The sequence below is a fragment of the Syngnathoides biaculeatus genome, chromosome 19 (assembly GCF_019802595.1).
Source record: "Syngnathoides biaculeatus isolate LvHL_M chromosome 19, ASM1980259v1, whole genome shotgun sequence".
NCBI lineage: Eukaryota > Metazoa > Chordata > Actinopteri > Syngnathiformes > Syngnathidae > Syngnathoides > Syngnathoides biaculeatus.
In genome coordinates, this window is record NC_084658.1 from 8187663 (window position 1) to 8431455 (window position 243793).

A 243793-nucleotide genomic window follows, 5' to 3' on the forward strand; every position below is an offset into this window, starting at 1 on the left:
GGCTCCAGCTCACCCACAACCCTTTTCAATCAGCATGTAGGCCTACTGTATATACTGTAGGTTTCAGAAAAAGTTGACTAGGTGTGAAACACAAATGTGAAAGGAATTGTCCACATACATCTAAGCCACGATTGTCTTCAAGACAGAGGTCTGGGGAAAGGTGCAGAAATATTTCATCCATCTCCGCAGCAATCCATCAATCAGGCCTAAATGGTAGAAAGGCCAGAAGGGAGCCAGTCGTTTGTAAAACGCACATGGCAGCCAGCTGGAGTTTACCAAAAGGGACCTGAAGGACTCCTGTACCATGACACTACTGTCTCTGGTCTGGTGAGACAAACAATGAACTCTTTGGCATCAATGCCAGACATTTGGAGGAAACCTGGCACCCCTCATCACCTGGCCAATACCATCCCAACGGCGAAGCCTGGTGGTGGCAGCTGTGGGAATATGCTCCAGCAGCAGGGTCTGGAAGACATGTCAGGACTGAGGAAAAGATTAACTCAGAGACATCCTGGATGAGAGCGCACTTGACCTCAGACTGTGGCGACCGTTTATCTTTTAAGTTTAACTTCAATCCAACTGGAGAGAGCTTAAAATGGGTAACGTTTGAGAGGAGCTGTAAAGAGGAATGGGCAAAACGGTCCAAAGATATGTGTGCCAAAGTTGAGGAATCATAAAAACTACATCATCAAAGTATTGAGCAAATGCTGTAAATGCTTAAGCACACATGGTTTTTCAAGTTTATTATTGTTAGGTAATAGGCTAAAAAATTCTAAACAACTTGTTACATTTGTCCTTATGGGGTTTGTGTGTCTAGAATGAATGTAGTGTTCAATTTTGGAATAAGCCAATGTGGAAAAAGTGAAGAACTTTGAATACTTTCCAAAGGCACTGGACATGCTTTATTTTCTTGTCTTTGGCGGTTATTCTCCTCGTACCAAGTTCTAAAGCTTGTTCTTCTTTTGCAACAAGTGTGGTAAAACTGGTGATTCCACTGTACACAAGATTTATCAAAGTAGCCTGGAAGAACCTGGAGCTAAAATAGGTTCATGTAGATGTTGTCTATGCCTATGAAGAGACATTGACCAAATAGCTCTGTTGCACTTTTATCAATAGACATGCTTTTCCCATGTTAACCTATTAGTTTTATGTGCAGTGTTGGTGCCTCCTTCTCTCAGCCAGAGGGCCTTCCGCCACCATTGCTTTGGACAGCTTACTGGTACATCAAGCTAAAGTTTAGGCCCAAAGCCCAGCTATCATTTAGACCTATAGCCTTGCTGGTTGTCCCTGTCGGTTCTGTGATGAGACTTGGCAGCAGCCTGAAGACTGTCGTTGCATTCCTGCACAGCTGCTCTTAAATCACAAAAGGGATGAACCAAGTATTGTTTTTTGTTTTATTTTTTTTCCTCCCTGGTCTGGCCTTAGGCTGGAGCAAGTGTGCGAGTGCGTATGAGGCCATGTGCCTGTGGTCTTGCGCATACATCATTCCAATTCTCCATCACTTATCAGCTATATGTAATGATGTGTTTTTGTGTGTAAATGAGTAGACTTGACACCAGTTCGGCCCATTTTCCACTTCCTGTAATTCTCCAGAGCTCTGCCTTTGAATGTCAACATTGTGCAATGTATTGAGGCTGATAAGGAAATGTTGAGCCAATTTGACTTGACTGTTGAAATGGTTTGGAATCATCACCTGGCCGCTGGGACATATCAAATGTCTGGAGGAACATCTGAATTGTTGCTTTAGTGCCTAAGAGAGCTGAAACATTAGAGGAGACATATTATCTTGATTCTTAAGTAGGTCTAATATTGTGTTTGTAGGGAAGCATCAAAAGTGTAACTGCTTTTTTCTAACTCAATGTGCGATAATAGAAATACATCATGATGCAATTATAGTCAATATTTGGATGAAAAATACTTCTTGGCTTCAAATACATAACCGAAAATTTTAATGATGAGCATGTCCTCTTTCGGCAACACCATACTGTATTGTGCCATCTAGTTCATTTTATAGCGCTCCTAAAACTCCATACTGTATGTCAACTGTGGTAAACCAAGGACCCCTGTGCACAAAGGTGAGAGAATAAAGTACATAGATGCATTTATTTAATCATCGGGGCTCCTCTATGGCCCCAGAAGCTCATCCACCCCATTTATCTTCCCTTGATTCCAACAGTTTTTTTTTTTTTTTTTTTTTTACAAACATTTGACTTTTCAGGGGCGGCATGGTGGATCACCTGGTAAAGTGTTGGCCTCACAGTTCTGAGGACCCGGGTTCAATCCTAGCCCTGCCTGTGTGGAGTTTGCATGTTCTCCCCGTGCCTGCGTGCGTTTTCTGCTGGCACTCCGGTTTCCTCCTACATCCCAAAAACATGCGACCTTAATTGGACACTCTAAATTGCCCCAAGGTGTCATTGTGAGTGTGACTGTTTGTCTCCATGTGCCCTGCGATTGGCTGGCAACCAGTTCAGGGTGTACCCCGCCTCCTGCCCGTTGACAGCTGGGATAGGCTCCAGCACTCCCCGTGACCCTCGTGAGGATAAGCGGCAAAGAAAATGGATCAATGGATGACTTTTCATTTCCATAAATGAAATGCATCCCTTTTTGTAGAACCACATCAATGCTGTACTTTATTAACAAACTCACATTATTTTTTCTTTCACCATTTAATTGCACAAACAATTTTTGGCAGGTAGAAATCATAAGGCTCACGGTCGTCATGATTTATTTTCCACAGTCACTGTGTGACTTTTCCTTTTTCAGTATTTTCTTTTTTCTTATCCAGCCCCTGTCTGCCCTCTACACCCGCAACCTTGCCGGCTGGCACTGTCATTCCTGACCCAACCATCTAGCCATGGACCTGGAAATTAAAAATCCCCAAATTCAAGTATGAACCCAGCTAACAAACCAGTTGATATGTCACTTATTGGAGTGGAGAAGAATACAGACTGATACAGATGGTCTGTGGAGTGTCCAAACCGTACACATGCGTGTGAACATAATCATTTCATATTCACGTTTGCACACACAACACACACACACACACACACACACACACACACACACACACACACACCACACACACACACACACCTTTGTCAACCCAAATGCATGCCTAAAGTCATTTTACGGCTGTGTGGTTTGTTTGAAATCTCAAGCTCTGTTTATTGTAATCAGAATGTCTCCGACATCCACACCTTCTGAAGACTACCGAGCTATACATCATTCTGAACAGGACAGTGGATGGAAAAGAGGGAACCAGGAGAGGCTGTAAGTTTCTAATCGTCAGTTGGGTCAATGATATGAATGAAAGAGAATAGCATGAAAGATTCCATGGCGCCTATTGTGAATACAGGACCGTGTTCTATTGACCAGTTCTGAAATCGATATGGAATATGAAATGTTGGTCATACTCTACTTGAGCTCAAACTTTAAAAACTGAACAAAGCGTAGCAGCCAGCAGAGAAGGAAGAACATTTTGGCTTTGCCGCTCTTTATGGCAATACCCCAAATCCTCTTCAAGGGATCTCCAACTATCAGCCTTCATCTCGTGCTGAGATTTTCTTTCTTTTGCTTCTTTTCAAATTACAGACTTTCAAATGTATGCTTCCTGCTAAATGCCCCGCAAAGCGTCTCCCCGGGATTATCGGGTAACAGGACAAAGCCCAGAGATGGTGTATCAAAGCCTCTTGCTGCGTCGCAGAGTATTTCTAAGGAGGATTGATTTTCAAGCGAGCCGCCACTCCAAGCGAACACTATTGAAGTTGAGGCTGAAGAGTTAGACGAAATATATTTTGGTCTCGGGTTGCAACTAATGGAGGCCCAATTTATTGACTAACATAAAATGACATTGCACCTCACCTCTCTGCCCCTGGCTGCAGTGTTAAGATCACACAGCAGGTGACTGCAACAACTCAAGTTAACCAGCACTGTCATCACTGGCTGAGACACATTTCAAATACAATGCTCATTGTGATTAAAATAAAGTATTCTCAAACTATAAAATAGTAATAAATACATCTGGCGTACTACTCTGCTACAGCTGCCAAGGAACTAAACCATTGCACTGTAAATTGTCCTCATTGTTTAGTAATTCTTAATTTGTCCCGCAGACACAACAAACTCTTACTAAGCTTAATGTTTTAAATTTTCTAGATCAAAGTCCATCATTTAAAACTAATACACTTATACAAAACTTGATACATTGTTTAGCACAGCTACATCTCAGTGGCTGACTGGTGTCTGGACGACTGGCTAAAATCACTTTCAGTTACATAGATGAACCACTGGGCGCCACTGGAGAGCACTGTGAATCATAATGGAGCTGGTGAGAGAAATATGCTGCCACAGAAAAATGTATTTTGCTGTGTAACGATCACCTGAATGAGAAGGACAGTTCCAAAATAATGAAGGAAAATGTATTGCAGGGATTAATTTCAATTTCACTGCAAGGAAGGGAAATCCCAGCTTCTAAAAATGTCTGCTTGGTATGAAGACACTGAATTCTGGGTTGTTGTTGTTTTTTTGGGGGTGGGTGGCTATGATTAATATTAGTCCTTTATCCTGTATATGTTTCTTATTTTGTAGGCCACTGTCAAGATGTTTTTAATGGTTCAAAGGCTAAACATGTAGTTTAGGTTTTACCATACATGTAGATTTTAAACAGTGTAGTTTAATACATGTGTAATTACTAAAAGTGGTCACATCAATCACAGAAAACTATGAACCATTTCAGCTGTCTTACGAAATTGAGGGCACTGATACATGTGTAGACATAATGAATCAAAGGAAGGAATATACAGCGTTTGCCCTTCTTATTGTGGTAGAGGTCCCCAGTATGAACTCTACGACCTTATCTGTCAATACCAAGAAAAACAACTGTTTGTCTGTCACAACATTCAACACAATTCTCGCAGTTCCTGAGGAATCTAGAGTAATTCTTATGCTCTCTTCGTATAAAGTCCGAAATGTGAAGTGGAAAATGTGACGGCCTTCAGGGGAGCAGAAACAGCAGAGACGTGATCCATTGTCGGACAACTCCCATCTGTCATCCATGCTGAGATATAGAACAAGATGCATTAACACAGCAATGGGGGTCTGCTCTTTGTCTTTCTTTGCATCCTTCCCATCCTCCCAAGCTTTAAGCATCACAGTGTTAAAATGATGAATGATGTTGTAGCAGGTCAAAGATGTGAACTTACTAAATACCCCAGCAAGACTGCAGCTTCTACCTGCCTTCACTGATGAATCTTTGGTTTTGTGCTCCTTCCCTGGCCTTTTGTGCTGTTTTTTTTTTTTGTTTTTCATCATTTTCATCCCCAGCCTATTAATATGAGTACATTTATATTTGATGAAGTGATGTAATTCAGTCTAATGTGGTTCAGCTGCTGTACCTTGACTGTTGTGACTTCAGGGTCCCTCACCGATGGTTCTTAATTAATGGAATGCCCAGCGCAAGTCTTTGCCTCTGATGAACCTCTGGTCCCTTATTCCCTTACCACCAGGGTCTGTAGTCAAATACATTTATCTGCCTGACCACATAAAGGAGCACACTGAATCTACTTCATCTGTTCAGATTATCTGTTATGTTATTATATTTTAGACCTCAACATAAATCCACAACCATCTTAATGTCATTAAGGTTTCTTGGTAGCATAATAGGTCTTACTCAATACAGAAATTTGGTGACTAATACAGGGGAAAAATAACAGTAATTTTCTTAAAAAAATACAATAAATTACTGTTATTTGAGTTACAGTAAATTAGCCCTGCCCTGTTAACCCTTTTAACAAGCTCAATTGGAATGATTAAAAAAAATGCAAAGTACATCTATAAAATGAGGCTTGAAAATGGTGAAAAACCAAGCCATTGTCACACTACTAACTTAACGTTGTAGTGGTAAAAATGGCCAAGTAATTATAATGAAGTTACTAGCAATTGTGCAGAATCTTCTATTGACTAATTCCAGGGGCGCAAGTGGATCACTGTGGGGAGATTTAGCCTACCCACCTTTGAGGACTTGAAGCCACCTGAACAAGGACAAGAACAGGCAGGATCCTCTCAGACCTTCCACATCCTGGTCACCAACTCTTCCAGGTCCTTCCCTTGGGTAGGCACTACTGAACAATGGAAACCAAAAGTAAAAGCATTACAACAAGCTACTTCCCTCTTTCAATTGAAAGTACTGTAATTCTCAGATTCTCAAAGCTCACCTGGTTATAAGCCTCACCCAGTACATTTGTAAAGGAAATACCATTTGGTACATACATAGGCCACAGCCGTGTAAAAACCGCAAGTGCCCACATTGAAACAGACATTGAAACACGAGATATTTATAAAGACGGTACACAGAGAGTTTAACGCTAGCGCCGCTGCGCTAACGCTAGGGCCGCCGCGGTAACACAAACGCTAGCGCTGCCACGCTAACAAGGCCAGTAAAAAAAACATACTGGTAAAAATCAATGAGAGACGGCAGTAAAACGCTAGTGCAGTGCTAACAGGGCTGGACCAGTAAAAGTGACTTCCACGGCACATATATTCCACTGGTCTCACTCTTAACTTTTCCGCTCGAGTGCCCCCTTGTGGCCGATGGAAAAAAAAATGTACAAATTAGCCGCGTCACCGCATGAACCGCAGGGTTGAAAGCATGTGAAAAAAGTCATGGCTTATCGGCCGGAAATTACGGTATTCTCTTTCAATTGATCTTCTGTCATACTCAACGTGTGTGGATTACTAACTCGGCTCCAATTACCCGAGACACAAATTCCTTGTGTGATGTTTACATACTTGGCCAACAAAGATGAGACAAATTCTGATTCTTATTCTTTAGCTTCTTTAGAATAGAAACCTGCTTACCATAATCAATTACAAAGTCCACATGAATCGCAGAATTCTTAAAAAGTAGTACATTAAATACTCTATGATGCCCACGCAAAATTGTCAGCAGGTATGTTACCCTTTCTTAAACTCAGTAAATGAAAAGATAACCATGGGAAAAGTCAGAAAACAAAACCACACCTTCAAAAGTAACACCTGCAATTTTTTCAAAAAGGCTGGAATAATTATGAGATCTAGTTTTCATATGAAGTATTCCAATCAATACATAAACTCGTTATATACTTGACAGCATTTAGTATCTTCTTAGCTAAGCCAAACTCGGATTTTTGTAGCACTTCATCCAACATGTTCCAGTGACTGAAGTCTGTGTATATAGTATGAGTATGTTACCTATCAGTGTGAGCTCATGCATGTCAATCTTAACCTTTCGGTATGATCACACTCGATGGGGGATGTGCGTGTGATTTTTCTCCCAGCCTTTAAACCCTGCTACGGCCTAAAAACACACACAAACACATATACACGCACCTATATACACACACACACACACACACTTCAGTGTGTTTTCCCTTGGCCCTTGGCTCTGTAGTCAACGTTAGCCCTTGATCCCAGCTGAGAACAGACATGTCTTTGTCTAGGACAGTTAACTCCTCTTCTCCTTACACTCTCACCCTATCCATAGAACCATTCATAAATCAGAGCATAGACAGAAAAGCTTGGCCTTAAGCTTTGCTGCAGCGAGGCTTGTTTCAGAACGACCAGACATTAATCATGAATGCACTCCAGCTCTGTTCCAGGGTTAGGAGATCCTTGTACATCTACCATTGGTTCTTACAACAGTTCTTTCCATATGAGTGTCATCTGAGTGACTTAATAGTACATTTAATGGAGGATGAGGGTGTTCCATCCAGGGCCCTGAAAAAAGACGTGAACTTGCCAAAATAAAGGGAGGACTAAATGCAAAAAGAACAATTTAGAAAGCAAAATGTGATTTATCAAATCTGAGAAGAATGGCACTTGGTGATTTTGTGCCTTTAACTGCCGTGTCTAGGAGACAGATGTAAATCGACACTTTGCGTAGTGATAACTGCAGTTATTGAGAGGCAATTGAAATGCGAGAAAAGCAAATGATCGAGACATTATCGTCTTTTCAGCAATTCGGCAACTTCTTTCTCCTCAAACAGGAAGCTTATATAACAAATTTGTAAGCTTATTTTCTTTGAATGTGCATGCTCTGCACGATTCAAAGAGGGTCGTATCAAATGGTGTGACAAAATATCCAGAGATAGTTTCCCTCTTCCCCTGACACTTCCAATTCCATCACTTTGAACTTCTTTTGCGCTTGTGGCACTCATGGTGTACAAGGTGAAAACCATCAGAACTTCCAATAAATTCAAAAGATGGGACCGTTCCACCACTTTTACACCTGTTGCCATTTGCACTCAATATCAGTAGCTCATGAGGATCATGTCCACCAACACCGCAGGCAGTCTGTTCGCATGAACACGCAATTTGAGGCCGGATTTTTGGGTGCAGCAAGCCCTTAGTGGTTTCTTGCTTCTTGTATTCCAAGGCAGCGATCTAGCTGTGTTAATTAAGTATTTTACATACATACTTACCTCTCCTTCTGTCTCAGTCATGTACATACAGACACTAACAGGGCAAGTGATTCAAAACACAAACAGATGGCTTATGATTGTCTGACTGTAACTCTATCACTCTTAATTGTTTCAAATGCTCCATTCCAGTTGTAGGAATATAAATCAGGTCTTAAAACCCCCCTTCATTCCATTCTTGTCTCAGTCTGACCTCTATGACACAACCTCTTTCCTTCTCACTATGATTTGCACATGAATAAACAACTTTTGACCATATTATACCCCCTTCAACAAGACTAATATCGACAGCGATTAGAGTGCCGATTATTACGGCCAACGGTTTCCGTCAGCTCGTATGGCGGTAAGTGAAAGAGGTAGAAGAATGTTCTTGACTTTGAGTAATGTGTGCTGAGGTTCAAGATTCAAACACAGTGGGTGTTGTGGCCCATAGCACTGCCTCAGAGGCTGGATGCTCATAGCGTAGACCCTTCCCCCCCGGGGTTAGTAGCTACCTGCTGATCCAGCGCCGCAAACTGAAAAACGAGCACATTGGTGGCTGCTCTGGAGGCCTTAAATTAGAGGCCAATGTCAAGAATGTATGAGCTGGTTTATTTAGTCAAGCTCAGTGATCTGCTTTTCTTAGATCCTTGTTATCCCTAATGAACACAAACACATGGGCCAGTACAGGACAGGAGGCCTGGAAAACAAGGGCGGTTCCACTTGCACATCTTTTTTCCTATCATTTAATCTTTCTTGAGCTTAAGATCACGACACATGACAAAATATCCAACCACATTTAAGTATATCATCCATTGAGTAAGAGGTATATCAAGAGTGCTGACATATATAGGGAAAAGCTTTTATGGAGAGGGCACAGTATTGAATTCATTTATCTGTACCAGAGATATGTGCAGTCAGAGAAGGCTGGGTGGAGTAATGAAGAGTAGAAAACAAACAAGTAATGGTCGAGTAAAATTATTTTCAATTTTAGTTCTTTAGTCTACAACATATTTGTATTCAATGCAATGAATGATGTTCGTGATTTCATCAACATTTAAAAAAATTGCTCATTGCTAATCCATGGGTGAGACATGAAGATGCGCCATCAAGAAGCCTCACCTCACCTCAGATTGTACATTCCTTCATGAAAGCAGAGACAGTAAAGACCATAATCATACAATAATAATAAAGACGTCATCATAATCACGGAGCCATATTGCCAGTCAAAAAGAGCTGCTCGAGAGTGTGGGGAACATTGAACCAGAGCAGAATATACACAATGCCCGAGACTTGTTGTACAGTTGGTTGTCACCACAGACGAGACAAATATTCAAAGAGATGATTCTATGGAATACCGGCTGAAAAGATAAGAAAACACCAATGGTTTTCGGCAATTAAACGTGATGGATGGTGCCCAACCAAATACACACGACTGTGTAGCAATCACTTCATTTCAGGTAGGAATTATTCTTCTCAATCTCAAATTCCCGAGAAGTATTTATAATACCAAGTTGGCTCATTTGAGAACAATGCATTAAAAAAAAAAAAAGACAGGGAGTCATCTCCAACATAAAAGCATGTTGCAGCCACACGTTAAACTTTGATAAACCTCTCCCCGACTTTTTTTTTTTAATATGCATTGTTCTCAAATGAGTCCAATGCATATTTAAGAAAAAAAGAAAATAAGATGTCGGTCACAGAGAGGTTTATGTAGGTTAACGTGTGGCTGCAACACGCTTCTGTGTACGGGGGTTGAAGCCTATCCCAGCAGTTTATTTTCTTTTTTAAAATACACAGTGGACTGATTTGAGAACAATGCATATTTAAAAAAAAACGTCTGTCACGGAGAGGTTTACCGAAGTTTAATGTGTGGCCCAACACGTTTTGTGTACGAGGAGCCGACTCGCTGTCTTTTTTTTCCAATTTTAGTTCATGAATATGAGTTTGTGTAAAGCCAGGGGTCATTTATTCAAATAATGGTATTTGTATTGAAAAAAATCTGAGTGCTCCATTGCTATGTGGCATTTATTCTTGATTGAGAACACATCCAGCAATGAAGTATTTGTATGCGTCCAGACTTTTCTACGGTTTCAAATTTTTCCATGTAAATTTCAACAACTTACTCACCAGGTACATGTGTAGATCCAGTTGTCCAAGACAAGCGGAAGCGGGTTAACAGTCCACTTTCTTATCGGCGAAAACATCGACTTCGGCATTAAATATGGCTCCTCTATGACAAGTGTCCTCTCATTTTACCACGTACCTTCATTTTTATCACCTTCCAAATGTTTAACAATATCTGACAAAACTCTGGGCATCATGCTATAAGACATATATTCGTGCCGTCTCCAACCGACATGGCATTGAAGAATGCTTTGCTAGACCGTCAACATGGCCAGTCATGTGACTTTGATGACGTAGGTGTACGAGCTCTATTTGAAGTTTACTATCAAACTAATAAGCTTACAGAAGACTTGTAGTACACTTAATTTGGATAGGCCTTAGTGTTTTTATGCATTTTCCCACTGTTTTTTTGTGAAAATGACATCTTCAAATCATGTAACTGCAGGTGAGAGGCAGGCTATGCCCTGAACTAGCTGCCAGCCAATTGCAGGGCCGGATTTGAAACCGGGTCCTCAGAACTGTGAGGCACCTTCCATCCAACCATTTTCTTAGCCGCTTATCCTCACAAGGGTCGCAGGGAGTGCTCGAGCCTATCCCAGTTGTCAACGAGCAAGAGACGGGGTACACCCTGAACTGGTTTCCAGCCAATCGCAGGGCACATGGAGACAAACAGTCGCACACACAATCACACCTAGGTGCAATTTAGAGTGTCCAATTAATGTTGGATGTTTTTGAGATGTGGGAGGAAACCAGACTGCCCAGAGAAAACTCACGCAGGCACGGAGAGAACATGAAAACTCCACACAGGCGGGTCCGGGATTGAACCTGGCACCTCAGAACCGTGAGGCCAATGCTTTCCAGCTGATCCACCGTGCCGTGTGAGGCACCCGTGCTAACCAATCATTATTATGATTATTTTATTTTACCAGTTTTTAATTGTCAGCATCAGCCTGGTACGCCACTGTGTTCGACTCATAAATTTGTAAATGTGAAAAATGTCATTGCCTCACCAGCCAGAAACCTCTTGGCACGTCAGGACCTGTCATGACCCGTAGCTGTGTTTCTGTACCTTCATGTCAACAGTCAGCAACCAGAGCACATACCATGTGCAATCTATTAGCATACAGCTGTTATTGCTACTTCCGAGAACATTTGCACAAGGACTTCGCTGTGGCTCGGTTACGGGTTGTTAGCCATGGCTATGGGGGAGCAACGTCAGATTTAAGGAAGTGCCATCGACGAGAGGACCCTCCCAGGTCAGGATGTTAGGCCTGATGGATAATGTTCAGTGGTTTCAGTGCAAGTCGTAAGTGGCAGGCCAGGGGAGGAAAGGTTGAAATTGGAATTTATGCTCGGAATCTGCGGCCGAATCATTATTTTCTGTGTAAGGACTTAAGCAGTTTTAGAAAATTAAATAGCTCTTCAATAATTATTCCAATTCCTCTCGCATTTTATTAAGCAGTGGAAATTGGAAATATTTCAGCAATGCTTTGACATGCTATGATCACAATTTACGGTTGGTTTGTCTTTTCACCTGGACATAGTTTTAGTTTCCATTCTTCTCAAACAATAATGTGATAGCAAAATAACTGTAACGTCTCCAAAATAATAATAATTTAAAAAAAAGAGCACGGTACCTTGAAAACTCAAAGCGTTTGCCTGGAGCGATGACAGCTCAGTCTGCAAGGTCACATCTGTTGTTGTATGTGAGGTGAATTAATGGATGCTCTGAGGATTCTGATGAAAATAAGGGCAATAAGACTCATGAGTATAAAAAATAGGAATATTTCTGAGACTGATGATGAACTGAATAAAAAAAACTGTATGTAAATTATATTTTAGTGTCTTGTTGAATGGTTGTTTTTTGGAAGTGTCATCTGGTAAACAAAAATGTGTAATTACAAAATTTCAGCTTTGGTTAGAAGTGAATCGGTTCAGGTTTTACTAAACGCTCAACCAATTGATAGTGTAAATTGGACGTGTGAACGCATTTTGGTGAACTCGTCTTCCAGTTGCGTCTCCTCCTCTCATCTGCTCCCAGTTAACATCTTGAACGCTCTACTACAGAATGCTCTCGTGTCATGAAACACACACTACTCCCTTTCTCGCCATATCCTTCTGTTGTTCCTTTCTTTTTCTCCACTTTTGTCTGGCACATGGAGTGGAAGATGGTTTTTCACTTTCTCCCCGCCCCCCTCCTTTTCAACCACGGAAAAAGCCCCACGCGTCCAGCTGCATCTCGGTCCGGCCATGGAGTCGTTAAATACTTTGAAAAATGAATGTCTCAATGGCATCATTCTTGTCTGCGCCCCATCTCGTTTTTCCATGTCTACTTGTTAACTTGTGAAATATTTGAGGTGTCTGAGAACTTCATTACGCTGAGCATGCCAACAAACAGTGCAGAACATCTTTTCTCTGATCTCCAACTTGCCCTGGAAAGCATCAGTATTGGAAAAGGTTGTTTCTACAAGTAGTCTTCCAGTCCCTTGTAAGCAGTGCCCCAGGATGGAGACTGGTTGCCCTTTTGAGTCACTCAAAAGCTTTATGTATCAGTCATTTTCCAAATCCATTGATCCATTTTCCACATCACTTGTCTTGTACAGCGTTCAAAATCTACACAGGGAATTCCCACGGATTCTTGATAAAATGTTCCATTTACTGTAAAACAACAACTCAGTTTTGGGCGCTCAACCTGTATATCTGAAAATCTGCTATTTTAGAATTTGAGCCAATACCATCCATGTTTTTGAGGCTCTTGCCTGTGTAAACCGGGCCCGCAACCTTGAAGTTGTAAGCGCACCAAAACCAGACACACTTACCCTGAACTTGGCCATGAGTATTTTCAGACCGTCTAGGCTTAGTGTCTGCAAATGACTTCCTTTTCTATCCTGGTCTCTGTTGCTCTTTCATTGTAACATGTCTTTAAAAACGGCACTCTTGAGATAGTTTACCATTCAACAGCAACCACTAGTAGTCTGCGTCAGCCTTTGGTCACGACTGCACAACAGCGATTTGTTGACCACCATCTTCATTATCCGTGTCCTCTCTTAACATCCATTTTGTGAATTTTCCATCTAATGTCATCTTGTGAAGAATGTTCAAGATCAACCTCAATAAACCTAACAGATGCTGCTTCAGTTAGTTGGACATAGAGTACCTTCATTTTGGGTCTTTCGCACCACATTGCAAGTTTTTTCCTTTTTATGTGTAGTTTGTGTGAATCTTAATTTGTGCGGCTGAGGTAAACACTCCATCATTCAAATCCACGGCCTGTCAAGGAAGCCCATCTCTCGTCACTGTGCTTTGTTGTGTGCAGAGGCTCTTCCCGTCTTTCATCTGTGCCGGACATGTCTTGGTCGCACTTGCCTTTATTTTCACTTTGTGGTTTTCACCCTGACCACCTTCTTGGCTCCAGGCCGGTGCACTCCTCTCACCACACCCTGGAGAAAGTTGCACACACCTAAACCATTTCAAGTTCCTGCCTGCGACATATGCTGTAGGGTTGCTGAGTGCCGTAATGTGGCTTGAGCGAATTCTTTTTGTCCTTCACATACCCTGTTGTGGGCACTTCTTGACCCAGGCCTCTTAAGAGTCTGATGTTTGCTATCATTCCATGAAACCACGTTGTAATTTACCCCCACCCATGTGCTACATTGTGTTATTCCATTACAAGATGTTCTTTTTTTCAGAGCTCCTAAAAAAACACAAACACGCATAGGTTGTATTTTATTGCGCAATATTGACAGTTGAACCGGGTTATTATTTTTGTTCACGGGACAAATTAGCCATTTAAGTCTCAATTGTGACGAGATAGTTCAGGTAAATTGCTGTTCCTCAAGTGTTCTGATTTGGATCAGTAGTTGATTCGTCTTCAGAAATAAAGCGAGACTCTATCTAGTGCAGGGGTGCCCAGACTTTTTTAACCCAAGATCTACTTCTCAAGCATCCAGTCTCTCGTGATCGATGGGGGTAGGGGCTGACATTTTTTTTTTTTTTAAATACAATGACCAAGTCACACAGATCTACCCACTACAAAAATGCAAAACATATTTATTTTAAAGTATATTAAGGATTCTTTATGTGTAAATGTATGTTTGTGTGCCTTGCATAACTGGATGAGCCAATATTGCACAACACAACATAGTGCACCGTAAACAGTTTTTATCACTATCTGAGTTCACCTTGATCACTAAATGCCATACGAATGAAAATGCAAACCTGGGCTGTGTCACTCATGTCAATGGATTCGTCTCCGATGTCCTTCCACACCTCAGCCATGGCTTAACAGCGCCGTGTAACTGTACTCCTTTATAAATGCAGAGATTTTATTGAAAATAATATGCCAGCCTTATTTTTAAAAGATCAGAAGAATGAGTCAGCTATGCCTCTTTTACCATCTCTCTGTCTTGGAAGGACTTTTTGTTATTAACGATGATGTGACGAACCAGGAATGATGCTTCGGTGGCGGCTTTTGCTGTTATATTATATTATGTTATATTGTGTGAATAGTGACTGCTGTGCGGCCAATTGGGATTTTAGTTCATTCACTTTTCTCATTCTCACCTTGCTTTTCGGCAGAATGTCGGTGTTGTATTTTCCAGAAACAGTTCAAAAATGCCGCGACACATTTCACTACACTGGCAGATGAGGCAAACGCACTTCGAAAAGGACATCGTTAAAAAATTGTCTGCCTTCATTCCGTCTGAAAGTGATATGTTTTTGTCTTCTTTACTGCAGTATCCATACTCATGTTTGTTAAGATTTCTTAAGCGAGAGCTAACCTCGTTGCTTGCACATACGCGATGAGCTAAAGTTAAAACAATATACGGCTGATGTCTGATCGACTAGTCGATCGCGATTGACGGATTGAGCACCCTTGATCTAGTATGTTGAACAAAAAATAGTATCATGCGTTACTCAACAGTATCCAGTCAGAACTATTTACCATCAGTATTCCATCACTTTCTCTTTACAGGTTTTTCTGAACAATGGGCAACATGGGGAGTTATAGATCATTAATCATTTTTTTTTTTTGCCTTCTGATTCAACTTCTCAGTACTGTACATAAAAGTCAAGTTCCCTTACCCATGCACCAACCTTTAATTTAGTCTTAGTTGGGTTTGGTTGTATTCGGTAGTTGTGATTAATTGCTGTAATTTTTAAGAGCATGACTTCATGCCACATATTAGTGAAACTGTAAAAACACAATCTTCTATCCAACTGGTTTCCACATGACGTTTCTCATTTTGTTTTGCACTCATTCCTCCTCAGCTACTCTTCCAGCTGGACTATTTAGCTTAAGTGTTCAGACAATTCAATAATTGGGTTTGGTAACCACGAACTTGGCTTTCTTAAAAAGGTTACTTTCAATGTGGTCTCAAGGTAGTTTTGCTGTGTTACAGTGGTTGCTTCAGTTCCGAGTATCAAAGTTATTTTCTAAGTGTGGGGAACTGGTTCAGATAACAAAATGCACAGCTGCTGAACAATGCACCAGCCAATGAAAACATTTATATGATCTCAAAATTTAAGTGAATATAGGGTGTTTCCGTATAAAGATTACTAGTTGAAGCAAGTTTGAAGCAAAATGAGGTACGAAGTGTAACACAGTTACTAAGTGTGACCCACAATAGTCACGACCCTGAATCTATTGAATCATCCTTATTATAATCCGAAAACTGTTATCGGTATAGTTTTTGTAAAACTGCTACATGTCCGTGGCTTGATGTTACAGTTATGGCTCTGTTATAATTAAACCATGCCTAAAGCTGATGCCAGTAACCTACAAAAAAAATAAAAAAAATGCTCCTAGGTTTGGTCATCTTTGCATTTTTAGCCAGGCATATCATTCTGAAGTTGAATTAACGTCATGGATTTGCAATAATACATACCTGTACGCTTAGACTCCGCAATCCCTCCACGCACTTCATGAAATATGTTTTTAAGTGAAAGACAGCGCTCACAAGCTCAGCGTGACCACTGGTATGATGTGAGAACATTATAGGCTGACAAGCCTACTGTGGCTGGCTCTGTTCCTCTCATTTGGTTGTTCTCAAAAGCTTCGTGACGTGGATGTTAATAGCAGTAGATGCTTGCTGCATATGCCATGCTGTTCTCGCATTTGTTTTCAACATCAGGTGTTGACGTGTTCGATGTGACTTGGTCGTTCTGTGCTCTCATCCCTGTTGGAATTCTCCCACTCAGTTCATCTTAAAATCTCTTCCTCATAGCACACAATTTATTTTGTCCTCTCAGTTTTTTTTTTCCGTCTGGTTTTGTTATTAGACATTTTCCATCACTATGTTTGTTAAATCTTTAATAACGTGTGCTACACGTTCTCATATTAGATTATTTATTAAGCCAACTGTTTTCACCTTTTATTTAGCAGATGAAAGCACATCACAAATGCATGACCGTTTCTTTCGTTTTCTTTTTCACATCACTCAACTGGAATTTAACCTCTGTTAAATTAGTCAAATCTGGTTTTAAAACCAAACAAGGAACCAAAACCAGAACAAAACAAGACATACAGGACGAGGACAAATAAGACTAGCCTTGTATCATCAGCTATTTTTGCTGTCTTTCTCATCTCGCAATCAGAATATGTACTGTATTTGGTTTTCTTTCTTTTCATCTGTGTGCCATTTTGTCAAATGAAGATAAACTGATGAAAAAAAGGTAAAAGTGACAAAGTTACATCAAACATATTATTAACACCAGTTGTTTTTATAGGTTCTGTTTGGCCTGGTATGACAAATTCATAGGCTACACTGTTACAGCATTACCTATTCGCTTTTTAAAGGTTTAAATATGGCAAAAGGTTTGACACCTGGAATGGATTTATCCGAGCCATTATTTCTTATGAGGAGTTCAATCTGAAGGTCAGTCAGTCTCTGTACAGGTTCTGTTGGAGTTCCAAGAGTCCCCTGTGAATTGCTGGCTAAAATTGCGAAGATTGTGGCTTTGTTTCAAGTTTTGCAAAATTTTGTCACACTCATTTTTTTCAGTCTTGAAATTGCTATTTGAAGGACTGAAATGGATTTGGTGATTTTGGACTGAATGTTTAGCGGTTAAAAACTTCCGCTTTCATTATCATAATAGGATCAACGCACCTATAGTCGATTGTGTGTCATTGTGACATTTAAATGCGAGTTTGATGCCATCGTACACAGCGGGCTGCCTTGGCTCTAGCCAACTTCAGTCAACACGGCAATACCACTTCTGGGCCCAAACATCCAGACATCCCAGCCACTGGATACCAGCGGATCGGCTGGATTTCCCATTATAGACCCACAAATAGCATCAGTTCAGAGCTATAGCAGTTGCGGATGACATAGCCAGCATTATTATTGTAAAAGCTCCAAGAGGATGATTGATGTCTGTGGATTTTCTTAATGAGGGAGTTGATAATTGTGACGAGTCAGGAAAGTCTTTTGATCGATACGGTGTGTGATGAACTTGCAGTAGTTTTTCCATGAAGGGCAGCCATTGGAATGAACTATTGGCAATTTGACATGCCATGCTTTTCTCATCTGTGGCAAGCGGGCTTCCTCCCTGACACAATTAGGCCAATGAAATCACCGCTTCTTTGATTCCATTTGCCTGGAAGTCTTTACACGAAAACACTTACAGGTTGCAGACTGTCCTGGTTGAATTGAATTACACGACATGATATTTTAGTATGCCAGATATATACTGTACATAATGTGTATGTTGCCTGTTTACATCAGTGTGGAAAGCAAGGGAGGAAAGTAATGACACAACCAGAGAGCACCTAATGAGATTAAAGCAGGCAGCACACATGTTTGTGTTTTATACATCAGCTCATGCTTTCAAAGCAATACATCTTTTGCTTGATGGATTAGACCTTGGTGCAATGGGGACATTGCAGGAGGCGATAGAGCACCCTGCTTAAAAACAGAAAACACTGTTGGTACGCTTTGCCGCATTATTTTTGTTTATTCGATTTTTTTGTACTCATCCGTTTAGCTAAACAAGGCAGGCTTTTATCTAAATAAGACACATTTGCTCATGGAAAGACTCATTTTCAGTTTCCATTTCGATAGGAGCCAAATGGACTGATACGAAGACTACCATCGTTATTGATTCGTTTCATTTATGTTACATTTGACAATGCTCAAAACGCTTGCATCCCTCAAGCGTAGCATGTGGACGAGCTACTTCTCATTGTTAGAACTGATACTCTTCGGTGATTGCAACAATGAGTTCCTAACCTCAACTCGCACAAAACTCTTTTTGGGGACTTTTACATAATGACCAGACGACCGTCTAGTTCTGTGATTACAAAGGATCCCAGACGTCTCCTTAACATATCCATATCCTTCCATTCAATACGTCTTTGCTCGAAACAGTGATTCAATTTTAGCAATGGCAAAAGGCCTGGTTGGGCTATTCCTTTGAAAATAGCTGTGGAGTCCACACGTCGCCAACTGCTCGCAGCACTTGCATTTTGCTGTGTCCTTTGAGTAATGCTTTCAACATTGCATTTAAGTTAGATACAGATCTCTGAAATTTTAGGTTCACTACCTTTCTTGAAAATGTTGTCAATTAGTCCATGTAATCATACAATAACCTTTTAATGCTTAACAATGGGGCAATACGGAGGTCAAGGGGGTTAACCCGTGAGCTGCACAGTTCTTCAGTTTGGAGCTTGAACATCGACTCCGCCCTTCTTGTGTGACTTTTGCATGTTTTCTTCAGGCATTTGGGCTACCACCAACAAACCCAAAACCTACAGATTCAGCTCACCCGTGACTTTGGTGAGGATATGTATAGAAAGCGATGGATGCTTAACAATTTTAAATGCTCATCGAATGCAGGTTAGTGAAGTTGTTCACAATACTAAGAAACATGAGGCCGTGTTAATTTATTGTAATGTAATTTGCTTCACGCTAGGCTGAAACAATGCGCCATGTTAACAGAGGACCTCTGATACTGTATGAGTGTTATATCATTTGAATATTTCCTGTATGCTATGACCCCTTATGAGGAATCATAAACTTTTCTACTAATACTCCAATTGGACTGTATTTATGGTTTATAAATCTACTTTACGGGAGCCTGTTAAGTTTTGAATACGAAAACATGTACTGCTTTCTCAGCCACATCTGAAGAATTTCCCAGGTCCTAATCTTACAGGCCTCTTAAATAAAATGTCTTCCTCCCATCATGCGTAATCATTAAGGCAGACACACACCTCTGTTCTTTTCCGCTCAGTATAAGGAGAGCCAGAGGCTCCGTAGCTGAATGTGGGCATTGTTTCCCGCGCCTCAGCAGCTCTGCTTCCTAACCCACTTTGGAAATGAAAAGTGACACGTGAAAGTGCTGTTTTCGTTTCTCAGGATAACTACAAGGAAAACACTAAACAATCCCTCAATAGAGATAAACCTCTCTTTGCATGCGCTCTGTTTACGCTGGATCGGGTGTCTGCTTCGGTCACGCTTTTAGCAAGCAGGGGATGACTCGGCTCACTTTACATGATGATTCATGGGAACAGTATGGAAAGTAATAGACACACCTCGGTCAGACATTACTAACAGATTTACACCCTTGCATTCACCAACACTTCTGAAGGTTGAAATGGCTTCCTAAGTGGGTTTTCATAGCAGCTGGGTCTTAACTTGCCTGAACATTAGGCTGTAAAGAAGAGAGGGCGAGTACAAAGGGGTGGTGGAAGACAAATGAACGTATGCTGCTCTGTCACAAGGACGTCTGCATTACATTACCTGGCGGACTCTCCTGGAATCCCTCTGGCTTACTGTAATTATCAGAATAATGACCCCCAATTTTCGTTTTTCTCAGTATACTTGTTAATTACTACCAGGAGGTCAAGTCCAGGGTTAAGGAAATAAAAAGGGGAAACCAGAGCCTGCTTTAGTGTGAGTGGGAGTCTTGGTATGAGCGACGTGAAGGGCAGGTGATTTACTTTTATGAGTTGCAATCAGAACTCATTTAATCAAACAGGTGGAAATGCATAAAACAGGTCATTTTTTTCGTGGCGATTGGCTTGTTGCATTGCATCACCTGCTTAAAAAGTTCCTTTTAGTTTTTTCCTTCAGTAACGGCAATATTTCTGGACACAAATATTTAAAAATGCTTTTCGATGATGATGATGATAGTAAACTGTTTTTGTCTTTTTGTCTGTCTGTAAAGCTGGAGATGGAGAAAATATCCAAGGACAACAAAATACGTGCAGTATCTGTTTTGTGGGGTTGGATTGAAAGTGCGACGGGTGGGAGGGTGCTATGCCATCACAGTGAGGTAAGATGAAATGACACACTCCCAACACCAGATATGATTGGACATAATTGTATTTTAATGTCCAGGAGGCCCATAAGCACTTTGTATTTGGTTTTTCCATGGTCGACATCTGGTGTGAAGAATGCCAACATGTGTTTCCACTACACTTGTATTTATACCTCCATACATAGTGGTCAACACAGCAGTCGGCACGAGTTTATTGTCGCCGTTACACTTTTGCTGTTAAGTGACATCATGTCAAAACAAGTCGGCTTCTTTGCCGACGCCGCTTGCGTTTGTTTTCCCTTGTCGCTCTCAATTTAAAGGGAGGAATATGTTTGTCAAATGCCACAGTGTTCAGTGGAGTTCACAGGGTGATGTTTTGAGTGGTCGTTATGCGCCACAAGCGAAATGGAGCGCCATGCTTAATTTTTCTTGTGGGTTTGGAGTCACAGAGTGGCTTTAGTTGTGGAATTGGATGAGGTAAGGAGATACTGTACAAGGATATTTCTGTTCCGCTGTTCTTTTCTGGAAAGGCCACACATGGGCAGCACCAAACATTCAAATGTGCCATGAGTCAGCCACGATAACACGCAAACGCAATTGTCACATCCACCCCCCTCTAAAAATTGTTGGGGCATTGCTGCAGATGGAAAATAAAAATGGGCTTGACACTGAACACATGAATATTGAATCTAAATTTCAGCCTTATTTCCCGATATTTACATTTTTATCCAAATTACACGCGAACCCTTTTGTTTTTTAATGTGGGCAAAAGTAATGGAACAAGTGAGTGTCAGCTATTTTATTGTCCAGGTGTGTCCTATTCCATTTAATATCAAAACAATAAAGAGCACCGAATGTCGATACTGAGCAGATTTTTGTTATGCTTGTGAACACTATATTTGCATTTGTCAAAGGTACAACCAACAGACAGGTGTCCTTGGGTCAAGAATAGACAATTATTGGCTAGAATTTAAAATGTTAATCACATCCTCGAGACCTTTCAGTCCTGTTTTAACCTGAAATCTACTCTTTTTAGTTTTTTTTTTCCCTAATGATCTGTTTTCGCCACCAACACTGAAAGACAGCTGCGCTTTCTGTTTTTGATCTTTCAGCAGCCTTTGACGTGGTTGGTCATGACATCCTTTTCTCTTGGTTGGAGGATTACGTGAGTATGGCTATCGAATAATCCCATTTTTACATGCCTAACTTGGTCAATTTTTCTTGACATATGTTACCCGGGCACATAATGTGCCTATACGTTACATTCTGGGGCCCATTTTATGTTCTCTGTGTCTGCTCCCACAGATTTTATTAAAAGTCATGGCATCTCTTTCCATCGTAATGCAGATGACTCCCAAATGGACTTTCCATTGGAGAATTTTTTTTTATTTTCAAGGTTCACTTGAACGTTCAACTGATATTAAAGCTTTGATACCCCTAAACTTCCTCAATTAAAATTTTTGTGTGATCAGATGAACTGATGAAGCCTGCTTGAATGAGAGGTTAAACATCTTCTTAGACAAGAACAGTCTATTTACAATCAATTCAATGAAATGAACTGAATGAATGAGAATATTCACGTGCATCCAGACCGTCGATCTTGTCTGATCAATGTCAAACCTGAATGTTTTCAGTGTACAACAAAAATAAAGGAAGTGGCGTCACTTTTTTCAAATAAAGTAAAAGTAAGCCTCACCAGTAGTAGCAGTCAAATGTGTATATTGATAAGCAATGCAAGACTAGAGCAGGGAGCATTAGCTGCATGTGGAACTGATTCCATGACTAGCTGACCACAACTAGACAGCCCTTCGCAGTCCAAGATAAACTCTTCTTGCCTCCTTTGGACTAAGAGTTTCTCTGTATTCATCCCTTGGCCTGCCTCCTCTTGCGTTTAGCTTTTTGAACACTTTTAACTGTTCTTGCAGCATGGAACTGCTATAACAGTTGCCAATGGGAACCAGTCCCTGAATCTTTCAGTATATATTTTGATTCTATTCAGCCCGTGTCAATTTTAGATTCGAGCCACTTGATGTGCAAGGGGCATCTCATTTCTAACTGCTAAAATAGCATGGCCAATTCATCAGGTGTAGTAACTGTTCCAAAAGGGGCCATTTGCACCGATTTGAGGTAGGAACCCACCTAGGTGACATTGTTCTTAAAAACTACGAAAATTGGTCTCCTGTGCATTCTTCTTAAACACACTTGAAGTTTGTCTTTTTTGAGTTCCTGTACATTTTCATGTGAAAGCAACACTTTGAAATGGCTTCCTTGTGCCCATTGACATTGAAGGCTTTGTGAAAACCTTGTAAAAACGTCTCACTGTGAATCTATTATTTAATATTTCTGTTTTAAACTTGGATATATCAAATTAAGTTCAGATATTGTCATGGATGTGTATATTCTTATTCTTTATTCTCTTTATTTTCCTTTCGTACTTTATTGAGTTATTATGATGCGGAAATTTGGTGATGCGGAATTCTTGAATGTTCCAAGAAGTGCCGATTTAAGGGCAAGAAGGACTGTCGATGGGAACTTCTTACGACCACCGCTGCCTTCCGCTGTCTTCGGACAAGTACACAAGTACACGGAAGCCACACTGCCTTCTGCCCAACGTCTTTTGGACATTTCCGGAACGTATGACAATACTTTGTCATATTTTGCTGGTTTGAGCCAGGGGATTTATTCTAAATTTGCACATAATATAAATTAGTTACATTTGCTGTTCAGTACTTTAAAGCGCTAAAGTAGATAGGTAGCTAGACTTTAATTAATCATATATGTATATATAGTGTACATAAAGCATTATATAAGTGCACTCCATTTACCAAATGTACAGAATATTTTTTTCAGTAATATTGACAATACGTACTGCCTTGGTTTTGTTTTGTTGCCAACTGGTTAGCACATCTGTCTCACAGTTCTGAAGACCGGGGTTCAAATCCCAGCCCCACCTGTGTGCACTTTTCATGTTCTCCATGTGCCTGCGTGGGTTTTCTCTGGTTTCTTTCATATCACAAAAACATGTGGTAGTGAAGATTCTAAACTTTGTGTTGATGTGAATGTGAGTGGGAATGGTTGTTTGTTTATATGTGCCCTGCGATTTGTATGGAGACCGGTTCAGGCTGTCTCGTCCCCAAAAATAGCTGGAATAGGCTCCTGCACCCCCACGACCCTTGTGAGGATAAGCGGCTCAGAAAATGAATGGATGGTTTTGGTTTATTGTACCTCATCAACAGTATCAGCCCATCTACACATAGCTAAATTCCCTTATGTACGTATGTTATACAAAAATCTAAAATGTTCAAATATATACTGTAGATTTCCACAGAGAAGCCTTCATATCTACACTGGATGTGCATTGTGACAGCTTTGTTTACATTTAGGAAGCACATTCATTTAATTTACTTTAAAAAAACATGTAATCGCTATATTTTGTCTACTTCTGCCATTGCATTTTGGTTTCTTTTTTGTATCAGACATTTGGCTACCGTATCTATTCTGAGTTCAGCATACTGCTTGCCAGATTATTATCAATATAATCTTCCCTCCCTTCATAAATTCCCAGCACTCTCCTGCTTTGGCTCACTTGGGATGTCCTCCCATCAAGTTGTAATGCATCGAGTCAGATATAAATCACAAGTTAAAATGAGGTTGAAAAAGCTTCTTGCAGAGAGTTGTGAGGTGTCAAAGGGAAAATAAGTTGGTAAATGTGTCCACTGATAACAAGGTTTGTGTTTCTTTCTGGTGGAAAAAAAAGACATAAAGTGTAGTAATAAAATGACCCCCTCTTCTTCCAGAAAACTGGGTTCACGACCCGAGCTGTTCTTGTTTTCTATTCTAAATGTGTAACTCTATAATCACCACGGCCACTTGCAATAAAAGTCGTCAAAGGGGGAGTTCTTAAATGCCATCAGGTTTTCATCATTTGATACATGCCATATGTGGCACACAATGTACTGTATATTTTCACACCATCCATTCCTGATCGCATCACAAAGCATTTCTCTGGTGTTCATGCAGACGGCCTATTGTCATGACAGAATCGGAGCTCAATTCTGAATCTGTTTTTTCGTTCACCATAAGGCTGACACATAACAAATATCGATAGTTCTCCTCAGTATCAGACAGCTGTTAATGGGATGACAAAAAGCAAACAAACTGAAAGAAATGTGAAAATATGGTTTCCTGCAGTTTTCCAGATTCTTAAAAATACACCTACACACACATACAGGTAGGGAAAGGCCTGTATCTGGTGGGCACCGCATTACATGTAGCTGCTGTGACTCACATGGTGGGGTTATATGTAACCCTGATACGAGACTCTGTCAGTACCTTCCCCTCAGCGTGACCCGTTCCACGGATTTCTCTGCCGCTGCAACCTCTCAAGTTAGGCCAATTATTCTATTAGGCACAGAAACGTCTGCAGACCTCACCACTGTCTTTTCCCTGATGTCTTAGCTAGTTTCCATCTCCACGCCAATCAAAAGGCCTTGAGGAAACCATTATCTAGGAGGAAAACCATTAGGTGTTGAATAGGTTGTGAAAATAACTAAGATGACATGCTAATGACAGTGGCAAAGTGGCACAAACCAGAGGCTTTTTTTGGTCTCATAAGTGTTTTTTACTTTCTCCTTCTGTAGTCCTTGGATGAAAGTAATAATGCAGGAGGTCAGTTAAACGACAATAACATCAGGAATTACTGACTGTTCTTTTTCTATTGAATATTAGTGTCCATTTAGGATGATGAGATTAACAGGTAGGTATTGTTATATGGTTGCAATACAGACATGCGACAGTTGAACAATTTACCCCTGACCCACAGCAGAATAGGCGACAAAAAATGGATGGATAGATCTGTGTGATTTAGCCAGCCAATAAGTCATTCTGCATGAGTAAACATCTAAATTCTGCCTACGTCTACGTGATGTCCGGTTTTATTGCAATTGTTATAAAGAGTTGGCACCTCTAACTCCTGTTCTCTTTTCTCTCAAAGCAAAACGATGATTAAATTGTAAATTGTAAATGCATCATGGTTGAATATCAACAATTTGATACAAACCACTATCCTTAATAACCAAGAAAACATAACAGCAGACAGACAGAATGATGAAAAAGACTCATTAGGTCAGAATTATTAGATGCCACAAATGCAATTTTTGTAATAGCTCAGTGGTGTCATCCTCGTGGTTGAGGTTATGGAAAGAAAAGCATCAGACAAGTCTTCTTGTCAAAGTTATATTTTTTTCAATACTGGTAACTTGTTGTCCATGTTTGAATAATTAGAAATATATTTCATGTGTGATAAGGCTTGTTGGGGTTGTACTGATTGAGGTTGATGGATAATACTTGTTATTGGTGAGCAATGTCTTTTTGTGACACCTTCTGCCTTGTGTCCACTGTTCAAATTTCTTTTCTGTTTCAGCTCAATTTACTGGGCCAAAATACTGTAATCTATTTTTGTGTGACGCCTAAATCTTCCACTTATCCTGGAATCTGGGACTCGCATCATTGTTCACCAAACTGAACATAGTCTTAGTTTTTTCTGGATAGACCACATGCAACAGTACCACCAACAAAATACAGTGGACTAGTGTTCATTAACTACAAGGCAGATGTTTTATACAAAATTATATTTATTTACCTTCTGTGGAAACAACAGCCATGACTAGAGCTTGCTGAAAATTATGAATGAAAGTATGCTGTCTGACTCTTTTTCTTGGTGGATGCTTAGCATGTTGTGCCACAACTTGGTACTTCACTGAAGGCTAAGTTACATATGCAAAGAAATTACAGCATCGTAAAACGCCATTAAAAAATGATAGGGCTGCAATGAACTGTGATCACTTATTCTGTATTAAACTATTGTCTTAACATTGGAGTTATGCTGTATTGACAGCTGAGTCTCGCGAGACTATGTTAGAGTGCATGTAGTGTTAAGTGTGTTAAGTTTAAGAACATCATCTGCTGTGACAGTGCAACAAGTTATCTACAGTACAGGCACATAGAAAACTATTACTCAGAGGTCACGAAGAACCATGATTTTTCATCACACAGTTCAGCATGTCCGATAATGTATGGAATAACTTAATATTGCTAAACAAAGGAAATATAAAGATGTAATTATTTTGAGGAATTCATTTGGACATTGAAGTAGCCAAAATAACAATAATGTCCCAAACAAAACACGCCTGAAACATAATTCCACTATCTGACACAAAAGAATTCCCTTAAATCAGCAGGATGTCAAAAATATAGAATCTCTCCCCTTTTCTGTGCTCTCTTTCACACACCTACTGTATATACGTATGTTTTTCCACATGAGCAGACGTGTCTTGGAAGGGTTTACTCAGAATGACACTATTCAAGTTGAGCAGATGATACAAAAGCCTCTCGTAGGAAAACGGATTGAATTGAAATTTTGCCAGTCCAACCTCATCACGTGTGTGTTGGTAAGATTTGTCCCATGCCATCCAGCTGTCAATCCATTTTCGGAACCACTTATACTCACTAGGGTCACAATCTTCTAGATTTTATGTGTGGATAAATAACACAGAAAAACTTGTCCAGTGTACTGAATGACTTTTTTTTCTTTTTAAGAATTGTATTCAGTTTCAGACCTTATTTGGTCAACTTTCTCTGTGATTGCAAAAATATCATCCATCCACTGGTTTTGCAGTGGTGCCTCTATGGTTAGATGTTTGGGAAGGCACTGATTGGTGATAACCCAGAGAAAAAACGTCATCCCATGTAACGAAACTGGACTGACATTTTGGAAGGGCTCCTTTTTTGGATCATAAACCAAGATGGATCATCCATGGAGCAAGTTAAACATGGAAAACCTAAAACACAATGCTACGAACATGAAGTAAGGAACATTGCCTAGGAATGAGACAGATAAATCCTAGCAGTTTAGGATTTGCACACTAAATCGTTTCCTCTGCTTGAAAGACAACCTGTAACAGTATATTTTATACCTGGATGAGACAAACATTTCCTCAATTAAACCACAATAAACTGAAATGATTGTTTTTGGCAATAAAGAAGACGGTGGCTGTTAGTAAATACCTGGAGTCACTTTCTTGAAAACCAAAGACCAAGTCCAAAACCTTGGTGTGCTGATAGAGTCTAACCTCTTTTTCCACAGTCATAAAATCAATTACTAAAACTGCCTTCTACCATCTGAACAATGTATTCTGATCATCCATGCTTTATCTCATGTAGACTTGACTATTGTAATGGTCTTCTGACTGGAACCCCCAAAACAGCTGCAGCTCATTCAAAATGCTGCACCTTGGCCTCTGACCAGAACAAAGTGTTCAGAGCATAACACTCCAGTTCTAAACTCTTTACACTGGCCCCCAGTCAGCTTTAGAATAGATTTTAAACTTATGTGAAAGGTCTATAAATCACTAAATGGTTTAGGTACCGAATAGATAAAAGAAATAGAATAGCTAATAGAATACAATGGCATGACAGACTCAGGTCAAATAATGGAGCACAGAGTCCAAAGCAAACAAGGTGAAGCGGCATGTAGCTATTATCTTCCACACAAATGAAACAAGTTGCCAACAGACATTTTTAAGTCTGGGTTAAAAAGTCATCTTTTGTCATGCTTTTAATCACTTAAAGGACATTAGGTTACCTAGTGTATGAAATGCTCTAAATCAATAAATTTGCTTTGCTTTGCTTTTGCACCTTGCTCAAAGTTACCTTGCCAGTCCCTGGGATCAGGCTAGTACATATTTGCTAAGAAAGAATTCCAACTTAAATAACCTGTACTGCATACCTGATTCCACTATTGCAACTCCTACTGTCACTTCGTGTTTTTTTTCCTCAAACACAAGCTGCCAAATTTCTCCTACTCCTGATTTCCGCACATTGTCTGGCCTGAAATGACTAATGACAGAAAATGATAGTCCTGGTATGGATCCATTTTGGACAACAAGTGGATGGAAAATTGCAAATCAGTGTGTGCCTGGGCGGCCACACTTGATATGTAACACAGAACTTTGGAGGCTTGTCCAGATGCAGTACTCCGGCGTGGTCCAAGCAACAGTCTCAACGGTAAACGCACGTGCAGACATGAGAGAGAAAGTAACACCTAATACATAAACAGTCAGCTTCAAATCACAAGTTTTTACAACAGCAAGTAATTTTTTATTTTTTTTTAACTTCCACACTCTTTTATCCTTTTTGGGTCAGCACTCCAAATTTAAAAGAATGAAGCTATTGGAAATTTGACACATAGACTGTGTTTCATCTTTTTATTACCCCCCTGTTGTCCTGAAAGTCATATTGTGCATTTTTTTTCTTTTTCCTTTCTATTCTCTATTCTCTAAACGGTGTATCCTGAAGAGTTGCTTTGCCAGGACCTGCTGCAGTCCTACAAGTCCAGATTTCTTTGAGCTGACAAGCACAATGTATATTGTTTCCTGTGATACATATAAAAGAACAGACAGCATACTGTTGATGCTGACAGCAAAGCAGCACCAGACAAATGGACAAATTGAAGAATGGACAACTGCCTAAGCACACTTACAGGAGTTCAGCGCTTCTTCATTGTTCACTAGTTGCCTTTAACTTTAAACTTTCTCACATCCCATTATTTTGTATGGATATGATTATATAAAAGACAAAACCTTTTACCATCCATCCAATTTCTAATGCTTATGCTGTTCATGGTGCCTTTCCTACGTGACTTTGGGCAAAAGGCAGACTCCACACTTAAAGGGAAAATAAACCCCAAAATCTTTAAAGCAATAATAAATTGTCTGTAACCAGCAGTAGTCCAAATACGGTTGACTTGTTAATATTCTGTTTGTTGAATTGGGATTAAACTCATCAGCATAAGGGGGTGCCATGCTGAGAAAAATGATTTTCAGGTGTGTATTAGCAGGCAACTGATACAGCGTACGTTGAATTGTCGGCTGACAGACTGCAGACAGAGATGAATTTACTAATTTGATCTTGTGTATATCATGGCTGAGATGGAAAATAGCAGCACTCATCAGAGGAAATGTAGCGAAGAGTAAAAGCATTGCACACCAACATTTTGAGGTGAAAGAGAGCCGCAAAAAGAGATCCAGATCAGCTCACAACTCACTAAGTACATGGAGATGATGACAAGTATGATCATTGTTTATTATGTATCTTTTGTACTTGTAATGAAATCGATATGTAGCTTGTTGTTGCAGTATATTTACTAGTTCTTTGGTTGTCATAGTAAATAAAGCAGGTAAGAATTGGCAAGGATGTCTCAGAGACTCTCGTAATTGTGAAAAGACATTCTACCCGTATGACTGAGAGACATGAGAGGGACCAATTGCAATAAATTCATGGTGGCTCTCTGTGGAGCATATAATACTAATCTATATGTATCTCATGTCTTGACAATGGCTAATCTCAATCATCTGTACATCAACAGAGAACTGTATCAGAAACGGCCCTGTTTCTTGTGCTTAATGTAATATGATTCGTTGAATACATGCCTCTGATGTAGCTCCAGTGCAAATAACTGTAAATCACAAGTCGACATCTCCTAACTTTCTCCCAGACTATACATAAGAATAAAACATTGGATCCACTTGATATTTTGCATATGAGAAGAGAGGAATATAAATTGGGTTTGAATAAATGGAGACAGAAACAGTCCAGGGGTCATATTCAGAAGTGGATGTAAGCCTGTGGAGTCATGGCAGCCAAGTCCAAAGAGACTGGGAGGGACAGCTTAGACAGGGCCAAATCAAGTCCGGCCTGGAGGCCATTGGGGTAGTTTCATCAAAACATACCGGAGAGACCTCTTTTGTTACCATGCCAAGAACAAAGGCGATGATTGAGATGGGGGTCGCCCTCTTGATAAAACAATATTGATCTTGGCAAGGGTCTCATCAGAGTAGTCTTGCTCATGCTGCTTTCTCTGATGGATTTCTTGGTTATGAAACTGAGGTGCAGTTTTTATGATTAGGGCTATTCTTGGTAGGATACCTCTCTCCTCTTCGTAACCTCGTGAATAATTTCTATAAAGAGTTCGTCCTATTTCCACACTCCCTTTGTGCTCTCTGAGCACTCAAATAGTGGGGTCTGGGTTTCTGACAGTATCTGTATGGCATCCAAACCTCTCCACTGACTGAGTGTTTGGGTTGGTTTGCAGTCCGCTTAACACGTGGACACACTTAGCTTTTTTTCGCCTTTCTGTGTTTTCCCTGTTACATCATTATTTTCTTTGCGTTTAGCTAAACCATTCTGAAATATTCAGAAATATATAGATTTCTTCTTCTTTCTTCTTTTTCTTTCGGCTTGTCCCATTAGGGGTCGCCACAGCGTGTCATCTTTTTCCATCCAAGCCTATCTCGTGCATCCTCCTCTCTAACACCCACTGTCCTCATGTGCTCCCTCACAACATCCATCAACTTTTTCTTTGGTCTTCCTCTCGCTGTTTTGCCTGGCAGCTCAATCCTCAGCACCCTTCTACCAATATACTCACTCTCTCGCCTCTGAACATGTCCAAACCATCGAAGTCTGCTCTCTCTAACCTTGCCTCCAAAACATCCAACTTTGGCTGTCCTTCTAATGAGCTCATTTCTAATCCTATCCAACTTGTTCACACCAAGCAAGAACCTCAGCATCTTCATTTCTGCTACCTCAAGTTCTGCTTCCTGTTGTTTCTTCAGTGTCACCGTCACTAATCCGTACATCATGGCCGGCCTCTGCGCTGTTTTATAAACTTTGCCCTTCATCCTAGCGGAGACTCTTCTGTCACATAGAACACCAGACACCTTCCGCCAACTGTTCCACCCCGATTGAACCCGTTTCTTCATTTCCTTACCACACTCTCCATTCCTCTGTATTGTTGACCCCAAGTATTTGAAGTCGTCCACCTTCCTTATCTCTTCTCCCTGGAGCTTCACTCTTTCTCCTCCACCCCTCTCATACATACCCTCGCACATATATTCTGTTTTACTTCGGCTAATCTTCATTCCTCTCCTTTCTAGTGCGTACCTCCATCTTTCTTCTGATCATCCTGTTGTAGAAGCTGTACCCGAGTCTGTTTGTCATTGACAAACCGACTCAGCACCATGTACCTCTGGTCTGACAGTAGGCATTATAGAAGCCCTTCAAGGAGAAAAGTGGGTGGTGTAATGATTTAGTGGGTGGTGTAAATCTTCTGTGCCATAGTGGAGACGACAAACCACACAGCAAAGCAATACATAAACACTGTAAACACAATCTACTTTGAAGGTTATGCAACAACTGGCACTTTGGTCTTAACAATGAAATTGTTGTGTTCACACCACTTTAACAACTTCTGGATCTCTTACCTGTGTGCTGTCTCATCATCAACACAGATGAGATCCATCATGACAGTAAATTTAATGACAGCATTTTCTGGGTGGGTGCTGACACAGTCTTCACATACAGTGTTTCAGAAGAGGCCACAGCACACACCCTATGGAAGGTCAATTCTGAGAAGAAAAGAAGTTTAGAAAAACAAAAGGAGAATCATCAAATCATGTTGCACTTGATCATAAAATTACAAATTGTCCAGGTATTATTATTCTAGGGTCGTGTTACATATATTAATTCTAGAGAATTGGAAGCATATCCAGCTTGTTTAACGAGAAGGCCATGTGTCTGTCCGATGATGCCAGACCCATTTACATGGTGCTGACCTGGGTTCATGTTTGTTTTTTTGTTTTTTTTTCCCCCTCTCCCGTAGAAAATGACAGCCAAGCTCAATTTGGGACTGGTCTATTAAATTCACTTGGAGCAATGCATTCACACTTTTCTCAGCATTTGCTAATATTGTGTGCCAGTGAGTTACATTCACTTATCACGTAGCGTTCCATTATGTGAGTGAGCAATGGAATAAGAGCTTTAATCAATGAAAACCATACCTTTTGTATTAGCACCACATGGATGCCTACCAATCTGCAAGAAGGAAAGCACACATACGTTTATACTGGATATAGCTGTAAAATTCACATTGTTCTTGTTTTGTTTTTATTCACTTTTAACTGTGCTTGAAAAAAATAAGACATGCAAGGATCGATAATGGGATCTGGTTTCTTTGATCAATGAGACTGCATCTTTCTAACGGCCATGTCAATTTATTTTTGCCTGCAGTGAGACACCAACCATTACCCTCCAGTTCAAACGCTAGAGTGCTTAGGAATGACTCACGAGTGCCCCAACAACAAAAGTACTACATTGCATGAAAAGGAAGGTATAATCAATCCTGGAGCACTATCATTTAAACCAACATTAGACAAACCTGGCTGGTAAGAAACCAACATTGCGTGCTCCAAGACATAAAAAAACTACTGTAAGCCAAACCATCAACTGAGATAAATAGTCGTGAAATTTTCACTTAGTGGTGTTTGTTTAAAATTGCAACATGGCAGGGATTGAAATATCCTTCTCAAATGTTCTCAGCGTCTTAAACTACACACAGAACTTAACCTAAGTTTAACTGGGTACTGACAGCCAGTGACACAAATGTAAGAATGTAATAGTTATTCCTAGTCTGTCTCTGCTGTAGCCTGAATTAGCCTTGGAAGGATTTGGGCTAAAGGGACAGCTTATTTAGCATGTTTTTTGTGGAGGTTCCCGCCCGACGTCCGACATCATTGATGTGGTTCTGGCCAGACATGGCAGTGACACACTGCTTGTCCACCAGGAAGGGCACTCCTTCCAGTTTCTTGGCTTATTCAGAGAGGGTTTCTCATCATGTTTTATTTTTCATTTTCTGAAAAATTACAAGTCATCATCTTTCTGGGAGATCAGAGTCCACCTTTTACTCGGTCCGTTTCACAGAATTTGGGTTTTACTCAATATTTTCTAGGCATGCAGACATAAAGAAGACCATGCTTGCTCAACCTGTTTACTGTAGGGTTAGTTTTCCAGGATGAGCAGATCAAGCGACTGTCTATTACTTACAACTTTATATACCCCCTTCAGTCATCCTCAATGGTATCAATCAATGGCTTTGATAACTTCAGCCTCGCCTTTACCAACTTGCAACCAAAACAACATCCAGCGGTGTCGTGGGTGAGCAGGATTTCTCTATTCCAGCTGATGTTTAACTGAAATGAGAGAATGTCAAAAAAGAGGAGAAAAAAAAACCTTGAGTTATAATAACATCTTCGCTAAGCGAGTACTCGCTGCATGGCTTTTCAGCCTGTTGGATGTGGTTTTATGATTTAGAGTTGGCCCGTTGCTAACAGTTTGAAACCCTAGAACCTACAGATGCTTTTGTAATGCTACTGAGGTTGCATAGGGAAATAAAGAAAGCAGTGGGATAGGATTAGCATTTGTTGTGCTCAGTTTTTGGTAGTTGTCTCTTCATATCTCAGTGATGCAATGTCTGTAACATCAATTGCCAAAAAATGAGCTTGGAGTAATACTTGGAAGTAAGCAGATTCCTGTGCTCCGAAATGCTTCTAGAGCCAAGTGATGAGAAGAAAGCACATCCTGGATGGATAGAAAAAAATAAAAAAACCTGTCCCCTGATGCCATCCAGATTTATCTAGGGAGCATTGCTCAGAAACTCAAGTTTCTGTCCAACATGTTAACAGAGCAATAATCGGGCGCATTTGAAAAATATCCACCAGGAGATTGCATTTTCCCTATCATTCATCAGACTTTATAAACCAGAAAATCTGTACATCTGCTGTCATAACCCATGCCAAGCTTATGTATGAAAAAAACATGTTCGTAATAAAAGATGTTTTTTTTCCCCCGCCTCGCCATCAAAAGCAGTCCCATGTTCCATCTGATATTCATTTCAATATGTATAAAACATTTAGGTATAATCAGAGTAAGGTTTAGCTGTCTAGCTTGATTGCTGAGCGCTTATCTACGACTCAACTATCTCATTTGAGCCATAAATGATCGTTGGAATTTCCTGGACTGTTGCATTCTTGTGTAGCATCGTCTCTTCACTGCACATCTCACTGATGAAGTAGTCAGGAATGTTATTTAACTTCAGCACTAGGCGCTTAGTGGGTTCCTCCTATTGGCATGTTGAAAGGACGCTTCAAGGACTTCCCACAATTATGTGTACTGCATGTGTGTGGTGGAGGGGATGAGTCTACTACTTGAGTTCACTTGTGTCCTTATTTGGAAACAACATTTTGTGACACCACATATTATTTTATTGAACCCAAATGACAAGGAAAAAGCAACTTTACCCCGGCCTCTGCAGCCGTTCTATAGAAATACACGGAGAGGTAACTGGCGAGAATGAAGAAGATATTCGAGAGGCTATTATTTCTGATTGCTATTCATGGAACCGAGTTGCTGAACCCCCTCACGCACTGTGACAATGTAAAATTCTATCACCTCATCATCCGGTGTGTTGAAGCCTGAAGCATGTATTACACTATCAAGTTGTATTTGCAGTAAAAAGTACTTGCCGACATTGTTTTTAAGTTGAAACTCCCACTGTTAAATTGTCCTGTCCTCCAACAAGAACTTGAATGACAAAATCCACATTTATTTTTGTTTGATTTAGAAAGGTGTTTCTCTAACTTTTCCAGTCCCTATATCTATGTTGCAACCTGCCAAGAACACAATTCTTAGATGTCACTTTAGTTTCGTGGTGTCAAAATGTAGAAAATGTGAATAGTATGTTGGAGAGGACTGCAAAACACAGATAAGCAGTTTTTCCCCGTGTGGTTAAGGTAATACAGCTTGGGTGGGGGACTGCGGGCGCAAAATGAAAAGATTAACCAAACGATAAATGACACAGACAACATAAGCCCTGGCGTTCCTCACAGTGGAACAAATTTTGCCCAAAATGATCACTGTAACATTATATTCTGCTTAGTGGCACACTTGTGCTACACGGATACATAGTCTTGTGGATAAACATTATTTTCCTGCTTTCGTGAATTCCAGAGTTCCATTTGCAACACTGTGTAGGTCCCCATGCTCAATGTCTATTGCAGAAATTGGAGAAGAATAAATACTGAAAAATGCAAACTGATTATAGTTCTGCTCATATGGCGTCTACCCAGTAACACAGCAGGTTGGACATGGAATGGAAAAAGGCAAGAAGTACTGACAAATGGATCAACTGGTGGCTTTCCAGTCAATTCATAATGAGGAGGCAAGGGGAAACCAAGACATAGATATTGCATAAACAGGATTAGATATTAGACTTCTTCATTCCTGAAGATTGAATACTCATCATTGCTGAGATAATTAGTATTCCTCCAGTTTGGATCAAAAGATCTCCTCTCTTAAGTCTTTTTTTTTAGCTGATTAAAGATGATATCGCAGAGTTTTGTCCCAGGTGGCTAGTCTGATCGGACCCACCCACCAACCCTCTAAAGGTCTCCCACTTCCAAAATATCTTTCAGCAGTTTTGGGGCTTTCAGTAGAATAAACAGAGCGACTTCTTGAATTCCTCAGTCACTTTTTGTGTGTTCTTTTACTACACCGCATGCTTGATGACATTTTCCAAGGTGATGGAAATGTTTACACTTAAAACGTTGGTGTCACAAATCACTCCGTAGATGGATAAAAGTGCCAAAGTCTTGAAATTAATTTTGTGGTTTCTCATTTTGCATTCGTGGTTGGAAGACAAGTCTCGCCAGCGACTGATGGAAAGATATTCCTACCCAGGTACAGCAGTAGAAAAAAAATACATTAGTAAAATCACTTGTAGAATTGTCAGCCTCAGAGATTGACCATATTTACTTTAATATGACAAAATGTCCCAGGCAGAGATGGAACACAAATGTCAATAGTGCTTCAAATCTCTTTCATTTACAATGCAGGTGTATTTTCTTCTCATTTCCAATGTCAGAAAGTGATTGGCGTTTTGAAAACATTCAATTATTATCAACACCAATATTTTTTTTTTCTTTTCTTACACATGCTCTCATTTGTACTTAACATACATGGACTTCGACAGGACTTTTGGTCATTCGCAAATGCACCCCTTTTTTTGTGGACAGTTTATGCACAATTTTAAGTTCTGATAAAGCAGAGACCCAAGGAAATCCCTGTATAATGCTTTCCCCCAAAAGGGTGACTTCGATAAATATGATTTTTTTTTAATTGAATGAAATCTTTTCATTGTCTGCAAAATAAATCTGAATTCAGCGAACCTTTTGCCAAGTCGGTCGACCAATGCTATAGTGCTCTAAATATAAATATATAAATATATATAATTAGAGGTATTTAGATATTTAGTGGTGGCACAGTGATTCAGCTGGTAAAGTGTTGGCCTCAGAGTTCTAAGGTCCCGGGTTCAATCCCGGACCCGCCTGTGTGGAGTTTGTATGTTCTTCCCGGGCCTGTGTGGGTTTTCTCTGCCCACTCCGGTTTCCTCCCACATTCCAAAAACATGCAACATTGATTGGACACTCTAAATTGCCCCTGGGTGTGATCGTGAGTGCGGCTGTTTGTCTCTATGTGCCCTGCGATTGGCCGGCGACCAGTTCAGGGTGTACCCCGGCTCCTGCCCGTTTACAGCTGGGATAGGCTCCAGCACTCTCCATGACCCTCATGAGGATATGCAGTGAAAAAAATTGATGGATGGATGTATTAATAGTGCAAAGTGTGGCTTTGTGGCTTTGGTTCTGGAAGTTAGTCCATTTGAAGCATTATAGGCTGTCTTTCTATTGAGTGTCATCACAAAATTTGACATTTTTACTGCCGAGGCGATTGACAACATCAGAAGTACACAGAGTGAGTGAGCCAGTAAGGCTATATTTTATTGCACTGATTGATGATGTTAGTAGGACAGCTCTACTTTTAGTGAAACAACTAGTGGTGTTGGTGTTTGGCCACCTTGGCAGACATGGGAACAGATGAAATGGGCTCAAATCGCTCGTTCTCTGGGGAATTCTCATAAAGCCCAGCAGCCAAGTGGCATGGGAGAAATGTCGAGAAATGGTTGGCAAAAGATAAAAATAGTTGTAAAGGGAGGTTGTTAGGCATCATCAGTGGTGGCCTCAATGGCTCAGTTGGGTTTCTGTAAAGACCCACAGCCATATCCACTATTTGAAGCAAACATCCAACCATTTTCTTTTACCACATATCCTCACTGGGGTGCCATGTAAGCTGTTCGGTAGGCTATTGTAGTTGATTTTGAGTGAGAGGCAAGATACAAACCAAGCAGCACGCTATCTATATGCAAACAAGCAGTGACTCGCACACCTTTGGACATTTTACCGTCTTCAGTTAACCTGTTTTCGAAATGTGCGAGGATGCCAGAATTACCTGACAAAACCCAAGCAGGCATGGGGAGAACATGCAAGCCCAGATTCAAACACTCAACCAACCACACTCACCCCGTCAAATAATTTATTTAAATTGAGTTTGATTACAGCCAAATGGCAAAGATAACAAAGGAAACAGCAGCCGCTGTTTCTTTTTCAATATTTTGGTCCTTCCATCTTCTTCTGACTCATCTTCATTATTAATTTGTTTTAAGGATACGGACTGTTAAAAGCATTTTCCCGCGACGTTTTGCTGCTATAGCGGTGCTTGCCCGGAACGTTAGGCATGCAAAGAATCTTCAATTCAGATGCTCCCTCCAAACAAAATAAATCCAAAATCCATTTTTACAGATTTCTTGTCCTGTCATTTAAAAGACACCAATGACTTTGGATGATGAAAAGTGGCCAATAAACAGCCCTAAGAATGAAACATTTCATCATATTAAAATCAACAGAGGCAATTATGAGTGCTTTCCCAGACATTTTATGACTGTCTGTTGTATTTTGTCACTATAAAAGCTTCACAACCGTGACTGATACAAGACCACCACGTGTATGTGTTGCACACTCGCATTCACATTGGACAACATACAACCTTGTTGTTGCAAAGACTGGATGCATATATTGGGCATTTATTATATATTCTTGATATCCAAGTTATCAAATAAATACTGAAGCTATTTAAGCATTTCACTTGCTCACAAAGTTGTCTTAATATGTTGCCTATCATTATATATTTTGAAGTGTATCAATAATGCATTGACGGCAGCCAGGATCTAAAAGCAAGTCTTGATGACTAAAGGCTGGAAGGAGCTTACAGTTGAATTAATCGACACAACTTCGCCTTTGCTGTCCTGTCATTTGTCTTCCTCAGTTTTCTCCTCTGGGATTGTGATCGGAAATCCATCCGACAGACAGAAAATGTTCCTTTATAACCTTTATTATTCCGTCAAATAACAAGTGGAGTGTACTAAGATTGCCTCTCGTTTGATCACACTTAAAAAGCAAACTAATTATTTCTCCTAGAGATTCTTTAATTGTGTTGATTGTGCTTTAATTTATTTTGCCAGTATTTTTCAAAGACATTCTTCAACACTTTTATACATTTCACGCTGAACATGCTTGCGATCTTTTTTTGTTTGAAATATTGAAAGATTCTTTTTGTAGTTGTTTACAGTAGAGTCAAATATTGGAAGCGTGTACTGCCACGCTTTACTCCTCAAAATCTTTGAGCTGAAGTAGATATAAGTACAGCGACCATTACTCATACTATTATTTACTGTACAGCTCTTATTTTTGTGCACTCACATTTGTCATTGAAATGTTGACCTTGTCATGTTTTGAAGAAGAAAAAAAAACAACCTTCATCACAAAGCAGCATGTCTTCTCTCACTAGAGATCATTAGTGATCGATCAAGTGCAGTCAAGTTGTGTTTGTGCTGGAATGACTCGGCTTGTCTTGTCTGACTTTGAGAGGAAAGGGTTGACCTTTGACCTGCAGTACTTCAGCGTGACCGTCCCGTGAAAGTCGACATCAACCATTTCCTGCATATGATGAGCATCTGCTGCAGATCACATCTATCGTTCCAACCCTTTCTTTCCCTTATAGTTGTGTCGTAGCTGTGTACTTTTTCTAATTGTTTATATGCTTCATACATCTTTGGTCTGACTTGTAAAAGTTTTATATTTTGGCAAATATCCTGGGACTGAGGACCACAATTTCTCTTTGCCTTTATGTTCTCCAACTTCAAATTAAATCTGTATCAGCTAAAATGCTAAAACCGAAAGTCAACTTATTGACAGAGATGCAACTTTGCGACATCATATTTCAAAATTAAGTCTCAATAACCTACAATTCACTTACTGGCCTCTTTTTTTGAAGGTACAATTGCATTAACTCTAATGTGGATTGATTGTAAAATTTAATATGTAAAATAATGTATAAAACTCTGACATACTCAGTACTCATAAATAACAGACAGTATGTGAGCTCAATCTATTAACACATTTTCCTGTATTTATAGAAACTGTATTGTGGCATACATATCGGAAGTTTTAAGACAAAAACATTTTATGCGGACAATATGTGAGAGTAACTAGTTTGAGCCATGAAATACAAGTGTATTACAGACGCGAAGAAAATTCTGAATCTGATTCTGAATCTGATTCTGAATAGACTCCACATGGATTTCTTGTCTAGTATTCCACAAGATCTGCGTTTTTCCACTTCCTGCAGTCACATTGCATCTTGGCAAAAATCTCCACAGTAACTTTATTTCTAAGTTGAAATTGTGCTGACAAGATACAAAAACCCCCCCCACTCAATTTTGGCATCAGTTATTGTCTAAGTCGGCATGAATGGATGAGATTTGTGAGAAATGTGAGGCGCGCTGATACTCGTAGACATGCCCAGTACGCGTAGTATGCAATGTCTGCAATATTAACGCCGTTCATTTCCAGTTAGTGAGCCCATTTTTTCCAAAAGATTAGTTGAATCTATTACATAACAATAATAACAAAAAAAAAACTTCTTAAATGCAACCTCCGATGGGGTGTTTACATGGGCCAGATAAAATCTTGGCTCTCATTGAACAGAAAGAGACTCGGAAAGTGTCTAAATCTTCTCCTTTTGAATGTTTGCTGCCAGAGGACACGTGGCTGTGTTTAACACTTGCTGTTGTTTTAAATTAAGCCTAAAAGCATTTCCCCTTTTTATTGAGTTTGGGGAGGCCATACCACGCTTCTAAGGCAAGGAAAAGTTCAATAACTCATTATAACTGGGGGTTAACATTTTGATTCCAATCCAAGCTTACTGATATTTTCCATGAATTTGGAATGACCTTTATTTTGATGAACAGTAATTGAATTCTGTACCACAGAACAGATGTCAAAGTAAGGCGCATTTTGGCTGAGCTGTTTTGTATCTTTTTAACAGGTGACTTGTTAACTATATATGACAAACTCCTTTGGTCTCCATTTGTTTTTTTTAGTCTTTTTACTGTCACAGCTGGATTTATATATCTTCTTTAGCTTGTGAAACACTCTAGCTTGTGTTGTAACACAACAGGGGTGATGACTGAACTGAAGTATGCCACTTTTGGTCAGCGTGTGAGCAAGGTTTTATATACTTTTCTCATCTTGAACCCCTGTGGTACTCCTGAACCAGGCCAGAAGTGTGAGGTCACCCTTTGACCCTAACAAATCCACCAAAGGTGCCTGCCCACGCGTCCTCCTTGTACTGACGATTTCTATTCAGTAGCAAAGCTTTATCGTAGGCCCATAATCAGAGCTCTTAATCTCTTTGTGGTTAAAATGGCTAGGTAAAACTCTGGCAAAAAAAAAAAAGATTTACTTTTATTACTGCAGGCAGTTATTTACACTGAAAATACACAACAATACAGACAAGGGTTGGCACGGCCCAGCAGGCATCTTGCCCAGCATTGAGCCAGACACTGAAGCAATCACTCCATTCCACGCTTTGTCCACACAGACCCCAGTTGGGCTGATAGGAACTATAAACTATAAAACAAAAACCTATAAACTAAACATGACTGAGAAACAGCAGTATGTTTTGCCATACTGTAGCTGCCATCACCACAAGCTGTGCAACACATCATGCATACTTTCACATACAGTATAATCCCATTACTCGATGTCACTCTTGAATCATCATCATGTTCATTTGGCAGGAGAGAAATACAACTTCTGTGAGATGTAGTGGGAGAGTAGTGTTGAGTGTATATAGCTCAAGTCATTTAAAGCAGTTATTCTCACTGTGTGGTACAAAGGCTCTTTCTTGTGGTATGCAAAATAATTTTTGCCCAAGTGCAGTTAAGTTGTACATTTGGATGCATACATTTGCATGTAGCATTTGTTTTTATTTTAAATGTTCACATAGATACAGTTTGTATTCAACTTTTATGTGGAATGACAATGTATCCTATAGATCATGTAATATGTACCCTATTTTGACAATGTGATGTTAAATCATCTCTCATTGAATAGAGCTTTGAGAAGATTTTTATCGACAATTACGAATTTTCCGGGGCGCTGCCATTTTCGCAAGTCAAATTATTTACGTGCACGGATGTGACGTGTTACGTGCCGCAACAAAGGCTCAATTACACGGGATACCATTTATGCCCAGCGCTGATTTCTCGGTTTTATCCTGATCTGATGAAGAAATAGCAGGATCGGTTGATTGGGAAGACTGAGAAATACATCAATACACAGCCGTGAGCGGCTCGGCCGCTCAGTTGATCAGGAAGACGGAGGAATACTTCCATTCACAGCCGTGATCGGCACAGCTTTGGGGCTCAGGGGAGCCGTGAGCTCACTCCTTCAGCCGTGCGAGCGAGCTTTGGGGCTCAGGGGAGCTGTGATCTCACTCCCCGGCTGTGTATGGAAGTACTCCTCCGTCTTCCGATCAACCGATACTGCTATTTCTTCATCAGATGAGGATAAATCCAAAAAATCAGCGCTGGGCGTAAATGGTGTCCCATGTACTTGAGCCTTTGTTGCAATAGGTAACATGTCACACCCGCGCACGTAGGTCATGTGACTCGCGAAAATGGCAGTTCCCCTGAAAATTCGTGATTGTCGATAAAAATCTTCTCAAAACACTATTAAATAAGAGAGGATTTAATATCACACTGTCAAAATAGAGTACCTATTACATGACCTATTGGATACATTGTTAGTGCAACCAGTGGATTTCCCCTTCAAGCATCATTTTTAAGTACAGTATAATGTTGAACATGCATATTGCCACTGTACTTTACAATAATATTACATGTCATTTGATAAAACTTCTTCTACTGCTGAGTGGGTTCACTAGTACTTTTTGAATGCTTTGTCAAAATCAAAGCATGCAGTGGTGGTGTAAATGTATGGAAATGTAAATCACCAGTGTCGCATTAAAAAAAAAAAAAAAAAAAATATATATATATATATATATATATATATATATATATATATATATATATATGAAAGACATTACTCTGAGTGACCTATTGGCTAAACAGCAGATGGGTCCTATTATTAAAAAAAAAAACAACATAAAATGATTTCAACCATGTGAGCTTGATCAGTAGCATGTACTGTAGTCTAGATTGTTGGTTACTGTATATCAGGATACCTCTATAAACATGAGACTATTTAACCAGAGTAGCAGTGAAACCAGCTGTCGGACGAGTCCAGTAACTTGCAGCTACTGTTCAAACACGGGCTCCCCGCTGCTGTGTGTCTCTGTAACTCAGTGTGAGCTGGTGCTGACAGGACTGGGCCTTGTATTGGTAACGGATCTCCAGACGCTGGCCCCAAGGTCTCCTGCTTCTAATTCCTCTTCTCCTTGAGCACGCTCTCTACTTTTGGCCTCTTATGTGGCATATGTGGCCAAGGGGCAGAAATATATGTTGTAATAGTCATAAGGAGGATTCATGTTTTTAAGATGATCGCACACAAACAACAGAGGAGGAGAAATACACTTTGGGCATGTTTGTGAAAAACCTGTGCAGTGTTTATGCGAGCACATTCAGTACTTATGATGCGGACGGAATCATGTGGTGCTGAGTGATAAAGTGTCAAAGGATGCAGAGAGACAAAGTCAAAGCGGTAGTATATCGGACATTGTGTGGTACATTTAAGGCACGCAAGGATTTTAAGAGTGTGACAGAGCTGTGATGTGGATTTTTTTTGTTGTTATTGTTTTTTTGTTTTGTTTTATGAGGGACTTGCTCAAATTACAAGGCAGAAAAGTAGACAATGAATAAAATGAACTTGTTTGTGTTATGGATCAAAAACAACATTTAAAAAGAGATGAGAATCTCTGTGTCAAACTACAATCTCTTCTTTCAATAAGGCCAAACTTCCAGGAATACTCTTGGAAGACAACTTTGTAAGAGTTATATACGGCATACTGTATTATTTCCTTAACTTATTTTCAAGCTGTTTCTTCTTCTTTTCCTTTCGGCTTGTCCCGTTAGGGGTCGCCACAGCATGTCATCTTTTGCCATCTTAGCCTATCTCCTGCATCTTCCTCTCTAACCCCAACTGGCCTCATGTCTTCCCTCACCACATCCATAAACCTTCTCTTTGGTCTTCCTCTCACTCTTTTTTCTGGCAGCTCCATCCTCAGCACCCTTCTCCCAATATACTCACTCTCTCGCCTCTGAACATGTTCAAACCATCGAAGTCTGCTCTCTCGAATCTTGTCTCTAAAACATCCAATTTTTGGCTGTCCCTCTAATGAGCTCATTTCTATTCCTATCCAACCTGCTCACTCTGAGCGAGAACCTCAACATCTTCATTTCTGCCACCTCCAGTTCTGCTTCCTGTTGTTTCTTCAGTGCCACCGTCTCTAATCCGTACATCATGGCTGGCCTCACCACTGTTTTGTAAACTTTGCCCTTCATCCTAGCAGAGACTCTTCTGTCACATAACACACCAGACACCTTTCGCCAGCTGTTCCAACCTGCTTGGACCCGTTTCTTCACTTCCTTACCACACTCACCATTGCTCTGAATTGTTGACCCTAAATATTTGAAGTCGTCCACCCTCGCTATCTCTTCTCCCTGTAGCCTCACTCTTCCCCCTCCACTTTTCTCATTCACGCACATATATTCTGTTTTACTTCGGCCAATCTTCATTCCTCTCCTTTCCAGTGCATGTCTCCATTTTTCTAATTGTTCCTCTGCATGCTCCCTGGTTTCACTGCATATCACAATATCATCTGTGAACATCATGGTCCAAGGGGATTCCAGTCTAACCTCATCTGTCAGCTTATCCATTACCACTGCAAACAGGAAGGGGCTCAGAGCTGATCCCTGATGCAGTCCCACCTCCACCTTAAATTCCTCTGTCACACCTAAGGCACACCTCACCATTGTTCTGCTGCCATCATACATGTCCTGTACTATTTTAACATACTTCTCTGCCACACCAGACTTACGCATGCAGTACCACAGTTCCTCTCTTGGTAATATGTCATGGGCTTTCTCTAGATCCACAAAGACACAATGGAACTCCTTCTGACCTTCTCTGTACTTTTCCACTAGCATCCTCAAGACAAATAATGCATCTGTGGTACTCTTTCTAGGCATGAAACCATACTGTTGCTCATAGATACTTACTTCTGTCCTGAGTCTAGCCTCCACTACTCTTTCCCATAACTTCATTGTGTGGCTCATCAACTTTATTCCTCTATATTTCCCACAGTTCTGAACATCGCCCTTGTTCTTAAAAATGGGAACTAGAGCACTTTTCCTCCATTCTTCAGGCATCTTTTCGCCCGCTAGTATTCTGTTGAATAAGTTGGTCAAAAACTCCACAGCCATCTCTCCAAATTGCTTCCATACCTCTCCCGGTATGTCATCAGGACCAACTGCCTTTCCATTTTTCATCCTTTGTAGTGCCTTTCTGACTTCCCCTTTAATAATCTTTGCCACTTCCTGGTCCTTCACACTTGCCTCTTCAACTCTTCCTTCTCTCTCATTTTCGTCATTCATCAACTTCTCAAAGTATTCTTTCCATCTATTTAGCACACTAATGGCACCAGTCAACACATTTCCATCTCTATCCATAATCACCCTTACCTGCTGCACATCCTTACCATTACTATCCCTCTGTCTGGCCAACCTGTAGAGATCCTTTTCTCCTTCTTTTGTGTCCAACCTGGTGTACATGTCTTCATATGCCTCTTGTTTAGCCTTTGCCACCTCTACCTTTGCCTTACATCGCATCTCGATGTACTCCTTTCGCCTCTCCTCAGTCCTCTCAGTTTCCCACTTCTTCTTCTCTAATCTCTTTGCTTCTATGACTCCCTGTATTTTGGGGTTCCACCACCAAGTCTCCTTCTCCCCTTTCCTACCAGATGACACACCAAGTACTCTTCTGGAAATAAGTGTTCACTATAGCCATCTCCATCCTTTTTGCAAAGTCCACCACCATCTGTCCCTCAAAGTTCCTTTCCTGGATGCTGTACTTACCCATCACTTCTTCATCGCCCCTGTTTCCTTTCCCAATATGTCCATTACAATCTGCACCAATCACAACTCTCTCGCTGTCTGGGATGCTCAGAACTACTTCATCTAGTTCCTTCCAGAATTTCTCTTTCAACTCTAGGTCACATCCTACCTGTGGGGCATAGCCGCTAACCACATTATACATAACACCCTCAATTTCAAATTTTAGTCTCATGACTCGATCTGATACTCTTTTCACCTCCAAGACATTCTTAGCCAGCTCTTCCTTTAAAATAACCCCTACTCCCATTCTCTTCCCATCTACTCCTTGGTAGAATAATTTAAACCCTGCTCCTAAACTACTAGCCTTACTACCTTTCCACCTGCTCTCTTGGATGCACAGAATATCAACCTTTCTCCTAATCATCATGTCAACCAACTCCTGAGCTTTTCCTGTCATAGTCCCAACATTCAAAGTCCCTACACTCAGTTGTAGGCTCTGTGCATTCCTCTTTTTCTTCTGACGATGGATCCGGTTTCCTCCTCTTCTTTGTCTTCGACCCACAGTAGCTGAATTTCCACTGACGACCTGCAGGTTAGCAATGCCGGGGGCGGGCGTTGTTAACCCGGGCCACGACCGATCCGGTATGGGATTCTTTAGATGAATGCTCATATTTGTTTGGCACAGTTTTTACGCCGGATGCCCTTCCTGACGCAACCCTCTGCATTTATCCGGGCTTGGGTCCGGCCTACAGATTTCACTGGTTTGTGCCCCCATAGGGCTGCGTTACTTATTTTCAAGCTGTATACCAAGAAAAATTAAATGTTCTTGCATGGCCAATTACCGTAAAACTTTCTTTGCAACAAGGTGTGCCGGTCACAGTTGAGGCATTCTTGTCCGACATTCGACATGAGCAGACTGTGAATATAACACGCCTTCCTATTAGCTTGAAATTCTTTCCACATCCTTTCTCTGCTATCATGTTTTCTGAAAATTGTTCCCCAAAAATACACGCGTGGCTTACCTTCTAATGGATTAGTGTAAAATCAGAAAATGTTACATGTTGCTTGCTGGGCAAAAGTCCCAACAGATAGTACAGATTCCGGCATTCAGGGCCTCTGCAGTCATAGCAGACCTGACAGGTGTTATTGATTGAAAGGGTACATGTCTGAGATTATATAAAAACAAGCTGGGCCAAAATGTCTGTTTTTTACATTTGCTCAGGAATACTATCTTCAGATCTGTCAGCAGTTAAAAAGTATAATCTGGGAGATTTGTGGGATTTTTGCAAATCATCTCTCTGATGCATTTCCTTTGTGTGACGGGACCCGAATCCAAAGTTACTCCCAAAGAACATTCGTTTAAATGCTAATTTCTATGGGGAACATTAAAGGAATGTTCCGTGCAATCTTCTCAGATCAACACTTACCATCCTTTTCCATCTTGCACATCTCACAAGTTCACGTTCGGCCAGTGCTGACGGAATTACTACGGCGGAGGACTGAAATTTGGCCTCATGGACTTCCAGCCTTGTGTTAGTGACAAAAACAAGTTCTTGCCACCACTTACTAATTGTCACCCTTTGTCCTTTTTTTCCTTCCTCTTTGGCACTTTTTTATTCTGGGGCCTTGCTTGCCAACTTGTGGGAGTCTCTAAAAGCTATTGTATGTACTGTACATTTATTACATTTATTTTTGGCATTCATTTGTCAATTTATTTTGACATCATATATAACTGTCATATCATGAAAATAACATAACTTCCACAGCTATCCTCTTTCCTTTCATACAGTTATGTGTTCAATTCATCTCCCAATATGTCGCTTTGGAGACACTGGCATGCGTCTGGAGTAATGATCCTATTCAGAACTTTAAAAGACTGTAACTAGGAAGACAGGTGGGAATAGCTGGAGAACCGGCTTCCACACTGACTTTGGGCAAATATGACACATAGGCTAATGTGGAAAATAAAAATCTTAATCAGAATATCATTGCTACTCTGTTCATCATCTTACATGAAGCTCAAATTAGCTTCTCGCCTTACTGCTGACCAAGAAAACATTTTCAACATCCTTAGTTAACCATCATGATGGGTGGCAATAGAACTTCGGTAAGGGTTTGGGCTTCTTTTCTTTCATGGTCTTGCTATGGATAAATCCTAATGGTGGCATCTATGGTTGTAGGAGAGAAACTAGTCGGTTTGCTGACTACTGACTACTGTTGGACAAGGCAACAAACAGCATTTGTCATCTCAGTTTGGATAAGGGTTAGGGTTTGGATAACCGAATACTGTACACCACAACAGAGACTAGAGAGACTTGTTAAACTGAACATACAGATTTAAAAAAAAAATGTTACATAAGAAAGACTTATTTATGACCTCAAGATGATGTAAAAAGATCACTCACCTGAAATACACATGGAGACTAATCAAGACACAATGTTTTGCTTTAAAACATATGGCTTTCACACTAAACCGAATGAACAGAAATACTATCTGCACCCCATGTGTATAGTACGAGGGTGATAAGGTCGCTCCTTACACACCTTCCTCCCAGCCCAGGGGCCATCCAGATGAAACCAATTAACTGTTGTTCACCGCTGCTGTGCAATGACAGCTAAGGGGAGACGCTTGGTGGTGGTTGATGGTTTTCCCAGCCTCACGGGCGCGCCCCATGCTTGCTCCTCGCTCCTTGCTCTCTTTGCAGCCGTCAGCTCTGAGGGCGCGTGTCAGGTCTGTAACACAACGGGGCTGACCTGATGCCTGATGGGACGCCTCAACGTGTGATAGGTGAGGCAAAGGAAAACAGTCAAGGCGATGCGATCACAAAAAGATAGAGCAGTACAGGAACAGATGAGGGAGTGGTGACTATCCCGAAAAGCTGATAACAAACGCTAAGCACAAGTGACACCACTTCCTAATACATTTAGACTGAAAATAACAGGGGATGTGATGATTCTGGATACAGGCTTGATATCAGAAACCAAATGTGGATGCAATTATCCAGACGTATCTGAAACCGCAATTTCTTTGTGAAAACGTCTAACTTAGAGGGCCAGCAGAACTGCACTTTATGTATTGAAAAAAAAGTATACAATATATTTAGAGTTCAGTTTGCTATTACATTGACAAACAGATGTTTCTGCAGATCGTTTTGCATCTTTGTAATATATTATCACTTTTATATTCACAGTCCCAAGTAGGTTTGATCACTAATGTTATACCATTTAACCCTGATGAAGTCCCTCTTGGGGTCAATAGGGAAGCACACATTTCTTCGTCTTTGGAAAAATCCTCCAGTCCCAATGTAAACAATCCAAGGCATTGCCAGGTCAGATGTTAGACTCGCAAGTCTGTCTTGGGTCTGTCCCAGGGAAGACATCCGTGGTGTCCAGGTGGGACTCAAAATGGTTCTACCTCAATGAATGCTCTCAATGTAGAGAAAAATGAGTTTGACACTGGCTCCCTCGTGGATTAGCCGAGAAGAGTCCAGGCTTATGACTTCCGTAATTGCAATGCTTAACATGGTGTTTCATATCATTCATTTCCTATCTTTTGATAACTAGCCATTTGTAATGGCAATAATAATCTCTTAAAATGGTTTACGTGGAAAAATGACACAATTTAGCAATCGAGGAAATCACCTCCCGTTGTTGTTCATGCCGGTCCCGGAAAGCAGGCCAGTGAACTTCCCTTGAAAGGTTTTGAAAAAGAAGCTGATGTTGGGGGAGTTGTATTAGACATACCTGTATTTGATTCAAATCAAGCTGTATTTCTCTGACAAAAAAAAGAAGACAAGTCTGCTTTTATGGGAGAGGGTGAGGAACAGTAGTCTCATTGTTTCAGAGACACGGTGTGACTCTAGCACTATTGTTTGAGCTGGAGATGTTTCAGAGGAGATTTTCTACAAAGAGTTGAAACGTGATTGAGGCACTGTTGTTCTAGGACAGCGTGTGGGCTGATTTGATTTAACTTTGTACTGTATTTCTTTTTTATGCACTGTTAAAGATTATACTGAACTTTTTCTTTTCAGATTCCAGTTTGTCTTGTTTCCGCATTTGTTTTTTTTTCCCCATAGCATTCGTCTTAAGTGCCTTTACCTGTATATCAATTAACAATCTATCTGTTATTTTTCTGACTTCCCAAATTCCCCCTGACCTTTTCATTAAGGGGAACTAGTTTAACAAATGTTCACCGTGTTATTTGAAATCTTGGCTTGTCTCACACGAACATGTTCAAATTTTTTCAAAACTTCACTTAAGCTCGTGAGATGCTTCTGATGTTAGTACATACAAAAACATTATTCGCACAAATACACAACATGGTTATCATCTAAGTATGATTCTGTTGCCAACAAAGAAAGTTCAGACGATTTTTTTTTTTTTTGTCCACATGAGAAAAATATTGTCCCAGAGCAGAACAGTCTCCTCCACAGGCTAATAAACCTCTTTCCCTTCCCGGTCATCTTTTTAGTCTCACCCCATCATCCTGTCAATGATGGATCAATGACTTCACCGCAATTGTTTTCATAAAAGTGCACTTACATTTTGAGTCCTAGGTACCGTGTGATTTTTGAAAAAAAATGTGCACAGCTAAATTGCTAACGATACTGCAAACTGGTTAAATTTTTTGAAATGCACATCTTTTTTTTTATAATATGTCGAGCAAGCATCTGAACACGGTGGAGGAGAATGTTCAAATGTCATGTTTCTCGCTACGTTGCCCTTGAGTGCCAATCAAGCTGCACTTTACTGAGTTGAAATTTTCGAAGAAAACCCCACCAGATCCATCTTTCAGCTGTCCCGCAGAGGCTCAGTCTAAAATGCACATTTAGGTAAACAGAGCTGACAACGTTCATGTTATAAATTGCCGTGCTGGAAAGAGGTACAGTAAATTCCTGTCTCCTTCTCTCATATGGACCATCTGTAATCAATTTAAACAGTATCAGAAAGATTTCTCTTCTCAATTAAATATTTTAAGTTATATTTTGGTTGATCCAAGTGTCTCCCCCCCCCCCTGTTGAATCTTTGAATCAATGCAAGATGCAAGCCCTACATGCTCTTGAATTGTCCACAAGAGTATATAGCAGGACCCTGTTTGATGACGTTCCAATACCCCCTCACCCAAACCCCTCTGACCCTCTCGTCACTCGACCAACTCGGGTTGTCTAACCTTCACATTTTCCCTTTCCGTAGTGCTCACTTTGATGGCTGTGTGGATTGTGGTGGGGGGGGGGGGGGGGGAGTTGGTGAACTCGGTGAGAAGGAAGTTGCAAAGAAGGTCAGGAAAAGGTAAAAACACTCACTTGCATTGGGGAAAGAAACCATTTATCCCCCACTCACTACATTGTTGCTGTATTTTTCTCTCAGCCTGTTTTCTTAATTGGGATAACTCAGCAGGAGAACTGTCGTTAGTTTACGTCCACAGTAGTGATGAACTGCAAAGTTTGGCATCTGGACTGTTTTGTGTTTGAAGACATTTGGGGCTCCCTTTCTGTGCCTTGCACAAATTCAGCGCTGTGCTTGGCGTAGCTTTGTAATAACATGGGCTAGACTCGGGTTTGGGAATTTTGTGGACCGCCTTACGCGTAGCAAATTTAAAAGTGTGGCGTCTGTGCTGGTGTAGACCTTGCCAGAGCCAACTTAAATTCTGTCAAATCAAAGTGGCTAGAATTCCAAATTGCGCCACATTTGGGGCAGTTGTATTTACGGTAGTTCTTTTGTTTAGCATTCATTTTCATTGCAGTCCCTGCCCAAGTATTCTTCCCCTTTCATTCTACCCCAATGAGAAATGTTTTCATTGTAATTGAACTTCTCTGCAAGGGAGGAATGCTGCCTGTGTACTTGTCTTACTAATGCGCCGCGTTTGACAAGTCTTCATCTGAGGCGATGAAACTGTCTTTTGTCATGTCATCAGTTTGCGGCTTTGGAGACCCCCCACCGTTGACTAAGCGATGAGTGCATTACCTCAACTTAACTGAACTGGACAGAACCACATGTTTGCAGAGTAAATTTACATAACATAAAGTGTGAGAACGAACAAATGATGTCTCTCTAGTAAGTCTTAAATAGTTAATTCTAAATACGTACGGCCACATCAGGGGTGTTCCAATGAGGTCCGACTGTATGCACAATACATAAACCCAAATGGGGATTACCCTCTAGAAAAAAGGCCAGAAAAATCATTACAAATCTTAATATACTGTAGCTCTCAATAGGTTTGCCCACTGAAGTGACTCATTTCATATAACCAATCTCCTGCTTTCTCTGTATTATTTCCTGTTATTCCTTAAAATTCAAGCTGGCGTGTGAGTAAGACTCAGCAATGGCTTCTCCGGGCTCAGACATGGATACTAAAGCTCATCAAATCAAAGAACAGAGTCTGCATATTTCTCTTTCATTCCAAAAACTCAAATAGTCCAACATAATGCCTTCTGCATTTGAAGATTTATGTTAAGAAAAGCTAAACCTTTGTTGCAGATGCTGGAGTTTTATGTTACCCATGTTATACTCCAGTACAGTCTCACGAATCACTCTTTTTGAGCTTTTGCTGTATTTATTTCAATTTAATCATTTTTGCAACAACCGAACCTATTGTTTAAGTGGTGATAAGATATTCTATATGAGCAGGACTGAAGCAGAAAAGGAACCTGAGTATAAAGGGCAAGTTAAGTTGCCGCAAAGTGAATGATAAAAAACACTAACTATAAGATCACAGGGGGTTACCGTAAATCAGTTACTACATTTGGCCATCCTTTTAAAAACATCTCTTCCATTGCCCCGGAATTAAAGAGACAATCTACACGTTACAAATAGCTAGCTTTTTCAAATTTAATGTAGAAATCTCCCATTCCCTATCACTCATAGCTCTGTGATGATTGTTTCATATCAGGTTTTAATTCAGTTGTTATTTGTTTCCCTTTGGTCCAGTCTTCCTTGCAGAGTTTAACATCTAAAATGTTAGTCATGCGTTTGTTAATTTTGCAAGTGACTTTAATGGTCTACATTGTGTTTTTTTTTTTTTTTTTTGTAATCATAAGAACTTTGATAGGATAATGTGATTGTTTTCCCATCCTCAGGTGAATGCCTTTGATCGTATTGTGTGTTGACATGTCTGTCGGTGAAGGTCCTTGTGGGCATGTTACCTTGAGCTGTATGACTCCATTAGAGACCATATGAAACTTCCAGAACAGGGGATACCCTTCACTAGTATTTGCACACAGCATCTGTTTATCTGGGGATGTCCGTGAGATGCCGACTCTGTCGCATACACGTGAGTGACTGCTGGGCCAATGGCAAGTCTGGATTTTGTTACCATGAGCTATCGTGCTAAGGCTGGCTGCACGTTCACCCCAGAGACTAAAAAAGCAAGAGTGAATGTCGAAGTACAAGAAGGTCCCCACAACGACAGAATGGATTGTGATTTCGCATGTGGAGGAAGCATTTCCTCAGCAAGCCACTTAATGACCCAATTAATTTAGTGTACAGAACCATGTAAGTAGTGCATAGAGTACAGTGGCAAATACAAATGAGCCCACCCTTTCCTGCCCCCATATCAGCAAAGTCACCAGCTTATTACCTAATGCAGTAGAAAAGAAGAAACTAACTTGAGCATTACATACCTTTTGTTTGAGCCAGTGTACTGTAGGTCAACAGAGGCTTGGAAGTATTTGGTCTTTGTCCAAACATGCTGCCAACTCAAGCCAGTAGGAAAGCTGTTATTATGTAAATGAGCTCCACTGTTGTGTCCCAGTGTGGCAAAATTCATAACCCGTTCCTCACAAACATTGGAAAAAGGCAGCTAAAAAGAACAGATACATTAGCTGGCTGTTTAATTTCTTTGTATACATGCCGTTAAAATTCCATTTTTCAGTCATACAGTATGTTCCGTTTTTATGAGGTTTTGTTTGTAAGCACTTTTTATGCCACTGGCTAACTAATGATTCCGAGGGCTACAAATTTCAATGAGTCATGCACTTATAATGAACTGTAAATGGTCCCTTTAAATAGTTTAAACACCAGGCTTTGTTGGAAGTTGGCAACAAAAACATCTTTGCTAGGTCTCGGCTGTTTGGCACATGTGTCTTTGTGTGCGGTTCTGAAGGTGTGACTCTCTAATTTGGATACCAAGCAAACTAATTGCTCGTTTCCCGTGGTCAGCCAGTTGCCAAAGCCTGATCTAGAGGTTTCTTAACTCGGGACAATCCATCGAAATTTGGAATAGAGGCAGAGAAGCCAAGGTTGCAAAAGTCACGGACTATGCTAAGCGACTATGAACCTGTTTTCTCTATATTCCTAAAATTTGACCACACCATACTTTATGATCCTGTTTTCGTCTCTGTCAAAGCCATTTCAATTAATATGCTCACTCTTAACTGTCATTGATAAATTTGCCGTTATCTGGAGGTCGGAAACTTAGTCCTTGGGGCTTCAAATCAGTGTACGTATTCACCGCAGACAATAGAAAAATGTCTCTTCTCATTGGTTTTGAAAAGCTCTCACTATGCTGGGTTTCCATCAGGGCTTCCATTGGAACATCTTTCTGCAACTTCAAATCCAACACATGTGATTGTAAGTACCGTAGCAAAACATTGTTTCTCCATCACTGAGCCATACGCCATACAAATGGAATGTAGTTGTATGTCCAGCAGAGCTATGAGAGTCCAGCAGCACTGTCCCTGTTGACCCAGTGGCTAATGACAGTAAGTGGATTACAAGGAGGCCCAGGTCACTGGTCGCGAAGATTTAGTCCACTAAAGTTACCTCCATGTGGCAGTAGCTGCACCGCGGGGAATTGAGTGTTGGACCTCAAGGCAACCGTGTAGCCAATTTTTTTACAGAGGGAAGATGATGGCAGGCAAGAAGGAATTTCTATGATCCAATTATTCTTTTTTTTTTTTTTTTTCAAGTGCAGAGCCCTTCTGCTCATAACAGGTTCTAAGGGTAATGCAAATCCATTTTTTTATAACTACTTTACGATTAACGATGCGTGATGATTATCAATAAAATGTTTACCATCATCTAATGTGGAACTTAAATATTAATGCTTCTTGTAGGAGTTTTTGCCCCCGATCAAACTGAATGTGCTTACCTTAATGGAAGTTAACATTTCCAAGGTCATACACAGGCATTTCCAATACCCTTTAGTTAAGGACAAGAGGAACCAAAATAAATGCCCCTGTGCTCACAATTTGGAGTCCACCCAAATTTATTTGAACAATATGACTCTAAAAGTCACCAAAAAGTCCAGTGTCAAAGAGGTCATACAAGACCTCCCACAAAATTTGCGGAGCTCTTTGGGGTCTTCAGTATATCTTGTGAGAGTTTATCTCTGAGATATGGTGTGATATTGGTTTTGCTTTTGTGTGGATCTATGCTTTTGTTCATATGTTGGTGCCAAAGATATGATGGCACTATAAAAATGGGAAAAAATACCTTAGAAACATCTGTGGAACTCATTGCGACATACTTTAGTAAATATCGTAGTTGTCATTTGATTTGACTTGCATCCTCACTTATTCTTCATGTTTATTCTTAGGCTTGCCATGTCTCAGAAAAAGTTTTTTTTTAGTCTTATCATCAACCACAGTTTTCTATACTGTTTTGAAATTTGACAAAATCAGACATTGACATGTCTCGGAACAGATTGTTAATTGTGAGGATTTGTACTCATACAAAAATAATACATTAGTAGTCATACAAATATGAACCGCCTTTCATTAATTGTACACATTATATATATATATATATATATATATATATATATATATATATATACATACATATATACATATATACACCCATACAGAACATGCAAACTCCACACTGGTGGCGCCAAGATTTAAATCCCGGTCCTTTGAATTCTGATGCCAATGCGCTGCAGCTGCGCCACCAAAGCGGCTACACATCTTTTATAAAAAAGAACACCAGGTTCTGGGATGCACTCACATGAACCCCTAGAAGAATATCATGTTTATCTTTGCAGAGAGGCTTTGTAACATACCTGTAGATGTCACTCAGTTTTTGGCATGTTCTGGGAAACATCTAGACACGTTAGGTAGAGGAGCTCCTGGAAAATCAGGATCAACGCCGTAGGGGGTTGACAGAACCTGACCATGACAGTTGCAGATGTATCCTTTAGACGTGACCTCCCCAAGACATGGCCCATGAACCTCAATACCCCATGAACCATGTTTTGACAAACTGTCAGTCTTTTTTTGTTAACGTAGTAGAGGTAGGGGTGAGTATAGATATGAGGAGCGCAAGGTGGCTGCACATGTATAAACTTGCTGTGGCTGTTTATGTTTCTAATCAAGCACTAGTTATGACTTGATAGCCTGCATTTCCCACCTGGGATAGAACAAAAAAAACAAAATCAAGAGGAAAAAAGATCCAATTTGGGCCACCTGACTGACTCTGCAAAGGATGATGATCAGTGATGTGACTTTCTCATGCAACAAGTCGTTACGGCGCTGATGCAATTTAGAAAACCAAAGGTCACATTAAGATGTCACTACATTATGTATTGACCAGACAACAATCCTGCCCAGATAAGACGCGGTGGCTAGAGGACAGATCTGTGCAAATGTCCACACAACACATTAAACTGTCAATGTGTGTGACTCACATGAAAGAAACCATGTGGCAGGGTCCTAGATAAACAAACCATGAAGTGGTTCACCTTTGCCAACTAATAACAGTTAGTTTAACACTCAAGGGTGATGACTTTAGGACATCTGAAGTGTTTTTGAGGAAATGCAGTACAAGGTCATAAAGAAAAGGTTGCTAATAGGTATGCATCTGACAAGCAATGTGCCAGGAAAAGAGAGATGTGTTGGGGCTTGTTAGTCAAAATGGTCCAAGTTGATTTCTCCCCACGAGCGGTCATTTGAAGCCCGTGGGTTATACAGTATGTTAGCAGGTGTTGATGTGGGCGGGTTGGAGTGAGACTGTGACGGCTTCGAGAGCAGTTCGATTTTGCCTGGAGACAACAGATTCCCAATGAGTGATGAGCTAATGAGCAGCCCCGGTATTTTAATTTATTATGTTATTCTTTTTTTTTTTTTTTATAGCCAGACATAGTCCGAGAGAAGGGAGCATCTCCAAACTGGATCCATCTGAGGAGAGGGAAAGGCCTTCGGGTCTAAAGTGTGGTTGGCTGCCTGGCACAATGCCAAATCTGGAGTCCTCAAGGGAAGAAACCGCCTTGAAGCCGAACCAAAACCCTCTGTCTGTGCAGCGGGTCTCACACGCAGGCTGCAGACAGACTGATTAGTCTGCTGGGCTTTATAATTAGACTACATTGTTAACCTTGGAACAGCACAGATGTTGCTCTGACTGGTTCAAAGAAGACTGTTGAGAAACGTATTCCCCAACTTTATACATGTCAAGGAAGGATTTTATCTTACAGTTGTCATTTTCCTTTGGGACTGCTACTGTTTGGTCCTTTTTGTCATTTGTCCTCGCCCATATAGAAACCAACCTTTTTTCTACGTTTTTTGGCTTTTCATCCATGCCCTCAAATACTTAACAAAATGACCAAACCAGGCTCCGTTGGAAAGATCAAATATGGTGACATCCAGCCCGATCGCCAGACCTCATAAAATTCATGACCTCCCATGAATTTTTTTGTAATCCAATATCTTACTCTATTCGCAAAACACTAACCCACGTCAATAGACCTCACCACCAAGTATGACCAACTACAACACCAATCTTCATAATTTAAAGCAATAATGTCAATAGCCAAAAAAGACTCACGTGTTCAATTTATGACATTTAACACAGAAACACCTGCCAAACTGAAAATGCTCCACAGCGGTATTGCCAACATACACGCACTTCGACCCGACTTTGAGTGGTATGTCAGCATAGTGTGAGGTGGCGTCCCGCCGCTGAACCTCCTCATCAATGCATCCTTCAAATCATGACATTTTTCCATGAGGTCCTTTTCAAAAAGCAAGGTGGGCGTCATACTATGCGCAAATGCTCAGAGGAAAGATTTTCACACATTACTGTGGAAATACAAAGGCTGCGACAAAAGGATGCAGTTTGCGGCTTGCAGTACATACACCATTTGTATTTGTCTAGGTTTTGAGGGGACCATATGCCAGCCGTTATTTTTTCACTGGAAATACACAGCCAGCCACCGTATCTCCCATTTAACCACATCAGTCTCTGTTCGTACAACTAGTGGCTGACCCTTCAATCCCTTGCTTGTATCCATAATTAATAATGAGCACAAATACTCACAAATTCACTTGAAAAATTGTTGGATCGTACAGTACATAAAGTACATTGCATAAAAATGAAATAAAAATATTTTTTTTGTAGAAATCTGAGTCTCGACTCTTGAGTAAAGGGGCTCAAGCATTTTTCTGGGTGGGCACTGTAAGTAATTAAATAGCAATAGAGTTCAGATGCAGCCACAAATTCGCAGTACTGTAGTATTTCGTGTCGTCCAAGCACTTTCATGCATAGAGCTCATCATTTTTCTCCATTAACTTACAAAGTCATTTGTGACTCAAGGACTGACTGGAACAATGTCAGCAAAACACTGAGCAATACTTTTATGGCTATTGTATCTTCATTTCTGCTCATTTACAGTAAGGTTGCCCTTGCAGCTTTGGCCAAACACTTTTCCCACATTTTGGGATATATTTCTTCAAGAACAGAGCAGCTAGAAGGAATAATTTTGTACAAGACTGATCATCTAAATACCAAAAAGAGAGTCTAGGAACATTTGCTTGAAAAATTAAAGGAAACTTGAGACTGTTAATACAATTACCGGCACTTACAGCATTTAACATTTTAAAGAAAATAAACACTTATAACAGGCCACTTAATTGCTAAACAGAATTTTCGTGAACAGCGTGTTTTCTTTCATTGATATTTGTGTGTTCTCAGTTACATCTTTCTTGTGTGTCTTTCAGGAGGGTGTGTCATCATTTCCAAGAAGGAGCGTTCCTCCCTGGCGCTCTTGTTTTATCGGAATGGCGGCACAGATGTTGGAGCCGCACCAACATAAAGGTTTCTAGCAGCACCTCCTCAAATGATGGGACCAGCACCAGCCCCCTCCCAAATCTGCCTCTCACTCGCGGATTATAACCGCTCTGTCTTGCTTTCCACAGTTTGACCATTGTTTTCCACCCAATATCCTAGTCCATTATTTGCACCCGTGATTTTGTTAGCTTTTCGGCTCTAATTCTTAAAGCAGGCTCACTGTTCTCCATTCTGTCCCTTGCTCCTAGCACTTGCTTTGCCCCCCACCCCCACCTCCACCCACCTACCATCATCCTCTGGCAGGGAAGTGGGAACAAAGAGCTCCTGATGTCTTCCCAGAGAGAAGTTAAAATGCAAAAGTCAAATTGTGTTAGCGCTGCCTGAGTTTTACCGAGTGCTGTGCTGCCAAAGGTGGAAAGTCTCTCGGCCCAAAATCATAATTAAGCCGTTAGCGTTGAAGCAAAGTGGACAGATGAGCAAGGAGGTGAATGAAGGCGAAAGCAGCACGGGGTGAAACCTGCATTTTTTTTTAAAGGTGCTAAATGTTTGAAAAAGTAGAAACAGCTGTTATCTCAGGGTGAAGAGAAGTGTGAGCCGATGCTATGTGATACATCTAGCAGACTGAATCTTGACTGCTCAAGAGTGTTTTAGAAGCCTTATCTGTTGAATAAATGCGTTTCTCTCACAGGCCAGACAAAAGACATTAGGAAAGAGTGCAAGGGCCATGTTGAAAAGAAATAATTCAAACATTTATGTAAAAATGAAAAGTAGGAATCAACTGCCGTACCGAGGTACCCTTGAACAAAGCACCAACCTAACCCCCACTTACACAAAAGCTGTCTGACTTCATGTATGTGCTCTGGTTCTCTGTCTCTTGCGCAGCAAAGGTTTCATTAATGTGAGTTTAATTCCAATTTGAGTGATTATAATGAATAATAATAATAGTTATAGCACAAGAAAAAAATTGTAATGTTACAGTACTACAGAAATCTTGATTTGATTCAAGGGGGACAGTTAAGTTGGGTGTGGTTTTAGATTTCAGCTCAATTAGCTGACACTCCCACGCTGTTGGAAAGCGGGGTGAACGGCTTGATTTTGCACCACACTAAATTGTCATTTTTTTTCCATTTCTTTCTCTCATTGAAATGTTGCAGTACTGTTAACACACTCCTTTGTGGTGGTTTAATTTTTTGCTTATTTTAATTTTAGAAATGTTATTTTCACGTCACATGGACTTCAAACTATATTAGCAACGAGACCGTTTGTTCAACCATCCATATTTTCAGAATTTTCTAACAAGGCCAGCTGGCTGGCCTTGCTGATGTCAGCATATTTCGATCCGCTGACTGGTTCGTCCGATCAAAACTTTTTTATCACAATCTGCACACATGAATAGATTTAATAATAAGCATTGCTCTGCTCGTGCAAGATCAGCAGCGATTTCAAAAAGGCAACTGAAATAACCGTTACATGTCACATCTACAGACATTGTCACTGGTTTTCCTCAATGGCTCCAAAGTCCTAAATCTTGCCCGTCCTCTATATTTGACAGGCATCCATCCACTCCAAAGAAAGCACTGGGCAGCAAATGATTGTAATTTCAAATACATACACTACACTGCATTTGAAAGCCATAATTGCCGGTTCATACCCATGAGACTCTCGAGCGAGTTTATTCTTGCAAAAAAAGAAGATAAATATAACAATATCGTGTTTTATCTACCGAGACTCCTTTCGCAAGATCACAGATTTAGTTTGGTTTAGTTAGCAGATTCAGTTTTAATCAATTGTATTTTCTGTTACGACGATTATGATTTTGATAAACATGTACATGTTATTTATACAATAGAGTTTTTACGATTTCACTCATGAATCAAGCACACATGGCCCATAGTCATATGATTGAACTATTAACCCCACATGGGCCAGCCTTCGGCCTCAGATCCTCAGGTGAGGATCTTCTGGTTGTTCCAAAGTTGAGGCTTGAAATTTAATCCGTATTCGTCACTTCACTTCATAAAACTCCATTTTGCATATTGGGCAAAATGTTACGTTTCCTCTCACGTTGCAGTATGATAATGCATCGCCCGATGCTGCAAGGATCTGTGTACAATTCCTGGAAACCGCCCAAAAACCCCAGCATATTGTCGCCCATTGAAAATATTTGGGATGCTCTGGATCAGCATATATGAGAGCCTGCTCCAGTTTCTACCGAAATTCAGTCACTTCGCACAGCTGTTGAAGAGGAGAGGACCTACATTCCAGTGGCCAGAATCACCTGATTGAAAGAAGATGTTTGACACTGCACGAGGCGAATTCTGGTCATACCAGAAACTGACTGATTTCCTGACCTATTGGCTTCAATGGTGGTAATATACTTGTTATTATTATGAATATGAGTAGGTAACATTAGAAATGATATATATTATTGTTATTTTTGCTCTTTTTTTAAAAGATGTAACATAACGGTGATGCAACAATCCACCTGAATCTGACTCTAGCAGCATGCTCTTTGCCTCACCACGGTGAGGAAAACAGTAGTTGGCGCACGTCCTGGTAAGATTATGGCTATGTTTATCCGGAGTGTTAATGGTCTGTTGTGGAAGTTTGTGAGCGGATGCAATCATGATATTCCTCCCTAGCAGGGAGGCTAGTGTCCTCGGTGTGTTACCGTGCCGTTTAATCAAGGACTAAACACATAAACATCGCAGAGCAGTCGTGTTTATTATTTTGAATTAGGTTAGGAGTTAAAGAACATCCAAGTTGCTCCAGATGAAGGGCAAATTTGTTTGACTTTGTAAAAGATCAAGGAAAGGGGGGAAGCATTTCATGTCATCCTTTAACGAACAGCAATTAGGCTTTCATTATAGTAGCTAATTAATCATTGTTTTGTCATGCTTTTTTAATATCTTTTTTCATTGTTGTCCATCCATGAAAGGTTGAGCATTTATTGCTTCATAAGTAAACAAAATAAAGCAATCATAAAGTTCTGCCTATAGCTCCTCATTTAATCAGCCTGCAGTTCATTTGCTTATCATCGAAACATTTCCATATCAACAGGTCTTACATCGGCGTTGCTATTTTGCAACAAAAGGAGAAGAAATAGTTACCATGCAAGCAATGTGAATCCTGCTCATCAATCACACTAATGTGTTCACAGACGGGATTGCAACAGAGGTTTGTTTTTGTCAAAAAGTCATTTAAAAGCTTGAATAAAGTTAACTGGAATTCACGAACCAGAGCCTTGTTTATATTTTCAGCTCAAAACGGAGCTTGAGATCATCTGAGTACAAGGAAAGTCCTTAAAATGGTTGGATGTTTGCATGCAGCATCCAAATAGAACATTTAATCTGTTTTGAATGTTTGTGTTATTAAGGCAACGTTAAGTTTGTTGACCAAAATTGATTTCAATTGCTAAAATATGTTTAATGTGTCAATTTAAAATGTTTTTATTGCTGATAATGGTGAACAAAAACATTATTTCCTGCTTGAGATCTTTAACATTTTTAATTACTTAAATATGGGTGGCACAGTGGATCAGCTGGTAAAGCGTTGACCTCACAGTTCTGTGGATGCGGGTTCAATGCCAGCCCCCGCCTGTGTGGAGTTTGCATGTTCTCCCCGTTCCTGGATGGGTTTTTTCCTGGCGCTCTGGTTTCCTCCCATATCCCAAAAACATGCAACATTAATTGGACAGTCTAAATTGCACCGAGGTGTGATTTTGAGTCCGACTGTTTGTCTCGATGTGCACTGTGATTGCCTAGCAACCAGTTTAGGGTGTACCCTGCCTCCTGCCCGTTGACAGCTGAGATAGGCTCCAGCACTCCCTGCGACCCTTGTGAGGATAACCGGCTAAGAAAATGGATGGATGGCTAGATGGTGATTTTATTCAATACAATTTGTACTATGTAGAGTAAAACCACATGCTTAGTTTGCCTTCTAAGTTTTTAAGGTGGATGTAAAAGCTACTATTTTTGTATGGAATCAAATCTATGGAAAAAACATTACATTTTATAAAAACATACACTCTCTTCTGCACATCCAAGTGTATGTTCTAAATGTAACAATTAATTAATTTGACTGTAGGTGAGGAATAAAATAGAGCTTAGGTACATCATATTCATCATATTAAGATATGTTTTTGTATGTTTCTTAGTAGAGTACTTAAGATACACATCAGGGACAATTCATTATGAATTATAGTAGTTTTAAAAAACTGATTCTTGCCAATTAGAACGAGTGATTGTACAAGTGTACCCAACCATGTGTGTACCTCAGTACATGAGAAAGAAAACATGACAGACATTTTTGCTACAAACGCAGTGTAAAAGCGAGTATCTGCATTTATAACGTCGGTGAAGTCATCCTAGTTACACGTCACGCCAGCTTCCACTTGCGCGGCTTTACTAAATGTTACGATAAAGCCGTCAGCGGTAACCATGGCAACCGGGCTCTAACAGGAAGTGTGCTCCCCGAGCGCTTTCCAACTACGAGTGAAGTCGACTGCAAGTAAAAGTACAGCATGTTTGTTCTGTTTATGTGTATCGTTTTTTGTGTTGACATTGTAAGATTAACTGTTGTGTTATTTTTTAAACACTGGTGTGATCATTATCGGGCTACATACTTTTGTGTATGTAATATAGTGGTGAAGCAAGGATACAACATTGTGAATGTGACTAGCTGCATGCTATTTGCCTCTCTTTGCATTTTTGTTTAGGTGTGTCTTAGCAACCAAAGGCAGGATCCCTGCATTCGAAAAGTACTTGGATGATGTCGTGTATTAAATATAAATCTACAGACGGCCAGTATTAACAAATAATCAGGTAAGTTTGCTCATGTGTATATTTGTAGACCAAAAGGACAACTACTACTTACAAAATGGAATACCTTTGTTCAATATTGCCCCATGTGTATGTTTATTTCTGGTCAAATGTAATCAGCATTTCTTTTAATCCCTCCCACTTTGTAACTGTTTTTATTTTCTGCAGCATAATGGGCAACTCGTTGACCAGGGCAGCAAAGTGGACCAAGTCAGACAAACTGGATTCCATGCCACTCAATGATCTGATTCTGGAAGAAATCCTGCTCTTTGTGGATGACTTCAGCTCCCTGCACCCAGAGGAGGCTGAAGTTCTCTTTGAGGAGCCGCTGAAGTGGAAGACCACTTTGACAGCGTCTGACTTTGAAAGCGATTATGAACTCAAGTCAGTCTTATCATGAGCTTCTGTTGTTATTTTATTGTTATTTTAAGATGAATAGCTTGTCCGTGCAATGTATGATGTTCTCTGCTTTCCTCCGCGTGACATTTTTATAATTAGGTCATAAAATATGGCTCAGTGTCAGATACTTATAAGCTACTTAAAATCATGTCACTGAAACTAGAAAAGTACTACTGTGCTGTGCCCCTCAGAGACCCAGATAAAGTAGAGTCCAAGGAAAAAGATGAACGCGGACGTCCAACAATGCAACTCTCTCCTCCAGTTATTTCTGTCCGTAACTTCAACCAGCTCTCCAATCTCATGACTCTCGCAAACGTGAATAAACTGAGAGAGGTTCACTCGTGCATTGAAGGTAAGTGATTCAGCTGTTTGGTTTGCATCCCAAAAACTTCTTCTGGGTGCCAGCATAACACGTCACCCACGTGCTCCTTACTATTCTCTTAAATCCAACATTCTGTTGCTATTTCTTAGATATTTGCAATACCTTTACTCGGAAAGACGTAGGCTTATACAGTATAATATGTGTGACTTCAACGAATACATAATGGACAAAAATATGGAACACCTGGATCTTCCGACTTCGGGGCCAGGCATTGGTCTTCTGTCGGTAAAGACTTCACGTTGTTTGAAATAAGGGTTGCTTTGGCTCAAGCTCTTGTTTTTTGATACATAATACATAGTTGGGTTTCTATGAAAGTGTAGAGTTTGGTGCCGATTCAAATGATTGCAGAGTGAATCCCTTTGAGAAATGAGTGCAACCTACATCTCACGCCAAATATATGGCTAATTTTCCCTTCATGCTCAGAAAACAGAATCCCGATGGCGACCATTCTTGGTCCCAACTATGCAAATATGAAGAAGGCTGCAAAGACTGACAAAGGAGAAGGCCAAGAAAAGAGCAAGGAGTCTGAACTCAAGATCCAGCTGCTCCGGGTCCTACTAAGTCTCGACAAACAGATTTTCCGCAAGATCCTCAAAGAAATATCAGAGTGGGTGCTCGCTTTTTCTGGGTGTTAACCAGAGTTCATGGATGAGTTTTTAAAAAGACGGGAAGATGTTTATTTTTTTTTTCTAAATTTTTTTTCAGAAAGTTCCGGCTCAATCCCGGCTTTGTGGAAAACGAAGTGGAATTTTTACAGAGCTTTTGCGGTCCGGGGGAGAATAGGGTGTTAAAGTTGGTTCAATACACATCAGGTTTGAATTACAATCATATTTGACTGTGTTGCAATTGCTCTCAACTCAAAATACGTACTGAATATTCCACATCATAAAAAGACTGTGGGCCGGGGCCATTAACTACACGAGCATCATTTCATCTGTCAGATTGTTTACTTTGGCAGTAATCAGTAAGCTACTTTTGCATCACTGTGGATGATGTCAAGAAATAAAGGTCAAATTACTTTAAAATATTACATTTTTGCTCTGTAGGTTTGAATGACTTTTTATCCCTTTGTGGTTCCGTTTTATTGAGCCTATTTTGACAAACATGTTGTAAAGGAAATTACTTCTACTGTGGGCTCATTTCCCTCCACCGTGTTAGTTCTAATATATTTGGTTGTTATTTGGTGTTATGGCTTATTGTCAGATTGTTCATTATACTATTCAAATGCAGTACGTTTCATTATGCGACCTTTTCGTCTCTCGCCCTTGTCAGAGTATGAATATTCAAATGGATGTCGGGCCCCTCTCTGGAGGCAGATGGAAGGTGAGATGTGTTACCTCGTGATTGAGCCTTACGACACCGAGACGCTCTACATCACCTGCAGTAGTGCCGGAGTTTTTCTCAACATGGTAAGAATTAAATGTCATCCGTTGCATTAAATCTGATAATTGACATTGTTCGGTATTGATGCCCAAGAATAACTGACTTGCAGGTCTATTGTGGTGTATTTATTTATTTATTTAGAATTGCATGAAGATGATGGACTTTGAATGAGAATTTGGCCACTGGGATGGACACTTGTGTTAAAATAATTCCAGAGAATTCCACAAAGTATGAGCCAAAGTTCTATAAAGTCAATTAATTGCCTTAGTTTGAACAAGATGAACAAGGATTAGGACTGTACGAACTATCATTTTGAGTTTGTATGGTGTAATTTTTTTTAATTAGCCTACACGGAATATAATAAAAAGAAGCTAATGTTTTTAAAGACCCTATTAAGGGGATTTGGAGATTTGTTTTTAAATACATGAAGCACATTTCAAAATAATTGATTCAAAATGTTTGGAAGTCTGGCAATTAGAGATTTCACTATACAGGGACTTTAACCGTTCCAAATGTTTGACAAGTTCCAGCTTTTTACATTTATTTTAACACCAGATGTGCGTTAGAAAATATATTATTATTATTATTATTATTAAAGAAAAGAAGATAACCTCAGCGAACAATCAGAAATGTGAAAGGCTTCCGGACACCAAATGTTGGCTGTTTTCAATCATTTCCAAAAGTTAATTTTACACGCTTGATCCAGCATTGACTTGCTGACAAGCCAGAAGTTTCCTCTGTCTGTTTCTTCACCTGGAAATATTTCAGCCAAAGCAGAGGCGCGGGGGTGGGTGTACAAACTACAGCTTGGCACCCAACGGTTGACATTGATGCAAATGAAACCTCGAAATACAGTAGTGTCTTAAACGTAATTTAGCGGTTAACATGGCTTTACACTTCCCTTCGGAGGCTGCCCGGAGATCCTCTGAGCTTTCTTGGCCTCGCGGCTACTCCCAAACTGGCATGTGGGCTCCATTAGGATTGTGGTTTTTCAGAGTTAATGAAAGCGTTTTTTTATGATGTGCTCACTTAGGGTGTCAAGCAGGAGGGAGACGAGGATGCCTACGAGCGAACCAGTGATGTGTTCAAGAGCCTGGTTACGTTACTGAAAAGCAAATCGCAACTCTTCGCTGAGAGCCTGAATTCACAGGTACAGCGGAAAAGATGGCAAAAGCATTGAACATCAATAATAAACACTACTAGATTAAGAAAGTTACACGTTTTTCTGAGAACGTGGCATCAATAGCCATCCATCCATTTTCCAAGCCACTTATCCTCACAAGGATCGCAGTTGCTGGAGCCTATCCCAGCTATCTCTAAGCAGGAGGCAGGGTACACCCTGAACTGCCAGGCAATTCAGACAAGTGAACCATTTTGCCAATTTAGAGTTATCCATTCATTTTCTATAAGATGAAACCCATCCCAGATGACTTCGGGTGTGAGCTTGGGTACTCCCTGGACTGGTTGTCAACCAGTTACAGAGTACATCAACAAACAGCCATTCACATTCCTATTCACACCTCCGAACGATGTGCTGTGTTCAATGAAGTTATTGTGCATGATTTGGAATCCTCAGTACCTGGACAAAACCCCGCCAAATCTCAGGGAAACAAGCAAATGCAACACATTGAGGCAAAATTCAAACTGAACTTTAGAACCGTGAGTCAAAAGTGCTAACGATTAGATCACCACACAACCATTATCGGCGACATACGTTTTTTAAAGGGTTAAAAATACAGGGGTTTGCATTAACAATGCATCCAATAGGTCATGTAATATGTACTCTATCTTGACAATGTGATGTTAAATCCTCTCTCATTTAATAGTGTTTTGAGAAGATTTTTATTGACAATTACGAATTTTCAGGGGCGCAGCCATTTTTGCGAGTCACATGACCTACCTCGGCGTATGTGACGTGTTTCGTGTGGTTCCAAACGCTCAATTACATGGGACACCATTATGCCCATCACTGATTTCTCTGATTTATCCTCATCTGATGAAGAAATAGCAGTATCGGTTGATCGGGAAGATGGAGGAATACTTCTATAAAGCGCGGCAGAGCCGTGAGCTTGCACGGTCGGGGGAGCTCGCACGTCAGACTCCGTGTCACCCCGCCTAAAGAACCATCTGAATATTTAACATTATTCCCAGCCGAGCAGTGGAGAGAGCTCGCGGGGTAGCGAGCTCAGGGCTCGCCGCTCAGTGGAGCTCAGTTCATGGCTCCGCCGCTCAGCGGTATTATTTACAGGCACAGATTCAAATCTGTATACAGCGCTGATTTCTCGGTTTTATTCTCATCTGATGAAGAAATAGCAGTATCGGCTGATCGAGAAGATGAAGGAATACTTCCATACACAGCTGTGAGCACCACGGCCGTAAGCGCCACAGACGTCAGCGGCTCGGCCGCTCGGTTGATCGGGAAGATGAAGTAATACTTGCATACAGATTTGAACCTGTCCCTGTAAATAAGGCCGCCGATCGGCGGAGCCATGAAGTGAGCTCCACCGCTGTCTCCACCAAGCGGCAAGCTCTCTCCGCTGCTCGGCTGGGAATAATGTTAAATATTCAGATGGTTCTTTAGGCGGGGTGACGCGGAGTGTGACGTGCGAGCTCCCCCGACCGTGCGAGCTCACGGCTCTGCCGCGCTGTATAGAAGTATTCCTCCATCTTCCCGATCAACCGATACTGTTATTTCTTCATCAGATGAGGCTAAATCAGAGAAATCAGTGCTGGGCATAATGGTGTCCCATGTAATTGAGCGTTTGGAACCACACGGAACGCGTCACGTACGCCCACGTAGGTCATGTGACTCGCGAAAATAGCAGGGCCCCTGAAAATTCGGAATTGTCGATAAAAATCTTCTGAAAACACTATTAAATGAGAGAGAATTTAACATCACATTGTCAAGATAGAGTACATATTACATGACCTATTGGATACACGCAATGAATAATGCAAACCACTGGATTTCCCCTTTAAAGACTTACTTTTGAAATGATCCATTTCTTTTTAACTAACATAGTTTCGTTCACTGTACGAGGACTGCTAACCCCAAAAATATAATATAAATCTAAAATATAAACAACGTTTTACCCTTTGAAGCAATCCCCGAGAGTCTTGTCGCACTTTCCCAGCCTTCTTTGCCACGACTTCATGCGCTCCTGGAGGGATTTTTACGGGTTTCTGTGGAGCACCGTCATGATAGCCACCTTGATGTCGTCCCTGGCTTCAAAATCACGGGCCCTCATGAGCCTGGGAAAAGAAAAAAAAAATACACAAGAACCAGTATGGAAGTTACTCAAGTGTGGAGATTTTCTTCTCGATCTGGAACTGTACATTGTGAGCAGGGATGTTGTTGTGGTGGCGAAACCACAAGTTTTCTTGCCATAACTTAACAATGAACAAATGTGTTGGTTGAAGATCTTCTGTACATTGTTGGGGAAAACTCATCCGGTGTAGTCTGGGCATGAAATACACATCAGTCCTGGAACATTTCTGACGCCCCTCTATAAACTCTGTCTCATGAGGCAAAGATGGCGTGGTAAATGGCTCTCTCTCCCATGAACGAGGTCCTCCGCAGAGCAATGATTTGATCACTGATGTTCTATGACTCACATTTACAGTTTAAACAGTGCACATTGTGTAATCAGTGTCGGTGCCGCTCTATGCTGGTGAGCTAGTGTCTGCTTGTCAGGACGCTGAAGTGTATTTGATCCAACATCAAACAGCTTCACACACCACACACACACGCACGCAAAACGAGGCAAGCTTCCAGACATTCAAATCTGCCTGATTTGTACAGTAGTACTGCTTCCTGCTTTAGTAATTTCATGACATAACAAATTGCCTCAATATTCAACACCAGCCCCACTCAAAAATCTGTTAAACATTTGAGGATTGATTTTTTTTTTTTTTCCCTCCTTTACACTTATTGTAATTTTGTTGGAAAATGTGTTATCATCACAAGTTCGTCAGAGTATTTCGCGCCATTTAAGTGTGGCAACTATGAGTGCGGGTCTGCTTTTCTACTTAATACATTGAAAGATAATTACAATTTTGGGGTGGGTTATAGTTATTTAAAGCCCCCGCTTTGATTATTTGACCTTAATCTAACAGATTCCTCATCATTTGGATGGTACACTGTGACTGTTAGAAAAACTGATTTGTGTTTTTATTTTATGTATTGAATGTTGCAGTCCGGTAACTAGTGGTTAACACACAACCTCGGTTCGAATCTTGGCTCAGGTACGGTGTGGAGTTTGCATCTTTTTCTCATGTTTGCATAGTTTTTCTCCAGCTCGATCCCACATTTCCCCCCAAAAAATGATTTGTAGGTTTAACTTGATGGTCTAGATTGGTCTAAATCTAAATAGTTATGAATGGTAATATGTTGTTTCTTTTTATCCGGCCCATAATTGAGTGGCAACCAGTCCAGGATTTACCCCATCTTGAGCCCAAACTCAGCTGAGACAGACTACAACTTACCCATGAGCAAACGCTTCATTTTTTCTTTGTCTGATTGATTCTTAGCAGGCTACAGGTGTATGATTTTAAGGCTTTGGGGAAAGACCTGTCAGTCTCACTTTACTTTTGATGGAGCAAGCAATCCTGTTGTCATTCAAACACCAAAATAAGTAAAAACAATTCTTATATTTGCTCTTATCTGGATTTGCACTATGCATAGGGTTCTTTCTTGGCATAATTGGCACGTCTGCCAACCCTCCATAAAGACGGATAAACGGACGAGCAGACATAAAGGAGATGACTGAGAGTTGACCTGAAGTGATCAGAGCAAGGAGGGAGGAAGCAGATTTTCCTTCTACATTTTGGGATTTGGATTCCTTTTGACATCTCAGCAAGATTGGAAATTGGGCATGCTGTGTATTTGCAAGTGAAAAAAAAATATCTCAAAATTAATACCAACTGTTGGATGCTGGACTCTGTGGTAGGAAAGACACTGACAGTTGTTTTCTGTTAAAGGCGGTCAGGGGCCTCTGATTTACAACCGTGCTGATTTCGCATCAGTTATTGTGATCAAGCCGTAAGGGAGGAACTAAACTAGTCTGGCAAAAAAAATGTCAACGACTAGATTTCACCGGGTAATAATAAATGAGTTCACTGTTTTAGGTGTCAGTCCCGCTTCACTCAATCTACGCCTCTGGGCTTCTCGTGTTGGTTCACTCTTAGTAAGTTTACCGGTAATGGTGCTTTTTATTGAGGCATGTCAGAAAAATTTGAGTGTTCCCTTCTGTGAGAGCACATGGACTTTGTCCATTACACATTTAATGGAATTACAGAAGGTCAATTAGTTTGAATAAAGTCAGACTGCGGGTATGTGGTTGGTTGGATTGACTTGGATATTTCCAATAGCCGGTCACTTTATGTTGAAGCAAAAACAAGCCTTTGGAAAAGTGATTGGGCGTGCTTGGCTCCAGCTTGTATGTGAACGCAGTCAGCTGAAATACATCTTAATTCTTTTCCTCTAGCCTTTAAAATGTTAAGCCCCTATAACAACCAGTGACAGTCTGAGCTATTTCTGCTCGGCAGGTGTCTGTGATTAAAACGCTGCTGCCTGCAAACTATTCAACAATTCGCATGTGTCCTATTGGCATCCGTACATGTGGTTTCAAAGATTTTTTTTTTCTCGTTTTGTTTTGTTTTATACGGACCCTCTAAACCCAACCGAAAAATAATAATGGAAAAACTGTGACGCAAAGCCGTGACTGTTGTCCGTGCCAAGGCCCCATTTTTGTGTGGCAAAGGCGTACATAAACGATAACTTAAAGATGTTATTCAGCTACCTAACAGAAACTGTTGCTTCTGTACAAAACAATGTACACTATGTCGCTTAATGGTTCCTACAGCTATATTTGAAAGTGGACAAACCGCTCTAAGTAATCTGAAAAACAAAAAAAATCACAATGACATGATTATCAGTGGTGAGCACATCTGCCTCACAATTCTGAGGTTGGGGGGTTGAATCCGGGCTCTGCTTTTCCTGTATGGAGTTTGCATGTTCTCCTCGTGCTTGCATGACTATTCCTCTAACTACCCAGGTTTATACAGACAAAAAACATGTTTATAAAAGACTAAATCATCCATGGGCGTTACTTTTTATGTTTTTTTTTTTTGCCCCCAATGTCTGCTACAGTAGGCTTCAAAACACCTGTCACCTTAATAGAAGATGGAGGGATGGATGAAAAAATAGTTGCATACATCATGTCAGGGTTAATAATTAATTGCTTCTTTTCTGTATAATTTTTTTTTTTAATTACCTGATGTTTGATGCTTAAATCTCAGCCTCGTATACGATAAAACCCACATACTATTGTAATTCTGAGACGAAATAAACTTTGTTGCACGGTTGTCGTCTGTTTCTACAATATTAATTAAGTTGGGAACACATCATTTGATGTACAAGCAAACTAAAAAATTGAACAAAACTGACACGCTCTTGTTTGATTTGCTCTAAAAGGATATTCAAGAACCTCCACGTACACCCAAATTAGTGGATGCGCAGACACAACTGTCACTAAAACGGATTGACAAGACCACAGCACCTTCTCAACGGTAGGATCTTTTTTTTCATCCTCAACTGTGTACATAATCATAGTTGTAAAAAATGGGCTTCCTGCTTGGTTTTGGACTCACCTTTGTTGAAGATACTGTGTAAGTTTGAGATGAAAGTGATGCTCGAGTCACGCCGTGCTGCGTGTAGTTACTGTATATGGTTTAAGTGCAAGTGGAAATCGCCACGATTACACAGTCATCAAGAATAATAAAGGCAGTCGCAGCTCGGAAACGCTTAATGTCTAATTAGAAACATGACCCACGGTAGAGAAATGCTGTTTAAGGTAATACAGTGTAGTATTTGACTTTAAAATAATAGATTTTAAAACATTTTGATGGTACACTGACTTGAAACAATGACATTAGTGTCACTGCTGTGGCAACCGTGGATCACCAACTTCGGTGGACAAAAATAAGTCTTGGAAAAGGCCGGACACTTGCTTGCTTGTGCTCGCATTTCCCTTGCTGCTAATCTCAGTGCTTCTGTTATCTTGTCTAGTTTTTGCACCTTGGAATGATGAAGCAATTAGTACGATAAATAATTTGTGGATTTATTACTTTATTACTTAGCACCTAGCACTTACTTGAAGCATCGCGTGAAAATCGAAGATATTTAAAAAATACACCGAAAATAAAATATTAAGTAATAAAAATAATAATGCAAGATACATCTTACACAGTTATAATTATAAACATAGAAACATAGAAACTGGGCATAATGAGTCTTGATGTCATTACAGTGAAAAGGACAACATATCTGACACCGATGCACAGAAGGGAGCCAGGAGCAAGAGTGTATCCCGGTTTTCAGAGTCCTCTTACGCCGAACAACTGTCCTCTATGAAACTGTGAGTGTCCAATTTGTTTTTCCTTTATCACAAGTCAAGAAACAACAAGTTAGAATGTACTGTACATTGGGAGCAAGATTACAGATTTTGTTTAGTGAAGCAACAAATACACATCCAGTGTCATAAACAAATGGATTATGCCTGATGGAGCATAATTTGATCATACACAATCATGCATTTTTTTTTTTTTGTCATGCACTGCAACTGAGTTTATGGAATTTCATTCATATTGTATGTGTTGGGATAGGTGGGTAGTATATTGTTGTTTTTGGCATCTTTAGAAGGTTCGCTACCAAAGAAATGAAATTTGCCGGAGTAAGATGTATGGTTATGATGGAACTGACTGGAAATCACGTTTCATTGCTCTTGTGTCCAGCTTTTATGATGCCGGTCATTTTTAAAAGCCATCTGTGCCTATTTAAAGTATGGCTGATGTCTCTCCTTCACGGATCCCAAGACATTATTTCCATCTACAGTAAATCTTCCTTCTGCTAAAATGTGAAGTACTGGTCAGTACTTTCAGTTTTTTTTTTCTTTTTCAGCAAGACCCAACGACAAACAGGAGAGGTTTTCAGTGAGACTTCATCTGATAGCGATCAGAGTTACGAGGAAGAGGAGCAGCCAGTGCGCCGTCAACGAAACACAGATCACCCCTCAGAATACTGGCAGATCCAGAAGCTGGTCAAGTACCTTAGAGTAAGGGAACGTCACGCCGCGCATCACTCACGTCGTCTTCTGATGGATTTCATCCTCAAATTGAGAGAGATTTCTAAAACAAAGAGAGATGTTGTGCTGCAGTCACGGCCTGACGCAGTTGACAGGAAACAGAATATCTGCTCTTTTTTCCCGTCATGTGTGCAAAAAAACTTTGATGTTGGCCAGAGTTAGTGTTCCTGATTCATTGGTGAAAATTGTGTAGCCACAGCATAGCGTTAGAAACAATAATATCGGGGGATTATGGAAAGTGAACATCCTTTCCCATACTCTGACCTGTGTCAGGCCGATCAGGATGCTGATCAGGAAGGAAGAAGGATAAATATAGATTAAAGGAGATGCTTCTTTGAGATTGAAGTGGTTGGCTGTGCTGGTAAATTCCTGCTTTGTGAGACAGGCCCGTTTAGTTGCCTTTGCGAGCCAAGACAGAAGAGATCGAGCTGTCTAACGGCACCAGCTGTACGCAGTGTTTGCCCACACCGCAGAAGTATAAAAATGAAGCGTGCCTGTGACAAGTCTGACAGGGCATATGGTGAATATTAATGTGTCAGCGCGGAAAGGAAAGGAAAAGAGACACAAACGGAGGTTACCCAGACCGGCTCAGAATCCAGTGGACTACTTCAGTTCAGAGATGGCCCATCCTCAATCAGGGGATCCCATTAACTTTTTTTTTTTTTTTTTTTGCGGGAGGGGAGTGTATACAGAGACTGAATTGCTTCCCTGCCAGTGGCTTGATTTGAATCAGTGTGTGACAAGTGAATGTTTATGGTGCTAACAGCGCTTTAATTCATAAAGACCTTTTGTTAAGCACCTGGCAACCTTTTAATGTAAAAGCAGAATACATCTCTTTAATCCACCTAAAACAAATATCTCCAACACATCTTTGTAGTAAATCCATCAAAATAATTTTAAAATAATATTGCACAGGAGGACCAAATGTTGTCTCTGGAAGATATATTTTAGTCTCTGAGTAAATATACATAATATAATGAGAGGAAACGGCCACTCTAAAAGCAGGCTGTCGTTTTATTCCAAAGACAAGCAACAGGGGGGTAAATCATATAAAAGTAGTGAATTCATTCGGAGAAAACCAAATGAAAAACCCTGAGCAGGTTTGTAAGTTTTACACTTTTCAGCTGTATTTTGGTGTGCAAGCTTCTGGGTTGTGTGAGTGTTTTGTGTATGTGTGTGTGTGTTCCTGTGTCAACAAGCTGCTACGCTGCAGGAACCAACACCCCAGCTATCTATCTGTCTTCAAACCACACCAGGCAGTTATTTATGGGCTTTGTCCAATACTCATTTTTATAATATCATTACCATCAGACACTGAAACCCACCATGAGCCAAGTTAAATATCAGTTTTATTTTTAGGGAGATCTTACTCCCCCTGCATTATCGACAGATGTTTGTACTATAGGAAGTTTAATACATTCTTGAAGGCACAAACTTGCTTTTTTTGTGTTTGATGTGTTTTATGCCGTATCATTTGCCTGCAGAATCACTGGTTGTTGTTTGCTTTTGATTTAGTTTTTACAATCACATGACTGCGTAGCTGTTCATGTGAATGGTGGTTTACTCAAAAGCCAACATTCAAAGTCAGTAACGACCATGTACAAGTCTATTAATGTGTGTTTTATGTGTGTGTGTGGGGGGGGTGTAAAGAATAATTAGAAGAAATATTTCAAGGTTTATTGCACTAATCTACACTGGCTGTTTTTCATTCATCCGTCATCCTAGGTGCACATTAATTGAACCAAGAGGAAACAAAAATGTTTTCTGAATTTCAATGATGAGAAGAAGAGGAATTAGAACCCAATAGATTATGCAAATCTACCTGATGTTGTAGTCAGCGTGCAAAAGTACAGTATTACATTAACAATACTTACTAAACTTAGCAGGACACCAGTTACTGTAGTTTGGTATGTCTCTTTATCCAATAAACCTCAGCATTTAATTTTACTATTTTGTAATTGCTCATTCTGCAGTTTTTTTTTACATGCAACAAATTTACAATGTTTTTTTTGTTTTGTTTCAGTGATATTTAATTTTGGTCGTACTATTCATTAGTTACTGCATTTCATCTGATATCGCGGGCTATCCAGATGAGTCTTTTGCTGCCTTTCCGCGTCTACTACTCTTATACATTACATTTTTAAAGGTCAAGTGTCATGCCTATAAACATTCTAAAATAGATATTGTAATGAAAAATACATATAACATTATTCACCTTAATGTCTGTACAAAAAAATAAATATAAGTGGAGACCGCATCATCCATGCGCAAAGTTGCAGAAGTCTCATTCGACAACCAAGTGGCCGCCATGTTGCCTGCAACATCTGTTCATTACGTCACACCGCGACATTCGCCATTGAAAACACGCTGTGCCACCTACTATGGGACAAGGAAGCTCTTTTCAAAGAAGAGAACATCTCACAATCGAGTGAAGTGACCGGGACAATATTAACGTTATCGTTTATATTTTTATATTATTGTTTCGATCCATATTTAGATGATAGGGATCACTTCTAACTAACGACAGACTCCCAGTCAGTATGTATGAGCCAGCCTGGCCGAAGCTGTCCGCCGCGAACGCGGTGTCGCCGAAGCCGTCCGCCGCGGACACAATCGAGTGAATTGACGAGGTCAATATTACCCCATTGTTTCGTTTTCGTTTCGAGCCATATTTAGATGATATGTGGATTACTTCTAACTAACAACAGACTCCCAGACAGTACGTATGAGCCACCCGGGTGGCACTGCGATGAGCCACCCCGGCCGAAGCCGTCTGCGGCCGATGAGGCGCAGCCGAAGTCGACACATTTAGCACCCCTGACTTACGTACGTGGATCTTTTGTTACATTCTGAGAGGATTACGTCCCCTACCCTCAACTATTGTGTTTTTTTAGTATCTGTACACACACCTACCTGTCATTTGGAACCCACGAAGCTCTCGTCCTTTGCACCCGTGCAATCCATTTTTCACCACAAACCGGGTCTTTTTGAAAAGTATGAAGAATGAATCCATCCTCCCGAGTGTTCGAACAATATCCAACAATACAACGAGCCGGCATTTTGGCTAACACGAAGGAACAAAGAGCTATCGTCCAGCAGGTAAAACTAGTAGAAACATACGAGACTGCACTAGTGGGAATCTGCTACTAACGTCACTTCCTGCTTTTTCTCGAAAACAAATCCCTCAAGAGGATTTTCATGCCTGGAGTGACAAAAACCCATATACGTCAAAATCATGTGCGGTGAAAAAAACGGATGGATCCTTTCCGGCTGCCCTTTTTTCATTAATAACATACTAAAAATCATGCATTACATGACAGTGGAGCTTTAAGTTGTTACACTTCAGTGTCAATACCTATCTCTGTTCAATACTTATATATCCTCCGGACTCATCCCCAGTCAATCAGAGGACACATTTAGAGACGTACAACGTTTCACACTCACATTGACACCATGACTGGAAACTGTATTCAGGATGGTTGATAACATAAAATGTACGCGTAGTGTGGTAATCCTGAGAGCAGTTGTGCAAATGATGCCCTGTGTTGGAGCTACAACGGTACAGTAATAATGGCCTTTAAGAGATGAACAAAATTGGCAGTGTTACTATGAAATTAGGAGTCAAGTTTTCGACAGCTAAATAGCAAGTGGAAAGAAGCCATTGTAATGCCTGCTGGTTTTAGTTAGGATAGCACCTAACATAGGAAAGGAGCTGGAAAATATGGTGTCAGGGGTGGGGTGAGTCAAAGAGAATTTTGCCTGCCTGTAGTTCTTGTAGAGTGCAAGTCCTCAAGAGTGAGTTGAGGGCTACCGATGATCCTTTAAGTAATCCTAAATATCCAATGAAATTAGATTTTGTGCTGCTTTGTAGCAGCACCAGACCAAGACTGATGGAGGAACACAAGATTGATTCAATGGCTGCTGCGCAGAACTACTTCAACAGCTCTTGTGGCAGGCAGTATTTCCTCAGCAGCTGCAGAAACTACATTCTCTACTGATAGTGGCTTCCCGCTTAAGTCCTTAGAAAGTGTTGTTCCCAGGAAGGTTTGATCCAGGGCTGTCAGACAGTATGACAGAACACCTGGGGTGACAGTTTTTTCCAGAAGTCCACAATCACCTCTATGGTTTTGAGCATGTTCCACTCTAGGTTATGCTGGCTTCCCCAGAGCACCAGCTGCTCCACTTCCCATCAAAAATTAGACAAGACTCACCATCATTGTTGATGAGTGCGATGGCTGTAGTGTCTTCTGCAAGCAAGGAATTTGGTAGCTGCCTGCCTTAAGTTGCAGACATTTGTATAGAGAGAGAAGAGCAGTGGCGAGAGGACACATCTTTGTGGGACACCAACACCAAGTGGATGACATGGTTTCCCCCGCCTCATCTGCTGTGTTCTGTTGCATACCCTCTTGCAGTTTGTGAGAGACACTTACAGTGAAGAAAATAAGTATTTGAACACACTGCTATATTGCAAGTTCTCTTACAAGTTATGGAACTTCCCATCTGCATTCTAATGTGGGATATGAACTAGGATTTTTATGGTATTAGGTAGGTACTAGTTTAAGGATGTTCCCCTTTTCCCCAGACACTGATAATTATAAATCATATTTTACACATGAAAATGATCTCATCCGAGTTCTGATTGATAAAAACAGTTTTGGTTTCGTGGATCGACTGTCAAAAGCCAAACATAATTGCAGATGCAGATGGTACAGTTTAAGAACATTTTACTCTTGGGAAAGTTTGTGCCCTATAAAATCAGGTTCTGATTTACTATGTTTATGTCGGGATCTACATGTTATTCACTCTTGTACATACTGTACAACTACAAAAAAAAGACTTGTGTAAGGACATTTGCAGGCTTAGCCCTACTGAAAAATACATCTGAAGTATGTTTTTGTTGTGTGAGTGATGACATAAAAACACCAATTCTGCCAGTCTGGGCTGTAGTTTCACCATCCCAAACCAAAAACCATAGACCATGGACTGGCATGCTCACTATCCATCCACACTTAAGATTTCAAGTGGCCGGGCAGTGTGCGGAGAATAAATATATTTTTTTTAAAAAGCCGTAAGTATGGAAAAAGCCAAATAGTTGATTGTCTCTTCCATAAAATTGAATCACACATGTTCTATTTTTAATCCTGTATTGTTTTATTTGAATCTACAATCACTTTGGAGAAAAGAGCTCCTGTTCCCCTCATAGTCCGCTTTTCATTTAGTTACGTTTCAGTTTCAGTGTTGCTGTTCGCTGGGGTACAAGTTTAAAATAAATGAGTGTTTAGCAACTGTCAAAACATATTTATCATTTGAAATGCCAGATCCACATAAGTTTGGGGTTTAGGGGGAGGGGGTTGAATGCTAATAGTGTTCTTTTTTTCTTGGAGCAGTACCTAATGGCTTCTGGTCTTGGCACGAGAGTCGGAGCACAGCCCAGTGTTTGCAAATAATTTATTTCCATCAGCTCCCACCACAAAGCTAAATAGCGAACAGGCAACATCTTAGCTGGGGTTGTTATGGGGGCTACTCAGGAGTGAAGTTCAGGATGTGAGGATTTCTCCAAAAGCAAACAAACTAACAACAACGTTTTTTTTTACTTGGGATTGTGACTTGTTGGTTATGTTTTCCTTTTGTGTTTAAGTTCAGCTATGTCCACATGCAGAGGTTACATCCTTCAGAAGACCGATGAGGTCAAAAAACATTGTGCAAGACAGACAATGGACTTTATATGTAAATTTGAGGCAAAAATGTATGTTAACATTCACTATGATATTTTCTTCTGGAAGATTACATTTCTGGTAAAACTTTGTAGTAATGCTAACGTATAGCCAGCTAGCGTTATAATGTAACTGTGCAATTGGGACTCAACCTGGAAGTCTCCCCAAATACTCGACCGGTGAATTCAACAAGAGTTGACACAGCATTTGCCGATGCATCTGTTCATCTCTATAAACCTACCGAAAGAACTCTAATTTGGGACGCAGAGTTTGACTGATCACAACTGATTGGAATTATAATTCCAGGCAGGCGACCAGACAGCCACTTTGCTGACTCTGTATGCCTTGATGGACTATGACCTGATGCAAGAGACGTATCATCTGGCCATCCAGGATTCAGGTGGCCTGAAAGTCCTCACTAATATTCTACATTTGGACGAAGTCAATCTCCAAGTGAGTCATTTTGTCAAGGCTCAATTTTGATGGTTTGCAGACAAGATCAGGGCCAACATTGTGTGCCAATTTGTATTATATGTACAGACAGCAAAGTGCTTGGTACAGTGCCTTGCCTGAAAGTCATGGCCTGATAATTATCCTCCAGTATATCTTCTACAAATGTTAGTACTTCTTGAATTGCTTTCGTTTCTTTTTCCATAAAACACATCTTTTTATGATTTGATTAGCTTGGATCTCTGCGAATCCTCAGAGAGATCAGCCATAATGCCCAAACCCGCCGGGCCATCGTCGACAACGGAGGCTTGCGAAGCATCGTTAATGTCCTGGATTCACGAAACAAAGACGTGAAGGCCTTAGCTGCTGAAACGATTGCTAACCTGACCAGTTTCCGCAGGGCAAGGAGGACTGTAAGAAAATATAACGGGATTAGCAAACTGGTAAGTATTTGTTAAATAAAGGTATCGGTTACTTGTTACATACAATTTAAAGAAGAATTTATTCTCTGATTTTGACATATATCTGAGTCACATACATACAATACAGTAGGGCCGAACCCAGATCTTTTGTCAGGGTCTTGGTAAATTAAACTGACTGGAAATCAAGATTTTTTTTTAATCTGTCAAAGGAAATGCGGCATGGCAGGTGACTCTTCCTCACACTTTTGAGGACTCTGTTCAAATGCGCCTCACCTTTGTAGAGCTTGCATGTTCTCCCTGTCCCGACGCAGGGCTTTCTCTGAATATTACATTTTCCTCCACACCCCAAAAACATGCACAGGAAATTAATTGAAGACTCTAAATTATCAGTAAGTGTGACCTGCGATTGGCTGGTGACCAGTTTAGGATGTAGCCCACCTTTTTTTTGGGATTGGCTCTCACAGGCCTGCGACGCGAGTGAGGATAATCTGTAGAAAATGGATTGATGGATATCAAAGGAAACAAAAGTTTACAATTGACATCCATTCTGTTTTTTTATCTTTTAAATACAAAACAACACTGCACAACATATGACGAACCTATTCAAGGCCTAGTCACGCCTTGATAATCAGAGGATAGTGGATAGTGGTTTCTGCACCCAGTCTTTTACAAACACCAGATTGGGTGCTGAAGCTAATCAGATAGAACCCCCCCCCCCCCCCCACCTGGATCCGATGACCTGCATTCATGTTTGTTGACAGAGCGCCGTGTGATTAAAGGCTCTACACTGTTGTATATTTTCCACCGAGCCAAAATCAGATGTCCTAATGTGCAAGTCACTCAAAAGGGTGGATTAATTTCACGCTGTGGTGCGAGACCACCTTTGAACCGGACAGTGGTAGCCTTGCTTGCTGTCTCATTAGGAAATATACATTTAAGATGACTGATACTCGTGGACTAGATTTTACATCAGTACCTCTGGTCACTTTTCCACTGTACCACCAAGTAGCAATTTTAATTCATTTCAGCTTTGATGTGTCATCAGCCTGTTTTATGTATATGTCAGCTCCATCTATATATATATGGTTCTCATATTTTGTCTCTCTCTAGGTGAAGCTGCTGGACTGTGCCCCCGATTTAGTGAATGTGGATGCAAAGCAGGAAAAGGATGTCGAAGTAGCCCGCTTTGGGGTTTTAGCACTGTGGAGTTGCAGCAAGAGTCCCAAAAACAAGGAGGCCATCCATAAGGCAGGCGGCATCCCTCTACTGGGACGCCTGCTCAAGTCTCAACAGATGAACATGCTCATACCCGTGGTGGGCATCCTCCAGAACTGTGCCGACGAGGTGACAACAATCTTCAGACTTAAAATGATGTGATTAAAGTAATGGTGTTTTTGTGATCCATGAATTTTTTTTTACATCACAGGAAAGTTGTAAGGATGCAATTCAAACTGAGGGCATGATAAAATATTTGGTCCAAAACCTCAGCAACGACAATGATGAACTACGAATACATTGTGCCAATGTCATCTTCAAGGTGAATGTTTTAATCCATGTGGTCTACTAATCATTATAACGGTCTTGGTTGCATATTTGTGGCACCATCACAAATGAGTACCATACTGAACTTGAGAGATTTGCCTGAAAGTTAATGCCGGACATTCATATAAATATATGTCGACTTTGAATAATAACTCCCCCCCCCCCTTTCCTTTTAATGAAAGTTTCTCTGCATTGATGTAGAATGAAGCCAAATGAAAAATAAAATATCTCAGTCTTAACAGGCAGTTAAATTCAGTAACAAAATCAAATCTTGAATTAAATACCCAATATTTGTATATGTCAACAACCCCAACTCAGTAACCTAATCATAAGCTTTTGTATGATATCCTTCTAGTGTGACTGAAATGGCTAAAAAAAAGAATATACAGTTTCTTAACAAAGACCACAAATAAAGCCACTACCATTTACATTCTATAAAGGATATATATTAATTACCAACTGTATTATTGCCTTTGTATCTCACCATCCTCACTATAAAAATATGTCCAAGCCCTTTATTTCCCTCTAAGATATGAACCGTATGTCTCTATTGATTGCAGTGTGCAGAAAACAAGCAGACCCGCACCTTAGTGAATGAGCACAAAGGTCTGCAGGCCCTGGTTTCACTTCTGAGCAAAACAGAAAACAAAAAGCTCATGGCTGCCGCCACCGGAGCCATCTGGAAATGTTCCCTCAGCCCGGAGAACCTGGATGTGTAAGCTTGAGACAGCGTGTCCACTTAGTTTCTCTCCCCTATACGCGCACGACATGCGTTATTGTCATCATCTCATGGCATTTAACTTTTATAGGAGGCTAGATGTTGTCAGTGTTTCCACTAGCATGATGATATCTTTACTATCGTGTCTGGATGATGTAATTTGCTTTGTAAAATGTTCTCTGGTCCTCAGCGCAATGACTCGGGCATAATTTGCACCAGTAGGCTGCCTAACTATGACAACAGTGCAAAAATGATACTAACTGTTGACATGCAAATTGGGCATAGTGAGCTAATCTTGATGTGCACAATATGCACTTCCTCTAAAATTAGAGACTAGCAGCGTAGAACATTCATAAAATGGTTTGGGAAGTGCATATAAGCAGTTTTATTATTGATACAGGTTTTTGTACTGAGAAGCTGGAACTAAATTAATTTTGTTCAATTACATAGCTGGTTGCCTTACCTTCCCTCTTTGCCAGCACTTGTAGCCCTCTGTGATTGGTCACATAAAAAAGATGGGGCGGGGGGGCAAAGTAAACCACAATTCACACAGCTGGTCTTACACAGTTTCCCAGCTTCACCTCATAGTTTTCAAAATTGCTTTTAAAAGTCCCACCCCCGACCCCCCTCTGATTTTTTCCAAATTGAAGGACCTTTTGGGCTTTTGAATGTTGAGGTTTTACTGTCTCGTTTAATTCAATATATACAGTGTATGTAATACATCAATTAAATGCCGAAAGTAGGTACTTGAAAGACATTGCCCAAGAACTCACAATTTTGTAAAATAACAGGACATTGGATGTTTCTTGAGGGGAGTTTATCCGAAAATACCATTCTTTCCTCCCGAGCGAATAGTTCAAATGGCAGAGAGGAATTTATAGAGTCTAGAAAAAAAAAGGTTGCATCCCTCTTAAATGCATCTTTCTGCACTTCATATATCATACGTGACAAAATGATATCCTGCATTTAAAGTCTAATTTAAGTCTTTCCCCAATGTAGCTGAGTGTATGCTGCCACAAGTTAAGCGAAGCTTGCTTTACAGAAGCAGAAACATCACAAAATGTTTCATGCTATTTTTACAGGCTTTTGTTAACAACGTTGAAATTCAAGCTGTTGACAGTAATATTGATAATTGATTAATGCTACGCAATCATTTAGCAAAACATTTCCCGAATAAGTGGGAAACGATTGCTCTGACCACAACTTGGATCTCGATCCAGAACAAGTTAACTGCACAAGCCTTGATTAATATGACAGTTTGGAACTCTTCGCCAATACAGGCCAAATGCCATCTGTTCTCGCTTTTCAAAATAGCAAATAGGTACTATTGATAGCAGCAGCAGGAATACAGTAAATCAATGTGGTCCCTGCGTCACTCGTAGAGCTTATTTCGTAATGCTTGAACGTACAAACGCAAAGCTGTCAGGTTGCCCTCAGACTAAATCACTTCTGTCACAAAGTTATCTTAATGATGGTGCCACAGCACCCAAATATGAATCGACCTCTCATTTTGTAGCTCTTGTGGATACTTGGGTGTGAATGAAAGGTCAGATGCGGCCGCCTCTTCACAAGGAAGTCAGCATGGTGCAGAGCAAATATTTTTAGAATTTTTTTTCTTTTCGCCCCCTTTTTTTTAACACTCTGGCCTATTTGAATAGCTTTAAATGTCAAGGCTGGGCAAGAGCGACATGGAATGAGGTGACCAAGCCATTACTGTCGAAAGGGGAAAGTCTCTTAATAGTGGCAAGGCTGACTTTAAATCATTTTGGAGTGTGTTTTGCAACTGCAAACATAAAAGGCAGAGATATTGTTTTTTCTGCTCTTCTTTTGTTAAGTCGGTGCTCAAGGGAAACAGACCTTGGTCATCCACATTTTTTTACATCACTGATGTTCTCCACGGTCTGGACAGTGTACTTGTCCGGGGGACTCCCACTTAAGACAAGAGGAAGCATGTGTTAGCCATTTTGTCTGATTAATGTTTCATCAAAGTGTTTATTTTAAGACAATATTGTCTACCATAAGCTTATGATTTTCAACAAACCTTCCAAAGCACGGACAATGTGGGCCAAGATTCAATGTAGTTTGGGAAAAGTCCTCTGCCAGTGATGTGTGGAAACAATAGAACTTTATTTGGTCCAGAGTTATGAACGCATCAATATGTGACCCAGTCAGTCTGTACACAGAGGTGTAATGGACACGTGTAAAAGTGTTAACAGTGAAGAACCACTCCAATGGAAAATTACGGTTGCCAGGTCTGACCATACAGTAATGTTGTGGGTGTTCAGCGGCGTTTGATTGCCCACACCATTAATTACATGTTTACAAGCTCATTATATTTCTTATGTTGCTTGTCAACTGAAGAAAATCTGTATTTGTTTTGAGAAACCGTTCCTCTCGTCATGACAGCTTAATATTGGTGACTGGTTTAACGTAAAGAAATCACAAAAACAAACATACTTAGTAACACTTAAGGGAGGACTTTGTCGAAAAACATAGGAATGGGAGCACACATTAAAAGTTTGTAGATGAGGGTTCAGTGTTTCTTTTAATGCAAAAATTATCCACAGATTTCACCCAGAAACATCTCTAAATTGGAAACTATTATCGAAATTCTTCTCTCGCTCAGACATTCCAATGACCCTGGCTGGAAAAGTGACAGCCAATCAGCGTTTTCCACGCCTGCAGTGCTTCCTGTTATGACCCACCATTGCTTGAGGATTTGTTTCACCAAACAGAGAACGTCCACTATCTGGCATTTTGTGGCCGATTTTGTGAAAAATAATTACAAACAAAACAAAAATAACATAACGTACAATGTTCAGGCCTACGCGCTTGAGCCAGAATACACACAGGCGGAACTTGACAGGTTAGAGCGGTTTGGTGCAAAACAAGTACACAGGCAACATAATGACATTCATATCAAGGGCCAACATTCAACACTTTAACGACATTACTACTTCGGAAATAATTTGACACATTACCTGGACTTCATTTTTCATTTCAAAATTTGAGATTGTACATGAATGGAAAAAACAACCTCTAGATGTCACAACCACATTGTTGTGTTACAAGAAAAAAAAAAAGAGTACTAAAAGCTAGATCTATTGTTGACTGATTTTTGTCAGTGAACCTGGACAAATGTTTATGCACAATAAGGTCCTTTTCTGGTCGCTCCTTTGATGCAATGTTCTGCGGGATATTCTGAGGCAGACAGACGCGAAGCCCCAGTGATGTCACAGGGCGGGATCAAGGACGTTTCTTCTAGGTCTGGCTGTGAAAGCTGGCATATATCCATGTTCTTTATTTTCCGTTTTTTTCCAGTTAATGTCCAAAATATATGTAATAATAATACTACTTTAGGTTGGAGGGTTTAATGTACATAGAAATTTTGGACAAAGTCCTCCTTTAAGTGTGGAAACGCAAAGCTATCTGCTTGCCCTCAGAATAAATCTTACCCTGTTATTGTGTGCCTTTTAAGTATTATAGTGAAGGTCTCCACTTTATCGCAGCACTTTTTCTTCCCGCAGTCTCCTCAAAATGAATTAGCTTGGCCCATCTCCTTTCTTGCTGTTAGTCAATGACTTGTTCCGACGGATCCAATCAATGCAATATACTGTTGGTAGTTTACCACTGTACTATTTTGAGAATAGCTGAGCCGAGCCAGTAATCTCTGGTGGAAAGGCCACCCTACTGCTGCAAGGTAGTGCATGTACGGAGGAAGAACCTATTTAAATATGGGTCTTCTGGATACTGTGGTCTCGAAACATCATATTCACCACTGATTCATGCTTATTATTTAACACACCTGTTTTGCTTGTTCCATTTGACTGTAAATAGTTTTGCCTTGACAAACCAATCAAAAGGGAGGAGAAATGCAACGATTCAGTACCAGCTCTCTGGGTTTGTATTGAGGAATATAAAATATGATTGGTTAAATAAACATCACTTTTGCAAATAAAGGGACCTGAGATATAAATGACCTAATCCACGTTTTACCTACCACTGTGTGGCATTAGAGAAGAGACATGAGGATGAATACTATTATTAATAAAGCAGGAAGTACAGTTACCTTTATCTTCCAACATAGCCCCTCCAAACTTTAACACAACAAATTCAAAAGTGTTAATTACTCTCCTAAAGATTTAAATTTACTACCTGTGCTGAAAGTGTCTATTTGGGTCCACTTTAAATTAAAAGTTAAAATAAGATGAAAGTGTGACAGAGTACAATTACAGTACAATACAATTGTATAATACAATTGTAATTATACAATACAGTGTGGCAGTTGCACTCACACACAAAAATCCATCCTTGGGTAGACATCTCTGAAAAGAGGACATAGTTAAGTTGGCTTTCTGCACTCTTCAATCTGTGACTTGTGGAGCAGCATTAATCACTTAAAACCTCATTTTTTGCCCAATTGTATTGGACAGACCTTAAAGAGCTTCCAGTTGTGTGGAATATATCTATTTTTTCCTTTCTCATCATGTAATTTTTTCACTTTGTATTGGCTTTTCAAAAATAAGCACAACTACCTATTCATATCGCTACTTTATGTGAAACGCTGCGTTTTAAGATTATACCAAAGTCAGTTGTTCACACTTGGCTTGTATTTAGGGTGAATTTCACCCAAGTTAGCTTTGGCAGCTCGTCTGTTCATTAGCAGTTTTTTTTCTAGCAAGAATAGGCTATGCTTTTATGGAAAGAGACCAAACCGAAATGACCATGGTCCTGTACAATAGCTTAAGCACCAGGATGCCAGCGACCGTAACTGTGAATAAAAAGATAGTGAAAGTTAACTGTACATCAGGGGTTTCTTGAGGTTTGCTTCAACCACATTATATCCCGCTTAAATGTGTGCTGTAGTTTACGACTCAATCCCACTGGGAAACAAGGCACAATCATAGAAAAGCCTTGAGCACAAGTTTTAACGCTACCTGTATCATAGAAAAGCCTGCTTTGAGAGTAATCTTGAGGACACTGCTGCACGGTAACATTCAAATTGCAAATTGGCAAATTGTTAATACATGGTTACATTAGCTGTCCTTCTCTTCTGGTACAATACCAGAATCATCCTTTTGTGCCAACAGCAGGTTAATCCTGAAATACTGAGGCTATTCACGGTCAAAGTTTACCAATGTCTACTAAAATTGGCTTTTGCTTTACCAGTATGAACGTAATCAAGAAAACTGAAAATATTGGTGGGAATCTTGAAACTGAAACTGTGGATTAGATAAACTGGTGGACTGTTTTTTATTGGGAAAGTGGAAACAATGTTTAGGAGAGCTTGAAACTGTCCAGAGAAATGTCTTCGTTCCCACCATATTCGTACAGGTTCCTACAGCAACATGCACCTGTTGTTCTTTGAAGGGTCATGGGGAAATGTTGAAACATTGAAAGAATCCAAGTCATGTGTACTTTGGTAGGACAATAGAGGCAGTGATCATTTAAAACAGTGAAGAGAATTATCTGTGCTCTCCTCATATTTGCATCGGTTCTTGCACCTGTTGGTCTTTGAAGGAGATGGTAGAACATTGCAACTGAGAAAGACTGAAACATTATAAATGTGATAAAATATACTAATTTCTATTTTAGACATTTAATTCTGCTGTGGCAAAGTAGTCCAGAGTTTCATCATACAGATTAATAATGCCTAGATCGCCATTTGGTGGCTGATGTTTGGGGCTACTGGTGATGACGCGTTCCCACATCTTTAAAGGATCTCCACAGTTACTGTCTGCAAGGCCCTTGATAGACTTGCCAAAGCCTTCCACGCCTATCCTTAGGTGTTGGGTATTGATTGTTGTGTACTGCTTTCTTGGCAAGTAGGGTTTTTAATGTGGTGGTGATGCCTGGATGGTTTTGCGGCCTCCCATGGACCCCTCCATCTTGCCTGAATCCATGAAACCTTGCTGATGTCAGGTGATGTTGTGCAAAGCAGTCCCTAGGATTATAGGTTAAATTGACACTGGGAATTAAGGCGCTTCCTCTCCGGTCTTTCGCTTACAATCTTGTGGTGGAGATGGGAATCCCTTGACCTCTGAGCAAGAGCCACCATAGCTACTTCTCCTCTGAGCACAGCTGGAGGAATGCCGACGTGGAGAGGAAATTGGTGAGTTAAAAATGCTCATGGGCATTCGGAGACTGTGGGGCATGATTGAGGGCAGTGTTCATCTTGTTCATGTGGACTTTGAGATTAGACTGGAGCACAGCAGAGTGGCAGTGAAGACCATGAGATGTGCAGTGTCATTCTGGCCTAATGATCAAACTCCAGCTACCAACGGACCAAGCTATCTTTCAATACAGGTCAACAACAGACCAGATAATCCCCTTGTGCTGGGGCCCTCAAGCCTTGGAAATGGCTCTGCAGCTTTTTCTAAAATGATGGATTTCCATCACTTTTTTTCTCATTTCTTCTTGAATTTCTTTGGATCATGGCATGATGCATTGGTTCTTGGGATCTTGCAGCCTACTTCACGTTTTTTTGACAGATTCTATTTAAGTGATTTCTTGATTCTTCAAGTATGGTGGTAATCAGGTTTGAGTGTGTTGCTTGTGAAATTGAACTGAACTTCCCCTAATATGTGGTTAGTCAGAGAGACCTTGCTGATGGTGTAAAGCCTATTTACCAAAGCTGCATGTTACACTATCAGAATTATGTAATTGGTTCAGTATTGCTGTCCCCCAAAGTATAATCACTAATCTATTTTGTTAGGGGTAGCTATTGCTCTCACTAAGGTCTAGTGGTTAGCATATCCACCTCACAGTTATTATTTAGTCTTTTGGGGTTTGAATCATGGTTTGGAAATCCGGTGTGGAGTTTTCATGACCTCGCCTGGGTGATTGTACCCCAGAATAAAGTGCCCTTTTCTTTATGTCCGAAAGGTTTCAAGAGCATAAAGTCCTGGAGATCTTGATTGGCTTGCTGACCAATCAACCTGAAGAAGTGTTGGTTAATGTGGTGGGAGCCCTGGCGGAATTCTCCCAAAAACCCGCCAACAAGATCACCATCCGCAAGTGCGGAGGCCTCAAACCACTCGTCCACCTACTTGTCGGAAGAAACGAGGCACGTGGAACCACACATTTATGTAACCTTTTCTGAAATGCCTTTTACCTTTTGAAGTGTATGGACTGATCTAGTTTCTTGTCTGTCCACTAGGCGCTATTGGTGAATGTAACCAGGGTGGTGGAGGCCTGTGCCACAGAGCTGGACAACATGGCGTAAGTCTTCCTCATTCAATTCTGTTGATATTATCCCAGCATTTACACTATGTTTGAGAGCATACAATAGCAAGCCCATTTGATGTGGCTCTATTGTTAACATGGTAATGGTTGTCCCTGAATCTTTTTAGCATCTTACTCATATCATCACTGAAATAACTTTAAACTAAACTCCTGCTCACTGAGTTACTATGACAAGAGGATGACAAGAAAATGCTGGATAGAAAGACCGTGTCATTAACTTGTCACATGTTGATGTTTAAAGAAAGCTATGGAGCTTTAATTTGTGTTTTGCAGATATATTTCTCTTTGATCCCGTTTTAATAATAGCTTTGTTTTGCTTTTGCTTATTTTACCTGTGGCCCTAAATAGAGGTTGGTTTAATTCATGGCATTTTTATTGTAGCTTTGTGGCCACTGTCAAGACAAATGCATGTAAAGCATTCCCATTTCTAAGACAACATGGCTGGGAATGCACAGCGACCCACAGTCAAACGCAGTATTTCCTCTGGGTTCATTTAAAACCTCACCCTTGATACAGGAGAACACTGCAGACCTTCCACCCGTGCCTCATTGCTTTTACAAGGCCGAAGGGACCGCAAGACACTTCTGAATTAGGACATAACTAAAAACTCACAAGTCTGCGTTCTCATACTTAAAATGCTTGCAATATTGACAAATCAGCTTTCAGGCTGTCGTTGCTGGGAAACTGAATCGAAGGCATTGCAAAAAAGGATAAAGAAATTAGCTATAATTAACATTTAAATGCGATAAATTTTAGTGTTGGTCCATGTTGTCTATTTTCTCACACTATGTTTATTTAGTCCCCTTTTAAAATGTACTCTTTATACCTGCTATAAACAACATTTTATGTGAAGAACTGTTTTTTTTTCTTTTACCCGTATTTAAAGGCATGTATGTACAGCAGTTTGCAGACCAATTAAAATCAGTTACATTTGATAGTTTCTTGTTCTAACCCACACTGTTCTCAAGCTGCCTTTCCATGTGTTTTCACAGTTTGACGAGTTAAAAAATACGATCTGACGTCATTGATCTTCCTGTTATGTTGTGCGCATTATCCAATGTTTATTTCGACAGCAGACAAGTCTCACCTTCTCAGATATCACTGTCGGAAGGCCGGAAGTTTTTTTTTTTTTTTTTTTTTTGGAATAATATGTTTTAAAGCTTTTCCATTAGATACTCTGGTTTCACTTTCTCCAATGGTTCCCGTGTTGCTACAAGAGAGAACACACACTGATTGATACCTCCAGGATCTGCGGTCGCCTCCTCTAATTCATCATTGTCAGCTGCAACTTCTATGCTAATCTGTTTCATACCTGCTTCACTGGAAGACAGAGCTGTTTTGGCGGATGATATGATGCTTCCTTTTGTGTTTTTGGTGCGGATTTAAGAGGCCCCGGCAGACAGGAATCTGATGTTATGATCATTTGAGACTGATTTATGTGCAAACAGAACACAGATGGTGCAGTGGATGCCTCTGATGAGTGTTCATTCATTGCCAGTCACGGAGATACTGTGATTACGGAGTGTTTAAGTAATTATGACAACATTCAACGTTGGCCCTTGTTAGTGCAAGCACACGTGGGGATGCATGTTATTTACACCACACAACGGGTGCACTGTGGTGTAAATTCAGTGGATTCTGAACCTTCACTATGCAGCATTAAATGCAGCTAATGCTTCAGTAAAGCACACACAAGCTCCATGAAATATCGACCAACTTCTCTGGCTCTGTTTCATTTGGATGGGCTCTGGTTAAAAAATATACCACCAGCATAATGTATAGCGAAAATTCGTCTCAGTGTGACTGTCTAAATATAAATCTGTGCATGAGGCACTTCACACAGATGTCAGTTAACCTCTGACCTGAACTTTTCCGTAGAGTGGGATTTGGAGTAAGCACAGCAGCTGAGTGAGTTTTACGCCTGGGGAGGAAGTGAGCAGGACTGAGAATGTTGTGGTGAAATGTTGATGCTGAAATTGATTAGATTTTATGGAGCCTGCTGCTAGCCAGCCAGATTGAGGGGAAACATCACTTAGCCTTACTGAATTCAGTTTTTATCGAGAGTCGTCAAAGGAATAATTGTTTCATAAATATGACTGCAGTGTGGAATTTAACTGCACCAAAAAGAGAATCTCAATACTATGGTTGCCTTAGTAAGTTACATGAGTGAAAAAAAAATAAAATTACATTAGGTTGTTCCATGGGGGCGTGTACCATAAGTAATACTTTCTTGTTGTACCTTTTGGTATAATTTGTTAAAGTGCACGGCATATCTAGACTTGTCATATTGACAAAAATATGACAAATTTGCCCACTCTCCTTTGCAATAGTGCTCCAAATCAGGACAGATCACGTGCACAGCACTCCTGAAGTCATTCTACAGGTGTCGTCATGAATTTCGATCTGAGCTCGATTTCAGCCATTCTGAAACTTTTTTTAAAGGGTCAGGCTGAAATACAAAAGTCCTTATTTATGCCACATTTGTTTATTTTCACATTTCCCTTCAAAAATTCTTATCCCAGTGTTTTTCTTCCAAAGGATCATTCAGGAGCTGGATGGAATCCGCTGGGTATGGAGTTTGTTGAAAAACCCGAGCCCAGAAGTTCAGTCCAGTGCTGCATGGGCCTTGTGTCCATGTATTGAAAATGCAAAGGTACAGTGAATATCATATTTGACACATGCAAACCTATCCTTATTGTCACTTTTTGTTATCATCTGCCTAATGTCTTGGGTCACTCTCCACCAACCCAAACTATATTGAGTTATGATAAAACAGTTCCACCCATCCATTCATCATCCATCTATTATTCATCAACTGGAAAACCATGTCTGGACCTGTTATCATAGTGTCCGGTGAACAAACAAAAATACGAAGGTGTTCACCTTTTACACTTTTGTTGATTACCAAACCTGGATTGAGTTTGTCAGTATTTTTTTTTTAACTTGAAACTGTCTGCACGTAGAGAAAACCAAAGCCTGAAGACAGCCTTGGGTTTTTTTGTTGTTCCAGAATTAAGTGTTACGTGAGCATTCAAATCCACTCACATAGCAGAAGCCCCTTGATGTATCACTATGCTTATCTCACTCTAACCTGCTGTCGGGAGGTTAGCAGGGGCAGGGCGGTCTCAGACAGGGCTTATATGAACCACAGCCTAATAAGTAGCAGAACAGCTCCTCTGGCACACCAACGTTGTTGAAGTGGGAAGCAGGCGCGGAGAAAAGACCAAGTAATGTCCTGTGGTGTTGCTTCTTATTGTCGTGCTGAAAATCCGGACTCATCTTGCTACCTGTTATTGACATACATTTGCCAAGTGTGCAAAAGAATACAATATCATCTTTAGCATTGATCAACTCAAATATACAACTTTACATAGGTTTTAAACTTTTTAAGCACAAAACATCATCGAATCTGGATCTTTGAGTAACTTCCTCAAAACAATCTGAGCGGATTACATCCAAACATCCATCCATTACCTACTGCTTTTTCGGGTCGGGTTGCGGGGGAAGTAGCTTCAGGAGGGATACCCAGAGTTCCCTTTCCCTAGCCACTTCTTCCAGCTCTTCCGGAGGGATCCTGAGGCGTTCCCAAGCCAGCCGAGAGACAGTCTCTCCAGCGTGTCCTGGGTCGTCTTCGGGGTCTCTTTCCGGTGGGACAAGCCTGGAACACCTCACCAGGGAGGCGTCCAGGAGGCATCCGAATCAGATGCCCCAGCCACCTCATCTGGCTCCTCTTATGCGGAGGAGCAGCGGCTCGACACTTAGCCCCTCCCGGATGACCGAGCTTCTCACCCTATCTCTAAAGGCTCTGTCACACCATGACATTCTGGTCAACGTCCTCTGAACATTTCAATCGTTCTATTTTTCAGCGTTCTCAATCGCGGATGACACATCTGGCGTGGGATTAACGTGTGTCTAACGCATGATTTAACGTGTGTCTAACACACAAAAAGGGTGTCTGACGCACGAAAAGCGTGTAACAGCGACCAAATAATATACTGCTAAAAACCATTAGCGTGTGCAAACGCGTCATTGGGGCGCGACGAGTGATTTGTCAACGTAAAACTAGCGTGTTGAGTGTGTGACCAATGGGTGAATAATGACAGAAAAGCGTTTTGCTGGCGTGTATTTTTTACAGTGGAACCGGCTCTAAAACGTTGGAAAGTTCATAGTCACTTCAGTTATTGTCGTGAGTTAGAATAGTGAGCATCATCCCGCCGAGAAGAAGAAAAAAAGTTAGGGCGCGGGCTTCAGCAACTAGGGCTGCTAATAAGAAAGTTAAGCCTCTTTCATCACGAGCAATGTGTTTGGTGGAAAAACAACAGCAGGAGGAAGAGCACATCTGCGAAGTCACGCACCATGTGACACCCCCTGGGGACCCTAAACACCTTGCAAACCCCAGTGAGGACAGTCCGACAAAGAGACAAAAGAAGCAGAGAAAGGATTGCAGGATCCTGGACCGGGCTGTTAGTCTGGTGGAGTTTTTCCATACTTTCCGAACTGCTGCTTTCTGGATCTTCCATAGTAGGTGCTCTCTACTATAGCTTAATATTAAATGGACCTTGCTTACAAAGCATCGGTTTATACACCCATATGCACGGAAGTTCGGGAAACGCTCGAATGACGGTCAATGGAGACCAAACGACGTTCGTTTCACTTTAGTTACACTCTGTGTGCGCTCGGGGATTGTTCAGTGGTCGTTGACAGGTCGCCAGTGAGTCGTTCACTGCAAAGCCAATGATTAAGTAACAACCAAGTAAAGCTTGAGTTACGACTGACGAACGATAGCCAAACGCGTGCAACGCTCGGCGAACCTTAGTAAAACGTTCCACGGACGTTCTATAACGTTCTGCAGCGTTTAAAATTAAACGGTGATGAACGCTAGTCTCGGTGAGAACTTTTGTGCATGTTCAAAACTTTTTTTCCGGACCGGTGTTCTCCGCCGATTCCCAGCGATCATTGACGTTCACTAGCGTTCAAACAACGCTCTTCTGGAGCTATCCCGGCGATCATGGGCGACTACCAACGTTTCCTCAAACGCTATAGAACGCTGACCAGAACGTAATGGTGTGACGGGACCATAAGGGAGAGCCAAGACACCCTGTGGAGGAAACTAATTTCAGTCGCTTGTATCCGGGATCTTGTTCTTTCGATCACGACCCACATCTCATGCCCATAGGTGAGGGTAGATCGACTGGTAAATTGAGAGCTTTACCTTTCGACTTTGCTCCTTCTTCACCACAATGGACCGATCCAAAGTCCGCATCACTGCAGACGCTTCACCGATCTGTCTTGTCGATCTCCTGCTCCATTCTTTCCTCACTCGTGAACAAGACCCCAAGATACTTGAACTCCTCCACTTAGGGAATGATCTCATCCCCGACCTGGAGAGGGCACGCCACCCTTTTCCGACTGAGGACCATATTCTCGGATTTGGAGGTGCTGATTCTCATCCCAGCCGCTTCAGATTAGATGTATATTATAAATGCACAAGCACGGTGTTTCTTTAGGTACAGTGTTCAGTATTAAGTCTTGACACCTTGTACATCTTAATGTGGTAATTTAAAACTCCCAAGATGTCCATTTTGGAATATGAATGAAATTAAAAAAGCCATCACAAGCTGAAATGTAGTAGGAAGGCATGAGGACAAGAGGTGCTTAATGTATTAAATGTCGTAGAATCTGCATATACACCGTTGAACAACTTGAGACTCTTTTAAGTAGCATCCTCAGACGAATCTGATTGGACAATCTCTAAATTCTGTGATCTCTTGTCAGAGCCATGACAAATCCCAATAATTTTGGAGCTGAGTGCTTGGATTAAGAAAAACATTATTTTTCCCATCCCCAAGAAGAGCTATAGTGGGCAGTTGACAGTCCAATATATAAAATCAATTGATCAAAATGTTATTATAATCTATCAAATCATCTTAGATGGTGCCATAGAAAATGACCCATGAAGCATGTTTGCAAACATCTTTAATCCTCCAGTGCTATATCTCCAAATATTAATATTGTGTTACCGGATTATGACTGTTATGAAGGCAAACAACATGTCATGGAGAGAAGACGAAATCCAGATGAGTGTCTTTGTCGAAGCCCTTTTTCTTTTTTTTTTTTGTTTCATTTCAAGCTAGCTGGGATTTCACTGGCTCAAGAGTAGTGTGAAAATGATGCATGGCAACCATATGTTGGGATAAGTGGGACCACAAGCCCGTGCTAAGGAGTTCTAATAAAGTTTGACAATGTTTGGCTGGATATTTGCTGCCAATATTTAGGGAAATTCATGAGCATTATTTTTTTTTTTTATATATATGTATATATTTTACAAAAGCCCAGTTGTGCATCCTACCTTTGATGGAACATGACACTTTTGGTACAATTTGCTTTCAGATTTTTAAATCGGAAGAAACGTATTTTGAGTTTGCAGGTTTGTAGCGGATTTACTAGAAGGTTTATTCATTAATGTATCTCTTTTTTAATGGCCCTCAATGAACTGACTCTGAAGCACTCAATAATTCAGGTTGTTTTTATTTTCCAGTGATTATCCAGAGTGACTCACCTTTAATGTATTATAATAGCAGTGGGCTGTTGCCTGAGAGAAACCTGAGATTACATACCAGATTTTGTTATCTATTTGACTTGATCCTTGGTTGAGAGGCTCATTATACAGCATCTGGGCATCATTCCTTGCCATGAAAGCGATTCAGGGCCAGTCACATCGCAGCTGGTGGCTTTAGAGCGCTTCCGCTGCCGCCGGGACTCCCGTCATCAGTATTCCTGACTGAGAGCTTCCTGTGTGTGTTGGGAAGGGGTTAGCTTGCTAGCCTTGGACTCCTTCACCCACTCCCCACTTTTGTTCTTGTCGCTGCACACATTGCTCATCCCTTGGCAAAGCATCACAGGACCCATAGACTGCATCCTGGCTAGAATTCAACTGAAGCTAAAGCTGTGCTTGAACCCACAGCAGCACACACATTGATGCCGATATATCGAGACATGACAAAGCTACATTTTATTAGACTTTACAATGGTGAATTCAATGTGTCAGTGTATGGTGAAATAGACATTGTGAGCAAGCATTTCTATTACATGGACACATCTTAATTTGATGGTTGCAACTTTGCGGCAAGAGTATAGCCAAGGCCAATTGGGCACTCGTGCACAAAGCAAGGTTCATAAAGGCATGCTTGGATGAGTTCACTGCAGATACACTTTAAAGCCCTTACCTCACCTTTGGAATATTCTCGCACATGTGAGCCCCTCTCAACATCTTAAGGATAGATGAGCAAACATTCCTACACATACACTCCATCATAGCGTAGAAAATATTTCAAGAACGGAGGCTGTACACTTTTTAGATTTCGACCTTGCTACTTTGGTCGGTTCTTCTGCAATCTAGTGAGTTGTATTTTTAAAAGAGTGCCCCGATGTGCCAAGCCCTGCTGAAGCCCGTGCCTCTGCCAGCTCTTCTCCTGTGGTTCTTTTAGTACTCCCTACCAGACTATTGGTTTGGTAAAGCGTTGCTCCATAAGTGGGTTAGAGCCCTTGCGGTACCTGCCATGGCCATGAATTTGAATTGTGAGGCTTTTCTCACAATTCAACAGTTCTCTGGGGGAAAGGGCTATAAATGTCACCTCTAAGCTTTAAATTCCATGTGGCAACTTGGGGAGAGCGTGGAAGAATATTTCAGACTGATTGCTTTTTTTGTGTGAAAAAACTGTTCTAAGAAAGGGAAGCATTTTCTATGAAACCAAACAAAAGTAGTGAGGATTGATACCTTTATGTCAATCCATGTTTGAGCAACAAAACATACCAGGAAAACTAATTTATTCTCCTTTACTGATGTGCTTAAAAGAATGAAGCATCAGTTCCAAATGTAATGGTATAAATTGCACTGACATAAAAAATAATTTGTATTCCATTTAAACTTTGGAGCTGAAATAACATGTAACTATACAGACTTGCTGACAGCAACATAGAACAGCCAACCATATTATCTCAAATCTCAAACCACTTGAACATATGATACCTTATTTCAAAAACCAAAAGAACAGTCTGATCTCTGCTGAGAAGTAGGGAACAGACCTCATTGGGGAAGGGAGAAAGAAAGTTGGAGTTAGAGAGAAGGCGATTACAATAGATTGATCCCAGGGAGGACAAATAAAACAAATCTGACAAATACAACCCATGCAGAGAAATGCTGGAAAATGTAAAATGATTTTAAATGAAGGAAATGCATTACTCCTAATGAACTGGCCACCCATCTTTCTTCTGGTCTTGGGACCATCAGTTGCTGTCTGTTTGGGCACTGACCAGAAATCAAACCTTCACCGCCTGCACTGAAGAAAGCAGCGTGTAACACTAGACTGTCAGTGCCTGCGAAACTGCTGGTCCAGTTGAGTAAATACTGTAAATGTACCCTACCACCAAATGAGTAAACAGTAGTTCTTTAGTCTTGTCAACATTTTCCAAGCCTCTTAGTCCAAAACAGAGTTCTTAGGGGTCACTTTTACCCAGCAGACCAAGGAAAATGATAAAGGTAGATGTTTTTTTTTTTTTTCATGATTATTACAGTTACAACATCTATTTCAAAAATTTATTAATTCCGGAAGTCTTTTTGTCACATGAATTCTTCGTAAAAAGGAAAAAAGCATCATGGGGGATGGATGAGGAGGCAAATGTTTGACAGCTGAGCGAAAACTCCTGAACGGATGTACGCACGCACGCAACTCAATTCCACTAAAGGTTTTTGTGGCCAATGCTGAATAAAGATGAATAAACTTGCAAAAAACACAAATGAAAATCTCTCTAAAATGTTGTACTTTACCAATGTGCACTAGCCTGTGACAGCATGTGAAAGCGCTAGCATGATTCGGTGACAGTCGAGTGTCCAAGGAATGACGTCCCTCCTGGCCAATGGGATACCAGGAAGATGCTACGGCGATAACCAATGGGAGAGCAGCTCTATCGCACCACTTTCAAAGCAAGATATAGGATGTTTACGTCCAGTGGAATTTGGGGGCTGCAAATGCAGCGTCCATTTGTTTCCTTTCGTATCCTGAATTTTCCTTCATAACTGGAGACAATATTTTTCCGAGGAGACATTTCGGAACCTGAATTTTTCATTAACAGAGTTGTTCATAAGTATAGGTACCACTGTATGTGTATTTATTTAGATGTGCAAATTGATTGCCTTTGATGTTCTTTGCTCACCATCCAACGCAAGCACTATTTGTCTCTAGGAAGCAGGGGAAATGGTGAGCTCCCTGATGGGTGCCATGGAGCTGGTCATTGATTTGCTGAAGTCATCTGACGATGATGTCCTGGCAAGCATGTGTGCTGTCATAGCCCAAATCGCCAAAGACAAGTACAATTTGGCAGTCCTGAGCGATTATGAGGTGGTCTCCTTGCTGGCCAAGCTGACTGACAAAGTAAGCGTACTTGACAGCTCGTGTTCAAATAAACAACTGTCTTTACAACCATTAAAGGCTGCTCCTTTGTATCCTTTATATCATCCATCCAGCTAATGAGACATGCTTTGGTAGATGTCGTACTGTCAAGCCTGTTGCTTGGCTGTGACTAACTTTGTGTTCTCTTGACTCATATTTGTTTTCTAATAGCATCCTGTTCTCCACACAGCCCAATGACCTCCTCCGTTGCCACCTGGCTCAAGCCATCGCCCAGTGCTGCGCGTGGCGCAACAACAAGGCGGCCTTTGGGGAGGCAGGAGTGGTGCCCCACCTGGTGCATTACTTAAAATCACAGGACATGAAAGTCCGCCACAGTTCAGTGATGGCCCTTCACCAGTTGTCCAAGGAGCCACACAATTGCATCATCATGCACGGTGAAGGAGTGGTAAAGGTCAGTCACAGGGTGTTTGATGAATGATTATTTTAGGGAATCTACTGTATAATTAATAGAATTATGTTATGGAAAATGCGGTCTTGGACCATAATTGTTTTAGTCGTGTGAAAACTTAAAATTGAATCTGTGATTATTTCCTTTGTCCAAGGAGCCAGAAACAAACGTGTTTTTTGTTCAGCTGAGGAAACAATTAAACTTTCTAACCATCATGGGAATGCAATCGAGCAAACAGCGCAGTGTGTGCAAAGTGTCATTTCTCTGGTAGAGCATGCATGCCATGACAGCACAAGTCAAAGGCTTGTAGCTGGTGGCAACGGTTGCTAAGGCTGGGTCCTGGACATCGGGAGAGAATGCAGCGTCAGGCCAAGGTGTGGGCTTAGGAAAGAAAAACAATATTCTCTTTTCAAATGTTTTTTCCTCTCTCTCATTTTGACTGTGTATGAAACCAAGCGTCCAACATGAATGTAAAAATACATTTCTGAGCTTTATACATTGTACTTCTACACTCAAATTATTAGTGTCTTGCATTTTAGTTGAATAATTCCATAAACTGTATTTGTTTAGAAGTAGAATTTAGTATCAAGTTAAATTATAAGGTTGTATGACAGGAAAGACCAATATTTTTTTTAAGTGGGAAACTTTGAGGAAAAAAATGACCGTATTAATTAAGCTTGGCATTTTCTTATATTGTAGATTAGTCTCGACTAGGGAAGTTACTGAAAATAATCATCTCTGGAAAATGTTCATAAACAGCTACATTCAGTTCATTCTCGCACCTGCACATGCATCAGTCTCATGCACACAGTACACTGCTTTTTGCAAAGCTGTTGATTTTTTTCTTTTCAATGAAAGAACCTTTCAAAATACGATTGATATCCAAACCAAAGTAAAACATTTTTTCCCACGTTCATAAAATTGGTGAATTACTTTATGCTGTTACAGACCATGTGGTGGAGCACTTAGCTGTATTTGGTTTACGCCACTAAGCATTGGATGTTCCGACTTGCAAACGTATTTTTATTTTACACAGTATGACGTGGACACACCTTTATGTCTGTGTGTGTGTGTTTATTGTAAAATTAAAAAGTCTATCAGCAAGTGTGGGAAAATGCTGTGTAATCTGGTTGCAGTATTTGACCTTTTTAATGTACCAGTGAAGGATTGCCACAATGCTCCATAATGTATTTGGGGCCTTTTAAAGAGCTTAACCGCACCAAGTGTTGCATTTGTTGTTAATGTCAGACAAGGAAAGCCCCCATAGGCGGCCTCATTGTTCAGTCTGGCTTCAGTCTCAGCCAGCATGAAACGTACGTGCGTGACCCCGAGGAGACATTACAGTTTGAGAGCATGTCGATCACCACCGCTCAGTGGGCACTGTAATGATTCGTTTGGATGACGTACAGACACCCCACAGAAAGAATTTGTCATTTATCGACTATTGATTTGAGGGTTTGTGACTTAAGTTATGGCCTGGTGTAAATTTACAGACCACCTCTTGTGTTATTGGAGCAGTATTTCAGTGAGCTTTTCTGTTCTGTGGAGAAGCTCTCCAAACATGTTCACCCAACGTGTAGTGTGCAGTTTCAAATGAGCGCAGATTTTTTTTTTTTTTTTTGACTGCAGAGTTGCTTTAGAACGTAATGTCCATGCTGTAGCGCACTTAATGATGTGTATAGCAGCACCCTGAGGCTCGCAAAGGAAATTAGGCATCCAAAAGAAAGCATTTCACTCTGGAAAAGCCATTAGATGCCTTTGTTTTAGTTGTTTTATTCCTTCCACAATGCTTGAATACCGTACTTTCATTCACATTCATTTCGTGGATTCAGGTTGTCATTTACAAACCTTTTTTAACGCGGATGCTAAAGCTTCCTGTCAAAATATTTCCCGAGGAATCTGTTGACCTCCGCGAGCGTACATCAATCAAGAAACAGGATCCTCTGAAAGGAAACACAGAGAGAACTTTAGCCAGAGAGATGGATTGCCCTTCACCGTTTGATTTGACATCTACTCTTGATATCTCACAGTTTTATACGGATACGCTTCCTTTTGTGTGTCGCCTGCCACGGTGCTTTACATGGCTTCCAAAAGGATGGACTGTTTGCTCAAAGTAGGAGTTCTCATGGACATTTTCAGACGGTTGTATGGATTAAAGAGGCTCTTTCATGGGAAATCGAGGAAACTGACCAAATGCATGGAGTAACATGTATGGATTTTCTCTGGGTACTGCAGCTTCATGGAGTTCCAGCGCTTTTCTAATTTTGCTCTGAACCTGGTTACTTTGTAAAATGTTTGAGTCGATAAGTGTTTGCATAAGTAGCGTTTCGTCATTCTCCATGCGTAAACCGAAATGTTTACCTTGACTTCCTTCACCACCCGATCAGAGCTAAACTTAGCTGCCTGTTGGTGCCCCCACATCCTAGCGCCGGAAGCTGATGGAGCCATAATGGCCGCTCGGGGAAGTGGAAGTCCGAACTACCTGCAGCTGGTCACATGTGAGCACAATTAACACTGTGACACCTACATGTGTGATGGGGTATGTGCAGTAGTATGCACGGCCCTCCCAGACTGCCCGAGAGGGGAGGCTAGGTTATATGAAGCGTGTACATTTCCTTTCCCTTTTGTCTCGGAGGTCACCGGAGTTCTGTAAAGTACAAAAACCGTGATTCCAGATTTCAAACGTAGCGCAAAGTGTTTGCCACAGTTGGTGAATATCTAACAAGTGGTGTTTTATATTCTATGAGATCCCAGCTGGGAGGGGAAGAGCAAGGTTGAGGGGAAAACGGGGGCAGCAAAGAGAGACACGCTTATCTTGGGAGAGCCGCGTGCTTAGGGAGAACTTATTTGGCCAAGTCTGAATAACATGCCGTGAAGTTGGCAACATCTCCACCTCTGGCACTTCTCAGGCATCCTCTTTTCACAAAAGAGACTTGTTAGCAAGTTGCATGTTTTCTCCAGCCTGTGGATGCAAGTTTGCTCAGCGAGGTGTTTTGGATGCTATTTAAAAATCATATAAAACCAAAGGGCAAATGTTTTACATTCTCCCAACACTGCTGCATTGACATGAGCTGACATCTCTGTTTGCCCTTTTTTTCTATTTAATGAAATTAATAACATCCATGAGGAACACTCTTTATTTCCACTGTACTGTATAAAACCCTTCCAGCAGTATATTAATCGACATATTTATTTGTTTCACAGCTTTCAGGGGCAGTTTGAATTATTAAAATTCCACAAGCAGCAATGTGTTTCAGTAATTTGAAATACACATGTGCGGTGGTGTCACCAGTGATCTCCATTTTGTGAAAAGAGTTAATGACATACTTGTAAAGTGACTCATACTCTCATTTTTTTTCTGGTTATCCTTAAAGCCCAAGTGTCATCCCTATAAACATTCTACAAAAGATATTGTAATGAAAAATACATATAACATTTTTCACTTCAATGTCTATCCAAGAAAATAAATGTGAGTGGAGAGCGCGTCATCCATGCGCAAAGTTTCAGAAGTGTCATTCTACGATATCCAAGTGGTCGCCATATTGGCTGCATCCTTCGTCCGTGACATCACCCAGACATTCGCCAATGAAAACACGCGGTGCACCCTAACTATGGGAGACAAACGCGCCCCTTCTGACGCGGAAGCTCTTTTCGAAATGGAGAACTCCACACAACGGAGTGAAGTTACCGGGGGAATATGACACTATCGTTTCGAGCCCTCGGGGCAATATTACACTATTGTTTCGAGCCATATTCAGATGATTTGCGATCACGGCCAAGCCCCATCCCCGTCCAATCCACTTTCGCGGCGGAGATGAGCCATCGCGGCTCATCGCAGCCGGCCGGTGTGGCTTATGACAGAGCCGAGTGGTCCTGCTTTACGGGGTTGTTCATAGACACCGCAGTATGCGATGGACAACACAATCGAGCTGGGGCGCTTTACTGAACGCATATGTCATTCTCGGCTGGGTTCAAAGCCCGACGCGCAGCCTTCGCAGAAGCCGTGACCGCCGAATGCGGCACCTCAGCCGGTGTGGCTGATTTTCGGCACCATGGTGGCATATAATGGAGCCGAGCCATGCTGCTTTTAGGGGGTTGTTCATAGCCGCTGCAGTACGCGATGAACGCCGTTGAGCTGGCACGCGGCTGAGTGAGGCATTCTTGGCTGGGTTCTTCAGATTCGCCGCTGTCCGCGCAGCAGCCCGACGCCGTCCGACGCGCACAACGACATATTTAGTACGTGGATCTTTTGTTACGTTATGAGTGACCGATTACGTGGTCCGCCCCAAACTATTACTTTTTTCAGTAGCTGTATACACACCTACCTGTTATTTGGAACCCACGAAGCTCTCGTCCTCTGCACCCGTGCAATCCATTTTTCACAACGAACCGGGTCTCTTGCAAACTTATGAAGGGTAAATCCATTCTCCCGAGTGTTCAAGCAATGTCCTGCAATGCAATGAGCCGCTATTTTGGCTAACACAAAGGAACAACGAGCTGCCTTCCCGGAGGTAAAACTAATGGAAACAAACGAGTCCATTTGGGGGCACCGTTGTCCTTTATGTCACTTCCTGCTTCTTCTGGAAAACAAATCCCTCGAGAGGATTTTCATGTGCGGGAGTTACAAAAAGCTGAATACGTCAAAATCATGTTTTGTGGTGAGAAAACGCATGGGTCCATATTGGCTGATGTTTTTTCATTGTTAACATACTAAAAATCATCCATTTCATGACAGTAGCCCTTTAAGCAAAAAATACCGTGAATGTCCTTTCTGTCCCTTTTAATTGTTTACACACCACACATGTGCAGTTAGCCGTTAGCATGGTAGTGTGTGAACGCTAATGTTTTCAGGTCAGTTTGAGTCTTTCGATTAGGAATGTACAAGTTGTAGTAGTGATAATTATTGGAAGCTGTAACCACCCTGTATTTTGTCCTTTTTTTATAGCTGTCAGATATTGAAACTTTTTAAGGTTAAGGCGACTTTGGCAATTGTACTCTCGGCTGACCGCTCCACATTTTGGGACATGCAAAAAGTATCCAGCGGAAATTTCATAACCTTAGTCATGTTTTCTGCTGTAAACTGGGTAGCATTTCTGTTTTATTAGTCCTGCCTGAACATGCAATCACCGAGCGGTCTACATACCGATCATTAAATGTAGGTGCATATGCAGAATACTGTATGAGTCTCAACTTAAGTTTCCAGTGGTTTAGAGCACCCGCTGACCACATAACTGGCTCTTTCGCAGGTTTTTTTGTGCACAAAATGGATTTTTGAAGTCGTTATTGACAGAATATTAATATATTCAAACATTATGTGGCAGTAGTATCCACTTGTCTAAAGCCCTGTTAGATGTGTACTTTTGTTGTTTTTTATTATTTTTTATAAGAATATTTTACAGTCGTTACGACTTTTACGACTGGGTTAGCCTTGTTTAGGGATAGACTATGGCTCATTTTTTTTATGGACTAATTTTTTTTCTTTTAATCTAAAAAAATGACACGTTTTTTCTTAATGATTAACTAGAGGGAGGGAAAACATGTTGTTGTTTTCAGTCAAAAGCAGTTAAAATATAAAATAAAAGCTATTTTAAGGTAAATTTATAATGTTTGGAACCTAAATGCTTAAATCAGAATAATTTCCCCTTCATGTGTATTTATCAAGGCTTTTACCTTCAGTACTTTTTTTTTTTTAAGGATGTATTGTTGTTCCTTTATTATCGATGTAAACAACCCTTTTCAAAATAATTACAAATGTGGGTTGGGAAACCTCAGCGGTTTGCCATAGGGAATTTAGGAAGAAGCACACATTGCATAAATTTAGCTTCATCCATTGCGCCAGAGTATTTATGCTTACACTTACTTTTATTTTGACTCAACCCCACAGCCACCCGCAAACGTAATGTAGTGATTTCATTCCAGATAAAACAGGGGGGAAAAAAGCTCATCCCCCCCAAAAACACATGGCACTCAGCAGTGGTTGCTATCTCTAAATATAGCGAGATTGTTTCTTTTCACTCGCTCCTACATGACACAGAACTGAACAGTAAGCAAATCACAAACGCTCAAGATTGTGGAAAATGCAAGAGCTTGTCACAGTCCAATCTATAACTCGTTCCATTACACAAGACCCTAATAGTCCGATTTGGAGCGGCACACTGAGTGGTCAGGTTTGAATGTTAAGCCTTCCCTGTGAGGCTTTCATGTGAAAATGGGTGCTTGCTGATAATCTCTATGCCTCAATATTGTACTGCAAGTACAGTATTGCTCCGCTGCAAGACAGTTGTGTTTCACTAAAGCTGACTTTCCAGACAAATCGGTCCAATGTTTCTTCTGTGTTCTTCCTGCCAGCCCAAACCTCTCTCTTGTGTACCCGTTGCAGCCTCTGACCCACTTCGCCGGCTCTGACGATCAGAAGGTTAGCAAAGCCGCCACTGAATGTCTGCGCAACATCCATCTGCTCTTTCCAGACCAGCCCAGGGCCAAAAAATCAGCACCACGCATGTAATTGAACCACGTGGCTATAAATAAAATGCTATGATTAAATCCCAATCTCGTGCTCATATTTATTTATTGTTGTGCTTAATCTTTGTTTCAGATCCATTTCGTGAAGATGAGGTAATGCATGTTACATTGACATCATCAAGTTAATTGCTATACAATCATTTTAACACTGTTACTCTAACTGTGCCCACTTGAAGATTGGAACTATTGGGTGCGTACATTTATTTACATGTTTTGGAGTGTGTGTGTGTATTTGTCTGAACAATAGCATAAATAAAAGACCTCTGACTCTTGTCCACTAGTTACAAAACATATTATCGTGAGTTAAAACACTAATAATTATGTTTTTATTAGAGAAACAATGTTTTCAAGTCAACTTGAACTTGTAAGCATAGTTATGGTTACTCTTTCGCTACTCTGTAAACTTGCAAATGTTCCACCCGAGTCTAGTTGGTGGCACGACCAGGGGTGAAAAAATATCAATGATGCATTATGGAAATACCAATTTATAGAGTTGCATCCCAGTCATCAGCCCTCGTCAATTCCCCCTGTACCCCTTCCCTCCCCCTCACTCCTGGGCAATAATGCACATTCCAACTGGTTGCCAACTGCAAAGCAATGAAAAGAAAAATTGACAAGCTCTTTCATGGGTCTGTGTTCAATCCCGGATTACCAGATCAACGCAAATACATGGCGTGTCGTATGGACCATGACGTACCCAAAAACCTCAGTATAATGGTGCTTTTTATGAAAATGAGTTTGACTACAGTACAACAGAATTAGGTGCATTTTGGCATGTTCAGCTCGCTCATGTTTGTTCCATTCCATTCATCTTAAATGCCACAGAAGCTACTTTGGCTTTTAAGATTTATATTAACTCCGTATGAATATAGAAAAATAAGCAGAACATTGGAACTCCGTGGCCCAGAATCTCCATCACTCTTTGAGGTTCAAACCACTCCCAGCTGTTCGACAGGGTCAGCTGGAGGAGCATGATGCATGGTGGGCAGCGCATGCATGCAACTTCCTACCCAAAATAAAAGGAGCTGGAGGAAACCAGAAACCGATTCAATAACTTTTTTGTTGATGTAAAACTTGATTTCATTTCTTCAAACTCATTTTAAGAAAGTAATTTCTAAACATTGAGGCCACCACAATGTATACACACAGTAACAAAGTAATTGGCTGTTAAAAAATGCATTGAGAATCTTTAGTATTACTGAAGTCATTATGACTTTTTTTTTTCAAATATACACCCCTAACAGGGATTTATTACTGTCTTATTGATTATTTTCCAGATGGCCGGTCATGTGACTGTTCAGAAGCAAGCCAAGATTGCAGCTCACAGCTTCCCTTTTATCTCATTAATTCTCATCTTTACTTTCATTTCCCATGTAATCAAGAACATATACAACTAATTATATTGTTGTATAATTTATTCATTATTTGCAATAGGGATATAGATTTAATGCCCAGTAACCTTTCCCCACCCTAATGGGGTCAGCGGCTAATTTAAGTAGAAAAACATTCTAAATCTTGAAAAAGAAAACAAATCATTATACACACAAGCAGTGTTTGTAAATTGACGACTTAATGTTGGTATTCACCACATTGTCTTAAAAGGAAGCCAGATTACATTTCACCACTGTAAGGGGATCCAGGCCGGCATAATTATATAAATATATAATAAAGTGAAATACATGGTCATTCATAACAATGCTGAGAGGGAAATAGGAAGTGTCATCCCTTTAAACATTCTAAAATAGATATTGTAATGAAAAATACATATAACATTATTCACTTCAATGTCTATACGAAAAAATAAATATGAGCGGAAAGCGCGTCACCCATGCACAAAGTTGTGGAAGTGTCATTCGACATCCAAGTGGTCGCCATATTGGCTGCATCTCCTGTCCCTGACATCACACCGGACATTTGCCATTGAAAACACGCTGTGGCCCTTAATATGGGAGACGAACACGCCCCTCTGACACGGAAGCTCTTTTCGAAGAAGAGAACATCACACAACCACGTGAAATTACCAGGGCAATATTAACCTATTGTCTCGAGCCAAATTTAGATAATATGGGGATCACAGCCAAACTGCCTCCCAGTCCGATCCACTTCCACAGCGGAGATGAGCCGTCGCGGCGCCAGGCAAGCCTTGTCAGCCGGGGTGGCTCATTTTCGGTGCCGAGGTGGCTTATCACGGCACTGAGCTGGGCCGCTTTATGGCGTTGCCGTTGTATGCGGCTGAGTGCGCCGTGGCAGGCAGCGCGGATCTTTTGTTACATTATGAGAGACAGATTACGTGGTCCGCCCCAAACTTTATTTTTTTTAGTAACTGTGACCTACCTGCCATTTGGGACCCACGAAACTCTCATCCTTTGCACCCATGCAATCCATTTTTCACGACAAACCGGGTCTCTTGGAAACTTATGAGGGGTTAATCCATCCTCATGAGTGTTCGAGCAATATCCAGCAATGCAACAAGCCGGCATTTTGGAACAACGAGCTAGCTTTCCCCAGGTAAAACTAATAGAAACAAACGAGTCCGCTGGAGGGCTCTCTTGCCACATACGTCACTTCCTGCTTCTTCTCGAAAACAAATCCATCGAGAAGATTTTACTGGTGGGAGTTACAGAAAAGCCATATGCGTCAAAATCATGTTTTGTGGTGAAAAAACGGATGGGTCCAGACCGGCTGCCGTTTTTTCATTAATAGTGATACTACAAATCATCCATTTCATGACACTTGACCATTAAGCATGTCATAAATACATGAATTCACGTGATGTGTTTCTAATAGTGTTGGATGTTTAACATTCATGCGGAAGTAACACAGTGGCACTTTGCTGTTGAACTTGTTGTTGAACCCTGTGGAGCACGAGGAAATAAGGTTGGGAGGATGTCGTAAGGTGGTCACACGGCTTGGTCCCTTCAGACCTTTTGGTCTTAAAGCCACAGCTGAGAGTATTAGCTGGGCCGCAAACCCTCTTAGAAGAGAAAGTGCCACTTTTTCTGGCTTGCTGTCCGCCACTGACATTATTCAAAGGAAATTACAGGTTAGGACTCCACGCCTCAGCGTAGGCAGCAATTACGTCCAGCGCTGGCCTTCCTGGTCATCTTTCAACATCCCGTGTTTCTTATTCCTTCGCATGGGACCAGTAGAGGGATATCCCTGTTGATGTTGGTTGATGTTGTCCCTCCCCTCTTCAGAGAAAATGAGTGTCCCGCTATCTGCCCCAGTTCTGTGCCCCAACTGCCATCTCTCACTTTCACCTGGAGCTGCAAAGGAGACGTAGCTGAATAATTTTGGAAATGCAAAGTATCCTCTAAAGTCGAAAAACCAAAACCCCGGGGAGCAATTAAACTGTATTTGCATGAAATCTGTTCCACAAAATTTTCCATTTTTTTCCTTTTTCCAAGCCGCTTATCCTCAAAAGGGTCACATGAATGCTGGAGCCTATCCCAGCTAACTTCGGACGAAAAGCGAACTACACCCTTAACTGATCACTAGTTTAATTTATGATGTAAAATATTAATTTCAACTCCATTTAAGTGCACCGTCATTTCATGCAATTTCAAGCGATGGATGCAGCTATTGTGCAGCATGTTGTGCCTTTACAGGCGAGTGGGCGGATCAGTAAAGCAAGTTTTCCTCTGAGGGATCACACATTTCCCTAGATTCCCTGCAGAAATTTTTCATAAAAGTAATGAATTGAGTAGAGGTTTTCTCAAACCATTAGGAGCAGCTTTCCGTAGTGCTTTTCAATGCTATTTTTAATATAAGATCACAGCAGTTGGCAGCGGTGTTGTCTTGCTGCATTGCCATAAAAAATAGATGTGCGCACAACAGCCTCTCAGAGCTCTGTCCAAGTTGAGAGCAGCAGAACACTGCTCCTGTTCTCCACCTGTAAATTAGCCTTTCTATCAGCGCAGCGTGCTGGTCTCGCGGTGCGAGCCGTCTGGTGTCGCGCTCGACCGGTGTTTGCTCAGCGGCCGTGCATCCGCTTCCATGTAAATTCTCACGAATCCTCAAGACGTCTAATGAGATTTCCCGCGCTCCCTTTTTGGGGGGGTGTTTAAAATGTCTTTCATGCCATTTATGAATCACCGCATTCACTTCCATAATGTTTAAATACCAAGCAAGCTTGACAATAAATAAATAGAGAAATGACTGTGCAAATACCGCAGCAGCTGGGTCATATTTCAAGGGGACAAACATCACCATTAAGGCCTCAGTAATGTTTGTTATTACCCCACTTTTTTGTTTGTTTGTTTTTAGATGTCTTGTTGAGCTGCAGGGCAATGCAGAATGGTATGCATTTTTCTGCTGGAACAGTTTTGCTGTTAACCAGGGTAATTTGAAATCATGATAGTTTTATTGAAAATGTAGCCAGGCAGAAGATTCTAGGGGACAGAACAGAAAACAATAGGGGTGCAAACCGCATCAGAACAATAGTTAGGCAGTCTAGATATTTGACCCAACAGTCAAATCATGTTTTTATAAGACGGGGTCGACTAACCATTTGATCAAGTTGAGACAGTACAGAAAAAGGCAGGACAGGAATTTTTATTATCACACCAAATACGACCGTTTTGGCCTTTAAGTAAAAAGTCAAGCATTTTTAGATTCTTGACAAAACTTCATGGCATCGTGGTTGCCAACAAACCACCCTCAAATATTGTTCTAAGTCATTGTCACAATAGAAACTGCTAGAAAAATGCTGAAGTTCTGCAAGGGGTACAAGTGATCCTTCTCATTTTATTTATTAACTCGATAAACATTTCCTTGGGTGTTCTCAGGCACATCATTTTTAATGCAGCAGAAAATTCTCAATGGTTGAATCGGGGCAACCTATTAAGAGCCTTCCTGCCGTGAATCGACTCTGTCTTCCTTTGTCATTGCTGGAGTTGAGGATGATTTTTTTTTTTCTTATTGAATGTGCAACGTCTTCAACAAACAACAAGAGTCCAGTTGCGTTGTTTCAACCCTTCCAAATGAACATTACCTTGATGATTGAGAAGCTACACAGACGTGCACGGGCTGATTTTTGTAGATATGAAAATGAAACCCTCCCTGTGATTAATTTGCAACATGCCTGTCTGTCGATTTTTGCGGAGCTATACAGTTAGCTGAGCGTTGATTCTTTAGTGTGATTGAACAGTTACACTTAGAGGAATCAAATGACCAAACACGGCATGAGGTAAATCCGCACAATAGGTGGTTTCAATGGATTTGGTCCTCTCAATCAGCACAGAACATTTGATACAGTTCTTGTGTACTCCTTTAAGTATAATAACATTCAAATGAATCCCTCTCGCTTTTCTGTTGTCTGTCTGGTTGTTATATTGAGTCAAAGCTTGAAGCGGGGCCTCACGTTTATATGCCTGTCTGCTACATTAACAGATCACATCTTTTCTAATGTACCTGACCATGAAATTGTGGAAATTGTGAAATTTCAGACAAAGCTCTGATTTGATGAGACTCCCAGTGTATGACTGTTCCTTGATTGGCCATAAATAGCTTTTTTAAGGGCAAGAATGTGCATGTCTTTATATTCTTGTTTACAAATTTGCAGTACATTAGATGACATTTGATGAGATGCAGTGCATTAGTGTGCAGTGCAGTGTATCCGCCAAGTGCAAAATTGCAATGGCGAGCGGTTATGTTGCTATAACTGTTAGCAGGATTGGACAAAAAACAAAAACGACATAACCAACTTCCATACAACTTTGACACGCAAGATCTCTTCTCGCGTGCCTGTGTGGGTTTCCTCCGGGCACTCCGTTTTCCTCCCACAAAAACAAAACACAAAAACATACAATATTAATTGGACACTCTAAATTGCCCCTGGGTGTAATTGTGAGTGTGGCTGTTTGTCTCGATGTGCCCTGCGATTGGCTGGCAACCAGTTCAGGGTGTTCAGGGTGCCTCCTGCCCGTTGACAGCTGGGATAGGCTCCAGCACTCCCTGCGACCCTTGTGAGGATAAGCGGCTCAAAAATGGATGGAAGGATGATCCTAACACTATGTTTGCAGATTAAATTTGATACAGGCTATTAGAATTGCTCCAAAATGTCAAATGCTTCAGATGCAGATGACAATGTGATGCCAATGTGACACACACTCTGCCGCAGCTGTAAAGCATTTGGTACCTTCATCCTGGATCCAACCTGAGAGCTGTTATGTGCCACCTAGCCAAGGGCTTTTCATCACTTTACTCCAACCATGACCTTAAAAGTTAATGGCACAGAACATGGGCAAGGGAATATGAGTGATTTGTCCTGATCTGGTCTGGTCTAAGATTTTTTTTTTTTTTAACTTAACTGATTTAGCAAATTTAATGGTGAATTTTACAAAAGAAATGTTATTTCACACATGCATGCATCAGTGCTTGGGCACTTAACTCACCATCCACCCACCCATCCATTTAAAGTGTGCAAATGTGTGTTTAGTACTCATTTGTTTTTTTCCTCTGGGAAGCCATAAATAGAAAGACAACAGCAATGGCGAGGTTAAGAGTTGGGTGTTCCGAGTTGCAATTATGCCACACTGTAATTTAAAGCACCAATCCCAGCAACTTCTAATGACATTCCGTTTTGACTCTTAATTCCGTTTAGTAGACAGACACGGTGCACGTTTTCACTCACGGATTTGAGTCCCAAATGATTAACACCCGTCTGAAAAACAGTAATTGGGTCATTTTAAACAACCTGCAAATTTCTTCCACAGTCACATTTTCCACCATCACAGGCAAACCAACGAACAAATATGTATGTGGCTTTTAACCAGTCGGTCTGCGTGCTGCAATGTGTAATTCCGACTCAGTTTACACAGACTTAAGTCTAGAGTAAAAACATCACCTTAATTGAGAGTCACGTTTTGGTACAGAGATTTAAAAAAAATAATAAGGGTCATAATACCTTGAGGTGGAGAGATAGATTTGCTGTGAAAAACAACCGCCATTCATAGTCAGATCATCGACATGCTAGTAGATAGCAAGTCTTCAAAATAATAGAAAAGTCATGTCTTTAAATTTATGCTTGGCTCATCCGTAGTGGTTTCCTGATGGGTCAGTGATATGGACCAATATCAATTTTCCAACATCTCATTGAGGGGGTCATTTTTTTGTCTTTTATATAATGCCAATGACATGTGTCTCTCAGGGCACCCTTCAGGGCCCACAGCAATTTCACTGGGTCTTCTCTATTGGACTGTACTCTCTGCTTCTATGAAAGCTCTCATTAATGGAACTGTCTGACCTGTCAATCACTCGTACAATAATAGCCAGTCAGATAGCTGCATTGTCTTAACCCCTGGCTTGACATGCCCCTTTTGCCATATTGTCATACAAGCAATGCTGGTTGTCAGTAGCGTTTGCTTGGAAAAGTTAATGTTACGAAGAAAATGGTCCTCAGATGTGCTTGGGGAACGTGCAATTCTGATGAAAGATATTCTGCCCGGTTGATTCATCTTCCAAAGCATAAAACATAGTTGATGAAGTGGCTACGATGGATTAAGGCTTGCAGAAGACTAAGTGTGGACAATATCAACAAACACAAGGCTGTATGTTTGAAGGTAAGTGAGGGAGAAGTATCTTCTCTGAGTTTGATAGAAATTATTATCAGTGCTTTATACATTGCAAGAGAGCAACTTTCACTTTGTTAGTCCATCACTGACCTGCTGAATGAAGTGTGTAATGTTTTACACCGAAGAGTCAGGTTAATGATACATAAATGCCCGATGTCATGCAAAAGAAGTCTATTTGCCTGTTTGTATAACATCAGTCTTTGAAGACAGAGCACTGGGTTACATTACGAGCCAAGTCAAATGAATACACCCACTCACTTATAAAGACTAGAATGATATTACTCGTGAGCTTTCGAAGTAAAAAGTACTCACCCTGCTTTACATGCGCAGGACGATTCCACTCTTTTATCCTGTTAGATTGCAAGATTAAGTTCGAGGGGCGTCAAACTTTTTTGCATCGATCGCCAATGTTTCGCTGTAACTCTGACATTGTGTCCTGCTCCATCCAAAATCTTAATTCCGTGTACATATCCTTGCATGAAATAGTCGAGACCTCTCTGTAGAACTCTCTTGAACAAGTCTGACGCATTTGGGAAAAAAACATACCCCAATATTATCTGGAATACGCGATGGAGAATCGACTTCAAACATTTTCTGTTGAATTGCCATTTTGGAAGCTTGTGGGACATGACTAAGGGGGCGGAGCTTAAGATCGCCATCAGAAAGGTTCATTGCCACAATCGTATATCTACTACATCATCTTTTACTAATCGTATTTAACTTGTACTGAATGGAACAATTGCTTCTTTTAAGTGACTTTCATTTTCTGACAGAACTTGATGTTAGAGTTTTCTCTAGATTCCCATTACACATTGTTGAAGGAGTTTAACACTTTTTATGTTTGAGTGTTCATCGTGTTTCACGTCATGATGTTTGCAGCAATGTTACAAACACAAAGTCTCCGACATAAGCCAAAGAAGAGCATTTGGATCACATGCCTTACTTTGTTCAAGAAAGGCTGCTGTAAAAGCTTACTGAATCCTCTCCAGGGAAGATTGTGGCAGGTAACACAAGATCACGTCAGGTGAGAAGGAAAGCCCACCAAACTTGAGAAAATAAACCCTCTCTGACTTTAATTAAAGTGATTGCCCCACTTGACGACTCAGAAGAGAATATGTTTGCATAAGCAGTTAGTAAAAGTTAACATCCCCCGTTAAATGAAAATAAGCACAAATAAACAATAATTACACAGATCCCCAACTCTTCTTATGGGTCCTGCTACTTAGTCACCCTCCTTAGAATCACTACCTAGGATAAACCCCAAAAGAACACACAGCTGAGGACCTGGGAGCTTATGACTCATGAGCACATTACGTGACAGGTTTTATAATGGAAGTCAATGAGAGGGTTGATCAGATGTAATCAGCAGCCGCGTGGTTATAAACAGCCAGCATCCAAGTTTTCGGAATGTTACAGCACGGATCGTGTTTGGGTTGATCCTGATGGAATCATTTTTGTTGCAGAAAAAACACCAGCATTGCGTTTGATAGCAGTTTTTGCTTTGGGCAGTTTGTCTAATTACAGAAAAACAATATGTTGAATGTTAGTGAGCCTCACAATAGCGTGACGATGATGATTTTCACAAAGCAACACAAATCGAGGGCGCAAGGGGTCATAGTGTTGTCGGGGGGTTTTAATCAAAGTAAAGACCCGGCTGAGTTTGAATGATATGCTACTCAGGATGGCCGCAGACAAAGGTCAAATGAGTGCATATTTTCATTCCTTTTTAGCAAGGTCTTCTCCTAATTTGAGGGATTATTGTTCAGAGTTGCAACAACAACCCAATAAATTTCAAAGGAGACCTGATCCAAATGGCAGTGGGAGCTCCAAATTGAAAGGTTAAAGGTGTGCTATTCTTTATCATTTCGCCCACTACTTCTAAAAAGCTCATGTTATGCGATTAGCATTTGTGGTTTGACAGCTGGCCATCATGTGTGCTTCGTACAGACAATCACATCCTGTTCCTAGGCCGGCGCCACCAACAACCACCCCCAATCCGCAGTCTTCCACCGTCATGTTGAAGCTAATGCAGATGGTAACGCATATTTTTTTATTCTATCTTTAATTTAACACATTGATGTTTGATGCAGTGACACCTCAGCGATCATCGACGGTCACAGGCATTGGATGTTGGTTTTTGCACTTATCGCTTACATGCAGCAATTTCTCCAGATTCCCTGAACCTTTTGATGATACAGTATTGATGATATCCCTAAAAATCACAAATGTCACATGATGCCCTCCTAATATTTCACCTTATGCCCTCAAGTGTGCATGGCTAGGACCGGCCATACTCTGGATTCTGATGTTATGGTGTACTTCTAGTATTATATAGATTCCACAGCCTTACGCAGAATCCATCTTTTGTGCTTTTATAGGCCATCTACATAGAGCTTACACTAACAACACTTGCATGTTCTCATCACTGTAAAAGGTTCCAAAGGCCATGAAGAATGTTAGTGCAGCACATGCTAATTCTAGACATCTTGTGAAATATCAAGAATGTGTGCACTGCGTTCAGGACTCATACTCCGTCTATACACCCAAAGTCAGCAGCATAGTTAGAAGGGGCTTTGCGATGACAGTAAGACACATGGTTATTGTCAAGGTGCATGCCTCAGGAGTCATAAACAAGCACTCCACACTTACTGTTTTGTTTATTTATTGGCCCTCAAGACAGACGTACAGCTCAGTCTTGTCCCTGAAGTGTGGTGTGCATGAACCTGTAGACAAATAGTGAGGAGGCGAGACTCTGTCTTAGGATTGTACACAATGATGGCCACCCACATTTTCCCTTGCACCCAAAGAAAGTCAGGCGTGCTACCTGAACATGACAAGTACTTTACATGTCCTCTTCACTCAAACTTTGCTCTGCACTTCCATAATATGAAGTCAATTTGCACATTTAATTGAAATGCAATATTGTACAAACTTGTTATTGTCAATATGGTTATTAAAGTGTTGTTCTTTGGTTTGGTGGAGAACTGACCTGTGCCATGCTGAATTTTGAATCTGTTACTGTTCTTGTTAAAAGTTAAATAAGGGGCCAAAATATTCAAAGCAAAAATTACCTGGAAGCAGTTTCCCGTAATGATCTATTGTTGATTGCATCAATGTGTCAATATTAATTATCGAATGTTCATTAATCTACCTATCCTGCTTATCCTCGCCAGAGTTATGTCTTGGCAAGAGCCTTTCTCCACTTACTTTCCTTTTTTTTTTTTTTTTTTTTTTTACACTCGGGAATGGTCAATGTGGCCAATTGCAGGGCACGTACATATTAACTATCATCCGAATTCACACCTATTAATTTAATTCCCCATGTTAGACTAAAATACATGGAATCTGGCAGAAAGCCAGTGCAACCGTCCGCACAGGAAGGTAGCAGAGAATCAAACCATGCATTTAATAAGAGTGAAGCAGATGTGCTGTCAACCACCAGGATACTCGTGCGCATCATTAATTTCCGTGATTTTTGTTTTTCATGTTATTTTTAAGAATGTAGTATGTGTATCTATATCAGATCGCGCAATGGTAGATAATACCGCCTGAGTGAAATGTATTTAAACCAGATGAAGCGGTCGTGGTTGAACTTTCTGCAGCGGCACGGTGCCTCGCCCCCGCCTCCTGAGCCTCCCCGCCCGCCCTCCCGCCGACCCTGCCCATGAACCGGCCTAAGCCATCCACAGTATGTTCGCAGGCTCGGCTTGTGTGCGAGGAAACATGAGCAGGGTGACATATTCAGAGTCCCGGGCGGAGCGGCGCAGGTCGCCGGATAAATCTGCAGAGGAGCCGGAGCTCCGCGAGTTTGGGCACAAGACCTGCAGAGAGAAACATGTGAGTGGGGAATGGGCCAGAGGAGACGGGATTATTGCTCGACAGCGCGGACTGACCCAGGAAGAGCTCGGGACAGGTAACCGAAGCATGCAAAATTGGCAAAACCCTTTTGTGATGCATGCAAAGGTTTCCTTTTATCGCCTCGAATTTGGGATGTAGCGCAGTAAAACTTGGTAGAAGCACCTGCGTGGGGTTTTGAGATGATTACTTATTGCCTAGATCAATATCCATACACCCATGCAGCACTTTGTATACATTATTGATCGGTCCATTTGACTCCACTCCAAATTGGGTGTGCGAGACAAGTGCAATAATGTCGATATATTATATTAATGTGCAACCCAATTAATCTACGTTGCATGAACAGCAGTGCGCTAAATAATTTGATTCTTTTGACATATTTGTTTTAGCTTGAATATTTCTCAGTTTTCCTCACAATTTCAAGTTCATAAAATCATGTTTGGTGGGAGTGAAAAAAAAATCTTGGTTCAGGGTGTGCTTGACTCGTTGCAAATCTAATTTATTTCCTTCTCCCTGACATATGAACGTGACAGGAGCATGATGTTGCTGTTTAATTCATAGTGAAAATAAAACAAAGCTGGAATGTAAATGTTAACCCTAAAACCAAATCTTTATCAAAGAGGTGTGATAACCCAACACGTATACAGCACATGATGTGCGAGATAATATAAAACATTTATACTCAGCAGTACTATTTTGCCCCCAAGTTCATCAGTGCTAAACGCGCAAATGTCCTTCACAGGAGAGACACTTGCGCACTGTGACACGCCCGAGGGGATATTTTCATTTTTGCGCAACTCGGGGACTATCTGGCCCAAGATGAACGCCATCGTGTTTAACAAGCTGAGCGGGCAGGTTCTGTTTGAGGAGAAGGCCAACGAGGTGGAGAGGAGCAGCAGAAATTACTTGGAGGTCATGGATGGACAGCAGCAGGCCATGATGGACAACCAGGCCATCAGACACAGACGCAACGGGTACGTGATTGTGGTTTGTGCCCATGAAAAAAACAACAAAAAACTAAGACGAAGTTAGCGTTCTGCAATTACCGTTTCCTTTGCCGTTTAATCTGTCTGCAAAATTGTGACAAGACGGGCAAATCAAGCTCATATGAGGCATAATGTATATTGACACACTATATGAGCTGATTATATTAGCATTAGGCCTAAGTTTGAACTCACAACAGAAGAAGGCGTTGTCTGTGTTGGTGTGCAATTAGGCGTGACCCCACATTATCCACAAGAGAGGTCATGCTGTTAAATAGTTTATGTCTGGGCACAGTGTATCATATCTTACTGACTAGTGGGTAAATATTATATATATATATATATATAATTATTTTTTTTTTTACAAAAGTCTGGTGTTGTCCGAATAGTTAATTACGCTGTAATAACTAGGTCAGGTTTATTCAGTAGCTGTCTCTTACATTTCTCCATCTGCTTCCAATAAATACATTTGCCCTTCAACTTTCTGTGTGGTCTAGTCCATCACACAAGGGCCATGTGTTACTTGTCCAAGTATTTTATTTATTTTTATGTGACAGGGAACAGGTGTAAGAAAAGATGTGTTTGATATATTTTCTTTTCTTAATTGAGCAAACAAGATAGGGTGCGGGGGGCGGGGGTGGTGACCTTAGGGAACCTCAACTAAAATACAGGATATTATGAGTTTTTGCGCCTGTCAGGTGTCTCTCATCTAATCAGAAAATGTGACGTTGGTGTGCACGTGCGAGTTCGCAGTGCCGTTGTTTAAAACCAATGTTCAGAACAGGGAGTAAAATGTACTTTTAAGATGTTCATTCCAATCTAGATTACAAGGAAAATATTTGTAGAACACCAACCGACCTCAGGCTGAGGTTTAGACTGAAATATTACATGTGCAGCGTGCGAGCTCTTCAGGGAGCTCAAGGAAGGAGCGGAGTGCTGCACCATACTGACATCTACAGGTTTCTGAAATCCCAAAGTACTGCACGGGACAGGTGAGAGAGAAGCTCTCCCCTAAATCTGCTTGAGAGCATCAGAAAAAAAAAACAACTGCTGTTAAAATTTAAAACGGTTGCGCGATTACAACAATATTCATCTTTACATCTGACATAGCTGCGTGGAAAATGTGGCGATTTAAGTGCGGTTCCTTTGAATTTCTGGATCTTCTTTCGTTCCATTGATACTTTTCTTCAAACACTGTGTACACTTACAGTACATGTAATGTAAAACATGTAGAGTGCCAAACGCAACGCTTTGGGTAATGATTCTTTTGCCACTGTGATTTTCAGTGCAGCCTCACTTAAACTTAATTGCAGCATATGGATGTGAAAATTGCCACCCTATCCTCCTGACTTTCTATCTCCTGACTGACAATTTCACACAACCTCTTGCCCCACCTGGAAGCTGCGGAATGTCACTTGCTTCATAAATGAACATCTAATTCCACTTTGCGGTCTTTGGACCTCTTTTTACATCAGGCGTTAAGTCTGGCTGTGTAATTCGGGCCGAGTTTGACATTAGATAAAAGTCCCACGTGGAAAACAAATCCATTTTAAACATCTACGTGCAGAATTTTTGCTTCATTTCTGCGCCTGAAAGTTTAACCAAATGAATGTGTGAAATGATAGAATACAGTACAATGTACTGTAAGTAGATGTTTTCCTGGCTGACCTTGTGCTACATCGCTCCCCTTCAGGGGCCGTCCCGGCGGCAGCAAAGTGCGACACAAGCGTCAGGCCCTGCAGGACATGGCGCGACCGCTCAAGCAGTGGCTGTACAAGCACCGAGACAACCCCTACCCCACCAAGACGGAGAAGATCCTGCTGGCTTTGGGTTCCCAGATGACCCTGGTCCAGGTGGGTCTGCGGTTTTCTGTCTTTATCAAGCACACGTGTGAGCGTGCGTGTGTGCGTGTGCATCTAATCAACTCAAAAAAGCTGGACTTGAACTTGAGTTTTGGAACTGACAGGCCGTGAGGAGAACATGTTTTTATAACTCGAGCTGTTTATTTTATAACACTCGTACACCCATGGATATTATTTCTACCTCATTCCCACTACTGCAGTTTTGTTTTTTTTTTTGCACTTGCTCTAGTGTTGCAGTACAGTACATTTGTGCAGTAGATCCACAGTACATGACAGCATATACTTTTTATGATGTATTTTATAATGAATGCAGAGTTGTGATTAAATACTGAAATTGATGTTTATAGTAAGAAGAGTTGCAGGGGTCACCAACATGGTGCTTGCGGGTCCCAAAAGGACCCTAGTCTGTGGGCCTGTTCTAAAAAACAAGCTCACCAGTGATGATAATAATTGTGAGAACACGGGCACCATTTTTCTTATCACCACCCCCCCTCCCCAAGTTGGACTCCCGGGGCCCCCGCCCACTCTTTACACACACTGTGTTCATCACAATAAGATTTTTAAAAAATCCAGAAATTACTTTTTCAAAACTTTTTGATGCAAGTGGATTATTTGATGATTCAAATAATCAACTTTTACTATTACTGTAATTTTTTCTTAGTGCGCCCTCTATTTACCCACATTGCTTCCTCCTACTGACCACTGATTAGAAGGTACATGCTATGTGGTTTTGACCATGAGTATTAACTCCCAGACAAGGTCACTGAGCCAGTTCGAAAAAAACAAAAACCAAACAAACAAAAAAAATCTGTGGTAGCATTTTGATTTTAGCGATGATGCTAGGTCTGGTTCTCTTTCCAGATGGCCTGATGGAGGTGTGTTTGTTTTGCTAAAGATGCTTCAGAGGATTGCTTCATGTGCTGCAATGTTTTGAACGCACACGTGCATTCTATTCATTAACAAGAGCAAATATTCAAAATGAACCAAAGGCATTTTTTTCACATTTGATTGGTCATTTAATACATTCCACCTTTGCTCAGTTTGTTTCGCAAGTGGATGAGCTTGTTTTCCATAGAATTTTGAATTTTAATGTAATCAACTTTGATTAGTCCAGATGAAGATTCTTGATTTATTATTGTTTGAAGAGTTACATGTGCATGTAGTTTGCAGTTCAATGTCGAAAAATTGGACTAAAAATGACTTTTGACAAAGGTTGTAGGGGGTCTTGGTTAAAAAGAAACATCAATATTTCAATCACAAAAAATAAGTACTCTAGCATAAGGCCTCTGTCCCTGCCTCTGCACAAGTCACTTCAGGTCAGTTGAGCATGAACAGTTATTCTAGTACAACATCTAATGGTCTTCTTTCCAATTAAAAGGAAGAATGGACTCATATCTTTTTTTTTTTTTTTTTTTGTGACCAGAGGTGAGTGTTAGAACTATGTATTATTGAAAAGAGGCCAAGCGAAACTAGAATAAAGATAGAGGACATCCATCTAAGTTAACATTTATCAATAATAGATGGTTTTTATTGGCTGTCCGGCATGTGGAAGGTGTTAGGTGCAGAAAATATGAGATGAAACTGTCTGGAATTCCTTTTGGTAACTGGTCTGCCATGTCTGAGCAGACGTTTTTGCAAAGTCTTTGTTTCACTGTTGATGCAGAGATGTTCAAGAGTCAAAGCAGTAACGCGGTATTTCCCGACTCGTTTTCATTTGTCTGTCAGGTCTCCAATTGGTTCGCCAATGCCAGGAGGCGGCTGAAGAACACGGTGAGGCAGCCCGACCTCAGCTGGGCACTCAGGATCAAGCTTTACAACAAGTACGTTCAAGGCAACGCGGAGAGACTGAGCGTCAGCAGCGATGACAGCTGCTCAGAAGGTACGACGACATTTCACTGCACCATCCGCACTCTTTACAATCTGGTCCAAGTGTACGAGTCGCTTTGCAAATTACAACGGGACAACAAGACAATGCCAAATGCATAACAGCAAACATAAGATTAAAAGTCAGACTTTACTTAGTTTCTTGAGTCCATGTATGTCTTCAGGTTGAACACTTGCTATTCGCTAACTGTAAGGTAAAGGCATCCATGTTGCTGTTTAGTACCAGTGTTGTAGCGCATGGACCCTCGCCCTTTTTGTTCCTAAATCTCCACCAAATATCGGTTTAACGTCTCACAGAACAACTTAAGCAGTTACACAAGACATTTCGTTTTGTTTGGATCTTGGATTGAATCATAGCTATCATCTTGGATGTTCCTACGTGCAAGTGTTTTCTTTGGTTAATCCATTTCTTCATTCCGCATTCCTAAATTTAAACGAAGACTAAAATTTCCTTCAGTGTGAATGTGACTGTGAACGGTTGTCTAGCTATAAGTTGACTAGCGAGCAGTCCAGTTTGATATGCAGTTGAAAATGGATGGCTGGATTGTTTTGTTCTCTGCAGTTTAGCTCGAGCCTGGATTTCATTTTTATTGTGGATTCTTGTTCAGGTTTTGGACAATAATTTCCTTGAAACTATAAGATCCAAAAATGACTGCTGATTGACTGCCAACTGTTTCAGTTTAGAGGGTCCTTTGCAAGAGAGGAAATTCTCTCTCTCTCTCTCTCGAGCTGACGGTCTCCCAAGTTCGCACACCTACTGTATACGGCTTTGGTTTCCAGTCCCGAATTTATCAAGTATGCTCGTGTTAAGACAGCGTGAACCAGATGTGAACCTGCTGCTTTCCTCACATCTCTGACACCCGACAATAAAAATCTAGCGTTTAGGACATGGGAGAAGCGAATCTAACACAGAAAGCTGTTCTGAGTACAGTACCATGTGTACCATCTCCTGTACCGTATGGCCTAGCTGAGAGTCACCGAGGCTGGCAGGATGTACGACATTGTTATTTAGACACCCTGCTGAGCCAACCTCTGTCGCCCAGTCTACAATTGGGAATGACTAACTCGCTTCCAGCTATGTACTTACTGCAAACACATGCTGTTTCCCCAGGAAAAGCGCTGTCTCTCGCTAGCCACTGACAGGACAGAAAACACGGCACAAGGAATACATACATAAACAAAAAACATCCACTATATGCTCGCATAGTGAGAGATTGAACAGAGAGGAAGAGCGCTGTGGCGTGAGTAATCTTTAATTACGTCCTTTGAGAGTCAGCGGCCGAACGTGTGGCCGCGAAGGAATGTGCGCATGTTGTTTGCATTGTGTCCGCCACATGCCATTGTACCACCAGTGGCTCGCTATATCTCCCGGATTCTTCCCCCTGTCACATTATGGTCATGAAGTTTTCCGCAGCCTTATCCCACATTTGACCCATACACCGAAAGGCCCACCATTATTTTCAAAGTCTATCCTTTTACTTCAGAGGCTATTTATATGAGTGGATGTGACCCCGCTGACCCGTTGACCATTCTTCTTCGTGAACTGTTTCCTAGCTCCTCTTGCGCACCCAAAGAAAATGCTTTCGCTGTTTGAATGTTTATTTTAAGAGGTGCCAGACTTGGATGTCGGCCATGTGATCATAATGGCAGATCAACATTGTTTGGAAGGCTTTAGAAAGGAGGTGGACTTTGAAAATCTCTGCTGAGACTGCACAGTTAACATGCACCAAGTACCATTCCTGAGCTGTGATTATAATTTGGCTCGTATAAATCCACCGTGCCCCAGCTACAGAGTTGATTTCCATCCTGATATCTGATTTTCCAGAACATTGTTTTTTTTAATTTTTTTTTTATCTATTTCCCCTGCTTCTTTCATCAGGGGGCCTCATTTAATTTGATTACCTTAGCAGTGCACAGTGGCACGGATAGCACTGCAAGCTTTCTGCAGACGGAAATAGAGGGGTAACATGCTTTAAATGGATAGGAAATATTCTCCTGACTACTATTATGGTTTGCTCAGCTGCTTTATTTTCTTGAGTGGAATGCCAACGGAAATGAAACATTAGTTCATTTTTATTGAGCTTTTCATCATTGTTCGGCATTGCTCAAGTGTCCATACACGGGCTGCCTTCAGCCATTTAAAAGACAGCTAAGAAATGATTTAAAATGGAAAATAACATAGTAGTCACCCTGATGGCAGGCAAAAAGTCTCATTCAAAATCCTAAATAACAGCATACATTTTATGGTAATGATTATGAGTGACTTCATAAAAGACAAACCTAATACTCCATTTTTGACTCACATCGGTTTGCTAATGGAAATATATGTCTACATTTGTGACTCACATTTCTTATTTGATGTATCTCCAGTTTTAAGTTTGGGTTTGTTCACATTGATTCCCTGTTGTAATAATGAACAGTAGCAATTATTTTTCAATATTCTGTAGAATGACTACACATTGAAGATTCCTAAGTGTCTTTGCTTGATTCTTCAATGTATCAGATGGAGACAACCCTCAGAGGACCCAGAGTGGCGCCGTGGAGCTCACCAAGCCCATGTACCAGAGTGTCATTAAAAAAGAAGGTTCTGCCATGATGGGCATGGCCATGGGGATGGGAGCGGGCCTGCGCTCGGCCACCGAAGCCGCCTCGCTGGCGGACGACTACGTGTCCCCGCCCAAATACAAGAGCAGCCTGTTGCACCGCTATCTCAACGACTCGCTGCGCCACGTCATGGTGGCCAACGCCGTCATGGACGCTCGCAAGAGGAACCACTCGGGCTCCTTCAGCTCCAACGAGTATGACGATGAGCTCCTCTCGCCGACCTCTTCGGAGGCCGAGGCGAACTTTGTTTATCGCGCTGGTAAGAAGCCACATTTCTTGCATTCTTTCTCCATCTTTCACTCTGTGTCCCCTCCATCTGGACACTTTTGTTTTACTTTTCGCAGCTGCGATGTTATTCCCAAGCCTGTTAATCAAACTCACATCCCATCTCCCTTGTTTTATTTGATACGCCGCTTGTGTCGAGGAATGCGTTTTCTTAATGCATTTATGAGTCCCAGTCGCACACATGGTCGCCCGTTGCAGCGCACGCTCACACCAGACAAAGAATTCCCTTCAGCCAGCTCCCCTGATCAAGCACTAACAAGCCAGACACAACAAGGCTGTATGGAACACGCTCGGCCCTCAGACTACTGTTTGGCCTGCTTTTGATCCTCTCTGCAAGGTCCTGTGGCGAGAGGAGGCGAACATACAGTAGTACTTCATCTCCTTAAAAAGTCGACCATTCACAAGCATCATCAAAAATGATGTTACTATTAGTCAAACATTTATTGATCCCCTTTTTTTTTAATCGCACAGGGATTCATAACTAACTTTCAGACATCCAGAACTACATTCTTCCCATGTGATGGACTGGCAACAAAAGGTCCAGTGTATGGTCAGACTTTCTTCCAAAGTCAATCAGCACAGGTCCAGCTCACCGCGACCGCGAACATCGCGAAAGAAAGTCCTAGAATGGATGAAATAGAGTGTTTTGAATAGTCACAAAACATAAAACAAAAGTCTTGCGTTACGTTCCATTAAATATCAAGAGTAGAAATATTAAATCTTCCAGTAGTTCCACGAGTGTCCTATAAAATGTTGTCTAAAATTGTTACGCAGGATTAAAAACAACCTCCTGACCAAGATAAAGTTTCAAATTGCCTGCTTTGTTATTTTACTTTTCGAAGTCTGCAGATAGCCAAAATCCTTCCATTCAAAATGCATCCATGTGTTTGATTAGGTCACCTTCTAATCTCAAAATTTATGACAAAAGAAATGGAAAGACGATAACACTAACAGTGTAATATTAAATTATTAATACCACGTGTGTTAAACATAATGATGTCTAGCCGTACAGGAAAAAGATGGTTGGATGTTGTTTTTTCATTAAAAAATATTTTAATCCAATAATGCACCTTGCTAACAATCCCAACTCAACAGTTCATAAATATTAACTACAGTTAAAAAAACCAAAACATTTTACACTGCAGCTCAGCTAAACTGTGAAGGCCACATCTGTGCTGGTTCATCTTCTTCAAACACAGCCTTTTTTAAAATTCTTTCTTCGGAACCAATATTTTTTTTCCTTTTTTTCTCCCCTTTTTTCCTTTTTTTTAACATTGTGGTTAATGCGGACAGATTTTGCAGCGGTGAGCAGCTTGTTTTGTTCAAAGATCTTCACATAGACAAATGTGGTTCGGATTATGGGAGCATTGAGCTGTCTCTGGTGTGTACATGTGTGCGTGTGCGTACATTTGTGTGCATGTGCATTTGTTGTGAAAAATGGTAGACAGTCTTTTGGATTGATAAATAGCCAGGAGAATAAGAACAAAGACAAAGAGTGACTTGATTTCAAATGGTGGAATCCAGTTCAAGGACTAATTCGTTGGTTTGTGAGGATGTTTCTAATAAGGAGAATCTACTTCGTATTAATATTGAATGTGATATTTTGGTCTTGGTCCCTATTGGATATCTTTTTCTTGGCCCAAATGCTGGAGAAAGATTTTTACTGTACACATGGAAAGTCTGTCTGAGGGAGGGAGGGGGACTTGTGATCACTCTTTTAAAAAAATGCTATTCTTAAATGGTACATAATGTATAGAGCTGCCTTTAGATTGCTTGTATACAAATGTTTGAGTCTCCTGTCAAATGTTTGGGGCGAGCCGCCTATTTCTGAAAATGTGTCTGTCAACAAAGCGTTCAAATTGTGGCCAGAACTCCTTTTTCAAGTAACCGCCGCACTTTGGGAAACCACTATCACTTATAATAGCTAAGCTGAGCTGCGCACCATTTTACAAATGTAATTCAGCCGTCTGGTGATGAAGTGCCACTTGCAATAAAAAATGCCATCAATATTTTTAATGTCTTTATGGGGGCTCTTTGCCTTTGATTTTTTTTCTTTCTTTGAAAGTAAAATTCTGATTTGAGGCTCAAAGCAACAACTAGCTGCTCACACCTAGCCCCACTCTCACCTCGCTAAGGGGGGCATCATGAGTAGCCGAATAACAGTCAAAACAAGAGTGTGAGAACAAAGTAAAAAATAAATTATTAGTTATTGCAATTCTTGATCCTTGGGGTATTTTACTCAAGCATATCATTCGTGCAAGCTTTTTTTGTTGTTGTTTTATTTTAATGGAGATGTCGGAAAACTGATGTTTTTTTAATGGCGCAATATGTCTCCTTAGAATTAACAAGTCAATTGTAAATAATGAAACAGAAAGTTAAGCTTTTTACTATTTTCATGTAATTCTTTTCTCCATATACATTTCTCATATTCGTGTAATTTGACATCACTTTCCATAGTTGTCTTCGACTTCATCTTCTTTTTCTATAGTCTTACAGTTTTACTATTGCCATTATAAAAGTTTATTCACTGCTCGTGATTTTAAACAAACAAACTATTCCTATCTGTGTAATGTGTCAAAGTAAGTTTAAAAAAGTCTTTTTAATCAGCTTTACTCGAATAATAAAAGTGTAATACGCAATTGAATCGCACTGTACATGCAAATAATACTCTTTAACATTATAAATAGTCGAGGGTTAAAAAAAAATGCACAATTTTTAACAATGAAATACAATAAAAAATTATTAAGTATTCAAAAATACATGCCCCCAAAAGACAAAAACACAGAAGAAAAAGCAAAACATGAGCATTTTGAAGCACTGAACTGAGCCCTTCTGCCTTTTGATATCCCAAGATAGCAAAACATCCCTTTTATGCCACTTTTCTAGACCATTTCAGTAAAACTCCAAATTGTACAGCATTCAAGTCCTATTGTTTTGTATTTTCCTCTGTCTGTTCCCCGAATTAAATAAATAAACATACTTTCCATGGCAATGTGTCTTACATTTTCAGTCAGTAAGGGACACAAAAGGAGTGGAAAAAAAACACACACAGACAATCAGTTTCTTTTGGCACATTCCTTTGAAGAATTCCTGCCGATGCATCAGTCGTGATTGGTCAAGGCAGAAGTGGCATGCCTGGCAAACGTCACGCCATTGGCGAAACAAAAAAAAAGGAGAAAAAAATCGTCCATTAATGGTTTTGTGAGCCCACAGTGTTATCTCTGACTACAGAGGGCAGTCAGACGTGGCAGAAGATGGAGAGTGTAGATTTACCCCGATGGAAAACTAAACTTCTGCTGGCTTAAAATGACTCATATACACACACACACACACACACGCATGCACCATTCACAAGCTGCACACACAACGTCCAGTATAAACACACACCTCCTGTCCAAAGCCTTTGGGGAATTTCATTGAAGGCAAGGAACAGTAGAATTCCATCGCACATGCCAGGGGTTCATGCCAAATGACCCTTTAATGGGATATTAAATGGCAGGAATCTGGCTGAATGTTTTTCTGCCTTGCTCAGTATTAGATTTCGCCCCGTCCGGTATCATATAGATCACTATTTGCTAAATAAGTCCCAACGTTTCTCGTCAGAGGAGGCTGAGTGATCTCGGTCGGACACATTACACAAGGTTGACAGAATTCCTATTTTATGGACTCGGGTTGATGAATATAGTAGCCAGATGGCAAATGTAGTGTAAGTGACTGCATTGATGTGGAAAAAAAAGCACTGAATACCTGAAGCAAGTTAGTTGCCACAGGCAGGTTTCTCCTCATCTTCAGGGGTAGGCAATACTGGTTTGGTGGTGAACTTCGGATTTAAGATGTTTCACATTTGGATCAGGACACAGTGGAACCTCCATTTAACAGACTAACAGTGGGGAGGCCTCGTCTGTTAAAGCTGTTGGTCGGTGAATTTGAAGCTCTTTTATTAATGGCCCAATGCCTCCCATAACGGTACAAAATTATATGACAGCAAGGTGATTGGGAGGGACTGAAAATGGCAATGAAGGAGAACCTTGAACCTGTTTGGACCGAGCAGGTGTTCCTAATGTTATGGCCAGTTAGTAGTTATATCCTCACATACAGTCTGCCTTTCCCAAAAACACACTTTCATTGTGTGCCATCTTGTCACCATAATGTAGAGTCTGCAGTGACGTAAAAAAAAAAAAAAAAAAAAAAAAAACATAGTGTGTCCTCCAGGGAGGGGCTGATCCAACAGTGAGAATGACTGAAAGTTGGCCGAGTTGTGGTATGACCCTCTTCTAACCGGGATGTTGACTGACCAACGCAGAGATTGTTTATGCGAATCTCATAACGAGCCCTCTCCAACTGATCATTTTGAAGTCAGCAACTTGACACGCCCACAATCAGGTCATCGCATTCAGAGAACACAGCTGCCTTGCTGCTCTTGTCTGTGAAAGACACTAAATGATGTCATGTGCGGTACAATAAAAAAAATAAAATAAAACAGTACATTTTAACATTTATGGGTAACAGTAACAATCGTATTTTAGCAGGATACAAAAAGTACTTTAGTTTGAAGAAATTTGCTGTACTTGTGTACTGTATTACCCATTACAGAAACATACAATTTTATTTTTACCGATGCTGTTAGTGTAGGACAGTTGTATCTTCAATCTTAATCCAATAAATGTGTTTAGTACGGTCCAATACATTGTTTTATTTTCATTTTTGGCATTGGGGTTGCATCAGATTTCTTCATCTCACTGAAGTCAATCAATTTGCAAGACTTTGTGACTTCCATTGCTCATCTCCATGTTAGAGGTTTAAAATACCTGACTTAATAAATAAACACTTAGTATGTATGTATGTGTGCACTCCAGTAAACTCCTGGCCTCCATTTGATCTCAAAACAACTAATTTATACTTATATAAACTTAAACTTACTTACCTATACTCTGTTATCAAAACACTGGTAGAGGTTTTCTTCACCAGTGGTCCAAACATCCTTGTCTCCCTCTCTCTGTTTATTTTGCCATCTTTTATGTTGAGCATTTTTTGTATAACGTCTGTTGTCAGCCTACATGACATAAACCCTAATCTTCTTCATTAGGTAAAATCTGTTTGTCCGCGGCGTCCCTGCAGCAGTCTTAATTGCCACACACAAAAAGAGGGACGCTAGCTTTGACAATATACTACATTTACTTCCCTTGTTGTCTCCTTCTGGTTGATTTACTACAGGCCTGATTACAGCCTGTTTACTGCTACACGTAAACAGTGACAATTTGGCGGCATTTACGGGTCGGAAATAAGCTTGTTTCCTCATCTGGCTCCGACTAATTCCTCACTTCTCTTTCTTAAACGGATGGCGGTGTGACATCTGCCAGACACGCGCAGCAACAAAGCGGCGAAGTGTGCAGCAATCATTTATAGACGGTGCCTCGGTGACTATCACGCAGTGAAAACCTGCCGAGATGTCATTTCATTTGCACCGTGTTTAATGTCTTTGGCTAAATGAGCACAAGTGACTGATTCGCATAGGCAGCGTAAGTGTGTGTCGGACAGAAATGGCTACAAGGACGGCTAATGAAGCAGAGTTGGCAGCACGGAGGCGACAGGCCGCTCTTGACATTGTTAAACATACAGATCATTAACGAAATGTGAAATTGAGCGAGCCCAAAGGCATCAGCGGTCCCTCGGTGTCGCACCTCCTAATCAAGGCCGTGGCTCGCTCTCAAATCAGAGAGCACATCGGGAGATGTCGTTATCTAGCCCAGCCTCCGTCCCTTCCACTCGGGTTTGAAGCGAAAACCTGCATCCAAGCACTCACATCTGCACATCCAACAATTTGAATGAGGCTTCGGTAAAAGTTGCGTCATCACCAAGGCGGTGAAACTGGTTAATATGTTTTCCATCCAATGGCCTATGATGACAGTAACCCCTGACTCATCCTGTGTGTCGGCTGCCTGAGACATCCAAGGGACTTCATAATTACACGGTGATCTGTTCAAGTCTTGACCTACAGTTGCAGGTTTGCGTCGAGCAGAATGCCGATGAGATGTTTCAGTGGAAAGCTGTTCAGCTCATCGTCTTCCTTTGGATGTTGGGTTTGGAATTCTTTGTGTGTTCAAGTTTGTCTTCCCATACCCAAGCAATAATCTTGTTTTGTCTTCAAGACTTCATTTTTGCTTTAAACCTATGAATACGCAGCGTTTTGTTTTCTTTTAGTTAGCCATCTGTCAGAATGTTTTTAATAACAGTTGAAAAAGCCAGTCATGAAAATAAATGAATAAAGTCATGTATTTTTGTTTAAATGAACAAAAATGGTGGTTTTCGTTTGCTATTAGAAAACGTGAAAACTCCTAACCCGTGGAGAAAAATTATGCAGCGTTATGACTTTTGGTATCAAAATCCTTCAGGCCTGAAAAATAATGAAAAAACTTGAATTGTGACTATTAGTTGATTGAAAGCCATTGATTGTGACTGAAGAGTTTCCGCTAGGATGAAGGGTAAAGTTTATAAAACAGTGGTGAGGCCGGCCATGATGTGCAGATTAGAGACGGTGGCACTGAAGAGACAACACGAAGCAGAACTGGAGGTAGCAGAAAGGGAGATGCTGAGGTTCTCGGTTGGAGTGAGCAGGTTGGATAAGATTAGAAATGAGCTCATTAGAGGGACAGCCCAAGTTGGATGTTTGGGAGACAAGGTGGAAGAGAGCAGACTTAGATAGTTTGGACATGTTCAGAGGCGAGAGAGTGAGTATATTGGTAGAAGGGTTCTGAGGATGGAGCTGCCAGGCAAAAGAGCGAGAGGAAGACCAAAGAAAAGGTTGATGGACGTTGTGAGGGAGGACATGAGGACAGTGATGCATGAGATAGTCTTAGATGGAAAAAGATGACACGCTGTGGCGACCCCTAATCGGGACAAGCCGAAAGGAAAAGAAGAAGAAGTTAATTGAAAGCCAGCATGTGCAGATGGTCCTGACATGAGCCGTTTCAAACATGTTTGCTCAGTAGTCCAAAACAATAAAATCCACACTCGGTCATTTAGAATTTCCCTTTTGATTGTGTTGTTCTTATTCTTAAACCCGTTGTGTCTGATTTTTTTCAATTGCTACTAAATCTTCTGATCTAAACCACACCCAGTGGCATTCTTGATCTAAATCAACAAAAATCACCTGAGAAGTGTGATCCATTGGGTTTTTAAACGTGAAGAAAATTGTGTGTCACAAATGACACTTTATACTTATTTTTACCTAAAAGTTATGATGCAATACCTCTTTGTTACTATTATTTCAATAAGAAGCCGGGTGAGAGGATTTACTGGAAACAGAAGGAACTAATTTATGGGTGAGGACGAGTCAAGGCCATAACATTTCAATGATTTATACTTCTGTTTGCGTCTTAATTGCAAATCCGTCGAGAAGCTGCCATCTGCTGCGATGTGTACATCTACTCGACACATCAAACATTGCTTTAGCGTTCTTTCTCTTATCTTTACACCTCCGAAGCCCTCTCTGTTGTCCTTGTTGTTGTCATGGGAAAAGACTCTCTCCTTTTTCTGGGCACCGTGTCATTTTTGGGGGAGAATTGACACTCGAGGAGGATGAGCTCATCCCCCTCCCGGAGGCCTGCCACACATTGTAAATATAAAAGTGTGCCTTAGTGCGTTTATTTGTGGTCTTAATCCAGCCCTGCCCATGCTTAGCACAGCGGCCTCGGCCTTGTTTATTGTTATATGTTGCTAACAACACCGCCACATGGGAATGATGATAGTGGACTGCACTCATCCGAACAGGTGTAACCTCATCCTCTCTTTAATTTGCCAGCCCTGGTTTATTTTTCCCTCATTTTCGCAAGGTTTATGGGGTATTTTTCTTCTCTTTTTTTGCCCTCTTTATGCCCTCCCACCATCACCCCGCGGGGATGTTAAATGAGATGGTATTTTTGGACTTGTAGCCCCATGCCAGAAACCATCAGACTTCTTAGTTTTCCCCTTTGGTGTTGCGTGAAACCCCACTGTCAGTGAAGCCCAAAGGCAACAACAACGTCTACTCCAGTCTTCAGTGGCAAGGCAGGGAAGCAAGAAAATAAAATGAATAATAGTTGTTCGTCATTTTGTGGACATTTGTATAGTCTTTGGCAAAGCTGTTGTTTTAAAACTATTTGGATTTTCGATGTTTTAGGCACATAGCTTTGGAAATGGATTTTTTGGGGGGAGGGAACGGTGATATCAAATCCTATGGTTGTGGGATACCAGAAGTGGAGACAGGTGCCCCGGGACACCAGAAGAATGAGCAGGCTTTAGGTCATTCCTGGTGCTTGGTTGGTTGTGCTATGCTGAACTGATTTTTTCCATGAAACTAGATGGATAAATGGTAGATGGGCCAAGGAAGAGCGCATTACATTCGTGTGCTCCCGAGATGAAAATGCAGAAAACTGACACTAACCAAAATAAAGTCAGACAAGAAATTAGCTAGTTAGGGTTTGGCTTTTCATGATTTGATGATTTCCGAGCCTCACTTTTCCATCAACCAAGGGAGTAAAAAGAAAGAGAGCGACTGAAAAAATATTTTGCTTCTTAGCCCACCGTCAAGAGATGTTCGTTGGGGATTGTTTGTGGAATTACCAAACAAGCACATCTGTTACATGACTTTTGTGTTGTGTGTACAACAAGCGGGTCAAGCAAATTTGGCTATTCAGAAAAGTGAAAGTGTCTCGGTGTGTCTTGCTGGATGTTGTGAATGGAAGTGGCGGCCTCACACACACTGGAAACACTTTCAAAGGTGGGTGGAAAGACACAAACCCAGCGGCTGGCCACACAAATACACAGTTTTGCCCCACATGTTGCGTGTCTTTCATGTCACTGAAGTCGACCTACTTGCTACTGCCGTCGCTGCCAACGACGAGCTAAACACTGAGCTAATATATCTTGGGGGGGAATATAAACATCATATGAACATTGGCCCTATAATTACACCGCTGTGATGATGGAGAATCTTGCCAATCCACAGTCTAGCAGGGAGAACAGATGGAAATGGAATGAAGAGGATGCGTTCACTCCCTTCAAATATTGGCATATTAGTTACTCATTGAACCTATGTAACTGCCAATAATAATATTACAAAAAAAAATAAAAGTTGAAGAAGAGCTTGGATGGACTCAAAGCATTCATAAAAATAGTTTGGACTTGTGGAAGTGCTGATTCTCGACAAAGCATAAACCCAAACATTGACAGGAAGCCTTGCATTTATTTTGGCAGGGAGCTACGGGAACGCTCCATGTCCAGTACCTGGATCCAGGGGTGTTACAGCACTTCCTTCAGGAGGTGAACAAGTAGAGCACGGAGACGTGAACAATGTCAGTCAAGAAAAATTATCCTATGATGAAGCTGCATCAAGACTGAACAGTGATAAGACATCAGGGATCATCCGGGGCATGTAATTGGAATGCCTTGAGGGACTTTCATTTTACGGTTTCCATAATTTTACAGACATTCCTTCCGTCTTCTTTCTGCCAAAGATCAACAGCTATGCAATATGAAGTCCTATTTCTCTCTATGGACTATACGATGGAAAGGAAACATTTGAATCAGGCACACGTCGCCTCGGTATTTGCATGGAGCACAGAGAAATACTTACAACTCTTAACGTTACAATCTAAACGTGGAACTCACTTTTCTAACGTCGGACACGTTCTGAATAACGAGGCTGGATCTTTTTTTCCTGTTTCCTCTGTCGGCAAAAAATGTTGACTATTGTTCGTGTCATTCATTATTCAGTAAGCAAGCAACTTTTTTGTTCTTGGATATTGATCTGAAAGTTATGATTACATCCCAAACAATCAGCCATCATAGCTAAAACAATGAAAGGAGAAAATACCTTTTCATTATTTATCTTGACTCTATTGAGATTTACATAGTTATAGTATGTTTTTGTTTTGTTTTGACATGATCCTTATCACCCCCAATTAGATGACTTTTGTCTCAATTTTTCTGAGTTTATTTTTTGAATGGAATCCAACACGGACCGACTGAGGGAAAAATCTTTTTCAGATTTTTCCCCCCCCTCAATTAATTTTTTATAACTATGTCATAACTGAAACCCCATTTATTTGTAATAGCATAAAAGAAGTTTTGAAGGCTAAAAGTTTTCTTTTTTTTATATTTCAGTTTCTCAAAATCCTTCACGAAATCATGAAACCTATCAATTTTAAATTCAAAACAAAAACTGTTTGCAACAGGGGTTTAAAAATGAGACAATCTTATGTTTTTAGTCTAGAAAAGACAAACTCTGGTGTTTTTTTTTTTGTTTTGTTTTTTTTTTGACTAAAAATAAAATTGGCTATCCTTGGAATGTTTTTGTGTCTGTAAATTCTCGGTACCTGCTGAAGAGTGAGCTTCTGAAAGGCTCCCAGGGCCTGAGCTGTGTGTTTGGGTAGCTTAAGGAGAGCGAGTGGCGAGGATATCCAGATGCTCTGCTCCCTCTTCGGGACCTCGTCAAAGCCAAAAGTGTGTCATCATCCTCAGTGCAAGCAAAACACAGTTTAGGTTTATAGCTTGTCACACAACATGGAACATACGCTGACACGCACTTGGTCTTCTTCTTCTTCGATTGAACAGCATTTGGAAGTAAACACGCCGGTTGCCCTGAAGAGAAAGTTGGTTAGATCGTCTAATGACGACGTTATTGCCTGCTAATGATTTACATATGAGATAATGATTACTTCCATTTTAGGAGAGAGAGAAAAAAAGAGAGAGAGAGCTCACTGACTCACGTTGTGTTCTTTCGTTTCCACTCAAGTCTTTCACGCTCAGTCGTTTTCTAAATGATTTCCTCACAATTATGTTGGCGGGGGACAAATTGTTTTTGAACTAAATATTAGAGAATGGAGTCTATGAGTCACGAGTCTCGATCCTATTAGCTACTTTCTTTCCTGATGTCTTCTTTGGAAATATTCTTATCCCGAAAACACAACCTGATACACACAACCCTACACGTGACAAATCACTCCAATTTAAAGTGAACTCTTTTGTTCTTTCTTTTTTTTCAGAGACCACAGTCCATGGATCGAGTAAATATGACAAGTGAGTTCACCATCCTTTGGCTTCATATTTCTTGTGGTTGGCATAAAAGGATGTCAAACCATTGTCTTATAATAAGGGATATAGTTCATGGAGGTTTTTTAGCGGGGGTGGAGGATTGGGGTGACCATCATGCACCCTGACCACATCTTAATCTTTGCCCTTCTTATTTTTGTTCCCTTCACGGTCCGTGTTTGTGTGTCATCAGCGGTGGCGTCAGGGCTGAACACAAAGAGAAGGTCAAGGGCAAAGATGAGACGTACTGGAAGGAGATCAACGCCGCCATGGCCTTGACCAACTTGGCTCAGGGGAAGGACGGTGCCCCCGGGACCACCAGCTGCATCATCCAAAAGTCTTCCCATATAGCAGAGATCAAGACTGTAAAAGTGCCACTTGTGCGCAATTATTAGCTCCAAGATGAGCCTCCTTACTCTATGCAAATGTTCCTGTTTCGGCAAACTATTCATATGAGAACTCCTTGAGAGGACAAAGAAACAATTTTATTGTACAAAAGTCTGTGCTGACATGCAAAAGTCGTACTGCAGTATTTCCTGTAACAAGACACTTTTTAATATTAACTTATTTTTTTGGATGACTCCCCCCCTTCCCATTTTTTTTTTTTTTTTTTTACACGAAATGTGTATTTTGCCAAAGTGACTTTTGCTCTTGTAAAGTACAGATACTCGTAGTGCCTGTTTGGAATTTGCGAAGGATTATTTGACCAATGTTTAGAGTCACTGTCGCGATACAGGAAATGGAAGTGTGCCTTCAAAGACCGCATGAGGTCATCAATCATTACACAAACACGGAAACATGCATACAGACCAACACATATCACGCATTAAGGCTTTGTTATAAAATAACCAGAAGTAATTCCTTGAGGGTGTTCTATGTATTTTGACTGGAGTTCTCCATCTGACTGTAAACTGAACCATGTTTTGTCGGTGCCGGCTGCCCGACAAGGAAAGCCGGCTGCGCGGATGCGTGGCGCTAACGTGAGCGACGCATCGATAAGGAACTAAGGGACGCATCTCATCCTTGGATCGTGTTTTTATTAGTGACGACGCTCCCTCTTATCGGAACAAAACGTGCAAATGCTGGACCCAAATCAAGTTACGCTCGCAAATATGCACACCCTACAAACTTGACCCCTGATTAGAAAGAGATGCCTTTTTTTTATTATTATTATTCCTTATCTGTGTTTTAAGTGGACACCGTTGCCTTTTCACATATTTTGTGCTCACAAAAAAGATATGTGGGTTGAAAAAAAAAAACACGACAACTCCCGTGGCCCTGCTTCATCCTCAGCTGTTTAGCATTAAATTCAAATTGGTGTTTACAAGAAGCCGGAGGACAAGCTGAAACATTTGACTTTTTACCCTTTGTCTTTCTTTTTTTTTTGTGTTTATTTGTCTTTACATATGTGCATTGCAGTAGTATCCCAGTTTAAATATTTTGTTATTGCTAATCTGTACATTTGTGGTTCTCCTAGTATGTTTTTGATCAGGCTTCTGTACTGTGTTTTACGTGAGCCTACCACATTTAAAGCTTCTCTGACATTTGACGGAAAGTACCAAAATGCTCACAAACGTTTGACAAACTGGAAAAGCTAAAGCTGACTCATTTTTGTTTCACGTGTTTCCTTTTAAAGATCTTCAAGGTACTGTTTATGTGTCATTAGGAGCATTTGGGCCACAATGAAAAGAAAAATAAAATACTTGAGAAAAACGACATAGTTTGGGGGGAAATTTTCATCTGATGACATCTTTTCGTATATTTTAATATATTGTGTTTGTGTTGTTTGAAAAAAACACGTCTTCATTCAGATAGTCTGAGAGCAGCAGCCTCTATTTATCTTGAGAGACCTGCCACACATTATCAGGAACACAAACATTTGCACATTCCCACTACTTGTAATGATGACGGTGTTAATTTCATCCATTCATCTTTAGCGGACTTTTTTTTTTCTACCACTCATCCTCATCGGGGTCGTGGGTGAGGTGGAAATGATCCCAGCCGACTTTGGGGAAGAGGCAAAAACCCTCCCTTGGCCGCCGGCCAATGGCAGGTGTTGATTTCATTGTTTATGGAATTGAAAACTTAAAAAGATCCTCAGTTGTGGTAAACACAAGCCTTGATTGTCATCTGATGTCATGTCTTTTTGCGCTCCAAATGGAAGTCCGCTCTTGTAAAATTTTGATTTTATTCTTGTAATATAGATATTTTCTTTTCAGTGTGGCCTCAATACTCCATCGTTTCCAAATGTACATTCCTCTGTCAATTGTGCAGTTATATTTTCTTGTTGTTGTTGTTGTTGTTGACAACCCAGACTGTGATTATGGTCAAGGATTTAAGGGAGGGAGTGACGCTGCACAAAGTAACTTTTTGACCTTTCTATATGAAGAGTTTGTTTTCAAAACGAGACATAGGCATTTTTTTCAGATTTACGAAACTCGCGCCAAAATTATCCAGCTCCGAATGGAGTTTTGTAAATCTGAAAAAAATGCCTATGTCTCGTTTTGAAAACAAACTCTTCATATGAATGTGCAAATGCACTTATGGACGCATTGTCATTTAACCAGAAGTCTTCATTGCCTTTTTACATGAAGTCAAAGAAATCAACCCTGTGCTTTTCATCTTTAAGCTTATGGATGTATAAAGAAATGAATCACACGAGCTAAACCCCTGAGGCACTATTTACACAGCGGGGACCACATGTGTTTTTTTATACACCTGACCCAGACAGGGTAGCTTCAGGGTAGCAGTTTGGGCTGCTCCTTGTGTTTCTAATCACAACCCTCACACCTCACACAATTCCCACTCGCTAGGTGGACGTTGTACAGGGAGGAGGCCTCTTTTCCAGTTTTTACCTTCTTGTTGTCGTCGTGGTTCAATACCACCCTCGGTCCATCTTGGAAAGCGACACAAACAGAAGGGTTTCTGCTGCCAAAAATTGGTGCTGTGCATGCCTTTCTGTGTGCTGAATCCCAAGACAAATGAAAGGCAGCAACAGATGTAAAGCCTGTAAATTATTATTTCAGACTGTGTAAAAAAAAAAAAAAGAAATTGTGACCAATGTTTTTTTTTTTACTGTTAAGTTATATGAATGGATTTCTCTTTTTGTCTATTTGATAGAGACTGGATTTTTAATCCAATGACCAAATGCATATCTCATTGTATTGTTTTATTTCATTTATTTTATAAACAATTTTTACTTGGTCAAAGCATTGAATAAACCTCAGAATTAAAAAAAAATGCTTTTGTCACTTATAAGGAAATGTAGCAATTTGTATTCATCTATCCATGCCAGCGGGGAATTTAATTCAATGCTCTTCCGCTAGATATCAAAATTTAGAATTAAACAGCGTATTTACCAGCTACAACAACAGAATTTTAGGCTCATATGTCAGACAGAATAAGTACATTTGTGAGTAAACTAAGATGCGGTCATCATTATTTCTGTTCAAATTGTCATAGAATCCAGCCGATTTTGCATTTTTGTTCCAGAAATCGTCTCACACAAAATAGGTCAATAAAAATAGACAATAATGTTGTCATGTTTTAGTCTCAAGTTGTTGCCATTTCTCAGCAAAAGGAACACATTTGCCAGTGAAGAACATTTCATTGATGTGAATGGTCGTTTTCCGTTGTTGATGTCGGCACACTAAGCTCTTGATTCTAACACTTGGCCGCAACGCGAGGCTCATCACAAAATGGTGCCTGTTTGTTTATGACGCACAAGGCGCAGCGGTTTTTTTAAGAGCTAAACAAAGTAATCATGGCAAGAAGAGCTGAATGTATACAGTGGCGAGCCGTGTTTGCCTCATGCCGCACATTAGTGGTTTGAGTCCCGGCCGTCACTATCCCCTGTGTATTTTGCTACCTTCGGGGGGGATGTTTGGCATCATACTTTATTTGTATAGCCTAGGATCAGATCAAAATCAGTCTTTTGTGAGTTCAAGAGGACAGCAACTGCAGGAGCAATAAATAAATAAATAAATAAATACTTACAGTTTGGTTTTTTTTTTCTATATCTGCTGTTGTGATGTGGATACCTAAGGAAGTCTTAACATATAATTTGAAATCCTGTGGTGCTGAAAATCCTGTGTGATACTGTCAATAGCCTCGATGGCCTCTGTGCAGTGTCTGGGTCGAAAGGCACCCTAGGTGTCCTTCAGCCTCTGGCGTGGATCAACTATGCGAAGCCAAACCCGAGTAGAGGCCATGAACCTTGTTTGCGCCACAGAGAACATGAGAGCGAAAACAAGATTGTAAGAAGAGTTTGACAGACAGATGTTGACAGGAGCCCGTCCCAGACTGGTAGCGGGAGTTGCCACAAACTGGACGTCGCAGCATCCTGTGGTTCTTTTGTCAGTCAGCGCCAGCAGAGACTGCCAACAGTCCAAACATGCAGGCCCGCTTGTTTTCCTGCATGCGCATCAGGACCTCAGAACGGCCCTGAAAGAATCGCACGACAAAAATGTCTCAGCTTCTCATCTTTTGCAAATGGAATCCCAATGACATGTTGAACTCAGAGCCGTACTTTTGGGATATTCCATGCTGCTTTTTGCGCCATGCCTCCTCTCTGCTTTAAAAAATGTGATAATTTCAGAAGACGGACAAGTGGAGATTGTCGCTTTGCTCCGCCTGTCGTTTGACAGACTCCAGGTTTTACCTCGGCAGGTCGGTTGTCCCTAAAGTGAACCTCAGACCGCGAAATAAAATACAAGAATGTCTTGAAAATAATTTCCCATTTGATGAGGAAATATGACTCCTGCGACATGCTGAAGTAATTAGCCACCGCGATGTGAAGGATGCCGTGTTCATTAAAGCTTATACCTGCTGCCGAATACAAATATGAGAAAAACTGCTGCGGCTAATTGTTTGAGCCCCGAAAGAATGAACTGATTATCAATGTGGTCAGGCCTTGCAATCACTTTGAGGATTTGAGCTGCTCTGGCTCGGCCGTAACTGAATGGCTGTTTGCTGAAGGTGATGTGTGCAGGTCATTGTTCAGGTCATGGATATTGTGAAAAGCAGACATAATCAAACTGCGCACAAATGGTCAGGCATGTCTTATTACCGAGCAGATTAATTACAGTCCCAAAATTAGCCTCCCTTCTTTGATGGCAAGTCCGCAATTTGAGTTGTCGTTATATTATGAAAACGAAATTCTGAGGTCTACAATGTGGAAGATGAATAGCATAATTTATTTTAAAGCATAGTTTATACGCTATGTTTGGCCTATACCTTCTATGACCACATGAAAACCAAATGAACTAAACAAATTTTATAACCACTCCGTAAATAACAGCAAAAGCCTTTCCAGCAATAATTCAATTTGTCTTTACAGAGTGTGAACAAATACGTTATGCATTTTATAAACTATGTATAAAGATATCCATGACAACAGCGAATATTTTGCTTTCAAAATAACACAGTGTCGTGTTCGATGTTCAGATTCAATGAAATATTTCTACGATAGGTTTATTATTGCAATGTGGTTTACTCTGGTTTAGAACTGCACTGCGTCATAGTGACAGCTGTTTCTCATAATTTACTCAATAATGTACAGTATCATCCAAGTGGTGAGCATAAACTGTCTTCTCTAAAACCAATAGCTACTTTTTCATGTTTGCCGAGACGAGAAAATTAATGAAATAATTTTATCTTTGTGCTTTAATCATGCTAACATTGTTATTGTTAGCGATGTTAAATTTGGTTTGTCCAACAGTGTTAATCCAGATAGAGGATTATTCCCTTTGTAAAAATCAAAATAGTTGGCAATTTTATTATAATGTGCAGACGTACCAAATGTTGTGCCCGATGCATGCACATAAAGAGCTAACAAAGATTAAACAAAATGGGAGTAAAGACAGTGTTACTCCAAGTGGACATCATCATCTTGATGTTTTTGACATCAAACTGCAAAATTGGCTGACTGCCAGCTTTAAAGAGAGAAAGTAAAGTCACGTGCTTGTCAGGACAGAAGTGTGGAAACGCACATACTGTACTGACTTGTGGACGTTGGAAATAGATGAACGTTTTTTTTTCCTTTTTTTTAATCATTTTGTACAGTTGCCAGAGTTAATGTGCCTGACTGAAAAGGAGACACTTTCTATGAACTGGAACAGGAATCGGTCTCTTTTGATTTAAAACGAGTCCTTATGGTCCGTCAAGTAATTTTTTAAACTCAATTTCTTGCTTTACGTTTGACCTCTTTTATTCGCTTTTATTTGTGCTCATTTTTATTCCTCAACGGCAAATTCAATTTACATTCTGGTATGTATTTTTTTTATTTATTTTTTTTGCTGCACACCACAGAAAAACAGACCACACACATACAGGCACGCACGCAATTTCTTTTTGTTCGTAGAGGAGCTCGAACCGTGACCCTGCGGTTCCGAAGGCTTCACAGATGAGCTACTTCCGCTGCTCGCATGCAGACCTTAATTGGAATGGAATGGACAATAAATGAAGCATAACGGAGAAAAAAATGTGTTCCTTGTCTTTCCCAATCGACCAAATGTCTTTCCCAAAGATGTGCACTACAATATGTCTCATGTTTGAAGGTAAAAGTTGTGGGACATTCGCTAGTTGTTTACTGGAAACTTAGTCACATGTTACTATTTTTACAAATCAATTCAAACCGAACACTAATGTTAAAATATAATTCAAATCAATTAGGTTTAATAGATATAAACTTTATGAATACACATCATTGTCGTGCTGGCACATCATAGTTATGGTACGAATCAGACGGCTGCTATGCCTTTGAACCCATATAAATATTTTCATTGTCTCCTAGTATGACACGACGGAACACTACAAACTGATGATTGACTAGTTTTGAAATCTGAAAACAGAAAAAAATAAGTTTATTGAACTATTATTAAATTTATTTTAAAAGATTGCTTGGTAAAAAAAAAAACTAAAAATATTCAATGTTATGAAAAGTGAAGACAATTTGCAATTTTAGAATTTTACCCCCAAAAAAACAAAAAAAGAAGTTGACACATAATTTGCTTGCGCAGGCCACATAAAATGATGTGGTGGACCCCCGGGCCTTGAATTTGACACTCGCTATATATGTACAGTAGATTGAATGAGGTAAAAAGTTCATAGTATTTGTTCCCAGCAGTGTGTCCTACACTTCGGGTGTTGTCAGCGGCTGGGCCAGTACAGTTTAAAAATAAATTCAAACATATGCCATGATTATAGGATTGCTGTTTTTATATACTGTGTGGCGTTAGGTTGCCCTCCAAAATTCATCTTTCAAATCCTACAGGACTGACAGTTGTATTGAGCCATTGCGATTTTTTTCTAGTTGCACGACACAATATTGGCTAGATTGTTATTCCTACATCAGAGTAAAAAAAAAAAAAAAGAAAAATTCTTACCTGGAACTCTTAATGAATTATCTCCATCACTCATATTACTTTTTGCATAAAGCCATAACATGTTATGCTAACCCTAATCTTAAAATATCGCTCACAATTGTGTTCCCTGTGTCTTTGCTACAAACTCAACTTTCAGAGCTTACTTTATTTTTTAATGCATGTTTTAAACTGTTTTTTTATGTGTACAAAACCAACAATAAACTGGAGTTAATATTTCTCCCCTCTTATAAGAATAGAATTGCTTTTGGAATATTTAAAAATGAATACAGTGGTTAATGAAAGACTCAGGAGTTTCACCAGTCAACATAGTGTTGTGAAAAATACAAAAAAAAACGCAATATATGCACTTTTCATAATGAATAACATTTGAACATTCTAGTCAAATAAGAGTAAAAAGAAGTTAAACACTAATAATAGTAAAATGTAACAATGAAACTGTAGCAGAGGTTATGTTCTGCATGTTCCTCATTTGAGTTGATCATTCCTTCTGTAATTTACTTAAATAACAAATATGGTGACGTTTTACTCTTACTCTGTTGTTTTTTTTATTTCATATTCACGTTTTTTCCGAAACACCTCTCGTTCAGACTGGTCCTTTTTTTAATACGTGTGGGAAAAAGCCATCAAAGCCAAAGAAAAAGCCAAATGTACACAAAAACGCTTTGTAGCTCCAAACTAAAGCCCCACACATGACATAATGTTGACTTCCTGCTTAAAATAATTCACAAGATCAATGCATCTTATCGAGAAAGTGTTACCAAAAGCCAAAGAAAAAGTTAAATGTATGCGTACAGTTAATCCTTTGATTACAGTTTGAGGTGAAACAAATTTGCCAAAACATGATCTCTGGGGATCAGGTGAGGACTGCCTACATGAAAATCTACGGTCTGTGCATTAACCCTGGAATAGTCGTTGCCCTGAAGTTGATTGCATTGATGAAACCATACCGTGATGGGTTCTGGCTGCAGCTAATAGCATGGAGAGCCCTTTTTAATTCTGGCACGTAAATCGACAATCGCGTCCAAAAAAAGACATAAAACACTGACTTGTCCGACCACAATCACGTTTCCACTGTGACGGTCCATCACGGATGGCGCAATACTCGGAGACAGCTCTTCTGGACACGTTTAACTGAAAGGCTTCCTTTTGGCAAGGATGAGTTTGATCTGGCATTTGAGGATGTAACTACGTATTGGAGTGTTTGACAAATATTTGCCAAAGTAATCCGCAGCGCATGTGTTTGGATCAGCTCGAGATGTGCCCTTGCCCTTTAAGCGCAGAAATTCCTCGATTCTAATCATTTTCGCGTGTATCTGTTGGCAACGCCGTCTTCGCTCCATATGTTTGAAGTCACATCATCGTTTAATGATTTTACCTCATTACTACTTCCCCATCCCAACTTTATGTGGAAATTATGTGTTTGTGTGTGTGGCCGTTGCGGGGAGTCCAAACCAAAAAAAAAAAAAGTCCACATTGTGAGATATCAATAAACATGGTGCAATTATTTCACTCTAACAAATTACATAAATAATGCATGAACACTTCTTCATTTCTCATGTCAAATTGAATACACTCCGGTTCTTAACTCGCTCTGATTTAGAATCTTGGGAGGGCATTACATGGAGTGGGTATAATGTTTAGCACGCCTGCTTTTGTGGGGTTTCTGCAGGTGGTTCCCCCACTCTCCCCAAAAACTGCACTCTGTAAATTGTCCGTAGGTGTTTACTGTATCTGAGTGTGAAATTTGTTTGTCTATATGTGCCTGGGCATCATTTATTTTTTTATGCTGTTATGATTGATTGACATAACATTGATGAGTATTGATTTCATTCAATTTTAAAAGTGCTTGCAATATTGTGGCAAGTTGGCATATATCTGTGTCATAACTCCACATACCTTATAAACCCAACACCCACATCAAAACAGTGTTTTTTGCTCTGCAAGGACAGAAACTGCAGTATTTCCACTGGGTTAAGCAGGAGTGCACTGTTGAGGAAAACAAGGAGCCGCAAGCACTCATAACATAATGACAGCTATGGGCTCACAAATAAGGCACGGACAAGAGCTGGGCCCGGCGGCTCTGTGTAATATTTCATCACAGAAAGGCTAAATAAATTCCTCGGAACAGTCAAGTGAAACCACGTCAACGCGGCAGATGTAAGAAACGGCAGCTGCCGGAGGAATGCGGTTTGGCAGTGTGCGATTCCTGCAGGGTCCTCGCAATATTAACGCTTTGCAACAAAAGGGATATTGTTGACAGAGTGAGCTTGAATCCGGTCGCTTGTCCGCCTCGGCCGTGTGCATGTGTTGATACTGTATCTGTGAAATGCGCAGGGTCTAATCCCTTTGATCGATGGAAATGTTCTGTGCAAAGCCGAGCGCCATATGCTCAGACTTGGTGAAAGTGTCTGGACATATTTTAAAAGGATGGCATATAGATGTATTAAACACAGATGCGCACACACACACATTTCATTTATTTCATTAGGGTATACTGTATTGTGATGTTTAGACAAGCCAGTCGACTCATAGAGACAGATTTAGGGGCCTTAAAGCGCACAGGCAGCTTTGTATAGGAGTGTAACAGCCAGTTTTGAAGGCTAGCAAATAAACAGGCCTCACATTTTGTAAGTACACAATCAGAGCCAAAACTGAAATGTTACCATAAATCTGGAATCAAATGGGCATACCAAGCCAATGTGGCAGTTCATTTCTCCAGATGTTGCTTATGGAACTGTCTGAACGCACAATCGGACCACGGGTGAGTTGAAGTTTGATGAAGTCAGTTTGTGATTTTCAGTCGACTTTTGCGGACAGAAACATCTAATCGCGTTCTGCTCCGACTAGCCACGGCATCAAACAATCTGTCTTCATGTTCAGGCTGTTAATGTCGGGGGGAGGAGGCAATATTTGAAGCGATTATTCACTGCTTGTACCAAGAAAATGTGAAACGAGAGTTGCGTTGTCTCTTCACTGAATGTAAACCGGAGGAGGAAGCAAATACGGATGTTCTGGAGTCTGATTCTTGACAACGCTGTTTTATCAAGTAAAATTGTGAATCTCTGTTTTGGTTATTGGTACAAGACATAATTGAAATGAAGGACTAAAGGTGGAGAGTGATTGAAATGAAAGCAAGAAAAATTATTATATGGTGGAACCATACATAGCCCAACGCCCCTGAGGTCTTACAGTTTGGAATATAACCAATTTTGGAAAAAAAAATATGCCTGAAAATAAAAATATATATAAATATGTAAAAAAAAAAATCATATAAGTACTAAGAATTTGTAATATAACAATAGCAAGCAAGCGCTTTGTGACTAACAAACGTAAAAGAGTAATTGCAACCTCATAAAATGGTTTACAATTACTTATAGATGCCACACAATGGCAGCAAAACACCACTTTTTGGAGTTTATGCCAGTCAAGGAGATCATCCACTTCACTTCAACATAGTTCCTTTCTTTGGCACTAAGATGTAATAAGAATGGTACCCAAGCACCACTTTTATAGTAGTAAGGGCTTTAGCCTTAGCACAAAATTAATAATAGGTCAACATTTCAGGAAAAAATAGATGACAAGTTATCACAAAAGATCAACTAAAAGCTGAATTCATGAAAAGTGAATCATGAATGTATACTTCATGCAGTACTTGACGTCTTTTATGGTCACCAGCCACTGTGGCTACTGGTTTACCAGAGTCACTAACTACTCAGCATTTTAATCCACTAAAATGTTATTGTGTATGAAAGATTCCTTCCCCACAAGGGGGTGTAGTGGGAGGGGTTGCTGAGTAAACATTCCCCGAATCGAAATACAATCAGCCAAAATAGCATATGTGAGTAAGGGTCTTTCAGGCACCTCCCGAAATTCACCTCTGAATGTTGCAGAATTTCGACATCCTGATTCAGATAATTTACATAACCTCACCCACATCGGGTTTTACCATTTAACTTAGCACCTGTGGCCTTAGGCCAGTCACTGGGCTTCACAGGAGCACTATCCTGTATCATGTATCATAAGACAGGACTATCCTGTAATTGTTTTCATTTTAGTATGTTGTCATATACGAGTAATGACAGCACAAGATATTTGATGATAGGTCCGGCAACACAATTCACTCGTAAGGTCGGCTATTTAGTGTCACCATGGTGATAACGAGAGATAGCGTCCTTGTCATAATTTCGTGCACTATCAAAAATGATTGTGAGGCTGTTATTTTATGGGTCAAGTTACTCGTGTTGCTTTGAGTCAACTGTATTGTAAAGGGCAGCAGTCAGTACTTGATATCCAGGAGCAAAGGTCAGGGATGGCATCCCATGAGCGACCTGAAACATACACGTGCTACTGTCTGATGCTGGATTGGATGAATGTAAATATTTGAACACAGAACCACTGCCTGCTGGCAAGCTGAGCTCAGGCATCCCGCATCATAACTGAATTTGGGGGCCACTCTGAGATCTGTGAGGTTCGAGCCGCACCGTAGCCGTTGTAACACCATCTGTTCACAGCCCCAGGACGGCACAAGACAGCGGTCGGGGTGACGACCCAGTCTAATATAACAAGTCCACGCCTGGCTCGGTGTTTGCAAGGGCTCGTGTAAAATAAGACCGGGGAGGAGCGAGACGAGCTGAAAGTCAGCGGGGTGATAACAGAAGCCACATTGCAACAGAAGGTGGTGAGGTGTAGCCAAAATAGCTGCCCTGTCGGTACTGTAGCGACCGTCGGACCGAGTCACACGTGCAGGGAGGTGGCCTCCATCTACGGACATCTGGTTCGGAATTCGGAGGCATCTAAAGGTGTCAGTTACAACTGGGGGTAAAAAAAAAAAAAAAAAAAAAAAAAAAAGTGGTCCCACAATCCCACTTCTTAGAAAAGCAAAACTCAGTTCAGACCCAAAACTTTTTAAGATTAATTTCACCGTATACAATATATGTCATTATCCTATAATACTGTTTACAGGTATAATATTCTCAAAACTGGCTTAAATTTCCCGACAAGCTGAAAGTGAAGTGGAAAAAGTATTTAAATCATTAAAGCAATTATCTGAAATTCTACATTTTGTTCAGTTGCAAATGCAACAGTTGTAGGGAACCCAAATTATTATTAAATTATTATTATTGTTTCCTTTGGAAATTTACTCGTTGTACTAATTGCACCTTTTCAACCTACTCGGCGGAGTTCAACTATTTGACTTTCAATTTTTCAAAACACTAGAAAAAAATGGATTTGCTTGAAAACATTTGACGCCCGCTTGTTCCTTGGAGGTGAGTGACAGAAAGTTAAGACTCAACACAGCTGACTGTGACATTTACAGTACATCGTTTTCGAATTATGTGTCTTGTTAATGTCAACAGAAAGCATTGTGAGTGCAACATTGAAAAATAAATTGTACTTTGATTAATCAAGCAGTGTCCCCCCCCTCACCCCCCCGCCCCCCCCCACACACACAAACACGCACACACTCTCAGTACCGTACTTGAACCTGGACAACTAACATCAACAGTCTTGCCATTACAAAACACTTGTCTTGCCTCTTCGCCCAAATTATCGCAATGAAACAAAACACTCACAACAAACTGGACAGTTGAAACAAAGTTAAAATGGCCTGAAAGAAGTATCGTGTGTTTGTGTGACCAGGGTCCGAAACGACCTCGGGGAGAACTTTATTTGACGTTTTAGCTTTGCAGGTGGGAGACCAGGACATGTCGCGGTTGGGTCTGTGTTTTCACATCCAATTGTCCACTATTGGTTAAAATACACTCTATTTCCTGAGGTTACTGGATTTTAACCTAAACAACAGATTCTCGTCACATAAACAGACGGCTACAAATGATCTTTGGACAGAAGAAGTTAATTTGGCATCTGAAAAGAGAAATTGGCGAACGCCAAAGGGTTTTAACCAGTCAGTGTATTCCCATAAGATTCACTTGCTTGAGTCTAGAGTGGTCGATCTTCTATTGCCTTCCAGAACTTTTTTTTTTTTTGTCTCTTCAAAGTGAGAGAAATCAGGATCTCTCCGTCTTGGCGGTTTGCAGTTAATTTCTCTGGTCTGACCTCAAAGCCAAAATCGGCTTGGCTAAGAAAAATAAGCCGTGCAATTATAACATAGTGGGCAGATTATTTACACAAAATAACGCATTTGTTTCTATACGTGCCAATCATTTCACGCAGAAGGCAGTTTATTAATGTGGATTTTTCCCCGCTGGGGGCTGGGCGCTTCAGCAGAGCGAGTGTAAAATCATTGACAATGTTTGAGCCGTATGGAAAACTAACACCCAGGCCATGTTGATACAAAGAGATTAGTTTATTATAGCAGCTCAAGGCTTGACTACATGGGTCTTCCATGTTGTACAGATCCGGATGGGCACCCTGACACACAGAATGACGGCATTCTAGTGGAATTTGAGGACGCGTGGGGCCAGATGGTACAGAAGCCTTGTAGTCATGGTGATTTATGGATATTGTGCTGATAAGTGAATGCACTTACTGCCATTTTTGGAATTTGGTACCCAAAAGTCATCTCTGCAACAGAAACACCACTCCTCTAGTGCTGGTTTGTGCTTGGTCCAGATGTTCATTGTACAAGTAACCCAAGGCCGGAATGAAAGCGTCCCCGACTGTGAGAGGAGTTTTCTTTTCGAGGGTGAGAAGTCCTCATCTCCTACTTCCTCTTGGCCCTGTCCACAGGGCACTGTTTTAGAAAATAAAAGCGAGTTACAAAACAGCCATTTGGGTTTAAATTAGATTGACTGAATATCAAAATATGACCAAACTCAATTATAGACTCATATAGCTGATCTAACTTACATGTGCTCGAGGCTAAAGGGTCAGGGTGCAGGTTCCCAGCTCCTGCAGCCTCTTCTTATTAACTTAAAGCTGTTTGGTACGACTGATGGGAAGACATATAGCCCAGCTACCAGGATATGACAAGCCCCATGTGTTGAAAGAAGGAATCATCGATAAGACCTCTCCCAATTGCTTTTACTCTTTTCAAATTTTCTCATGAGTATTTCAAAGGAAATGGTACAAAAACGAACCCCTATAACATGATTACGAAGTACTATGGCGAGGTCTAGCACAGCAATGAATCGATAACTGTGTTATTGTAATTCTCAGTTGGAATATGATTTTTAAAAAAAACCCACTGATGTCCGTCGAGTATGAAATCCAAATTTTTTTGTGTTGTCTTTACAGCAACTCAACATCAACAAGGACACAATCAGCAGGCCTTCAAGCGGCAGAAGGGCGTCGTAGCAGATCATCAAAAGAGGGAATTTGGTTCACTCCGGGCTAAGGCCATCACATTTTCATTTCCAGAGTATAGGCTATAGCTCGTCCTTATGATAAACATATTACTTTTCCAAATGCATGGCAGCGGATGATCTTTCCACTCATCCTCCATGCTTTTAAAAGCCAGCGAGGCACTCAGTGTAGCCATGAGCATGACAAAGTGAGTGACGCCCGGGAATCCGACACCTTATGAAATGATGCCTGATGTCTAGTAACATTTTTAACACATGGCAGCACTGAAAGCTCCCTTGAGAAGTTCCTCCAAGCTTTAGCCATATACGGCAGAGATACTGGCGAAGCAGAGGCGCAAGAGAGACAAGACTTCATTAACGGAAGATTTGTTCTTGACAATTAGTGGTTGGATAAATGGAGAAAGACTGACAGACGGACAGAAAAAAAATTCCGCCAAGTGGTCCCCGTAGAGTTGCTCTCGACTTCTCCTTCTTAAAAGTTCCAAACTGTGTTTAGTCTATCGTTCACATCAACAGCCTGATGTGATTGGTGCATATGGGCCTCATTGCCATAGTGCCTACTTGTAGCTTCGTGCAGTATGCTTATTGAAATTTATGACATCCACAACTGTTGGTTTGATTGATTGCTCAAGGACACGTCGACGGGTCCGTGGAGGAATTGAGGATCGAACACTTTCAATGTCAACACTCTCGCTCAACCAAGCATCCTAAAGACTACAAAGTTACACATTTAGCCTTTGTCTTGTATCGTTTTTAATACCGTTTGCTGGTTGGTTGGTTCGCAGGATTATACAAATCCGAAACACTAATTTACATGAAAAGTTGTGTCACTGTGACACTTGATGAACTCATTAAATTCATCTGATGATTCAGATAAAGATGCAGGAATTTATATACATTAGAATATATCCACTTTTTTATCATATTACTTGGACCGCATACAGTTTTAATTCTTTTTTTAATATTGTATTTGTCCTTTTTATTGTTTTTATCCCGTTTTAAATGTTCTATCATTCTTTTTAAATGCCCTTAATCATGTAAAGCACACTGAGTTACCTTGTGTATGAAATGCGGTATACAAATACATTTGCTTTGCTAATAGTGTCAAACAAAAAACAAAAATATTCAGCAGTAATATTGATCACACTTTTGTCTCAACAATCATGTGTCCCATTTAAATTTCAGGAAACATGTTTTCTGAAGATGCTACTTACATTTTTATTTAGTCCATATGGAAAGGATTTTTCTCTTATTGCTGATTATGCTTTTTCCATTAAAACTAATAAAAATTCCCGTTTCTTAGGGAGCCACCCCACCGCAATTTTACAAATTCTCACTCTGTCCCTCAGGGTCTTTATACTTCACATTCTGGCAATGGTTGGCAGTGCTCCACCGCTCTTACAACTCTGATACAAATCCACATCCAACTGGTGAAGAATCAGAACCTTTCACACAAGACAGCAGGCCAGTTTAAAAAAAAAAAAAAAGCATTGGAAAATGCAGACTTATGCAGTGTTGAAAAAGGTCACAGAGACAGGCTTCGAGAAAAAACACAGACCTAAAACCTGAATACAGACACAACACAGCAAACGAAACCAAAACAGTCAAAACGAAAAAAAAAAATATTGCCTCTTAGGTTGATTTCTTTATACAAGTAGTTGTGGAACTGGTCTATCAGGAAACTAGTTGCCCATTTTTTTTTCACTTGATCTAAGTAAAAATGTTCAACCTCAGCAGAGGCCTGGTGCAATTTTGGGAAAGAAGTCACAATTTTTCACGATCTTGGAGGCATTTTTTTTTTTTGCCCAGCACTCCCCCACCCAAATTAAAATGGCTCAAAAATAGAGCATTTGTCAGCTCACGACCTTCCTTACTAGCTGATGTTTTTCCGATGTAGGCACGAGGAAATGGCAGCGCTTACAGCTCAGCGCACTGTCGCACCACATGAAGGCCTCAGTTAATGTTTGACTGAGACATATTTCCAGACAGCGGCCCGCACTGTGGCAGGAGATGAGGGACAGGCTACAAGCGTCCTCGCTCACGCTGCCAGCCCCTAAGCCTTTCATAATCGCCCAGGAATTATGCACATCCCAGTTAAAGCGTTGGTAGGATGAGTTATGGCTGTGGTTGTGCTTCCCCGAGAAGCCTGCCAAAAAATATGATTTAGTTCGATCACACGTCTGGGGTCTGAGGCTTCCTCTGACACTGTTCAAACACACGTCTTGATTCTGAAGGCAGCGGAATGTGAAGGGTGCCGACTGAAGAAGCCCTCACCTAACAGCGACATTTCCAACACGGCAACCATGACAGCAGTGTTATTGGTCATCTCCACGCAAGACCACATCACAAAAATAGACAATGCTTCCTTTTCATTATTTATTGCATTAACAGCGCCTCAACAAACCTTAAAGTGTGTGTAGTAGCAACAACATTTTTACTTAAAAAAAACAACTGTTTCAATAGATAGGGAAGTCTGCAGTGAATATGTATACATTCATCTGTACAACTTGGGAATTATCCCATCAATTGCTAAACTACACGAAATGTACACGGGAATTGTTTCATTTCTCTGAATAGGAAAAAAAAGGCAGACATAATAGGATTATGCAGTAATATAACATTATTCCAACAATTCCTCCTTTTGTGTTCAATAACACTGTTGCTAATAACTATTCAGTGTTTTGAGCTAAATACAAATTGACAAGAAAGACAGGCCAAAACAATATATGGCAAGGCAGTTCCACATGCAAAGAAGAACCAAAAAAAAAAAAAAAAAAATCCCACTTGTGATTAGACATTGTTGCAGCCTAGTCATGTCATTTTCACAATCCCTGTGTTAAAAGATCAGATGGTCAGAACTACTGTACATTTCCCAGATTCAACACCAGCACTACTGTTAAAGCCATTAGTAGCGCAGGGCAATGACCACGGTCCTTTTTTTGACTCTTCAAATTTCGGCAACACTTGCTGGAGTGTTTAATATTGAACACTTTTCCTTCATCGTGACAGAATGCAGTGCTGTTAGTGATATCACTGATATTATCTGTCTGAATGAAGGAGCGCCAGAGTGTCTCACACTATTTAAGAGCCACATTGACTCTAAGAGTCGGTTCCCCTCTTCGGTGTTGGATGGAAAGCTTTTTTTTTCTGGTCCCGATCCATTTGATTCATCCCCTCATGACAAAAAACACCACAGCTTTAGGAGTCAAAGTCAATAAAAGTGGTAAAATGTCATCCAAAACACTTGCTAAATCTATTATATTCGGAGCAAATGAGGCAGTTGTGAGGGCGGGACCCAAGCCGTTCAGAGTCTTTGCGAGGGACTTCCAAGACAGTTTGGCATTATAGAACATCTCCAAATCCAAATTGTGGTGTGTACGGAACTACTAAGGACAAAAGTTTTGGGAAACCTGTCGTCACCAACTAATTAATGAATCAGGGGATGGCTCCGTGGGTTGACCTTAAAATTTCCGTTCACCATGACGCTTTGAACAATTCTATACTTGCATATTTTTTGTTTGGAGGAGGTCATACGAACAGTGACCCCCAATTCCATCAAGAAGATGGAGCGGAGGAAGTTGCTTTAGGAAGCAAGGTGGTGTATTTATCTCAATTTCAGCTTGTGTAAGTGTAATGGCTTGGTGTCCCAATACTTGTGTCCATGGAGCGACGCATAAAACCCTGTTTCAATACAGATAAGCCTGCTCAAGTAAGATATTCCTTCAATAGCAACAAAAAAATACACTTGGTTAATATAATTCCTAGTACTACTTAGGAAGGACGCTTTTATACACATTTGGTTTAATTCATCAAAATTACTTCCTTTTGAGAAGAAATTGAGTTGCAGAGTAGACTGACAATTAGTTCTATCACAAAATCTTGCAACCCCATGTTCAACAACTCAAAATGAGGCAAGACGAACACACCACGCACGGCCCGTGTTGTTCAGATGAAGGCTGAGCAGCTTTTGCATTTCAAGCGTACTTTATAAAGAACATGTGCAAAGAGTAACGCCTGTGTGAACACAGGCAGGGTGAACGGTCCATCCCACAGTCAGGGTTCTCAGCTCGTAACAACACAAGTGAGGGGAGGAGGACGGAAGCAGAAGTTTGTGTCGGTGTGTGTTGGGTATTCACACATGTTCGTTGGAAAATTGCTTTGGGTGGACGCGCATTGTTTAGAAGAGCGAGCAGTATCCGCCGCAGCCGGCACCTCCAGCATCATCATCGGTGAGCTGAACTGCTCTGCCGTGGCTCTCACTCTGCCATAATCCTGGACTCTGGATGATCTTCTCTACTAGCTCCTCAAACGCACACTGAACGCCATCGCGGGTCTTTGCGCTCGCCTCTGTGAGGATAGTTTAAAAAAAATTACAGTAAATGCTCAGGGCATGAACCCTTTTGAAAGACTGGGGAAAAGTTGAGTGCGGTGCATCTGACTTTTGGAAGTCGAATTTATAAATAGACAAGCACAAAAATTCCTCTTAAGAGTATTAGTGAGCCATTTTAAAAAGTGGTTTCCCCTCTCGTAATAGTCCACTGCAACGTGCCCAGTGGCTCTCCAGGGAGGAGGGAATCCTCCTGACTTACCTATAAAAAGCATGGAATGTTTTCTTGCAAACTTCAGGCCTTCGCCCCTGTCAAGCTCGTGGTTTTCCTGAAACAAAGAAGAAGTAATGGCTTATTTGAGCTCTGCCGGGTGGAGCTGTCAACTACTGTGAACATCTGAGGGCATGGACGAAAAGGGATTTTTTTTTCCTTTTTCATAAAACAAGAGACAATAAATTCATAATTCTCTATTTAGCGGTTCACTGCCAGTGGCATCCTGGTTTAATACGAGCTGCCAGAAATACGTGAGTGGGTCTGCCACGCTCATTTAGTCCAGCCATTTGTCCATTGGTTGTGCTTTACTTTGGACTTCTTTTGGGATTCGACCTTACGTGATGGCTTAAAAAATATTAAATGTCTGATCACTGTGAATGGTAGCCCATAATAACTCCTGTTGATGACAAACCAAAAACTAAAAACTAGAAATAATATAGACTACACTAAAAATCCATTGTTGTTCACGGTCAAAAATCAAATGTCAAATCTATAGCGATATAAAAAATAAAGGAAAAACAAGAACTCTACTCACCTTATCTATTTTGTTTCCAACAAGCATTTTCACAAGGTCATTCCTTGTACAATATGTCTCCAGCTCATTGAGCCAGTTTTCCAGTTTGGTAAATGTTTCTCGCCTCGTGACATCGTACACTGGCCGAACCAAACAAATAAGAGGTAAGCTGACAATAAAGGCAATTGAAAATCTACACATTTCATGTAGTACATTTTTGTAATTTTTTTAACAGCAAATACAGCATCGGGTCGATAATACACAAAGTGCTGCCTTGAACTTACATAAATACATGATATATTCTTTTTCCCCTTTAAAAGTGGAAATTAGCCGAGGAAACACGGAAACAACCCCTGCCGCTGCATGACGATAACCTACCTAGGATGACACCCTGTGCACCACGGTAGTAACTCGGTGTCAGGGTTCTGAAACGCTCCTGTCCAGCAGTGTCCTGCAACAGATAATCTCATTTTTGATGGGGGGGAAAATAGAATCTAACAACTCAAAGACCATGGCAGAAGACAAAAAGAAGAGAAACTCCAGAATAAGTGAAAAGTGGAAATAGTGTCACATGAGTGCCATCTTCTGGATACTGGATTCAATTGTAAGAGTACAGGAGTGAAAAAAATCTCACACTGTATGTACAGTATTTGAATGCAGTGTCATTGAATGATTGCACACTTACCCATATAGCCAGCTTTGCCTTATTACCATCTACACTGATGGTCTTCACTTTGAAATCAACACCTGGACAATTAAAAAGCAACCAGTCAATATTCAATCTGCAGTAGGGCCAAAGTCATTTTAAAATGCCATGAATCTATTCCAGTCTGCAAAACCAAACAAAAAAAAAAAAACAATGTAAAAGACAAACATAAGAAAAATTGTAAAGAATCACACACTGGTACACACACACACACGTATGCCTTCCAGGGGTGTGGCCCATTGAGGGACATCGGGTCTTGCAGTTAGTCTGGGTAACTGTTTAAGATGCAGTTAGTTCTGCGTCTGCACCTCGTACTAAAAAAAAAAAAAAAAAATGACCGAGCAACTTAAAAAACGTTTAAGTTTGGCCACTTGTAACTCAAGATAGCACTGTCCTCAGAATGTCCCACAAGCCTGATGTTGTCCTAAAAAAGATTTGTATGGCTAATGAGTTCATTTCTAAGCACGGCAAATTGTAAAAGAACAGAAAAAATATATATATCTGATGGGAAAAGACCATATAACGGACATACTGCGGATATGCAAGACATTTGCATATGATACACACAGAAATATATCTGACCACTTCTTTAAAACACTGGAAACCACTGGATCACTGATGATCGCTCATATATTGTTGCAGAAGTGTGACTGACTGCATATCTATAAAACATTTCTGATTTGGAAAAGTCTCTCCATTATAATTGGCCATGAAATTTGATTATTTTTTCCAGGAAGCAGACTCGGAGCTTTCAAACTAATTCATGAAAACTAGACGCCATCCAAACAGATGGCATCTTATTGTCTCTTCTTTTTCTGTACACAATGGTGAGCAGCTGCGATAATAATCTGTGAGCGCTCATTTATCGCGTCATATGCACTGTAGGTCCGTGAGTGCTGCAGTGTACTGCTTAACATAACGCAATCAAGATTTGTGTCAACAATAACTTGTGACAAAGGACTAAGAAAGCGTGAATCGGCCGTATTGCTCCAGGTGGTATTAATACTTCCACGGAAAAAGAGTAGCAACAGATTAAAAATTACTTTGTTAAAATCTTAAATCAACAGAGGACGCTGGACTTCATTGTAGACATCTGTTTGTCAAAGAATACCAGCTGGCCAAGTTAAACAGTAGCCACAAGCCTTAACCTTGGAAAATACTTTTTTTTTTTTTTTTTTTAAAACATGGCTTCAAAACGATTGAGTTATTGTTTGAACAGTCATCATTGTGCCCTAGAAATTCTAAACTCAGTCCCATCAGACAGAAAAGAGAGTGAAACTACACTCAAATGATTTCAATTAAATAAACTTCAAAAACTTGGTACTCTCTGCCTCTATTTCTATTTCATCTCAGGAAATTCCTGTATTTTTATATCAGATTCTCCACTGTGCTCAAGTAATTTTGATACATTCTTGCACTTCTTGGTTTTTATCACATGATGCCTTTCCAGTATATCACCGAATGACTTTGTCTGCGTTACTCACCTATTGTGGCTGTTTGCTCAGGGTCAAACGTGTCATCTGTGAATCTTAGGAGGAGGCTGTGGAGAGGATCCAGAAAACAGAGAGCTTAATTGACACATCACTAAAGAGAGCAGAATTTTTTTTCCACATTTTTTTACAACGTCAGAGAATCGGGCTTGCTTAATTGACTGCCATGTGGTGAACCTTACGCAATAGCAAGATGACATCATTGCAAGGTTGTGGTCGGGAGGACAAGAGTTCATTCTTAACTACCTGGTTCATGCAATTAAGTGTAAATGTCTGACTCACACCCCCTGACGGTGAGGCGAAGTACGCTGAAACGACCGAAGTACAACCCTTTTCCGACAGAGAATGCTGAAGCAGCGAGTGCACACACAATGCAATCTTGAAGAATGGCAAAATATGCATTGTTTGTGCCGAAGCCATTTTTCTGATAAAACTCTCTCCCTGATGACTTAAAGGCTGGTAAATTAAATCAATGTTATCCCATCCAAAAGTTGGTTTTTTTATGTGTGTAATAACAGAAAATTGCTTTCTGGAAACACTGCCCTTGGCCTCGATGATGCACTCAAAGGCATTGTACGGGTACATCGGTACATTTGGCCACAAAATCATGAGTTTTCTGGAAATATAAACAGACCTGGGTCTTGCATGGTGTTGCTATTTATTCTGATTGCTTAGCCATACCTGTAATCACATTATGAAAACTAGTGGCACTTCCAGGAAAAGGGCATTATTTTGTACATTTTCTCAACCATACACACAGTGCCAATGTATTGAATAGCGCGTCAAGGTATTAAAAACAACAACAAAAAAATGAAATGAAATGTCTATAAGTGCGCTGGAAATATTTACTCCTGCCTTTGGATGATGTTAAGAAGAACAGAAAATAGTTTTAAGACTATTTCCAACCTTCTGGGTTGGCTATTTGCTGAATCTAAACAGGGTTCATCAATTTTTTTCCAATGATAGTCAAGGGTTTTCATGATTTTCCTGCACCTGATAACTGGAGCTAACTACATGATACTGTACATTAATAATAACCTGCATATTCCAAATTATTATTTAAATGTCACATTAAGTGAGATTTATTATTAGGCTAAAACTCAGAATGTGAACTATATTGGATCCCTTGGTGATGGCATTGAATGGCAAAGTCATATGAATATGACAACAAAACCCAATGTATACAGTTTCCTATTGATCCAAACTAATGCTTGGAAATCTGGTTGCCTTAAAAGATGACGTTCCATCAACCTAATAATTCTTGCACGTTGCTATGACTCATGAAAGCATCCTGCACTCTTGGCTTTAGTCTGCAATGTGATGGATAATGACTCAGGCCAGCTATCAAGAATCATGTATGCAGTCACCATGATTGTACGCAGTCACTAAAGTTATTAAGACTAATGCGTCTGAATGTGTTCTGTATTGGCAGTGACTCAGACTGAACACAACCTGTCAAATGTGAACATATACTTGAATACGCACATCTCTAGCTAAATACATTTACTGATAAAAAAAAAAAAAAAAAAAAAAACTTAGTTTATCATGACTACCATTATCATGTCAAATGTCAGTAACAGATCAGCTAAACAGAAAGGGTATCCAGAGAAACAGTTAGACTGATTGATTAATAAATTATAATGGCGGCACAGTGGGATAACTGGTTAGAGCGTTGGCGTCACAGATCTTAGGATGGGGGTTCAAATCTCGGCCACACCTGTGTGGAGTTTGCATGTTCTCCCTGTGCCTGCGTGGGGTTCCTCCGGGCACTCAAGGTTTCCTCCACATTCCAAAAACCTGCATCAATTGGACTCAAATCAATTTGGACTCAAATTTGGCCCTTTGGTGTGATTGTGAGCGTGACAGTTGTCTGTCGCTATTTGCCTTGCGATTGGCTGGCAGCCAGTTAAGAGGTACCCTGGCTCCTGCACGATGACAGCTGGGATAGGCTCCAGCACTCCGCGACTGTTGTGAGGATAAGGGGCTAAGAAAATGGATGGATGAATGATTTAACTGAAATTGTGATGGAAAAAGGAAATTCACGAGTCACGAGTTTGTACGTCGGGTTCCCCCAAGACGTCAGTAACTTCTGACCCACCGCGCTATCAAGGTATATGCTACAGCCTCAGAGCGTGCATTGTTCGTATGCAGAAACACAATAAATGGTGTCTTGTGAGAATATGTTTACAACGGGGACACGTTCCAGTTTGGATTATAAAATATCACATGACACGACGCTCTATATTGTAAAACTCGATCGTTTTATCAGTCTGTTCAGCTAGCTGCGTGTTTAACAAATAGCAAGCCCATTTTAATTATAGTATTATACAAAAAAAAAAACTGAGTCATACGAGGACTGACTTTATTTTTCATCAAAATAAAACACGGTGTATCGACTTCAACACGCTTGTTTTAACCAGACATTCTGCAGCTCGCGGTTTGGATAGTCAGCTTTTAGCAGTTAGCTCCGACATCAATTCCCTCCCTGATTACTCTTACTTACCTGGACTTTCCGACCCCACTTTCTCCAATGATTAGTATTTTCAACGTTGTCAGTATGTCTTCTTCCATTGCCTCCGACGGCTAATTGTCAGCCTATACAGAATAACGCAAACGACCGTTTAAATAATATTTCACAACAGCTAGCATTCCCGTTTACTGCTTTGGGTCGTCTCAATTTGACACTATTTTGGTGACAAGCCCGAGTCCAACCATTTCCGGTAAAATTTGACATGGACTTCCGCTTAGCAAACTCTTCCGCCTTTTCTATGCGTCAGAGCGGCCGCCATATTGTAGCAGTGCCCCCCCCCTCCCCAAAAAATGTATACAGACTTTAAATAATGATATTTGTAAATTACTTTACATGTTAAAAATCAAGCCATATTCCTAAAACGTATTATTTGAAGCTACTGTAACATTATGTAGTTCGAATTATAATGGGGGAAAAATACTGTACTTAAAGATTAAATTTATTCATTTTCACATCAAGGTAAAAATTGTACCTAAATAAATTTTTTAAAACAAATAGCTCTTAAAGATTAAATGCAAGTGTATTGAACTTAAAAATTAAATACAATTTAAGACAATGTTTCTTTCACATACCAGAAGAGGTAGCCCACGTACCACCAGTGGTACATATGCCACTCTTTGAAAATCACTCTGATAGCATTCAATAACCTAAAGAGCAATGATGAGAAATAATATAGACAACATACTGTTACAGATTCCACATGCACCACTGATAATGGTTATGAATACGTTGTTCACTACCTCCCCACAAAAAGAACCAATGAATAATACAATTAGCATCTGGGACTTAGTATCTGAGTACATACAGTATTAAGTATTGTATTTATTTTCGTGTTTATTTATTTACACTTATTTATTTTGTGTTTTTACTGTAACCCCAAAAAAAAAAAAAAAAAAAAAGGGGGGGGGGAACAATGGGACCTTGGTTTACAACAGATCTGCTCCTGTGGTCGTGACATATAACAAAATTATATGTCAGAACACACCAGTCTATCACCAACCTAGCTAATGCAATGGTAGTCATAATTACAGTTTGTAAATACAAATATGTGAAAATCACTTCAAAACCACAAATATAAAACAATCAAATGATTGAGTAAGTTGTACACCACTACTGTAACAGTAGTAAGCGAGCATACCTTCTTGTGCCGCATCATGACAAATTCTTTGTTGTTTGTATCATCAAAATGCTATACTGTACTGTATTTCAGGATGTAAGCAGAAGCGCTGCATGCAACTATGCCTGTATGTACATTCATATGTGGTGGTGGTGGTGGTATTATTGTGGAATTGTGGAAAATATGCAGACCCAGATTCAGGAGAGTCCAAGTTCCCATCATGTAGACTTACAGCTTACTTCCCACGGGGCTGCTTGGTTCATATTATTCTGCCGAGCCTAAGAAATAAACAACTACACTGTTTTTGGGGTTTATTTAATAAATAAGTCATTACAGCATTGGGAGAGAACATGGTAACTGAAATAAAAGGCACTTTTCAAACAATACTGTAAAGGCGCGTGCATGGTGCTTCTGAGGCATTAAGGTGAACAATGTTAAAATATTTTTGAAAAACAAAATAAAAAGATGACGGAGAAACAAGTGCACAAAAGAACATTTTTTTGGTGTGCTTGGCAAAAACAAGGAAAGGACCTGAGAATAAAGAAGTCACTGTTATTGGTAAATTACATGTATTACAATTGCTATCTTAAAAAAAAAAATCTTTTGCCTCAGCACTGCCATCATTTCATATTTTTACAAGTGGTATAAAGTCCATTTATGACGCCATATCAACCATACAAATGATAATTGATATGAAACATTTATATTGGGGTGTAATGCCTTCAACATATGCAAAAATGCAATAAAACTGCTGCAGTCCAAACTACATTTACAAATATTCACTTTTGTGGCATGAAAACCTCACCAAAATGCTAAACTGAAGAATGAAATTGGTATTGTATTTAATTTTCAAGATATACACATATTGCTGCAAAATGTGCTGCTATGGCTGACGATTTATTAAAAGCATCTCAGGTTCTCTCACATAGTAAGACACCACAGACAAACAGTCAGTGCAGAAAGACAAGAGTGGAGAGAGATTTGAATATGAGCTGGCAGTTTAGCACAACATTTTGGAAGCTAAATATTTCTATTTCTGGGGCAGAAAGTAATATTCGGGATATTCACGTTCTGGTAAAACAAGCAAAATAATATGCCCGCACCAGACCTTTGGCAGGTTAGAAAAACAACTTAAATCCATAAACTTCCAAGAAATATGCATTTGAAAAGTATATATACATACTGTATGTACATCTAAAATACAACAAAAGCATATAAATATGTGTTAGTAAAAATAAAAACACATGTGCATTGTAATGGCAAAGCAAACACAGGAAACAACAAAATCCTCCTCAGAAGCCAAACCTACAACAAATACTGTAGATGTCAAATTCTTGTTCATTATTTTCCTTCATATTTGGGATTGACCACAGTCGTAACAGCACTTTTGTAGATGGGATTTTCACCCTGGGAATTAAACGAAACAGTCACAATTATTATTTATTCCAACAATTTTAAAAAAAAAAGATCACACAATCAAATAGCAAATATTATTTTTTATATTATAATGTGGTATGCAGCGGGTTAAGACATCTGCCTCACAGTTCTGAGGACCTGGGCTCAAATCCGGCCTTGCCTGTGTGAACTTTCCATGTTCTCCCCATACCTGGATGGGTGTTCTCACGGTATTCCAGTTTCCTCTCATATTCCCAAAACATGAATGATAGGCGAATTGAAAATAAAATTGTCTGTAGGTATGAATGTGAGTGTGAACAGTTGTTTGCTTTCATGTGCCCTGCGATTGGTTGGCAACAAGTTCAGGGTGTTACCCCCCACGACCCTAGTGAGAATAACCGGTTCAGAAAATGGACAAATGGATGGATATTAATTTAAAATACATTTAAAACACAATCACAACATGCCTTTGACGTAATGTTTGCAGGTAGAGATGAGATCTCTTTAAACATACCAGAAAATGCATTCTTGTAATCGTAGCCAGAAATGACACTTGATCCTCAAATGGTGCGTATCACAGCACACTCATGCACTTGCTTTGTCATTACTGCATTTCTCCTAATGGTCCCTCATAAACTCATGTATTATTTAGGGTTTTATTAACAAAACAAAAAAAAAGCTGCTTAGAGACAGCACACACACACAAACAATCCATGCAGGAAAATAAAGCGGAGACGTGAAAGAATACAAACTTAAAGGACAGCAGCTCTACGCCCATAGTTTGGATTCTGGAACTGATTGATAGGACTCTTGTATATGGGGTTTTCTTGCTACAGATAGAGAATGAGCACAGAAAGAATTCAACAGTAAGGGACAAATAATGACGGATGCTGAGAAAAGGCAAGAATGAAAACAAAAAAGACATGCATAAAACAAAAAAGCTCAAGAGTGAAAGAGTATTTGGAATATTGTAATGGCTCAGTGTTGACCAGTCATAGCTCAACATTTGAGGACTACTCTAATCCCACCACAAGGTAGCGCAAGAGATATGTATCACAAACATAAGAGTTTACCGTGCTGCCACTAGATGGAGGCTGGACTACAGCTCAAAAACTCTTGCCGAAATACTGTCATATTGATGTTGGCTGGTGAGTGTACAGCAGGCAGGAAGAAGGGAGAGGAGGAGGTGCTGACACTCCCCAGAAAATGGTTCGGCTATGCTCAGAGTGCATAACATTCCCTAAAAAGTCCATAGAGCCTCCAACATTTTCCACTTTATTTTGAGAGCTGTGCAACAGCCACATCTTGGATCTGTTTTTCCAAATAAGACTTGAGAAAGAGTAAGTGAGGCACTTAATATGAACAGGTCTGCAAAACCCATCTGCTGTCCAGAATTACACATGAGCTTGACAAATGAATTTACTGCAAAGAGGCCAAGATTGCACCGCAGCCTCTCAAATACCTGTTTTCTGCATTACTATCACTCAGAACGCTGGAATATCCCCAAAATTAAAGTGTACTACCAGACCCTCACCGTGTCCCATTTGGCGTTCATCTTTTCCTTCTCAAATTTGGCAAATTCTCTTCTGTCATGGATGATTGTCAGCAGTTTCCAGATGAGCAGCAGGGCTAAACCAATCAAGACAATGCCAGCAACTACGCCCACCACAATGGGGATGATGTTAGGACCAGCAGGACAGTCTGAAACACAGCAATGGAGTCTTTAGACACAGATATCAAGGACACCCTCAGGAAAGTGGAGCAACTTTGGAGTTATTTATAAAATCCAATTGCCACAAAGCCTGGAATGAACTTTGCCTGACAAAAATTATAAAACAACAACCGCATCCTAATTGTCCTTAGACAGGCTTCTATCTTACCCAGAGTTTCAACCACATGGACCTCCTTCTCTGTGTTGTTGTTGACAGCGTAGGTGTAGTAGAACCAGCAGTCGTTTGCGTCCCTCTCCTTACAGTGCATCACGGGATAGGAGGCATCGTTGGGTTGAGGCAGTTTGTCCCTATCCTTCACTTTGAACAAGTTGAAGTAGCTGCAGTCCCGTTCGCACGTTTCCTTCTTCTCACCTGTACCAAATGCCCGACACTGGACGCACTCTCTGGAGGAAAGATGATTGTGGTTGGTCAATTTTGTCACTATTACAATTTTTAACACACTTCAAAGTTTAGGGATTAGAGTTTGATACCACCCAGATAGTACTTTTCATTTTGATATATATCAGGTATAGCGTAATACTCCGTATGAATACAAAAATCTCTAAATGTAGTTAATGTATACGTCATAGTAAATTCAAACATCTAAGTGCAATTACACTAGCCAAATTGTGCCTTAAGGGGGAAAAAATGTTTGACCGTGACAAATATATAGACTTTATTGTTTGTATACTGACTCATCAAAAAACAACAACAACCCCAAAAAATCTGGAACGTATCCCTTTACTAAAAATTAACAAAGTTATCTGTATTACTGAAAAGATGTAAAGGGAATGACTTAAACTTGGTATGATAGGTTATTTTGTGAATCACATTCTACCCTTCAAGTATTTGTTTACTACCAGCCTAGTGAAACTTACTTGTGTTCGGTGCACACTCCTGGGCAGGTAGGGCATGTTTCGCAGGTGGGACCCTGGAATTTGGGGTCAGTGCACTTGCAAGTGCCACATTCGCAGGTCCCTCTGCCATTGCAAATCTGCCTGTTGCTGGCCAAACATGTGCTGGTATCTAGAGAACAGTCACAGGCGCTCCCAGTCCACATGTTGTCACAGATGCAGACTCTGCACTCACAACGTCCATGCCCTGAAAAAAGAAAACAAAAAAAGCAAGCTACTAAATACCGTCCCAAAAATAGAGCTTCAAATTGTTTTTCAGCGTTCCATTATGTTCATCACCTCCACACAGTTTGTTCCCTGAGCGGTCACAGTTAAAGTTGTCACACTCGCAGTACTGCCCGCTGTAGCGCTCCTCCCGATCGACTCTCTTCTTGCATTCGCACGTGCCACAAACGCAGTCTCCATTGTTGCTGCAGATGTCAGTGCCATTGTCTTTGCGGCAGGTGCGGTCCATGTCCTCCGTAGCCACATCATTGCTGCTGCATTCACACTGTTTGCCAACACGTCCTTCATAACACCTGGTAAGGAGGAGGAAGGAATGACAATTTTTTTTTTTTTTTTTGCAGCTTTTTCATTCTCCATGCAAACACATCTGTATGGATATTTATGATACACCAAAGCTTTCAGTAATCTCCAGGCTTACTTGCAGGCTCCACATTCGTAAGTCCCGTTCCCATAATGGCAGTTCTCGCTGTTGGCGACACCCTCCTTATGGCATTCACACTCACAAATAAAGTTGAGGGTAATCTCGACCTCTTCCGTGAATCCTAGGGGCTTTATCTTGATTGTCTCAGGCTTGCCTTGTTTTGGACAGCCCTTCGATGTTACACTGATGGTAAATGTGACCTGTGAACGACAACAATCAAAATGGTAACGTATTTTTGTGATTTAAACCTAATGGAATATTCTATAACAGTAGATTTAGCGTGTGTTAAAATAAGGAGCATGTGCATGTCTTTTGTTAGCAATAAATTTTGAGGTAAAACTGCCACACATCTGGATGTAATTTTCATTCACCCACAATTAATTTATACTATAGAAAGTCGCACATGGCTAGGTTTCAGTAAACTATATTTTTCTTAGGGTGTATGTTTCTCCTTCCTTGTTGCATTAGCGAGCTGTGTAAGAGAAAAGAACATCAGAAACAAAGTAAAAAGGAGAGAAAAAGAGATATAATGTTGTATTTCCTACATTGTGATGCCTTCTGTATTATAAGCCCACTTCAGATTCTTAACATACAATGCAAACCAACAGCTTCTAGATTGTCCAATTTTATTTCCAAATTGTATTGTTCACCTCATCTCCAATTGAGATGTTAGAGCACTTTCGTCCATTTTCACCCTCAGTAATGACTCCATTCTTACAACGGGATGTGTAAGCAATGGTCACTCCCTCTGGAAGCTTGCTGTTCTCCAAAATGACCTCAGATGAAAGCGACTGTCAAACAAAGAAGAGATAATAACTTTTTTTTTTGCAGATTTTTTTTTTTGTCCCTACACTGGAATGTCATCCGGTAGTTTTGTTTAGATGGGAGACTACACAAATGGTTCAGCTGAGTATAAATGAGAGAAGAAGTAGGAATTTTTCAGAATAGAGTATTTAGTATATTTCACTCAGATCAAAGACTTAATTTGAATTAAATCTATCCTCTTCCAGTAATAACGTGTTAGTAACTCATGTAGTTAAAAAACTGCAGACAATGAAACATTTCCAGTGAAGTAAAAAGGCTTTAAACAGTGCTTCATGTGACGTAGAGCACATACAGTAAATTATACTTTTTACCGTCTTGACATTATACTTACATTGTAAGCATCGATAATGAGGTTGATCACATTGCTTGAATTGGCAGACAGGGTGCCCACTGCAGACTTTGGTATCAAATTTTTGAGCTCCTAAGGACAGGAGAGAAAGTCACATTTCATTTTTACCATAGAATCCAAATACACACTGAAGCACTACAATTTGTTTTTCTTATGATTTGAATGGATACGATTGAATTACACGAGTTTTATTGCTCAAAACACACCAGAGCTTCTGTGCGGTCAGCCACTGAAAGAACCTTGATCACACCCAGATGGGACAAGGTTATGGGTGCACAACAGATGGAAACATATCAAAGATCGAGGGAGTTTGTGCCATCAATTTGTACCAGATTTCTGGGCCAAGTTAGATTTTTTTTTCTTATCATTACAGTTATTTACACTATAGGAAGCAACACTGAACTTCTTCCAAATTGTCACATACATGAGTAAACGATAAACAATAAGAATTAGAAACCCAAATTCTTATATGCTTATCAAATTAAAAAGATTTGTGAATTTACCGGTACTTCTGAATTACACTTGTAATAACTGCTCTGTCTAAAAAAAAATACTTTACACTGTCAGATGACAAAAAGTGTTTGTTTTCGGCATTAAGTGAACCAGTGACACTTTAAATTTAGAGATCACTAAAAATACCAATTTCTCTATGATATGTTGTTAACGTACAGTATTATGGCATGATAGATTGTGTCATGATCAGAGCCTTCACACAATGTTATTTTACAATTAATACATAAAAAACTAACTTGATACACGGGCTGAAACTCCTCTGTCACAGCAAATATGGTTTGAATGTTGTTGTCGCTCAGCTTCTGAACCAAGTGAGCAATTGAGGGATAGTCCTGAAAGAAGAATAAAACATCACAATTAGAGGAAAAAAACATATTGTACACTTAAGAAGAGTGGTCACGTCATATCCAAAATTAGAAAAGTTGGATACTCACATAGTAGTGGCTCATGGTATATGAATTGTTCTCCAAATGACATTTTCCATCATTAGGCAGGACAATGCCACCTAGCTTGCCATCTCCTGCAAAGTGGAAGCCAGCATCAGTGGAAAACACCAGCAGGCGAGTCACATTCCTCCAGCCAATCTGATCCTGAGAGATGAAGGAAAAAAAAAAAAGAAAAAAAAAATCACACATGGTAAAATTGTATAACGTGCATGAGCTTTTGATTATCACTAAAACAAAAATCTGGATGTAGGTCTCATAAAATCTATTCACACATCAGCGCATAAACATGGTCAAGGGTTTTGCGGTTGTTACGAATGTGGGAAAACAACCTGGAAACAGGAGTACTAATGGTGCTGCTCGTGCACATTCACTGAATAGGTACAAGTTTATTTTGTTTTTACCGCATACCCCACACACAGCCACTTGCATGATGGCATCGAAGCCCCCCTCAGGAGAGTCCAGGTTTCCTGAAATATGCTGTTGCCCCACCAGAGTGTTGAAGTTTTTGCCGTCACTGGTGAGCTTTAAAACATTCTTGTAGCTGAATGGGCTGGTGCAATTCTGGTCACCGGTGCATGGGTTCAACAGCTTGGCTGGAGTGGTGCTGATGTATGGCATAACCGTCTTCTCCACAAAAGAACCAAAGCCTATAACAACATTTAAAAAGAAAAAAAAAAAAAAAAAAATCAAACCCAGGAATGACACAAGTACATTCGTTTGTTGTGACTTTCAAAATATACAATGAGAACAAAAATCATTACCTATCCTGAAGTCAGATGTGATCTTTGACATTTCTAGCATTAAACTGGTTCCCAAGTTCTTCACATTCTCCAGATCGTCTTTCATCGAGTAAGATAGGTCCATCAAGTAATACAGGTCAATGGGATAATCTTCTGCCCGTTTGAACTTCAGATTGAAAGACTGCGGCTCGCCTTTAACAAACAAGTCAGCTGTTACGCTCATATCAAAACAAGCAAAGATCATAATCACAGAATGGTTTTTAGCTGACAATTTATCACCTGATCTGAGGGTGAGATTGAGCTTTTGAGGTTGGATCTGAGTGATTTCTTCTGGCTTTAGTTTTTCTGCTCCTTTTCTTCGGTTTGTCACCGGTTTATTCTTGAGAACTCTCTTCCCTCCATGAGGATTCTCTATCAACCTCTCTTCGCAACCTCGGTTCTTTAGAGACTGCAGCTCATCACATCGAGTAGAAACAGTCTCACCTTGTTTTAGGAAGTCCTGAAATTGTTATTGCAAGAAATTAAAAATCAGTAATTTGCTCAATTTTGAGGGAATATACATTTGTAGTATTTTGAAGATAAGAATCATTTCTGTGGTGCCCCAGTAAACTTGAACTATGAAGTGAAATTGTCCACGCATTCCCGAGTGTCGGATGTTTTTCTGCAGAGAGACCTGAAATCAGGTTATTCGAATTTCTTGAGTTTATCCACGTTACTCAGGAAGATCCCGAGGCAGCTCTGTCAACATGACACGTGTGTGTTCTCACAAGTGGGTCTTCAATACGGATGCAACCAATCAGAGGAAAGGTTCAGTTTTAGCCAAATAATGGAAAACAAAAAAAAAAGAAATGAAAAAGCAGATGCAAAACTGGGTCAAACAGAAATAGCGCTCAGTGGCCCTTTCTGGACACTCGCATGACAAAACCAAGACATTTTTTGAAATTAAACTGACACCTTTACACTTAGTCCATGTTTGAGTCAGTCTATAGAGGTCCAAATAGCCAAAATATAGGACTTTTAAATTGTATATCATGGTTTAATGGGTATAAATGTAACATTTAAACGTAGTATCCATATTAAAAGAAAAAGGCATTAGAGGTTGTATTACACAAAACTGCCAGATCCAGCACTTTTTTTTTTTTTTTTTACAGGGATGTGAAAAAAGGAAGTAATGTTTTGGCTGCAGCTTTACATCAGTTATGATCCAAAATGCTGTTCATTGCTTTTGAGAGCATTGATTCATACCGGGTCTGTACACCAGCCACATTTTGCTCCGGCCTGGATGCACTCTCCACAGTACCTGGCATTTGCACTGATGCACTCATTCCCCTCTGAATAAAAAAAAACAAAGAGAAAAGAAGAGGATGCAGCGTCAGAGAGTGCAGCGCAGCCCTTGCAAAGTAAGCAGGCCCGTAAGCCCCCCGTGTTTACACATCAGTTCATCTGGAACGCTGTGGCTCAATCGTAATTGGAGACGGGAGGGGAATATCCAGCCTCCATTATTCTCTCCATGATGCTGAGGTGGAGCTTAAGTAATAGTCAATGACATCAACAGGATATAGTAGCTAGCTACCCCTTTTTCCAGAACTGGGTAGTCATCAGTATGAGTAACTGTATTGCAGGCATATGTCAAGGATACTTATCACATATATCATAACAATTGTGTCATAAAAATATATTCTTTGCATACCTTTCTGAGCAGTGCAGTATACTCCTAACAATGCAGATATTAAAAGCAGTTTCAGGTCCATCTGAAAGAACATGGCAACATGATACTCCATTATTGCATATTCCCTTTAATCAACAAATAGGCTCTTTCAAAACATATTTTCCGAACTACCAAGATCTTAAGAGAATAGTTGTCTTCATATGTGAACTCATACTTTATGGTAAAAAAAAAATGACATTGAAGATTTATTGGCTTAGAAGACTAAATCTGTAAATGGTTGACTCTTAACTGGTGGGAATGAATTATTTTGTGTGGTGGGCTGTAGGCCTTGGGGGTTAGGATGTTTGAGCGGGTTGACATGGATATTTTCAGCCTGTTGCAGGGCAACAGACAGCTAATTGAATTTGGACAAACAAGCATGTAGGCACAATAATACAGTATTGCACATATGCACCCGCACGTACCCACACTCATGATTAAGCATGTGCACACACACACAAATAAAGTCGGCTGCAACTTGCCTTTTCCCACAATTCCCTTTACTGTAAATAGCATGAGCTCCCTAGAGTCTTTCTCTCGCAATGCATTTTGACCCCTCAGCTGTGTGCAGATCCTCTGGTCACTCAAAATCGATTCAGCCTGTCTTGGTCTTAATAAAACCCTCATGACTTAATAATGATAAAAGGATTGCATTAAACAGCTGGAATGGGAACATCTCCAGTCACGCTAGAGCTAAAAGTTTAACTTTTCATTTGAGAATACAGTACTAAAAATAATTTTCCCATCATAGTTTAAGGACATTGATTACAAGCCTGATCCCAGTACAAGAAAAATGGTAAACTAGAGGAAAGAACTAGTTGATTATAAATTGAGTGAATTATCGAGTATACAATCAAAAACGCAGTCAGAATCTTTGCATTCGAATGAAACAAGTCAACATACTTTTTTATTCTGTCAGGCGCCTTTTACTTCTCCAGCCACTTTGACTTACTGCGCATGTACACATTGTGGATTGACTGAGCCCTCTGTAAAGTTAGTTTACAGAAAAAAATGGGGTCGTGGCTGAAGGAGGTTTGCGTTAGCCTAGCTGTCCAATGAGCTGCATGGATACAGTGGAAACAGAAAAAGGGTCATGGATATTCCCTGAAGAAGGCAACCTCAATGGCCAATTTTATAAGAAGAAAATTGATCCTGTACAGCATACCATGAACTACAATGGCAATCTTGCCAATAAGGTAACTAGCTAGCAGGTTAGCTGGAACGGTGGCAGATTGGTCCATGAGTATCTATGACACCGGTAAAACACGCAAAACAGACCCGGCATAGTTTCAAACTGTCGCGAAGAAACGGTGATGGATCTTTGTAAAGTAAGTTATTTTAATATATATATATATATAAAACAAAAATTTTTCTTTACAGAGATGCAGTAGCTAAAACGCACCAGTCCAAAGTCAAAACGTGCCCCCGTTCTTTCTTGCCTGTTCAATAAATAGTTTTCAAAGATTCACATTGGACTTCTTATTTATTCGACTTTGAATTTTGAAATAGTAAAGGGAGTAAGACACAATCAAATTAATTCAATCATCACTTTTTTCTGTCATCACAAATAGCGAGTCACAAAAAAAAATTACACCAAGTCTGAACACGAGTACCAACAATGGCATATGATACTAACACGGGAAGTTCGAAACTAAGGTCAAACAGTTTGAAAACTGACCACATTTTCAAGAAATTTCAGCACATCTTGTTTTTGGTTATCTTCTTGTATTTTATTGAAATGTCACTACCCAAGCCACAAACACTGTGGAGTATTCCAATTTTAAAGAGAAAAAAAACTACTAAACTAATTTACATGCAAAATGTAAAAATAAAAGCCAGACGATCTGTAAATCAGAAACTCCTGAAAGTCTTTGCTCAGAGAATTTCCACGAGAGTTTACCAAACACAATAAATTAAGCAGGAGTCTCTAACTAGAGCTTGATGTGAGAACTTATTCCGTGTGTGTTAGATCAGTGGCATTCACTGGCTATTCAGAGAGACTCCATAATAGACTGCATTCTCTTACGCTGTGGTAAAGGAAGCACTGACGTCCAAGGTGGGGTGTTCAGTGATGCAATCCCTCGCTAGGGCCAGTGTCTGATTATAAAGAGAGACACGTTGACAGTTTGTCTACAGCCGCCTAGATTAGACTTCCAATGCTGTTCACTGGTGGGTCCATGCATGCGTGTGTGTGTGTGTGTGTGGTGTGTGTGTGTGTGTGTGTGTGTGTGTGTGTGTGCGTTTGTGTGTTGGGTTACCATATGAGATAAGTAGCGCATTTAGCCTAGCTGTGGGAGTCACACACCACCATAGGATAAGTAAAATTTGGCAACATTTTAAAGACAAATCTGAGGCACAACATAGTATCACTACTCTTTGCCCTCACAAAGTATGCTATGAATGCCACACTAAGAATTTTTACACAAAGTATCAGAGAGAACAGAGGACACTCAAAAATATGAGCAATTGCGACAAAACCTTTCACACGTACTGATCGTGTATGTACAAAAACACGCATGTGACACCCCAATTTGATGTGGGATTGAAAAGCAATGACATAATTCTTTTGTAACATCAAAAGGCTTTTTTGTGATAAGAGCTATATTAAATGTTAAATGTTACACAACACTTCAAAACAAATATCTGTAAAAATATCGATACACTGTCTGTAAGTAAACTTTCTGGGACCACAGATGGGAGGATTCACCTTCAAATACAGACACCAGCGATGTGTCAGAAGCCTGTGAAGTTTTGCAGCTGCCCAGAGGAATGTTCTAAAGAAAACTGCAGTAACTCTGTAGAGCGGAGCTCAGGCCAAGAAAAGGCTTACGGGATGGAATTAATTAAAAAAAAAAAAAAGGAGGGGGGAAAAAAAATAAGCTAAAAGTTAATTTTGAAGGCAGATGCCTTTAAAATATAAACATTTGGTATTTGGGATATTTAGAACTCCCACGAAATAGCAACTACCAAGTCAACAGCATCTGGCGTGTTCCCTGTTTCCGAAAGACAAAGACATGATTCCAAAATCTCTTTCCAAATCTAAGAAGAGATCTTACCAGCATTCAAATCGTATGAGGCCTTATTTTCACAATAATGATTCCTTTCTCCATTTAATTTTTACATGCAAAAGAGTTGAAACAGCCATATCGTTAGAAAATATTGCTGAACATACACATTACAGCTTAGTTTACTGAGTGAGAAAGGAATATATTTAATTTTATAAACCACTGAAATAATGTGTATGCCTATGGTAGTATAGTGGTCTGGATTCAAAGCAGACTACATACATACTGACAATCAGGCAAAATCTGAGCATTTTCCCATTTGCCAGCAACTATCGTTTGTCCAAACTTGAGTGTGGTGTGAAATTTTAGCTTTTTTTTCCCCTTCGTATTCAAATCCTGACGTTTGGGTAGTTATAACTTACAACATTAAACCATGTTCATCAGAGAACTTCTGCAGGGTCAGGGGGGGCCTTATTGTTCACAGCTATTGGTCAGAAGTAGGGTACAAAAAATGTCACATATGAAGGTACACAAACTATATGTATATGGAGATTTTTTTTTTTTTTTTAAGCAGACTGCATAATCCAGAGGAGCGATGACACGCATGTGTATGGTTGAGGGTTCGGCAACAAAAGACAAAAATACTTTATAAAATACCCAATTCACACCACACGATTGACTGGGTTATTTGGGGCACTGGCAGCTTAAAACTCTGTTACATTTGCCAAACTGTATTTAATAAAAACCTGTATCAAAGCCTAACCTGTTTATCTGCAACGAATGGGATCTCACAGCATTTCAGGCAAATACCTATCATATTTCGCTATTATGGCGAAGTGCTACACAGCAATGCTTATTTGTGCCACTCTTAATTTTCTACAGTATTCCTCATAATATATTTACTCATTTTTTTGGCAGTTGAAGGACTTGTTTTTGTGTTTGTCCATCTCACACTAAGGTGAATGGCGCAGGAAACTAATCAGATACAGTACGAGCATGTCGATCACTGGTGAGATCGCAAGTGCTTCCGGGGACTGGTGAAAACTGTATACAGTACTCCATATAGTCCCAGGGATAACAAATTCTGACGAAACCCAGTTTGTACTTTAAATGTTAGCAGTATACTTTTGGTAACGAAAACTCAAATACACTCAACCCCATATTGTTCATCTGTAACATGACTACGTTGAGATTTTTTGGGGCAATTTACAGGTTTAAAAAATAAGCTCTGCTACTACATCTCAGTCATTGGAATATGGTGTGCATCTTTGCCTTAAATCACACAAGTGCGCTGTGACTTTAGAGGCAGGCCAGTTACAGTATCTGTGTTCTATCAATTTGAAGGTTTTGCATACCATGTAGTGCATGACGAAAACGAAGCAAGAGGTATTGAGGGTTTTAATGTCCCCAAACCGAGTTTGTTCCGTTATGTTGTGTGCAGAGCAAGAGACCACATCCTACAACTATAGCTGTAATAATAACCTTTAAAAATGAAGCTGCTGGTTTTACACACATGCCTGAAAGCAAAGTACAGAATACTGTATCTTTTGGTTGTTGTTCTTTTGGGTAGAATGAAACTAATCCTTTTTACCTACCAGCTCTGACTACTCAAAGCTTCACAGATCAGTGTAAAATTCACAGACCACAAAATCACACATACAATCTCATACATAGGCAAAGATTCACATCTTATTTGCCAAGGTAATTATAGAATCATTTTTATTGAGCCCAGGGCATAACATCGCTCAATCTTCTGTACCGCTTCCACTGTGCTCACGAGCGTGCTCAAGCCTATCTCAGCTATCTTCGAGCAAGTGACAGTGTACAACCTGGACTGGTCACCAGCCAATCACAGGGCACATATAAACAACCATACGCATTCACATTCATATATACAGCCAATTTTGAGTCTTCAAACTACCACACATTTTTTTTCCCATGTGGGAGGAAACCTGAGTACCTGGAGAAAACCCACGCAGTCACGGGGAAGAACATGCAAACTCCACAAAGGAGTCTGAGTTTGTGGAGTTGCCGGTTCTCAGAACTGTGAGGCAGATATGTCGACCAGACCACCACTGTGCCGTCAGGGCATAACAATCCATTAAGTTTTAGTATCCTACTATACTAAAACAACCCTTAACATGTACTTCTAAATTGAGGAGGCGTGTTAGGGATGAAGAAATGGCAGCAGTCAGCAGAGGCAAGCATGTCTGTGGGATCTTTTCCTCTGGAATTGAGTCAGCCTCTTTGCCTTCGAGTTGGGAAATATGCGCCGCCCCTTCCTGTTTTTCCATTCCTCTTTAGCCATGTCTGGGGACGAACAGATATTCTAAGTGCAGGAAAGCCCTGTCTTTTTTCTTTTTAAAAAAAAAAAGCATTGTGAGTTTGAGCTGTCAACACAAGTGCTGACCAGCTTCATTGGCACCATGGCACTGCCGGTCACTATTCATGGGAGCACTTGATCTCCTAAGTGCTTGGATATCTATGTAACCTGGTTTTAGTATTACACTCACTAATACATAGCCAAATTGTGCATGTCTCCATTTAATTCGCTTAATTATAATCATCCCATTTATTACCACAAACCCATTTGTCAGAGGTAGACCTCTTGGTGGCATTGTCCAAACTGGTTGACAATGTTTAATTTTTAACCACAATCTGTCTTAAAATAGATGGTTCCACTGCTCCTGTATAAAATAAAATCTTGTATAACAGAAACAAATAGCAATATATATTATTTTTTTAAGGGTTTCAATCAGGCTTTAGTCTATCCAGAGTTGTCTCTGGCATATCTTTGGCATTCCACAGACTCCCTCCTCTTTCCTTCCTCTCCCACTTATACCAGCATCACAACCCACAACTCACTTGTCTGATGTGAGCCAAACCATGCCAGTGGCCCCCTGACTTTAAACAGCGGTGAGGGGGAAAATGTTGGAACGCTCAAGAGGTTACACAGTTTCCAACAGAGCTAAGAAGAATACCAAGCAGCCTCTTCTGGTGTCTCTGTCCATCCCCCATCCCCTCATCACCATCAGAAGGATCCTCTCATGGAAGACAAGCAATCAATCAGACAGTCCTCTGAGACCATGAAAGAGGATCTGATTCTTTGTGTCCCCCCTCATTGGGGACCGCTGCCTCAAAAGAGGCAATGTGTGATAAATATTACTAATGAGACAGATGCTTGTGCCTTTACTCTTTAGATGCTTCCTTGCTTTCCAACACATTCATGTGAGAAATTGCATCGCAGCAGAAAAAAAACGTGTTCACAGCGATAGACAATGAGAAGACATGTTGCTAATAATGGCTGATTAGATGAGGAATGACATTTTCTAATTAACTAACATTAATATTCTTATGATGGAAACAACGGTAGTAATAATGATAGTCTTAAATGTAAGATTTAGTAGGAGCTTAAAGCGCTTGTTGCTTGTTTTGAAACTCTTTACTCTGCATTTTACACAAAACACTCAACCACAATTGACCTGAAGCCAGTCAGCATTCATTTTTTGTGGGACAAAGTATAAAGATACACTCCAATACAAGGATACAGACTGGAAAAGGGCTTATTTTTCCCATGACTGACAATCAATAAAATGATAGTTGTCTTGGTTTCTATTCAATTGTTAATTCTCATTAATACCGAATGAACCCTGTATTCAAAAGCGACTTGTTCACTAGTTTGACAGCAACAATTGAGGCTTATGCACAGCCTTGAAAAAGGGCCAACTCCATATCATAATTTAGGGCTCCATCCCATAGCTGAAAATAGCTCTGCAGAGTGGTAAACATATTTCTGAATCATCCTTCACAGCTGGCGTCTGCAATCACACCAAAACGTACACCATCACAAACATATCTCAACTGCGTCATCTCAACTGCGTCAAGCCTCAACACAACAGACACACATGAAAATATATTGAGTTGGTTGCAAAATTGGAGTCCTACTTGTGGTCAAAATTAATTTCATTGTTGTAGTCAAGATCATATAAATTCAAATTAAGTCAAATCCAAGACTGACAGCAAAGTGAAGAACAAGGGCACCCGGGTATGATTATGACAATCCACAAATGTGAATAAAAGGGTAACATCCTAAGAGCTGAAAATCATCTTACTGTTTATCTGGGTACAATTTCAAACATTACACAAAATGTACAATATTATGAAGACAAACTAAACCATGCAGAAGAAACCTTGGCACGTGAAACCGAGCTCATGGACCACAGAAAATAAACATGAATAACAGGGTCAAACAAAAGAAAGTAGTCTCCAGATATCAACAGGAAGTTATCACATTAATACACTATATATTAGAATTTTTTACGCTCACAATTTGAGTTGATGGTGCTTCGTGAGAACATCTGTGTGTCCGAACGCAATAGGTAGCCATGTGTGATAAAGTTTATGGAGCTTTACTGACGGCCGATGTACTTCAGGAGGGAGAAGCGGAACATTCATTCCTCGCCAGCAGCAACCAGTATAGGGGATCATGATTGACATTTCTTACTCAACCTTGTACAGCAAAGTCGATTCCAGCAAAGGCAACGATATATCAAAGTGGAGGCAATACGGTTGCATTGCAGATGTGTCGGTTCACTTCTCTCATCTGCCTCTTATGTAGTGCTTTGGCAAGCTTACACTCAAAGCTGTCACCATGGCAGTTTCAGGATGGAAGACTTACAGCACTAGACCTCAGTTATGAAAAAAGGCAGATTAGAGAGAGGTTCCTGTGCATGTTCCTGCTACCTGGCAAGTGAATGCCCTGAGCTTGCGCAGTTGAACACCAATTGTGAGCCCAGAGCTTAACAAGGAGGAGTCTCTAAACACTTAAGTCGCCGCAAATCGTATGGTCTTTGTTGAGCTAGCCTTTCCGTTGCTGAAACACAGGAAACTAAACTGGATCACACAGGAAGGCTGCATTACGTTGCTGGAGAAGGAGCCAGATCTGACACCCCCCAACACTCTTCCGCTGCAACAGCAGCATTAAGAGCCACGGTTTGTATTCAATAGAAAACAGAAAAAGAGTGAAGGGGAGGTTTAGGTTCTCTTTTTACAGAGTTAAAAAAAAAAAATCCAGCTCCCTCACACATATAACTGCCCAGATATTTATTGTCTTGGATATTGGACAAGAACTGCAGTTTCTTCCTGAGAGACGAACCATTTAGATGACAAAAATGACGGCATGTCTGAAATCTCAGACAAAAACAGCTGTGAAGTATTAATCAAGGGACCTTGTCCAGATTTAGACCTTTTCACAACAGCTACCGGTCCCAACAGCCAATATGCAGCTTCTGCCCAGAGACAAACTTTATCCGCTCTAAATAGTTGTTCAGCACCCATGTGTGGATTTTGAGATGGAATTTAACACATCCCCGAGTAAAAGAAGCCACAGAGCAGTACAAAAGCCATCTAACAGTAGCCAAGACATCATAAAGAACTACAGTACAAACACAAACAGCAACGTCAAAGTTTGGTGTTAATCTGAAAAGGCCCAGCTGTGGCTGCCCCTACTTGAATGTGCAGAAACTGCCATATTAATGACAAGCAGATGTCTTTTATTATACCCAAGGCTTGACATTTGAACTAGAAGGCCTCTATTTCCGCAACCACGCGAGAGTGAGAACTCTGCGGACCGGGAACAGTAAGCAGTCTACGGCTTTGTTATTCCTCTCGGGATCAACAGAAACCCGTCGTGTTTCATTTTTCAAGACATGTCTACAGCTTACTCACTGAACATTATGTCCCATGTCTCCATTTTGGTGATGGTAGGAAACGTATTCCAAGTAACACACTGACTTACAGGCTTGTAATTACACAATAAGTACTCACACTTGGTGTCTCTGTTCCATAAAAGGAAATGTGGATGAATGGCATTGCCGTAATTGCTGTACCAATAGGAATGCAGTTGTGGTCAAGTTTGCATGCTCAATTAACATTTTCAAATCCCAGTTTGGTAATGTGTGTTCTTTTTATTCTTCTTTCATCTACAATATGTGCTAGTGTATATCTGATTGCGGTTCATCTGGCATTCCTCAGCGTTGAGTGTCAAAAAGACCCATTCACAAAGATAGAGGACACTGTTTGCATTGTTTATTATGTCACTCCTTCCAGACAGCCTATGAACTTTTAACAATGTCTCTCTTTTCCGTAGAAACTTTATATTTCTAGGTCACATTTTGGGAGAGGCGTTAACTTCAACTGCACAAGAGATCAATGCGTTCCCAAGTCTGAGAAAATGCAGCATGTAGATAGAGCTGAGGTTATGCTGTATATTAAAACAAGCTTTATTTATTTTACTATGTCAAAAAGATAATGCTCTGCATTGACTGTCTGTCATTAATATTAATGATGCAGGCAGATTTTAAAATAGCAGAGTAAGTCGACTATTCACAACATGCCCTAACCCTAACCCAACATTCACAGATTCCAATCAATTTTTTTTGCAAACACCAGGTTATCAGAAGAGTTGGTATGGGCTATTGTTAAGGCAACAGTCCGAAGCAAAGTCTGACTGTTCTTTAAATGCTGGGCCTGAAAGGCAAATGCATATTTGTGTTCCTTCTCACAGGCAACACATTCTGCTATTTTTTCCACCAACATAAATTGAACTTCATTCTTATAGGAGACCCTTGCGAGCAGGTCAGCTTTCACTGCTCCTTGGAGGGTCTTCAAAGGCTGTTTTTAGAAGCAGGCGGCACCACCCAAAAGGGATCCAAAATAAATGTAGAGGGGTGAAAAGATGGAGAAGCCTAAAGTGTCCATCTGAGAAGCATGACACCAACACCAAAGACACACCCCATAATCTAACAGAAAATGTACTTTCAAATGAACATACTGAAAGTTATGGTGTCAAACAGTAAAAGATTGAGTCGACTTTTTTCTAGCCATGTTTTGCATTTTCATATGTCTTGACGGGAGAAAATGGCTGTACTTGTTGGTCTAACGTGATTCACTCCCTAATGCATAGCTGTTTTCTCTTGGAATTATCCGAGACCTGCTTTCCCTCTATAATGGTGTGCAACATCAATGGCTGTAACAGAGCTAACCCTGAGCCTGTGGTCTCTTTTAATCATACCATTCCATAGGACGGGCTGCTTCTAATTATTATTATTATTTTCAAACACATTGGCCAAAGTGACAATAATGAACCAAGATCACGACATTAAGTGATTCGGGGTAAACTTAATTTACTAGCACTAGCGTCACACAGGGCTATCACACACAATTCATCACAGAGAATCAAGAGAAACGGCCACAGAATGCACATTTATTGGCCATGTCTGAAGGGGTAGAGATCACACATAAGAAGAATGCCACTCAAGAGAATTGTCACATGCCCGCAAGGAAAGCTCGGGTGTGGTTCTGTGTGTGGAGGCCTCGTAAATCAGGTTGGAGCCCTGGACCCTGCCGTCGCAGCTGTTCCCTGGGAACTTGAGATCCTATCCATTTAGCTGACAACTACAGCCTTCTTCTTTACGCTAAACCCCGCCTCCCAATGTCCTGTCCTCGTCCTCCTCAATTCACCTTCCTTACTGTCATCCCCCCCTCCCTTTCCTCTACTCATTATAACATCCCCAACGTTCCCTCTCCCCTTCCTCCCATCCTGCCTCCATTTCCTTGATTAAACTGCCTGTAGAGTCAGCGACTGTTTGTATGGCCTTTATTCTCCTGTTCTCCTTCATGCAGATCTCTTATCCAATGAATGTGCAGCCTGTCATATATGCAAGGAGCTGTCGAAATCAGCACCAAGGTCAGCTGGTTGTCCAGAATTTGACTTCACAAATTGAACAGGCCTTTCCCCTTAGGTAAGTACACAAACAGAAGAAGCTGATACAGTACACAGATTCCCCATCATTTGAACTGATGACCTTTTTCAAGCACTTTTGTGTTAGCCAGCAGTATCCCCTGATGTCAAATGACCCCTGATTAATTGAAACAGCATGTTAAAAAAGGTAAGAGCTTTTATATGCTTGTGGCGCCCACCCTAAAGGTAAGAAGGGAAACAGCACAACTGTTGCATCTATTTCTCCAATGATGGCTGACTACAGGTGAGCTCCTTTACTGGCCAGGTCAGGAGTGACCAAACGAAAATAAAAGGGTGAAAAAAAATCACGAGTCTTGTTCACCTTTAGCACAACATCAGATTCATAATAACACAGCATGAGGACCATTGGAAAAACAACGAAAAAAAAAACTTTCAAATTATAGTCCAAAATACTCCTCAAACTCCAAAGGTTATGGTAAGATCAGTTAAATAGACACAAATAAAAGCACGTTAACAATTTGTTTTTTCGCCACCTGAGATTATTAAGAAACGGCTGAGATTGTTTACCTTTGCGACGAAGTGTTATTTCCGTGGCGGCAGCACTCAGAAGCTCGAAGCCCTTCCAAAACGATGAGCCGCCACAGCAGCAGCGGGTACTCACCGCCCCGCTGGCACCGGACCACTTTTTCCACCAGAGAAAAAGGTCACAGCAGATTTCCCGTCATGGACAGTCGATCCAGATAAACGATAGAGGAGGGAGGGGGGATTATGTAGAAATCCAAACGTAAAAAAACAACAACTAAACAGTCCTTGTTATTAGAAAGGCAACAAGCGGCGAAGCAGACACGCAGCGCGACTCTCTTCCAGCTCACACCGCACTGCTCTTGGAATGACAAGCCGGGAAACATATTTTAGGCATTCCACTTCGTGTTGTACTATCAAAATAAAGATAGATTATACACCAACTTTTCTAATTATTACACTATTTTACCAGAAGGATTATCCAATAAAGTGTAAAAAAATTTTCTCTGCATGAAAAAAAAATTGGTTCATTTTAGCCTCAAGATGTTGTCATTTTACACGTATGTTATTTTATTTTGAAGTTCTGGTTACTGGTTTTCCGGTTCAACCCAAGTACTGTAGAAGTAATCCCATCCAGTCACTTTTAAAACTGATGCTCATGTTGCCAACTACGCTTGGAATTAAAAAAATGTGTCATCGCTGACGAGAAATTCCTACAACGTTCAGCCAATCACAATGCATGGAGCTAACTAATTTAGTTACAATCCTAATACTGTATGCTTCACGTATACTGTCACCCTGAGCTGGTTGCCAGCCAATCGCAGGGCACATGGAGACACATAACAGTCACACTCACAATCCCATTTAGGGGAAATTTAGAGTTTCCAATTAATGTCGCATGTTTTTGGGATTTGGGGAGGTAACTGGAGTGCCCGTAGAAAACCCACGCAAGCACGGGGACAACATGCAAACTCCACACAATTGGGGCCGGGATTTGAACCACGGTCCTCAGAACTGTGAGGCCAACGCTCTACAGGTGTTTTACTGTGGCAACCATGAGAACAATCATTTATTGTTGAGCTATAGCTAACGTAACGTTACGAAAGTCGGCTGGGGGTAAACTTTCTGGCTCTCAACGAAATCACGTGACTGGCCATATTGCCGGTCAAACAAAGCATTGTTCAACGCTAAATCGGTTGAGACGAAAAGAAAATATGTCCTACAGCATGACACCAGAGTTTTGGCCAATACTGTTAAACATTTAGAAGGTGATAATAAACGAAGGTACGTGGAAATGAATGAAAATGAGAGACACTTGGCATAGAGGACCCATATTTAATGCCAAAGTCAATGTTTTCGCCGATAAGAAATTGGACTGTTAATTCGCTTCAGGTTGTCTTGGAAAACTGGATCTACACATGTATCTGGTGAGTAAGTCGTTGAGATTTACACAGAAAAGTTTGAAAGCATATAAAAGTCTGGATGCATACAAATACTTCGTTTCTGGATCTGTTCTCAATGGGGAGACGGCTCATGAATGCGGAAGCGTATTCGTCTACACATTGACCTTTGCCAAAATTCAGCGATGTTTTCAGCTGGTATTCAATACAAACACCAATATTTAAATAAATGAGCCCTGGTTTTACACAAACTCACATTCATTCACTATGATTGAAAAAAAAAAAAAAGAGGACTGCGTCGTCCCCAGCAAGCGCTATCTATGGCTGCTCAGTGGAATTCCAAGTTATGTTATCCTTGGCCATTTTATATAAGACAGCAAGCTATGCCTACAACCCGAAAAATACATCTTTCCTGAAGCTTGATCTGTTATTTGGGCGAGTGTCTCTTTTGTGGTGACGACCAACATGGCCTGCGATTGGCTGGCGGCCATTTCATGGTATACCCCGCCACTCGCCCAGAGATTGGCTCCAGCATGCCTGGGAACCTGGTGAGGATAGGCAGTATGGAAAATGGATTGATGGATAATTTTGCATTTGGATTTGACAACAATATAATATGAAGATTATACACTCCAAGCAGAAGCACGTGGAAAGCTCATTGGTTGAATGATTGTGTCTTTCTAATAACATTTTTCCACTACTTTCTTCCATTTGTGCAAAGTAGGGCAACTTTGGTGTACTTGGAAGTAAAACAGATACAGTGTGTTACATTCAGGTAATACTGCACTAGCTGACATTTACATGCTACAAGAACTACTAGTGAAGTACCAGTAATAGTAGCATGCAGTCAATTAGTGCACATGTATTTGTCTGCTACTAGTGAGACCAAAGAGCATACTAGTTCTTGGACCTTAAGGTGGAAGGTAACGATATGAGAGCTATTTTAGCATTTGATATCAAATACATACAAATTCATTTGAGCACTTATTCAACATAAGTGATATTCAGAGTAAGGCTGTAGTAGAAGGCCAAAAGTGGTACTAGTAGTGGGAGAAGGGAGGGGGCGGCGGCGGGGGGGGGGGGGGGGGGGTGGGGTGGGGAGGGGGGCTTTACTGGCAGTCGTTTCACGAGTGCCCTGAATTGTCTTACTAGCGAGGACAAAGAGCCTACTATATATGGATATAAGCTGGATATGGAGCTGGATATCAAATAACTGCTCATAAAGCATCCCATAAATAACACACCCTCTGCTTTCATATCATTTTCAGCTAAAAATAATAATTTGAAATAAGTTTATGTTTAAAACGTTATAAAAAATATCCTTCTGCATGCGCAAAAGTAAACACACTGGACAGTCGCAAAGAAAACAAACTATTAACTCCGGAAGGGCCTTGACTCCTGTTTATTCTCTAAGGAGTGTTTAACCAGAGAAAGAAACTTAACCCCCATCAGTATATGTAGAAATCATAATCTGCATTAAAAGGCTGGAAATGCTTTCGTTATTTTATTATCGCTGCTTTCAGGATTTGATTTGCTCCAAGAAAAGCACACTAGCTTTTTTTTAAATTTTGGTAGCACTTTCCTTTCAACAAAAATCCTGAGGGATATTAGAAAGGTTAAGTTTCATAGTCAAAATCAGATAACATAAAACCCAGAATAACAGCGATATGTAATGAGGAATTTCTAAAAATGTACACAGTCATTTAGCTTGGCTTTCCAAATTAGATGACAGATATGTTTAGACTTATGGGCAGGATGTGATGAAGTGATGCATCATGTGTAACAGGAAGCCAAACATTTGACGAATGTTATCAGAAGAGTTTGGCAAAAACAATCACAGTCCGGGGCAAATCCTAAAGTTGATTTGTTTCAGTAATATCAAAAACATCCTGTAGTAAACATTAGGTAGTGGAAATTTAGAGGAAAATGGTGAAAAAAAAAGTTAAAGAAGCTTTAAGCTTGTTCAAAGGTTTTATCATAACTTAATGTATTTATATCAATAGCTGTCAGCTATTGGCATTTGTTGAAGTACTATATATAATAATGTAGGATTGAATTGTTCATACAAAATATAACTACAGTACAAACAATGTAGACGAATTAAGGAGTATATATGTACTGTGTACTCTTGCCAATATCCAATTGGTAACTGCTCATCTGCTGAATACTCTAATCTTTAGCGCTCTCTTGTGGTCAGATTTGGTCATTGCAGTCAAACAAGACTGCAGAACTGAGTCCGTTCCAGTCAATAGAGAGAGAGAGAGCGAGAGCGAGAGAGAAAACACCAGGTAGAATAATAAAGCTGACCAGTGCCTACTTAATATTTTTATTTTTTCAGGGCAAAATAAATCAAATTTAATTTCATTTAGAACATTTATTGTGCATCTTGTTTTTCCTAACCAATTATATTGTGTTTACACATTTTATGTTTGCATTGGGCACTGTGATGCAAGGGTGTCGGCCTCACAGTTCTGAGGAGTGGGATTCAAATCCCGGCCCCTCCTGTGTCGGGTTTGCATGTTCTTCCCGTGCCTTTATGGATTTTCTCCGCCCATGCCGACGCAGATGTCCCACTCTTAAATTACTTGGGGTTACACCAGTCCACAAAATTGCCAAAACTGGATCTAGCCCACCTCCTCGCAGTGTTCCACCAAGCAGAGCGCTGGATTTACGCAAGTCACGAAACTAAAGCTTGTAAATGTAAATAACTCCAACACAACAAAACCACAACACAATCTCACATTTTACACTTACCTGTGAGAAAATGTTTTCAATGTCTTTAACAGTTCTTATTAAATTTAGGGTTTGTCGAACTATTAACATATCGACATTCATAAACACTTTTGAATGCCATGTCCATTACTCCTGAATTTGCTCTATTTTTGTCAGGGCGTGGCACCTGCAATTTCTATTTTAGGACATTTATTACTTCATGTGATGGATAATACAGTATTTGTGTGCCACAAGAGGCCAGATGTCTGTGGGGTGGGGGATGCCTGATTTCAAATGACAGGCTATGAACTGAAGCTTACATCAGGGTCTCATTACTGGTCAGTACACACCCTTTTTCACGATGCAATCATTTTGACCTCTGTTTACCAGTCTACTGGTGATAAATTCTTACATCAAAGACTTTTTTTTTCAAGAAGTACAAACAAACTCGAGGCAAGTGTTATTAATTATAATAAAAAAAGATGTGTTATTTTTCTTTCCAAGTAAACTCCCAAATTCCAAATCCCTACCAAGGCTTTTCGTATAGTTTTAATTCTTCCTGGAATTAAATTTCATAGTGAATGATCAACAACCAAACGTAAATAAATGTAAATAAATCATCAACCTTTTCTTTTATCTGATCATATTTGAATGTTGCGCTCTACGAGATAAACATTTATGTATCTTATACAATTCTATAATAAATCAGCACTTTTAGTCACAGTACAAATGCTCTTTTCAAGGCATTGCTGTTTAATGAATCCCCCCCACAACAGCAATTTACAGAAGCAGTATTGAAAATAAAAAGTCGTATTTTCTTGTTTTATTAAAAAAAAAGCACAAAATTGTAATGACAGTACAAATTGGGGCGTTTATATGCCATTCAAATGAAAGGGGAAATCTATCTTTTTTCAAGAATGAAAACATCTCAGTATTTTACATTTCAGAATTATATCACATAACCTGAAATTATATATAAAAACATGAAAGTATCAACAATCTGTTTTTTTAACTCTATTTTCGACTTCTTTCCTTGTTTTTCTTTGCAAATATTTGCTATAAACACACAAGTATTTGAAATATAATATCAGTGCAACATTGTTTCTTTTGAGTCCACGCTACATTATTCTTTTCCCCCTACTTAAGCAGCAGATGTTGCTGGAGCTACAGATTTTATTTTATTTTATTTTTTTCTCTAGAGCTGAAAGCACAGATGTTGTGATGTCTAGCGGTGGAGCAAGGTGGCGTGTTCAAATCTGAAAGCAACGAGCCGAGAATGCGTTCACCACAGCACAATGCACAAATAACACAACTGCAAAAGATGGATGCTTTCACATTGTAAAGTTTGCTTATGTGTGTGTGTAAAATACACGACAGTATTGTGGTTTCCCTGCAGGGATCTCGTGTCCTGATGCTGTAAATTTCCCCCCGAAGTTCATACGCCCACCAGCCACAAACAAGAATCTCTGCGGGGTTCTGGAGCGCTCACACCAAAGGTGATATTGAGCCTCTTGTTCCTTAAAAAGCAACAGAAACACACACATTTCCTTTCTTTGTTAATCCCCATCTTGATTGTGTGTGTTGTCGATTCATGGTGATCTTTGACCCCTGAACACCCTGACTGAAGAAAAAAAAAAAGGGATCACCAACCTTTGGTAAAGTCATGGAGGGAAACCATGCAGGTAACCTGAATCAGGTGACTTCACTCAATCTCCCATTCCACCAAACGTTCAAGCCCTGACATCGAATTATTATGGCTGCTACTGCTTTGTGTGTGCGATTAAAGTAATTATAGCACCATTCTTCAGTTCACCCCGTTTAATAGAGTTCTATCAGGAGGGAATCAGTAACAAAGTGCACACAAGCTGCATTGTCCACATAGCTTTTCCTCAGTGAGCAATCCACAGTGACATTTAGAGGTGGTAAAGCAAAAATGATTGTTGCATTTTAATTTTTTTTTTTTTTTGGTATGTTGGTGGCTCTACCAACAAAATGAATATGTTATGAGAGCTACGTGAGACAGATGGTAATGCAATTAAGTGGATGTCAAAAAGCGCCGGAAATTCATATTCTTTCAGTTTTTAGGGGGTGTTTTAATTTTTTTTCTTCTTTTTTTTTTTAACTCATTCATCCATCATTGGTTTTAATGAAGTGGCTGTTGCGATGAGACTTGGCCTGAATGTTTGCGTCAATCCTCAGAACATGTTCACAAAAATGTCAAAATAAACGTTAACACTGTGCCCTCCACAAAACAGTCAGGTGATTATATATTTACACACACATTCGTGATTTGCACACTGACACGCAATGAAAGAAAGGCAGATTTTTTTCTTATCGCTTTCTTTAGAAAAAAGGACAATAAAATATATTAGAACATATTTACAGTGCGTGGTTTTCAGACACAAACAAATAAAACAATGACATGAGATTGAAAGATTTGATAGCATTTTGCAGGTACTTGTATGATCATGTGCCCCTGTTTTCTGCCCTTCATCATAAATTAAGTAAAAAAAAAAATCTAAAGAGGAGACCATCTGATATGTCTTAAAGGCACTATCAGACCCATAAATTCCCATGGATGCGACTTTCATTTTGGAGTGAGGGAGGTTCAAAGGGGATGGGATGGGTACATATATTCGATTCATGGATTATGAGCACACCCTGTATGCCATAATATAGGCAATTTTTTATATAGTTTTGCCAGATATGATTCACTGAGGGCTTTAATTTCAAAACTTGAAATTTATCACCTTCATGAACTCAAATGGAACAAAAATCATTTATTTTCCAGAAAATGATAAATACTTTGAACATTATTAATAAATTGGTCTCAACACCAGCATCCGATTGTAAAAATGAATGGAAAATCAAAATAGAAAATTAAAATTTAATCTACGTATCTGTACATATTTTTTTCTTCTTCCTGTATTCATTTTTGTACACAGTGTCCCCTACTGGTAGGTTCTTTTTACTGCAGCTCCTGAGAAATGCGTGGATTAGTTCAAACCTCCCGTCTGTTCCTGAATCCATCCCTCATCCAGAAAGCTGAGGGTGATGGACGGTCATTCGAGTCCTCCTTCTCGTACGGATATACGAGAAGATGTAGCTACAGTGTGTCCTGTGCACGCTCTCAACGCTGTGCACATCGCAAAGTCACATGAACGCACCGGTTCGTGTCTCACGCCTCTGTGTATGAGCTCTGCACATTAAGTTTGTCTTTCTTTAACTTGACGCCATCCACCAGTTCAAAGTTATAATTTTCCAGGGCTGATAAGTTCCTTTCCGACATGCCTCCGTGCGAGCAGGCGCAGTAAAGGACAACGCCGCAAATGGCGCCCAAGAAAACGCCCAGGGCGGACATTGCGATGATGGTGATGAGAATAGGGTCAAGTGTCTTTAACATGCTGCCAGCGCCGCTGATCTGGTTGGTCTCCACAAAGTCCGGGTATTCCGTAATCTCCTCGACTGGAGGGGGGTGAAAATGAAGCGATATGAGTTAAGGCCAATAGTAAGTGGATCGGTGTTGAACTGGAGGACATATCATTTCAAATAATGCATGCACAAAATTATTTTAAGTACTTGAGCACCCTCTAAAATTACTTTATTCTCTTTTGTTTCCTTCTTGATGAATAACATACATAATAAAAGTCCTTCCACCCATCTATTTTCTTCACTGCTTATCCTCACTGGGGCCGTGGGTATGCTGGAGCCTCTGCCAGCTAACTCCGGGCAGGAGGCAGGGTACACCCTGAACTGGTTGTCAGCCAATCCGTCATAAAAATGACAGATATAATGCATTTAAAATAAAATCTCTTGCTATGACCTCATTGCTATGTCTTTCTTGTAATAGTAAAACATTTTATTTGCTTGCAACATAGGAGAAAACCTGCTTCTAAAAGCTTTTAAGCCATTTAGAGAAAAGTAAGACGCATGAATCAGCAGAAATTAAATCAAGCGAATTGGTCTGATGGGTAGACTTAAGGCAAGTCTTTTCTATTTTTATTTTTTTTTGTATTAAGTCTGTTGGTCAAAACAACAAAGATTTTATTCTTTATTATATACATTTATTATAGTTTTTTTTTTTACCAGCTGCCATTTAAAACAGCTACCAACAACTCAAACATTAGAATTTATTTGCAATCCTGTTACCTACAACCCTGTTCGTGTAATTGCCGCAATTGTAAAATGACATTTGTTTTCACATAAAACAACTTTTTCATTGTTTTCAACCTGAGAGTTTGTACACAAGTGTTCCAAACAAAATTACTTACTGATTTCATTGAAGCGATCCTCTGGGAGCATTGGCTCCGTGGGAACATCTGGATCTGTCCAAACAGAGAATGGATGTCAATACTTAAAAAAGGATATCGGTAAAATTCAGAGTAGTGTTTTGTCAAAATCTAGTTTTGTCTTCTGTCCTGAATGTCACCTTTACAGTCTGTTGCCATGAGGCCACTGAGAACCTTGATGTCATCCACTGCAATGTCACCCCTGCTCTTTCTCTCTACCAAGCCCTCAATCACCACCTATAACACAAAAACACATTTGTGATTAACATGAGGTTCACATGGGAACATGGAAAGGATAGTAAAAACTCTTTGGTTCGAAATGAAAAAGCGTTGAACTTACCTGATATGGCTGGTTTGTACGTGGCAGGAGGACACGGCCTTCCCTCCAGCGGTTACCCTGGTGACCGCTGACGGTCCAGAGCAGGATGTCAATGGGTCCATCAACAGTCTGTTTGCGCTGTTTGATATGCAGTGTACCAATGTGTGACCCAAACATGTGGTACCAGAATGACACACACAGGTCAGCCTCTTGGGAATTGACCTGGGGGCTGACCAGCCGCGCCACCTCTGTCTCTTGTAAACCAGTCGCCAAGGTGTAGATGAAATTTCCTGAGCCACCTATTGGATAAAAAAAACCCAAAAAGATTCAAAAGTCCAACATTGTTGATCATTTTTTCTTTTTTTGCCACATTGGAACTGTACCAAATTGTAATACATACTCAGTGACTACAATATAAGATATGGCGAGGCACAAAACAATAGTAAATATTACTGTATTTGGTCAGTTTCAAGAGTAGAGCCTGAACCTGTATGGTCCATGTTGGGTCCGGTGTTGAGGGTGGGAGTTCCGCTAGACTGGATTTGCCACCGAGAACCAGTGTCTTCAGAAGTCCACCTGCAGAAGGATGGGTCATTGGCCCACCCGAAGTCGCAGGCAAACCACAGAAAATCTGCAAATGGATGTCAGATTAAAAATTGGTTCATATTTCATAACTCACAGAGAAAATCCCAACAGACTTGGTTGTACTTATGCGATTATGTAAGAACTAACGTAATGGATAGAAAGTGGCGGTTCATCCACTTACTACATTTAACTGGAATCAGTAGAGGGCAGCAAATGACTATGAAAAGTGTGCTTTGACCACCCACCAACCCAGAGTGAAGGAATAACTATTAATTCAGTTCTGGGGATTAGAAAAGACAAAGGCCAACCTTTGGCACTGCTGCGATGATATACACATGCTTTCAAATCACTGTTTTGAATAACAAAGGTTACTGGTTTTAAATGGGAGAAAATGCATAGTGGGACGAGGCCCTTAGAATGTGGATAAAAATGGGTGACGAGAACAAATGAGTTGCTGGCATGCTGTCTATTCGAAAGCTACATTCAGTAGAAGCTACCCACAGAGACTTGCGGATTTTAATGAGAGGGGGGACTTGAGGTTTGAAGACAACTATGGCAACAGTGTAGGGGCCCCGTTCCAACAATGGCATTCAGCATGAACACATTGAAAAAAAAAAAAAACGTTCCACAGAGGTCACAAAATATGTGGGTGTTCTTGTATTAAGAATGATGTCTGGTGATGTTAGCTGCGACTTCAATCATGGCATAAAATAAATCTCTGGGATAGCTATATTTACCAACTAAACACAAAGAATCCCATTATCACACAACAAACATGTTGCTCCCAACTAGAAATCCCACTCCCAATTAAACTGCCTTTGGTAATTTTGTTTCCTATTTAGATCTTGCCAAAGCTCATTAACAGTAAGGTGTATGATTAGGGTGCATGACATAGAAGACTGGGATTGGCTGGCAACCAGTTCAGTGTGCACTCCGCCTCCTGCTCATTGACAGCTGAGATAGACTCCAGCACTCCCACGACCCTCGTGAGGATAAGTGGCTAAGAAAATGGATGGGTGGAGATATAAGGTGAGACTGGGGCACGGGCCGCACAGCTACTCCCTTATCAACCTCCATCCATCCATTTTCTTTGCCACTTATCCTCACAAGGGTCGTGAGGAGTGCTGGAGCCTATCCCAGCTGTCAACGGCCAGGAGGCAGGGTCCACCCTGAACTGGTTGCCAGCCAATTGCAGGCCACATTGAGACAAACAGCTGCACTCACAATCACACTTAAGGGCAATTTAGTGTCCAGTTAATGTTGCATGTTTTTGGGATGTGGGAGGAAACCGGAGTGCCCGGAGGAAACCCACGCAGGTGCGGGGAGAACATGCAAACTCCACATAGGCGGGTCCAGGATCGAACCTAGGACCTCAAAACTGTGAGACCAACGCTTTACCAGCTGATCCACCATGCTGCCCCTTATCAACCTGCTATAGGCAATTTGTATGAGTTTGGATGAAACCAGAAAGCAGCCTTCCGTTGTGTTTGAGTGTGTGCTTTGTGCCCATTGGTGCCAGTCCGGTGATTAGTGATTACGCTGAGGCAGCAGCCGAGCACCCATGCTAATCATCTTTGCATCACACATTCTGCCTCAGCAGGGGCCCCTGAGGAGCTTATCATCAACTTTAATAACACACATACATCAGCGGATGGAGGATGTTATGATGCACGATAAAACAGAATGGAAATGAATGCAAAACAAACCATGAGTAGATAAGCATTTTCCAACGGTGGCACGGCACCATAATGTCAATTTATATTCTGTGTTAACAATAGAATCCAGAAAGTCGACACTAACCTGGGATGATATCCGCTGCAGCAGTTGTGATCTCTGTTGTTGTTCCACCTGCGAAAACGCAACACATTAGGACAGTTGTCCAAATGAAGCCGCGAGTCGACCTTTATTCCATTCCCATGCACTTCATGCATCCATGCTGGACGCAACAACGCTGGTCTCTCTACAGTTACTTGTACAACAACCTCCTCAACACACAGCTGAGATGGTGTCATGCTCTTCATTGGAGACTGCAGGTTAATGGGGAGAGCAGGCAGCAGTGCAGGCTGAGAGCATTACTGGGTTAGTGGAAAATTAGGCCAATAGGCGTTGAGTGGTAAAAGGACTTGAGGAGAGGACCAGCAAGGTGAGCGATAAAAGGATTGGAAAGATTTAAAGCAGATGTGTGCAAGTGAGAGATGTGAGCGAAACGAGCCTCTGCCTTCGGCTTGCATTGGAAAAGGAGCAAAGAATTACCGAGGTGGGAATTACAAAGTGGGTGCTATTAAAGTTGTAACAAGGCAGAGAGCGCATATGGGTGCATGCGTTGTGTTTGCAAGTCGAAGATAACCGTGTAAACTAAACTGTGGTTGAGCATGGGAACTTTAAATTAATGAGGTATCAGCATACTCCATTGAAAGAGGACGGGGGGTAAGAAGAGAGGTGGGGGGGGGTTGAGTTGCAGTCTCATGAGGGCGAAGTTAGCACCTGTGATATCGTAGTCATCACCTGTGCCACTGTGGCAGTTTGCCTGGTCATCGTCGCATTCGTCTGACGGGGAACTGCTAGGAAGAGTCGTGGAAGGAGGGACCGTGGGAGCTGCGGCAAACAAAAACGAAAGACAACAAGATTGATTGCGTATTTAACCGTTTTGTTTTTTACAGCCTTTCACCTAGTATCAACAGCAATTGAGTTCAGTTCTCATGGTCATCGCCATCGACAATACATCAGTGGAAAGCACATTAAGGTTGAAAATTGTTAGAAACAAGCTGAATTGAAACATACCTTTTAGATGTTATAATTCTCCAGTAAAAATACTGACTATCTGCATTACAAATAACAAACCGTAGCCGATATTTCTCTGGATTTTGAATTATAGGAACTACTTCACCCAAACTATTAATGAGGCCCTTTTAGCAATGCTTCTGTACATATGTACCTCTGGGGAGGTGTCTTTTATAAATAGAGTTAAACCAAAGGTATAGTTGGACCTCAAAGACATAGAACAGGGTTTCAGTTGGCGATTGGGCCCAGTTAGCCTGTCATTACGATCCTGCGACACTTGGATGTGGGCAAATCCAGATCCACGCTTGCGTCTCTGCTACACAACCGTCTAAAAGTGTGTGTGTGTGTGTGTGTGTGTGCACGTGCATGCATGTCCACATCCACACTGGCTCCTGTATATAATGAGTAGGCCCAAATATTACAGAGGGAGTAAAGAGGAATAGGAGAGAAGATTGGAAGTGTAGATAAAGACGGACATAGATTCATTGGAGTAAACATCCTCCATGTAAGTGTAGCACGTGTATGTGTGTCTGTGTGTGGGTGTGTAGTTTGTGTGTCCTCTTTCTCGGTTAGATGAAATATGAGGCAGATCAGCCCCTGTCAGATTCAGGGTGGAGAAGGTCAGAAATGGGGTCAGTGCTGCATCAAGGGAGCCTCTCACTGAAATGAGGATTTAGCCCTTCGGGTTGTGCACGTGCACACGTGCACACACAAAACTGCACTTGGGTATTTTTGTAATAGTGTGTACACGGCTGCTACGACATGTTTGGCCCTCGCTACGTTTATGTGTGCATATGTGGGTGCGTATTTGGCATTAACACTGAAAACAAGCATTATCATCTGACTAAAGCTGCTGTTGGGAGTCAATGAGGCTTACAACGGAATGGGCTGCCCTGAAATTCAAAATGTAAATCCACTTAGGGCTTGCCTGCTGCACATTGTTATATTGGTAAGTTGCTTCTGTTCTATTAGCCTGGAGAGTGCCAGAAAAACATAAAAGGTAATTTTAAAGTTAACAGAGGGAAAAGGTGTGCAGCCCTCGGAAAAAAAAAACAAAGAATGCACAGGAGCTGGGAAAGGTTTGATGGATGCCAGGCTGCTATAATCCAGCTGGGCCAGGTGGGCATCTATTTGATCCCCTTCCCCAACAAGTGATGAGCAATGGGGGCAGCTTTGATGAAACCCAGAGACGAGACAAGTGTCCCTTGTGGGAATACGGAACAGAAGCTGCACAGCTGTGGGATCAACACGAGGAGCCTTCACGCACACCTTTAAATAACTCTGATTGTCGCGAAGACATGAAGCCACTTATAGTCATACGATTAGTTGGGATGATCGATGGCTCACCTGTGTGTATTACAAGAGAGCTATGAAAACATGTAGTTGATATGTGCCGAATCATACGTAGGTCACTAGTGCATCTATAGTACTTGCGGAGTGGAGATGGGAAAGATAAGGTCATGATGAGTGAAAGCATCATTACGGTGAAACCTTAGCACAGCTGGAAATGTCATTAGAATGAGTGGGAAAAGGTTTCACTATTTGTAGCACTTTACCACTATTGGTGGCAATATCATTACTGCTTGTCGAGAAGTTATCACGAGGGCTGGAAATATAAATTTTTTTGCTTGAATAAAAGTAATATTATCACTTGGCCTCTCAGCACTTGATGCAACCAAGCTGAAAATGTGCAATTTAGATGTAATTTGATGGATTGTTTACCTTCAATATCACAGCCCAGGAGCTCTAGTCGCAGGCCCATTCCAGTAGCGGTGGCCCTGTCTGGGTAGATTCGGATGAAACGGGTCAGCAGGGGTTCCACCGTCCTCAGCTCAGGAGTGTCATAGTTGCTATTCCCTTCAAAAATCTGACAGAGAAAAACAGTGGAGGAAATAAACAGAAGGTGGTTGTGAAATCACCACATTTCTTATGATCAATTAATGCTGGATGTTAAAAGCTTTTTACTTGCAAACAAACACCACTCAAAAAAGGAGAAGGGCATCAAATTACAGTATGACTAGGGGAAACAAAACCTCATTGTCTCCTTCACGAATCACCCATTAAGCATTCCGGGAAGTTTATGTTGTGTCATGATGACTTGAAATCGTAACTTTTGTAGTTCCACTTGGAGATGTGTGTTTTACATGTGTTCTCATGCATTCACTTCCTGCCCACACCATTGAAAAATAGCATGAAAATATGTCAAGGCATACTTCTTCGTACACTGTACTGTAGGTCTAGTTTTGCCTCTAATGATATTGTGCAAGTGAGTGCATATTGTAACAATGGTCTACATTGTTATTGTGTTTTTTTTGCGTGTGTGTATGTGTATACTCTGGATGCAGTGACGGTGGAAAATAAATGTTTGGTTTCAGCAGTATTTTGGAAAATAAATCTTTTGTTTCAGCAGTATTTTGGATATCCTTTCCTCCCCCTCATAACGCCCCACTCCCTTCAACTTCTCCTCAGGTGAAGTTTCTCGTAGCTACTGAAAGAGCTGAACTGAGTGTGTTGTGCTGAATACTGAGAGGGAAAAAGACTAGTGGGAATAACCCCTGGTGCTTATCCTCAATTGATTCAAGTCATGACAGAAACTTGCTTTAGAAACTTTAGAAAGGCTCAGCACACTGGGAAACTGACTACATTCTTTATAATTTGGACTAATTAGCTTGATGTCCATGCAGACATTTTTCTCTCTTGAAGTATAGGATGTGTAGAGATTGCTAACTGATATCATCTCTACTGATACAATGAGTGTGTACAGTATTCATAGGGCAAGCAAATTGCAATTTCACCCTTGGTGGTTGTGACACAATCAAAAAGAGATTTTTGAACAATTGTTTAAATCTTAATAATGTACCTTTGGCTTGTTTCCATTGGTGTCCAAAACCATTTTCCAGTCTGACCCGTTGTTGCTGTGGCCGAGGCGGAACTTCTTCATGAAGACCTTGTTCTCACGGTGCTTCCCTCCCTGAATGATTAATCCCTTCACCACTTTCTCCTCCCCAAGATCCACCTGTATCCATTCCCTGGTGAAGGGCTGGGGCTGAGGCAGCAGGGTCCAACCCGTCCGGCTCGTCAGCAGACGAGCGTTCTCCGGTACCCAGCTCCGGTCGGTGTGAGACGATGCAGTAATTTGGTTGTCGGTGATCAATCCTGATACCATGCCCAGCATGCCAGAGCATGGGTACTCTAAGAGAGAAAAAAAAAATCGAAGGGTGGATTTAATTTTTTGTTGAAACCCTGTTAAAAAAAAAAAGAAAAAAAGAATATGGGCACATTTCAAGGCTTCCATTGTGTGCTTGAAGTTTGTGCAGGGGTAATGCTAAGTGTCAGAGTCTTTGTGAGGACACGTTCTTCTTTGTGATGTTACTATGTTCTGTCCCACTATTCTCTTCCTGTCCACAGATCTCATGCATACTAATTTTTTTTTTCGCCCTGAGGCGCTTGTCTCCAGGCAGCCAATTAAAACTCCCCACTCACTTGGCACTTCCAGGTCCTCCATTCTGGGTGCACTGTTTCTTTTCATTTCCCATTTCCCTCCGCCCTCCTCCACAGACTCAATGTAATCTTGCAAAAAGTATAATAATCATAATATTTTTTTTAAAAAAACATTGTCTTTTTGTTTCAACTCTGACTGCACTCATCTACCTTCTGTTCCACAGCTGCATACATATGTTGACTGTCTTTTACAACATTATCCTTTCTTGTACACATATTCATATTCATACAGTATTTAAACATATAGCTGTAGATCTGTTTTTCTTGCCAAATGCAAATAATCGCTATAGCATTTTTAAATCTTTTAGTTTAAAATGCTTTCTATAAAAAAGTCACATTTTCAAGTTTCCACTAAACTAAATAAACTTGTTGTTGACTTAGAGATTACCTATGCAAAGGTGATGCTGCCAGACAAGTGATTGCACGACAAAACCATCTTTACTTTGCTAAATGCAGTAAACTGTACTATATGTTGTACGCATTTTTAAACATAGTATTTGTGTTTTAGCCGCATCCGAGGTTTTCAAAATGCCATAACATTGACATTGTGTATATGGCTTGCTCAAAACTATGAATCTATGATCTTTCTTTGTGAAGAGAAAAATCTGTTATCTGACACTCACATCACAACATCATCAAAATAATTACCGACGGCTATGCTGCTCATGTTGTATTTAGGGATTCATGTGTTGTGTTATGATGTGGTGTATTATCAGTGCACTGTATAGTCCTCTATTTATGCCTTATTTTGAGGGGAAGTGCCATTTCTAACTTTATTGTAACAAAATATTTCAGTACTCAAAGACATTATCATATTTAAGGTAAAACCAGTGCTTTCATACAGTACCCTCATGCAACATATGCTATTATATGGATTTTTTAAATTTTTTTTACTGGCGCCCAAGAAGGACACAGAGGCCCTTACTTAGTAGCTTGTTCTATAGGCTAATAGAAAACTCCTCTGACCCATTTGCTCCTGACCTCCAGCACATCCCCAGATGCTGACGCAGGGGCCAGTTGTAACAGTTCTGACTCCCACAGAGGAATACATCCATATGTTATTATATATCTTCTGTGTCTGCAGGAGACAAAGTGTGCACTGTGTTGCAGCAAAACCAAGAGGCATAACTGCATCTGGGAAAAGCGAGCGAAGACTATGAGAACAAGGGTTCATTCAGACTCCCTGGTTATCTAAAAGCAACTCCTACAATATGGAGACCCGTGAGAGAAATCTCAGATTCTGTATTCTGTTGGTATCAAAGTCCAAATGGGAGCTCGAGAAGGTCTCCACAGGAGCTCAGCAATCATGGGAGGTAACCTTTGGCTAAGAATGATTTTAGAAGGAACAGAAATGTAGAAGGTTGTACTGCAGTTGTGTGTGCTTGAGAGTGTATCTGAATTGATAATATGATAAAATTTTATATGACTTCTGGAGTAGTTTAGATGAACTTCAGATATAGCCTCTCTGATGACATACTTTGTGTAACTGGCACACCCAGAGGAACAAACATGCTAGCGGAGATGGAGATCCAGAAATTCATGGGCCGTATTTTGGGTTTGGCTGGCGCCTCAGTGGTTCATCACATGTATTTATAAACTGTGGTTGGTATATTCACTAACAGCAGGGTGGATGCTCTTGATATTAATGAATAGCTACAACTTTACAATGAGGCCCAATCACTTCTGCTGTCAAATAAGTACTGTGCACCTGTGCGTATAGAATTCTTAAAAATAAAAAATGCATTAACAAACTCAGTTTACACCAATCCGATACTTCTTTAAGCAAGGTCTTCTATCAGAGATTGTTAACCTCAAATAGAAGAAAGTGAGTCATTGGCCACAAGAGGCTCACAGCCTCTATCCCGCCACATGCGCTGTACTAATGCCATTGAGCTGGCAGTGTCTTCTGAGCACCCAGGGGTGCTGACGTCATCTCAGGGGCTCTGTGGCGACTTCAGTCTTGTGATGTGTTTACTTCCTCTGTGCCGTGGTTTGGTTACGTTCCCGAAAAACACACCATGCAGCTGCATCACTGATATACCCACAATGCACTCTGCAATCATACAAACAGCCACACATTTAAAATGCACAACACTCACGTTCTTCAGATCAATATACAACAGATCCTAAAACTTCCTTTGTCCAAGATAATTAAAACCAGAAACCAAAAATAGCTTTTATTTTCCCACAACTGTGAAAACTACCCAAACATACTCACAAAGTAAGCAGCAGATGTGCTTGAGCCCATATGAAATCCAGCCACTCAGACCTACTGTATACACTGCCAGTTTCATTAAAATAACATCAACAAAAAAAAAAGGAAACATAAGAGGAGCTTTGCCAAAATCAAAGCTCTGCAAGAGAAAACAGACTGTAGCTAAAGAGGAAGCTGAGACCAGATCAGCAGGAGGGACGGGATCATATCAAGCCCATCCCTCTGCCTGGCAGCTGTTATCTCCATTTATATTGCATGAGGTACATCTAAAGACAAGATAACATGAACAGCTCATCACCCAACATGTACCACTTCCCTGTGACACGCTAAAAAACTCCTGGGTCAAACCTGTAACTCAACTGTTGGTTTGGCATACTTGGGTCTTCCTGTATCAGTTCCCAAAGTGGGGTCCACGGACCCCCAGGGGGTGAAAAATGTCTTTCCAGGTGGTCCGTGACACGATGTCCAAGACAGAGTAATAATAAAATATTTTTCTGAAGAAAAGAACAACAATTTAACTTTCTTCTGTCTTGCTATGTCTCACATCCTATCTATCCTAATTTGAGCCCAGCCCAGATGAGTGATTCAGGCACCGCCACGCCCCAGCCCTACAGTGCCGGTAGTTTATATTACATAATTTGCGAAAGCTGGGGCTGGGGGTCCAGTAGCTTTTTGAATGAGTCACTGGGGATCCGGGCCCAGGTTGACTTTGGGAACCACTGTCCTATGTGGTTCCTAACCAACCATAATCCTAGTTTCTTCAGCCTTTACACGAATATTATGTCATACTGTACATTTATTATTTGTAAAAGAGTTCAATGCAAATGGAAACCAATTCAGGAGGTGCCTCGCCATTTTATTGTGTTTAAGTTTTTGACCACTTTTTGGTTTCACATTTGACCTATCCAATGTCAAAATCACATTCTATCCAACAGCAGCGTTCGGCCCATCGGCAGTGTCGAATTTAACCCATTTTGGGGGAGACAGCCCCAACCCAACACATAGGGTCAAACCCCCTTAACAAGACCTGCTGGTATAAAGTAACCTCTCATTGGGTTGGTCCATCTCTAGGAACTAATTGGTTACCCAAATAATCAATTTTGGGTTGTTTTTGACTCAACCATCTTTGAGGTATGAAGGACTGTCTCTCACCAACCTATTATACCAAATTTCTGCACATCACAAATATGCAAGAATGGTGGATCTCAAATTAATGCAACCATTTATCAAGTAACCAATCAATGTTGCACTGTATATGTAATTAAAATGAAACTTAGTTGGATAACCATTTCTGGTCACGGAAACTATGTCTTAGTGATGTATCATAAAATCATATTTTTTGTAACGTACAAGTCATATTTCTGAGGTGAAAGTGTCAAATATAAATTCATGGGAACCTCCTGTAGCTATCATAAAAAAATGGAGGTTGATATTCTGAATAGATAAATGACCTTGGCAGAGGCAACAACAGACAGCAAGATAAACACAACAAAGATATTTTGAATTTCAGATTGTATGAAGTACTTTTCGATGCTGCTTCGGTGGCAACCAGAGCAAAGGAGTGTTTCCATGTTTGTATGCATGGCGGTCATGGATGGATCACCACGGCACTAACCTGATATCTTACAGCCATACACTTCAAAGCGCAGCGCAATGCCTGTTTCCCAGGTAACGGGACGGATGCGGATGAAGCGCGTCAGAGTGGGTTTGGGCATCATCGTCTTTGTAATGTCTGTTGGGTTGGTGTTACCTTGGAAAACCTGTCAGAAAATGTGAAGAAGAATCACTGACTGCACTCTGCTGAAATTACCCTCGCTCTATATTTCACCATTTACTGTAATATTAATAAATATATTGTTAATGAAGTTCTTTGGAGGCAGTTAAATGAATTTGGTTAATGCCATTTTCATCATCATCATCATCATCAGCATCATCATCATCATCTTCCAAACGCCTCACTCTAACCAATGATTCTCAACCATTGTGTCAGGGCATCAGTGTGCTGTGAGCGCTCTTCAGGTGTATCATGAAAACTAATAACATTTTTCTTAATTATTTATTTACAATTTACTAACAATAAATAATGCATATTCTGTTCATGCCACTGAGGCATAGTGACGGACAGCACAAGTAAATGGCCTTTTACTAAATGGCAGGAAGTACATAGAGTAGTTAATATATCCACTTGTTGTAACTTTTTGTTTGGTGGTGTGCTGTGAGATTTTTCAATTCTAAAATACGTTGCCATAATAGTGGAAATCACTGACCTAAACTAACCCAATGACCCAAAAAAAAAAAAAAAAATCCAAATGGATAAGAAATTACTGTACAATAAAATACAGGTTTGTTCTATTGATATAATTATTTCAGTGAGTCACACAAAGGGTTATACATATATAAATGAATCAAATAACTATCACATTAGGATTCAGTTAGTATGTTCAAAGTGAAAAACCAAATGACATCAAGTGACTATGGTATAAGTGTTTGTTTGAGTAAAAGACCTGAACTTCGCTGCCTCATAAATAGCTTGCCTGTCTCCTGCACAACACATGTAGGCTATGACCTGTAAAACCCGAGGAAGTATTCACAAGATTAACTGGACAAAATTGACCAAAGATGCCCTTTTCCGTCCCCCAGCTGCAGATCTGTGGATTGTTTACTGCAGTGTCTTGTCTAAAGGTCAGGGATGTCGCAGTTTTGACCTGGGGTACTAGCACCATAAGTACATCGAGGCTGACCACCCAGCCAAAAAAATACAGTTCATTCTGAGTAATTGACGCTCACCGTTGACCATACAATCCACTTACATTCCTGAACTGAGGGCATAACGAGAAGAGCAGTGCGGACAAATACATAGAAAGATAAAGCTTGGTGAATTTCACATGACCTAAAACATGACGCAATGGCTAATGCTGTCAGACCCGATAACAAAGTCATGAACTCTCCTAAAGGTCATCAGCTTGCTAAGTGTAAAGTTGCTTTTCCTGGAGTGCAAAACTGCAACCTCAGCGGGCGGTAAATGGTGCTCATTCTATACTGAAGCACTTTAGAGTATGGAGAAAACATATGGTCTTACTGTGGTACCTTGCAACCTGCACTTTACACACAAGGGCCAGTGTACTTAAGACAGGACAAGAAGGAAGCAAAGTCAGTGGTCTGTGTGCACAAACATGATGGTTTAGATGCCTCTTTGCTGAGGAGAAAGTATCGCTTCCATGTGCCTTCAAAAATATTTACACGTCAAACATGACTCACTGACCCTGTGCACACTGACTTCGGTGGTTGCATCCAGATGGACAAAACCTGCTCTGTTTGACTGACTGATCAGCAATCAATGGATATTCAAGCCTGCTATTCCTCCCTCCCTCTTTCTGCTTGTCTTCACTGTCTTGGATCCTCCTCTACCAGCTGGGCAAACACGACATCCCGAACAACCATTCCATTAAAGTGTTGCTTGCCACGTCTTTTGTCATTACCGTACCTTTTACAAGTTGACGAGAGCCAAACACAAAAAGACGCGACATTCCTTGGAAAATCTGCCCCCCTGGTTCCAGTTTACTATGACCATGCTCAGTAAAAGATGACCGCTTACACACACGCAGTGGGTGCGTGACCACGCTGAGCAGAGTGGATAATTGCACGTTAGAGGACATATAACAGGGTATTTCCCATTTTGTGGCGCATGAAGGCAACATGCAGCAAACCATAATTCAAATCAGCTGGTCTGTGTGAGTTGGGACATTCCAAATGTTGCTGGTGTCTATCACTTGGTCATGGCAGAGAAGTCACAAAAATAAACTACTTTCATTATCTACTCTGCTATTATTGTACTGTCAACATCTGCAGGATGTACAGTACTTTAACTAGCTGGGAACGTTAGAGAATGTAGAGTACATTACCATTATATATTAATAATGCTCATATTGGACACGTCTACTTAATGCATTGGAGGAAAATTCTTGCCTTTTGTTTCGAGCCCTCCTTTAGCGTAATCCAATCCTCTCCATTTGAACTGACGTCCACTTTGTAGGACTTGACAAAGTAAGTCCTCCGCGTCTCCTGGGAAACTGCACCCTGGGTACCGATGGCTGAGACAAATCTTAAGAACCCAAGGTCCACCTGAAAAGTCCAGGATCAAGAACAAACATAGAAAGTCAATTAAAAGGATGATAATCTAATATATTTTCACAGTGATTTTTTTTTTAAACATAGAGAACCCCCCCCCCACCACCACCAATTCAGAATCATTTCTAGCCAGGGTTAATACCTGGAATTTAATAACATGTAATGACGATATCTATGTAATAAAGAAAAAGACTCAGGATGACAACTTAATTTCCTGATGTGTATGACACTAACTTATTGGATAAAAATATAATCCTTACAGGAAGAGTTGTGTAATCAGATCAAATCCAAATTCACCAATAAGGAGGCAATAAATAGAGATTGAATATCAAATATTGTGCCTCTTAGTCCTCATGAAGTAACTGTAAGTTGTAAATGATGAACGCAGGGCTATTTGATATTTTAGAAGGTAGGACCTCCTGGAATGAGAAAGTCTGCTGTTGGATGTTTCTCCTTTATAGAGTTGTCATTGTCAGAGCTCAACAAAGGCAAAGATAGCCATCGACTTGCCTCAGCCCTTAAAAAGAATCACATTGTGTGTCTGCCAACAATCATGCAAGATCACGACCATGAACATCACTTTCAGGAAACCAAGACCACACAAACACGGATGGAAATCAGCCGGCATCTGCTTATGTGGCAAGGACATCCATGCATTTTTTAAAAACTATCTTTCTAATGCCTAGATTGCTTGCAATGACAGCTACTCTAGGCTCAAAGTAGATTTGTAATATGGTGCCTTTTTGGATCCACGATCATTAAGTAATCACCAAGAACAAATCTCCCAGCAGATGAATGAAATGAAGACAAATCTCAGGCAACATCCCCCTATTCTGCAACTTAGTGGCAGTGGTGTGCAAACTGAAAGGTTTTTAAATATATGCTGTATGAAGAAGCTTGCTTAATAAGCTCCAAATCTACTTTGATAGGCTGAGCGAACATTAATGAGGAGTAATTGCCTTCAGATGCGACTAAAACAGCAGTGCATTACTTTTGGGCATGGAGTAACCGGTATCCAAAACATGATGAAAGAGTCTGCTTTGAATCTTAAATACAACTATGAATGTACACTTTGGTGTTTGCATGTGTGTGTGTAGGAAAGAATGACCAAAATGGAACCCTTCATTTAAGACTGCTTCTAAAGGCACAGATGCATGCGTGTTTGTGCTTATTCTTAGTAAAGAACTATTAAAATGAAAGCAAAGGCCACCATCAAGCACGACGGTGCTTGAGCAATTTGGGAGTTTTATATCTAATGAAGAGAGCATGTTACAGAGTGCTAGTCACGCTTTACTGTTTGCTTTTAGAGAATGTTATGTTAGAATGTTCCTAGCATTCGTTGATCTTCCACTAACAAGTTATAGATGCCATAAAGTAAGTCTGTATTGTTAAAGAATTTTGGCTGTTTCACAGTTATGTAGGACCTGAGTTGGATGGCTTGGAAGATGTGAAAGGTGAACACAGGGAGCTTACTGTGGATAACGTTCATATAGCCTGGCAGACAGTAGGGGCCTGGATAATGGGTAAAGCATGATTTATTAATGACTGCTTGTTAGAGGAAGAACAACAAGGTAGTGGTTGTGCTAACAGACCAAGGTTACAAGGGTCAGGAGGAAAAGACTGCCTGCCTGGTTGATTGCATTCCTCAGCCCGGAGGCCACAATAACGAACAACAAAGTAAAATAACAATGAGTGAAAGTTCTTTGCACAGTTACTTCAGCCTTTGTACAGTGCAAAGTGATCTTTGCATGTACTCAAATAATGTACATTCAGTAATTACTGGCATGCCTGATGAGTGAATCACTTCACAAGGAGAGAAAAGTCACTCTAATAAGCATTCACCTAGACGTTTGGGAACTTTGGAACTAAAACACGGTGAAAGCCATCCACAAGCATATCCCGAAAACTGTCTAGACAAATGAATACATTTGGTATGAGAGAACACTGAGTCGTTAAAAGGAAATCACCCCGGCCAGAACAATTTGACTTGTGTTCTTTCTGTGTGGTCTGAATAGTCCTTTGTCATAATCAAGCTTGGAGGCAAACCGCAAGGTCTATGTGAACTATTGCAACCTGAAAGGGAGGGGAACAAATGTGTTGTGATCAGCTTTGTAATAACATGCGAGCAGAGCAGAATACTTCAATCCACATCATGTACATAAAATAAGGTATTTTTGAATGTGTTTGGAGCAGTAATGATAAAATTGTATTTCAGCCTTATACTAGCAGCTGGAGGAGTGAAGAGTCTAGTCATCACTCAAGCTACATGATATATATTTTACACTAAGCATAGTCACTGTTGCGTAAATGTAGTATGAAAAGATAGTAAAATGGGTGTTCTTAAAAAAATTCAACGCAATTCTCTGACAATATATCTCTCTATGCTTGATTGACTTATAATTGAGCTGTCAAGAACCGAGCAGTCTGAGCTCTGGAAGAAAAAAAAAAGGTGTCAAATACTTTTTTAAAAACACTTCTCATCAATGTTGGGGAACGTGTTCGTGAGAGGAATGTTGGTTGAATAAATGAGGTACTGAAGACAATAAAAGGGAGAAATCGGAAATAGAGCAATGCTTCAAAGTTAGTTAAGAGCAGCTGGTAGAAATAGACAGAAGATAACTTCTGGAAATACTTTATGGCCCTTGAAGGATCAAATACACAAATCAAACATATGACCTCCCATTGAATGCAAACTATTATGCCACCTTTTCCCCCAATAGTAATAGTCATTTCTACGCTAATCAGAACAAGATAAAGGCTTTTGGCAAACTAAAATGAAAACAGCATGTTTTGCCTTCTTTTCATTCTTTTCACAAGGTTTGAGAAACCTCTTTTGGTTTTTCCATTCATCAAAGGGATCCAGTATTAGCTGTTCTTTGGTTTGGGCCATCCTGTAGCTCCATACCTGACAGTGTCATTAAATCTTCTTGAATAAAAAAAAAAAAACGATTACTCAAGGACTGTAAGACCTTTGAGCCCCCATCACATCCTCCCATTTATTACAATATTCACCTGGCGTAATGGTTTATTTTTAGACATGGCACCTCTTTGGGACCATTAAATTATGGCTCTCTTCCATGTCTTATTACTTCACACAGAGGGACGTAGTCTCATAACAAATAATACTACACACCAATTTGTTTCATTTTTATGGGAAAAGTGTGCTTGTTTTACAGTTACTTCTTCACTACTGGTGCCTGTGTAATTTAATTTTAAGAGCGCTATCAGTACTTTTCCATCATAACGAAATTCCTCGAAATATTTTACTCTCATAGCTAAATGAGGGAAGAGATTATTCATATATTTCAGTAACTATAACAAAACTAGGTGTTGTGAAATCATCATTCTTAGCTCTGTAAAAGTGGCATATTTGATACCGCCAGATCTCATTTACCCGATTGTGAGTTCAAGTTTTTGGAGGTCTATTTCTTTTAAGTCCTTGTCAATTTTAATCTTTGTGAGGGCTCCATTGTTATTAGCACCGTGACACATCTGTATAAATGACGACTGCTCTGAGTCATGGCGAAACAATGACATGGTCATTGGACAGGAAAGGAAGCCATCCTGGAGGTTTATGTCACGTCTGGCAGCTGCTTGATGAGCTGTCCCAGAATATGCAGCTGACCATTTAGGGACTAACTATGAGATTAATTTTTACGTATCATGAAATGGTTCATCACATCATATGACCTCTTGTGATTCCATTTTGAGTCCAAGTTTCTTCGACTTGGCCACTCAAGTGTGACTTTCCACCCCTTCATTGATTTTCAAATTGAGACTGGGAAAAAGGGAAGCAGCGAGGCGACCACCATTATTTTTTTTGTACGTAACAGTGATGACGAGGTTGGTGATCTCACTGCTAGCCTGTTTATATACAGTAGTTGCTTTTGTCAATGTAGAAACTGCAGTTTATTGACTGTTCGTTTTATAATATTATAATTATCCCTCATTGGAGGGCCAATAAATGTTAATGGAGGGGGCATATGAGGAGCCACTACTGACTAAAAGCATATATGGATGAAAAGGAAAACTACATAAATGATGGTTTCGCTTGTGAAGTTCCTCGCTTGTTTGAACTATACAACAGAAAAATGTTCTTCTTTGTAATGGTGCACTTTTTTGTCCAGATAAGTGTGCAATTAGTGCTTGTTTGGTTGGTTGGGGAAGTGGAACTCAACCTGTTATCTTTGTTAAGTACACTGTGTTTTTCAGAGCTGTTTACTTTATGGAGCTACACTTGGGAAATAAGGTTAATGGCAGCTGCTTGGTGAAACTGCATCTTTTTCAGGTATTCAACTTAATAAATGAATTCTTGAGAACGCACATTCCAATAAGAATGTTGGACATCATGTTCAGATTTGTATTGTATAAAAGATCGACTAACTAACCCTATGTATGTAAATAATGTATTGTGTACTTTCATGATTAAACTCTGAGGCTGTGTAGCTGATAATGAACATAAAAATACCAATAGGAATTACAGATAAAGCTTGCAAAAATAAAGATTGCAGTCAATAGCAGGAACAATTGAGAATACATTATAGCTGTGACTCATAAGGCATAAAAAGCTTCTGCGACTGTACAGCACATATGCTAGCAAGTGTATATAATGTTGCCATTGTGAGTTATTCAATAAAAAGGCTTTTAAGTATCGACAGTTGGACTCCCTCCAAGACAGCGTTAATTATTCATGTTGTGTCTGCAAGCAATCAATGGCAGCTGCCGGACAGCGACCTGGTCCTGCTTTCATTGAATCATTCAGATACTCCAGTGACTCTTTGTGGCCATCAGATCCTCTCCCTCTAATATGCTTCCAGCTCCTTAGTAATTTCCCCCATTATTGTCCCCAAGGAACCCTTAGTTCTCGGGCCGGTGTGCCCTGATCCACAATCTGCGAATGCAGGTGTTTTCTTGACAATGCTAAGTGTTAATCAAGTTTTCCTTCTGGCGTTACCCTGACGTCATAAAGCCGATGATCAAGCCCTAAGCTTGAGAGTCTGGGACGTAGACTAATTCATTTTCACGTCAACCTGCTGCAGAGACTCCTGCTGTTCATCCGCTTAGGCTTCAAAGAACACAGTGGCTCATACAGGAGGATAATATGCGCAAATCTCCCACCTTCATGCTCCTCTGCAGACCTGAATTTTCATGAGAAATAGGTGGGTTGACTAGCGAAGGCGGTAGCGGGCTCAAACAAACAAAAAACAAATAACCAAAAGGCTTAACTTAACTAAATCAGCACTCGATGTCCAAATTGCACAATAAACTAACAACCCACCTTTCCTGACGTCAAAATGAGGCAACATTAAGATTAATGATGTAACTGAACTGTGCTCTGCAAATTGAAGGACAAGCAGCGCAAAGGAAAATGTCCAGGAACCAAAAATGTCACCTGTCATGAATTATAAAACTGTTTGCCACAAACCACAGCCAGAGAATGATAATGAAATAAATAATGAATGGATCTGATGCATCTCACGGTGCACGAGATGATTTGTACGTGCAACCAGGGGACCCGAGCTTGTGGACCGACTGAATGAAGGCGGAATGACGAATTCCACTCTTTTAATACCACTTGTGATAATTAAGCTTGTGCTCAAAGTGCTCGTCACAAGTGCTCCACACTCCTCAGAAGACATAAATTACATGGCAACCACAGACTTGGCTCTTTCGTTCGCTTTGAAATTAGAAGGGTTTTGATCTGATTAGTATCGGGGAGCTAAGCAGGCCCATTAGAGTGCATCCATTTAAAAATCCACATTTTACTGCCAAATCAAATTTTCAATATGATCAATACTGTATAACAAGGGGATTCTCGAGTGACAACAAATCATTCTGGGGGTCTCTCCGCTCCAAAAGAGCCACATTGGGATACAATGCTCACAAGGCTGCTGAGTAAGCGGAGCCAAATACTCTCTGCACCACATTCAGAAGTTCAATCTTATTTTGCCTTCAGAACTCTCTTAACTCTTCATTGTCATGCTAACTAACAATGGACAGTTGGGATGTGGTCAATTCATAAATAAGGAGCCAAAAGAGCACAACATTACACAACTAAGCTCAAACAAAATAGAATCTTTGTGATCATGGTGGAAATGGAAGTAGAAATTTGGACTCCAGGGAGTATTTTCTGAAACTTGTACACTGTTATCAATTGTTTGATGGCGTTTAAAGATGAAAAATTCAACTTTAGCTGGCAAATTGGCATTTTCAACAAACCAGGACGCTGTCTTTTTCAAATTATTCTTTCCTTGTCTTAACTAGGTTCTGTGTGAACACATGCCAGTTCATCTAAACAAAGCAACTGAGTCTAAGTCATTATTTTATTGCCCATGTCTACTATAGCTATGTACTTAAATTGCTTCCTGCCATGTGATTGGCCGATTAGTTATTGAGCATTTCAATAAGTATACGTTAAAAAGGGAATGATGACAATAGAACTAACAAACAACATACACTATTGTCTATGTGGAGGAACAAAATCTAACAACGTTTGTGCCTATAAGAGCCTATACGAGGAAGTATGTTAACTTCCTGGTCCACTCAGACTCATGCTGTGTTCTTCCAAAGAAGAACCTGGGCCCCCTCCCCCACCTGCTCAGTCACCCACAAATCCGAAAGCACAAAAAAAAAAAAAGATGCATTCTTGGGAGAACGCACACCAACTGACACACATACACATTTTCTCACTGATTAAATTAGTCTGAAGGAGCACCATGGGATCCCAAGACAATATTTTCATTGCAATAATAAAGGAAAAGCCTGCTTATGGCTCTCAGCAAGTAAATATTTGTCTTGTGGTTGGCTCTATTATTCATCCCCTCAGGAATATACTGAGGCCAAACTTTTCAGCATTGAAGCAGAGCGTATTGAAAGAAATGGAAGAAAAAGAAAAACAGTCTGGGAATTTACAAGGCCTGATGGGACTTCAGATAATAACTCAAACATGCCCTATTTGCATCTAGGTAGCGCTTTGGCTCATATCACTGAAGCCATTTTGTGCTGTGAGTGGACATGGAGCATGCAACGTATTTCCATGCATGGCAAATTTGGAAAGTCAAATACATTTGCTTCATTTTTAAATGTGTTTGTTAACATCATCAAGATATTAAAATCAAGACATCCTTTAATGTATTACAAATAATAATGTGCAGAAAGTGGATGCATGGATTTGTAATGATGGTTTTGGTTACCTGTATCCACTCCTTGTTTGAGTCCTGTGCAGGGGTCCATGCATTTTCATAGTAGTTGAGCCTGGAACGCTCGGGGGACCAGCTGGGGTTGTATTGGGATGAGGCCACAATTTGGTCAGATGTTATCTCGCCTGATTCCATTCCCAAGGGGTCACTGCAGTCAAAGTCTGAGATAATGATGAAAAGGGAAGAGAGCGGCAGATTTTTGTTTGAGCGCCGTACTAGCAAGACAATAGATCTAGAATATGTTTTCAGTGTCTCCCAGTTTCACAAGCTCATCTCTGGGGAGGATGATGCCAAATAACAGGCACTCAGTCCTGATGTACTTAAAACAACTTGACATCAGGGATGCTTCAGCAAATCTTTTCTGGTTTCACGGTCCCCTGGTTTTAATAGATGCAGGTTGGAAGTTGTCTGCATTAAGAAGTAAAAATGCTTCAATAACATTCAATTGCTGTCCTGCCACATTTTCATTTCAAACTGAATCTGCTTTCCTCATCTCTCTTTCTATACGTGGTATTATTTTCCTTGACTGAGTCTCTTGGGAGAGTTTATGTCTTTACTGGCTCTTTCTTGTCGTTGTAAATCACAGTCAAAATGACCCACCACCTACGTTAGGAGATGGTTTATGTTGTTTTGTGTTGACACGGGGCAACCACTTCCAGACATGCCAGGCTCCATGGTTACAAATTCTGCTGGGTCAGATTGCCATCGACTATGCTAACCCCTTGAGGTCAGACGTCCTGACACCTCTATGGGCGGTGCCATAGTGGCCAGAAGAACTCTTCATGTGTCACCATGCGCAAATACAGTTACTGGGTATTCCATGTTTGTGTTTAAATCGCAGAACATTTTCATACACATATGTAGTCAAGCATGTTGGGATTTCATTGTGACACTGAGAAACAAAATGCTCCACTTTATGTCAGAACTCTGAAATCTCAGTCTGGTCTTGTCAAACGGACATTTCATCCACACAGTCATGTAGCTTATTGACTAGCAGAAACACAGAAGTGCTTGTTTGTAAGCATTGGCGCAACCTAATCAGGTGAGCTGTCAAGCATCACGTAGCATCATATTACAGCCAAGAAGGCACTGAATGTGATAAATGTGATGTGAGGAGTTAAGAGATGAAGAAAAGCCTTGCCTTTCATCAACTTATCACCTTCATCAATGACTTTCAGCTATTTCCATTCAACCATTGCCGTCACCAAGCATGGACAGAAAGAGAGGACTGTCTTGGCCCCTCACATCAGCTAATAAAGCCTGCTATTCTACCATGATATCAATTTGAAAAAGTCAGTCAGATCTAAGAGATGCGTGATTAGAGCAACTCAAGTAGCTTTGGGGGGAATCAGCAAAGAATGACATCATCATGTACGCCTTAATCGTTCTTTGCAAATGTTTGTAGTCTGTGAGTGTCTCCCCTCAGGGTGAGACACAATCCTGTGGAGATGATCAGTAGATTTGTTGAATGTCATACATCTCCTATGCTAGTCAAAGGCACACTGTTTGTGCATGTGTGTGTGTGTATGTGTGCAAGTGTGTGTTTGTGTCTGTGTGTGTGCGAGCATGCATGTATTAAGGGTGGTCTTTTAGCCTATGGACAGATTTATGACTCCGAGCTGGCCTTTCTTTCTTAATGAAATGTTTAGTCAGATCGTTTTTGCACAATGAGGTCAAAAGGTCCAGCCTGGTGACGCCGATGTTAAAACACCAGAACTGCGTGCGTGCGTCTGTGTGTGTGTTCACTGAGTGGGGAATCCATGTTTTAGGTCACGTCTAGACCTGTTGTGTGGTAATTTATGACTTGTAAAACACATTCCACAAATAAAGAAAGAGAAGGTTTTTATTTCACAACATTTAGTTTTTGTTAATTGAGTACATTATATTATAAGTAACGGATCCAGCCGCAATTGCTACGTTAGATTCATAATATTCCTTTGGCAGTTGTTTTTTGTGGAAATGCATCAATAAGATTCTTTGGCTACGCCTGCTTCTTCTTTGCTTGACATCCTAGTCATTTTTATTTTGTAGTGTGTTTATGCCAACTCACCCTCTGGAACGGTCCTTTCGATGACTGTGAAGTTGGCAGAAAACCCCTCCCTGGCGATGGCACTGTCAGTGTTGATTGTAAGTGCCAGGATGCCGGTGTAAGAGATGATTCTTCCTGGAGTGTTCTGTCCACAGTACCTCCCAATATATGGTCCAACTAGAGGAGAAAATACATGGAGAAAATTCAAGCAAAGCTCAACTGCCTTATTTGTTTACCATAGTCATGTAAAAAAAAAAAAAGATTCAGTGACCCCAATGAAAACATCCCAAGGTATTTTGACAGCACTGAAGGCCAGGTATATACTGCAGGCCTTACCTAATAGACCATAAGAACGCTTCCATCAAACCTATTGAGAACCTTACAACTCCCAAACACATTGTACTATATTTTTCAGGAAAATAAGTAGCTAAAATGCTTGAATAGTAATTTCTCATTGTCTGGGTTTTTGTTTCTGTTTTTAGTCCCTCAGTAGACCGGGGCTGATGTGCAGGGTGTTTCCTGCCTCCGACAGGTGGTAAAACTTCAAAACCGGCAGTAAAAATTTTGATTTGAGTTTTCTTCCTGTTTTATCGTGACAATAGTCTTGGTTTCCGTCAGTTAAAGCTCCCATTCATGAAGAAATTTTTGTCACTCCTGAGAGCACAGGACTCATCACAGAGACGGTATTCTAATAATGGCAATCAACACCTATCACTAACTACCCTTGACTAGTACCCTATAATTCTCCAATAAGCTTGGAGAAAAGAATTCCAACATTCCACAGCCCACTGTGAGGTTACCTTCCAGTGATTATTGTCTGCCTGGTGGCTCTAAATACCTGAGACCTGTCTCATCACCCAACCGTGTTTCTTAATGTTGTCACCACTAAAGGCGAGAAACTGCAATGTTCGAGTCCATTTTGTGGAGAAGGACCAACAAGTTGAGACTCGGCAGACACAAAAGAGGAACTGTAAAAGGCAAAGCAAGAAAGCCTCATGTGGTGCCAGTTTCACTAAGCAGAGTGAGAAGAATGGACAGCAGTGTTAGCGGGAGAGGGCGGTGATGGCACACAAGCGCAATGACCTTGCGCTGTCCCTCATGAGCGCTATGATCCATACACCCATGTTGATGTGCAGAGACCTGTGGCTTATCCGTGATTTCTAATGCTGTGATCAGTGGCGAGTGACAGTACAACATGCCTGCAGCCGGCTGTCATCCCAACACGTCGCTTTCTGTCTATCTGATGGATAAAAAGCAAAGGCCGGGCCCCAGGGATTTCAGGGGGCCCACAGTGATGGCTTAGATTAATCTTTATAACCCAAGAATGGGCTGAGTACGCATGATGGTTTGACCATCTTTTTGACATTCTATGGGATGGGCTCCTCCTCGATTATCTCCATGAGTCCCAAGCATGGTGAAATTTTATTTAAACCTTCTCATGTGCTTTCCTTTTTTGCTTTACACCTTATAAAATCAGAAGGCAGATCCAGTGGTTTTTCCACAGTGCTGGCGCCAAAGTCAGCGTGGAAAACCTTTGTCACTCTCATTGATTTGGGAGCTGGTGTTAATGGTAGTTGGTCGTGGACTAGTAAATTTCCATCCCTTGTGCTAATGGACAATTTGTCCAGCAGGTACCTCAGAATCCACAGCAAAAACAAACTTTTTTTTCCAGCAGCTGATTATAAGCCAAAGCTGTCTATCATACAAAAGCACTTCAGTTGGTGTGATTCTATGACACTCTACGGTGGTGTTGTACAATTTTTGCTCTGACAAGAGGTACTTGTTTGTGCGTCATACTGATTGGAAACTGAGACTTCTGAATAACACAGAGATTTGTTTTGGGGTTTGACTCGATGGGGACCTTTTTAAAAACAAGGGTCTATTGAAATTTGATAACAATGTGGATCTTGTGGTACCTAAATCATGGTCCTGCCCAACTATCTTTACGTAAGACAAAACCTGTATTGGGACGCAGTACAACAATTGTGAGAGGCAATGAAAATAGAATTAAAAGAGAGAGACGCTCTGTATAAAAATGTGGCAATTGATATGGAAATATGCAATATGCTGTATATACAATATAAAACCTGTACTGAATCCTGGAAGCTGTGAAGAGAAAATCTCACCTCCAGGAAAGCCATCCCAGATCTCCAGACGGTCATAACGACAGAACACCCCAGTCGGAGGCGTTTGGTCAGGCTCCAGCTCAAAGCTCTCAAACTCCAAAATAATTTCTGACATCCTTGGGGCAAATATCATAAATGTACAGTCCAAGTTGTTGGGGTACTTTTCAGGAAAGCCTGGAGATTTTATGATACCGCTATTAGAGGTGAAGTTCCTGGAGCATTCAGGACCTGCAAGAAAGGACAGCATACCCAATGGTAGGTTAAACCACAGACAAAGAAATGGGTAATGTTTTCTATTCTATAAAAAGGTTAATTGTTTTTCTTGTAATTTTGAATAAAGGTTAAAAAGAAATGTGCTGCCGTCAAGCTGTTCTAGTTAATCGTCCTAGGAATAGTGAAAGAATGATCGTATCAAATCGTGGCACCGTGAACTTTGAAAAATGCAGAAGGAAGGGTAAGAGTGAATTTACAGCACTGGTTCACGGTGCAAAGAAGCTTGCTTGAATTATTCAAACACAAAACCACAACATGAATTGGACAAACTCCATCAATGTTCACATTGAGATAAACGTTTTGCCAAAATATTTATTCCCATCATACAGTGCTAACTATCATTACTTGAGCCTGCATGTGGCTCCTCCATTATCCGTGTTTTAGAGTGAGATTATAATTCACAAATCTGTGACATCCAGGCAACTTCTGAAGGAGAGACAAAATACGTAGGAGGAAAAGACGTTCTCTATGCTGGCACAAATGCAGATGGTGAGTGACCCTGCGTCACACAAGCACAGTCGTGTGTCATACAGGGCAATCATTTGGAGCTATTAGTGGCAGAAATGCGCCCAGGATAACATAATTTCCCCCTAGTCTGACAGCCTGCATTAAGGGTGCATAAAGGGTTGACCAAAAACATAACTGGAAGGATTATTATTATTTTTTTTTGGTGGAATAAAAAGCAGCAGGGTACAGTTGTTGTAGTTGAAGCGAATGTGGTAAACTGCTTTTTCCACTCTGGCATCTTGCTGGGCCACAAATTCAGTCCATCATACGTGCTTCAGACTGTCCACTCGCAGGCAAATTAAAGGGAGAGTCATGTCGATTTGGTCTTAATTCAAGTTGAAAGCCACGATGAAGACCATTTTACAAAGTTGACATTTGGAGCGGCAGTGAAAGTGTGGCTTTTGAAAACAGTGGGTGAGAATAATTTCACAGCTTTTACACAAGTTTGGGCCCAGAAAATGGGACTATTTTAAGGAGAAGGATTGGGTCACCAGTTGCTGCAGTGATTAACTTTAGCTGGACAAATGTGACAGTAATGTAGGAGGGAAAGAAACAAACCTCTTGTTGGCCACGTTCCCTTTGTGCCCTCGACAGTGTAATTTTACCTGTAACCCATTCACCATCCGCTATCAAGAACCTTATCTCTGTTCGGCGGGAGACACAGAAGGTCTTGTCCAAGTGTGTCTTGTTCTCATACAGGGCCTTCTGGTAATTACTTCCTTCACAATAGTGCTTAATTACTTTTACTAAATGCATCTCCATATGTGAGACCCCAGCATGTTCAAAAATGCATTTCGAAATCCCTTGTCTAGCATTAACCTTAAGTGACCAAACAATGTTCATTTTTAGACATGAGTTGTAAAGCGCAGAGTTGAGCTGTTAAGAGTTTATCATATGGGTTGGCTGCTTCTTGTTGTAGCTTATCAAAAGACCATTTAAAGCTATCGATTTATATTATTCACTGTAGTAAATGACACCACAGGGGGAGTCCTGGAGCAACATTAAAAAAGATGGATCCTCCCAGCTACTTTAATCGTTATGACTCATACTTTTGTGCGTTTTTCTTTGTGTGCTTAACAGTCTTAATATTTCCCAGGAGAAAGAGAGCACAAAGATTCCACCATGGAAGTTTTGTGCTTGTTGCTGGATATCACAGTAACTCTTTCCTGCGACACATCAGTCCATAGAGTGTGTGTAGACGGAGTCGTGATGACAACCAGCATCACAGGAAATGTATATCCTGTTGACAGCCAAGAACACGCTCCCAACTGACTCAGCGTCTGGCTGTTTTATCACCCAAGATTTTTTTTTTCTCTCCAACTGGAATTTACCCACGGGGTCAAAATAAGAAACAGAAAGTGAATTTGTGAGGACTGACTCAGGAAAAGCTCATCGCGGAGCAACGCGCACACCAAGATGTGTCACCACATAAGAGATGAAGCACACAGTGTAGTCACTGTAGTCCAAATACTGTTTTAAAACAAAATTGATTTTAAGACAGGAAATGGGAAGAAAAGAAGTAATGGTGAGTGACAACCTCCAACCAGGGGTTTACAATATTTATTACTAGCAGTAATGAATTCTTTGAGTTCCCCATTGTATTAAGCCTTCTTGTGCTGGCTAGGGGAGTACACAAATGTCACTCTGGCTCACTGGTTGAGTGATTGGAATTTGTTTAACAAAAAAGGCCAAAACATGCTTTTCAAATGCTATTTGATGGATGTCAGATTCAAGTCCCTACAAGACTTTGAGATTTGGTCCAATATTTATTGACTAACTCCACTGTGACACTGTAAAATTGTTCCGGCAAAAAACGGAAACAGATCTTCCATTCTGCTGGAGATAACAGACCCGACTTCTTCTAACAGAATTTGGGATGCGTATTTGTTGTGTAATACAGTGTTATACAGTCTTAGTGTAGTGAGAGGTTACATGAAATTTCATTCCAATTTATTATCATCCTTTACTTCATTCACTGATTGGTTGGGAGCAATCACATGAAGGCATGTGAGTACATTTCAACATTATCAAATAAGGCTCTTAGTTTTAAATGGCCTAGTGTATCAATCCATTGTTCTGGAATGAAGACGTAATCCCACCATTCAAGATGTTCCATTTCCAGACAAAGAACACAGGTTTATTTGTACTGTGTAACATTCCACAATGCCTTTTTACGTCTGTGTTTAGTTTACACAGAGCTACAAGGCGTATCGTCAGACGGTGGAGACAGTGGAAAAGGGGCTCCTGTCTATTTTTACCCCAATTGTTCATCACTCAATCTACTTGGTAACTAGTTATGAGCATCTGGAGACATAGGAGGGAACGATGTTCCTGCGCTGCGAAGTAAATGAAAACTTATTTCCATGCTGTTTGTTCTCTGGCTGATCATTGGCCGACTCCCTGACCGCCCGGAATGCTTTCCCTTTTATCATTTTGTAGGGACCCTCCATCACCCTACCACAGTAACCGTGATTAAATCTCTAATGAAGAATAAACCCATAAGCACAAGGTGACACACACACACTCGAACATATTTAGATTATGACACAGCATTTAAAGTGCCTTAAAATGTCTTGCTGAGGCTGTGACGTCACCCCCGCCTGGTCCAATAAAAAAAAGGATGACACGGTGGGGAGGGGTTTTGAGGTAAAGGGCAGCAGTCTCCCTCAGGTTCCACTCGAACATAGTCTTAGGGTTCCATGAGGCAAGCGTCTCTTTGTGTGCGTCTGATGACAGCATGTCTCTGTGCCAGATGTGACCTGTGGCACTTGGGCGTGTCGTCCATGAAAGGAACATTAGCTATATTTGCCCCCTATGAGCCCCACCCGACACACTCACATGCACACACCTTGCGTGTGTTATTACAGGTGCGTGCAAGTAATAGCACTTTGTAATAAAGCGGCCATTTGAAATAAAGGCTATTTTTCTGTTCAAAGATTGTCGTCATGTCAGACAGTTCCCCTTCAGACTTAGTCATGCTTCTGAGTAATAGTAATAATGATGAGCTTGAGCTTGAATGTGGTACGCGGGGGGGTGGTCTATTGAAGCCACCTCGCCCACTTGAATGGGCCCGCAGCCAGCCTTGATGTGGCTTTATGCAAACTGCCAAGCTGTTAAAAGGAAAACATATGTCGAGACAGCATGCTAACATTTAAGAAACACTTGCAGATTCAAGATTTTATCTCAAAGAAGAAAGGCTGTCTTCTATAGAAGGAACATGATTATTGCTGCGCATAAATCATGTAAGACATCATTTTTGCTTAACTGAGAGTTTCCACTCAGCAGACTATTTATGTTTTACTTAGAGTGTTGTTTTCTAAAACATAGAGTACCAAAACAATGCTGAATGTTTTAAGTTAAATTCTAAAATGTTTTAACCATCATGAGTGTAAGAATAAGATAAAAAAAAAAAAAACGAGAAAATCAAGCCTGTATATTTTTCAACGTGGATGTAGGCATAAACACGTTGTTGTGGGGAAGGTCCAACTAAACTGAACTATACATGCAGGTATTTTGTCAATAAAACTAATAAAAAGCAGCTCTCGGGTCCTGCTATTATCTGTGCTCTTAATTGCTTGCGAGAGGATTACTTAGATTGCATCAGGAAACACAATATAATCTCCAAACCTTAATTTTTGTTTGTGCGTGAGTAAGATTATTCAACTTTCTGCACCGTGCGGCACTTCCTCTGGAGTGTGGCTGCCAATTTGCAAGCTATAAACTAAATAGCCCATGCTAATTAAGATGGTTGGATGGGATCGGACTGGGTGAGCGCCAGATGAGGAAAGAACCAGAGTGCTGCAAAACAACCTGCTTTCTTCCAATTAGACACTTCACAGCCCTGCAGTGACGAAGGCCAGGAGTATCAATGTTAGTATAGTTGAGGTATATAGATTAAGGCGGTACACCAGCACATGTAAATAAAGCGTTCTGTCTGTATTCAGCTGGTATGTGATCCTCAACAAAGTGTTTTTGCATAATTTTGGGTTGAGGGTATGTTTAGCCTCAATGTGACAGTGACCTTTGGTTGTGTTTAACCCGTGACAAAAGGCGGTGCCATTCCCGCAGCTTGACATCTCGGGATCCCTGAGTCTTTAATCATAGTAATAAACCGCCTGCATTCTTTGTGTACGACTTTGTTGGCACGCAAGGGTTGGCAATTCCTTCATGAACAGATCATCTGTGCATCATCATTAACGTTACACGTGTTTGCCAACACAATGTTTTCCCAGCTAATACCCTGCTTGTTGATAAGATGTGCTAATCAGCTAGCTTTGTACCCTTCGCTCTGCTAGGCTGTCTGTCTCCGTCAAAGAGACCACACTCTTAATTGATCTCGGGGCCTCATACTTGGCTCCCTGCACTGCAGTAGTCAAAACATGAGGTCTATTCATAGCATAATGAGGGTTTTGGTCTACTGAGAAATAACAGTTCCTTCTTGAAACTCAAAATATCGAGGGGCGGGGGGCAGTGTCCCAACAGATCCAATAGTTGGTGCTATTTTTCCATCTTTTTTATATGGATTAATGTTTGCATTGCATAATACGCATGGTGATAGCAAGTTAGCAGGTGGTAATGTTTGTGCTACTTCCTGGGATTGACTGACATATTAAGATGTTGATTGTACAATAGCTTGCAGTAAGCTCGGCTGGGCAACAGCAATCTTGATTATGATTTCACAAGAAAAACAATACAATCAATTTGATTTCATTTGTAAAGTCAAAATATTTTTTCTTTTGTGTGCTTTATTTTTAACAGTGGCATGGGAGCATGAGAGAATGTGTTTATATATAGATGTATATAGACCACATCTTTTATCTGATTGATTTAAAGTGTTACCTTATCTTCAAAAAGTACATACGCACAATATCCCCATGACATTGTTGTTCTAGCTTGAACTGTACAGTCTCATTAATGGTCCTTGTATGTCCTCAGTTCTCTTAGTATGTGCTCTGTCGTTGCATTGCTTTCACCGCCAGGCCCTTTACACATTGCAAATTCAAATCTATGATAATAAATGGGACTGGAAAATACCAGGCTAATCAAAGGAAGAATGTCGTGGATTTAACTGGTCTATCAAGGGGGATCAGGCAGGGTGTGCGAGGATGAGCTTCTATGTGGTAGGGTGGAGTGTCACTTTGATCTTGTAAATGGACACGCACTCCAACAGCTGCGTTGCTGTGGTGGTGACTTTCCGAGCTACACGCACACACACATATACGGCAAGATTAAAATGAAGAAGGGGACCTTGTGGAGTGTTCATCATGTCTTGGAGGTCACTGGGGGTTCTCCCAGAGACTTTTGCTAAGGTTAATTAATGAAAGTGGAGTCTGCCTGATCGTCACTTTCACGTACGTATGTATTATAAGCTCCCTCCCTCTTGAAAATAGAGCAGCAGCAGGGCATTCTCACAATTTTGTATTGACTATCTGATATCTATTTATCATTCTTTGTCAGAAAAGATCAGATTGTGTCCCTATATAAGTGCATTTTTTTCTCTCTAAACTTTGTGTCCCAAAATAAGGCCACTGGTAATGACATCTGACTTTGGTGGATCTGGCATAGGATCGATTCCCGCTTAATGCCTCATTCACAACCGCCCTGCAACTGCCTGCCGACCACTGTAGGGTGGAGGCCGCCTTCCAGTCCAAAACTAATTGAAGTGATTGAGGTCGTACTGAAATTGAATATATAGATAAATACTGAAATCTAGCTTGCTCCTTCTATAATATTTCTTGTCACATAAATGGGGCAACAATGGTGGAACATATGGGTCTGGAATGCTGCACAATGCTTGCCATATTTCCAACATAATTTTGATGCTTTCTTGCCTTGCTACACCACAACATAGCATGATATTATAAAGGCTTTATAAATGCTACAGTGATGCTAATAATCTTAGCGGAATAAAAAGTAAGCCTTAACAACCTCACTCATGAATAAAAAAAAATCTGCTCAAATGATGAAAAATTTGCAATAGTGCTTTTCAAAATAATGCTTTGCTGTGGTGCTTCGAACCTGTCTTGAAGATCTCGTATCGTATGGAGAAACCTGCTCCGTGGGTCTCGTAGTCTGAGACAAACTTGATGAAGAGCTGGTTTCCGGAGGAGACCACAGGAGAGGGGGCGATCTTGCCACAGTACTTGCCAACAAGCTGACCACTCTCGTCCATGCCGTCTCGCACCTCCACATAGTCATACCTGAGTGAAGTACAAGACAATCAGTGTCACTATCATTTACTTTACACACTGGATAATTTGTCGCAAACACACACTCATGAAGCTGGGGAGGTGTCTATATTATCATACTGCAATATAACTGCATTACATGCTATACACCGCACAGACACTGCTGATGTATTGCCTTACATGTGCACTGAACCTGAAGAGCAGGTGTAAAATCTATTAAACACACACACGCTAAAACTGGAGATCTCCAACACCTGAGGGGAAAACAGCAGACTAATTGAGTCCAAACTTGATTTAGAAGCAGATAAGCTTTGAACTAGGACTCTGGGAAAAGGAGACATGATGCAAAAAGATTCACACAGTATAATGCATAGGCTGAGCTCATCGAGGGTGGTCCAAACAGCCTCACGTTAATATATGCATGCCTCTTAGTATTCTTGGCAGAGAAATAGGAATTTAATAGTCAGCTGGGATAGGGTGTAGTGAAGATAAGCGATATAGAAGATGGATCGATGGATGGCATGTTTTTTTTATTTCAGTCATGAAGAATGGCACCACATCATAATGAGACCGAGGTAACATTTGACCTTATTTAGTCATTTAAATTTAAAATATTCAAAAGCTCTATGCATGAAGACTTGCAGCTTTACAATGCTACAAACAAGAATCAATTCATTATTGTGGAGGCGTAACTCATGAACACTTTGCACTTTCATTCCCTCATGTCAGAGAACATTGTATTCAATATCTGGAATGCATCTTTACAATTAACTTAACCACTACTGCAATAATTCTGGCTGGACAGCTAATCATACATAGTGTTCTGTTGTCATATTGCGGTTCACCTACTGCAGATTCAGTGCATTGCTGATTTTTTCCCCCATATTAATTGCTGCACATAATTTGCCATATTGTGGGATTTTGAGTGTATGATGTTATGTTTCTGTGTGGTAAAATAAACCCTGGATAACCTAAAACCATAAAACTGAAAAAAAAAATCATTAAAACACAAGGAGTAATAATAATACTGTAACAACGTGGGTGAGTACAGCTGTGTATTACTGTGTGTTTAAATTAAATCAATCAAATGACTTTATTGTCATGATATGACTGCTCTAAAAGGCACTTAAACCAATATTAATACAAAAGAAAGCATTTAAAAGGTGTTTACGTGGATAGAAAGTATAAGAGCATGGAAGAGGTTTGTAGGAGTGTGGGTATTTAAATTTGAGGTTGTGTCGGCATACTGAATGGCTAGTGTGCAGACATACAAGCTATTTGCATATACTTATCAAATATACTACTTTTGTGCACATGGACTGGTTTTCCTAGTTTTGGTTTGAATTCCAAGGTATTCTCAAAGCATTGCCTTTTTGGTGATTCCAAATTCACCCGAGAAGGATTGCTTAAAAAACAAACAAACAAACAAACAAATAAATTAATATATAAATAAATAGATCGATCAATAACATTTTCTGTTAGCTCTGGGTAGGATAATTTCCTTAAGACTTGGATTCACATGCATCCATTGTTGTCGCCTTTTCCATGGAACTGCCTTACAGATGGAACACTGAAGAGTCCAAAATTTAGTTAGTGATTTGGTGACGATGTGCACGGGTTTCGGGTTCCATTCTAATTATAAAGTCCCGATATAAGACATGACGGAGTTAGATGGTAGCTATTTAGAGAAACTACAGTCTGCCATTTGTATGGCATGCTTGAATTTTTGTCCAGTGAGGAAAACTAAAAGCGAGCCAAAGTCAACTTTGCAAGATGCATATAACTCTCCCACGTGTTCTCCTCTTATTGCTACACTCTTGGGGTGACTTAAAACTGACAGAACAGGAGAGCTATTTCAGTTTGTCAATTGCGCTAAGGCATTTTGAGTAGTTTTATTCTTTTTTTTCCTGTTTCCTTCCTTAAAACGTCTGCATGCTCTTTGTTTTCCTCCAGCTGTGGGAACTACTTTACTTGTGCAACTTTAACAAGAACTAGTTTGTTTCGACCTCTTTATCAATTGCAAGGCAATAAATAGATTACTAGGTTCAAATGATGTTTACAATGTTATTCTCCCTGCACTGTGGTTTAATGGTCTGGGAGTTTTCCTTCAAAGGCCTCTCTGAACTAAAGGAATCCTTTTGGGTTAATGATGTCTGTTACTTTCTCGGATGCAGGTGTTAGAAGTTCATTTAAGGTTTACTATTTTGCATTTGCTGACTATCTACTCGCGCAAATGTACTTTCCCGTCAAAGCACCAAATCGCTTTGATTTATAACTTTCAGCCATTTTTCTTTCTCTGCAGCTATCTGCCAAGAAATTGAGCAAGGATTAATGTTAATTTTTATTGCATGGTATTTTTATGCCATGTGCTAGTTTCTGATAATGATAACGTTTTTTTTATATAGCCTGATTGCAAACTCTCCTTTTTCATCATTTAAATTAGCTCTTCATACCTCTAGGAAAAGATGCTTATTACATTTTTAATTACCACATCCTGCGTCATCCTCAGCTCAGGTGGTGCTTGGAAAGGTGACACAATTGGGAAAGAAAAGTAATACATTTTTGTAGTAGTAGTAGCAGTAGTGGTACTTGCTGCACCGTGTGCATCCAGTGCCAAAAAGAGACGACAAAAATGTCTTTATTTGGCCTTGATGAGTGGCTTGTCAGAGAGACCTCCAGTAGTTCTGCATCAATGACTCGACACTCTCTGTGCTAATGCAAATCCATTTAGACTCTTATCATCTGGAAGACATTATAGCAAAATTGCTTGGTGGGGCAGTTTAACGCCTCTGAAAAGCTTCTCCTGTCTTTTCTACTGCCGTTTACACCTGTGAGGATTTATTTCAAAACTCGACAGTCTTTAGAAATGACAGAGGTCATGTATCAGTCTCTTATCTATAATCATAAAGGAAACACAGGCTGGTTTTAAAGTCCCAAATGGCCCTTCAGTTTCAGGGTTAGCTTGTCATTCATGCCCTAACCTGTAAAGTTAAAGTTATATTGTGTCTATCGGGGCATCTGTGGTGTCACGTACCTTTATATCACTACGGTGGATGTTGTTCTTATGCTTCATGACAATATAATTAAGGTGAACATTGCACCAATTTATTTGTCTTGTCCGCTCTGTAGCTCCACAAGTGCACACACGCACACACACGCACACACACAGTGCTAATAGTGAAAATGGTTTGTCAATCCAGTGGGGAAATTAAAATGAAAAAAGAGGGGGTGTTCGGAGGGGAAAGGGGGTGAAAGTAATTCTGTACAACCTTCGCTTCACCGACTCAAATGTATTAGCCTACCGTCTTTCTCCAGGCACAGAGAGAAAGCAATTGGCTAGCATTGGACAAGAACATTAGTAGCTTCTTGCAAAGCCAAAAAGAAGGCAAGAAACCCTCAGCCTGACAATCTAAAATTTATATTGCCTGCAGTTTTCCCATGGAAATAGTCTGTCTGCCGGCTATAAATGTTTACTTGATGTGCTTTTTATGTGGAAGCCTCCTACAACTGGCAACATTTTTCCTCAAATGAAATGCTCCAGCCTCAAAATTCTTGAGCACGCGGTGGAAACCCCCAAATAAGATCTCAGCTGCAAACAAGGACAAATGTTCTGTCTCTGACATTTCTCTTTCTGCAGCTATGACGGCTGTTGTATGAAAACATGTCACCTACAACATGTTCAAACATCTGAGGGTAACACTGGAGGGACTGAACCTCAACAAGTGATTTGCAGGTCTAGGAGGCCCCAGAGGACTTAAAGAGGAAAATTAGCTTTTTGTCAGCTGTCAGGAAAGTTGGGCCCCCACCTGCTTACAAACTGTCACTGGGGGCACAGGCACAACATTATTAGCAGTTGTACAAGATGATCGCTGAGGTGTTTTTTCCATGTTTTGATCCTGGCTCAAATAAAATGGTCTTTCTTCCTAAGTTTCCCTTCCCTGTAAATCTGCTTCGCATATGACATTCATTACCCTTCACTCGAAAACTGAGCTCTACACGATTTCCTTGAGCTGGAATATAAAGTCCCCTAGGAGAAAATATACTCTTTAGCAGACAACATTGGGCACACTTAATGAGATCCAAATAAAGGATCATATCAAAATACAGGTATACTTTAACTTACTTTATTCATTTACTTTAACATTATTCTCTTTGGTTAGGAGTGTGACTCAAATTTTGTGTTTTGTTATTTTGTTGCTTCAATGACTCACTTTGATTCTATATTAGCAATATGCCTGACAAGTTCTGAAGAATGATCAATATCAATGTTGACATTTTGCACAGTTTTGATAGAACAGTCTTTAAAAAAATACACTGCAACTTATTTAATCTTGGTTTTGAAGGTAGAACAAAAAACAACTACATTGGTAATAATTATCTAGCATTATAACACTCTTCTTTCAATGCTAAGATTTTTATTAATACCATCTTTGTGACGGATTGGTTCTGAGAAATCACAAGGTACTAGGATGACACAGTAAAGCGTGTGCCGTACTTATGATTCTTTGCCCATTAAAGGGAAACCATTGCTGCGCGCCCACACTTAAAGCTGCCCCCCCCCAAAAAAAAAAAAAAAAATCAATGTTGAAGTATCTGGATGTGGAAAGTCACACAGCAGGATAAAACATCCGTCAATCAGAGCTGATGTGTTTTCAGGAGTCCTGCATTGTCAGTACGGGAAAAAGGCCATGATGACATCGCTCACCACTCCATTGCCACGGGGTTAGTTGGAAAGATAAGAAAGCGGAAAATTCTCTGCCCTCAGAAGCCCAGCTGCACCCAACAAAGCGGCTCTCATTGGCTTTAACACCGCCAATATGGCCACACTCACTTGGGAAACATTTTTAGCTGCCAATGGTGTTTCTGGGTTTGTGGCTTAAGCATATTCCTAAACAGCAATTATCATTACCACTGATGGACGCAGCCAACATCCATCTATTAGCTTTCGTAATTATGTTGTCATGTGATCTGTAGACAACAACAATCACAATAATGAATCTGGCCATTTAGAATCCATTATTACATTTATCACCTTGGAATACAATGCACAGAATAATTCCTCATTTAGATATACGAGGCCTCATTGACATAGAATGTTAGCTTGCCTTGTGGCCCTTTTTTTATTTTATACTGAGTATGAATGTGGTTGGTGGAAGCTTGCAATTCTATCGCATTCTCACAGACTAAAACAGCATTATTACATGCTCTTGTAAGGTACAGTGTACAACGGGTATGTTTATAATTGTATTTGAAAGTATACATGTTTTGTTGTCTACTATCACAAAATTGAATTTAACACCGTTTTATGTGCAAAAATGCTAATTTCAAATGTACAAGTTTAATACTGTTGCTGTTTATAGTGTGCTTTGTTAAATAAATCTCTTAGCTCGGTGGATAATTAAATCACAACCTGAGAGCATACTTTTGCAAATGAAGTGTCTCTTTTGGATATATCAGAAAGAAAAATCAAATTCATGAGCTTGTGACTGTGTTTGTAATTTGTAATGACAAGAATTTCAGAGATGTTCTTGGATATCTGTGTGGACAAAGAGGAGCGGGGCATTAAAATAATAAGGGAGCAGAGAAGATGGAGAGCTGAAAGGTTGATGATGTGTTTGCTCAAAGAGCGAGCAAAAGAAAAAGAGAAAGAGAGAGAGTAGCTCCTCATCTCTGTGGGCCATTACTGGCGGGAATAGCTCCCATTTGTCCCACCTTGACATTTGAAAGGATCTCTGATTGCAAAGGAGAGAGGAGCAGGCAGAGGTGAATAAAGAGAGAGTCCTCCACAGGGGTCGGTGACGTGACCCACATGATCCGCCATTGGGGCAGCCATGAGAGGTCAAGGGTAAAAATAACAGTGCAAGAAGGCCGCGAAAAGGCACAGCGAGGCTAATATATACTGTATGTCTGTGTTAAACCGGATTTGTTCATCACGGCACAGAAGGGCTGGAATAGACAAAGACAGCAGGCCGTGGTTGTCACAGTCTTGTCTCCTCTCGATCGAGGACGCCCAACACCAGACCAGCTCACGTTTTATGAGAGTATTTTAAAGATCAAACGTTGAAATCAAATCCTTTATTTCAACCAGGTGGGTGTCAATGAGGTTAAATCAAAACAAGACAAGAGCGACCTGGCCAAGTAAGTCAGCCAAAAAACGGAATTACAACACATTCTGACAGGAAAAAAAAAAAAATTCACATGTTCAGATTCTAACCAGGTTGTCAGACACAATAGCACCATCTAAAAGAGCTGCTTTCATACTCTTTCAGAATATAGTACATTTTATTTCTCCTAGTATAACTCAGTCTGACAATTTGAGGTCTTTTTGTAACTTGTTCCAGGCTGAAAGACCAGTTGGAATATCCTTTACCCTAAAAGGGGCCAAAACAGGTGGGGCATACAATCTTGAACATTAAATGTTAAATATTATACAGCCAAAAAATCTTCATGTGTGTGGGGAAGGCCAACTTCTCTCAATTTATTGACCCAACTGTGATGTGAAAGGGAATGTAGCCAAAGACTGTTGAACAAGGAAGTGGACATAAGTAAAAAAAACAAAAAGTGTGCTGCACAATAAGTATTTTGTTTAAAAGTTAGTTCCAGAGCTGGCGAGAAGTATTTTCCAAACCATGCCTTTTCTGACAGCATTGGCATTTTACAACGGTGCTACCTCCGCTCCCCTCGGAAACACTCGGCACATATTACTGCATACCTGGACGTGTCTGCATGATCACGTGTGTTGACATGAGAGTTCTCCCTCAGAAGAGTTGTTTCGAAATCGGTAGCATAAAAGTATCTTTATGTGTGCAGTGGTCTGTGGTGAGATTATCATAGCACATAACACACAGGGTACAAAGCGTTAAATGCCTGTTTTTATATTTTTGTTTTCATGGTCTGTCATACATAATCTTTTGAAATTTGAAAAATCCTTGCATGTACCAGGCCTGACTCCCATTAGCAACGACACATGTCCATCATGTGGAGGGTGCAGATGGCAATGATTCCATGTACTCATTCACTGATGATGACAAATGTACCAGTACACATGATCAGGCAGAAAGGAACTAAATGCACTCTTGAGTAAACATCACCAAGCGCTGCATGATTTGAAAGCATTAAGCTTATTTACACTCGTATGGTGATCACATTTTAATTGGAGAATTTGCATGAGGAACGATGCAGGATTATGGTACAAATCAAACAAATGTGGCAATGTCGCTCGGGATGTAGGATATAGAGTACATTAGGGTGTGCGCGCTTCATAAGAGAATCAGAGATATACCTCAATTTATTTGAACGCAGTAAGCTACACCGTAAAAGAAATCACAGAAGATGTGATAAAGCAACAGATATGCGCATCTGATTATCCATCTGAGACTCTCTGAGTTGTAAAAGCGAGCGACGCTGTACGGTAATGAGCTGCAAAGAGTGTAGGACATTCAAAGTGGGCAGGAGATGCGAGAGGAGGAGGCGAGAAATGGGAGGAGGCGAGTTGAAACTGAGGTCAGTCCGAGGTAAAGGCGGTTGGGTCCTGTGGAAATTGCTCGCGACTGTCACAATGGGCAGGAAGGAGAAAAAGAGATGGGTTGTGGGTGGGTTTGGGTCAGTTAAAAGGAAACCGACTAAGTGAGATGGTGAGACATAGTGAAGGAATATATAGAGAAGGAAGAACATATGACAAAATAAATAAAGATCGCAATTGCAGTCTAACACGAGGACCTTCATGCTGCCAACTTTTGAATCTAATTTGGTGTTGCAATTAAACCCTTGTCCTCATTTGAAAACAGTTCAATTTAACCATATTTCCATTACCAAAAGTCGTCAAGTGTGTGGGGTCAAAGATAGCTCATCTTCTTCCAGGATGCAGCTACATACCAAAAAAGAAAGAAGGTGTGTGTGTCAAAGATCGGTCTGGGCATGTTGCTCTGTGACCGGGTCACGTCTCCGGACATACACCCACTTGGCCTCAAGTGATGTAGATTGTGGTCAGAACCCAAGAAAATGTGTTGTTTGGAATTCTCCTCTGTAAACACAGCGTTCCCTGTCAGGATCTACACACGGCTTTAAAGTATAAAATAACCTTGATGCAGGAACAGGATATTCCTGGTTCTTAACTGAAAAGGAAGGGGAAAACGTATTCAGAGAAATTTAGTGTAGCAGATAAATTGCCCATTATTTCTTTTTGGTTTGCATGGATGGGTATGATAAAGCTTCTCAGCCAGCTACGGGGACAATGCAGTAAAATGTTTCTCAGATGCTTTAATTTCCAGTCCTCAGAATTACTGCTGTCCAACAAAAGACATAAAGCTTTGGAAAAAAATAAAAGAGTGGCGGCAGTGAAAAAGAAAGAGCCACTTAAGTGAGGAGAGATCAAGCAAAGAGCAAACAAAGCAAGAGATTGTGAGTGGCGGGAACTCAATCAGAGCGCAGCAGGCAAGCGCACCATCAATCACTGCCTTCTTGTCCTGTGGCCGAATCACGCCAACGTTGAGTGGTGGACAACCATGATGCGTTGAAGCCTGTGTGTGAAAACACTGTTACCTAAAATGACCCTGGGGACTTTGGGGTCTCGGGCTTAACTTCCTACCCACCAACTATCTTACCCACTGCAAACAAAACTACATTTCACTAAGATGCCCTCGTGGGATCTGCTTAATTTTTTGTATAAAGAATCCTGTAGTTGCCGAGGTCCCGTTCTTGTGACCTGTGTCGATCTGTTTACGCACAGGATAACAAACAGGAGACTTACCGCCAAGCCCTGCATCAATCAAAATCACGAGATCCAAATAAACTGAGATTACAGGGGAAAAACAAGCCAGGCAAGCGTGGACACACCCAGCTCTATTATCATGGCTGGGCACAGCGGGCAGCGTAAATTTGTGTGAAGACGGGCTGGACCTGGTTTTCATAATTTAGCAGAGGCACACAAGCAAAAAAAAAATAAAATAAAATAAAAGAGTACTCTGTGCAGCTGTGAGAGTGAACAAAGACACCCGGAGCATTGTTACTGCTCTGGGCTGGAGTGCCAGCAGACAATGGGAGCGGGTACCCTTCGTCAATACATAATGAGGTGGTGATAATCACTGGTGACTTGATCATGGCGACATGAGACTCTTTCTTTTACTTTCCCCATCAGTCTGAGTGCAAAATGCAAACAGATGCAACGCTAGAGCAACATCGTAAATTCGGTCTTTACAAGGATGAAAAGAATAAAAACCTAGCTTTGATTTATATAGACGGAGAGGAATTCATTTATTAATATTCTTGTTATTTATATGACATTGTACAGCTGCATCACCCGAGAGATATTTCTGGTGACCTTATTTAGCTCAATGACGAGTTCAAAACACTAGAAAAACATCTCAGTATGACGCAGTGAATTTCTGAACCGCTGCAAATTATTGGCGTAATAAATCTATTGGTATGATATTGAATTATTCTGGGGGAAATTAGATGGCGCAGACGTCTGGAGACGTGACGCAGACTGACGGAGAAGAGGATTTACCAATAATAAACTTGTTATTTCTGCAATACTGCAACGCAAATCATCCCCGTCCCTCCATTTTCTTTATCGCTCGTCCTGTTCAGGGTTGCGGGGAACTGGAGCCTTTCCCAGCTGACTTCAGGCAAAGGGCAGACTACACACACTACTAGCAATAAGAATATACACATTTCAATATAAAATACATTTTAACATGATTTCTTTCATTACAGGTCCTTTTGTGGAAACATCCATCCATACATCTATTTCATTTGCTGCTCATCCTCACGATCACAGAGTGCTGGAGCCTATCCCAGCTGTTAACGGGCAGGAGGCGGGGTTCACCCTGAACTGGTTGCCAGCCAATCGCAGGGCAAATGGAGACAAACAGTCGCACTCACAATCACACCTAGGGGCAATTTAGAGTGTCCAATTAATGTTGCATATTTTTGGGATGTGGGAGGAAACCGGAGTGCCCGGAGAAAACCTACACAGGCACGGGGAGAACATGCAAACTCCACACAGGTGGGTCCGGGATTGAACCTGGGACCTTGGAACTGTGAGGCCAACGCTTTACCAGCGGATCCACCGTGCCTCCTTTGTGGAAACATGTCGAAGCAATTTGAGACCAGCATTTTCCAGAAGGAGGCTTCCATCTAAGGACGCCTAAGTCGGTTTGGAGTTGGAAAAAAAGTCTAGATAGATGAAAGAGAACGAAAAAAAAACCCAGCGCGCTGACATCTGAGTAACATTCCATCCCTCGCAAACATGGGATGCTACACCCAACATCACGAGGAACAACCAAAGAGGGGGTACTTCAAATCCAGCAGGTTATTTATGAACACTGCCCCTTGTCCCTTCCATTCGCTCCTCTCCTTTTTCTATATTCTTCTGCTGTGAAGTCTACCTCCCTCCCACTGCGAGGTAGAGTGGCTCACCTCCTGCCTGTGGTCAGGTTGCGCATGAATCAAAGTGGTGACAGAGCAGCGGGGAGGATGGCAGATGCCACAGCCGGAAAGCTTTTCAATCAGGTTGCCCTTCCAAGTCTCAGCCAAGGTGAAACACTTCACCAGCGGATTAAAAAAAAAAAAAAACACCCTCGGTCATTTGTACTGTTTCCCGCTTTCTATCGCATGTGTGCAGGGGCCTGCTTTAATCCTGCTCATTAGCCAGCGAGTAACCTTTTATGTTTAAAAGTGATGAAGAAAGAGAGTAATGAGACTGAAGGTCAATGGTGATTCCGTATGCTGGACACTTCTCTTGCCTTGGCTTAATTGATAAGGTGAACACTTAACATTTATAAGTATTGCAGCTTTCGTTTGCCTTCCGTGGCTCACCTGTCTTGTTAGCTCCTGTATTCGCAAGACGTAACAGGGAGCGGACATGGAAATTGTGAAGAAAAACGTGTTGACAATAATTGTGAGGAGTAAACGAGATGCGCGCGACGCAGATTGCTCTTTCAGACGACGGCGTAGCGTTTTCCATGTAATTTCAGACGCAATCTGATTTCCATTGTCATAAAGTGCAGTGGTCTATTGGAGTGCAAAATACCAGCTGCATAATTTAGGACACTTTTGTCAAAGGCGGTCATTAAGCGACCCGGTGGGTGCCAAACACATCTATTTTGTCAATTGCTGCTCCAGTATGGACTCCCACAGCACGGCTGCTGTTAGTTGTGAAGGGAAATAAAAGATGACGACTGAGTTTAAACTTTGAGCGCTAATCTCCACCAAGGGTGGTCAGTTAGTCCATAATCGCTAGATTCTCTCCACTCATGTTCAAATTATACTCAAATTAAAACTGCACTGAAATGAAAATAACTAAAAAAGATCAAATAAAATGTGTTTCACATACAGTAAAACTGATTTTAAAAAATGGCCCATATCAATCAATAAATTCTTTCACCAATCACCAGAGTTAGCCTGACTACTTCCTATTTGTGGTACACATGTACCACACTTTGAGAATCACTGCTTGAATTCAATTACAGTGAAGAAAATAAGTATTTGAACACCCCAGTTGTATTGCAAGTTCTCCCACTTAGAAATCATGGAGAGGTCTGAAATTGTCATAGGTGCATGTCCACTGTGAGAGAGATAATCTAAAAAGAAAAATCCAGAAATCATGGAGTCATGATAGAAAGTTTTGTGGTCATAAGAGACCAAATTGGAACTTTTGGTTATAATTCCACTAACCGTGTTTGGAGGAAGACGAATGATGAGTTCCATCCCAAGAACAGCATCCCTACCGTGAAGCATGGGAGTGGTAGCATCATGCTTTGGGGGTGTTTTTCTGCACATGGGACAGGATGACTGCACTGTATTAAGGAGAGGATGACCACCACCATGTATTGTGAGATTTTGGTGAACAAGCTCTTTCCCTTAGTCAGAGCATTGAAAATGGGCTGTGGCTGGGTCTTTCAACATGACAATGACCCGAAGCACACAGCCAGGAAAACCAAGGAGTACCTCCATAAGAAACATATCAAGGTTCTGGTTTGGCCTAGCTAGTCTCCAGACCTAAACCCAATAAAAAATCTTTGGAGGGAGCTGAAACTCTGTGTTTCTCAGCGACAGCCCAGAAACCTGTCTGATCTAGAGAAGATCTGTGTGGAGGACCTCTGTAATTGCAAACAAAGGCTCCTGGTCCAAATATTAACATTGGTTTTCTCAGGTGTTCAAATACTTATTTGCAGCTGTATCACACAAATAAATTGTTGAAAAAATCATGCATTGTGAGTTCTGCATTTTTCATTTTAGATTATCTCTCTCACAGTCGAGATGCACCTACGTTGAAAATTTCAGACCCCTCCATGATTTATAAGTGGGAAAACTTAAAATATCGCAAGGTGTTCAAATACTTATTTTCTTTCTCACTGTACCACTGAGCCGTATAAAGATCTATTTTGCCCCTACACAGTGCAGAAATTGTGACAAGCACCCCACATCAATTGAAGATATGCTAATACCACTGAAAAAGAACAAGGAGCTCTTGTAGTTACTTCTTCTGCACGGAGCTTTGCTGTTCAAGTCTTAGTTGAAAGACTATCGGGGCAGAAAGAACATGGAAACAGTGGTAGGCTACACTCAATGCTTAAGATTACAAAAAGACTTCCTTCAACCAATGAGTGACCAGCAGTGCTTTACTTCATCCATGTAGTATCTGCTTGTTTTTGCCAATAGCAAAATCTCAATAGTGAGTATTTCCGCCTTGAGCTGAGCCAGTACAGTTCTGTGAGAAAATGGCATAAAACTCCTCACTTTCAGGTGTAATAAAACTTTTTTTTTTTAACATCACCAGCACTATGACAACAGTTGATAAATTACCACACAGTTCACTGCCTCTCTCTGGTGGGATTGTAGGGGGAGTCTGAGAGTTTTGGAATGGGAAAGAGGGATTTGCTCTCAGACTTTCATGGAAAGTTACAGCCGTGCAGCAGCGCCGGCTTTTATCGCGGCGTTCTTGTCCTATCAGGTGGAGGTGTAAATAGGATTTGGAAAGGAGATCGACCATTCTGTCCTTTACTCTCACTTCCCAGTAACAGGTGGCGTCCTTTGTCAGTAGGATTTCAAATGTCAAAGCAAGAACTAACAATAGTTCCAGGGTGCATTTCTCCCCCGCCCCTTTTTTTTCTTGACCTGTGGAGTCGAAACCTGGTCACGAATAGCAGGAAGGGACAGGTTGTCTACTGGAAAAAAAAAGGTGCTCAGCAGAGAATGTTTGCCTTCCCAGCAGGCCGAGCAGCTCCACGGGAGCAACACGGCGGGAGAGCGGAGTGGAAGGGGCCGTGGGGGACCTGAGTAAAAGGAAGACTACAATTCAATTGGGGAAAGAAGTGCTTTCCAAGCTTTGAGTTACAGCCACCTAAAGGCAGGGGGGCTTCTGCAGACTTTTGAACCATGGAGAGTCGGGATGCTTTCATTCCTTCACCAGACACAAAAGCCCGCTTGAGAAGGCATTCTTCAAATAACTGGACTCGCCTCGTACCACCCTGCCATATATCTCATCCGGCCCCACAAAACTCTTAGCCCCTTACTCCTGGCCTCAATAAAACAACTGCTGCAGCCTACACTGACTGACTGTCTGTCTTTGATTGATTTTACATGTTTTTTTTTCGGAATGGTCAGCAAATCTGATGTTATCAATGATTCATAAGGACTGTCAGGATCATATGTATTGAAAGCTTCTTCTCCTCCATGAGTCAGCGGGGGGGGGGGGAGTGAGATGGCGAGAACAGCCTGCAGCTACAGATGGACGATTGAAAGTCTTGCCTCGGTTAAACATTAGCAGATTTTAAAACAGAAAAGTCTATTTTAATTCGGAGATCAATTGCTCTTTAAAGCTCGTTTGAGAAAAAAAACTTTTTTCTTCTCAGATGTTCAGCTGAAAAAGCAAGCAAGGCCTCAAATCGTTTATATCACAAAGTCATCTATTTACTTCTTGGGTTTTTTTTTGCATTTGAGTGAAGCATACTTTCGCAACTGGTTTTAAGAGCGAAACGACTTCAAATATTTGTCCCGACACAGGCTGCGCCTGCGGCTCGAACCTCATTACCTGCGAGGGTCGCCCCCCCCAACTCCACTCTGTGAAAGTCTACAACGGTGCGTGAAAGGTAAACACGTTCTGCATTCAGAATCGCAGGGCTCACTTAGTCACCTTATCTTTGTGATGAAGTGTTTTCCTCCTCCTCCTCCTCTCAGGATACAGGCTCATGCACTTCCCCAAACAAACCTGACAAGGGTGTCGTGCGTGTACAACTACATCAATGCGTCCAGGCGCCACTGTTTTTTTTCCCCTTCTTTTTCACCAGCACCACTTTGAGTGCTTCTTGTTTGGTTTGCTGATAACGGCTATGTTGGGGAACATGTGGTGCATGTGTGTTCCATTTGCCCACTAATTAGATTGCAAAGGCTGTGTGCACTGAACCATGAACTGTAGCACCCCCCCACACACAGTTCCACACCCCACCCTCATCTCTCCTCCATCTCCACCCACCCTGCCAGTCTATCAGATAAGAAGGTTATTCTGTCTCTCATCAGTGTCCATTTTGTAAAGGCTGCTTGGGTGAATGGAGTTGCAACATGGAGTTTGGAAAAAAAAAAAAAAAAAAGCATAACCAACTGTACTGCATTGCCCGAAACAACCCGCCCACATGTGACAAATTGGCATATTGTGAAAGTAACTAAATACATGAGCCCCTGGCTAAACTTGAAAAACCCACCAAAGGCTGGCTGATACTGAACTGAGTGCGCTACACAAGCTAGAAAGTAATGTGTAGTAGAACCGTTGTCCTGTGGAAACAGCTCCATTATAAAACCATTAAAAATGAAACATCAGTGCATCTGGTTAAAAATAGAAATATTTTGAGGTCAAGACAGCTCAGCTTTCCAGCGCATTCTCCGTATGGTTCACATGAAGAGTCACAATTTGGTATTTCTTCGCATTACAGAGACGCTCCAACAGGATACTTGGCTGACTCAAGGTCCATTCAGATTTGAAATCAATTTTTCTCATGTATAAAATAGGAGCAACAAAGTCGTCTGTGTCATGGTAAAACATGTACAAACAATGTCAATGGTTAAAAGAAGTTAACCATTGTTCACAGTAAGAGCGTAGAACACTCAGTTTCAGATACAGTTGAGGCTATTTTTTTTAATCTTATGTCCACCTTCTCTTAACACTTCTTGTTGCAGTCTTTTGTAAGTCAGCGGCTGGAAATGAAAAAAAGAACAGCTACATCTTACATGATTCAGCGACGGTCCACTATTTTTAAAATCCCACCCTTGTGTCATCCTAAAAAGCTGGCTTCCTTGAGTCTTTACAGACCATATTGTTTTCCTCACCGCCTGTGTTGAGACACAGGAAATTCATTCCTGGCTAATTTGATTAGCATGATCATTGTTGCAGGCATCCCCCACTCCTCCCGGAGCTTCCTCACCCCACTCCAGTGGACAGTTTAATAGTCCCTCTGGTGCTGAAATCTGACCCAAAAGAAGAATCAGGGTGCATCCAGCCTTTTAAAAACACCCAACCATTAATCTCGGGAGTGGCAAAGGTAGGTTAAAGTGGGACTGGAATCTGGGATTTAAAAAAAAAAAAAAAAAAAAAAAAAACAAGCAAGCCGCAAACAGATACAGGAGCCATTCAGAAAGGGACAAAGGGAGAGACGGTCCAGGTTTTTGGGTGGAGTGAGGATACAGTAACAGGATCCAGCAAAGCCCTGTACTCTCTTGAGCCCTGCAGCGTAAACAAACAGCTGGGACTGAGCAGGGCAGAGCCTCTGACACACACTCACACACACATACACACATGCGTAGACAGGCAGTGAGAGCGAGGCAGTCTGCCCAGCTCGGGCTGACCTCCGGGCACCCACATTGAGACTTGACTCATCACATTAGCGTCTGTCTCTGGTTTCATCTGCTCAAACTATCAATCTGACAACAGATCGCCGGGCTTTGTTGAGTGGGACTGCTCAAAATGTTGAAGAATCCTTCGGACCAAGGAGTACGAAGCATCCCTCCTCAGTTGATTATTGTAATTTCATTACTGAAACTGAGCTAAAGAAGATTTTTTTTTTAAACAGATCACCGGAACCTCCCGACTTCAGCTTCAGAGCGTATGAAAGCATGTGTGTCTGAGTCCAAGCTGGGAAAATACCCTGTAGCGGTGATGTGCCCGCCAGGCCCAGACAATGCAAAATGTATATTAGCCCTAAAGCATGTGACTCGTCCATGCCACAAAGACAGGAAGTGAGGACATTCCACAAGACGTTCTTTGTGACCCTACAGTGTGGCACTGTAAGGCTGGGGTCGTATTAAGGACACTTATCGAACGCTAGATGGCGCAGTTTCACGTGCAATATGTACAAGAGGTTAATGAGGGGAATGGGGAAATTTAAACTAAGACATTCCTCTCAATCTATAGCATTACAGCCATTTATAATCTCTCATAAACAAATGAGCGTGTGAGTTTTTCCCGTGAGAATGAGTACATACTTGCACTCCCGATCCTCCAGGTCAAAATGGGGATTGAAGTTGATGAGGATCCGCTGGTGGGGGCCGGGGGCCGAGATCACCCAAGTGCAGCGCTGGGAGGAGGTGTAGGACTGGGGGTACCCGGGAGAGGTGAGGTAGTTGGCATTGGAGATTCGGATGTTGCCTCCACATTTGTCTGCCAAACGTGAAAATGAGTTAGCATGTTGGAGGAGAGCAAAGGAGAGGACAGCCGGACTACATCAGGGAGTGTGGCACAAATGCACAAAATCGAACTGTTGACTGATTTTTTGTTTAACTGCAGCTGGAAAGACAAACTGAACCGTGTTTTGTCTACAAACAAACTGATTAATCCATCAAATAAACAGATTCGGCATGCATAGGAGGAAATTGAGCAGTTTTATACAGTATATCTTGGGCATGCAAAAAGGAGGGCTCAAACTTTTTCAAAAATGTCATTTATCAATGATTTATTTGTTCATTTAGTGATCAGTTCTTATGACAATTCTTTTCAGAACGTGTAGTTTGGTTTTCATGCTTGATAAGTGTTGAGTGTAATGACAAATGTGACAATTTAATGCAAAATGTATAAGAAAAAAACATGTCAAGGTCATTACAGATTTTTTTAAAGTCAAATATTGAGTTCAGCAGTTATAGGTTTTGTTGTTGTAATAGATTGTGCATGGGTTATTTAAAAAATATATATATTGGAAGTTTGAATAAAATTAATCTAAGTATAAAGCCAAATTATATTAAGGAAAAAGAAAAGACTTTGTTCATAGCCATCTTCACAGTTTGTCAATGGATCAGAGGATCACACCGGCCTAATCTTTTAAAATAATATTGGGATTATTTGCCATGCAGAGTACATAAAGGGATTATTCGTACAGATATCAGGTGTCACTTACCGTTTTTGAGAGCCTTGGCCAGCAAGATGAATCCCATCCACAGGACAAAAACTAATCCACAATGCATCCTTGTTTTGTCAACCCCAAAATAAAATTAGCAAAAGAAAAAATCCCAGATAAACTCATCCGAACGCCTTCTTGCTGGAAAGTTGTCTTGTTTTAGCTTGGCAGCGGTCAAAGAAATCAACTCAGAAAATGTCACTTGTCGTGAAGCTGCTGAGTTTTGGGCTTCAGGTGGTCGCTGGCATCCTGTCATTCAGCTCCTGTTTCCTCTCGCAGCCCCCGAGTGCGCTCTTCTTTCTAGCCCGGCGTTGGCCATATCCTCGCCAACGGAGCCAAAGTGCGCAGTGTAAAAAATAAAATAAAAAAAAAAAAATAAATAAAACGTAAATCAATGATCAACTCAACTAGTTGAGCGAGAACTTGGCAGGGAGCAATTCGCCGCTGTGGAGAGGAGAAACAAACACGTTACAAGAGGTGTGAGCGCGCAGGTTGGAAACTGGCGATGAAGTTGGGAGCTTTTTTTGACGAGTCAAAACCCATCCAACCCTCATTTGAGGGCTCTCATTAGAGGTAAAAGACGATTTCAACAATGAGCACCTCACTTGAGGGTGAAGTTGGCCCGCTTGCGCGCAGCCTAAGCGTCGCACGAGCCGCGCACTTTGTTCCGCGTAAAAGCGGAGCGGGGCTCTGACGAACAGAGCGCCGGTCGTCCATTAAGTGGCATCCCTCTCTCTCTCCTCTCCTTCTTTCTCTCCTCCCCATCTCTTCCTCTCCTTTGCCACCCTCTCTTCACCCCCACCCCTTCCCCTGTCTTCTCCTCCACAGAGGAGCGAGACATTCATGAAAGATGCCCCGTTAGAACACCACTTTCTGAATAGTCAAGGAATATTTCCAAATTGATTTCAAACATAACAACGCCTTCTTCTGTTTTGTTATTTTTCCTAACATTCTAACTTCTAATTGTGCTTAAACACAGGTATGTCCTACGGCAAACCGCTTGTTGCGGCGCCAGTGTCTTCACACAAACGTGTTCTATTCTCCGTGCTGGACATTTTTGCACGCAGCAGTTGTTATTAAGATGAGGCGATAGGAGCTTTGGCCCACAGCGCTGACACCCAAAAAGCGCTCCGATTTTCAGGGGAGGGGAATCAATTCAAGCATAAATGATAGAATTGTGCTGGCGTTTTACTCAAAGCTGCCTTTATAGGGTCACGCTGCACAAATACGAACAAAGACGGTTTGTAGTCGTCATATACCTAAACCTTCACTCCTGTGTACAATTCCCACTCAAACCGCGACGCAATTGCATTTTATCTTGATCGTATGATCCGCTTTGGGGCTTGTTTGGTCGAAAAGACAAATGGAAATCAATTCGGGAAGTTAACACTCAACAGTTCATTAAAATAATGTTCTTCCTTGTCCATTAAGTGCTCCGAAAACCACCGTGATTACTACATTATTTACGTCATGTATATATGTATACAAAAACGACAATATTCACCTGTCTGAAGGAGCGTGCATTCGGTCCCCCACTTGAAGATCCGATAGGCTGTTTTCAAATAATGTAGTCTTTAAAAAAATAATAATAAAGAAGTAACTACAGGCTCAACCTCCTTTTCGTTTTTGTTGTTTTTTTTTTTTTTTTTTACGCGGAGGCACAACCACAGTTTGCGTCAATTAAGACGCAGAGCCATGCCCGAAGACTCCTTGCTTTCTCTCTTCCCGCCAGTCAGACGCGCTTCTCTCTCTCTTTTTTTTTTTTTTGCTCCGTTCTTCCTCGTCTTTATCAAAACCGGACCACAAAGTGTTCCACTAGATCGAGACGAAGGCTTGAAATAACCTAAAGCGACAGCGAAATCCACAGCGAGCCAATTTGCGCAAGTTTCTTGCCGTCCGCGTCCGCTGCCGCCGCCGCTGCAAGTGATGGAAAGCGCCAAGGAGGGTTTGAGTGGCTGCCAGCCTCACACGCCCCTTTTACGAGAGACCAGAACCCACGGGCGCGCGCACGTGGGTGCGTGAGTTCACACAGCTGTCTTTTCTCTTGGACCCGATGCGCATTGATTGAACTTCACGCGCGGACGCGGAGGACTTTGAAGGGCACAGTGGAAGCAAATCTTTATCACTCGCCCTGTCTCGCAGTTGTGGGAAAGAAGTAGCCTACAAATAGTTTGTTGCTGTACTCAAGATTAGTTTCTGACATTCATGTTTCATGTTGTTCATTTTAGTTGAGTGGGTCAGGCACGTGCACAGGCATTTGTGGGGTGCAGGTGCTCAAGGCACTGCCAAAGTTATTCAAACAATTTAGACAAACAGTAAAAGATGTACAAAACATTAGTATTCATTTCTGTGTAGACAACACAGCCAATAAGCCTAGTTAAGAAAAGTGGCGGAAAGTTGCTATGAATATAAAAAGTCTACACACCCCAGAGGAAACAGCAGCAAGAAGAGGTGTAATTCTGACAAGAACTCAAATAAAACCCCATTTGACATCAAAACACCTTTTAAGGAGAATTGATAATAAATTACGTATTTTATTTTTAGATTTGAAACAATGATGAATAAAATGCGGTCCAGGTAAAAGGCACTTTAGTCATCCAGGGCAAAAGTTGCTTGTGCTTAGCAATGATAATTCACACATTTATTTTTCTGTTTCTGTTTATAAAGACTTAAATTACCTGAATTATCACTTTTATCTTTAACTTGTCTATTTTTGAAAACAAATATCTGTAGTTGAAGTGCTGAGTGTGTGTACTTTAGCCACTGGTTATCTTATTTGGACTTTAAATATTGGTATATAAAAATGTAAAACTTACACAAGTGTAAAAGGGGCTGTGTTCTGTATTTAAAAAAAAGGAGTATTAAATTATTAGTATGAGTGAAAATGCTTGGATTCATTTAAATATATTTGAACGATATACGTTATAACAGTATTATACTCGGAGCTATTAATTTAAAAATCCGTTTATTATTGTGGTTGTGCTTTATAGTGGTGTGGAAATGCATTGTATCGTAAGATGAAGTGTTTCCTGAGGAATGAGAAACCTGCAATAGAGACTTAGAAATGTAAATGTTTGATGAGAAATGATTTTAAAAAGGGACATTTTGTGATGCCGCAGATAGGTGGTGCAGTCTAGATTTCTTAACTGCGGCTCGAGGTCAGATCTAGGTGAAAATGCCACCTTCATGTTCCACTGAGTCCACCAACTGAGCGTTCCCAGCTGCAGGTCTGTGCCGTTATGACGCTTGTGGCCTGTAGGGGGCGTTTGGGGTGCTCCTC

The 243793-nt window shown here is 40.7% G+C and overlaps 5 protein-coding genes across 13 annotated transcripts; 2 read left to right on the forward strand and 3 right to left on the reverse strand.

Annotated features, from left to right (window-relative positions):
- Positions 1–63473: 63473 nt before the first annotated feature.
- odad2 (outer dynein arm docking complex subunit 2) lies at positions 63474–116245 on the forward strand. 5 transcript variants are annotated; one of them, XM_061805693.1, is made up of 25 exons: positions 63474–63531; positions 63734–63839; positions 64005–64220; positions 64427–64587; positions 65041–65224; positions 65323–65429; positions 65890–66026; positions 67034–67150; positions 72476–72570; positions 73311–73418; positions 73961–74114; positions 80165–80311; positions 80542–80751; positions 81841–82074; positions 82157–82267; positions 82833–82987; positions 89876–90056; positions 90150–90211; positions 92774–92888; positions 99478–99666; positions 99875–100096; positions 106473–106594; positions 106689–106708; positions 106792–106805; positions 116137–116245. In XM_061805693.1, exons 3-23 carry the CDS (start codon positions 64009–64011, stop codon positions 106699–106701), a joined length of 3036 nt encoding a protein of 1011 aa, XP_061661677.1. In that variant the 5' UTR covers positions 63474–63531; positions 63734–63839; positions 64005–64008; the 3' UTR covers positions 106702–106708; positions 106792–106805; positions 116137–116245. The 5 variants fall into 5 exon arrangements, 3 of the variants coding, with proteins under 3 accessions (XP_061661677.1, XP_061661679.1, XP_061661678.1); XM_061805695.1 differs by lacking the exon at positions 116137–116245 and adding an exon at positions 107893–108626; XR_009792785.1 differs by lacking the exons at positions 106792–106805; positions 116137–116245 and adding an exon at positions 107893–108627 and having other exon boundaries at positions 106442–106594.
- Positions 116246–117649: 1404 nt separating this feature from the next.
- Positions 117650–139819, forward strand: mkxa (mohawk homeobox a). Of its 2 annotated transcripts, none has more exons than XM_061805696.1 (7): positions 117650–118102; positions 118790–119021; positions 120724–120883; positions 122618–122771; positions 125280–125639; positions 136690–136723; positions 136929–139819. In XM_061805696.1, exons 1-7 carry the CDS (start codon positions 117880–117882, stop codon positions 137128–137130), a joined length of 1365 nt encoding a protein of 454 aa, XP_061661680.1. In that variant the 5' UTR covers positions 117650–117879; the 3' UTR covers positions 137131–139819. The 2 variants fall into 2 exon arrangements, with proteins under 2 accessions (XP_061661680.1, XP_061661681.1); XM_061805697.1 differs by having other exon boundaries at positions 117871–118026.
- Positions 139820–153741: 13922 nt separating this feature from the next.
- Positions 153742–161422, reverse strand: rab18a (RAB18A, member RAS oncogene family). Its single transcript, XM_061805838.1, has 7 exons — positions 161200–161422; positions 158691–158746; positions 157186–157247; positions 156879–156951; positions 156522–156640; positions 155975–156041; positions 153742–155732 (listed from the first exon to the last, which is right to left on the reverse strand). The coding sequence occupies exons 1-7, from the start codon at positions 161265–161267 to the stop codon at positions 155563–155565; spliced, it is 615 nt and encodes a 204-aa protein (XP_061661822.1). The 5' UTR covers positions 161268–161422; the 3' UTR covers positions 153742–155562.
- A 1219-nt stretch (positions 161423–162641) lies between these two features.
- On the reverse strand, positions 162642–183237 carry itgb1a (integrin, beta 1a). 2 transcript variants are annotated; one of them, XM_061805434.1, is made up of 16 exons: positions 182926–183237; positions 171574–171634; positions 171129–171214; positions 170163–170382; positions 169905–170075; positions 169552–169790; positions 169132–169287; positions 168934–169029; positions 168167–168256; positions 167661–167801; positions 167008–167210; positions 166644–166882; positions 166329–166551; positions 165619–165854; positions 165273–165439; positions 162642–163750 (listed from the first exon to the last, which is right to left on the reverse strand). In XM_061805434.1, exons 2-16 carry the CDS (start codon positions 171632–171634, stop codon positions 163685–163687), a joined length of 2394 nt encoding a protein of 797 aa, XP_061661418.1. In that variant the 5' UTR covers positions 182926–183237; the 3' UTR covers positions 162642–163684. The 2 variants fall into 2 exon arrangements, with proteins under 2 accessions (XP_061661418.1, XP_061661419.1); XM_061805435.1 differs by lacking the exon at positions 162642–163750 and adding an exon at positions 164476–164568.
- A 4563-nt stretch (positions 183238–187800) lies between these two features.
- nrp1a (neuropilin 1a) lies at positions 187801–242460 on the reverse strand. 3 transcript variants are annotated; one of them, XM_061805305.1, is made up of 18 exons: positions 242018–242460; positions 240514–240957; positions 239609–239783; positions 222963–223144; positions 216165–216392; positions 214060–214215; positions 212004–212170; positions 204649–204804; positions 202298–202442; positions 197827–198158; positions 196689–196833; positions 194670–194780; positions 193986–194033; positions 192088–192231; positions 191622–191899; positions 191422–191518; positions 191264–191317; positions 187801–190457 (listed from the first exon to the last, which is right to left on the reverse strand). In XM_061805305.1, exons 2-18 carry the CDS (start codon positions 240578–240580, stop codon positions 190171–190173), a joined length of 2772 nt encoding a protein of 923 aa, XP_061661289.1. In that variant the 5' UTR covers positions 240581–240957; positions 242018–242460; the 3' UTR covers positions 187801–190170. The 3 variants fall into 3 exon arrangements, with proteins under 3 accessions (XP_061661289.1, XP_061661291.1, XP_061661290.1); XM_061805307.1 differs by having other exon boundaries at positions 194691–194780; positions 242018–242458; XM_061805306.1 differs by lacking the exon at positions 242018–242460 and having other exon boundaries at positions 240514–241177.
- Positions 242461–243793: the final 1333 nt, after the last annotated feature.

What these genes read in the sequence shown, in the direction of transcription:
- mkxa (XM_061805696.1), top strand. Translation starts at nt 117,880, where the DNA reads ATGTTCGCAGGCTCGGCTTGTGTGCGAGGAAACATGAGCAGGGTGACA. An exon ending in CCAGGAAGAGCTCGGGACAG is followed by an intron (nt 118,103 to 118,789) that starts GTAACCGAAGCA and finishes TGTCCTTCACAG; the next exon opens with GAGAGACACTTGCGCACTGT. An exon ending in GAACTTTGTTTATCGCGCTG is followed by an intron (nt 125,640 to 136,689) that starts GTAAGAAGCCAC and finishes CTTTTTTTTCAG; the next exon opens with AGACCACAGTCCATGGATCG.
- itgb1a (XM_061805435.1), bottom strand. Translation starts at nt 171,634, where the DNA reads ATGGACCTGAAACTGCTTTTAATATCTGCATTGTTAGGAGTATACTGC. An exon ending in TACGAATGTGGAGCCTGCAA is followed by an intron (nt 166,883 to 167,007) that starts GTAAGCCTGGAG and finishes CCTCCTTACCAG; the next exon opens with GTGTTATGAAGGACGTGTTG. An exon ending in AGGGAACAAACTGTGTGGAG is followed by an intron (nt 166,552 to 166,643) that starts GTGATGAACATA and finishes TTCTTTTTTCAG; the next exon opens with GGCATGGACGTTGTGAGTGC.
- nrp1a (XM_061805305.1), bottom strand. Translation starts at nt 240,580, where the DNA reads ATGCATTGTGGATTAGTTTTTGTCCTGTGGATGGGATTCATCTTGCTG. An exon ending in CCTGGGCTGTGATATTGAAG is followed by an intron (nt 194,781 to 196,688) that starts GTAAACAATCCA and finishes TGTTTGCCGCAG; the next exon opens with CTCCCACGGTCCCTCCTTCC. An exon ending in CATGGCAACAGACTGTAAAG is followed by an intron (nt 191,318 to 191,421) that starts GTGACATTCAGG and finishes CTGTTTGGACAG; the next exon opens with ATCCAGATGTTCCCACGGAG.
- odad2 (XM_061805693.1), top strand. Translation starts at nt 64,009, where the DNA reads ATGGGCAACTCGTTGACCAGGGCAGCAAAGTGGACCAAGTCAGACAAA. An exon ending in ACCACAGCACCTTCTCAACG is followed by an intron (nt 72,571 to 73,310) that starts GTAGGATCTTTT and finishes ATGTCATTACAG; the next exon opens with TGAAAAGGACAACATATCTG. An exon ending in CAACTGTCCTCTATGAAACT is followed by an intron (nt 73,419 to 73,960) that starts GTGAGTGTCCAA and finishes TTTCTTTTTCAG; the next exon opens with CAAGACCCAACGACAAACAG.
- rab18a (XM_061805838.1), bottom strand. Translation starts at nt 161,267, where the DNA reads ATGGAAGAAGACATACTGACAACGTTGAAAATACTAATCATTGGAGAA. An exon ending in TGAGCAAACAGCCACAATAG is followed by an intron (nt 157,248 to 158,690) that starts GTGAGTAACGCA and finishes TTAATTGTCCAG; the next exon opens with GTGTTGATTTCAAAGTGAAG. An exon ending in TTGGAAACAAAATAGATAAG is followed by an intron (nt 156,042 to 156,521) that starts GTGAGTAGAGTT and finishes TCTTTGTTTCAG; the next exon opens with GAAAACCACGAGCTTGACAG.